Source organism: Neovison vison, chromosome 6 (genome assembly GCF_020171115.1).
Source record: "Neovison vison isolate M4711 chromosome 6, ASM_NN_V1, whole genome shotgun sequence".
NCBI classification, from domain to species: domain Eukaryota; kingdom Metazoa; phylum Chordata; class Mammalia; order Carnivora; family Mustelidae; genus Neogale; species Neogale vison.
In genome coordinates, this window is record NC_058096.1 from 169,162,877 (window position 1) to 169,451,234 (window position 288,358).

General features: G+C 44.9%; 2 protein-coding genes and 2 pseudogenes across 6 annotated transcripts in view; 3 read left to right on the plus strand and 1 right to left on the minus strand.

Moving 5' to 3' along the window:
* The first annotated feature begins 52,481 nt into the window (after positions 1–52,481).
* Positions 52,482–174,734, plus strand: FGD5 (FYVE, RhoGEF and PH domain containing 5). 3 transcript variants are annotated; one of them, XM_044252924.1, is made up of 21 exons: positions 52,482–52,572; positions 60,965–63,623; positions 103,684–103,816; positions 121,705–121,763; positions 121,876–121,906; positions 141,249–141,409; positions 141,675–141,831; positions 142,456–142,543; positions 144,284–144,334; positions 144,912–144,970; positions 151,295–151,366; positions 152,359–152,427; positions 156,815–156,898; positions 157,953–158,032; positions 160,113–160,212; positions 160,551–160,688; positions 161,145–161,274; positions 162,074–162,204; positions 167,659–167,787; positions 172,773–172,927; positions 173,302–174,734. In XM_044252924.1, the coding sequence occupies exons 1-21, from the start codon at positions 52,560–52,562 to the stop codon at positions 173,336–173,338; spliced, it is 4,536 nt and encodes a 1,511-aa protein (XP_044108859.1). In that variant the 5' UTR covers positions 52,482–52,559; the 3' UTR covers positions 173,339–174,734. The 3 variants fall into 3 exon arrangements, with proteins under 3 accessions (XP_044108859.1, XP_044108860.1, XP_044108861.1); XM_044252926.1 differs by lacking the exon at positions 52,482–52,572 and adding an exon at positions 59,232–59,493; XM_044252925.1 differs by lacking the exon at positions 167,659–167,787.
* LOC122908428 lies at positions 122,100–125,229 on the plus strand (annotated as a pseudogene).
* Positions 174,735–188,417: 13,683 nt separating the features above from the next.
* The window catches only part of NR2C2 (nuclear receptor subfamily 2 group C member 2), a 105,150-nt gene continuing 5,209 nt past the window's right edge, over positions 188,418–288,358 (plus strand). The window contains exons 1-15 of one of the 3 annotated variants that reach the window (XR_006385095.1): positions 188,418–188,731; positions 202,674–202,757; positions 243,007–243,117; positions 265,148–265,348; positions 267,310–267,412; positions 269,824–270,003; positions 271,140–271,287; positions 272,026–272,119; positions 275,413–275,546; positions 276,581–276,758; positions 277,893–278,014; positions 279,062–279,201; positions 282,880–282,979; positions 284,189–284,294; positions 286,982–287,055. Coding sequence is in view for 2 of the 3 variants with exons in the window: in XM_044252927.1 (XP_044108862.1) it covers positions 202,698–202,757; positions 243,007–243,117; positions 265,148–265,348; positions 267,310–267,412; positions 269,824–270,003; positions 271,140–271,287; positions 272,026–272,119; positions 275,413–275,546; positions 276,581–276,758; positions 277,893–278,014; positions 279,062–279,201; positions 282,880–283,017; positions 284,189–284,294; positions 286,982–287,156 (1,890 nt within the window). In the remaining variant the exon portion in view is untranslated. Of the gene's footprint in view, positions 188,732–202,673; positions 202,758–243,006; positions 243,118–265,147; positions 265,349–267,309; positions 267,413–269,823; positions 270,004–271,139; positions 271,288–272,025; positions 272,120–275,412; positions 275,547–276,580; positions 276,759–277,892; positions 278,015–279,061; positions 279,202–282,879; positions 283,018–284,188; positions 284,295–286,981 lie in introns of all 3 variants that reach the window. The other 2 variants (XM_044252927.1, XM_044252928.1) reach the window with 2 other exon arrangements.
* LOC122909179 lies at positions 220,396–220,746 on the minus strand (annotated as a pseudogene).

A 288,358-nucleotide genomic window follows, 5' to 3' on the forward strand; every position in this document is an offset into this window, starting at 1 on the left:
TGATGAGCTCTACACTTAACTACTTGTGCTCCTTTGGAATAGATGTTTTTCTCATCTGAATTTTTTGAGGTTTAATTTTTATCCTTTATATCATGCAAAGGCTTGTTTTGAATTATACATATATTCCCCTAAAAATGGATTTGAAATGACATGCTATGTTCTTAAGCCTGCATCTCTTCATACATAAGGGTTTGATATTTTCTAGGGGTCCTGGGCATCTAACTACTCTCCCCTCCATAACCCCCTCTCCGAGCACAAGGGCATATAAGGATTAGAAGGCAAGGGAAAACAAGTTCTACCTCTGTCCTGGCATGCAGGCACTCTCCAGCTCCTCAGGCAGGACATTGGAATGGAGACACTGGCCCTCCTACCTTCCTCCCCGAATTGAACCCTTGGGCCTGGATGCTAAGTTGTGTACTTCAGAAGCTGTGTGCACAGGGACCACAGAACTATCTCTGTAGGGCAGGCCCCAGTTGACTCAGGGTGCTTGCCACATTGAAAATGGGCCCAAAATATGCAGACTTGAGAAGAGATGTCTCCCACTTGTGAAATAGGGCCCAGTGAATATCCAGTGCTACATAATCAAATTGTCCCTTGAGGAGGGAGAAAAGGAGGAGCCCCTTTCTCCAGAGAAACACCAGGAGAGGAGGATAAAGCTTCACCCCCTCAACAATACCCTCAAAAAACGAGGTATGATGGGAAGATGGGAAATTATCTGAAAGAGTCTTAAACTCTTGTCTCACTAGAGCAGCTATACTTTTCCTTAAAGCTCCCTCCTGTCATCTTCCTTGGATTAGGGAGGTCCAAGGCTTTCTAAAGCAAAAAGATGGAGGATGACTTGAGTGGACACTCCAGATACATGTCATCCATGGTACTGTGTGTTCTGCCCAGGCCCCTGCAGGCATCATTAATCAATCACAACACTTTGAACTCAAGTGATGGTTCAGAAAATATCCTTAGCACAAAGGTCCAGGCAACCACTGCCAGTTAACTACCAATTTTTGTCATCCATGGAGTGGTCCTCTCCTCTATCTGGATGTCAGTTTTTAGAAAGATTTCTTGGGGGAGGTGAGGGTGAAATTAGAGCCAGAGCCTAGATGTAGGTTTTGTTAGGAGGACTTGCTGTGTGCTATCTGCACCAGTAGGGAAGTAAGGAGTAACCCAATTACTCACCTCCTAGATACTCAGTCCATCGGGGGACACTTAATGTTCAGTAGCCCCAAGGCGTCTGGGAAATGGGAGGAGGATGCCCTTATCACTGAGCACTATTTCCCCAGTTGTCGTTCCTGGTGACCCATTAGAAATCCCCCCGGAAAAGAGAAGATTATGATGAATAGACTCAAAGAAAATTGTAACTGGAAGGAAAAGCAGGGATTAGGGCATCTAATCTCTCACTTTATAAAGAGGGAGACTGAGACTCTGAGAAAGGAAGGGACTGTCAGAGGCCATACAGTCAGCGTATGGTTACATTAGGCAAAGACCTTGGTGCTGAATCCATTCTTTCCCCTCCTGCCAGGGCCAGAGGAAGAGGGAACCAGGCAAGACAAAGATCAGACTTCCAGTTCCAAAAATAGTATGGATTAAAGGGCTTGAAAACATTACATTGTGGAGGGCACCTGGGTGGCTCAGTTGGTTAAGCAGCTGCCTTTGGCTCAGGTCATGATCCCAGGATCCAGGGATCGAGCCTCACATCAGGCGCCCTGCTCAGCGAAGAGCCTGCTTCTCCATCTTCTGCTGCTTGCTGCTCTGTCTACTTGTGCTCTCTCTGTCAAATAAATAAATAAATAAATAAATCTTTAAAAAATTACATTGCAAACCACATAGAAATGTTAAATAACATAAATCAAATACTCTTTTAATGCATATGGGAGCTCACACAGTAGAAAGGAAAATCTATAGGTGGTGAAAAAAAGGACTCAGGAAACCAAGTAGTAAGCAAGCACTCAAACCACGGCTGTCCTGAGGCTGGTTTTTTTTTTTTTTTTTTTTTAATTTTATTTATTTATTTGACAGAGAGAGATCACAAGCAGGCAGAGAGAGAGAGAGAGGAGGAAGCAGGCTCCCTGCCGAGCAGAGAGCCCGATGCGGGACTCGATCCCAGGACCCTGAGATCATGACCTGAGCCGAAGGCAGCGGCTTAACCCACTGAGCCACCCAGGCGCCCCTTGAGGCTGTTTTATTCATCCCAATGACCCAGAACCTGGGCTTTCTGGTTGTAGAGAGACATGAGACAAAACCTTGGGCTTGAACAAGATACCAAGCTTTAAATAAGACTCCCAAATATAAATCTGGGACCCTTGATATAAAAGGACATGGGAATTTGAATATCTTAACCTTAGAGGGAAAAAAAAGTTTTGGTTAAGGATCCCCCAATGATGTATAACCCAGGTCTGTCTTCAGAGAGATTTTGGGTTTACACATATATACATGCTGTCCACAAGGTCTAGGAAACCCTCAGAATGCTTGGTGGAAGCAAACAAATCCTCTCTGAAGATGTTCATTCTCAACCTAGATTTCATAGGATTCCCACAGAGATAATCCAGTTGAGCGTGAGCTAAAAATCCAAAAATTAAAAAAAAAAAGCTAAAGCAAATGAAAACATCAAACACTAAATTAGCCATCCAAGAGTTTGGATATTGGACTTGTCAGACAATATAAAGTGTTTTTAATGTTTAAATAAACAAAAGAAGGAATTGAAAACATAAGCAAAGAACAAGATATAACTAAACAAAAAAGAGATGGCCTGAATTTTGCTTCCAAACATGTCGGAGTAACTGGTACTGGAGGGGGTCCCTTGAAAAATCATAAGGCAGGAGAAAGTTCTGTAAACCCCTAGCTTTCTGTCAGAGATGTTTTCTGGAGCATGGTTCAGGGTATGACAGTATTGCTTAACTGAGGAGAGAGATCAGAATTTTGGGAGATAGTGGTGATTGGAATTTGTGGAGCAGGGTATCAGAGAAGAAGGAGTTATGCAGAGAGAACTCTAGAACTCTGCCTAGGGAATCTCCTTGAGTCTTCAGCTGAATGCTAAACTGCATATGTTTAGGGCATGACTTCATGAGGCCAGGTAAAGAACTACAGGGGAGGTGTGAACTGATAGTTCACAGGGTTGGGAGACGTTAAAGTTCTAACCAGTCAGAAGTAGACACATGGGCCAGTAACTTCTTTATCATCAGCCATAACAACTTCTTTCTAGATACATCTCTTGAGGCAAGGGAATCAAAAGCAAAAACAAACTATTAAGACTACATCAAAATAAAAATCTTCTGCACAGCAAAGGTAATAAAACTAAAGGCAACCTACAGAATGGGAGAAGATATTAGCAAATGACATATCTGATCAAAGGTCAGATATGTAATATATATTTTATATATATATATATATATATATATATATATAAAGAACTTATAAAATTCAACACCCAAAAGCAATCTAACAAAAATGAGCAGAAGACATGAACAGATATTTCTCCAAAGAAGACATACTGTCAGCCAACAGACACACGAAAAGATGCTCATTTGTCACCATCAGGGAAATGCAAATCAAAACCACAGTGAGATACCACCTCACACCTATCAGAATGGCTGAAATAACACAAGAAACATGTTGGCAAGGATGTGAAGAGAAAGGAATCCTCTTGCAGTGTTGGTGGGAATGCAATCTAGTGCAGCCCCTGCAGAAAACAGTATGGAGATTCCTCAAACAGTTAAAAATAGAACTACCTTATGACCCAACAATTGCACTGCTTAGTATTCACCCAAAGAATACAAAAACACTAATTCAAAGGGATACATGCACCTCTATGTTTATAGCAGCATTATTTATAATAGCCAAGGTATGGAAGCAGCCAAAGTTTCCATCAATTGACAAATAAATAAAGAAGATATACATACATATATATTCAACAGAATATTATTCAGCCATAAAAAATGAAATCTTGCCATTTGCAATGACATGGATGGAGCTATTATAAAGCTAAGCAAAACCAATCATCAGAGAAAGACAAATACCATGATTTCACATGTGTAGAATTTAAGAAATAAAATAGCAAAGTGGGGGATGGGGGTAGGAAGAGAGAGAAAGATAAGAAACAGACTCTTAATTATAGAGAATAAACTTATGGTTACTGGAGGGAAGGTGGGTGGAGGAATGGGTTAAATAGGTATGGGCTTTAAGGAGTACATTTGTTATGAAGAGCACCAGGTAATGTATGGAATCGTTGAATCGCTAGATTGTACACCTATAATTAATATAACTAATGTTAACTAACAAGTTGAAAACTTAACCTCCGTCCCCCAAAAAAGTAGAGACCTGGCCTTTCAGTGGAAGCCAGTTCATATGAATAGGGATAAGCTGGTCTTGGAGCAAAGGCTAATCTAGACCCTCCCTAGTAAAAATTAAAAACAATTTTTTAAAGGATATTTTCATTTATTTGACAGAGTACAAGCAGGGGGAATGGAAGGGAGAGGGAGCAGCAGGCTCCCACTGAGCAGACAGCCCACTGTGGGGCTTGATCCCAGGTAGGATCATGACCTGAGCTGAAGGCAGATGGTTAACTGACTAGTCCACCCAGGTGCCCCTAAAAATAATTCTTGATAAAACTATAGGGACAAAAAAAAAAAAAAATAGATGAGGGGTTGCCTTGGTTGGGGATGACCATAAAGGGCATGAGGGCATTTGGCAGAGGCAGGGGTGTGATGGGATTCTTTTATGTCTCATTTATGGCAGTAGATACCTGACTGTATACATTTGTCAAAACTCATAGAACCGTACACCAAAAAGACTGAATTTTACTATATGGCAGTTACACCTTAATTTTAAGATTATAAGAACCCTCAAAAGGATCAAGCTGATCTTCGGGTATAAAACTTCATATTTTCATATGAAGAACTAAAATTATAAAGAGCTAAAATTATAAAACTTCTGGAGAAAATATTTATAATTTTAAGGCAGACAGCAATTTCCTACAACAATACTAAAAAAGTAATGAAAAGAAAAATAATGGACTGCATTTTACCTAAGTTAAATATTTTGGCTCCTACAAACAAAAACAAGAGCAAAAAAACAACACTTTCCAAAAGGAAATGGAGCACCACAAATTTGAGTAAAATACAAATTTCTGGAATACGTAAGAATTCTTACAATTCAATTAGAGTATAAACCTATTTTTTTCTAACTAAGCAAAATATTTGAATAGACATTTTGAATTTTGAATTTGAATTTTGAATTTTCTAACTAAGCAAAATATTTGAATAGACATTTTGTAAAAGAAGACAGATGACCAAAACAAAACCAAAAAAACCCCCACAACAAGATATCTATCATCAGTCTTTTAAAGAAATGCAAATTAAAACCACAAATGAGATACTACTAGATACTTATCAGAATGGCTACAAAATTTTAACTGAAAATTTAACAGCTATTGGCAAGTATATGGAGCAATTAGAACTCTCATACGTTGCTGATGCGAATGTAAAATGATACAAGTACTTTGGGAGACACTTCAGTGATTTCTCATAAGGTCACACTTATTATATGACCAGAGGAAGGAATTGGGTTGCGGAGCAGGCTGCAGACCCCATGGCATGAGGAGTGCCTAGAGGGACTGGGTTGATTAAGCCCAAACCCAAAGCCTCAAGGAGTCTCAGTCACGATGTTGCCATCTCTGCAGGGCTATCCCAGAACTTGACTGTAAAAGAGAAGTTATAGACAGGTTTCAGCATTTTTTTTTTAAATTGAAATACGATGAAGTCTTTTAGGCTGAAACCCAAAAACCATAGTAAGAAATCTCCACAAGGACCATTTTGTCCAAAGACTAATGGGGCCAGAGCTAGAGCCATCAAGGTATCTGGTTTATAGGATAGAAACATCCATTGAGAGTAATTCTAGTTTCTGCCAATATGGCAAACTGGCGTGGACTTACTGGCTCCTCCCCTGCAAATCAGCCCTGGGGAAACTAGCTGATATGATCAAGAAAATATGATCTCAAAGGCCAAAATAACTAATCATTTACTGCAAAAGAGAGAGAGACACTGAACAAGAAATACCATCTGAAGCAGAACTGAAAGATCAGAAAAAAAAAAAAGTAAGCAGAGTCAGCTTACGTAAGGAGACAAGTAAATATTTCAAGAACATCCCCCATATGTAATAAAAGATGAAGAAGCAATGAATGGGTTGGAAGATGAGACTGTGTGGCTCTCTGGGAAAACATCAGGAAAAGCTGACAGTATATAAAATAGAAAAGAAACACTGAAAGATGTGGAGGACAGAAAGAAGTATGGCTAAACCCAGATTATGAGAGTCCCAGAAGGGAGAGAAAGTAGAAGTGGAGGAGAACTACCTGAATGAATAATAAAGATTAATATGCCATAACTAAGTAAAATAAAAGACTTTAGAATGAAAGAAATCAGACTGCTAAACAGAAGAAATAAGGAAACCTCCCCTCACACACATAGTAGAGTGAAGTTTGAGAAAATCAAAGAGAAAATTCTAAAGAAGACCAGATGGAGCAGACCACTTAAAAGGGGTAAGAATCAGGTTAATATTAGATTTTTTCACAGCAACACCAGATGCAAAAAGAATGCAGTAATCTTTTTTAAAGAATCAAAGGTAAAAATACTGTAAGCGTGGGGGTAGAGAAACTAAAGGGACATGACAGTGCAGTAAAATATTTAGCTGAAAGGTAGAGTAGTTATTGATATGGGTAAGAATTTATGGTGGAGGGGGAGGAGTCAAGATGGCGGAGAAGTAGCAGGCTGAGACTACTTCAGCTAGCAGGAGATCAGCTAGATAGCTTATCTAAAGATTGCAAACACCTACAAATCCAACAGGAGATCAAAGAGAAGAAGAACAGCAATTCTAGAAACAGAAAATCTACCACTTTCTGAAAGGTAGGACCTGCAGAGAAGTGAATCCAAAGCGACAGGAAGATAGACTGTGGGAGGGAGGGGCCAGCTCCCGGCAAGTGGCAGAGCAACGGAGCACAAAATCAGGACTTTTAAAAGTCTGTTCCACTGAGGGACATCGCTCCAGAGGCTAAACCAGGGTGAAGCCCACGCGGGGTCAGTGTGGCCTCAGGTCCCGCAGGGTCACAGAAGGATCAGGGGTGTCTGAGAGTCACAGAGCTTAAAGGTATTAGAACAGGGAAGCCGGCTACAGAGACAGAGCTGAGGAGTGAGCTCTCAGCTCAAGGTTACCTTGAACTGGTCCAGGCTCGGTGAGTTCAGAGCGCGGCCAGAGGCCAGGAAGACGGGAGTAATTGGGTCCTGTTCTCTGAGGGCGCACTGAGGAGTGGGGCCCCGGGCTCTCAGCTCCTCCGGGCCAGAGACTGGGAGGCCGCCATTTTCATTCTTGTCCTCCGGAACTCTACGGAAAGCGCTTAGGAGACAAAAGCTCCCGAAAGCAAACCTGAGCAGATCACTCAGCTCAGCCCCTGGTAAGGGTGGTGCAATTCCGCCTGGGGCAAAGACACTTTCAAATCACTACAACAGGCCCCTCCCCCAGAAGATTAACAAGAAATCCAGCCAGGACCAAGTTCACCTACCAAGGAGTGCAGTTTCAATACCAAGGAGAGCAGCGGAATTTCAAAGGAGGAGAAAGGGAAGCACAGAACTCATGGCTTTCTCCCCAGGATTCTTTAGTCTTGCAGTTGATTTAATTTTTTCTTCATTTTTAATTTTTTTTCTCTTCTGCTAAATTTTTTTTAACTTTTACCCTTTTCTTTTTTAACGTTTTTTAAACGATCTTTATCTAATATATATATATATTTTTCTTTTTTATATTTTTTCTTTATTCATTTTCTTTTTTTAATTGTTTCTTTTTTTCTTTCTCTCTTTTTTTTTTCTTTCTGAACCTCTTTTTACCCACTTTCTCCCCCGTCACGATTTGGGATCTCTTCTGATTTAAAGCATATTTTCCTGGGGTTGTTGCCACCCTTTTAGTATTTTACTTGCTCCTTCATATACTCTTATCTGGACAAAATGACAAGACGGAAAAATTCACCACAAAAAAAAGAGCAAGAGGCAGTACTGAAGGCTAGGGACCTAATCAACACAGACATTGGTAATATGTCAGATCTAGAGTTCAGAATGACAATTCTCAAGGTTCTAGCCAGGCTCAAAAAAGGCATGGAAGATATTAGAGAAACCCTCTCCAGAGATATAAAAGCCCTTTCTGGAGAAATAAAGAACTAAAATCTAACCAAGTTGAAATCAAAAAAGCTATTAATGAGGTGCAATCAAAAATGGGGGCTCTCACTGCTAGGATAAATAAGGCAGAAGAAAGAATTAGCGATATAGAAGACCAAATGACAGAGAATAAAGAAGCTGAGCAAAAGAGGGACAAACAGCTACTGGACCACGAGGGGAGAAATCGAGAGATAAGTGACACCATAAGATGAAACAACATTAGAATAATTGGGATTCCAGAAGAAGAAGAAAGAGAGAGGGGAGCAGAAGGTATATTGGAGAGGATTATTGGAGAGAATTTCCCTAATATGGCAGAGGGAGCAAGCATCCAAATCCAGGAGGCGCAGAGAACCCCCCTCAAAATCAATAAGAATAGGCCCACACCCCGTCACCTAATAGTAAAATTTGCAAGTCTTACTGACAAAGAGAAAATCCTGAAAGCAGCCCGGGAAAAGAAGTCTGTAACATACAAAGGTAAAAATATTAGATTGGCAGCCGACTTATCTACAGAGACCTGGCAGGCCAGAAAGAGCTGGCATGATATATTCAGAGCACTAAACAAGAAAAACATGCAGCCAAGAATACTATATCCAGCTAGGCTATCATTGAAAATAGAAGGAGAGATTAAAAGCTTCCAGGACAAACAAAAACTGAAAGAATTTGCAAACACCAAACCAGCTCTACAGGAAATATTGAAAGGGGTCCTCTAAGCAAAGAGAGAGCCTAAAAGTAGTAGGAATAGAGAAAAGAATAGAGACAATATACAGTAAGGAATAGAGACAATATACAGTAACAGTCACCTTACAGGCAATACAATGGCACTAAATTCATATCTCTCAATAGTTACCCTAAATGTTAATGGACTAAATGCCCCAATCAAAAGACACAGGGTATCAGAATGGATAAAAAAACAAAACCCATCTATATGTTGCCTACAAGAAACTCATTATAACCCAAAGACCCCTCCAGATTTAAAGTGAGGGGATGGAAAACAATGTACCATGCTAATGGACATCAGAAGAAAGCAGGAGTGGCAATTCTTAGATCAATTAGATTTTAAGCCAAAGACTATAATAAGAGATGAGGAATGACACTATATTATACTCAAAGGATCTGTCCAACAAGAAGATCTAACAATTTTAAATAGCTATGCCCCTAACGTGGGAGCAGCCAACTATATAAACCAATTAATAACAAAATCAAAGAGACACATCAACAATAATACAATAATAGTAGGGGACTTTAACACTCCCCTCACTGAAATGGACAGATCATCCAAGCAAAAGATCAACAAGGAAATAAAGGCCTTAAATGACACACTGGACCAGATGGACATCACAGATATATTCAGAACATTTCATCCCAAAGCAACAGAATACACATTCTTCTCTAGTGCACATGGAACATTGTCCGGAATAGATCACATCCTCGGTCCTAAATCAGGCCTCAACCAGTATCAAAAGATTGGGATCATTCCCTGCATATTTTCAGACCACAATGCTCTGAAGCTAGAACTCAATCACAAGAGGAAATTTGGAAAGAACCCAAATACATGGAGACTAAACAGCATCCTTCTAAAGAATGAATGGGTCAACCAGGAAATTAAAGAAGAATTAAAAAATTCATGGAAACAAATGATAATGAAAACACAATGGTTCAAAATCTGTGGGACACAACAAAGGCAGTCCTGAGAGGAAAATATATAGCGATTCAAGCCTTTCTCCAAAAACAAGAAAGGTCTCAGGTACACAACCTAACCCTACACCTAAAGGAGCTGGAGAAAGAACAAGAAAGAAACCCTAAGCCCAGCAGGAGAAGAGAAATCATAAAGATCAGAGCAGAAATCAATGAAATAGAAACCAAAAAAACAATAGAACAAATCAACGAAACTAGGAGCTGGTTCTTTGTAAGAATTAATAAGATTGATAAGCCCCTGGCCAGACTTATCAAAAAGAAATAAGAAAGGACCCAAATAAATAAAATCATGAATGAAAGAGGAGAGATCACAACTAACACCAAAGAAATACAGACAATTATAAGAACACACTATGAGCAACTCTACGCCAACAAATTTGACAATCTGGAAGAAATGGATGCATTACTAAAGACATATAAACTACCACAACTGAACTAGAAAGAAATAGAAAGCCTGAACAGACCCATAACCAGTAAGGAGATTGAAACAGTCATCAAAAATCTCCAAACAAACAATAGCCCAGGGCCAGACGGCTTCCTGGGGGAATTCCACCAAACATTTAAAGAAGAACTAATTTCTATTCTCCTGAAACTGTTCCAAAAAATAGAAATGGAAGGAAAACTTCCAAACTCATTTTATGAGGCCAGCATCACCTTGATCCCAAAACCAGAAAAGGATCCCATCAAAAAAGAGAACTACAGACCAATATCCTTGATGAACACAGATGCGAAAATTCTCACTGAAATACTAGCCAATAGGATTCAACAGTACATTTAAAGGATTATTCACCACGACCAAGTGGGATTTATTCCAGGGCTGCATGTTTGGTTCAACATCCACAAATCAATCAATGTGATACAACACATTAATAAAAGAAAGAACAAGAACCATATGATACTCTCAATAGATGCTGAAAAAGCATTTGACAAAGTACAGCATTTCTTCCTGATCAAAACTCTTCAAAGTGCAGGGATAGAGGGCACATACCTCAATATCATCAAAGTCATCTATGAAAAACCCACCGCAAATATCATTCTCAATGGAGAAAAACTGAAAGCTTTTCCGCTAAGGTCAGGAACACGGCAGGGATGTCCATTATCACCACTGCTATTCAACATAGTACTAGAAGTCCTAGCCTCAGCAATCAGACAACAAAAGGAAATTAAAGGCATCCAAATCGGCAAAGAAGAAGTCAAACTATCACTCTTCGCAGATGATATGATACTCTATGTGGAAAACCCAAAAGACTCCACTCCAAAACTGCTAGAACTTGTACAGGAATTCAATAAAATGTCAGGATATAAAATCAATGCACAGAAATCAGTTGCATTTCTCTACACCAACAACAAGACAAAAGAAAGAGAAATTAAGGAGTCAATCCCATTTACAATTGCACCCAAAACTATAAGATACCTGGGAATAAACCTAACCAAAGAGGCTAATAATCTATACTCAGAAAACTATAAAGTACTCATGAAAGAAATTGAGGAAGACACAAAGAAATGGAAAAATGTTCCATGCTTCTGGATTGGAAGAATAAATATTGTGAAAATGTCTATGCTACCTAAAGCAGTCTACACACTTAATGCAATTCCTATCAACGTACCATCCATTTTCTTCAAAGAAATGGAACAAATAATCCTAAAATTTATATGGAACCAGAAAAGACCTTGAATAGCCAAAGAATATTGAAAAAGAAAGCCAAAGTTGGTGGCATCACAACTCCGGACTTCAAGCTCTATTACAAAGGTGTCATCATCAAGATAGCATGGTACTGGCACAAAAACAGACACATAGATCAATGGAACAGAATAGAAAGCCCAGAGATAGACCCTTAACACTATGGTCAACTAATCTTTGACAAAGCAGAAAAGAATGTCCAATGGAAAAAGGACAGCCTCTTCAATAAATGGTGTTGAGAAAATTGTATAGCCTCATGCAGAAAAATGAAATTGGACCATTTCCTTACACCACACACAAAAATAGACTCAAAATGGGTGAAGGACCTCAATGTGAGAAAGGAATCCATCAAAATCCTTGAGGAGAACACAGGCAGCAACCACTTCGACCTCAGCCGCAGCAACATCTTCCTAGGAACATCGCCAAAGGCAAGGGGAGCAAGGGCAAAAATGAACTATTGGGACTTCATCAAGATCAAAAGCTTTTGCAGAGCAAAGGAAACAGTTAACAAAACCAAAAAGACAACTGACAGAATGGGAGATGATATTTGCAAATGACATATCAGATAAAGGGCTAATATCCAAAATCTATAAAGAACTTAGCAAACTCAACACCCAAAGAACAAATAATCCAATCAAGAAATGGGTAGAAGACATGAACAGACATTTCTGCAAAGAAGACACAGATGGCCAACAGACACATGAAAAAATGCTCCATATCATTTGGCATCAGGGAAATACAAATCAAAACCACAATGAGATATCACCTCACACAAGTAAGAATGGCTAAAATTAACAAGTCAGGAAATGACAGATGCTGGCGAGGATGCAGAGAAAGGGGAACCCTCCTACACTGTTGGTGGGAATGCAAGCTGGTGCAACCACTCTGGAAAACAGCATGGAGGTTCCTCAAAATGTTGAAAATAGAACTACCCTATGACCTAGCAATTGCACTACTGGGTATTTACCCTAAAGATACAAACGTAGTGATCTGAAGGGGTGCCCAAATGTTTATAGCAGCAATGTCTACAATAGCCAAACTATGGAAAGAACCTAGATGTCCATCAACAGATGAATGGATAAAGAAGATGTGGTATATATACACAATGGAATACTATGCAGCCATCAAAAGAAATGAAATCTTGCCATTTGCGACAACATGGATGGAACTAGAGGGTATAATGGTTAGCGAAATAAGTCAATCGGAGAAAGACAACTATCATATGATCTCCCTGATATGAGGAAGTGGAGATGCAACATGGGGGGTTAAGGGAGTAGGAGAATAAATGAAACAAGATGGGATTGGGAGGGACACAACCATAAGTGACTCTTAATCTCACAAAACAAACTGAGGGTTGCTGGGGGGAGGGGGGTTGGGAGAAGGGGGGTAGGGTTATGGACATTGGGGAGGGTATGTGCTATGATGAGTGCTGTGAAGTGTGTAAACCTGGCGATTCACAGACCTGTACCCCTGGGGATAAAAATATATGTTTATAAAAAATTTTTTAAAAAAGAATTTATGGTGGAAAAATTAAAAAAACAAAAGAACTTATGGTGGAAGAAGGCAGAGTAGGAAGCACAGGAATCTATCTTGCCACCTGGACCTGAGTACTTCTGTGGTGAATTCTAGCAAACATTTAAAGAGCTAATGCCACTCTTTCTTCAATTTCCTAAAGCATTCTATAAGGCTAGCATGACCCAAATACCAAAACCAGACAAATATATTACAAGAAGTCTGCAGACAAATATTTCCTATAAACCTTAATACCTATCCTCCCGCAATAAAATACTAGCAAACAGAATTCAGCAGCATATTAAAGGAATTATACACCATGACACCAAGTGGGATTTATTCCTGGAAAGCAAGGATGACCCAAAATACAAAGCTCAATCAATGTAATATACCATAGAATGAAGGGGAAAAAGAAACTACGATCATCTCAAGGCAGAAAAAGCATTTGACAAAATTCAACACACTTTCATGATAAAAACACTCACCAAACTAGCAATAGAAGGAATCTACGTCCACATACTATAATCTCATATGAAAAACCTACAGAAAACATATTCCATAATGAAAGATAACTGAAAGCTTTTCCATAACTGAAAGCTTTTCCTCCAAGATCAGGAACAAGGAAAGGATGTCTGCTCTCACCAGTTCTGTCCAACATAGTACTGAAAGTTCTAGCCAGAATACTTAGGCAAGAAAAATAAATAAAGAGCATCCAAATTGGAAAGGAAGAAGTAAAATTATCTCTGTTGGCAGATGATATGATCTTATATGTAGAAAACCCTGAAGATTCCACAAAAAGCTTTTAGAATTAATAAATGAATTTATCAAAGTATCAGGATACAGTAAACACACAAAAATCAGTTACATTTCCATACACAAACAATGAGCAATCTGAAAAGGAAATTACAAAAACAATTGCATTTACAATAGCAGCAAAAAGAGCAAAATACTGAGGAATTAACCAAGAGGGTGAAAGACTTGCACAATGAAAACTATAGAACATTGCTGAAAGAAATTAAAGACATGAATACATGAAAACACATGTAACAATTTATGGATTGGAAGATTTAGTGTTGCTAAGTAGTCAATACTACCCAAAGACCCACACGTCTTGATTTCAAAATTTACTACAAATCTACAGTAATCAAAACAGTGTGGTATTGACATAAGGACAGGCATACCGATTAATGGAATGGAATAGAAATAAACAGAACAGAAATAAACCCTTGCATATATAACCAAGTGAATTTTGACAAGGGTGCCAAGACCATTCAAAGGGGAGGGACAGTCTTTTCAACAGATAGTACTGAGAATCAGGATTTCCACATGCAAATGAATGAACTTGAATCCTTACCTAACACCTTATACAAAAATTAACCCAAAATGGATCAAGGATCCAAATGTAAGACCTACAACAATAAAACTCCTAGAAGAAAATCATGACAACATTGGGCTCGGTAGTGATTTCTTAGACATGACACCAAAGGCACAGCAACAAAAGAAAAAGTAGACAAATTGGACTTTGTGAACATTTAAAAAATTTGTGCATCAGAAGACACTATATAAAAGTAAAAAAGGCAACCCATAGAATGGGAGAAAAATGTTTGAAAATGATATGGGATGAATATCCACAATATATAGAAAACGCCTGAATCTGATTCAGAATTGGACAAAGGATTTGAATAGTCATTTTTTTAAAGATTTTATTTATTTATTTGACAGACAGAGATCACAAGTAGGCAGAGAGGCAGGCAGAGGGGGTGGGGGAAGCAGGCTCCCCACTGAGCAGAGAGCCCAATCCAGGGCTTAATCCCAGGACTCTGAGACCAGAGCCGAAGGCAGAGGCTTAACCCACAGAGCCACCCAGGCACCACTGAATAGTCATTTTTCAAAAGAAGATATATAAAAGAAAAAAAAATTTTAAAAAGAAGATGGCACAAAGGGCCAGTGCTCACATGAAAAGATGATCAACATCACTAATCATCAGGGAAATGCAAATCAAGACTAGAATTCAGCAGAATTCAGCAGGATATTCAAGATACCACCTCACCCCCATTAGAATGGCTTCTTTCAATGAAACAAACCAAAACAAAAGAACCTAAAAACAGCAAGAGTTGGTGAAGATGTGGAGAAACTGACCCCTTGTGTACTCATGGCAGAAATGTAAAATGGTGCAGTTACTATGGAAACCAGTATGGTGGTTCTTCAAAAAATTAAAAATAGAATTACTAGATGACCCAGCAATTTCACTTCTAGGTATACACCCAAAAGTATTGAAAGCAGGGTCTCCAAACAAACATTTCTACATTTGTGTTCATAGCAGTATTAGTCACAAGACCTACAATATAATAGCAAACCCCAAGTATCTGTCAACAGATGAGGGACAACCAAAATGTGGTCTACACATGCAATGGAATATTATTCAGCCTTAAAAAGGAAGCTGATTCTGCAGTTTGCCACAGCATGGGTCAATATCGAGGACATGAAGCTGAGTGAAATGAGCTAGTCACAAAAGGACAAATACTGGGACGCCTGGGTGGCTCAGTTGGTTAAGCAGCTGCCTTCGGCTCAGGTCATGATCCCAGCGTCCTGGGATCGAGTCCCACATCGGGCTCCTTGCTCGGCAGGGAGCCTGCTTCTCCCTCTGCCTCTGCCTGCCTCTCTGTCTGCCTGTGCTCGCTCTCCCTCTCTCTCTGACAAATAAATAAATAAAATCTTTAAAAAAAAAAAAAAGGACAAATACTGTATGATCCCACTAATGTGAGATCCCTGGAGAAGTTAAAACCATAGAGACAGAAAGTAAGAATGGTGGTTGCCAGAGGCTAGGGGGAGTGGAGAATGGCAGTTACTGTTCAATGGGTAAGAGTTTCCATTTTACAAGATGAAGAGAATTATAGGGATGGATGGTGGTAATAGTTGCACAACAATGTGAATGGTGTGAATGTATTAATACCACTGCGCTGGACAGTTCAAGATGCTTAAGATAGCAAATCTTGCGTATTTTATCTTAAAAAAGGTTTTTAAAAACTTGCAGCAAATGTTTGTCTTAATGAAGACACTTTAAATGCATCTTCTGTAAAGTTAGAAACAAGACAAAGGTACTCTTGTCAACACCGCTATCCAAAAAATATAGGAAATCCTGAACACTCTATGGAAAGAAATAGAAACAGGTCAGGCTGCTATTCAAAATAGCAGAGACTGGGTGGCTTGAGCAACAAACATTCATTTCTCGCTGGTCTTTAGCCTGAAGTGGAGAGCATTGTGGGATTCCTGATGAGGGCCCTCTTTCAGGGCATGGCGTTTCCTGGGGTGTGCTTACAGAGTGATCTCCTATCTCTTCCCCTTCTTATAAGGACACTATTTCAGCACGGGAGCCCCACCCTCAGGACCCCACCTAAACCTGATTGCCTCCCAAAGGCCCCACTTCCAAATGCCATCCCATGGGGGGATTAGGCTTTCAACATATACATTTGGGGGGTGGGGACACAAACACACAAAGGTTTAGTCCACAGCAAAGAGAAGGGTGTGAAAGGGAATTATAACATTGTCTCTGTTGGCAGGCGGGTTAATCATTTACATAGAAAAGTCATCCAAGCATCAATAGGCGAACTGGTAAAACTCCTACCGATTCCCTGAGTGCTGGACACAAGAATAACGCATCTAGTCAGTCCCCCAGAGAAGCAGCACAGCAGCCTTCGGGGCTGAGAAACAATGAAACCTCGAACAGTGGCATTAGTGCCAGGAGAGAACGGGGGCAGGAGAAAGCAAGAGTGCTTGCCCCAGAGAGGATGGGACCCCTCTGCTGAGAAGAGCCCCAGGAGCTCAGCCCAAGGCCAGGAAGATAGAGAATAATTTCCAGGCCAGCAGTTGCCGAGCCCCTGACACCCCTCACCCAGAACCCTCCAGCCTCTCCGCCTTCAAAAATCAAAGCTTGCTACTCCTGCCATTTCCCTTGCTTTGAGACTGTGGGCAATAGACTTCGGTGTTTGGGTCTCCACTTCCTCCTCTGTAAAGTGGGTATGATGACAATAAAAACCTCCGGAAAGATGGGTGGATTAAACAGCATAATGCAGAGGAAAGATTTAGCTGGTGCTTGGTGAACATGGATGAGAACAAGTATTTATTACTAAGGCAATTAAAGAGCCCCCACCCTCCCCACCCCCCATACCAGCCTGCTGGCTGCCTCCCAGCCTCCAGTTCCATCAAGGGTTAAGGAGTTTGGCTGCTTGCCTAGGAGCAGGAACGAAGCCTTAGCCGCCAGCTTCTCCCTATCTGCAAGCAATCTCCTCCCGCCCCTCAGCTCAGGCCTTCGGAAATGAAAGCCCCTCTAGGATGAGGCTCCTCCGTTGGCTGCATCATAATGACTTTCCCCAGGGAGGAGATGGGCCTTCCATTCCCCACCCCGCTCTCTACCTCCCTCCCCAGCCCCGCAGCTTTCTCTTGCTTCCCTGGGTCCTGGGGCAACAAGGACCCCCAGAGCTGCCCTGGAGCTGTCAGCTCGCATGTGGGAGAGAGATTGGGTTATTCCAGCTCAGGGCCATGTGGGGCAGAGGAAAGAGAGGGTGGAGGAGCGCTAGGATGGGGTCCTGGAGCCGGGGAGTGCTGACAGTTTGGGGAGTACTCCGTCAGTGTGACCAGGCACCCTGGGTCTCAGAGAACGATCCATCCTGCTGTGGGTCTGCAAATTATGACCCATTAGTGAGCTGTGAATTCCACTGTGTGGGTTGTGATCTGCATTTTAAAAAAGAGAACTGGAATAGAAAATAGAGTGCATTGCATATAATAAATTGACAAGCTTTATTTCCCTCACTGTGAGTGTGGTGGCTAAAAACACAGACGCCAGAGCCCATGTACCCAGAATGTGACCTCAGACACGCTAACCTTCAGGGCCTCAGCTTCCTTATCTGTTCACCGGGAGATCAGCACCCACGTCCTGGGTTACCCTAAGACCCAAAGGAGGGATTCAGAAGAGTTCAAGGAATGTGGAACTGCCATGAGTGCTGGCTCTTTTTTTGTCCTCACTGGGTAATATGGCATTTTTCCTCCCTGGGAGTGTAGGTAGTCACAAAAGCTTCCTTGAGAGGATTTGAGGATTGGCTACCAGGCCTGCTTACACGGAAAATCTGGGGTGCAGCCTTGGCAAGGGTGTGCTGCTCTTAGCAAATTAGAAAAGAGAATCCGGAGGGGAGAATGACAAGCCAGAGTCCCCAGAGGCAGGTCTGCAAGCGCACAGCCCTCCACAGTGTATACCACTTGCTGGCCTCCCTTGCCCCAGGGTGTGCAAGTTGCTATGGCCACTGGGATCACTGTGCCCATTTTCCAGATGAGAGCAGGAGTGTTGTTCGTGTGGTCACTCGTGGCTGCAGGCCTGACTGTGGACACTGATCCGCACTGGCTACTCAAGCCTACCCCAACTGGGCTCTCTTTTTCGGTGGAGGAGGTGGGGTGGAGGATATGGAAACGATGGAAATTCCCCTATTTCCCAACAACTTGACAGCCGAAGGGAAGAAATAAACTTGGCCTCCCTTGTCGTTGTCCATCCTCTGGCCCCAGGTCTGTAGGAGAATAAAGCATCACATAAAGGTAGCGCCCACGCGGCATTCGAGTCTGCCAGGAGCCCACCAGGAGCCCATCAGGGTCCTACATTTCAGCTAGCATGGGCCTTTACTGGGAGCAGTGTGGCTCAGAGATTCCCCTAACCGGGCCTCTGCTATGGCCGGAATGACAGCACAGGGAAGAGCGGACTCTAACTGCGGCTGAACTTGTCCCAGGATCCTAGTGATGACGTTCTTAAGTGCCTGTGATGGCCCTGCTTTGCGCTGCATCTGCACCTGCGCATCTAATCCCACAGCTCTGTCATGCTCGGTTTACAGGTGGGTGAACTAAGGCTCAGGGGCTGAGGCAGCACCAGAAAGCAGGTGTACACAGCTGGTCCTCACAGGAATCCTGGGAGGTAGGTGTTATAACCCTGCCCTGCTCAGCCATCCAGCTGATTTTTTCACGAGTAGCTCTTATGAGCCAGGCCTCGGGGATGCAATGGCGAAAGGACAGGCAGAGACTGAGCCTCACTGAATTTACAGATGAGGAAACAATCCATTCTTGTCCTCCTGCTGTGTGTCAGGCACCACACTTACCTGCGTTAGCTCATTGGATGCTCATCTTCGTGCCCTCCACACTCATCTATCTCCCCCATTCCAAATGGGAAGCTGAAATCTAGGGGTGGGAGAAGTCCTGGCCCGTGACCCCCACAGCCAGTCTGTGCTGGAGCAGGATCGGATCCAGCAGTCCATGCCCTGGAGACTGTCCCACTGCCCTCAGACATCCTCCCTGAGCTGGCGAAGTCTGGCTGCTCTCTGGCCAGCCGAGTGTGTGAGAGCCCTCCCCGCTCCCTCTCTCCTCCACTCCATGCCCTCTCTCTTCTCTCACCATTGTAACACCCTCCTCTCTGTCCTTCATGCATTCCTTATATGTTTCACCTCAGGGCCTTTGCACAGCCACTCCCTCTGCCTGGAAGCCTCATTCCCTGGACCCTCATGTGGTCAGCATCTTACTAAGGTGAGTCTCACCTCCTCAGCGAGGCCCCTGCCCTCCCCACTCACATTGTCCTCCACCTCCACCGCCCTAGGCCTTGCCAGCACATCACCTTTTATTTTCCTCTTGGTGCCCGTTACTACCAGGTTTTTGTTCAGTTGTGTATTGCCTGCCTCCTTAAATGGGGATGCAGGTTCATGGGGCAGGATCAAGTTCTAGTTTTAACCCTAAGATATGGTATTGCCTTGGGTAAGTCACTTCTTTTCTATCAACCTCGGTTTCCTCATCTGTAAAATGGACATACCAACACCTACCTCTCAGCATGTTGGTGAGGGTGCTGTGTGTTAACAGTGTGATGTCTGGTGCTCAGTCGGTGGGGATCACACAGTTGGTCGGGTAATAAAAGTACACACAACAAATTACCTAATCGAGAAATGAGCAAAGGAGCTGAACAGACATCTCTCTAAAGACGATATACGAGGGACTGTGAAACGCATGAAGAGGTGCTCAATATCATTAGCCAGAGGGAAACACAAATCAAAACTGCAGCGAGATACCACTTCATATCCACTAGAACAGCTATAATAAACAAGACAGACAGTAATGAGTGTTGTGGGGGTGGGGAGAAAGCTGAGCCCTCGGGTGCTGCTGGAGGACTATAAACCAGGGGAACTTGGGCTAGCAGTTCCCCAAACACTTAAACCGAGACCCAGCAACTATACTCCAGGGTGTAGACCCAAGAGAAAGGAAAGCGTATGTCCACACAGAAAGCTGTACGCGAAGGTTCCGAGTGACAGTGCGTAATAACGGATAAGAGTCAAACGGCCTTAACAACTTGGAGGTACTCCAGTTGATGAATGTGTAAACAAAAGGTATGAATAATATTCAGCCATGAAAAGGAACAAAGGGCTGACACATGCTACAACACAGATGAACCTTGAAAACATCATGTCAAGTGAAAGAAGCCAGACACCAAAGGCTACCGGCTAACTGATTCTATCTATAGGACCTGTCCAGGAGAGGCAAATCTATAGGGACAAAGTAGACGAGGGGTTGCCCGGGGCTGGGAGGGGGAGGGTGTGGCACCTGACTGCTAATAAGTGCCGGGGTCCTTTTGGGGTGATGAAAATGTTCCAAAATTGATAGTGGTGACGGTTGCCCAACTTGCTGGATATACTTTACTTGGGTGAATTGTATGTGATATATACTTAAAAAAAAAAATAGCCCCACTTAGTAAACTTTCTTGTTAGTGGCCTTTGCCAGACGGTTGGGCACAGAGAGATGGGTTAAGTTGCCCAAAATCACACAGTTATGGCAAGGCTGAGATTAGAACCCGGGGCGTCGGCTCCAGGGCCCAGGCTCTTTCGTATTGTGGTTGCTGTTTTATTTGGGTAGAGCTGACACCCGATGTTACCTTAGTTTCAGGTGACAGAGCCATGTTCCTAGCTACTTTTATACCTGACTCCTAGGCAAATATTAGAATTCCTAGAGTAGAGGCCCCTGTAATTGCTAACAACCTTGTCTGAAGAGCCACTCTTTAGTAGACAGACACCTGCTCGCAGGCCCTGGGCCAAGTTCTTCCTCCAAGATTAACCCATTTTATCACCCCCATTTGCCTGAGAGGGGAGCAGGGACAGGGAGGCTCCAGCAACTTCCCCAGGGCTCAGATGTGAATTCTCCCATCTGACAGACAACGCTGTCTACGGCCTTCCAGCCCCACTCCTGGAAACCGCAAGAAGGGGCCTTGGAAACTGGCACTTCCTTTCCATGTGGGGAAAGGGAGGCTCAGAGCCAGCAAGCCCCGCCCCAGCCCCGCAGCCCCAGACCTTCCCATTTCCCCAAGAGAATGGAGGTGAGATGAGGTGAGGGTAGGTTCCCAATTCCTTCTTCCTCTCTCCAAGATTGAGCGGTTCTGAACTGGGTGGGTTTTGATCCTTTCATTCTTCACGTTTTCCCCCCAGGAAACAAGATTTGTTTAAAAAAAAAGAGAGAGAGAGAGAGAAAAGAAGAGTGCCTTGGTTTTCAGTCTGTGGGTGTCATGGGATAGCCAGTTACAATAATAAAGCAGGGGCAAGGGGCCACAGGGCAAAAGAGATGCCCCCAGGCAATGGGCAAAGCTTCTAAGTGAATTCTTCTCAGACCAGATGCACCAAATGGCTTTTCTCAGAGTGGGAAGGAGGAAGGAAGGAGAAGCCTTCTCAACTTGTGTATTGCCTTGGGCCTGCCCATCATAAGCACCTACTAAGCTTTGGGACCCAGAACAGGAATATTTGGAGCCACTTCCTTCTTAAATCCTTAAACTATGTGTTGTTAGCTCTCCCTTTCACAGATGGGGAAACTGAGGCTGGGGGGCCTCAAAGACAAAAGACAGAAATAAGTAACCAAGTTGGCGGGAACAATAACCCGGGTATGGCCCTGGAGGTGGTGACAGGGACTGGGTCAATGTGGGGGCAGGAGGAGCTCCTTCCTGGGGCACCCAACTCCTTCACAAGGTGTTTACTCTCCTGCACCGGCGGGGGGTGGGTAGTTAGCTGGAAAGGAGGGAGGGGGTGAAGGACACAGACGTCTTTCTGTCTCTTTCTCTGCATTTCTGATACCTTTTTAGCTCCCTCCCTCCTGCAGTCTCCTCTAGGACAGAAATTCCTTCTAGACAGGCTACGCCCATCCCACCCTGTCCCAGGAAGGTTTCCATGGCTGGGGATAGCAGTCAGCTGGGCAGAGGCCTAGGAAGCCCCTAGATTGCTTCCTCATCCCCGGGGACTAAGAGTGACCTGGGTGATGTCTGCAAGCCGCATAGTCAGCACAGGAAAGACCATGGCAACCATTGTTTTTCTGCTTCCTGCAAGTTTTCTTATTCCCCTTTTCCTGGTAACAAACTCTGACTCCCCTGCATGGTGGCAGGCATGTGGCCCAGCCTGGCCAATCACCATTCTCTATCTCTCTCTAGCAACAGTGACAGGGCCAAGGAAGAGCCAATCAGAGTCCTTCCCTGAAACTGATTTACAGGGACACCTGGGTGGCTCAGTTGGTTAAGCAGCTGCCTTCGGCTCAGGTCATGATCCCAGCGTCCTGGGATCAAGTCCCACATCGGGCTCCTTGCTCAGCAGGGAGCCTGCTTCTCCCTCTGCCTCTGCCTGCCATTCTGTCTGCCTGTGCTCGCTCTCTCCCTCTCTCTCTCTGATAAATAAATAAAATCTTTAAAAAAAAAAAAAAAAAAAGAAACTGATTCCCAGATGCTGGGAGCAAGCACTCCTCTCATTGTAGAAGCTAAGCCGGGGGAGTTTCCTCATCTATAAAAAATGAGATTAGGAGCAACAGGAAGGGGCGCCTGGGTGGCTCAGTGGGTTAAGCCACTGCCTTCGGCTCAGGTCATGATCTCAGGGTCCTGAGATCGAGTCCCACATCGGGCTCTCTGATCAGCAGGGAGCCTGCTTCCTCCTCTCTCTCTCTCTGCCTGCCTCACTGCCTACTTGTGATCTCTGTCAAATAAATAAGTAAAATCTTTAAAAAAAAAAAGGGAAGAGTCTCTAAAGATTCTCTCCTCCTCATGCCTCCAGAGTCCGCAAATGTGCATCTTTTGAGGATGACTCTGACCTGTCAGAAGGTCCTTCCCTGTGTTTCCTTTGGTTTCCAAATTAATGAACTCTTCTTTTACACTCTACCCTAAGAGCTGTCCTTGTATGCTCTTGTTCACGCCTGATATTAGCCCCTGGAGGAAGGGACTCTCATTGTCTGCAATTTTTTAAGAATAGACTTTATTTTTTAGAGCAGTTTTATGTCTACAGCAAAACTGAGCGCCAAGTGTAGAGAGTTCCCAGGTACTACCTGCCCCCCTCCCCACACTCCTGGTCAAGTACAGCTCTCCTCCTCGCTATCAACATCTCCCGCCAGAGTGAGATACTTGTTCTCATTGATGAATCTCCACTGACACATCGTTATCAACTGAATCCACAGTTGACATTAGGGTTCACTCTTGGTGAAGTACGTTCTGTGGGTTTCCACAAATGTATAAAACTGTGTATCCACTGTAGTAGTATTACACGGAGTAATCTCATTGCCCTGAAAATCCTCTGCCCTCTTTCTACTCATCCTTCCCTTCCCAATACCCCTTTGGCTTCTTTCACTTAACAATATGTATTTAATGTTCCTCCATGTCTTTTCATGGTTTGGTAGTTTTTTTTGTTTTTTTTTTTAAGCACTGAATAATATTTCATTATCTGGACGTACCATGGTCTATTTATCCGGTCACCTACTGACGATCATCTTGGCTGCTTCCAAGTTTCGGTAGTTATGAATAAAGCTGCTCTAAATACCTGTGTGCGGGTTTTAGTATGGACAAGAGTTTTCAACTCCTTTGTGTAAATACCAAGGAGCTCGATTGCTGTATCACATGGGAAAAGTAGTTTTATTATTGTAAGAAACCACCAAGCTGTCTTACAAAGTGACTGTACCATTTTGCATTTCCACCAGCACCAAATGAAAGTTCATGTTTCTTCACATCCTTGTCAGCATTTGGTGTTGTCAGTGTTTTGGATTTTGGCCATTCTAATATATACATAGTGTTATCTCACTGTTGTCTAATTGACACCTTCATGATGGCATACAATTTTGAGCATCTTTTCATAGCATATTTGCCATCTGTGTATCTTCTTTGGTCAGGTATCTGTTCAGGTCTTTTGCCTGTTTTTAAGTGGCTTGCTCATTTTGTTGTTGAATTTTAAGAGTTATTTATCTTTTTTTGGATTATAGTCTTTTATCAGATGTGTCTTTTGCAAATAATGTTTCCCAACCTGTGGCTTGTCTTCTCATTCTCTTGATATTGTCTCTCACAGAGCAGAAGTTTTTAGTTTAATCTAATTTAATTTAATTTTTAAATACTTTATTTATTTACTTGTCAGAGAGAGAGAGCGGAGGGGTGAAGAGAGAGCACACAAGCAGGGGGAGCAGCAGGCAGAGGGAGAGAGCAGGCTTCCCACTGAGCAGGGAGTCCAACACGGGGCTCCATCCCAGGACCCTGATCCCAGGACCACAGGATCATGACCTGAGCCAAAGGCATTCACTTAACTGCTTAACCAACTGAGCCATGCTGGCGTTCCAGAAGTTTTTAATTTTAAGGAAGTCTAGATAACCAGTGTTTCATTTATTTCATTGGAGTTGTATCTAAAAAAGACATCACCAGACTGAAGGGCATCTGTATTTCTTCCTCTGTTACCTTCAGGGAATTTTATAGTTTTGTAGTTTACATTCAGGTCAGTGATCCATTTTGAGTTACTTCTGATGTAGCTTGGAAGGTCTGGGTCTAGATTCATTTTTTTGCATGTGAATGTCCAGTCATCCCAGAACTGATTGCAGGAAAGATAATCTTTTCTTCACTGTATTCCTTTTGCTCTTTTGTCAACGATCACTAGATATTTGGGGGCATCTATTTCTGGGCTCTGTCTTCTCTTCCAAGGGTCTTTCTGCCTATTCTTTGACTCCTACCTCAACGTCTTGGTTATGGGAACTTTCTAGCAAGTCTTGAAGCAGGTAGTGCCAGTCATCTGACTTTGTCCTTCCAGTCTCTTCACTCTGTGAAAGTGTAAATTGTGACATTAAGAAGTTAAGTAACTGGCCCGAAGTCACATAGTCAGTGGCAGAGCAAGATTTGAACTTGGGTCTTTGATGACAAAGCTCGTGCTTCAGACAGAGAGTAAAACACAGGAAATGGGAAAAGAGAGAAGGAAGGAGGAAGAGAAAAAAAAAAAAGGTAGGGGGATGAAAAGAGAATGTCAGAAAAAGAAAAATGTCAGAATGTCAGAAAAAGAAAATCCCTCCCAGGAACAGACACGGGGGTATCTCCTGTGAAAGCTCGGAGAAGGTGGGGCAGAGCGAGGCAGTGGGGGGAGGATGTGGCCAGGCAGTGGGGGATCAGGGGGGAGGGCACTGCAGGTGTGCACAGCCTTGGCACACCGGAGTTTTTGCGGGAGGGGAGGTCTCTGGAAGGGAGCAGTAGAAGGCATGGCGGGAAAGCGCTAAAGGACCCCAAAGGTACCAAAGTAGGACCTCTGACTGCCAGGACCCAGTTCCCGACCCTCCAGAGCAAACCTGAGCCAAGATGCCTGGGGCAGAGATGGAGGGGATCAGGAGGGGTGGCAACCCACAATCCCCTCCCTCCTGTGCCCAGGCTTCCAGCCACCATCACAGCATCCTCAGTTTAGGAATGCTCCCCACCTGCGTGCCCCAACCATGAGCACTCCAGCCAGGAAGATTCCCAGGCCATTGTTGCTTGGCCACAGCATGGATTTGGGAGGCTGGCATGGCCCTGAGCAGGGGAAATAATGAGGTCTCCTCCCAAGGCCTCCAGGCCAGCCCCTTCTACCTTCCCTGCTAACTCTGTGATGGCCCAGACCCCCGTCAGGGCTCCTCTGGACCATTCTGGTCACCCAATCTCAAGTTCTGGTGCAGTCCGGCCCTGACATTCCCTGATCAAAACTCCCTATTCCCCTCTGCCTTCGTAAATGCTCTTTCCCATTTCCTTTCTTTCTGTGCCCTCACCTACTTCACTCCTTCTCACAGTTCGAGTCTCAGATATCACCTCTTCTAGGAAGCCCTCCCTTAAGAACTATGCTCTTCATGAGCCCAGTGCTCCATGACCCTCTTGGGCTTCTGCAGCTCCCTCCTCCCAAATCCCATAGGCATGAAGGCCTGTCTGCACCAGCCTCCCCCATGGACTCTGCAATCCTCTGGGCAGCACCCAAATCTCATCTCTCACCGATGCCCCTTCTCCTGCCAGGGGGCGTTTGCTGAATGACTCTGTGACCGTGAGTGAGGATTGGTAGGAAGAAGGGAGGGTGAGAGAGGCCAACTGCCACAGGGCTTTGGTTTTGATCATCCCTGACCTAGGAGCACACCTGCATACCCCAGAGAGGACTCCAGTATACCCCACAGGACTCCCTTCTTTCCCCAGTAACCCCACAAGAGTGTCATCTCTCACCTCCATTTAGAGGCCGCTGAAGTCTCTCATGCTCCAAAAGTTCTCCCTCCTGGACTGCACCATGCCTGAAATCCCTCATGAGAGCCCTCCTGACAAGAGGCTCCCCTTGGCTGGCATGGTTTATCCAACAGACTCAGGGATGGACAGTGTGCTGACCACCCCACATGGGCCATCTCACTGAAACCTCCCGAAGGCCTTGGGAGTAGGCACTCCTATGAGACTCTTTTGCAGAGTGGGTGTCCATTGCATTCAGAAGGAGGAACTCCTTTACGTAGTGCAAGAACTCTGGGAGTCAGCAGACATGGCCCAGTACTGCATTAGTGACAAAACTAAAGGACACAAGTGGGGCCAGTGGTCTGGCTCTGTCCAATAGCCATGGACCCACCATGGGCTATTCCTGATGCCCACTGGACTGGTAGGACTATTCCTTAGGGGGTTGGGTCCAGCTTCTGGAGGCTCCCCAGCTTCCCATAGCTCGATGAACCTGTGATAACAACTAGCCCCAAGACAGACATGGTAGGCTCTGCTCTGTCCCCATGAACCTGTGGCTGGAGCTGAGTGGAGATGAGTGCCAGACTGGCCATATTAGTGCCAGCATATGCCCCTGGGGCAGCAGGAGTCTCTCTCCCCACCTGCAAGTCATCTATTCAACACATCAACAAGTATGTGTTGACTCCCGCTGCACGGCACCCACAGGGCCACAGTGGTGAACAAAACAGGTAAAATTCCTCCCTATCCCAGGAGGAGAGAGACACACAAACCTGGTAAGTACAATGTTCAGTGTTCCCTGGTGATGTGTGCTTTAGGGAAGTAAAGCAGGGAGAGCCTCATGGAGAAGGTGACTTTCGAACAAGACCCTGAAGGAGGTGAGGGATGAGCTATCTGGATGTCTGAAAGATGAAGCTTCCATGCAAAGGCCCTGAGGCAGAGCATGCTTTGTGTGTTGAAAGGACAGTAATGGCTGGGTGGGCTAGAGTGGATGAGCTGGGGGACAGTGGGAAAAGAGGTGAAGACAGAGAGGAATAGTCATGGTGGGCTGGTGGTGCAGGGGTGGGGGACTGTTTGGACCACAGGAAAGGCTTTGGCTTTACTCTGAGTGGGATGGGTGCCATGGAGGGTATGGAGCAGAGGAGAGATGGGACCTGGCTTGTTTTCAGCAGGATTCCTCTGTCTACTGGGGAATAACAGTCTGTCTGGGAGCAAGGTGGAAGCAGGAAGAATGCGGTTTGAAGATCAAGGCAATGGAATTTTCTAACAGATCAGATTTAGGGTGGGAGAGAAGAGAGACAGCAGGAATGACTCCAATGTTCTGGAAAGATAGAGCTGCTCTTCATGAGTTAAGAGGATGCAAAAGGAGCAGCTTGAGGGCCTGGGTTTTGTTTGTGTTCCTTAGGGATGCCAGCTGGGCACCCAGGGGGAGAGGCTGATGCTGCCTTCCCCAGGTACCATCCAGCGTGTCTCCTCTGCAGGTGAAAGGGGAAGGGAGAGGACCTCTCAACTCAGGGAGGGGGAGGTCTCTGGAGGATGCAAAGACACTGGAGGGGCCACAAGCTATAAAGGAGGTGCCAGAAAGGACCACACATCCCCAAAGTGGGTTGTGACCCAGAGCCTAGGCTACCCCAACCTGAGGTCCTGGACCCTTCCCCCGGCTGGCCTCGAGGTCCCATGATGAGAGAGGGCAGGAGGGGACTCCCCAAGGATGGCTAGAATTCTCACCGCATTAGCACTTTCCAGGGACTCTGTTCATCTGTGTCACCAGCTGTAAGCAATTTCTTTTAGGTGGACACAGACAGAATGCAGAGTAAGAAAGGTATTCCCTCCCATTCTTGTCTCATTCTCCCTCTCCCTCAAGGAGAGTCTCAGACGGGTTCTACCTCATACGGAACACCTCTTTGACCCTCACTAATCTCCCTTAACCAATGGGGGAGCAAGCAGTTCTCATTCCTTGCCCCTGCAGGCCACCGTGTTTGGCTTGACTTGAACAATGTCACTTTATGTCCCGTCTATTTCACAGTGAACTTTCATTTATGGCAAATCATGACAGCGGTAGAAATTTATTTGAAAGGGATCTAAATTGAAAATGTGAATGGATTAAATGAAAGATATTCTATAAATAAATGTGGCGAACATCATGGAGAGGATACATAAACACCCACATACCAGCATTTGGGAGCACTCCCTTAAGAACTATGTTTGAAGGGCTCCTGGGTGGCTCAGTTGATTGAGCATCTGCCTTCATGATCCTGAGGTCCTGGGATGGAGCCCAGCATAAGGCTCCCTGCGGGGTGGGGGGGTAGTCTGCTTCTCCCTCTGCTCCTCTCCCCGCTCATGTTCTCTGTCTCTTTCAAAAATAAATAAATAAAATCTTAAAAAAACAAAAAACAAAAAAAAAAACATGTTTGTAGGGTTGCAGTGAGTTTGATCTTATGTTAGTCCTTTTGTTTGAGGTTCATGCTGTGTCTGTCCCCTCTTTGTGATATTTGCTCCCCTCTTATTTCTTGTCCCCAGGCCTTTTCCTCTAGGAAATAGAACTGGATGGGATCCAACCTTTGCCCCACCAACCCCCTGCCCAGGCTCTGGAATGTCTGAGAACCTCTTTCTGCAGAGCCACAGCCAGGTCAGCATCCCTGTGGGTCCCCAGTCCACTGGGGGGCGTCCCCACACTGACCACTGGCCAGATCTGCCCACGCTTGACCTGTGTGCACATGCTGACCTCACACCTTCCTCCTGCATCCTCAGGGCCTGGGAGCTGTACGAGTTTCGCTTTCTCTCCACCAGGGTTTTCCACCCCACGCCCTGCTCTCTGTGCACATTCTCATTAACCCCCTCCCTTGTCCTCCCCCACCCCGTTCCATCTCCCTACAGCCCTGTGACGTGAGGACCAACTCTGAGAGGTAGTGAATGCTGGGCTGTGACCCCACACTCGGCGACAGAGCCACCTGGGAATGAGCAGAGGAGTCAGGGGCCCAAGCACAGTGCCTCTTCCTGGTCCGTAAGTTCAGCTGGAGGCCCATGACCCCCAGACATTGGGAATTTATGACTCTCTGAGGGAGGCTGAACTCTGACCCCCAGAGAGCACAGCGCTTATACGAAAAGCTGCCATTTCTGACACGTGAAAGGTGAAGGCTCCTCGGAATCCTTCAATAATAACAATTATAATAACTTTTATTGGGCGACCTGCTGGCTCAGTTGGTTGAGCGTCTGCCTTTGGCTCAGGTCATGATCAAAGGTCCTGGGATGGAGCCCCCGCATTGGGCTCCCTGCTCAGCAGGGAGTCTGCTTCTCCCTCTCCCTCTGCCCTTACTTGTGCTCTCTCTCTCTCTGTCAAATAAATAAAATCTTAAAATAATTATCATATCAATTGTCAACACTTTACAGGCCTTAACTTGCTTCCTTCTCTGAAAAGCCCTATGATGTAAGTGGTTTTATTTTCCCATTTTGCAGATGGGAACACTGAGGAACAGAGAGGTGAAGAGACCTGTATAAGGTCACACAACAGGTCAGAGGCAGACCAGAGGATTTGGTCCCACACTTGGCAAAAGTGATTGGAGGGGGCAAGGCTGTGGTGCCTGTTCCTGCTGGAGCCTGCATCCCCCCAGTGCAGCAGGGCCAAGCCTCTCCTCACCAGCCCTGGTCGAGGCCTGAGCCACAGAAGCCTGGAAGCCTTGGCACTTACCTTCCATCTGACAGGTCAGCCCTTGACAGCTTCCCTAGTATGTGGGCATGCCATCTCTGCTTGCACAGTAATGAGGGGCTCACTCCTTTCTGGCCACCTGTGCTTTCCCTGCTCTGCTCTGCCCAAGAGAAACATCTTCTTCCTCACCTTATGAATCCAACACCCATGGGCTCTTGACATGCCCTGTGGATCCCCAGACCTTCCTCTTCCTCCTGCTTTGGGGCAACACCAAGGCCCCTCTGACCTCTACAGACCCAGTAGGCTTTGCTGAACTCCAGAGTCTGTGACTGGGCCCAAGGGGCTCGAAGGGTGGTTGGGGAAATTAAAAATGAAGACAGGGCTACAACCACCTGTGTGTGTGTGTGTGTGTGTGTGTGTGCTGGTGGGAAGTGGTGGCTTCAAGGCTCTGCTTCCACCCAGCCTCACCACCTTTGCCCTCATAGTGAGGCCAGCCCAGTGCACGGTTTCCAGGGTCTGGCCCTTTTAAATTTAGCTGCAGGAAAAAGCAGTTTGTGCAGGCCTGGAACGCAGAGACAATTAGCAACAGGAAAAAGTCATCCGAGGGGAGTTTTCAATGAATTATGGAGGCATTGTTCCTGCGCCCAAGGAGCCAGGGCTGCTGCTGGTCCAGGCCTCACTGACCCAGCCCAGGCCTTTGGGGCCAAACATTGCCTGGAGCTGCGTCAGGACAACACAATGTGGGCGTCTGAAGGCCAGAAAAAAAAAAAAAAAAAAAAAAAGCAGAGGAAGAAAAATACTGGAAATTCCCTGTGTCCCAGCAATGGAAGAGCCCTTCTTGAAAATCAACAGCAAGGGAAAGGTTGCTGCCCGCCCAGGCAGGGGGACTCAGGGAGCGGGAGGAAGTCGCAAGTGATATTTTGAGATATTTTCAGACTGATGTGAGGCCGGTTGATTTTCCAAAACATGAGGGCCTCATGCTGGGGGGAGAGCTGAGGTTGGACAGGCCTGGCCAGAGGTGGGGCTGGGGCTCAGGATGGGCCAGGATGAGGACATAAACAGAAGCTGACCCAGTTGGAGAGCTCTAGTGTCCCAGCTGGCTGACTTACAGGCCCCTAGAAGCTCTGGAAGGCCCAGGGGGGTCTCCTGTGGATCCAAAAGCCCTTCCAGACCTCACCTTGGTGAGAGGACCATGGCTGAACATTGGGATCCCCTGCACAGAAAGCCTGCTAGGTGGCCAGGCAGATTCTGCTTGCTGCTCACCTCTCCCAATGGGGAACTCACTACCGTTTTCTGCACAGCTTGGACTGGGGAAACAATAAGAATGCCTCAGAAGGGGTTAGTGATAAACCAAAATCCGTATTCATGGAGCTGCCATTCTAGAATGGAGACCCAGACAGGCACATAATTAGTAACATTTAGAGTATGTTAGAAATTGCAAACACTACAAGAAGATAAAGCAGGGAAAGGAGGAGGAAGTGGTTGGGAAATAATTCTAAAAATAAGGAGCTAAGGAAAGAACTTCTCTTCACTCTCAGGTGGGACCCAACTCCCTGGCATCTCTGTAGGGCCTTGCTCCTCCTCCAGGGCTCATGGCTCATTTGCTCCCCTGTCCTGGAATAGCCCTGCTCTTCCAGGCTAAGCAGGGCCAGCTCCTCATGGGGAAGAGACTCCAGCCCCCTCCTTGTGCATCTCTAGCTGCTCAGAGCTGAATGCCTTTCCCAGAGGTAGAACATTTTAAACCCTCCGTCTCTATGAATGCACCTAAGGTCCCAATTTAGCTGTTTCAGCAGCTGTAGGCCACTGTCACCTCCTGCTGGGCTCACTGACCTCCATGCCCCATGTGGTCCCCCAGCCCTGCGCCCCCCCCCCAGGGTAACATGGGCTTGCAGACCCTAGAATAAGAATTTGCATTTATTCCTGGTGTTGCATCTCGTGGGATTCTGTCCACGCAGTTGGCAGAGATCTTCTTGGCCCAGAAATGGATCACATATGAGACAGACAAAGAGTTAATATTAATGTCTAATGAGTGCCTGAGAATCTCTAAGAAAAAACACACAATAAAAATAGAGAAATGTGGGCAAACAATACTGTCAGGCAATTCGCGGCAGAGATGCAAATGGCCAATAAACAGACGAAAAGACGCTCAGCCTCTCAGGCAGTTGTGGAAATACAAATGAAAAGAACAAGGAGATGTTCTTTTTCTCCCATCAGATTGGAAAAAAAATATTAAATATTGATGACAGCCAGGGCCAGCGAGGAGGGGGGCAGTCACGCAGTTTTGACACTGCTGGTGGGAGGGTGAGCCGCCACAATCTTTTGGGACAGAGATCTGCAGTTTCTATTAAAGTTTAAAATGTGTATGGCCTTTGATCCTGCAAGTCCATTGTGGAAAATTTATCCTGCAAAACCATAGAGACACATAGGGTGATCCATTAAGGATGTTTCCTGCAAAAAGAAAAAAAAGAGAGAAAAGAAAGAATGTAGTAAGTGTAGATCACTAGGACAATGATTGAATGAATTTGGGGACATTTATTCTATAAAATATTAGGCAGCTCCTAAAAATAATCAGGTCTGTATGTACATCCATAGATGTGGATGAATCTGGAACTGTATTTAGGATATGTTATTAGACAAAAACCAAGCTGCAAAGTCAGGTATGTTGCGTGATCTTATTTTTGTAAATACATCTGAAGAAGTAAGCCAGAAAGAAATATTTACCAAAATGCTAATGTCGGACAAGAGATTGCTAGCGGCAGCACGAGTAGATTTTTTTAATGTCATTTCAGTATTGTTCGACTTTAACCTTAAGTTTTCATAGCTGTAATAATTTATTTTTTATTTTTTTGTAGCGATTTTTAAGGAGCAAATACTTTTTCCAAAAAGTCATTGCTAAGTTGTCGTTATTGGAGATCTGTCATGTTGTCATCATGAACAAATGACAGAAGGTGGATGGAGACCCTCTGCTGAGCTGGGGGAGGGTCCAACTTGCCGTGGACCCCCTTCTGGGGGCTTCCAAGGGATATTCATGAGTCTACCTCCCTTCTCATCCTCACACTAGCAGCAAGGTCATTGCTTACTAAGCCTCGTGGGTGCCCCCTGCCTCAGTTTCCCATATCTGCCTCTTGTAGTTTCATCCTACCTTTGCTGTCCCATGAGTGGCACTGGTCCTAGAAATTGCAGAAGGGACTGGGCAGAGTTTCCTAATTTTGGTCAAAGATGGGGGGTGGTGCAGATAGTACCGAGTCTAGGCCCAGGACAGGTTTCCATCTTGCGTGCCAGGTCTGGACAGTGCCAGAGGCTGCTAGACAGAAAGGAACCCAGAGGCCGCTTCTAGGTTCATTGGGTGAGAGTGTTGCTTTGCTTAGGGACATCTGCTCTCAGCAAGGGAGGTGACTGGGAATACTTCAGTTCCTGCACAGCCATGCTTGCTCTAGACCAGTGATTCCCAGTGTGCAACACACAGAAAAATCACTGAGGATCTTAACGGGCAGATTCAGGACCCACAGAACTGGGGTGGGGCCAAGGACTCTATTTCTAGCAAGCTGCTGGGGGGTACCAATGCTGCAGTTCTAAGAACGGCCCTTTGAGGAGCATGGGGTGAGGATATTTGAGATCTCCATTTACCTCTCCCTCCGTTCTTCCTTAAGGTGTCACATACTTGCAGACAGAACTGATCAGCCCCTCCCCACCCCCCCAGCACTTTCTTTACGTGCCACATCATGTGGCTCTTGGAACAGCCCAAGTTACCATTCTCTTCCCTGACGGGTGAGGAACTGGAGGTCTGCAGGGAAAGGACTGGCCGGCAGCCCCCCAGCTGTGAGCGGCAGAGGTCCACCTGATGACAAACCATCGCCGACCTCCCTCACCCCCAACCATCTCTTCTCAGAAGCCAGAAAGCATCCAGAAAGACCCTGCTGCTCTGCCCAAAGCGCTATGTTCACGGCCATAAATAAGGCCTGGGCCAGCCTGGCCCCTCCTCCTCCCTGGGCCACATCTCACAGCAGGCCCGGTCTGGGGCAGCCGTGGAGGGAAAGGAGGCTCTCCGACAGCGTGAATTATGGGCTCCTGGAAGCCCATTAGTCACCCAAGCGAGAGAAGTTAACTCCAGCTTATTAACTCTAAACGTTTATTATTCACATTGATCACCTCGCAGACAGCACCCGCCACCCCACCCTTTGGAGCCAGACAGCGCATTCTGATCGCAGGATGGTGAGTGGACTGAAGGGGCTCCTGAATCCAGAGTCCCCGGGGAATGTGGGCAAGGCACTGCCTCCAGCCTCAGCTCCCCCTTGTCTCCTCCGTGGCCCTGTCACTCATCCGCTTCCTATGCATCCGCGAGCTCCTGTTCTGGACCAAGCCCTGAGCCAAGAGCTGGGGAGCCCTGGGTGCAGAGATACTACCTCCAACCCTGGGGGATGGCCATGAGGTGAGGGAGATGGTGGCAGCCTGGTGGGGAGGGGCACAACATCAGGAGCTGTCACTGCAGCAGGTGCCCTTGTAGATAAGCCCTCGACTTTCAGAGACTCAATTTTGCCATCTACAAAATGGGGCTGCATTCATTCATTTGACAAATATATATTAAGCACCTACGGTAAGGAACAGAAAAGCTCCCTGCCCTCATGGAATTCTGGAGATGGAGACAGACAGAAGGCAACTGAAGAAGAGACCTAGAGTAATTCCAGATAATGGTGAGTGTGATAAAGAATGGAATTCTGAGTCATGTGGAAGAGAGTGGCTAAGGGCATTGGGGGTATGACTGAGGGTGCCAACGGGTGGCCTCTCTAAGGATGTGGCATTTGAGCTGAGACCTGAATGATGGGAAGGAGCCACTAGGAGGAGATCTGGGCCAAGGGGAGTCCAGGCAGAGGGAGCAAACAGCGGGAGCAAACAGCAAGGACAAAGGAAGACCGTGGGCCAGGCAGAGCTTGGCTGCAGGGTGATCAGAGAGGAGCCAGGGTGGCTGAGTTAAGTGAGGTGAGAGAAGAGAGAAAGGGGAGGCCAGTGATTGTTGTAAAGACTTCAGCTTTTGTTCTTGGTGCAATGGGGAGCTGCTGGGTTGTTTTAGGTGCCAAAGGCAGTTACGAATATAATCATACTTGACCTCTGTCCATAGCTATTATGAAATGTCATGGACTCTGGGGGCCCCACTCTGCTCTGCATCACGGGACAGTGCTCCTGTCCCCCAGCTGTGGTAATGTTGGCTGCTAATGACCAACAGCTGTCCCCTTCTCCTGAGCATTGCCCTTGGCTGCCACTCTTCTCCAACATGAGTCCCCTGGCCTGGAGTTGGGGCCAAACCTGTTCTGTGGTTTGCATGCTCCCCAATGTCATGGTAAGGACAGGCAAGGCCAGACAAGGCCAGTCTCCAGCCAGGACCACAGTCTCCAGCCTTGCCTGGTGCTTTGCTCCTGTCCTCCTTGCATCCCTCACTCCCTCCTGAGAGTGTATCTTTGATATAATTCTCGTGCATCTGGACCCCTGACTCAGGCTCTGCTGCTAGGGGCCTAACCTGAGACAAGGATCAGAACCAACAGGGACTATAAAGGCTGAACACAGTGCCCGCTGCACAGTGGTGACTTAGGGTGACAAACTTGTCCTGGTTTGCCCAAGACACTCATGGTTTTAGCACTGACGGTCCTGCATCTCAGGAAACCCCTCAGTCCTGGGCAAACCAGGACAGTTGGTAATTCACAGAAGGTAACTGCTGATAGGATTAATTAACTAATTCATTCATTCATCAAATACCTCCTGGTATCTCTCTGTGCCAGGCTCTGCCAGTAGAGGTGCAATGGGGTCCCATCCTCAGAGCTCACAGGAGGCAGGCAAAATCATCAGATGCTTGCTTGGGTCTGCAAGATCAGGAGAGCCATCCTGGGTAGTGAGGCGGGGGCTGCCCCTGAACGAGATGTTGCTGTCCAGTGAACGGTGGGGGCTTGTTGCGAAAAGCACCCACCCTGGTGAGCTGATCAGGAAGGCCCTGACCCTCAGATCTACAGATGCAGAGAGAGGCCATGAGAATCAGGTTCTGGGGTCCATCATCCATGCCCTCAACGGCTCCAGGCCTCAGTTTCCCCATATAAGAAAGTCCCTCCAGCTTCAGCAGGAAGCAGAGAATGTTTGCAAGGCAACGACCCCTTTGGAAAGAGCCATCCAAGGCTGCTAAGGTCACTGGCCATCAGTCCAGATGTTTAAGACAGGACAGGGAATCTCTCCTGAGCCAGCAGGCACTGTGCTGGTCTCTGAAGCCCCATGATGACCCAGACAAGTAGGCCTATTATCTCCATTTTACAGACAGGGAAACTGAGGCTAAAAGAGGAGAACTGACTTGCCCAGAGTTCCACAGCCAGTGAGTGGTGGAGCTGAAGCAGGATCCCAGCACTCTCAGGCTCCACAGCCACTGAACCATTCATTAATTCAAGGAGGTAAGGAAGACATCATCCCCTCCATTTGCTTTATATACTCCCCTTTTACCCACACTCCCTTACTGGGGAGACTGAATGCAAGTGCAGGTTCCAGAGTTACCCTGCCTGGATTCAGGCCCCAGCTCCACCACACAGAAGCTGGGGAACCCAAGGCAAAACACCCTTTCCATGTCCTGAGTTCCTCACCTCTCAAAGAGGAGATCACAATAGCACTTCTTCCAAGGGCTGGTGGGAGGATTAAATGGGCGAATATATGGAAAGAACTTTCAACAGAGCCTGGCACATCATCTCAGCTGTTATAGCTTCTTTTATTACTACAGCTCAGTACAATACAAGTCATAGTAAGAAAACATTGGAAACAACCTGAATGTTCATTGGTAGGGGCATTATTAAACGGCCATGATTTATTGATTTCAGTGGACACACAGTAATTAAGACAGGAGGTCTTGGCACAGAGATGGACAAACTGATGAAGGGAGCAGGATAGAAGGTCCAGAACTAGAGCAACATGTGTGGAATCACTGGATTTACGAGAATTGAGATGCTGCAGTCCAGTGGAAAAGTATGATGCTTGCTCGTTTGCTTGCTTTTTACAATTTATTTATTTGAGAGAGAGAGAGAGGGAGTGAGCACATGCACATGTGTGTGTATGGGGTGGGAGGAGGGGGAGAGTCAGAAGGAGAAGGAGAGAGAGAATCTTGAGCAGACTCCCTGCCAAGCACAGAGCCCAATGACGGGCTCGACATGGGGCTTGATCTCATGACCCTGAGATCATGACCTGAGTGGAAATCAAGAGTCAGATGCTCAACCTACTGAGCCACCCATGTGCCCCAAGAATGATGCTTTCAATAAATAGTGGTGGATCAGTGGATATGCATGTGGAGGAGAAGAGTCCTGACCCCCACCTCACACCATACACCCATATCTGTTTCAGCCATTCGCCTTGACCAGAATATTGGCTGTGTGTTCGTTTACTGAGTCCTGCACTTTGAAAAAGGCAAATGTGCCATAAGTCCACATCAAATGTGGGCACAGACTCTGACAAGGAAGCTGTGGTGAATTTCAGCAGTGTCAATGGCTTCATGTGAATGAAAATTTTGGTTTGGTGGTTGCCCTCTCAGTGCAATGAAGGACGCTCCTTTATTTTGAAGTTCAGTCACACAACTCACGCGATCCAAGATAATCACAGGAGAAGGAAGATGAATTTTAGGCAACAAGTAGTCCATAAGAAAGTTCCGATTTCCTTCGGAGAAAAAGGAAAACATGTTTTGTTGTCCCCCTACAGCAAGATGGAAAAAAAAGAAAATAACCAAGGGAAAAGTCACCCCACGCTTTCCTTGCGGCCGTGGGCCCCCACTATTGCGGCGCCATGAGGAAGTGGAAGGTTGAGTGAGCAAAACATGTTTTCCTTCGGCAGGACGTCTGTAGGAACCGTTGGAATCAATTATTGGAAAACACAAAAATAAAATAAACTCCAGCCTGTGGTAAACATCACCCCTCTTTCTGGAATCAGGAAAACAAAGGCCAGGATTGGGGTCAGCAGGAACAGAGGGTAAGCCTGCCAGGTCAAATGCAGGGAACCTGGGCATTGGATGAGACTGGGTGAGGCAAAGCATTACTGATCCTCGATTTACCCATCTGCAAATTCACAATCCTGCGTCAGTCACACAGTCCGTGAGGTGAGCACACCATTTCATTTACTCACCAAATATGTATTTAGCTCCTAAATGGTGCCAAGTTACGAGCAGGGGGTTAGATACCCTAGCACATTTGCAGCTTTCCTAGCCCTGGTGTTTGCAGGGTCAGCTCCATGGGTGTGTGACCAGTGCAGTCACACAGGGACCCCCACTGAGAAGGGCTCCTTGCTTGACTTAAACCCCCATGCTCTCGTTACCATCACGAAATCCTCAAGTTTTGAACGACAGGCACTGCATTTTCATTTTGCACTAGACCCCACAAATTATGTAGCTGGTTCCGTGTGGTGCAAGAATCAGCGATGCTTTCCGATTGTTCACTGAGTCTGTGGCACCCCTCTGGGCTCCCTCCAAGACCTGGAACAAAGAGGGGACCAATCAGTGGGGTTAAAATGGATGTGAGAGCAGAAGTCATCAATTATGGATACTGCCTGCCTCGGTAGACACAAGGAACCCTTCAAGCCCTCGTAGGTACTGCGACTGCCTCTGCTTTGGGGGAGAAATACTCCATTTTGGTCAGGAATGTCCTGGGTGGAGTGCAGCGGGGAAAATGCCCACTGTGTGCTTATGGCAGACCTGGGACCACAACCTCCCACTGTTTGCCAGCTGTGGATCTCTAGGCAAGTCTCTGAGCCTCCGTTTCATCATCTGTAAGATGGGTATAATCACACCTGATGTATAGAGTGCTTGTGGAAATTAAACTTGTGGGTACTGGTTTTTTTAAAAGATTTTATTTATTTACTTGACAGATAGATCACAAGTAGGTAGAGAGGCAGGCAGAGGGTGGGGGAAGCAGGCTCCCCGCTGAGCAGAGAGCCCATTGTGGGGCTCGATTCCCAGGACCCTGAGATCATGACCTGAGCTGAAAGCAGAGGCTTTAACCCACTGAGCCACAGAGGGGCCCTAAAACTGATACTGTTTAAAGGACCATACCTCTATTTATAGGAGGAGGCAGGTATCTGGATCCTGAGGTGGGTGTTTGCATCTAGAGGCAAATCGTCCTCAGGCTTTAAAATTTAGAGTTTGGCCAGACCAGTGGACACTGTCCCTGGAGAGCAAAGGCTGGATGCTGCAGCCCGTTCATAAGTGGAAAGCAAACAAATGGTATTTATGAATAGTTAACAATTAGTTAACCAAACTGTCAAGTCAGTGAGAAACAGCACGTGGATTAGACCTTCACAAAACACTGGCCAATGTCTAGCTAAAAGACATCAAATCTATTGGATTGCCTCCTCTGTGCCTGTGACTTCATTAATACTTAGCAATGGTGTCTACTATTTAGTGAGCTGTTACTAGGTCAGGCACCCAGGAAGAACTTTCCTAATGCGCACATGCAGTTGGACTAAAAATAGCCCATTTGACAGATGAGGAGAGCTACACCCAGAAGGGAAAGGGACTTGGAGTTGGGAAGTGGTGGGGGTTGGGGCTCAGACCCCAGCATGTTGTCCACACCTTCATCCCAAACTCTGAGCTGTCAAAGCTCTGTCCCCAGCTCTCCGGGAGATCATCAGGATTCAAGCATGCCTCCTGCAGGCAATACTTAGAAGGTGCTCTTCTCCCTTCTCACGCCCTCCTGGCCCCCCACAAGGGACTCCCCTGAGCTGGAGAGGATCAGGCTCCAGCCCCTGCAGGAATCTCGGGTTTTAACGGTGTTCCCAGAGAGGGCCTGATTAATTTCTCTTAAGTGTCTGGGTTTCAGGTGGGGGAGGCTCACCCCAGCAATTGATGGTGTCAATGACAGGGGGTCACATTGCCTCCGGGGTCCCTCTCAGAGCACAATCGCACCAGTGCACACGCGCTTATTAAGCTAATTAATGTGGTCTTTCCAGAGCCGCTATCTCCATCGTCCTCTGCCAGAGCTGGCAGAGGGATGCAGTCTCCACTCTAGAGCTCCATGGGGAAAATAAATCAAGAGTCGGGCCTTGCAGCTTATCAAAATGCTTCTTTGTAAACCGCCACCATTCCTGGTACATCGGGGAAGGTAACAGGGCCACCCCTATTCTGCAAAGCTATCCCAAGAGGGAAGGATGGCCCTGTGAGGATGTGAGCTCCCTATCCCTTGGGGAACTCAAGCACAGGGGGCTGGCAAAGGTAGGAAGTTGGAATCGATTGCTCGGTGGAGCCTTCCTGGGGCTGGCCCACAGAGTGAACACACCTGCCCCTCTCCCTTTGGACATTACCACACACTTGGTGAATTATTAGTGATTAGGTTCTTGTCTGATGATCTGCTTGGGACCTCAGGCCCTTTGGCTTGAAAGGAGTCCCTGGGGGTGCCTGGGTGGCTCAGTGGGTTAAGCCTCTGCCTTCGGCTCAGGTCATGTTCTCAGGGTCCTGGGATCAAGGCCCGAGTCGGGCTCTCTGCTCAGTAGGGAGCCTGCTTCCCCCTCTCTCTCTGCCTGCTTCTCTGCCTACTTGTGATATCTCTCTCTGTGTCAAATAAATAAATAAAATCTTTAAAAAAGAAGAAAAAAGGAGTCCCTGGGTTGGTCCCACCCCAGGCTCCACATGTTATCTAATGGGGCCTCCAAAGCCTTAAGCCTATGTTACCCAAAATGAAGATGCTTCATTCCAACCTCATGGAATCTTAACTCATGGGGCCTGTGATGGGTCTTTGGAGTTCCTATTTTAACCAGTCCAGAGGATTCTTCAGATCAGGGGCTTGTGTCAACCAAAAGACGTGGCTGGTGGCACCAGCCTTGACAAACCCTCAAAGGAGATTTTTCAGAAAGTCAATCATCTTTTCTCATTGTCTCTCTGTGCACGAGGCCCCTTTTGGCCTGGCAGGGGGTGGGGGCAGTGAGGAGAAAGCAGAGGCTTCAAGTAGTTAATCCTGCTTCCCCTCAACTCCACCACTTTCCAGCGTGTGGTCCCAGGCAGGAGATTTGACTTCTCTGAGTCTCAGTTTCTTCATCGGAAAAATGGGAATAATGATCCGTACCTCCCAGGACACTAGCACCCAACACAGCTCTTGGCGGTTGTGGCATAGTGAATCTATGTCAGTAAACAAACGTTAGTTCCTCCACAGGGCAAACATGTCGACCTTGCTCTCCTCATCTCCAGCTATCTCCTCTTGAGCCACCTCCCTGGCAGAGAGACCGCCAGTCTCTTCAGACCGTGCAGGTGAATGGGAGTTTGGTACTAAGTCCAAGAATGGGGGTCTCTCTCGCTGCGCGTTCATTCGGGGTGTAACAGGTAATACAGTGAGCACTCGTTGCATGCCAGGCTGTGTTCCAGATGCTGGGAGAATCAGCCTTGCCCTCTGGGAGCTGGCCTTCTAGCCGGGGAGACACACAGCACACAGGTAGGTGGACAAATAAACAGGAGGATCTCAGATATAGGTAAATGCAAGGCACCTGGGTGGCTCAGTGGTTTAAAGCCTCTGCCTTCAGCTCAGGTCATGATCCCAGAGTCCTGGGAATCAGGCCCTGTAGCAGGCTCTCTGCTCCTCAGGGAGCTTGCTTCCTCCTCTCTCTCTCTCTGCCTGCCTCTCTGCCTACTTGTGATCTCTGTCAAATAAATAAATAAAATCTTAAAAAAAAAAAAAAAGACTCTGAGGGACTGGGGTGGGGAGCGGTCAGGGACACCTCTGAGAAGAGGTGACAGTTGAGACCTGACTGATGAGAAGCCAGGCCCACCACATGGAATTAGGGGAAGGAGAATTTTAGAAAGCAGAAATGGCAGGTCCAAAGTCCCTGGGGCTGCCGAGAGCTGGCAGGGTCAGGGATGGGGAGGAAGGCCAGCATGGCTGGAGCTGAGGGAAAAAAAGGAGGGCAGCAGGAGATGAGGGGACAAGGTGAAGTGGGGAGGGGCCAGGAATTGGAGGTCCCAGAAGAGAGAGTGTATGTTATTCCCAGAGCAGCTGCTGCATGCGCCACAACCCTGGGAGCTATTTCCATGGCCTCTTCTCAGCCACCCTTGGGTATCCAGAGGGAGGGCGGGGGGTGTGTCCTGGTGGCTGGTCAAGGAAAAGGCCGGGCTCCTGGATGATGGCAGCACTGGATACAGGCCACAAGGTCCACACCCAGCCCCGCCCCACCTCCCCCAACAACAGACTGCTTGCCTCTCCCTAGGACTCAGGTTTCTCCAGGGTCACTGTGCAAGGTCCCCTAGAAAACACGCCTTTCAGAGTCCAGAGACCCTGTCTCTGAGCTGCATCCCCTGGACACCAACAACCAGAGGGACGTGAAATGTACAAACACAACGCAGAGCTCACTCCTGCCTGCCTTACCGCCGCCCAGTTGTGCTGTTGCCTTGCTCTGAGAACACAGCCCCAGGGCCCTGGTGGCCAGCCTCTCCCTCCTTCGCCCTTGCCTCCACCTCGCTGTTCCCGGATGGCACAGGCCTTCCTACCTCTGGGCCTTCCTCCCGCCCACCCCCAACTGCCATCCCCCAGGGACTGGCACAACAGCCCCTTTTCCCTCGCCTAGTGTCCTCGCCTTTCCTGGACCAGCAAGAGACCTCCCCATACTCTGCTCCACACTTATCGCTTACAGCACTGATCACTCTCTGAAAGTCTCACACTTGCCCTGGTTTGTGGACTTCTTGACTGCCCGCATCACCAGCTGTGACACTCACTCCACGAGGCAGGGGTTTTTTTTAGTGTGGTCACTGCCACATCCATGGTAGCTGCAACAGCTGGCCCGACACCAGTGAAGATGTGCTGAGGGAATGGATGACCATGAGGCAGGTGCTCTAATTGTCCCATTTCACACATAGAGAAAATGAGGCTGGAGAAGGTTAAGCTGTTTGCCCAAGGGACTTGGCTAGCAAGGAGCCAAGTCTTCAATGGAGACAGACCAACCTCAGCCCCTATACCTGTGCCCTGCTGCACCTGACTTACTGTGTGGCCAGCACTTCACCCTCTCTGAGTGAGCCTCAACATTGTCATCTGTCTAATGGGTATAAAATCCCAGCCAGGCCATTTCCTCAGGACAGCGCTGAGACTTTGAGGGTGTCACCGGAGCAGACCCTCCCTGGCACCTGTACACTGCCACACCCACAAGGGATTGGGTAAGAAGGGGGTTGCCACCAGGCCTGCCCTTGGAAGGGTTAACATGGCCTCTTTGTCCCATCGTTGCCATGGGGACAGTTCCTGTCCTTCAGGAAGCAGGGAGAGCAGTTTCCTGTTTTGAAGAAGGCTTGAGGGCTGTTTTCCTCCAATCAGCCTGCCCAAAGAGGGGCAGGAAGCCTAAGGCCGGGCTGCCCCTGCTGATGGGTGTGTGGCGGAGCCATACCCACGCCCAGCCAGCCAGGAGGGGCCATGGTGGAAATGCGGCCTCAGGGAAAAAGCCAAACAGGCCAGCTGAAGGAAAAAAAAAATGGCTGGCCGGAAGAGGGTGGTCATTTCCTCCACAGACCTTGGATCCCACCCAGTGGTGATAAAAACTCTGAACTGGCCCTGCCCAGCCCCAGACTCCCCTCCCCCAGTGATCAGCCCTTCCTTGGGGAGCCAAAGGTCTGCTGGACAATGGCCTTTCAGGCCCCTGCCTGTCCCTGCCACTTAAATGTATTCCCTACACTAGACACTTCAGCCTAACTGGGCTATTGGTCCCCAGTTCCCACCTTCAGCCACTGCCTGCCATGTCCTGCCCTGTCCTGCTCCCTTTTGCTCGTAGGGCTCCTTCAGGGTGCAGAGCAAAGCTGTCCTCCTCCTGGAAGTCTTCCTGGCATGCATATGAGCCCTCACAACTGTGGGTCAGGAACATTCGTGAATTCAGGCCTAATCTTTCTTGGACCCCTGTCCAGTTTCCTTGGCTCATCCCACTTCTAGGTGTGTCCCTCTGACTCCTTTACCACTCTGGCTACCAGCTTTCCTACCACACAGGAATGACCTCCCCCAGAAACACTCTGTGGCTCCCCATCACCTGCAGAGAGGAAAGTCCAAACTCTTTGGCCCACCACTGGAGAGCTTCCCCCATCACCAGCACCCCCCCCCACACACTTCCCTGTACCATCCTGTGCTGTGACCACTTCCTATCAGCCCAACCTTCCTCTTCCATCCATCCCCACAGGCATTAGCTCAGACTGTTCCCCAGACTGGAATGGCAAACCTATTTTTTCCACCTGGAAAATGATACTTGACCTTTAAATCTCAGCCCCATATCACCTCTTCCCCACTGGCCCCTCAGCCCCTGCTTTTACCCCCACTCCCCAGTTCCACTGTGCCACAGTTAGCTCACCCCCAAGCTCTTCTCCTGGATTGGATTTTGAGCTTGTCAAGAACAGGAAAGTCAAAAGCAAGGGGAACTCACATTCCTTTAATCCTCACCCTGATTCAGGTTTCTCCTTCCCATTTTATAGAGGAGAAAACAGGTTCAGAGAGGTGAGGTGTCTTGCCTATGGCCTCAGAGTTAGTGACTGGTAGAGCTGGGGTCTTCAGACCCCCAGGGTTCCCCTTTCTCCTCTTGCCTGGCCTGGGTATGTGCAGTAGGGGTAAGGGTGGGAGAGGCCTGAGCCAAACTTAGCTGATGTTTCCCTCCACCAATCTTTGGGGCACAGGAAGGGCAGGGCAGGGCAGGGCGGCCTTGCTAAAACTCATCCACCCCAGCAGGTGTCTGGCTCTGATTTGCTGCCCCTGGAGCCAGGAAGACAACTCAATGACTTTCCAGGGAAGATAAGCCTTGGAAGCTGATGAGGCTGCAGCTGTGGCATTGCGGGGTGAGCGGTCCAAGGCTTGGGGACCTGGGGTCAGCAGCCGGGGAGGCTGCAAGGCCAGGGGCATTTCCATTTCAGTAACATGCATTTTGTCCCTGTAGACGAAAGGTATACATACTGCTGGTAGAAAAAGGGAAACCCAGGGAGGACTCTGGCCTAGAAGAGGGAGGAGAAGGTGGCTGGAACTGGGTCCCAGCTTTATGGAAACAAAGCCCTGTCACCTTCCCTTGGCTGGCACAGGAAGCAGAACCCAGGCCTGCCTCCTCATGCTGCCCAAAGGGCTCCCACATTGCCCCCTCTCACCAATCCCAGTATACAGAGACTGCTCAATAAATGCCCTTTCCTCTCTCCCTCCTGCTCCGACGGTGGGGTGTTCATGCCCACTGCCTGGTGTACCTTGTAAACATTTACTAAGCATCAACTGTATCCTAGACATTTAAATGATAATGATCCTTTATGAGCATTTCCTATGGCTCTTTCCCCGCTCCTGAATGCTTTTGTTGAATTGTCTCATTTAATGAACAGACACTGTTATGATATCCACTTGATGGGGGACCGTGTGCTGATGTGGATAAGAAAGCCAGCCCCAGAGCCAGGATGGGATCCCCACCACTCACCCAGGCAAGTGCCTCAGCCTCGCTGTGCCACAGTAGCCCCATCTGTAACAAAGGGGTAATAACTCTGCCTACTTTATAGGTTTGTTGAGAGGATTAAATGAGTTAATGATATATGCAGAACATTTACGGAATGCACAAAATAAGACTCAGCAAATACTAGCTATTGTGATTTACCAGTGGAGAAACTGAGGCTGGGACTTTGCCCACAGATCAATGTGGTTACTGCCTATCTGGGAGGCTTGCCATGGCCCCTCTGCATGAGCTCACAGGGCCTGGGTGGTCTTTGCTTCTGAGAACACGGCCACGTCCAGCTTCAGGGCTGGCTGTGCACTTTGCAGGGCCTTCGGGCAGGCAGGAACAGGGCACTGGTTTTCACTGGTTTTGATCTGAGGTGACCTAAGCAGTGTGCAGGCATGAAAATTGGCCTCAGATGGTCCAAGGATATTAAAAAAAAAAAAAAAGGGAGACATTTGCTTACTTGAAGGAAGGAAAGAAGGAAGGAAGGAGGGTAGGAAAGGAGGAAGGAAGGAAGGAGGGTAGGAAGGGAAAAAGGAAGGAAGGAAGGAAGGAAAGAAAGAAGGTAGGAAGGAAGGAAGGAAAGCTGGCCACCAAGCATTCTGTTTCTGATTCTACCACCATGCTCTTGGACAAATATGACGCACTGTGAACAGCGCAGGCCTTGGGGACAGAAAGACCCAGGTCTAGTCCCAACTCCACCACTAGTTCTGAGCCTTGAGTAAGTCTCTTACCTCCCTGAGCCTTTGTTAACTGTGAAATGGAGGTAATGATGAAGCCCCCCCCCCACGTGGCCACAAGAAGCCCAGAGAGAGTGCTCTGTGCACGTCAGCTGTCAGCACTGGCGGTATCACTTGTTGGTATTGCCGCAGCCTCATCCGGGCACATTCTGGCTGGCCACGTCCCTTGCACCCCTGGTTCCTCAGGCTCTGAGGCTCCCACCTAGCTGTTCCTTCGATGTATCAGACACACAGTCGATTCCCTTCAATGCCCCTTGCAATATTCCTGCAGACCCGGGCTAGGCCATCACTGTGAAGCTGCTTGCTGCTGGCCACTCTGACCATCCAGGGCACATAGAAAGACAGGAAGGAGGAAAAGAAAGAGGGAGAGAGAAGAAAGGCCTGGTCAGGGAGGCCTGACTCCTGCTGTGGGTCATGCTCCTGCAGAAAAGCGAGGAGGGGCTGTCCTCAAAAGGCAAAGCCAGAACTACAACCCCAGAGAAGGTGTGTGGTTTCAGGCTGCAGGTGGTTCTGGCTTGGGACCGGATGACAGGGGGTATGGATTCCTGCACTGGCTGGTCCCCTAACTTGATGTATCATCCCCTCTGGACCTCAGTTTCCCAGTCTGTCCAGTGGGCATAATAACCTGCCCTAGGTGGCTCATGGTCTGTTGAGAAGGACTGAGATGGTAGGATTGAGCTGGAAAACATGGAAATCTTGGCAGACTTGTGCCTCATCACAGAGAGAATGGCATAGTCTGGTGGTTAAGAACTCAAGACTGTGTTCTTGAAGTGAATGGTTGAGTCCTGGCTGGGTTGTAGGGCAGGTCATTTTCCCCAGTTGGGCCTCAGTTTTCCCTTGTGTGAAACAGGGCTATAATAATCCCTTTGTAGGAAGGACTCTTGGGAAGAATCGCCAAGTGAAGGGCTCCTTACCCCACGCAGTGATGCCCTTTATGGCTATTTGCAGCCATCCCGCAAGCTCAGAGAGTGGTTATGGCTCAGCTCCATAAAGACTAAGCAAGTCCAACCACCAGTATTAGCTCTGGATATTTGTAAAGTGTTATGGTCTTTCACGTCCATTTTCTCTTATTAGGAAAAGCAAGCACAGGAATAAGCATTTCCACTTCATAGTCCATCACTCCACACTAATGTGTGGCTTCAGCTAAGCAAGTTTTGACCTGTGTTTTTTTTTTCCCAGCTGTCACTGGTGCTATGATCTTTTTAAGAAGACTTGGCTTAGCCTCAAATCCCAAATTCAACAATTGTGAAAAGGGCTTAGCGAAGCATGAGGTCTCTTCCTGCCTTCCCTTCTTTGCACAGGCCCTACTGCGAAGGGTGACGTTGGCTGTTGATTGAATTATCTGAGCCTTCCTCTCCTGCTCCTGCCCTGGGGTCCTAGGTTCTTTGCGTTTTATTGCTAATTCCCAGAAAGAAATTCAGCTTTTAAGCATATTTCTTTTTGCATCAAATGTTGAAGTGATATATCCATTCACTCATTTGTACCCATATTCAGACATACCCCACCTTCTCTACTATCTGCTCCACCAGGTCCATCCCCTTACTCTATCACCTTGACCAACTCCACCTCCATGTCCATCAGCTCACTCAACTCCACCAATACCTTCCTTCATCCTCTCACTCAACTCCACTAGGTCCATACCCATCACTTCACTCAATTCCACGACCCTCATCACCTTGACCAACTCCACCACCACATCTTATCACTTCACTCAACTCTACTGCCACCTCCACTCAGCTCTACCTCCATGTCCCTCTTTTCACTCAACTCCACTATGTCCATCATCTTTCTCCACTCCAAAACCATACCCATCACTTCACTCAACTCTATCACCTCCATCACCTTGACCACACCCAACACTTCACTCAACTCCACCTCCATATCCATCAGCCCACTCAACTCCACCACCATGTCCATCAGCTCATTCAACTCCATCACCTCAATCACCTTGACCAACTCCACCCTCCACACCCATCATTTCACTCAACTCCACCTCCTTGTCCATCAACTCACTCAATTCCACTGTTACATCCATCCTCTAACTCAACTCCACCATGTCCATTCACCTTTTTCCACTCCACCCTGCCTTCATCACTTCACTCAATTACACCACTGCCACTACCTTGACCAACACCACCTTCATCTCCATCACCTCCTCCAAGTCTACCACCTCCACACCAATACATTCCAGTACCTCTATCTCCTCCACCATCACCAGCTACATCATATTCACCCTGACTTCCACTGCTACTTCTGTCACTCCACCACTTCTGCCTCCTTTGCCTCAAACATCATCCCTCCTACCTCCACCATCACCATTTCCATCCCCTTCTGCACCCCTTCCAGTCAGAAATCCATAAAGTGTATTAAGAGCCTGTCCATGTAACACAAATTCTGCTGTAGATTTTCTATTCCAGAGGCACAAGTATTTCTCTATAAAAGGTTGGAAGCTTAAGGACTCCAAGGCAGTTCAGAGATGTAAAGGTCCTTTGAGAGGATCAAATTCCATTCCCAATTTAGGGAAACTGTGTTTCTTACACCCTTGCTTGAAAATGTGCATAATCTAATTTTATACTGTGGTCATTAAACAATAAAAATAAATGGAAACAAAACTTATAAACCTAGTTAGGCATATGAAAGTGTTTGGTGAGTGTGAAGATACTATTTAAGATTTTTCATAAAGCTGGGGAGAAAAGCCTTTCCACATTACCTAACTGAAATTTATTCATTCCTGTCTTCAGTATGTGTACATCGAACACCTTCTGTGTGCCGGGCACCAACTAGCTCATGTAACAATTCAAATCAGACCTTCATGCCTATATTTTTCATCTATATTTGGTGAACACCTAATATGCTCCAGGGGTGCTTCTGGGTGCAGGCCTCCAGATATCCAGAAATCTACCAACTTTCCAATAATGTATTATTAAGGGGACAGATGTCAGGGGATTAAGTTCTCACTCCAGTAAGAACCTGGGGAAACTGTGATGTCTTTTCTCTACTCCTCTGTGCTGTGGCAGTACATCTAGCCAAAAAGAAATGGGGTGGGTTTTCTAGGACAGTGTTTCTCCAACTGTGCTGTGTATACAGATCATCTGGAGATCTTGTTAAAATGCAGATTCTGGTTCAGTAGGTCTGGGGTGGAACCTGAGGTTCTGCCTTTCTAAGAATAATCCTCGTGCTGCTATTGTTCTGCTTCATGGACCATGATTATGTAAGGTGTTTCGTCTATGCAATGAAAATATCTGTTTATCAGGGACCACCAGGACCACAAGCTGGACCACAGGTATCTAGCTTCAGGGAGACAAAGCCAAAGCTGTAAAATGCCTTGTGTCCATTTGGAATTCTGCCTTCTTGGTCCCAACATTGCTGGTCAAAATAATAAAAATTCTAGCTTCCACCACCTTCAATCCCAGAAGACCAAACTGATCCTGAACAGTAATATGAACCTCTGTCCTGGGTCCCATTCTTTTTTTTTTTTTTTTTTTAAGATTTTATTTATTTATTTTACAGAGAGAGCGAGCACAGGCAGATAGAGTGGCAGGCAGAGGGAGAAGCAGGCTCCCTGCTGAGCAAGGCGCCCGATGTGGGACTCGATCCCAGGAGGCTGGGATCATGACCTGAGCCGAAGGCAGTGGCTTAACCCACTGAGCCACCCAGGCGTCCCCTGGGTCCCATTCTTATAGACAATATTTTTCTTGAAGACCTATTATGAGTGGGTTCTATGTTAGATTCCAGGGTTGCAGTGGTGAGCAAGGCAAACACAGCCCCTGCCCTGGAGACATCACCTTGGCAAAGGGTCATTTCTGGGCTTTTAGTCCCCATTTGATGGACAGGAGGGAATGCTGGTGCTGGTGGCAAGGGGGTATGTTCCACGTTCCTTCCCCAATTTCTACAAAAATTGAGACATCCCCCCCCAACACATACACCTCCTGCCACCCTTCCCACAGAGTACTAGAATTGCTTAATGCCCACAACCTGGTACACAGTAGACTCACAACCAAACTACTAAATGACCAAACCACACCTTGAAGTGGGTTCTGGAGAAGCAGACATGGAGCAGCAAAGGCAAGAACAGAATCAGGAAATCTCATTCTAGGAATTTATTCAGTTTCCTCAAATGCTAGATGGGAAGACTTTTTAAAAAGAATTATTTATTTATTTTAAAGAAAGAGTACACAAGTGCATGTGATTGGGGGGAGAAGCAGAAGGAGATAATCTCGAGCAGACTCCCTGCCAAGGGCGGAGCGTGACATAAGACTTGATCTCATGGGCTCAGTCTCATGAACCATGAGATCATGACCTGAGCTGAAGTTGAGAAAGACGCTTAACTGACTGAGCCACCCAGGTACCCCTAAAATGGGAAGAATTTTGATACCAGTTTCACAAGTTTGTAATGAAGCTTAAATGAGTGAATATGCATGTACAGAGCTGTGCTAGGCACATATTAGGTGCTCCATAAATGTTAGCAGTCAGTTATATACAGAAGACATAGTCCTTGCCCTCAGCTTTCAAAGTCTGATGGAAGGAAGCCCTTATTATGGTATTCAGATCACCCTGGGATCGATAGAGCATGCGACTCTTGATCTTGGGGTCTTGAGATCGAGCCCCATGGTGGGCAAAGAGATTACTTAGAAAAAAAAAAAGCACCTCTCATCCTAGCCTTTTTGTTCCTCCTGTTGGGATGCTTCCACCAACTGTCGGTTTCCCTGCCAAGCTAACCCTTAGGGTTCCTCTAACATGCTATGCCTTTCCACGTGTCTAAGTCTTTGCTCAATCTATTTCCTTTACTTGAAAGACCTTTCCTTTGCTTGAACCCTCTCCACTCACAGGAAGGGGGGGGGCACCTCTGATTTCCCACAAGCTCTTCTGCACTCCTGTCCCAATCCCAGCGTCTGTGTTGGGAAGCAGAGCTATCTGCCTATGTTTGCAGGCCAATCAGACCAAGACCTCAAGGGCAAAGGCTTGGTTAGAGTCATCCAAATCATCTAGCACCAGGCCTAGTCCCAGGGAGGAGCTGACCAGTGTGCGCTGAGGGAACAAAGAAAGACTCATCAGCCAGGTCTCCCTTTCCATCTCACCTCCTCAGGGAGGCCTTCCTTGATCACCCATTCTCTACACAGTGGTTCTCAAACTTCAGCTTATATCAGAAGGACCTGAAGAGTTTGTTAGACACAGGATTTCTGATTCAGTAAGTCTTGGGGTGGGGTGTCCTGAGAATTTGTATTTCTAACAATTCCAATGCTCATCTGCACACTTTGGGAGAGTCAGTGCTTTGCCCCATTACCCTGGCTTATCTCTCTCAAGGCATTTATCACTCTCTCTGAAATGATATTACTTGTCTTGTGTCTCCACTGACTTCCCATCTAAGCTCCATGAGGGTAAGAACTGGGAGCGGTCTTACTCTGCTCTCAGCCCAGCGCCTGATACAGGACTGAATGTATACCCGTGCTCAAAAGAAAGAGATGGATGGACCCCTGGACGAGCGGAGCAGGACGTCTCTGGGAGCCCACTCGCTGGCTCCTTCCTTCCCCTCAACTGATCCTAGTCCCTTGAACCTCGCGCGGCTCCCCGAGTCACCACGGCCCCTTTAAATGTGCGCGGGGACGCCTCGCCCCTCGTCTCCTGCGATCCCTGACAGAGCAGAAAGGGGAAAAAAAAAAAAAACCTTCCTCCCAGCGGGAGGAAACGTCTAGGAGGGGGCGGAGGCGCGGCGGCAGCAGAGGCGCGGCGCCCAGAGCGCAGCGCGTCCGTTGCGGAGCCGGGACCCGGAGCGGACGCGACGCCGGGCGCTGCCCCGGCCGCCGCCCCACGCGCGGCGCACTCGCGCCCCCTCCCCTCCCCGGTGCACGGCCAGCGCGGCCCCGCCCCTGGAGGCTCGAGCTCCGCGCCCCCACTTGCCCCGCGCTCCGCGCGGAATCGCGAGCGAACGCGACGCCGCGCGCTGCCCCGGCCACCGCCTCGCGTGCTCCGCGCTCGCGCCCCCTCCCCTCCCCGTTCCGCCCCGCCCAGCCCGGAGGCTCGCGCCCCGCGCCCCCACTTGCCCTGCGCGCCGCGCGGAGTCCGGCGCGCGCTGGGGGGCGGGGCGGGCGCCTGGGAGTGCGGGCCCCGCGGGGCGGCCATGGAGTGAGGCGGCGCGCGGACTCGCGCTGGGACTGACAGACTGACTGACCGACGGGCGGCCACGGGCTGCGCGTGCTGGAAGATGAACAGAGCAGGTAGGAGGCTCCGCTCGACCTCTGGCGCCGAGGGACGTGCGCGAGGGGTCCGCGCCAGGCGTCCCAAGTTGGAGCCCACGGGGCGCCTGGAGCGAGCCGCCGAAAATCCCCCGACCTTCCCACTCTGCTCGGCTGCGGCCGAGATATGGGCGGGTCCGGAGTCCCCCCCCCCTCCGAGGAGGCTGAGACTCATCTGGGGGCCCCTGTCCGAGACGCCCCGCCTGAGGGACGCTCCCTCGGACTCAGCGGGGCCGCACCCTGGCCGCGAAAGCGCTCCGCCCGCTCCCACCGCGACCACTGTGTGGGGCACCGCTCGGCAACCAAGAGACGCTCCTTTCGCGAAGGCGACTTGGTCGCGTCCCTGAATCCTCACCCCGGCTCCTCGGGGTTCCCGCCAGGCCCTCGCTGCCCCCTCAGAGGCCCCTCCTGGGCCCCGGGGTCTTTCTGCAGCTCTTCCCCACACTGGGGTCTATTTCTGGCCCCTCAGTACCCGGCGGCGCACTCTTAAGACGATGCCTGCCCCCTCGTCTCTCCTAGACCCTGAGACTTCGGAGCTCAGTCCCCGGAGGAGACTAGAAAGCCCTAAATTATCCCTTCCACCCCTCAGGCAGCGCGCTCCCCTCCCTCGCAGCGCCCTGGCCGGGGGCCCTTTTTGTGCCTCCCAAAGGGGACCTAACGCCAAGGGGGACTTGCCGAGGCTGAGCCGCACTCCAGACGTTCACTCCCATCCCTCGAGTCTCTCTGCCTCGTGAATCTGACTCTGCCAGTTCAGGGATTCCGGGAAATCCAGAAAGCGTTTGATCGGGAATACTAGCAGTCCCTTCAGAGGAGTGCCATTTAACGGATTTAGTGACTGAGACTCAGATGGGCGATGCCTGGAACTGTTCCCGGGATTCCTAACTCCATCCACCCCGAGGGCAGAAAGTTCCCTGGAAGAGGCGAGTTTGCGAGGCAACAGACTCCGCTAACTTAATTTCCCTGCCAAGGAGCGATAGTCACTCTTTTTTTCTTTCTCTTTTTAAAATTGAGCAGAAGGCAGCCCTCTCCCAGACCAACACCCTTGTCCGAAGCCATACTCCAAAACACACATCCCTAAAGAAACAGGAAGCCACCATTTTGGCTGTCTTAGAACCATATCCTGCTGCCTTGTGTGTGTGTATGTGTTGTGGGTTTTTTTCTTTTTTAAGTCTTTTTAATGAAAAAAGTCATTGTCTAAAGAGTTAAGTGCAGACAGGAGACATTTAGCTAGACTGATTTGAGAAAGGAGACCCTCGGGGACTTGGGAGTGTGGAAGCAGCCTTCCTAGGTCCAGGCTTTGTTGTTGCTGGGCATGTGTGATGCCTGGACAGTGAGGGAGTGTGGGTCATGGCATGGGGGTGGGTGGGAGCAGGAGTGCCACTTTGGGAGAGGCTGGAGCAGGGTCCCAGTGCCTAGCGCCACTCCTTGGAGGAAGAGGGTCTCCTCCTGCCTGTTTCTGGCATAGCCTGAACAGAGCCAAGCTAGCTTTTTCCTACACTCCTAATAAAACTCACTTTAAAACAATGGTGAGAGCGGTTCCAGTTTTCCCACGTTTCCCTGCTTGAGGCTTGGGCAAGCCCTCCCTTTTCTGAGAAGCTGGGGGATGGAATAAGCCGGAATAAACTGAGAGGCAGGTTTGGTCCCAGGAAATCTTAGCAGTTGCTACTCTTGGGTTTAGCCATCCTGTAACTTGCCTCCAGCATAAACCTGGTTACTTTTTCAGTGTGACGGTAACGATGGGAAGCTCACCTAATGATTTCTGTGTGCCATGCCCTGAACTTCCTGATCATGTAACATAGTGGTTCACAGACTCCATGGCACTGAATTTCAGAACCACCATATACTTAGTTATGTGACCTTGAGGAGGTTACTTCACCTCTGTGCCTCTGTTTCTTCATCTGAAAAATGGGGACCGTATGATCTTTGTCATTGAGTTCTCATGATTAAATAAAGCTTATAAGGTGTTTGGAACAGTGTCTGTCATAAACTACCAATGAATACTGGCTAATATTTACTGGTCACTTACTCTGAACTAGGTGCTGCTTTTAAGTGTTTTACTTCAGTCAATTCAGTTTTCACAGTAACCTTATGAGGTAAGTACTCTTGCTATCCCCATTTTATAGATGGGAAAACTGAGCTGCAGGTCACTGAGCCAAGATAAGATTGAAACACACACTGTCCAGCTTGAGAGCTGGCTTTTTTTAATCTAGTGCTAAACGCATAGTAGGTACCCAAGAAATTGTAGCCAACTGAGTTTGTTAGGTGTGTTATGTCTGTTATCTCCTTTGAACTTTTTAACATCCTTATAAAAAAAAGGAGGAGTTTATTTCATTTTACCAAGAAAGAAACAGGCTCGGAGAGGCAAAGTATCATGGCCGGGATGACACCGACGATGTGTGCCAGAGTTGGGATTGGAGCCCAGGTCTGTCTGAGCCTGGGCCCATGCCTTTCTCACTTTGTCCCTGTAGTCTTCCCAGTATGTGCCCTGTCATGGATCACCAGACTAGCTTAACAGCAGCCTAATTAGAAATCATCAAGCTTAGCTTGGACATTCCAGCAGGCACCCAGGAATGAAAGTTAAATTAAGATGCAACTGGAAGGTGAAATTGGAAGATAATTACTCTTGGAACATATGGCTATGAGAGTTCCAGGGGGAATATAGTGAACTGCAGTTGAAACAGAGTCAGGGACTGAATAAGGAGATATCAGGGGACATAAGAAGAGCCATGAAGAGCCATGAGTTTAAATATGCTGTAGTTGGCCGGAGCAGAAGGTACTTACTAACTGTTTGGTGTGGGGCCCTTGCTCCACAGATGGGGAAACTGAGGCTCAGTGAGGGGAAGGGATTTGCCTAAGGTCACGCCTCTAATTAATGGCCGAGCCAGCAGTGGATCAGAGTTCCTGACTCCCAACCCAGTGCTCCTCCCAATACCCCTTCTCATTTAACCTCTGCATAACTGACAAGGGAGCAGCAGCATGCATGAGTGTGAGTGACAGATATTTAATTAAAATAGAGAAAATATAAACTAGTAATGGGGCCTGGCTGGGAATGATTCCTATCACTAGAAGCTATTAAAAATCTCTTCCTCCTGTCATTGTGGTTCTCCCACTGTCAGTTAACTCTTGGCGTCTTGGCTTAAAGGGTATTCTGCATTTGAGCTATCCTTACCCATAACAAATTGCCAAGAGGTCCTGGGAAGAGAGGTATGAGCCCCCCAGGCTCTGTGATACAGGGAGAAGGAAGTTTCATACCACCGCTAGAGAAACACAGGGGACAGTAGAGGGGCCACCAGCCCCACCCATGCTGAGTTCTGGATAGTCAGAAGGTTCAGCTTCACCCAGAGGAGGAAGCCCCAGCCCTGATTTATCCCATAATCCCCCATCCCTGCCATACTGAACTCTTTATCATACTCCAAGACAGCTTGCCTCTAACTGCCTTTGGGCCTCTGCACATTCTATTCTCCCTATCTGGCATATCCAGCCTCTTTTCTGATTATGAAAATCCACCTTGTCTTTCTACATGTACCCCAGTGCTACCTCTTCCTTTGGGTCTTCTCTATGCAGAATTGATCTGGGACCCAAATAACCTTATACTGAGGGAGGCAGGAAGGGAGCAGAGCTGAAGCTCTCACACAACCTTCATTTTCTTTCCTTCTTCCCCAGTGTCTTTCCCTGACTCCTCATAACCTCAGGGCCACTGCAGCTCACTCCTGGGCCCTGTTCTTTTCTTTGTTCACACTCATTCACTCAGTGATCTCACTAGGCCCAGGCCTTAAATTCCATCTCTGTGATGGGTACCTCCAGCCAGATCTCTCCCCTGAGAACCCACACTGATCTATCTAGGAGCCCACTTGATGTCTGTCTCCGCCTAGGTGTGTGGTAGGAAACTCAGGTTTAGCATGTCCCGTCAGAAATTCTGGCTTTCCCTCCCCAGCACCAGTTGAATTCCCCAGTTCAGTCCCAATTCAGTTGGTGGCAACTTCACTTCCCCAGTTCCTCTGACAGAAAACTTTGGTTTCGTCCTTGACTTCTCTCCTCTTACACCTTATGTTCAGACTGCCAGCAAATCCTGCCAGCTCTGTCTTCGCGTTTGGAATCTGACTCTTCTTTACCACTTCTGCTGCTGCCAACCTGGTCCAAGCCTCTATGGTCTCATCTCTTGCCTAGATTATTGCAAGAGCCTCCTCATGGTTGTCCTTGCATCTGTCCACACCACTTCTACTTATTCCAGTACATTAGCCAGAGGATGCGTGTCCTCCTTCTGCTGGGGGGCGGGGGGTGCTGCAAAATCTGCACCCTCCCTGTGACCTCTCTGATCTCCTCTCCTGCTTCTCCCTGTTGCTTGCTTGCTCATCCCTCCTTTCCAGCCACTCTGGCCGTCCTTGAACACACACCCAAGTCCTGGCTTCCCTCATCTTTCTAGTCTTTGCTCTCAGTGAGGCCTATTGCAATTTAAAATTGGAAAAAAAAAAAAGCTCCTAATTTTTTCCACAGACTTTTTGATCATCTAACATACAATAATGTAATATGCTTCTCCTTTTTATTGCTTATCTTTCTCTAGTAGAATAAAAGGTCCATCAGGGACAGGGTGTTTGTTTTTGTTTATTGATTTGTCCAAAGATTCTAGGTGGGTGCCCTGCACATAGTAGGTGCTCAGTAAATATTTGTTTAATGGGCTCAGATTAATGGAAATTAGATGGGAGCAAATAAAAGCCAGTCATTCACCTTATGGTCAGTTAGTACTTCTGAACCCTGGACTCGGCCTTATTTAAATTTCATACCTGACTAGCTATCTCTGGTCTCTCTGGTCTCAGTTTCCTTGAATTTTACCCTTCTCTGCCTCAGTAGAAGCTGGGAGCCCTGAGTCTCCACTGTAGAAGAAAGCTCAAGGGCAAAAAGGTGAAGGCAGAAGTTCAAGTGACTAGACCGGGAAGCAGGAAACCCACGTTCTACCCGGGCCCTCCTCTAGATTTGTAAAAAACTATATGCCTCGCCTCTGTGTGCCTCAGTTTCCTCATCTTTTCCTGAAGGGTCAGAAACTTTCTGATTCTGGCATTCTTTGATCTCAGAGGATGCAGGTGAAATACCCTGAACCTCAGAGCTGGAAGCAGGACGTGGACACTAGATACTTGTCATTCCTAAGGGATCCTGTGGGGAAGGCATTTTCTTGCAGGATCACGCCTCAGACACCCACTGTAACCTTTCTCGAGGAGACAGTGCCCACAGATCAATAGCTTGATTGGATGAAGGATGGAGTGGGGGTTGGGGTGATGCAGCCAGGGTGATGGTCGTTTTTCATGGCCCAAATGTCCCTTCGTCAGGTCTCATGGCGCTCATGTGAAATACCACCTGCTAAGGATGAGAAATGAGAGTCCCACCCTCAGAGAATAATGTCATGCCAGTGCCTGACACCTGATGTTGGGAGGCTAGTATTATATATCAGTATAAAGCAAGACTTATGTCAAGGGAAGATGTGCGATAGGCAAAGACTGACAGTATTAGAATAGTAACAGCTTCTCTTTATCGAGTACTTCTACTTGAAGGCCAACTGCTGGGCACTTTTAACATGTATCTTTTAATCTTCGTAACTTCTTGAGAGTAGGTGTTCCTATTGTACCCATTTTACAGATGAAGAAACCGAGGCTCAGTTTCATTGTTTATTAAATAGCAAAGCCAGGATTTGAACTCAGAGCAACCAGGCTCTAAAGGCTCATTCCGTTACTCTACAATGACAGATCAGCTTATGGTTAGTTGTTTAAACTCCACATAGTTGAGTGGGTTTTTGTTGTTGTTGTTGTTGTGTGTGGTGGGGTTTTTTAAAATTTGTTTTGTGCTTTATTAATTTGGACAGATGTTTTTTTCTCAATTAGGACATATTTGCTTATGGAAACAAGGAGTTGGAAGTCCATTTATATTTTGAAAACTCTGTGTTATTATCTAGAAATCAGTGGATGGCCTGGGTATTAATGTAGATGAATGTAGGCATGGGTTAGGGGGTTGGTGCAGTGGGTACTTTAGCCTTTAAAGTCTTGACAGCTGTGTCTCTTCTCTCCCTTTCTTACTGGCAGCTACCACATTTTACACCTGGCTGTGTTCTAACTGCCAGTCCACACCTCTCCTAATTAGCTGCACACTGGAAAACCAGACCACTAAGGTCATTCATTTATTTGCAGAGTGCAACTAAAGAGACTCTGAAATCAGGCCCCCTCAGGAACAGGGTGCATGGGCACCTGTGTTCTTGCTATTCCAGGCCTTTTTAATTTCCTTTGGAGACTCCTCAGCTGAATTTTATGTAGCTCTGCCAGTTTAGGGGAGATACTTATTTTGGCTCCAGATGTTTTGAAATTGAGGTGCCAATGGAAAAGTCCCACGGAGATGGGCTAAAACTCCCATGAGTTTTAGCACTGTGAGCACTGTGCTGGCCAGCACCATAGCCACCACCCGCATGTGGCCACCAAGTAGCTAGAGTGCCACTAATCTGAATTGTGATGTGTTGAAAAGTGTAAAATACACATTAAGTTTCAAGGACTTAGTACAAAAAAGAATGTCAAATATTTCTTTAATATTTGTGTATTGATGACATGTTGATCCAGACATGATTCATTGATTATATGATATTAAAATGATGGGGTTTTTTGATATATTGAATTTAAAAAGAAATAGCATTAAAATTAATTTCATCTGTTTCCTTTTACTTTTTTAATGTGGCTATGAGAAAATTGAAAATTACCTATGTGATAATAAACGTGGCTCACACAGTATCTCTGCCAGAGAGCCCTGAACTATACAGATGGCTGGGATTAGGTGCTGCAAGGGTTTATCTGGGAGTCAATTGCGTGGGGAGAAGAGTTTGCTAACAGACCTCTAGGACCGCTGCTCCACCTCCCTTCTGTCATGATCCAGGTGGGCATTCTGAAGCTGCTCTGTGTCAAACCTAGGCCTTAGTGGGGATGGCCCTGGGAGACGGGGGTGGCTTAGGGGGAGACTTGTGTGTCGTCATCTATAGGCAATGGGGAGCCAAGCAGGGCATTTGAAAGCGAGAAGTCAGGGTGGATTGCCTTCCTGGAAAGCTTTATTCCTCACTCTGTCCACAGTGTGGCCAGGGGCTTGGAGGCATGGAGGTATGCTTGTGGCAGGACAGATGAACTTGGAAGTGAGCAGCTACTCCCTGGACCCTTGCATTTGTCCAGATCCCTCCCATTCTGCAAAATACAGCTGAAATTTCACCTTTTCCAGGAGGTCTTCCTCGTTACAATAACTCTTGCTTCTCTGACTTGTGTTGCATGTACCACATCCTTTATTCTGACATGGTCAGCTAGATCCTCCACATCTGTAAGGCAAGAGACTTTTTGCAAAGATCCATGTCTGAAAATACTATACAGTTTCTCCCATGAAATCTGGATGCCCATAAAATCTGGATGCAGGGCACTTGGCTAGACACCAGTCTTGACGCATGTAGAATTCAGAGGTGACCCTTAGAAGAGTCATGCATCACTGTCACAGACCTTTGGTGTATCGTTCTTGAAGGAATGAGATAATAGCTATTTATTTATTTATTTATTTATTTTTAAAGATTTTATTTATTTATTTGACAGAGAAAGACCACAAGTAGGCAGAGAGGCAGGCAGAGAGAGAGAGGAGGAAGCAGGCTCCCTGCTGAGCAGAGAGCCCGATGCGGGACTCGATCCCAGGACCCCGAGATCATGACCTGACCCGAAGGCAGTGGCTCAACCCACTGAGCCACCCAGGTGCCCGAGATAATGGCTATTTAATAATAATCTTCCAAGGGTCTCCGGCTCTGTCCTTTAATTGTGCTTGTTAGTCTTGCCTCCCTGACTCAACTGCAAGTATTCAACAGAGGTATTCTTCTCTTCTTGACCCTAGAAGACCTTCCCATCAACAGTTCTGTGCATATAGATAGTAGGTATCCAATGAATTAACTGTAGTATGAGTAGAGTAGTATGAATAGAAGCTCCGTGAGGGTCCCAGGGATGGCGATTGTCAAGCTCCGCATTGTCTCATGGGTCCCTGGCAACTAGAAAGCATTTAATATGTGGCGTTGGATGAACGATTACAATGATCTGCACTCCTTTGTTTGAGGAGTATATCACTGAGTTGAGTTTTGTTAGCTGGACTCTGTACAGAAGGAAGATCTATTCATTTTGTTTACAGAATGAATTATCAGTAGAGGTGAAAGGATTTTAAAGATGGTGGTGGGGGACATAAACTGAAGACAAAACATAGTGGATTGGGCTCACATAGGTTAGAAAACTCTCTTCAGAGCTTTCTTGAAAATACTAAGTAGGACACTCTGAATGGAAATAAGGGTAACTGTAATTTTTGTGTCCTTGTTTTCTCTATTTTCATCCTTCAGATTCACCAAAACCACCAGTTGCTCCCAAGCCAAAGACGGCCAGTCCCCTCACGCCAGTGACAGCACCCAAATTCCCTTCATCACCCCGGCCTGATAGTCTCCATAGTCCCAACTCCATGTCCAGGGGGCCAAAACCCCCCATCGCCCCTAAGCCCAGGCTGGCGACCCCCAGTGAGTGGAGAGCCAGTGTGTACGTGATCAACAGCTTGAACAAATGCAGCAATGGGAAGCTGCTCTGTGTTGACAGGGGGCTTTATGAAGAGCACCGGTCCAACCTGGAGTGCTCCGAGTCTGAAGCTGATGAGGATTACATCGTGGTCCCCAAGTCTCCGCCAAAAGAGGATGGACCCAGTGATAGCAGCTCTGTGGAGAATGCAGTAATGGTGCCTCCAGATGCTGCTGGGGGAGAGGAGTGCCAGGAGGGAGGCAAGGGGAGTGACCTGGAGGGGATGGGAGCTGCTGAGGACTTGGCAGCCCCAGCTGAGGTAGTGCCGAGTGAAGAGGCTGATGGAGGCACAGCCCCCACTCCTGAGAATGTGGGGGCAGAGGATGGTGCCTGTGACCCGGGGGCAGAGGAGCAGACGTTTACAAGTAAGGAGGAAGAGAAGCTAGTGGAAGAGCACAATGTGTACAACCTGGAGGACAGGGGCCCTTGGGATGGAGAGGCAGTCCTTCCCAGTGATATCCTAACTCACATTGATTTAGAGGCTCCAGCAAATACCATTGATGAGCCTGGGCCCCCTGGGACACCCAGGGAGGCAGAAGAGGATGGTGAGGAAGGCTCTGCCAGCACAGAACCAGGGGCTCCAGAGGAGTGTGTGAATTCTGACGGGCCCCCTGAGGGAGATGCTGAAGATGATAGCAAGGAACCCACAGAGAATGAGGACTTGGCCACAGGTGTCCAGGAGGTGGAGATGGCCACAGACAGCCCTGAAGTCTCAGAGGAAAGGGGCGATGATGCCACAGCCAGTGGTGACCAGAATGACCAGGATGAGCCACATGACCAAAATGAGAAAACGGACCAGGAAGAAATGGCAGCAGTCACTCAGGAGGAGGGAGGGGACCCTCGAGAAGGTGAAGACCTGGTACAGGACGAACCTGCCGAGGAGAGCTGCCAAATCATTCCTTATGAGAATGATGGCATGGATGACTTTGTGACTTCACTCTCAGGAAGTCCCTACGAGTTATTTCCGACTGAAAGCACCTCTTTCTGTAGCGAGAGCTACTCCTCTTTTTCCAAGTCAGCGAAAGACTTAGAGTCACAGCAGGAACCACAGTCTGGAGAATGTGCGGAGCAGGACCCCACTGTTGGAACTTCATGTGACTCTGGGGAGGGCCCCTCTGTCCCTGATGTGGTGGTCATGCCAGAGGATGAGGATGCCGTAGATGATGCGCTCACCAACCCCTATGAGATGGGAGTTGACCTGGAGCAAGGGGCTAACCCCGAGGAAGGAGAGAAGCCTGAGACACAGGCTGCATCAGACATGCTGAGTGGTTATGGCACAAAAGAAGAAATGAACTCTGATGCCGAGGGTGGCCTGGTCTCTATCGACAGGAAGAATATCATCACGAGGACCAGGCCCCACTCCGGGAAGGTGGCTGGCTATGTCCCAGAAACCGTCCCAGAAGAAACCGGACCAGAAGCTGGCTCATCAGCTATTGGCATTAGAGGTGGCAACAAGGAGGCAAGAAAGACAGCTCTTTCATTGGAGGGGAAACCGCTGGAAGCCAGCAGGGCCTTGCCAGCAAAGCCCAGAGCCTTCACTTTATACCCCCGGTCATTCTCTGTGGAAGGCCGAGAGATTCCAGTGTCCTTGTACCGGGAGTCAGAGGCATCCAGCTTGGATGACCATAGGATCAAAAGGAAAGATGACAACCTTTCTCTGCCTTGTATGATTGGCTCCTCTGGAAGTTTCTCCCAGAGGAACCACCTTCCATCCAGCGGCACCTCAACACCCTCTTCTGTGGTCGACATCCCGCCCCCTTTCGACCTGGCCTGTATCACCAAAAAGCCCATCACAAAGAGCTCTCCCTCCCTGCTGATTGAGAGTGAGCCCCCAGACAAGCACACCAAGAAGAAGAAGTCATCCTTCAAGAGGTTCCTGGCGCTGACGTTTAAAAAGAAATCCGAGAACAAAGTGCATGTGGATGTCAATGTGTCTTCTTCCAGGTCATCTTCAGAATCCAGCTACCACGGGCCTGCCAGGCTTCTGGAAATCGACCGGAGGAGCCTCAGCAACTCCCCGCAGCTTAAGGCTCGGACTGGCAAGCTCCGGGCTTCCGATTCCCCTTCCTCCCTCATCTTCTACAGGGATGGCAAGAGGAAAGGTGTCCCCTTCAGCAGGACGGTGTCCAGAGTGGAGTCCTTCGAAGACCGCTCCCGCCCCCCTTTTCTGCCCTTGCCCCTGACCAAGCCACGGTCCATCTCATTCCCCAACGCCGACACTTCAGACTATGAGAACATCCCAGCCATGAACTCAGACTATGAAAATATTCAGATTCCACCCCGGAGGCCTGCAAGGGCTGGGACATTTACAAAACTGTTTGAAGATCAAAGCAGAGCCCTGTCCACAGCAAATGAAAATGACGGCTACGTGGACATGAGCAGCTTCAACGCCTTTGAGAGCAAACAGCAGAGTGCAGACCAAGAAGCAGAAAGGTACTGTGAAATTCCATTTTCTTTGTTCTTGGGCAAGTGTGACCATCTGAGATTAGGTGTAGGGGACAGAATGGACTTGCTTTTTAGTCTCAGGCTCTGTGTATTTCTAGCTGGGTGACTTGGGGTGAATGGCTTTACCTCTCTGAGCCCAGTTACTACATCTGTGAAATGGGATTCCTGCTGCCTCAAAGCAGTGTTTAAAGAGATCAGAGATGATCGTCTGGGTGAAAGTATTGTCCGAAATGCCAAATACAGTGTAAATGAGAGCATTTGTATTTCCATTATTTGATAGACATTTCTCATCTAGGTAGATGGGTTTGCTAGTCCCTTCCAGGAAAGTCACCAAGAGAGAAGGTCCTGGTATTGTGCCAAACTAAATATCTTTCACCATCAGGAAAATACCCTAAATTGAAATTGATACCTTTTTACTGTGTAAATATACACTTTATTCAATGGAACTAAAAAGACAATCTGTTTAAATTGTTTTAAAGAGCAAAGGTGCCTTGAGCTAAATTTCTGAATAGAAGCCTTGAAGACATACATCCAGGCTGATTTTATTTTACTTTTTTGGACTCATTCACCTTGAAAATAAGAGTGAAACACTGAAATTATTGACAACGGTGGGGATTTTCTGACCCCACCCTCCCAAGACTGACTGAATGCCCTTATTGATCATCCCAAGTGGATAACTGCCAGATCTTGCTGTTCTTGTACCTTGTGGATACAACTTAAAGGCAATGCAATTCAGCCTCAACCATGTACTCTCTTTGGGAGCACCTGATTGGAATGAATACAAGCAAAAATCACCGTGATTTTATTATTTTTTTTAAAGATTTTATTTATTTATTTTACAGAGATCACAAGTAGGCAGAGAGGCAGGCAGAGAGAGAGAGAGAGAGAGAGGAGGAAGCAGGCTCCCTGCTGAGCACAGAGCCCGATGTGGGACTTGATCCCAGGATCCTGAGATCATGACCTGAGCCGAAGGTAGAGGCTTTAACCCACTGAGCCACCCAGGCACCCCAGTCACTGTGATTTTAAAGGACAACCTGATTCTGACCCCTTGTGTGCAGTGACTTCACCCAGTCCCACACAGCTGCTGCTGCTAGGAGTTCCCGGGCGCTTGCAGTAATGAATAGATAAGATGATTTGCAATTAGCATGAGTTGTCGCTGGAGTGTAGATGCTAGAAGTGTTTATGTGGTTTATTCTCCTGAGTTTTTTACATGGTTCCCCACCCTGGCTCCATCTTCTCCCTCCCCCAAGTCTGGGTGAGGCCGTTAATTAGTTCTTTCCAGAATGAAAGGGTTTGTTTGCTGGGGCAAAGGTAAACACTAACACTGTTGGAGGGACTGAGTTTAATTTGGAGAGTGTTGGACTTGTGCAAATTTTACATGGTTGAGAACTGCACAGCCGACCAGTTCCTTGCATTAATAGTTATCAGCAGGGTTTGACAAGATCCAGACCTAGCTGAGTGTCTCCTAGTGTTAATGAAAATAGAACCGAGCTCTGAAACCAGAATCACCTAGAAAGGATCTCAAAGGGCAGATGGTCAAAGCTCTCGCCCTAACAGGCCTTTCTCTAACTCAGTTTGTACTTGAATTCCTCAAGCCACAGGGAACTCACCACCTCCCAGAGCTGCCTCATCTGTTGCTAGGTATCCTGATTAAATTTTCCTTTCTGACTGAGGCAAAAGCTGTCTTCTAATATTCCTACCCAACTCATGCTGGCTCTCCTCCTCTCAAGCCAGGCAAGTGAGCTAATTTCCTCTTTTGTATGACAGCCCTTCAGAAATTGAAGTCTGCTTCTGTACAATCACTGAATTTTATAGCTGGAAGGGAACTTCGGACAACATTTGGTTCCCTTACAGAGGAGGAAACAAACACAGAGAGAAAAGGGGATTTACCTAAGGTAGCTCAGCAATTTAGTGGAGAAATCTGTGCTAGGACTCAAGATTTCCTGACTCCTGGTTCAGGCATCCTTAGTGAATTACATTGAGGGGTCCCAGATCTGATTGTGTAGGCTGTGAACTGCACTACTCCAGGGCCACATTCACATTCATCCCCCTTCCCCCGGGGCTGTACAGTGCACTTGTTGCTTGGCCATTTGCAGAATCCCTGTTGCCTTGATCTGTACTTTGCCCAAAACCCAAAAAAGGTCCTTCATAAAATTAACCTGATAATAAGGGAAAAATACCAAGAAAATGTCAATGCTACCTTATCTTGACTGCTTCCTGTGTGCCAGGCATTGTGTTGGGTGCTCTCCCTGCATTTTCTCACATTTGATGCTACAGCCTGGGGTCATGGTTGAGTATCCTGTACTGTCAGACTCAGAGTGCAGTTGCCCTACTCTGATGCTATTTCATGGAAGGCCAGGCTGACCAGGATAAATCTCCCATGCAGGAACCACATCCTCTTGGACATCAGTCAATGAGCAAAGCTTTCTTCTGTTTTTCCTGCATGAAACAGATGGAAGCAAAGGGGGAGAAAAATGCTCGCTTTGGGCTGAAACAGGTCTGGGCAAGGGAGGTTACAGACACATCAAGTTGAGAGGCATAAGGAACTGCTGTGGGGGTGGGGTCCTAGTGCTTCTTCACCTGAACAGGGGCTTTGAGAACCTAGTGGTTGGGGTGCTGCTGATCTAAGACACATGCCTAGGGGTGCTGAGGGTTGCTTTAGGTTGGGCTGGACAGGTTGGGGCAAGAGAGTGGGAGAGGCAGTTCCTCCTCCTTCTGCTCCTGGCCCTGTCCCGCAGCTTGTTTTAGCATGAGGATCAGGGAGAAAAGTCAAAATAAATATCAAGAGCCCTGAAAGGGTGCAGGTCAGGATATTGGGAGATGTGGGTTCAAAGCCTGCTCAGCCACTGGCTTGCTGTGGGATCTTGGAAAAGGCTAGGCCACAGTTTGCTCATCTGTAGAATGGTAAGATTGGAGCAGACCCATGTTTCTCAACCCTTTGCCTTTCCTGTACCACTTTCACCACTTCTGTTCTGCCCCCATACTATCACTTACTTACTGTTTTTCCTTCAATCAGTCTCTCTTTTTTTTTTATTTCAGACATACTTAGAAAGGAAATTTTATGTCACTGTAGGGAAATGGAAAAACACTATTGGTTGCCATAAATAGAAGGCAGTTATACAAATAAGATACAAAGGAAAGGAAAATAACGGGTATATTCTAGCTTGAGGTTGTTACTTGCCAAGGCTGGAGCTGGAAGCCTGGTCCCTTTGTTAAACAGGGAGAGGTGTTAAAGACGTCCTGGCACCACACAGAGACTTTCTCCTTGGCATAATCAGAAGGATTCAAAAGGACTGAAAGGGGAATAACTCTCTCTCTGGTGTGATTCACTGTTATTTAAATCCAAGCCCTTTTTCCACTAAAAGTACCTCCCTTCAAGAAACATGTAGAGTATAGAATAGAATTCAGAGAGCCCTTAGAGAGCTCTAAATCAGAGTAGCAGCTCGGGGTCTAATGGATGATTGTAAAGTTTCTTCTATGTAGTTACTTCCTTTGAGGTTTATATACCCAGATAATAACATTTTAGGAGCTGCAATAATGTTATTAACAATTTTCTGTCTTGTAAAATAAAATTGTATACATTATTACTTATGTAAATTTCCCCCGGGGTATACAGAAGGTTTCATCATCTTTTAGTTTAAAGCATAGCCCCAGAACATTCTTTTTTTTTTTTTACTGCCCTGAATTGACCCTTATGAAAAAGAAAAAATGGATCAGAGATCTAGTCTAATATTTACTTTTCAAATAGACTGTTTAATGTCCTCAGGCAGGACTCTTGGTTGGGGGGAACTGATCTTTACCTCTGAGTGTCCCATGGCCCCTCAGTACATTGGTTATATGCTAGGAGCTCAATAAATATGTGTTGATGACCAGAAGCTTAATGATTCCATGCAAATTGGTGGTTTTGAGCTTCACAAGGGTCAAAGGATTATCATTTATTAAGCACCTGTCTTTGGCAATGCAATGCTAGGTGCTTTGTTATACACTTAATAAATACCCATTTGATGCAAAACAGTACATAAACTGGCTTGTCCTCAGTGTCTCATTTAAATCTCCATAATTGTGTATTTATTTTTTGCATGGTAATGAGTCTACTTTAATCACTCAGCATTATACATTAACACGGATCCCTGAAGCTGCTTTTCCCCATTTCATTATGAGAATATTCAAACTTATAGAAAAGTTGAAATACCTTTTACAGTGAATGTTCATTTGCCCACCAACTAGATTTACCATTTACATACTGCCACAGTATCTTTTTCTCATCTTTCTCTTTCTCTGTTCTCTCCAGCTGTTACAATCAGTTCCCATATTGTTCTTGATGCATTTATGGTAGTTCTTTATGGATGCAGATGAGGACAGTGGAGCCCAGGGAGAGCCTTTGAGAGCACAGGGACCAAGCATGTGGGCTTTAGCCAGGCTGCCTGGGGTGTGGTTCTGTACTCCACTCCTTACTATCTGTGTGACCTGGGACAAGGTCTGCGTCTTACTTTATCTGTCATAGGCAATCGTAGTGGTTCCTGCCTCTTAACGTTAAGACAGAAGAAGTTAGGGGCACCTGGGTGGCTCAGTGGGTTAAGCCTCTGCCTTCTGCTCAGGTCATGGTCTCAGCGTCCTGGGATGGAGCCCCGCATTGGGCTTTCTGCTCAGCGGGGAGCCTACTTCCTCCTTTCTCTCTGCCTGCCTCTCTGCCTACTCGTGAACTCTCTCTCTCTCTCTGTGTCAAATAAATTTTAAAAACCTTAAAAAAAAAAAAAAGGACAGAAGGAGTTAATATGACACATGATGAAATGATCAGTAAATATTAGCTACTATTCAGTGATATGGTAAGGTCACATAGTGGTGGATGCAGGATTTGAATTTGATTCCAGAGGTTTGGGTTGAGAGTCTGGTCCCTTTGATGGTGGGGATGTCTCTCTCTCTCTGTCTCTCCCTTCTCTCCCATATGATGGTTCTTCTGCATGAGTTTGACTTCGTGTTCAGGACATCACATCAATTAAACTGTGACCATGAACTTGCAAGCTTTAGCTGTGGGGTGTGGTTTCAGCACTACCTCTCACTTCCTCCTGGGCTGGGGTCAGGGCTGCAGAGAACAGCCCCAGCAATAGTAATTTGGAGTCATTAGGAGCCTCTTACACCAAGGACACCAGGACTGAAGTTTTTTTCATTCCATAATCATAATAGGTAGGCCTGGCTCTGTGACTCTGACTTTAGCTGTTATTTTGCTTGTATTTCATGATTGGTTAGGCACATTAGTTTCAAGTGCTATAAACTATCCTCTGTTGCACAGGTTGTAAGTAGCCAAACTAAGATTCGAGTCTAGGTCTTTCCGACTCTTAATCCAGTACTCTTTCCCCATCTCTTGTTTCCTGTAGTTGAAAAAACGCCATGTTTTCTGGTGGTCTTCATCCAACAGCTGTAGTATCTCACTTGCAGAAGACAATGTAGCACGGCCACCACCAAAATGTTGGCTTTGTTTATTGGTCCAGACGGCTCAAGGAAGATTGGAGGGACACTTCCCTTTCTTTTCTGGTGGGTGGTGGGTGTGCTGCTCTGTTGGCAGCTCATCAAGAAGGCTGACAAGCTTTCCTGGAATTTGCTAATGAGATACTCAGACATTTTGCCCTCCCTCAGGGCCATGGTGGAGGACACATACCCCTCTGCGGCCAGCTGTGCCCTCAGAGCAGCCAGGAGCTCTGGGTTGGGAGCAGGCTGTCTGTTTGGGTTATACTACTTGTTAGAGGAGCTTCAGATGATTCAGCCCACCCAGGAGGAGCAGCTCATGAGTGCTCGTGCCTTCCAGGAAGAGCTGTGAAAGGTCTGAGGGCCAGCATTTCAGGACTCTTAGGGTTCTTACAGAGCTGTTCCTTGTTGGAATGCAGCTGGAATTACATCTTCAAGAGTCTGTGGATTGGCCATATTATATAGCATTCATATGAAGATAAGGAGTGGGAACATCCTGGTAATTCTATATTTTGGCTGATTATGACCTTTTGAGAAATGATTGGTTCTTGAGGAACTGTGCCTAATGAAATATGGACACAGAGAGGCAGACCAGGAACCATCACTGGCCTCAATAGACTTACAATTGGAGGGTAGCAGAAGGACTTCTACCCAAGCTTCTGGAATGCAAGGTAGAAAATGCTTAGGATCTAGGGGTGCCTGGGTAGCTCAGCTGGTTAAGCTTCTGCCTTGGTCTCAGGTCATGATCTCAGGTTCCCTGCTCAGTGAGGAATCTTCTCTCCCTCTGCAACGCTCCCCCCACCACCAGCCTCGCTTGTGCTCTCTCTCTCTTGCTGTCTCTATGTCTGAAATAAGTAAATTAAATCTGAGAGAAAGAAAGAAAGAAAGAGATCAGGATCCAAAAGGTAGGAGTTCAGAGGAGGGTAGGATGGCTTCATAGACACTGAAGGAAAAGTAGGCTCTTGAATGAAGGTAGGAAAGAGATGCAAGGATTTGTGTAGAAACACAAATCTGTGTTTTTAGCAGATGAAGCTGTAGTAAACATGGTTTAATCTTGGTCAGGAGGTGCTTTGACATCTTTTTTTCTGGAAAACAGCTCCCATCATCGACAGGCATGGAGAATATATGGAGGAGATTGGGTTGGAAGACTAAGGACTGAACTCAAACACCACATTTTTCTGATTTCCAGTTCTTAGACTAGTATGTTGCACTAGCTCAGCTAGCCATCCCTCACTCTGATAACATTTTTTCAGCATCTACCAAACATCAGCTACTGTTTTAGATACTAGAGGTTTCCACCCCCAAGGCATTCTAGCCCAGCTGAGGAGAGGCGAAGAGAGGTCATTAGAACCCATGTGATAAAGGTTTTGCTAAAAGCCCCTTGTGTTCTAGAGGAGGGGCTGTGGGCAGCCTGGACTATCTGGGAGACACTTGAGGTGGGTTTTGGCAAAGAAAGAGGAGTTCATGATGGAGACAAACAGTCCAGGAGGAACACAAGCCTGTGCACGAGTCTGGGGATAAGAAAGGATCATGAAGTGGTCAGATGGACCTCAGTGTACTCGTCTGTGAGATAAAGTTGGGAAGGCGATTGGAACCCAACCAAAAAGTCCCTTGAATATCAGCTTGATGAGTGAGTGCCTTGCGCCCAGGTAGTCGGGGGACCGTGGCGGTTTTCAGCAGGGCAGGCACACAATGGAGATGGTGCATTGGCACGGACACTCTGTTGGCAGGGTGAAGTGGAGGAATGAAGAGGGGAGCAGGGAGACTAGTCAAGAGACCACTGCAGTGGTCCCCTCCTGAGAATACGAAGACCAGGCAGAGCCATAGCAGCTCGAAGGGAAGGAGTGGGGTTCCACAGTGAACACAGCCACCCACTTCTCCCGTGCTGACTCCAGAGCTAGCATGGGGCTAGCTAGCTAGCACGGGGCTGCCTTCGCTTTCCTCATCCTTTTATTTATTTGTTTACAGCCTGTCGGGGCCCAGATAAATAAAAGATTTGAGTTGGTTTCCAGCAAAAGACAAGCAAGAAATAATAAGAATTCAGCCCTTAAAAGTTAAAGGATACAAGCCAAGTAATAAAGCTGGGGGAGATAATTGTACAGGCAGTCCAGACCAAGGACAGCGACTGCAGCTAGAATTCCTAAATCCAGCACAAAATCTAGCCATAAGAGCCCTCCCTTCCTCCTCCCCAGGCCCTAGCACACGTTCACCATCCTTAGAACGCAGTAAATATTTTGCTGAAGTGATTCCCTGAGAGAGTGAAACCTGATTTTTATATTTTACCACTGTAGATGGTGTTGCCCCCGTGAATATATGCATCATTGTAATACAAAGGTGATTTACAGCCTCAGCTATAAATCCTTGGGTGGGTTCATGCCAGATCTGCAACTGAACCTCCTGCTGATTCCGTTGGTGCTGAGAGCTGCATGCCTGGATTTTTGGCACATCCCATCCATGGTATTCATGGGTATCTTTATATCTGCCTGAACGCTGGGAGCCTTCCTATTATTATTATGTTTTTGACAAATGAACTCATGCAGAGCTTTCATTAAGTTTCATTGAAAGGACCTGGAAATGCCATAAAAATTATTATAATCTCAAAACCATCACATTCCTAATGCATGTGGTTGTGCTTCTTGTTGAAATTGACTGATGAGAATATTCAGTTTTTAATTTTCTGACTTAAAATAAGACCATCTGCAGCTGTTTCTTTTAGCAATAATTTTTAATTAAATGCAATAAAATTTACAGGGAAGGACCCTAATAAGAAAATTGTGTCAGAAACACACTTATTGTAACATTTACTAACATGATATTAAGGCCCCCGACTATTTTTTTCTTTGCAGAGCTATAATATAGACGAAATCTTGATTAAGTGTTAATCACAATGTGGTTTTACCTTCATAAAAGCAGGGTTTCCCCCTGTGGGAGGTGTGAAAATAATTCTCACTAATAGAAGCCAGTCTTGTTCCATGAGTTCTTTGGTGAAATGTCAGCAGCAGGTCTTCTTGACCAGCTGAGCCCCAGAAGAGGAGTGAAGTCTTTGTTCCAGCCTGAGTTTGGGTGGTACTTGGGGTATTAGGCCTTACTCTCCTCTGCCTGTGGATGGGAGGTGAGCACATCATGTGTAGGATGTAGCCAAAGACGAAAGTCATATCTGTAGTTCAGGTGCTTATTGTGGATTGGCCTGTGCTCTATGAGCTTCAGATACAGTAGGGAGCCAACAGATAAGGTCTCTGCTCTGGCAGATGTGGTCTCCTACTCGGAAGAGGAAGACAGTAAACCCGCTAAGAAGTAAACAAGATAATCAGAGTTAACAAAATCATTCTTTCGTGAGGACATTATTTTGTGGGGTGGAGGGGGAAAGAGCAATGTGATAGGAAGTGACTTGTGGGAGGGACATTTGAGATAGGATAGTCAAGGAAGGCTTCTCTGAGGAGGTGATGTTCGAGTGAACCCTGAATGATGATCAAACCATCATTGGGGGAAGAGCATCCCAGGCCCAGGGAATGGCAGAGACAATGATCCTGAGGCTGGAGAACCCTCGTAGAGTTTGTGGAGAGGCCGTGAAGCCAGCATGTCTGGAGTGCAGAACAAAACAGGGGGAATTATAGGGGTAGGGTGGGCAGGAGCCTTTGTAAAAGATTTCGATTTTACTTTAAGGAGATGCCATTGGAGAGAAATGTTAAGATCCAAAAATGTTAAGGAAAAAAAAAAATCCAGAAATGTTTGAGTTACTTGAACTCTTCAGACCATTTCCTAAGACTTGGACATTTAGGGTCAGACCACCAAATACTTTGAAGATCATAGCAAAGAGTATTTATTTGCTTTTCAGAATGGTTCTGGGACTATAAACAGGTTGGAATTTAGATCCTGGCTATGTGAATTTTGAGCTTCTGGGTCTCTGGTATCTCTCCCACCTGTAACTGCTCTAAAACTGCTCAGGACTAGCAGTTCTGAGTTCCCCATTTGAGTGCTCTTTACAGAAGACTGTGGTGACCTAGAAAACAGAGAGGACTGGCCTAGCCATGCTAGAGGAAGGGTGTGTGGTGATTAGGCTGGGCAGTTCTTGAAAATGAATATGTTGCATTTGCACTTTCCTTTCTATGTGAATTGATTTAATCTGTGAGTCATAGGGAGCTAGTGAAGGTTTTAGAGCAAGAGAGTGACATGATTAGCAGGTACTCCAGCACAGTAATTGTCAGATGTGGGGTAGAATGGCAGAACAGAAGCCACCACAGTAAGGTGTCTCAAGGGCAAGAGACTGAGGCATGGCAAAAGGACCTAGCGGCTCCAGCCTCTGGAGGCTTTAAGCCACAGTTACTGCAGTCACTGAGAACAGAATAAACCAGAGCTCCCACCGCTCTGGACCTGGGCATAGGGTTTTCGTGGGGTGGTTGATGGCATTTAGGCAGCACAGATGACAGGACCACAGAGGCAGTGCGGCATGGCAGGAAGAGAGAATGAGCTCAGGTCTGCCTTCATCCCTTACCTTGTCATGTGATCGGAGCCTCCGTTTCCTCACCTGCTGACATGTGCGTGATGGTCCCTTCATCACTGAGCCATCCTGAGGAGTCAGAGAGGGTATGTGTGCAAGGGTTTTGTTAGGTATTTTTTTCCTTTTTTTTCTTTTTTAAGATTTTTATTTATTTATTTGACAGACAGAGACCACAAGTAGGCAGAAAGGCAGGCAGAGAGAGAGAGGAGGAAGCAGGCTCCCCGCTGAGCAGAGACTCAGGACTCTGGGATCACAACCTGAGCCGAAGGCAAAGCCCTTAACCCACTGAGCCACCCAGGCACCCCGGTTTTGTTAGGTATTAGAGGATACTGTCATTCTCATACTTTGCTGCTGGGAGCTGAGGTGAAGAGCTGTGGAGCCCATGAGACTTCCCTGTAGGTTCACTATATGCCAGGCCCTGTCTTAGACCCTTCATGTGCATTAACCCAGTTAATCCAAAACACCAGCCTGCTATAGAGGCTTTATACATATACATAGTATAGACCTTTTCAGAAGGTCTATACTCACCAGATGAGGCAGCTAAGGTCCAGTAAGTAAAGGGCCCGAGGTCACAGCAGAGCCAGAATTTTGCCTGAGGCAGTTGCCAGCACCCGTGTGTCACCTCAGCTGTGAGGTTTTCTCACTCTATGTGCATCACTTCATTTAATCTGCTGAATGTCCTTTTGGCAGTGGTTACCCAATTTTACTTTTTTAATAGAAGAGGAAACTGAGGTTCAGTGTGGTGGCATGATTGTAAGTCTGTCAAGTGACAGGGCTAGGACAGGAAGGAAGATGGCTCTAGGTATGACTTCTCCCCTCTTTCTGGTCCACCCCCTTTGAGAACTTCCCAACTGGAATTGACCCTCCAGCTGTCAAAGGTGAGGACACACAATGGAGTATGAATCCTCAGAACGGAAATGTCCTTATTATAGGCATTCAGAATGGACAGCTTATAATGACTGTCTACTTGCTTAGATCCACATGGTCAGGGGATGATGTAAAAACTATATATATATATATATATATATATATATAGAGAGAGAGAGAGAGAGAGAGAGAGAACGAACAGCACATACTCATGCAGTAATAATCAAAGGCATAATATTATGCAGGAGGTTAATGCTTCCTTAGATTGCCTGGCTAGGCTCAGGAAGGGCCCTTGGGGAATTTATCATCCGTGCTCACAGTACTCCAGGTCAACAGGACAAAAAGCTCATAATAATTTCTGAGTGATGAATTAATGTGTTTCATCTGGCTCCTTGAGTATGCCCCAAGACTGTCCAGCCTCCAAGAGATGAAGGCAGCCGCTGAGCCATGTGCTGGGGAATTCTGAGCTTGCCCTTGAGGATTGTAGTGTTTCCCTGTCTTAGAGAAGCCTGTGTTTTTGGCCGTTTTCCTGCAAGATGAATGTCTTGGGGTTGGGATTGTTTTCGGGGATGATGTGGCTGGTCTCTATGTAAACAGACCCATTCTCTTCGTGCATGAGTTTGGTCTGGAGCCCAAGAAAAGTTTCTCTGGATCAAGGCATGACCCAAGAACTTGACATTTCAGGCATGTTTGCATGATTTTAATTAAGAAACTAAGCACACAGTCTCTCTCTCACACACACACACACACACACACACATCCTGCCTTAGAGAGATCTTAAGTTCTGTACGGTTATGATGAGACTTTCTCATACTGACAGATATGTCCAGCAGGAATTCGAGATGTAGTGAGCTCTCATTCATGACCAGTAATTAAGCACAATTGGAAAGGATAGAAGAATCTGTCATGAGGCCAGGAATTCTGAGCTCTTGGGATTGTTTTTGGCTGGGTAGTGAGAGTTCTAAGGAAGCAGGTGGGCTGCTGTAGGTACTGCTTCAGCAGCCTCTGCGAAATATTCAGGTCCCTTGGATCCCTTAGGGGAAGCCCCAGAAAACCATAGGAAGTCTCAGTATCAGCTCTGGAACCAATTCCAGAACACGTCTCCTGGTACAATGAAACATGTTTGTCATGCCCCTTGCCACTGAATCAGAGTCCTCTGAAGTGCTGAGAAACTCACCTACTGAAAAGGCTGCACTTGGAGATGCGATAGCTTCTCACTCCTCCAGCCTGCCTTGGGAGGGGACAGAAATCCTCCCCTTGGAGTCAGGGGCCCAGCCGCAAAGAAGCGGATGGGAAGACTGGTTATTTGGTGTTTCTTGGGTGTTTCCTCACACACTTACTCTCAGTGGTTTCCAGACTTTATGTTGTAAAGTAAAAAAGGATCCTTTTTCAAATAAAACTTACTTGGAACTCCAACAAAGAAGGTAAGGATTTGTTATTATAATTCTCTTTCATAAGTTCAAGTTTTTAATACTTCATAGGAAGTTAGTTAATGAGACAATCATGATGAATAAACATCTTGGAAATTGGGAGTTATGGATTGCAGTTGCTGTTCTTACAGCCTAACGAGGGGTGATAATTATACAAAGGGGTATCTTATGGCGGTTGACAACCTGGGTTCCAGAGCAGATGGCTGGGTTCAAATCTCAGCTCTGCCAGTTCCTAGCTGTATGTTCTTGGACAGATTATGTAACCACTCTGTGCCTTAGCCATCTCATCTGAAAAACAGGGAAGATGACACTACCTACTTTCAGAGATTGTCATGAAGTTTGAATGAGTTAACCCTCACAGAGAATGTAGCTGGGGCCTGTGTGCCTTTTAGGGGCCCAATACACTTTAGCTGTTACTGTTAACACTGTAGCAGTGTCTGTGTCCATGAAACGGGAAGCCAACATTTGTGAATCCTCACCCACAGGAATCCAGGCTTCCTAAGGAACACTCAGAAACCCCACCTTACCTCATATGATACGGCAGTCTTCTTTTAATAAGTGTGATCTGTTGGGTATACATAGCTAGAAGTCTTTCTCACCAATGATTTCATCACTGATTTACAGACCCTGTGCCAGACACATTAGAAGGAGTGGAGAAATGGTTTCTGCCCATCTTTCAAAAACCGAAGTAGTTCAGGGATATATAACTATTGGATCTTAAGCTCTTGGATTATAATAACCTCCTCACACTCTGTGTACAAGAATGGAAGTGAAATTAAGGATGTGAATGGGAAAAGGAAGCAACACCCAGCAGATTCCGTGGTCTGCCAGTATTCTACATACATATGTGCACTCTACTCCCTTATGTATGTTATCTCACTGACGATCAGCCTGATTTCCTAGGTGAGGAAACTGAGGCTCCAAGCTATCATGTGGTAGAGGAGGCAAACGGACAGGGTTTGAGAACATAGAGAGTCAAGACCCACAGTGGGGCTCAAGGAAGCAGATCCCAGCTTCACTGGTCTCTTGCTCCTGGCAAGAGTTGCCCCACCTTAGGCAGCAATGGGTATGTGCAAAGGGGCTGGCTGAACCCCTGCCAGAGAGGCTGTCCTGCCAGAAAGCTGAGATAGAAAACCCAGAAAGTTAGGAAACCTTGATGTGGCAGCCACATAATTGTTCACTGCACTTTCAAGTTTACAGAGCTTTTCCATGTGCCTGTTATCTCCACTGATTCTCCCAACAGCCACTATTTGGAGGACCTGACCTGAATAAGACTAGCAGATAGTCAGGCAGGTACTTACTCTGTGGTGCCTTGGGTAAGCCGTTTTTCTTGGGTGTGTCTCAGTTTCCTCAACTATAAAATAGGGATGATAGATAGTGGCAGATTAAGAGTAACCCATGCCAGCCCAAGGGCCTGGTGCCTTGGTGCAGGGCCTGGCATGAAGTAGGTTCTTAGTGGATGTAATTGTGGATATAATGATGGTTGTACCTACTGTGAAGAAGGAATCTGAAGAATAGTGGGAGGAGAGGCTCTTTCTAAGACTGAGGGTTTAGAAAATACCAAGGAAGGAGTGATAAAGAGCAGAAAAAGAACTAGAGGCTCCAAGGTTTTTGTCCAAGCTCACATAGCCAGCTAGTGGCAGAGTCAGACCTAGAACTCAGAGGTGTCTGCCTCAGAGCCATGTGTTCCATGAGGAATTGAGGTGAGCAAAACTGGGTCCCAGGACTGACCCAAAGTTAGGGTGTGGCAAATCCCAGTCCCTACCTGGAGATGCTCTTGGTGATAACAGAAGAAAGGAGAGTGATGTCATGTGGCTAGGGATTGTTCTGGGCCCTTGTTCCCTTCCCAGGACACTCCTTGTAGATGCCTCATCTAGTTTCCAGGGAGGTCCCTGATCCAAACCCAAGTTAGTTGCCTTGCTGGCCTGAGGCCACAGGTCAAGGTTGGCTTCTGAGCCATGAAGTGAGTCAGAGGCTTTGTGGGATTCAGAGTTTGGGGTGCTGCTCAGACTCTAGGATGAGGAGGCCCTTCACTTTTACCTTTATACTTTCTCCCTGCCTCCATCCTTCCCAGATCCAGTCTCAGATTCTAAAAGGCCCTGATGTCTTTGTCCAAGGCCAGCCAGGGTTGTTTGTGTGTCATAGCTTCTGTCAACTTCTGGTCTGTTTTTGACCCCACTGTACCCAGTGTTGAGGAGGGAGCTTCAAGATACCACCGAGCCCAGGGCTACCTAGGTGGTGCAGATGGTTACACATCTAACTTGGTTTTTGCTCAGGTCGTAATCTCAGGATCATGAGATCGATCAAGCCCCAGCCAGGCTCCACGTTCAGCATGGAGTCTGCTGAAGACTCTCTCTGGGACACCTGGGTGGCTCAGATGGTTAAGCCACTGCCGTTGGCTCAGGTCATGATGCCGGGATCTTGGGATCGAGTCTCACATCGGGCTCCATGCTCAGCGGGGAGCCTGCTTCTCTCTCTGCCTCTGCCTGCCACGCTGCCTGCTTGTGTTCTCTCTCTCTCTCTGACAAATAAATAAATAAATAAAAATCTTTAAAAAAAAAAAAAAAGACTCTCTCTTCCTCTGCCTCAGCCCCTACCCCACTCATGTGCACACATGTGTGTGTATGTGTATATTTAAGATACCACCAAGCCTATCTGAATTCCCTCAGGTTCAACAGAGGAGAAAACTGGGCCCAGAAAGGGGACTTGGTTCCTCAGTTCCTTCTTCCATTAGATAAGCTGCCACCCTCATCTATGCATAGAGAAATGGTAGTGAGGACAGTGAGGGCAAAGGAGGAAGGGCATGGCACTGATAGGGGAATTTTAGGCACTCTGTTAAATGCTTGGAAAAAATACTCTGAAACATAAAGTCTTCTTTGTGGTCTTCAGACCCCAGCAGGCAAGCATCACCTTGCTGACCTCACCCCAGGATTGATCACTTTCCTCTTCATACCTGCGTGTACAATCTGCCCGCCACTGTTGTTTGAGTCACTATCTCCCTTACCCCACTGTGAGTCCCTCTGGAACTGAACACCTGAACTCATCTGTGTGTCCCTGGCATTTGGCACAGGGCCTGCTACCCAGATTGAGCTCAATAGAAGTTTGTTAAATACGTGGATGTATTCTGGAGGCTGAAGGGCACTGTGTTATCTTGGAGGGGGCACACCCTAACCAAGTAGAGCTTTGCATAGATTGTCCCCAAGTCTCATCAATGTTCTGAGTGCTGGGGCAATAGGAACATCAAGGGAAGTTGACATGAAATGCCTAATTGCACTGTTAAGTATTTAAATTCAACTCTGTTGGGTGCTCCAAAGAAGTGCAGTTCTAAGAGCATCTAATAAGTGCTCTGACCATTTGTGGCTGGGGTAGACCTCTGAGAAAGTGAGACTCTTGGGCCTGAAATATAGTGAGGAGTCAGGTGGATAGAGGGAGAGGGTCAGGAAGGACCCTGTCAGATATGATAGGCACAATCATCTTTCCGGATGAGGAAACTGAGGCTCAGAGCAGGGACGTGACTTGCCTGAGGCCACATGGGTATCAGGAGGAGAAGCTGGGGTTTGCATTCAGGTCTTCAGAGCCTGTTCCTCTTTGCTGGCCCTGCCCTGCAATGAGGCAGGAAACCCAAGCTGGCTATGGTGACATCACAGTGTATTGGGCCAAAGCCCTTACTTCCCACAGTGGGCAGGTTGGACCCCACACTCACTGCTTTACTCCCTTCCTGTACCCCATCCTCTGCTCCTTCCTCTTCAAACTCACATCTGTTTTGGCATCGCATGTGACCTCTCTTTCTTCAGCCTGTAGAATGAAGGAATCCCCAGGCCTCTTTTTCCTCAGCTGTACAATAAAGGAATCAGGCCACAGACTTTTTCTGGCTCCTGACAGTCTGGGATTTTACTACATACAGTTTGACCTTGGGAAACATTTATGAGCCTCACAACTAGAGGGAAACATGCAAATCAATTTAAGGAGTATTCATTCACATGTGTGCACATGAGTGGGGGAGGGGCTGAGGCGGGGGAGAGAGAGTCTTAAGCAGACTCCTAGCACTAGTCATCTGCTAGTACCGGTCCCTGTAGGATCAGAAGCTGGGGACCACAGATCCAGCATAGACTTCAGGTCTTAGGGGAAGGCAGATCCATAAGCAGCTGACTGGGTGCAATTATAAGTACAATAGGAAAATTAACAGTATTCTGGTAGTAAGCACAGAAGGAGCTCCCAAGCCCATTGAAGAAAAGGCTTCCCTGAGAAGTTGGCAGGGTTCATTTTGGACATTTGAGCTGGGCTTGAAGGGTGAGTAAAATTTTCAAGTGAAGAAGTGTGGGTAGAGCATTCTAAACAGAAGGGATGACATGCACAAAGGCACACAGTGTACAAAGACTGTGGACAGGTGCAAGCCATGACCAAAAGTAAGAGTTTAAAGTCACCAGTTTGAGGTTCTGAAATGCGGCAGGTAGACACAGTGACTCAGAGTGCAGGTCTGCACTGGGGTGGAGACTCCCAGCTTGGGGCTTTGCCTGTCTCTGCTGCCTTCAGTGGACTGCCGCCCGCCCCCCCGCCTTTTTCAGCCTCCATTAAAGTTGTCTGGGATTATATGAGACTTCCCCAGCAGGAGAAGGGGAAGGTGTGAATGTAACAATGTCTTTGAGGCTGGGGTCTGGTCTGCCTCCCAATTATCCCTGGAGAGGCAACTACTCAGCTCATGGGGGCTTCATTCTCCAGTTGCTTCTAATCGATGATGTCCTGGTGACAGGCATAAATTAATTTCCTTTGAATAGGCCAATTAGATGTAATCGTTGGGGGAAAATGTATTTAGGTGGCTTTAGCTCGAGGACTAGGCTTCTCTAGATGTGGCTTTTCAAAATCCTGTTCTCTGATTTGGCATCTGCCCCCATCATGTCCCTATCTCTTTGGCCTAAGGAACCAGCTGGGTTTTACCTAAATAAAGTGCAGCCCTGAGTAGACTCTCCTCTCAGATATTTGAAAGATGGAAGCAGGCTGAGAATTACTTAAGGGCTCTCTATAAATCCCCATGTCTAAAATGATTTGTTATGATCATTCACAGGTTTTCATTGTGTTCCACAGTTTGGTTTTGGGCTAGGAGCTCTGAATCTCCTTCTGAGAGCAAGAACTGGCCCAGAACATCCGGTTCCTTTGGCTCCGTGTCTTCTTGCTGTGTAACTTTATTGCTGTGTTCTGGTTTCTGAGCCTCATTTTCTCCATTTGCAAAATGAAGGGTTTAGGGAAATGATTTCTGAAATGACATACTAGTTTTCTGTTGCTGCCATAGCAGTATACCACACACTTACTTAAAGCATCTTTTTTTTTTTTTTTTTCTGGAAGTCCAGTGGACTGGGCTGGGCAGTCTGCTTAGGGTCACACAAGACCAAAGCTAGGGTGTCCTCTGGCCTGGACTTTTATCTGGAGGATGCAGGGGAGGGTCCACTTCCAAATATATTCAGGTTGTTCTCTGACCTCAGTTCCACGTAGGACTGGTATAATAGGATAGGATATGTCTCTGTTTCCCTGCTGGGGGACTGATCTTTGCACCTCGATGCTGCCTGCATTCTTTCTCATGCTTTTCCGTGGAGCCCCCTGCAGCAATGTAGAAAAAAGAAAGAGTCCTTAGATTTTGTGTTTCTGACTCCAGGCAAAGAAATTTTTCTTTTTTAAGGACAAGTGTGATTAGATTGGCTCATCCACATAATACAGGATAATCTCTGAATTATAACATCTATTAATCTTAAATACAACTGCAAAGTCTCTTTTACCCTGTAATACAAAATATCCATAGGTCTCAGGATTAAGTTATAGATTTAAGGGCCATTATTCTGCCTGTGACAGTTGCCCCTTTGACACCCAGAGATTTGTGTTCATTCCAAATGCAAAATTCACTGTATCCCAAGGTCCCCAAAGTTTTCATCCCATGAGAGCATCAGCAAGTTTCATCAGAATCTCAGCAGCTCAGAAGTCCCAAATCTCATCATCTAAATTATCTAAGCAGGCATGGGTGAGGCTCTGGCTGTCATCCATCCTAGGGCATAATTTCTCTCCATCTGTGAACCTGGGGAGCTAAAGAAACAAGTTATCTGTTCTCAAAATGCAATGATGGAACTGGTTATAGGAGGCATTTAGGTTCAAACAAGGAGAATGGAGTCAGATGACTTTCTGGGGTCCTCATACCCCTCTCCTAAAGCTGTGGGGGAAAAACACAACAGAACCAGCCCCTTGGCCCCCCATCACCTCTACAGAGAGTGACTGACTGTGTTTGTGGTCTGAGCCCTGCTGTTCCCACGTGGGGAGGTTTGACTGCCCTGGCGCCTTCTCCTCTTTTGGAATACCCCCCACTGATTTGAATAACTGATGAGTGTTTAGAGAATAAGAGGTACAGGATCACAGAGGTCATTACAATGGCCAGAATTCTGGCCACAGTGGAGGAAATCATGCTGTTGGGATAGTCCAGTGGGGGAGAAATCTGACCAGTCCATTTTGGTTCATAAACCTTTTTAAAATTTTTTTGTAGGGGCACCTGGGTGGCTCAGTTGTTAAGCATCTGCTTTCTACTCATGGTCATGATCCTAGCGTCCTGGGATTGAACCCCACATCGGGCTCCCTGCTAAGTGGGAAGCCCCCTTCTCCCTCTCTCACTCCCCCTGCTTGTGTTCCCTCTCTTGCTGTGTCTCTTTCTGTCAAATAAATAAATAAAATCTTTAAAAAAAAAAAGTTTTGTAAAAGGTAGCACAAACTCCAAAAATGCTATCTGCAGGAAAGACATCGAATCATACACCACTGAGTTTCTGTTCTCTAGCCCCTCCCCAGATGTTTTACATGTGTGCGAACATCTAGGGATAAACACACACACACAGAGACACACATACCCCTCCCCTGACCCTTGACTTTTTCTAAACATAAATGGAAGCATATTGAACATACTCTTCTGGACCTTGCTCCTGTCACTTTAGACATTGTTCCCTATCGAGTCATATGGATCTGTACCACTCTTTTTAATGACCGCAAGGAATTCCGATATCTAGTCACCTGTCGTTGGAATCTAGGTTGTTTCCAGTCTTATGCTCCTCTGAAAATACTGCAGTGAATAACTTATTTACACATTCGCACACATTTATGATAAAAAAAAGACAATCCCACTATGCTAACATAATCACCACTAGCATTGGGTTATATTTTGTTCTTGTCTTGTATAAATGTACCTAGGGTGTGTTTAATGTGGATGTAATCATATTGTGCATAAAATCTCTTCCTTTGCTTACTTTGTTTAACTGCATGTTGTATTTGTATTATTAAATAACTCACTAAATTAATAAAAATTATCATGAGGCAGTCTGCCAGGCTCTGCAGATAGAGCAGTATCAAGTGACTGCATATTCCATTTGAGAGGTTGTGCCCCAAATTAACATACTCATCCTCTTGCATTGTGTATTTAGGGTATTTGTAATATCTTTCAGTATTGTAAAGAATTCTCTTGTGAATGTAATTAAAGGTTTTTCAGTGTTTGGGTTTATTTCCATGGGAGAGGCAGCAGGGGAAAAGGGGGTTCTGTGTTGCCAAAGGGCTCTCCAGAGGAGTTGTGCCAGCCCTCACCTGGGCCTGCTCAGTGAGTCCTGTTAAGATGGGAAGTATGGTATGGCAAAGGGACAGTGAGAACTAATCAGTGGAGGTTCCTGATAAAAGCAAAGGCCATGGGAGTCACAGTGGCAAAATACTGCCGTATGTAGGTGCACAGTTGCCTCTGTTGGGCAGGCGTGTGCGTGCACTTGCAGAGCCCGGAGCATGCTGGGTTAAACACTGCTCTGCCCTGGCTGATATCAAATTACGGAGGGCTGACTAGCAGAGATGGGTCGGTGTGAATAATTCAGGATTCTCGGACACAAAAAGGATTACTGGAGAGAGGAAGGAGATAAATTGGCTTAGTTACAGAGAAGATTTTATTTTTAAGGATAAGATTTCAGAAAAGATACCGAAAAAGTCAGATGCCAGAAGGCATGGATATAACGGACAATTGTCCTTTCTCCCTGATCTAGAGAGGACACAGGTGGAGGGGGGGTTCCAGGCTGTCTCCTGTGCAAAGGAAGCACCCTCACCAGGCAGTCCCAACCTTCCTGGTAGGGTTAAGGCGTACCTGCCCTCCAAACCTGCCTGCTTCCTACAGTTCCCAGTCACTTGAGAGTGCTTGTTTTGGGGCTTTAGATGCAGTCCCCACCCCAACACCTACTCCCACAGTGTGTCAGGGTCCCAGACCTTGACTTTCCGCAGCCCCTTTTCCCTAAAGAGGACTCACGCAGTTGCTAAGATCAGGGCGTTTTGGCTACAATTATTTCTACTTGGCACCGTGCTCAGCCTGACAGTTAAGTTGGGTGTGCTTTTTTCCTGGAAAGGCATCCCAGCTTGGGCAGCTGCAGTTTTCTGGGACCCAGAGAAACAGAATTACATGTCCCCATGTTGAAAACGCCAAGTTGTCCTCAAAGCAACTAGAGGTGTTTCCCAACCAGCTCTGCCCCGCCCCTTCTTTTCCCTACAAGGAGTGTGAGGGGAGCTTTTCTATCAACCTCAGACCATAGTACCACAGCCATCCCATGCCGTCAATCAGCTCTTGCACGCAGCTGCTGCCTGGGGGCTGGAAATAACACCTCCGAGAGTGGACTCCTCCCTGATCACCAGAGCAGGTAGCAGGTGCCAGAGGTCAGCCCAGCAAGCCCACCTGGCTGTGAGGCTTGTGAAGTCCGTACTCCCCCCCCCCCCCGCCCCGCCCAACCCTGAGCCCAGCCACCCACTGGCTCTTACTGGCAGGGCCCCAGGGCCCACCTCTAGCCTCGCACACTTGTCAGTACCCCAGCATCTCTCTGCTTCTCTCTTCATCCCTCAAGTGGAGTTCCTTCTTGTCCTCTTGCACATCCTGAGCGGTCTGACTGCCATGTCTTTGCTCATGTGGTGTTTTCTGCCCAGTTGCTCTCTGGCTCTCTGCAGGTTCAGATCCCTCCCGGGGACACAGGTTGGCCCCTTTTAAGTACCACTTTCTCCTTGAAGCCTCTGTTATATCTCTCAGCAATTAATGGTATCTCTGGTATCATCTGAAATGTCCCCACAGTTTATCTCTGTGGCTCCTGGGACTTCTGCCTTCCCTGTTTTGTAGCTGTGTGCATGTTGCTGTGTTGTCACTCCTCACTAGACTACAAACTCCATGGGAGCAAGCACCACTCAGCCCCTCTCCTTCAGTGTCTCACAGGATCTTACATGTTTGGTCCTGCGTGCGGACATGAAGATGGGTGGGTTGTGGATGGGCAGATGGACGGGTAGGTACTTGGACGGTGAGTGTCAAATGCAGGTCCCATTGTCTTTGGTGTTGATGCCCAAGACAGACCACCTCAGTGACATGTCTGTGCTGTTCTTCCTTCCTGTGGTCTTCCTTCCCACTGTTAAAATAGAAAACAGAATTATATTTTTAAGAGTTTGTTACATTTCTCCAATGAAGTATTCTGTTTCTTGTTCTTAATTTTAAAATCCTAAGAGTTGAATACTTGATATTTCTTCAAGAAAAATAGAATCTAAATTGAGTTCCTTTTCCTCACGTTTGACATTTTGCTTGATTTATTTTTTTCCTTTTTAGACTCTGGCTCTCCATGAAAGGAAGGGTCCTCATTCTGAACTTAGCACAGTACCTGGCACACAGCAGGGTCTCTGTAAATACTGAACTGAATTGCATTATGCTCAACAGCCTAGGAACCCTTGGGGTCTCTGCAGCTTGGAGATTGTTCTCTACATGTGCTAAAAGTGAGTTTTTAGCTTGGCTGGAGAGTAGGACTGATGTGCTCTGCCAGATGTCCTCCCTGCTGTGGTCTTTTCCTTGTAGCCTTGAAATGTGGGTTCCCCCTTCCCTCTGTAGAGGCTCTCTTGGTGACACTGAGTCAGATCTGGTTGCAGATAATCCTCGGCCCCAGGGCGTTGTGGTAAATTGCATGCAGAGTACCATCTGGATGCCATACAGCTCACCCTGCCTTGATGGGGGACGTGGGGAGTCCTCCCCGCCCCCTCTACATCCCACTTGCCTTGTTGAAGCAGTCACAGCCTGCCACTCCCCATCACAGTAGTTTCCATGAACAAAGCACCAATTTCATGTTGCAAGGAGCTTAGAACTTTTGGGATCTACACCTGCGCTTCTCTAACTTCCTTTTTTTAAAAGAAAAAAAAAACTTAAAAATTAAGTATAGTTGACACACAATGTTACATTAGTTTCAGGCGTACCACATAATGATTCAGTGTTTCGATGTATTATGCTATGCTCACTGCATAGGGCTATCATCTGTCACTGTACAAGTTAACACAATATTGTTGACTGTATTCTTTGAGAGCTGTGCCTTTTGTTGCTGTGACTTATTCATGCCATAACTGGAAGCCTGTACCTCTCAGTCCCCTTCACCCTGTTTTTCCATCCCTTGTCCCCTTCCCTCTGGTGACCATCAGTTGTTCTCTGTATTAATAGGTCTAATTCTGCTTTTTGTTTGTTTATTCATTTGTTTTATTTTTTATACCCACATGTGAGTAAAATCATTTGGTATTTATATTTCTCAGTCCGACTTATTTTACTTAACGTAATACCCTTTAGGTCCATCCATGTCCCCACAAATGGCAAGATTTCATCCATTTTTATGGCTGCACAATACTCTGTTGTGTATATATACACTGTGTCTGCTTTATCTATTCATCTCTTTTTTAAAAGATTTTTATTTATTATTTATTTGACAGACAGGGATCACAAGTAGGCAGAGAGGCAGGCAGAGAGAAAGGAAGGGAAGCAGGCTCACTGCCGAGCAGAGAGCCCGATGCAGGGCTCAATCCCAGGACTCTGGGATCATGACCTGAGCCGAAGGCCAAGGCTCAACCCACTGAGCCACCCAGGCATACCCCTCTATTAATCTCTTGATAGACATTTAGGTTGCTTCCGTATCTTCACTGAATTGGTGTGGTCATTGGGGAAAACAGCACAGAGATTCCTCAAAAAAGTAAAAATAGAAATACCATGTGGTTCAGGAATTCCACTGTTAGGTATTTACCCAAAGAAAATGAAAACACAATAAGAAAAGATATTTTCTCACTTCCTTTGATCCTCACAGCAACTCTCAGAGTTGGAGGAAAGGAATTCTCACCCAACAGATGGAGAAATGGAGGCTCGGAAAAGAGAAGTAGATGGCCCAGAGTTGTATAGCTAGGGCAACTGGGATTTGAACCCCAGTCTCTTGACTCTTTTAGTTACAGTATTTCTCATATCGTAATATACCTTAAAAAAAAAACCATTAGAAATACAAGTTCCCAGACTCTTCAACTAGACATTCTGATCCAGAGGGTCCAGGATGTGGCCCAGAAATTTGCATTTGTAACTAACTCCCCCAGGTACCCCTAGTTCATCCTTAGAGGAACACTCCCCTAACCATTCTGAAGGTAGGCATGGCTTCCTAACTAGGTGTGTGGGGAAATAACCACCCCCTGGATCAAGTCCACTGGTGGGGGGTGGCGGCGAGAGCCTTAGGACCTTGCAGACATTCTTGTATTTGTGTAGAGGAAGGAATGTGGAAGGTGTCCCTTTAGGGACAGCCAGCTTGGACAGGTAGATACAAAGCATCTTGCTTTTCGGTATCACAGGCTTGATTTAAAACCCTGGCTACAGGGTCCCAGGGTGACTCATTTGGTTAAGCGTCTGCCTTTGGCTCAGTTCATGATCCTAGGGTCCTGGGATCAAGTCTCACATCAGGCTCCTTGCTCAGTGGGGAGTCTGCTTCTCCCTCTGCCTGCTGCTCCCCCTGCTTGTGCCCTCCCCCACTTGTGCCTCCCACCTACAAATAAATAAATAAAATCTTAAAAACAAAAAACCAAAAACCCTGGCTTACATAGTTTAACAGCTATGTCGTTTGGGCTTAAGTTTTGTCATATCTCTGTGCCTCAGTTTTCTCATTGTAAAATGGGGCTAATAATTCCTGTCTCATAGGCTTCTTGGGCAATGCATACGACATTAGGCAATGCATATAAAGAGCTGGCATCATGTCATGCTTAAATTTAAAAAAAAATAATTAAAAAAAAAAAAACAGTTTCTCCTAAAATAGTCCACTCACATACCTGTCTTCATGACTTTGATCATGCTGTTTTTCCTTCCTGGAAAGTCTTTCCCTTATCTCTCCTCTTAACTAAATACTGCTTGTCTGGTCAGTTGCAGTAGCGTTTGACTAGTGTCTCATTACCTTCTAAGGTGCTCGGGGAAGTCACTACCCTAGGTTTCAGAGAGCTGTCTTCCTCATCTCCAGTTCTAACTTCTGTGCCTCCTGGAATTTGAGAGTTTTCAGAAATTCTGCTTTAGCTAACTCAGAAAATACCTAGAGCTTCTAGATTTTATTTGTTTTGTTGGCTGGTTGGTCTTGGTATTTTCCTTTTCTGTAACCCATGTCAACAAAATCCTCCTGGTGCCACCCCACCCCGGGTGATTTTCTTTGTCTGAGTCCTGAAGGGGGACAGTTCTCTTGCTGTAGTGCATGGACTGAAGTGAACTGCAGGGAAGGTTTCACCCAGCTGTACTCTGAAGTCATCCTCGACTTTCTGGCCTTATTAACTCATAACTTATTTTACTCTGGGAAGTTTGAATTAGAACTAATTAGGGTAGTCAGTTTGGGTTGGGAAAGGACTTTTGAGATGGTAACACCCTATCCCTCACTGGACCTTTCAATTCTCAACAAGCCAGAGTTTGAATACCTCTAGGGATGGGGTTCTCATCTCCTCATGCAAAGCTATGACATTGTTGTAGTTTTTTCTGTTAGTTTTTCTTCCTGGGAGGTTTGGGAAGTTTCCCTGAACCAGGAAGTCAGGGGGCAGGTAATGCAGGTAGGATTAATGTAGGTGGATGTGAGAGAATTTATCAAGATAGGGACCCAGACGTGGACCAGTGTTACACGGTGACTTTGTATCAGAAACAGCATAGTCTGGGTGGGCTCTGGAGCTGTGAGCACCCCAGCATGCCTTGTCTTGTAGACTTTACAGTTTGAGGACTGCCTTAATACACTTTATGTTCAGATCCTGCGGAACTGAGCAAAGTTCCCCTGTCCCCTCTGACTAGTGGCAGAATGGATCCCAGAATGCAGAGAGGGCTAAGATTGAAGTTGGGGGTCAAGTGGCCCAGTAGGTGGAGGGGAAGGCTGAAAGAAAGAGGAGTTAGGCTGCTTGGAGGCCAGATTTGGGGCTGGGTGAGAGATCAACCCAGCCAGCTTTGTGGTTTATTTCTGTAAAGTTGAGTTGCTCTTAAGAAACACTTACCTAGTTAATGATCCCTCCTTCCAGCTTGCTTTCCATTAAGACTTTTCTCCTGAATCACTAACTGTGAACAAACTCATTTAAATTGAACTTGGGTGCACAGTCTGATGTTCATGTGGAGGAAGATATTCCAACCAGGTTAGGGGCTCGTGGGTTCCTCCCTGGTGGGGCAGGGGTGGGGGAGCTGAAGGATAGGATTTGTGAGGATGGGGTTGAGGAAGAAGGTGCCACACTGTCCTCAAGAGTTCTGTTTTCCAGTTCATTGCCTCTTTTCCAGCCTTTCTTTCAGAAATGGAATTGGAAATGTTCACAGAATAGCCTACACGATGTGCAGTTTTCCAACCTTCCGTCGTTGTAGTCTCTGTCCTGGGCGTGTGGAAAGAAGGCTGTGCCAGCTGGCACTGCAGCCCAGCCCTCAGAACCCATATTTCAAAGCCAAAAGAAAAAAAAAAGAAAGAAAGAAAGAAAAAGAAAGCAGGCTTTGCCTCACAACTCCTAAATACTTCCAGACACCCAGCCATCGGCCCCAAAAAGTGCTCACACGGCACCCTGGGTCCTGACATGCCCCCACGCTGGGTCTGGAATCAGGAACCACCATTCAGCATCCTCTGAGGTCCATGCAGGGAACAAAGAAGTGTCATCCTACAAGGGAGAGTTCTAGGCATGGAATTGGATACCTAGGTCCTGGCCTTCCATTTCTATCCTCCTAATGTGGGACCCTGGGCAGGCTGCTTCACCTAGGCCTCACTTCCTCCTCTTTGTTTGAGGTGCTGGTACCTGCCTTTACGGGTTTGTGGGGAGACTCCCCTGAGGTGGAGTATGCAGGGGTGTATATAGGCGATAGAGTTCAGTGCAGATCTTAGTGCAGAGGTAAGGAAGTCCTGCATGGCCCACTCTTGGAGCCTTATATTGAAGGAACCACTCTCCTAATGGCAGCATACATGACTCTTTGGAGTCAGAGAAATCTGTTCCAGTCCTGATGCCAGCACCTCACAGCCTGTTTCGTAAGCCATGACATGGGCTGCTACCACCTGGCTCATGGACCAGTCTCCAGGAGTAAATGAGAGATTACAGGTAGATGCTTGCTCAGGGACCAGGGCTTGCTCAGGGGGCTCTCAGTGTAGCCATTCTATCGATACTGTACCAAGAAAGACTTTACGAGTTTATTGTTGAAGACTAGGTTTTGTGATGATTTGTTTGGAAATGCCAGCTTCGACCTTAAACACCTAACACATCGATTTGCTTTCCTGCCTGTTGTCTCATTTGATCCCCCAACAACCCATGAGGTCCAGAGCAGGGATTTTGATCACTGTTTAATAGCTGAAGACACCAAGGCACAGAGAAAGGAAGTGGTTTTGCTAAAGTTCACAGGGTGAATCACTGGCAAAACAGAGGTCTCCTGACGCCCCAAACAACCCTTCTAGCCCTGGACTATTTTGAGTTTGGAAATCCAACCCCCACATGCATCCCTGATGGACTGTGGCCTGGAGACCTGGGTCTGTCCTGGATGGAGTTTTCTGTGGACATTTAAAGGCTGCAATGATAACATAGAGCTTTGTTCCAGGCACTGACCTAGGTGCTTTCTACATATGTGAACTCACTAAATCCTCACAAAATAACTGAGATTGGTATTATTGTTTTCCCCATTTTACACATGAGGACAGTGAGGCACAGAAAACTTGCCCAAGTCATATAGCTGGTGAGTAGCAGAGAACAGGTTTTGGAAACCCAGGTAGGGCTGGCTCCAGAGTCAGCTCCTAACAAGCATTTTCACTGCCAGGACGCAACCTGTGGTAGGCAAGTGTAGATGGTGTTGGTGTAGAGAGATGAGTGAGACGTGACCATGCATTTTGCTGCAGACTGGCTGTGCAGCCCAGGCCAAACTTCTCCCCCTGCCCAAATCTTACTTTGCCCACCTTTGTCATGGCAGCATTGGATTAGCCAGCTCTAGCAAAGGGTGGCATTTCTCTGAGTCCCAGGGAAGGCCTGGGGTGTGGAGTGGCCCAGCCATTGTGTGGCAAGCCAGCCGGGTGTGGCTCCATCACTGCCAGGCCCTCCCAGGGGAGGAAGTGTCGGTATTTACAGGAAATGCAGGACAAGGCCTGAGAGGTGGGTGGAGGAGGGGCAGCCAGCCTCTGGGAGCCCAGAAGATGTGTCTGGGCGTTGGTGGGAGGGCTGAGGGCGGGTGCCCCTCTTCTCACCCCAAGGACGAGACTTCTTGTTGTTTTTGAAGGGAAAGGTCCCACTTCCCAGGCAGCCCCGCCCCTCCCCTGGCCTCTTCCCTCCAAAACTGCCACGCCCTGCCTGCCTCCAAAACGCCCAGGCTGTTGACCCCTTCCTCCTGGGGGAGGCTGCTAGGAGCAGTGGAAAGAGCATTAAGCTGGGTAACAGGAGATCTGCCTTTAGTCCTTCCTGCCCTGGACCTCAATTTCCCCACCTGTTATATGGACACTTGCTGCAGTCCTAACATGTGTATAGCAAGCTCACAGCCCAGCTGTGAGAAGCAGGGTGGTGAAAGAACAGGCCAGCCCCCTTCGGCCCTATAACCCAGGGAGTTCAGATTGGCTTCACTTATGCCACAGAAGTGTTCCTGAAGAAGTGTGTATAGACTGAAATTTTGTAAAAATATTCCCTGTATTGATTATATTAGGAGTACAGGCTATTTTTTTAAAGCCTGAATAAGAATTGGAAAGGGAACTAACATCCATTGAATCCGTGTAGGTGGCGGGCACTGTGTGGCTTTCACATACCTGATTTCACACTTTAAGAAACAAGGATTATATTTAGGGATAGAAGACCTGAATTTGATCTTGGAACTGCCACTTGCTAACTGCATCTCCCTGAGCCAATCTCCTGGTACCTTGGGGCCTCGGTCTTCTCATCAGTGAAATGAAACCAGTACATTGTGTCCCACAGGCTTGCCTGAGCCCAAGCCTCACCACCCCCCACCCAGGCCTCTGGCTAGCCGCCTCTGGTCTCCCAGCCTCCCCTCCTGCATGTCTCCCACTGCTGTTCACACGTGGCCAGGGCGAACTCTCCAGGGAGCAAAACTAGGCAGGTCCCCCCCCCCCACTAAAATCTTTCGCTGGCTCCTCATGACCCCTGGGACTCACAGCTCAGGTGCCTTAGCCCTGCATTTGAGAGCTCTGCTGCCTTGCCAGCCTTTTCTCCCAGCTCTCCTTACCAAGTAGTGGGTGATTCTGGTTCCCTGCACATAGGACCCAGCATTTCTCCCTTTGCTTAAACTTCCCTGGAATGTTCTTCCCTACCACTCTCTTTTCTTTGTCTTCTGCTCAACTTTCACACTCAGCTCAGGTCTCGCCCTGGGCTGGAGCCCTCCTGGGGCCCTCTCCTCACCACAAGTGCACAGGTTTAGGGGTCCTTTGTCTGAGTTGCTTCCTCATAGCCCTCACCACCTTGTATCCTATTGATCTGTCCTGTCTGCTTTCCCAACAGGCCGTTAGTGCCTGAGGGGCAGATAAGAAGGCTTTCTTTTACTTCTGTGTCCCCAGTGCCAGGCATGGGGCAGACCTTCAACAAATGTGGATTGTGTCGGTGAGTCAGTGCACGTACTGGGTGTTCCATCCTCTGTGCACTGGTGTGCCTGTACTGGGTAGGGCACTCTGATTTTGGAGTGCTCCAAATCCACACCTGTTTAGGGATGCCAGGAGCCTGGCTGGAGGTGCTCTCCCCATCCCCATGAGCCAACAAAAGCCAGCAGGTGTTCTATACAGAATTCAGTGCTCTTGGCTGGCAGGAAGGAGCTTACAGTCTGGGGAGGGAGAAAAAACATGTGAAAACCTAAGGCCATAGCCAAATGAGGGCTATCTGTGGGTACAGGGCCATGTCAAGGGGAGCAGGGCTTCTTCTGTAAGCAGGTATGGCCAGGCAGGGGCAGGCTGTGAAGCTCATGCACTCTGTGGGTTCTCTTTAAGAAAAAGAATGTATAGTAAAGAATATTTAATAATCTACAGAGCCTTGAAAGGGACCCATGCAGGTACGGAGCCTGAAGAATAAGCCTCATTAGCTTCCCAGTAGACCTGTGTCAGTGGTCAGGGAAGGCTTCCTGGAATAGGACTTGAGGTTGGACCTGGGTCTAGAGAGGAGAACCCATCAGCCACTGACCCTAGGCCTGACCACGAGGGAGTCAGGTCAGCAGACATTTCCCAGGCATCTGTTCTTAAAAGGCAGTCCCTGGCCTAGAGAAGCAAGGCAGATTTATAGGATCTTAAAGGCCTTTGGCTAAAGGTGGCATTTCTCTGCTTCTTCCCTATTTGGGGCAAAAGAGGCAGATATAGTTCAGCAAGGCCACAAGATGAGTCATGTGACAAGACATGACAAGACTCGTGTGTGTGTGTGTGTCTGGGTCCTGAGGTGTTTTCCTTGCCTGTGTCCTCTTCCCTGCTGGGTCTAAGCCTTAGTGTGTTTGTTTCTGTCTGGATTTGTGTGATTGATTCCTTCTGTGTCCCCCATCCAGATGTCCCACTCTGGCTACATGGGGCTCGGTGTTTATGTGTGTCAGGCCCTCGCCCTCTGCCCTCCTTGTGTTGTTGCGCTGCAGATACTCCTGTGCGTCCTGGCCCTTCTCAAACATTCTCATGCCTGTCTCCCCAGCACAAAGAGGGCAACAGTGAACCAGAAGAATTAACATGTCTAATGAGTGGGTCCAGCTGGGGCTCACTGGTGGCTCTGTCTGGGTTGGTGGAAGAAGAACAGAGTGGACCTTGGGGAAGTCACCCTCACAGAGCCTCAGTTTCTTCAGATGAGAAGTGCGTATGGTAACCGTGCCTGCTGAGCTAAGTGGCTGAGAGGATCCGCAGGGTAATGCATGAGGTGTGCCGGGCACACTGCTCAGTAACACTTAGCTGCCGCTACTGCAGTGTAGATGTGGGATAGGTGAGTAGTTGGAGGGACAGGCTCTGAACCAGATTCCCTGTGTTCAGATCCCCGCTTTGCACTTATGTCTGTGCTTGCTTCTCCATCTGTAAAATGGCATGGTAATAACTTACAGGATACAGTGGTGGGGAAGAATTTGCAGTCCCTGGCACATAGTGAGCACCAAATCACTGGCTCTCTTTCCGCTACTATCGCAGCTGCCCCTGGTATTATTGGCTAGCTCTGTCCTTGTGGAAGGGAGGGGTGGAAAGAGAGGATTGTTTTTCAGATCACCACACAAAGAAACCACAAATGACCCCTCTCCTAGCTCTTGGCAGCTTCAGATGTGGTCTGTGGTTATAGAATTATAGTGTTCTCCATGAATCTCCAGCCACCGCATCCTCTCCAGCTGCCTGAGGTGGCAGCAGTGGTTCCCCTCCCTTCTGCCTCTCCTGTGGTCTCATTTACTCTGAATCCCAGAGCAGAGATGGTAGGAGAACAACGTGTCCAAGTTTCCTCCTGCTCTGGACTGGGTGCTTTGGACGGACAGCTATGGAGCCCATCTTACAGATGAGGAAACTGAGGCAATCCCAGCCACCAGTATTTCAGCACCCACTGAACCTTTGGCTGAATGATAGCCACCCCACAGAGTGCTTCTCCCAACCCTTACCCACAGCCATTTTTGAAGTATATAAAATGATGGCCTGAGTAGTAAAACAAAGCCCGTTTATCTGTTAAGACTTGGCTAGCCACAGCATCCTCAGCGCTGGCAACACCTGCTGGTACCACTTCCACCAAAGGTGTGGTGCACCTGCCGGATAGGGAAGAATAAGGAGGCTGTCACCGACAGGCTGATGGCAAGTCAGGTAAATTAGCTGGGGTAGGACAAGTGGTTCAACACATGTTTGTTGTGCACTTACTATGTGCTATTCATGGAAGATGCAGAGTGCATCACAAGCAGGTGATTCTCCTCCCTAAAAGAACTGTGGCTGATGGGGGAGCTAATACAGGCACATAAATAACTATAGGCACACAATGTGAGCTGTGATGGGAGCCCCTTCCAGCAGGAGAGAAACAGAAGGCTTCCTGAAAGAACTAGTGTGTGTGTGTAGACTTTGCGGGGGAGGGGGTCAGAGGCAAGTGGAGGAGGGGGTGGGCAGGAAGAGGCTCAGAGATGGGAGGGCACAGAGGTGTCCATGGGCCAGTGGGTCAGCAGTTTGGCTGCATGTAAGGGCTGAGGAAGGCAGACATGTGCAGGAATCACCAGGACAAATTCCTCAGCTTTGTGGCGGACCCCTGTGGACATAAAGGCACAGAACATCACCGTGGGAATGGCCTTTCGAGGTCCTCTAACTCCCTTATTTTGAGGAAATATGGGGATGAGAAAGCTTATGTCCAGGAAGAGGAAAGGGTCCACCCAGTGTCACACACAAGCTGGTCATAGAGGTAGGACTAGAACCTGGGTCTGTATGACCTTGAGGGACTCCTCCTGATAAATTCAGCCCTGGTGGTTAGTTCAGATGATTGTAGCAGATAAAACTGTTGGGCACTGTGCTGAGAAATTTACCCGCCTCACTCACAGACATCATCTTCTAGACCCTGGGAGGGTAAGTACTATTACCATCTCCCTTTTACAAAGGAGAAAGCTGGGAAAGTTAAGCAACTGGCCTAGGATCATTGGGCTGACAAGTGGCAGAACTGCCACCTGCCCTCAAGAGGTGAAATGTGTCCTTTAACATTATCCTTTGCTGGGGTGCCGGAGATGGCTGCAATGCTAAGGGGTCAGTGGCAGAGCCAGGCCCCTGTGCCAGCAGTGGGGCTGCTGCGAAGGGCCAGAAATGCAGGACTCTTCCTGTGCTGTTTGCACCTCCCCAAGTTGAAGGAGGGTAGTGACTGCTTCCCAAAGCCGGAACCTGAGAGATGATCCCTCCCGTGAGTTTGGGGTTTGACTGATGATTTTTCTTTAGTATGTTACCTCTTTATATTAGTCTATCATTTTATGAGACTTCTGAAGATCTTCCAAAAGTATTAATATTCCCCCCCCACCGCCCTGGACCTCTGAACTTTCATGAATTCACTGAAAAGAAAGCCTTCATAGTTACAGTTGTATTTCCCTTTGGCTAGAAGAGAAAGATGTTTGTTTGGAGCAAAAGGAGGCTGAACTGGAATCAAGGAGAACAGAATTCCTTGAAAATCCCTATAAAACCACTTCAAACCCACTGGGAAGGCTTAAATTAAAAAGACAGACAATAATAGGTATTGATGAGGATGGTGAGAAATTGAAACCCTCAACATTGCCAGTGGGATTATCAAATGGCTCGGCCAAAAAACAGTCTGGCAGTTCCTCAAGATCTTAAACATAGAGTTACCATATGACCTCAACTCCTATATATAGACTCAAGAGAAATGAAAACATGTGTCCACGTAAAAAAAACTTTCACATGAGTGTTCATAGAAACACTCTTCAAACAGCCAAAAAGTGGAACCCTTCAAAATGTCTATCCACAGGTGAATGGAAAAACAAAATGCGGTACAGACTTATAGGGCAAAATTACTCAGCCATAAAATAGAATGAGGAGCTGATACATGCTATACCATGGATAAACCTTGAAAACATTGTGCAAAGTTAAAGCAGCCACACACAAAAGGATTATAGGATTCCATTTCTATGAATGTCCCGAATAAGGCAAATCCATTGAGACACATAGTTAATTAGTGGTTGCCTAGAGCTGGGGACCAGTCCTAGTGATTGACTCCTGAATGGTATGGGGTTTCTTTGGGGGTCGATGAAAATGTTCTAAAATTAAGTAGTGATGATGGTTGCACAATTCTGTGGATACACTAAAAAGCACAGAATTATACACTTTAAAAGGACAAAATTTTAGGATATGTGAATTATATCTCAATAGAGCTATTGTTACAAGAAAACAAATTCTTACAAAACCACTGATGCTGTATTTCAAGAAGAGGGGTGGAGATGTCATAGGATGGAGAGCAAGGATGTACTTCTGTTTTTACTTAGCAAAAAATGGAAATTAAATTTTTAAAAAAGCCTCTCCTTCAATCATGTTTCTGGGAACCATTACAAGCGCTATCCCTTGGCTGACCCTGGGTGCAGGATGCATTCCCTCCAAGAGGGAACAAAGCAGAGATTCACTCCAGTGGTGTGGAGACAGACAGGCAGCTGCTTTTAGGCTGCGGGAAGCATGCTATCTGGTTTCAGGACATGGTTTCACATGCCTGGGGGTCTTGTTCTCCACCTGCATTTTACAGGTGTGGAAACTGAGGCCCACCTTGACAGTCCTGTAGCCTGCATAGTGCATTGGTTTAGTGGTGAATCCGGGACTGCCGGGTCTCTGACCCGCATCTTAAGCAATTTCCACTGTATTAGATGGAAGGTTCCCAGTTACAGTGCAGATGATGGCTGTATCTGTGAAAGTCTTAATGTCCCTTTGAGCAAGGGGAACATGGGAGGGGTCAATTCTGAGTGACAAGGAAGTCTCAGAGCAGAAAGTGCAACCTGGGGAAGGTCTGGAGGGATCAAGTGAACTGGGAAGGTGCCTGGGGGTGAGGGAGTGGGGGGACGTAGGCAGGAGGCAGGACTGAATGTCTGAGGGCTTGGAAATCCCTGCTTGTGCAGCCAGCCCTTCCCTCTGTCCACTTCTAAGCTCTTCCAGCTGTTCTGCTAATTAGGGTAGTCATCTTGTCTCCATCTCCAACTTTCCAGCTCCCAGAGAGCAGTCCTGAAGCCCCCTGCCCCTCCTCGCTGAGCTGGCAAACTTCAGAAAGGTCTCAGCCTATGTCAGAGGAGCCAAAGGATGTTACATCTGCAATCTGGCCTCCTTCGCCCATATCATTGTACCAGCAAGGATGGAGTCTGGGGCCACAGTGCCCGCCGACAGATTCTCGGTGAGGCAAGCGTTCCTTTTTTATGAGTTGTTAAGCCATTTTGGCTGTGCTTAGAGTTATGGCTCCCAGTGAGTGTCACTAGGACGGGATTTAATGGGCAGAGCTGGACAGCCCTGGGCCGGGTTACAAACTATTCGTCCCCCCACGTGGATGCACATGTCCTTTTACGACTCTAGGCTGCTGGAGAGGACTGTGCTCATTTGGAGGGTCATTTAAGGTAATGAGCTCTGGGCAGCTCTAATTTATGTTCCTTTTAAAACACAGATCAACTCAGAGGGAGGATACAGCTCTGTGGAGACTAGTCTAGGGGTTTAGAACTTGGCCCTTTTGTGGGCTGGCCAGAAAGGACCTACTGCGTGCCAGCCAGTGACCACTTTCCCCATTATGTTCTCATTTAATCCCTCAGGGACTCTACATAGTCATCCCCACTTTACAGATGGGAAACAGAGAAATTGGGTGACTTGCCTAAAGTCACACAGTGAATCTCCTCTGACCTGATGCCAGATTTCCAGGCCACTTGGTCTCTAAACTTACAGTCCTAACTGCCTAAGCCTTTTGCTGATTTTTCCTGGCATGTGTCATTGCCCTTGATTTACAGATTTAAAAACAAACACACAAAAAAATGAAGACATGGGAAGGTTAAGTAACTTGCTTGAAGGGTTAGAGTTGGGATTCAAACCAATTCAGCCTGACTTCTGAGCCCACCCTCTTAACCAGTACTTTGCACGGTACTTTCTTGGAGACAAGATGACTACCCTACTACACTGTACTTTCTACGAATCAGAGAGAGTACTTTAGTCATCTTTAACTTCTCCATGTTTGAGCTCCTTGAAGTACATGCTAATCCTTGTTTGTTGAATAAGTACGTGACGGATAGAAAGGTGGGAGGGTGGGCAGGTGGATGGATGACTGAGTGGATAGGTGGTTGGAGAGATGAAGGGGTGGGTGGATGAAAGAATATGTAGATGGGTAAGTGGGTGGGTTAGAAGGCTTTTCCATATGTAATATATTGTTATGATCAAATAAGCTATCTGGAGACGGCATCTGAGTTGTGATTCCAATGGGCATTATCCATAATTTGTAGGCCATGGCCTACCAGCATCTGTAGTGCAGAATCTAAAACACAAAAGATTCCTAGTAGGCATTTTTTTTTTTTTGAATGACTGAGAAACAAAACACAGGAACCATGGCTAAAAATACAGAGCACCAAAAAAAAAAAATACAGAGCACTGAAGCCTTTGCAAAGGACCCATCTGGGAGATTCATGTTGACAGACTGGTGAGATAGATGGGATATGTCACGGTTCTGGGTCTGACTCCCCAAGGGAAGAAGTGGTTACACAGGACACAAGTTCTACTAGAGCCTGTTGGAGCATGAAGTTGTCAAAAACATTTATCAGAGTTGTTTTCTTCCCTGTCTTTGAAGATCAGCCTGGTAGCAAATATGAAGGCTTGGTAGGAGCAGCTATGTTGACACTTGTGGTCTTAGAATATTTTCTTTGCTTATTAAATGAATGACTTCTATCCAAAATCAGGTCTGTCGCTACAACTTCCATTGAATCTGCAAAGGCGTTGGATTATGCTTGCTCTTTTATACTGTGAAAGCATATTTTTAATGGCAGTTTTTCTCCATTTGTTGTGTTCACAATCCCTAAATAGGACACTGAAATAAATGCATCAGAAATATAATCATAACACCTAAACCTTTGTCTTCTGACTTCCATTCTACATCTTTCTTGAAAACTGAAGTCAGAGGAGGAAGTAGAATGAAAGATCATGAGCCATTTCCTGTCTATGGCTGAGCTTGGTTGAGGATGGATGGTCGGTGGTTCAGAGTTAACCGTGTTTGTGTCTGTGAGGTCTGTCGGTCTCTAACATAATGTTAGTCAAACTGTTATAGATTAATAATTATGTGAAGTCACACACTGTGACTTCATGGGTGTTATCACTTGGGATGAGGTCATAGTGTTAGCACATGTTAAAAATGGGTTGACTTAAAGACAATAGTAAGTAAATAGTAGAACAGCTATATGTAGCTAGAGCTGAGCTGAGAGCTCCCAGTTAGTGAGTTATGCGTTAGGCATGGCTCTAAGTGTTTCACATTATGTAACTCTTTGAATCCTCCCAACACCTCAGTAAATTAGGCACCCCTGAGGCTTGGTGAAGTTAAACATGGCCGGTCCTGGGCTGAGACAGAATTTGAATGCAGGCAGTCTGACTCGAGAATGTGAGCTCTAATCTCTGCACATTACCACCTCTCAAACAGAAAATAAAATAATAGCATAGACAATAAAAACCAAGCCACCTTTTGCCTGGCAAACTGAGACACAGTTCCACACATTGGTCTTAGAGACCAAGGAATGTCTGGGTGGCACAGTTGGCCTCTGTTTTCACATATCCAAAATGGGATCAAGCATAGGAAGAGGCATCCTCGGAGGCAATGTGTGTTGACCCAGATTTGCCACATGACCTTGAGCCAGCCCTTCCCCCTCTCTAAGGGTTTGGCTTCCATGACTCTCTCCCCAGTGTCACCCATGGCTCTGTTTTGTGGAATCCAATCCTCTGCTTGGCCTGAGGTAGTGTCCAATGCTGGGGAGACTTCATGGCAGCATCAAGTCCAAGGACACCCACTGTTTTACATCCCAAGTTGAGCAGAGCCTATGGCAGCCCGAGGTGTTGGGGCTGAATCCCAATGGCACCAGAATGTCCCCCAAACAATTTAAGCGAGAGGGTGACCCAATCAGGTTGGGTTTTGAGGAGGTTCTCTCTGGCTGCTGGGTGGGAAAAGATTGGAGGCCAGCCGGGGGGAATGGGAGAGACCAGGAAAGCAATGGTCACAGATGTCCAGGCAAGAGATGGCTTGGGCCGCAGAGCTATGACAGAGATACCAGTGGAGTCAGAGAAGACTTAAAGGTAAATTGGGAAGAGGTATTGTGTTCGAGTAGTGGCTGAGATTGCACATTACCACTTCTCAAACAGAAAATAAAATAATAGCACAGACAATAAAAACAAAACCACCTTTTGCTGGCAACCTGAGACCCAGCTCCACACATTGGGAGAGGTGATAATACTGAGATTTCCAGCTTGCTGTCTGGGATGATGCTGATACCTTCACCTGTGGGATGCTTGGCTGGGAATCCTATGCTCCTTCACAGGGCATTTTAGAAAGGCCTGGCATCTATCTTCTTTCCCTTGATATAGAGGGAGAACCATCCAAGGGCACAGTTAACTGCTACATCCCTCACCGCTACTGGCTATCCTCCACAGAGCATAATGGGCTCCTGCTGGGGTCTAATGTGGCCATCCCTCTTGCAGGGGAGAAGGGCTCCACTCACTGTCTGAGGACACACACAGTGCAAATTGATGGAGGAAGCTCTACAGGGAAGGGAACTAGGGCTCCTCCCTAGACTGGTCCATGCAGTCACTTTCCTGAAGGAGGTTCTGAGCTCTCTAAAGCAAGTGTGGTGTTCCTCTGACCTCCAGTGACCCCTGGGGGTGTAGTGAAGGAGCAGTGAAGGAGATATAGAGTGGTCCTAGGAGGGGAGGTGCTTACATGCCTTTTTACACAATGGTATAGGGCTTACTGCAAAATCTACTGTTTGCTTTCCTAGTTTGAAAGAAAAGGACAACAAAGTCAGTTCTGAAAAAGAAGAAAGAGGTCTGGTCAGAAGAGTAGCCAGTTAGATGGTAGAGTGAATTACGGCTCACCCCGGGTCAGCACTTAGTTTGTGTATCTGCACACAAGAGCAGAATTATAGTTGCTACCACACACACATTTTGTCCACAGAAGCCCAGGCAAAAATAGGCCACCTTGTCCCTGATCGGCCTGACCTCATGGCCCCAATGTGGACCAGGGGATGCCTGTCCTGCTCTTGACTCAGCTCCTTGCTTCTTGGGTTCCAGGTCTTCTGGAGATAGGTATCCTTGGTTCTGGCTGCTGCAGTAGTTGAAAAAGAGCTCCAAGGTGGCCCCTAGTGCCACTGTAGGCTAAGGCTCAGTTTTTCTGGTCCTGATGTCTCCTACCCTGGCCATGCTTCTCCCTGCCTATCCCAGGGCCGAAGGTAAGAACAGTGTCCTTGCCTGCATGAGGCCTGGGCTGGCATTGGCCCAGCCATTTCAGCAAGTGAATGCTCCCTCCTCTCCTTCAGTCTGTCCATCCGTCTGTCCATCCATCCATCCATCCACCCACCCATTATTCTAGCGCCACATTGTGGCATTCCCAGAGGGCAGGAATAAGTATTTGATTAGAATTTAATAAGACCAGGAATGTCTGGGTGGCACAGTTGGTTGAATATCTGACTCTTGGTTTCAGCTCAGGTCATGATCTCAGGGTCCTGAGATTGAGCCCCACATCAGGCTCCATGCTGAGCATGGAGTCTGCTTGAGATTCTCCCTCTCCCTCTGTTCCTCCTGCTCCTGCTTGCTCTCTCTCTCAAATAAATAAATAGATCTTTAAAATAGGAAGACTTTAATAAGACCAAATTTTGTGAGAAGTTGTCTGGAACCACATTGCCCATGGCAGGAGAGAGCTACTGCAGGTTTCCAAATAGGAGGAGGAAATGGCTTGATCCCTGTTGTAGACAACCACTCTGCTTGGTGGAGAGAGAGGCCCAGAGTAGCGAGCAGAGCAAGGAGGTGGTTGTAATGGGGTTAGAGCCTTTTCTGTGGGGATAGTTGTGAATTCAGAGAAAAGGAGGATTCTTCTGCTCCAGGTTGGTGTGTTTTATGCTGCTTCTCCTGGAAGTTTGCTCATGCTATCACAGAGTTCCTGCTCCTGCTCACAGCCTCAGAGCAGCCTTCCCTGACCTGTTCAAACAGTTCCCCCTTTTTATTCCCTATGAAAGCACTTTTTTCTTCTCCCTCACTTATCATTATTTATGGTCATATATTCATGGTTCCTTTTTTGAAACAAGGACCATATCTGCTTTATTTGCCACTGTGTTACCCTCTGCCTAGCTCTGTGCCTGGCATAAAGCAGGCAATCAATAAACATTTATTGATTGAATGAATGAATAAATAAATAAATAAATAAATAAATAAAAATACAGGCAATGCCTATGTCATAGTCATAGTCATAGTCATATGAGTTTGTTATCTCACCTGTGCAAGCATTGATCATCACAGCACCAGCAAGAAAATAAAATAGAAATCATTATCCACCTGGGTGGAAACTGATACTCTGAGTGGTGTCTTGTCCATGATCTAGCTGATGACAAGGCAGGGACCAAGGTCCAGAATGCACATTCTGAACCGTCCTGCATCACTGCGTCCCTCATTCAGGCCCAGAGGAACATGGCCACCTTGGGAACAGATCCTGCTGTCTGCCAGTCCAGACTGTCGGACCAATCAGACTGAACATCTCTTGTCCTCACAGTAATTATTTGTACCCTCCAGCATCACAGCCTGACTCATATCTAACAGAGAGACAAGTCTGTCTTAGCATGTATAAGGGCACTTAGGCAGCAAAGAGCATGGCATGTTCAGGGAACTACCGGGAGGCCAAGATGGCTGGAGTGGGAGCACACAGGGACTTTTGAGCTTGTGTCTTATCTAGTTCTAGGTCCCCATGTAAGGCAGGCATGGAGCTTTGCACACAGAATGCTCATTAATGGCTTATGACATTAATAGGGCTCCTGGTATATTCACTTTGCCTTTGCTGGACAGGAAGCTCTAACCCTCTCTTTCCTCTGCTCTGACCCCAGCGCCTACACAGAACCCTATAAGGTCTGTCCCATCTCGGTGGCTGCCCCCAAAGAGGACCTGTCATCAGATGAAGAGCAGGGAAGCTCGGAGGAGGAGGACAGTGCTCCAAGAGACCCCAGCCTCACTCACAAGGTAGGATGCCCCACCCTGGGCAAGGGGTCAGTGGGTTGTGGGAAGTCAGAGATGTAAAGGCTGAGAAAAGACTGTGAAGGATCCACTGTACTGGACCCCTTCTTAGTGAGGAGGGAGCTGTTTGCAAGTAGCTGGCCCCAAGTTGGATACAGAGGCTGAGTCACTGCACAGTTGGGACTGCAGCGTTTAGACACATGAGGAGACACAGTGTCCTGCATTGATGATGCCAGGGTGACTGCTCCTGGTGACTTCTTGGGTCTGAGGCAGTTTGGGTCTTCCCAGAACCCTTGTGGCTGAACTGAAGTAGAGCTGTGTGATTTGAATCGAGACAGACCTGGATTCTAAAGACCTTAGGCCTGTGGGCCTCAGTTTCCTCATCTGTAAAGTGGGAATCATGAGGATAAGTTAAGGGAAGTATGCGAGCTTCATTAACTGAAGACAGTTTTGGAATGAGAGTTGGTTTCCCATACCCTGCAGCAGTACTTAGATGGGGTATGCCTGAGAGGAGAACTGTCACTTGTTTGGAGGCAGAGAGTGGATCCCTGTCTGATGTAGGGACCAAGTGGTGGCCCAGACCTCTCAGTGGGCATCGGGACTTGGTGGTGATCACATGTGCTCGCTCAGGTGCAAGGGAGCCTGTGTTCACCTCCACTCACTGGCTGATTGTAGTCCTTCCACACACTGCTTCTTGGAGCTTGGGTATGTCTCGAAACAGAGAAGTGAAGAACTCATCCAGAATCACTCGGCTGTTTATTCCACGTCAACCAGCAAACACCATGAGGGGCTAGGGGCCACGAATTTAGGCCAAGAGGGACACCCCCACTGCAGGAAGACAGGCTAGGAAGGTTGAGACTAGCTTGACATTTCTCCCACCCCATCTCCTGGGCTTGTCTACAGAGGAGTAGCTGGGGAGGCCAAGGAGCATCACCTCCTTCCGACTAGCCTCCTTCAGGCACCTCATCTGCTGTCTGTCTCCCACTCTTTGTCATCCTGTCCTTCCACAGCTGGGGTGGGCCTATTCTGTTGATTAATGGCTACTCCTGTGGAAGCATTCAGCAGAAATGCCTGGCCCTTACCAAGCTTTATATAGGTGGTCATGTCTTTCATTTTGTTTTCATATCCTTGATTTCAGTTCATTTATCTCTCTGCTCAGGGCCTTCATAAATTTGCCTCCCCAGGGCTGTGGGAATGCCGGGGAGGGGGGCCATTTTCCCACCTGGCTCCTCTTCAGTCCTTCCCCGGTGGCTCCTGACCCTTCCTCTCCCTCTTGGAATAAAGTGTGTTGTCTTCCACAATCCATGCCCCTTTACTCCTTCCAACAAGTACAAGGTCAGTACCACCACCCCTGTGGTGTAGTGGAGGACACAGAAATTAAGTGACTTGCTCAAGGCCAGTCTGCTAGTGATTGAAGGGGTTGGACTCAAAATGAGGTCTGGCTGGCTCCAAGCCCTGTGTTTGTTTGTTTTCCCCCTATAGCCCTGGAAGCCTTCTCTTACCTCTCCACTTCTTCCTCTCTTCCCAGAAAGAACTGTTGCCTCCTTGAGGGCAGGAAGAGGAGCTTTGAGTTAGTGGTGCCAGTTAGAGTTAGAAATGGTTGTGGCTTTTCTGGGCATATTCTGTGGTCGTGGAGCATGGGAGCAGATAGTTGTTATTTGGGATTTGGTCCCCACTCTGAAGCTGGGGGTTGGATCTGGGTACCAGGCCAAGAAGAGTTGAAGTGCTGACAGAGCAGTGGGGCATCCCCTGTGCAACTTTCTGTACCTCAGGTCCCCCCACCTAGTGATGGTTTCCCACCATAGCACCGGGTTCTCTGTCAAACTTTCCTCTGGGACCACTGTGTCTCCTCTTCCAGCTGTGTTACTGCAGGCCAGTCATTCCCCATTACAGGACCTCAGCTTCCCCATCTGTAAAATGAGAACATTAATAGTAACTGGGCTATGGGAGGGTTGAAGGAGAGCACAAATGTAAAAGTGCTAGCCACGTAGTAGGGGCGTAAAAACTATCTGGGAAGCAGAGGGGGAGACAGAGAAGAGAGGGTCCTCTTTGCTCAGGACCACTATAAAGGGTCCTCTTTGCTCAGGACCACCCTGGACATGGGTGTTCATCTGGGTCAGCTCCCCAGCCTTGTGGCCTCCAGACCACTGCATGGACACCCCAGGAGCTTGCAAGAGGTGGGGTAGCATAGGGAACAAGGGGTTCATACTCAACTTTGACACTTGCTAGCTGAGTCACTAGCAAATGGGCAATTTCTTAACCATTCTGTTCCTCTATGTCCACTTCTGTAAAACTGGAAAAACAATAATGGTGCCTACTTCACAGTAGTCTTGAGAGTAAATCTGAGGAGACGAGTGTCTGGTGCACAGTAAAAGAACACATGGAGGTCAGAGTGGGTGGGACCATGGGTAGGACAGGGAAGCAACCTACGCAAGGTCCATTTGAGCTCAGTGACAATGGCAGGGTGGCAGAACTGAAGCAGCTCCTGCCTGGGACAGGGACCTTTCCTGTGTCCTGGAGCCAGAGCCATGTAGAACCAATGGCCAGCCAAAGGCAGGGCCCACCCTCATCCTGTCACTCTGAGAGCGCAGAGAGAGAAGCGTGCGTCTCGACAGCAGGTAGGTTCATCCTCAGGAGCCCAGCCTTCTCACCTACCAACTGTGCTGAGCATCGCTCCCCTTCTGCCCTCGAGGCTTTCATAATGCACCACAGTGGCAATCGCCTTTAAAATCAGATTTTCATTGCATGAGGTGTGCTCTACTGGATTCTCCTCATAAAGTATGAAGTCATTACAAGTAGGTCAGATGCCCTGGGGTATTCATTCCTAGTCCCTGAGTCCCCGTGGAGGTAGCTGTGGTGTACAGTTTGGTGTGTATCTTTCCAGAACCTTTTCCCTGTATTCACCTATGTGTATCATTCATTATAATTGGTAAATAGGTGATATTGCTTGTGGAGTTGTTTTCATATATTAAATCATATCAAACTGTAAGAAACCTGGCATAACTTGGTTGCGTTCACTCATTGGTATCTTATAGAGACTTTTGCACATTGGTACCTAGCATCCTAAATTTTTTTCTTACTGCTGAATGGTATTTTAATTTATGGATATGCTGTCCTTTGTTTTGCTCTCCCCCTGCTGAAGGACCTTTACAGTGTTTCTAATTTTTATGCTCCCAACAGTATTGCAGTGCACTTGTTCCCACACCTCCTTATGCACTAGCTTTTTTCCAGGGTAGATCTCAGAAGGGGATTGGTGGATCAGAGAGGTGCATTTTCAGTCTGTGTACCTGCCACCACAGTGACCCACCCCAAGAGGTCATGACTGTGCACCTCGCCCCCCAGCAGCCATCAGTGTGGGAGGGTTTGCCAACTGTTTGGATGTGTGCAGCTGTGAAGGGAGATTTCTGGAGGGAGCTCTCTTTCCTGGCTCCTCCTTGCTGTAGAAGTTTTGGTGGTCTGGTAGCATTTACTCCTCATTCTTCCATCTTCCACCATCTCTGAAACTTCTCCTTCCCCAAAAGGCAAAGACCTCTCCCCTCTGTTTCTCCGTCACATTGAGGGGGCAAGAGGATCCGGATTTCCCATCTCCAGCCACCTCCAAGGAGCAGACCTAGGGAAAGTGTGACTGATACTGGAATTGCTTTCCCGGGGCCTCAGGAAGCATGTTTGGGGTGAGCCCCACACTTCTAGAGTTGGACGTAAAAACAACTGTAAGGTGGTGGGCTCCACTCTTCCAGATCTTTTGAGGTGGCCACATTAGAAGGAGAGAGACTTGGAAGAGGACAGGAAGCTGAGCCCAGCTGTCCATCCGCCTGCCTGTCTGACTTCTCCCTCTCTTCCACTCAGAGATATTCGGGGGTGTGGGTTGAAGGAAAGAGGGGGCAAAAAAAAGAAAAATAAAGAAGGACATAAAAATAGATCCAGCTGTGGGGCACCTGGGTGGCTAAGTGGTAAAGCCTTTGCCTTCGGCTCAGGTCATGATCCCAGGATCCTGGGATTGAGCCCTGAATCACACTCTCTCTCTGCTCAGAAGAGAGCCTGCTTCCCTTCCTCTCTCTCTGCCTGCCTCTCTGCCTACTTGTGATCTCTATCTGTCAAATAAATAAATAAAATCTTTTTTAAAAAAATAGATCCAGCTGTGAAAGGAGACAAAGGCTGCCTGGCATGTCACTCTTGCCTGAGAGCAAGCCCAGTTTTCAGACTAACTGAGACCTTTCAAGCTAAATACCAGCTCTCTGGAGACCAATCCAGGAGTTGGTGGCCTCTCCAAGCCACCTTCTCCCTCCACCTCCTCCTCTCTTTGTCTGAATCCTGGTGTCACCACGTTTCCCTGACAGGTCCACCCTCGAGCCTGGGCAGAAGTTTCCTCGTCCTCTGGAACAGGCCTGTCTTGACGTGAAGCCCTCCCTGCCCCCGCCCAGACAGGTCATCTTTTCTCTGGCTGCACCCGTGGTCCAGGCAGCCTGGTCTGGGCCTTATTGCCGGCCTCATGCCCCTGGCCTTGTACCTGCCACCTCACTCTAACCATCTGCTTGAACCCCGGTTATTTCTACTAGGCCAGTCCCCCACCTGGCTAAAATTCCTACAAGTGCTTTCTCCATGCCAGTCTTCCCAACCCATAGTGCAGCCCTGAACATTGGCTCTGAGGCATGTGCTCACTCTTAGCCTCTGGGAGGCCCTTTTACACCTGCAGAAGCTTCCTCAGGCTGTAGCCTGTTTCCTTCCCAGAAAACAGCCTGGTCCCCTGGTGAACATGAACTCCCTCCCGTCAGCATCTTCTCTCTCTCTCCTCACCCAGTTTCTCCCCGTCCTTCCTCTTCAGCAGAAATTTATTTACAAGTACTCAACTGAGCACCTACTATGTGCCAGGCACCCTTCCAAGGGCTTAAGACACAGCAGCCACAGACAGACCAGGTGCCTCCCTGCCCTGGTGGAGTTTCTACTCTAGTGAAGGAGATGAACCATCAGTTAGAAGGCTCCTAGGGCAGGTTTAGGCAGTGAAAGTGGTATAACATCAAACACAGAACAGACCTTGGTGGTGGGAGCAGGGTGCCAGGGGTGGGGCAAAGGGAGAAATTTAGGCAGAGAGGCTAGAGAAGGCTTTTTTTCCAATTAAAAAAATGTGTTAAAATATATGTAACATAAAAATCCACCATCTTGGGATGCCTGGGTGGCTCAGTTGGTTAAGCAGCTGCCTTCGGCTCAGGTCATGATCCCAGCGTCCTGGGATCGAGTCCTACATCGGGCTCCTTGCTCGGCGGGGAGCCTGCTTCTCCCTCTGCCTCTGCCTGCCATTCTGTCTGCCTGTGCTCGCTCTCTCCCCCTCTCTCTCTCTGATAAATAAATAAAATCTTAAAAAAAAAATCCACCATCTTAACTATTTTTAAGTGTGCAGTTCAGTGGCATTAAGTACAGTCACCCTGTTGTACAACAACCTCCACCGTCCATCCCCTGGACTCTTCATCTCCCCAAACTGAAACTTTGTCCCCATGAAACATTAATTGCCCGCCCCCTTCCCCAGCCCTAGGCAGCCACTGTGCTATTCTCTGCTTCTTTGGTTTTGACTGCTGTGGGGACATCATGGAAGTGAGATGGGGTCACATGGAATTTGTCCTTCTGTGACTAGTTTATTTCACTGAGCATGTCCTTGAGGCACATCCATTCTGTAGCCTGTGTCAGAGTTTTCTTCCTTTTTTTTTTTTTTTAGATTTTATTTATTTATTTGACAGACAGAAATCACAAGTAGATGGAGAGGCAGGCAGAGAGAGAGAGAGAGGGAAGCAGGCTCCCCGCTGAGCAGAGAGCCCGATGCGGGCCTCGATCCCAGGACCCTGAGATCATGACCTGAGCCGAAGGCAGTGGCTTAACCCACTGAGCCACCCAGGCACCCAGTTTTCTTCCTTTTTAAGGCTGAAGAATATTCCACTTGTATGTACACATCGCATTTTGTTTGTCATTCATCTGTAGATGGGGGCTTGGGTTGCTTCTACTTTTTGGCTATTGTGAGTAATACTGCTATGAATATGGTACACAGATGTCTCTTCAGGTCATTGCTTCCAGTTCTTTTGTGTCCCCAGAAGTGGAGTTGCTAAATCATATAATTCTATTTTTAATTTTCTGAGGAACTGCCATACCATTTTCCACAGTGGCTGCCCCCTTTTACATTCTGACCAGCAGTGGGGAAGGGTTCCAGTTTCTTAGAGAAGGCTCTTATGATGGGGAGGAAACCTTTCAGCAGGCACCTGAATAGTGTGAGCCAGCAAGAACTGGCAGGGTCTAGAGACAGAGCATCCTGGGCAGGGGACAGCAGCACAGACTCAGGAAGGCAGGAATGGTCCTTGAGAGCTAGACCAGGTCAGTGGAGGAGAGGGAGATGGGCTGCAGAGGTTTTTTGGACTTCCCTCAGCCCACGGACATATCCAAGTCTTCCCCACTCTCCCACCTCCCTTACTGCTGTTATCCACCCTGTACAGTCTTCCCTGACCTCCATGAGCCAGGGTCTCCATACTGTCCACCGAGACCCTGACCCTCAGCTCTGGTGGTTTCTCGCCCTGGGAGCTCCCTCTTCCCCTGGTTTTCACTGGCTGCCTTCTGTCCTGGTTCTCTTCCCACCTCTCTCTGACTGTCCAACTCTGTGCCTCCCCACCAGGCACTTAATTCCCAAGCCTGAGCTCTCCTATCCCCACCTATCTGTCATCCTGTGTTCTGCTCAGGCAGCCTATTCCAGACCAGCAGCCAGCCCTACTCAGGTCGTATTCCTGGAGCTGACCTCCTGGTCTGACCCCTCTCTGCACCCCATACTCCAGCCTCCAGCTAACCTTTTGGTCCCTTCTTGGAAGCCCCACAGATACTGTCATCCCCCCTTATTCGCAGTTTTGCTTTCTGCAGTTTCAGTTACCCATGATGACCTTGATTTAGAAGCAAGTGATGCTCCTTTTGACATATATTCGGAAGGCCTGTGGTCACCTAACACCATGTCACAGCGCCCACATCATTTGTATCACTTTATATAATCATGCGGGCATTTTATCATCTTACATCATCACAAGAGCCAGGGTGTGTATAGTACAGTAAGGTACTGTATAACTTATTTTTAGAGAGACCACTTTCACATAACTTTTATTATAATCTATTATTATAATTGTCCTATTTTATTACTACTGTTGGTCTCTTACTGTGCCTACTTAATTTTTTTAAAAGATTTTATTTATTTATTTATTTATTTATTAAAGAGAGAGTGGGTGCCCATGCATGACCAGGGGGAGAGGCAGAGGGAGAAGCAGACTCCCCGCTGAGCCAGAAGCCCAGTGCGGGACTCGATCCCAGGACCCGGGTATCATGACCTGAGCTGAAGGCCGACACTTAACCCACTGAGCCACTCGGGTGTCCCCTGTGCCTACTTTATAAACTGAACTTTATCATAGATATATGTGTAGGAGAAAACATACTATCTCTAGGCATATTGTGTTTTATTGCACTCCACTGTGTTGTACATCACAGATACTGCATTCTTCACAGATTGAAGGTTTGTGGCAAGCAAGTCTGTTGGCACCATTTTTCCAGCAGTATTTACTCACTTAATGTCTCTGTGTCTCATTTTGGTCTAATACCAAACATTCTCACTATGTTTCAAACTTTTCATCATTATTATATTTGTTGAGGTGATCTGTGATCAGTGATTACAACTCAGCATTTTGTAGTAAAGTATTTTTCATTATGGCACATACATTGTTTTTTAGAGTAATGCTATTCATACTTAATATAGTATGGTGTAAACATAATTTTTATGCATAAATTTTATGCAGAAAATTTACTTGAATTGCTTTACTGCGATATTTGCTTTATTATAATGGTCTGGAAAGACCCACAATATCTTGGGTCATGTGGGGTTTGGCACGATCCGTGGTTTCAGATATACACTTGGAGTCTTTAGACATATTCCCTGAAAGGTAAGGAGGGTCTGCTGTACCTCTGACTCAGTGCGTCCCAGACCCATCTCAGCATCTTCCCATCCCCTCGGCCTGCTTCTCTTGTGTCTGCCTTTCTGGGTGTTGGCACCAGATTCTAAAGATTTGAAATCCCTGGCATTTCGTCTTCTATTGTCATGTGTTAATGACAGATCAAATGAAATTCAACAACCTCCAAGGCCTTGCCCAGGCATCATGATGGATTCAAAAACAAGTTCCGTCCACTCTTCAAACCCACCTCAGGGTCTTTGCACTTGCAGCAATCTCCCCCTGAAGCACTCTTCTCACCCTTTGCACAGCTGGCTAAGGGTTTCACATTAAATGTCATCTCCTCAAAGAGGTCTCCCCTGCTCATTCTGCAGTGCTGGCTTGCAGCATTTCTGTCTACTTCCTTCCTCATACTTATCTCAAGCTGTGATTATGTCTTTCTTTTTCTGCTTACTTGCATGCCATTTGCCTTTCCCTGTAAGAATAGCTCCAAGAGGGCAGGACCACGTTTCTTTTTTCCTTTTTTTTTTTTTTTTAAAGATTTTATTTATTTACTTGAAAGAGAGAGAGAGAGCACACTCACAGGCTTACACTCACGAATGGTGGGGATAGGGGCAGAGGGAGAGGGAAAAGCAGACTCCCCACTTAGCAGGAGCTCAATTCATGACTTGATCCCAGGACCCCGACCAAGATCATGACCTGAGCCAAAGGCAGATGCTTCACCAGCTGAGCCACCCAGGCACTCCCAGTGCCATACTTCTTTTTACATTTGTTGTCCTTACTGCCTGGCACACAAAATAGTACTCTTATTCTTGAAAAAACTAATAAATAAAGGAATTTATTAGACTCAGTTCCTGTAGTCAAGTAAGGGAAACGAACTTAGATGCATGGCAGTTTAATAAAATGAAAACCCTTGTTTGGTCATGTATAATTTACTTTGCACGGTGAGGGGCAGAGCTGGGAACCAGCCTGGCTTCTCACCAGCTCTCCAGTAACGATGCAGAGGGTGTGAATGTTCGGCAGAGTAAACAAGGAACCTCTCAAGGCAGTGTGAGCTGAGGAGGGTGTGGGATACAGACTCTCAGAGACCAGGGGCTCAGGTCTGGAGGCGGCCAGGACACCGGGTTGTCCCACACCCCTTGTTCAGAGTCCTGGAGGGCTTGGGGGCTGTCTGGAGCCAACAGGCTGGGTGTGGAGACAGTTAGGATGCCCTGACCCTCAGAGAGCTTGTTCTGTGGCTGATAATCCTCTCTGCTATGTCTAGATGTGCCCATGGCCCCAGCATGGCATTGGGGACACCATTACACTCACCCTTCCTTTCTCCTTCCTGGCTTCATGGCAGCTACTCTGTATACCTAGTCTATAGCCCTGCTGCCCCAAGTTGGCCGTGGATACCTGCAGTACCCCAGGCGACCCCCAGACTCAACGCATCAGGATCCCCAGCAGCATGTGTCTGCTCTCCGAAGTTTGAGCTCCAGCCTGTGTACATCAGCTGGCCGGTCTGTATGGAGCCCCCACAGGGCCCTCAGCCCTCTGACATGCCAGGAAAGAAGCCAGTGGGGTGCCTAACCATGGAGTGAAAAAGCTGTTGACATGTAGTCTCTAAACCTTACATTTATGTTTTATCCACTCCTCTGAATGTCATATCTCATGAGTTAAAAACAGCAGTTGGCTGTAAGGTACAACAGTTGTGCAGCAGACCCAGCATCCTCCGCTGTGTGAGCTAAGCTCTGAACAGGGCAATGGGCTGAAGTCTTAAGAGTCAGGGCAATCAGGGAGGCTTCCAGGAGGAGGTGGGGCGTTAGTGTTCCACAAAGGAGAGTAGGATGTAGTTAGATGGAAAGGACAAGGAGGGTACATAGAAGGCACAAACAGACAGTGTGGAATCTAGCCATTAACTGAGTTCTTGAGGTCATGGCTGATCCTTTCTCAGCCTGAAGGGAAATGGTGAGGACAGGAAGACCAAACATCTTATGAGCCATGAACTGGTCAAACAGTGAGAACTTGCCAATCACGTTACGACTACACTCTTGGGATTCGAGAAGCTAAGAGAGCTTACAGGGGCATTTTGATATCACTTTGTTTTGTCTTGTTGTATTGTGGTAAGAACACTTCACATGAAATCTACCCTCTTAATGTCCATGGATGGACGAATGGGTAAACAAAGTGTGGTCTGTTCATACAATGGAATATTATTCGGCCTTAAAAAGAAAGGAAATCCCGTCACATGATACAGCATGGATGAACCTGGAGGACATTGTGCTAAGTGAAGTAAGCCTGTCACAGAGGACAAATGCTGCATGATTTCCATTTTCATGAGGAACCTAAAACAGTTGAAGCGGAGAGGAGAAGGATGGTTGCCAGGGGCCGGGGGAGAGGGATATTGAGAGTTGCTGTTCAGGGATACAGCATCCCAGTTAGGCAGGAGATTGCTTGGTCTTACAGAAGGAAAACTAAAGCTCATTGAGAAGTCGTCCCTGCTATGGGTTATCAGCAGGTTCGAGGTGAAGTCCACAGTAAAAATCAGGTTTCCTGATCTCTCATTCTGGGCCTTCCCAGATAACATGCTGCTTCTGTGAATGTATTACAAACTGCCTCCAGAACCAAAGATTCCTTCCAAAACTAAAAGTACTTTAAAGTATCCAGGCCAAAGCCAGACTCACAGCAGCCTGGCTTCAGGAGTTAGAATGAGACAGGACGGGACGCCTGGGTGGCGCAGTTGGTTGGACAACTGCCTCCGGCTCAGGGCGTGATCCTGGAGTCCCGGGATCGAGTCCCACATCAGGCTCCCAGCTCCATGGGGAGTCTGCTTCGCTCTCTGACCTTCTCCTTGCTCATTCTCTCTCTCACTGTCTCTCTCTCTCAAATAAATAAAATAAAATCTTAAAAAAAAAAAGAGAGACAGGTGTCAGCATGAACTGGAGGCAGCCACTGGGTCTTGGGGGGGCACCAAGGGTCTTCTGTATGGCCCCATCTTCTCCCCATCCTCCTCCTGGCCAGTGTTGCTCTCTTTCACCATCTTTATCCCTTCTCTGCCTCCTGTGGAAGCACAGCTGACAGCTAGGATAAAAATGAGCCAGGTCTCCCTGAGCTCCTCTCTTTGAATTTCCCAGTGGCCACTAAAGACTGTGCTGGAAACCCCAACCTGAATTCCCAGGGGAAAGACAATGTCTGTGATGGTAGTGCCTAGAGGAACTTCAGAGAGAGTGCTGTCCAAGAGTCTGGTGCCACCTGTGGATCTTGAGCACTCTCCCTTCTCCAGATATGACCTCAGAACACTCCAGCAAGCCCCCTCACTGGGATCCTTGCAGACTTCCCCAGGGCTTGAAACAGCCTTAGAAGGCAGCACCTCCTCACTTCTGGGTGGATTTTTCTTTCATTGGGCTGTGTGGCTGAGGAGGCTGGCAAGTCTGGAGCAGCAGGATGCCTGCCTTGGTGCTCTGCCCCACCCCCAGGTTTAGTGTGTGATGGAGAGACTCCTATGGAGATTATAAGGAAGTTTGGGCGCAGGGACCTTCAGGAACTGGAAAGGCCCAGAAGTAGAGAAAAACAAGGTGTAAAATTGAGTTCCGTGGTGCATGGAAGAATGCAGGAGAGGTATCTGGAAAGGGTTGCTAGGCTGAGTCACAGGCAAAGGATAGGACTTAGCCTGTGCCTCAGTTTCCTCATCTGCAAAATGGAAGTAGTAAGAATAATACCTTGCTTATAGGCTGTTGCGAGGATTCAGGGAGAACACATGTAAAAAGCTAGAGCCATTCTTCACACATACTAAGTATTCAATGAGTGCTAACTTTTCTTGTAGTAGTAGTAGTAGTAGTAGTTACTGCTGTGTTACAGGTGAGTCTCAGAGAAGAGAAATCACTTGTATAAGGACATAGGTGTAGGAAGGGGTGGAGCCTGGGATTTGAACCCAGGTCTTCTGGCACCAGAGCATAGTCTCTCAGCATCATTCTGGTTGATGAGTTCTTTCTGCAAGTGCTAGGGAACCACAGGAGCCACTCAGAGTTGTAAGTGACAACAGAAGGTGGCCACCATGACCTAGGATGGATTGGAGTAAGTGAAATACTGGAGCTCCCCAAGGGCTAAGAGACAAGTTGAGTTGAGGGTGGAGGGATGCTAGGAGCTCTGGTCCAAGATGAGGACCAGAAAACTCATCACTTCCGAAGTCAGGCAGTTCTGAGTATGGATAAGGTCCAGGCTAGGTGGAGCAGATGTACATGTGGCCAGAGTCTTCAGAGAAGAAGGTGTCAAGGAGCTGAGAGGCAGAGGGTCCTGGTGTGGAGAGTGCCCTGGCAACCACAGATAGGGAGAAGTGAGCCAAGCGCCAAGACCCAGGACATGGGGCTTGGCCAGGGGCTGGCAGAGACAAGCATGGAAAAAAAGGTGGCTATTTAAAGGCAGAGCAGATGTGAACCCAGGAGGCCTGTAAGCTGGGAAGGTGGTGAGAAACCAGGAGCTTTGAGGATGGTTTCTTCCTCTTCTGCAAAGCAGGACATTGTGGAGAAGGCCCATGTGGCTCCTGGGCCTACTTGGGACCATCCTGAGGGCCAGGCCATAAAGCCAGGGGTTTGTTAGCCTGCTTTTCACAACAATAATAATTATTACTATGATTGTTGCACAGTGATAACGATGCCTCCCTCCTCTGTAGCTCTTCACTGAGAAGAGATTTTCTACTTAGAATCCTATATGAGCTTTGCAACAGCCTCTAAAACAATAGTTGTCAAAACCTTTTGGTCTCAGACCTCTCTCTCTTAAAAATGACTGAGGACCCCAAAGAGTTTTTGTTTCTATGAGTTTTATCGGTCAGTATTTGCCACATGAAAAGGTAACACTGAGAAAAATTTTAAACATCTTTTCATTCATTTAAGAATAACAGTAATAGGTCTACCGCATGTTAACATAAATGGCATTTTTTATGAAGAATAATTTTTCAAAAAATCTTAGTGAGGAGCATAACATTAGTTTTTCATTTTTGCAAATATTTATGCCTAGCTTCCTAGAAGATAACTGGATTCTCCCGGCTGCCTCTGTGCTCAGTCTGTTGGAATTGTTGTTTGGACCAACTTCACCGATAAGTAATCAGAAAAGGGAAACAGAACCCCTCAGAGGTTCTCAGGCCATGGTTGGAACACTGCTCTTCTAGAAGGAGGCTAAGCAGCCACAAGTAATAGCTGGAGAAACTGAGGCATGGAGCTAAGACTCTTAGCTGTTTCTGGGACTGCTACCAAGAGGGTCCCTAAAGGAGGACTAGCCCTCCCAGCCTGGTCCCAGAAGAGCCAGGCTGGTTTGCCTGAGGCCTGGGGAGGAAGTGCAGGACTGGGCAGCCCTGGGGAACTGGGAAGATAAGCAGCCTTGGCCTTGGGCAGAGGGGCGGGCAGTGGCCTGATAGAACACCCACAGCGTCAGCCTGAGAAACGCGATAGCACAGGCCCTGGCGCCCCCAGCCCCCACACTCCTGGGAGGAACCCTGTTCCCAGAAGTCTGTCCCTGGACACTGCCGTCAACCTCGGAGTTCATTTCCTGGTTAAACAAACATCTATATTAAATGGCCCAGTTGGGCAACGCCCAGTAGCAGCTTCTGAGGAGAGCCTCAGGCACATGGCCTGCTAGGCCCCCTTCTTGTCCGGCTGGTGAAGACACATCCATCATCAGCAGTCACTAAGGCAGCACGGCCCTGTACGTCCCACCCAGAGTCTGCCCGTCTGGCAGGAGGGGTTGGGAAGGACGTGCAGAGTGGCCCGTGCCCCAGCCCTACCAGAAGTCTGCCCCGGACAGCTTTGGATTGAAACAATGGTCATGGTGACAACTCTGAAAGTTGGGGTGGGCCTGAGCACTTCCAGCCATCATCTCTTCATCTCGTCCGGGCAGGGTGGGAGTGCTGACCCCATCTTCAGGATGAGGACACAGAGGCATCTGTGGAGGCCTTGCCCTCACTGCACAACCACTCGTGGCCTGGCTGGTTGGGATGTGGGTCCAGGTATCCTGACTTCAGCATAGTTCTCTTTCCTGTGTAGCATGGTAGGCACTGCTCCAAGGATCAGAGATCAGAGAGAACCAACTGAGAGAACTAACCTGGGCTCATGCTAGAGTGCCAGACTCCTACCACCTTTCCAGCATAGGTGAAGAATAGGTGTTTCCCAATTTGAAAAACCCTGCCATCTGTAATGAGCAGAGATGCCATTTACCACCAAGTGCTTACTGTGTGCCAGACACACTGCTAAGTGCTTAGTTGTTAAAGCCAGACTGCCTGGTTTTGAATTTTGGCTCTGCCACTTACTAGCACCGACTTTGGGCAAAGGTTAGAACTTACCTGAGCCTCAGTTTCCTCAACTGCAAAATGGAGGTAATAAGAATAGTACCTTACTCATAGGTTGCTGGGAGGATTCAGTGAGAATACACGTAAAAAGCTTAGAGCCATTCTTAGCACATACTAATGCTAGGTGAATGCTAGCTGTTCTGTTATTAAGTGAATGCTAGCTGTTCTGTTATTAAGTAGGTATTATTAATATTATTATTATTATTATTACCATCACTGTGCTACAGGTGGAGCTCAGAGAAGAGAAATGACCTATTCAAGGGCATAGGTGTAGGAAGGGGTGGAGCGCAGAATTTGAACCCCGGTCTTCTGACATTAGACCGTGAGCTCTCAGCATCATGCTGGATGACAAGTGAGAATTGAGTCACAGGCCCCTGGGAGATAGGAGATCATCCTGTCTTCATTTTATAGGGGAAGAACCTAAGCTTGAGATCTCCTGACCCCTGCCCTTTCTCTACAAAGTCATTCTCTTGATGGAAGCTTGACCACAGGGTTTCCTAGCTGTTAAGACTTGTCCTGGCAGAATATTATTTTCCATTGCAAGGGTTTTGTTTACAAAGCCTTTTTACACGTGGGACTCTGCAGGAGCTCCTGCTTGGGCGGAGTGAGCTACACTTGTCCACAGAGCCCTACACTAGCCCTGAAGATGCGGAAGGCAGACAGTGAGTCACGATTCAGTGCCTGCGGGAAGGCTGGAGGCCAGGTGAGACTGGAGGCCTCTGCAGGCCTCGCTGTTTCCCCTCCTGCTCCACAGAAGCTATGACAGCCCGCCAAAAGGCAGCAGTGAGATGCAGAGGGGAGACTGACCAAGGGCCCAAGTTCTGCCTTATTCAGGGGACCTTGGAGAAAATGAAATCTCCAAAAATACCGTGCTTCTTAGCCAAGCAACATTGAGGGATGGAACAGCTAGAGAAGGGAACTCATTTATTGGATGCCTACTGTGTGCCAGGCACTGTATCTCATATCATTTATTTATTCAGCTGTCAACAGAACATCTCCTGTGTGCAAGGATAGTATCAGGTAGTGTGACTGTTGGTATAAAGAAGAGCATAACAAGACAAAAGCTTCTAACAAGTGACTCTCACCCACCCCAGGACATTTGGCAATGTCTAGAAATGTTTTTGGTTGTCACAACTTGTGACAACCAAAGGGTGGGGGCTGCTTCTGTCATCCAATGCGTAGAAGCCATGGATGCTCTTAATGATCCTACAGTACATAGGCCTTCCTTTGCAACCAAAGCTGTCTGGCCTAAAATGTTGGTAGTATTTCACCGTATTTCGGATGAAAAAACTGAGTCTCAGAGGAAATAGTTTGCCAGATGCCATACAATTACACAACACAGGAGCTGGGATTTGAACTTGGATATGCTTCATTCCAGAGTCCCTTTGCTCTCCACAGCCTCAATTGCAACCCTCAAAGGAGCAGCAATCAGCCTTCATTGTGCAGTTCAGACCGCTCCCCTACCTGACCCTGTCGATTATTTTTTTCTTAGTCCATCCCTGAGCACTTGGTTCCATCCCTTGTTTCCACCTCAATAACAAAAACCACAAAGACAATGATAGCCATTATTTTCGCAGTGCTGCCCGTACACCAGGCATTAGTCCACATGAGAGATGCCTATATAGATACAGACACAGAGATAGAGAGATACCTGTCTGTATATGCACTCATTCAGTCTGCACAATATGCAAGTGTTAGGTACCCTTATTCTGTTGTGCCCATTTTACGGATAGGAAAATTAAGGTATAGAGAAAGGCTAAATGACTTTCAACTAGAAGGCAGAAGTAGGGTTTGAGCTCAAACTACCTAGTTCCAGAGTCTCTGCTCTTTTTTTTTAATATTTCAATATGTTTTTTAAAATTTATTTTCAGCATAACAGTATTCATTATTTTTTCACTGCACCGAGTGCTCCATGCAGTCCGTGCCCTCTATAATACCCACCACCTGGTACTCCAACCTCCCACCCCCCGCCACTTCAAACCCCTCAGATTGTTTTTCAGAGTCCATAGTCTCTCATGGTTCACCTCCCCTTCCAATTTCCCCCAACTCCCTTCTCCTCTCTAACTCCGCATGTCCTCCATGCTATTTGTTATGCTCCACAAATAAGTGAAACCATATGATAATTGACTCTCTCTGCTTGACTTATTTCACTCAGCATAATCTCTTCCAGTCCCGTCCATGTTGCTACAAAAGTTGGGTATTCATCCTTTCTGATGGAGGCATAATACTCCGTAATGTATATGGACCACATCTTCCTTATCCATTCGTCCGTTGAAGGGCATCTTGGTTCTTTCCACAGTTTGGCGACCAGAGTCTCTGCTCTTAACAAAAACACTGTTGCTCCCTCAACAGGCCGTGAGCATCTGGTCGTAAATCATTCACTCGACCAGTAGCTCCTCGAGTTTAGGTACATGTAAGTTCAGCATAGAAGGGAATTTAGAGGTCAATTCATTCACACATGGGAAGACTGAGGCCCAGCCTCAGAAAGTCACCTGTGCACGTTGTACCAGGAGGCAATGGTAGAGCAGGAACCAGAAGCCAGGTGTCTAATCCAAATGCCCTCTGATCTGCTGTGTACCATCCCACCCCCAGCCTTGCCTGCATGTTGCTGGCAGCTGCCGTCTGTTCAGGCTGCCCCATAGTGTCTTTGTCCTTCTGGATCCCAGCCAGCAGTGTCTGATATCTGTCAGGTTTGGGACCACAGAGGAGGCGCCTGCTTGTGGCAGAAGGCCCAGGCATCTGTCTCAGCCCCCGCCCATCCTTCCTGTTTATAGACATAATCTCAGTTGATCCCAAATCCTTCAGGTGCAGAAGTTGGGCCTCAGTGGGTTAAATGGCTCACCTCCTGAGGTCAACCAGTGTAGTTAGTGCTTCCCAAGTGGAATGAACATTTACATTTATTCATCCTTTCATTCACTCATTAGTTTCTTTCAGTCAACAAAAGCAAGCCTACTATATGTGAGGCACTGGTCGTACAGGGGTGACATTTAGGGTTCCTGCTCTCGGGAAGAGACATAATTGGTATTCTGAGAGGAGGATGCCCCAGAAAGGATATCTGATCCAGCCGGTTCAGGCCGGGGATCAAAAAAGGCCCCTTGGAGGAGGTGATGGATACCATGGAAAGTCTTAAAAGGTAACTGGGAATTAACTGGGCAGAGAAGGGGAAAATGACACCAAGAGGTTAAAGCACATGCAAAAGCAAGAAGAGCCCTCTCTGTGTGCAGAGAAATGCAGGTGGTTCAAGGTTGGTAGACCTGTGGGTGAATGCCAAGATCTCATAGTCATGGTAGTGGCCACCTGGTGAGCACTTCCTGTGTGTTGGGCAGAGTGCTGAGCATTAGCTTGACAACCTTCCAAGTTAGAGTCCTTCAATATCCACATTTGTAGATACGGAAACAAGTTCGAGTCCTTCAATATCCACATTTGCAGATAAGGAAACCGAGGTACATGAAGTTGAAGATCTCACAGGTCATGAGTGTCAAGGAACGGGCTGAGAAGTACATGGAGTTTGCCTCCAGCAGTTTGCAGGTCCTTCTGTAAAACCAAGGCTTGTGGAGGTGGGGTCTCCCTTCCTCTCTCTGAATCGGTGCTCTCCCTCCTGTTCACTCTGTTCCCTCTTACAGATGGAAGGACAATCTAGAGCCCATGTCATCGCACAGGAACTGCTGTCTTCGGAGAAAGCGTGAGTCCCCAGTCAGCTGCCGGTGGCCTTGAGCTTGTTAACAGAACATCACCCCTCCCTGGCTTAAACAGGATGGGAATTAATGCAAACTCAACCCTCTTTCCCTCTGCAGATATGTGGAGATGCTCCAGCACTTACATCTGGTGAGTTAATCATTTCTGTTGTCCAAAACTTGCCCTTTTACAAGGCTATGATATAAGAGGCAGAAAAGCAGCAAGGAGACAGGTGATTTCAATGAACAGAGGCTTGGCAGCAGACAGATACGCACCAAGGCTTTTTGTGGACATCTGTCTCTTGGTTCATGTGCTTCAGGGGGTGAATAGCACTGTGCTTTCCATGGGTATGTCTCTCTGCCTGGACTCGGGGTCTATTAGGGGCTGTGCTAAGGTTTCTGGAAGGATGTTTGCAGTTTCCTCAGCCCTCTTGTTGAGGAAGGAGGAAAGAGGACAGATATAATTCAGGGTCATTGCTGTGTGTGCGAGTTTAGGTGAGTGTGTGATTATACATGTGTTGGTGCATGCATGTGTGGGGGGCATATATATATGTGTATATATGTTTAGATCCTTCTGGAGAAGAAGGTATGTTAGCACAAAGACAGAACAGCTGGGGAATAGAGAGGCTTTCTCAGTCCTCTCAGCACTGGGGCAGTTAACACCTGAGCCATTGGAGAGGAAATCCTGTGGACTTTCTGAGGAAAGGAGGCCAGATGTGGAGACTGCCTGGGTATCAGGCACTGCCACCCGCAAAACTGTCTGGAAGGTCTCCCTTTGCAGTCAGTTTAGTTCATTTCAACAAACATGTTTTGATGAATTCTGAGCTCTTGTGTGACAAGATATGGGAAATAGAAAGTCAGATCAGACAAGTCCTTTCCCAGGAGCTCTCTGGCCAGCAAAGAAAACAGATTAGAAAATGAGAAATTATCTGGGGCACAGGGGGAAGGACTGACAACCTGGGGGAATCATTCCCCGAGGTGGTGACTTTTGGGATGAGTCATAAGGAGGAATGAGAGAAGAGGGTACAACAGAGATATGGGAAGTGAGGGAGCATCAAGGGCACCTGCTCGCTGAGGTTTCTAAGCCATTTCCAGTCGCCTAGTACTGTTCTGCATTGTTCACCACGTCTCCAAGAACATCAGAACTGGGAATGTCCACCCTAGACATATTGTCTGTGGTGACATAGAGGCCCAGAGAGAGTGACTGAGCCAGGGTGAACACCCTATACTCCCAGTGCACTGTCATGTGTTAATCCTGCATCTCCCAACTGCCTTTGGAGCTCTCTGTGGCAAGGACCTCTCTGGATGCAGCAGAGCCCCAGCACCAATCCAGGCCTCCTGAAGAATCCAGCTGAGGTCCCTGTCAGTGACATCACCCTAGTGTTGCATTGCTATGTGAGCAGGGGCCCCCAGGTCCCCAGAAGCAGGACAGAGCACTACTCTGTGCGCCCAGTGCCTCCGTTTTTCCTTTAGGATGAAAGGTTTGTGTTCATTATTAAACCCCAAAGCCCTCAGGTATGAAGTGTACCACCCTCTTAACACCTAGAAGATCTCTTTAGGAAGGGCAGGAAGAGTCAGTATCCTGTTTTTATTTTTGTTTTTTTCCTCTCTCACTTGCCTCTGAGCTGGCAGCATGACAGAGAGGCTGGGCTTTTTGTTTTATGACTTTGTTAAGAGCGTTTTAACTGGGAAACTTCCATCTGTGTTTGCACTGCTTCCTGCCAGTTGGAAAGATGCTGAAACCACTGGTAATCCATAATAATATCCTGAGGAGGAAAAGAAAAAGAACCCATAAAAGTCACAACTCTTAAGCTAGTTTCGGGAAATTGTGGTCCAGAGCTCCATTTATGACGTCAGTGTGTATGGGGACAGAAGTGGAAGAAAAGCCCCAGTGTGACTCCAAGTCCAAGCCAGGGACATGAGTCCAAAGGAAACCCGTAAACTTCGAGACATTCTCCACCACTCCCAGACTGGATCCATCTCTGAGTGCTAAGATTGGCAGGTTATCTCTCAGAATTCCTCCTTATAGATTTGATGGTATTGAAATCCCAAGGCTGCCCAGAAATGAGAAGGGCTGATCATGCATTCTGAACCTCCCCAGCTAGAAGGTCCCTGGCTGCATTATGTTGTTTTGAGTGGGGATGGGGTGGCCTGTGGCCTTCTGTGTTTGTGATTCAACCCTGTACTTGTGAACTGGTAGACAGAACTAACTCAGGGATTACTAAACATTCTGGTCATCAGGAATTGAATCCTAATAAACAAGATCCCACTTTTACATAGCCTGTTAACTAAAATGGATTTTATATGTTTATTTTTTTTATTTATTTAAGATTTTGTTTATTTATTTAGGGGGGCTGAGTGGGAGGGGGGCAAAAGGAGAGGGAAAAGCAGACTTCCTGCTGAGCAGGGAGCCTAACTCAAGGGGATCCATCCCAGAACCCTGAGGTCATGACCTAAACTGAGGTTAGCCACTTAAACAGATGAGCCACCCCGGCACCCCTATGTGTTTTAAATGTTTATGAAAAAAAGACAAAAAAGATGCATCAGCTGTACTTCAAAAAAAAAGAAAAGATGTAAGAGTTTTCCATATATTTTAGATACTAGACCCTTGTCAAATATATAATTAAAAAAAAATAGTGAGCTTTCTGTGGTGATAGCACTCTCACGAACACGGTGAACATTCCTAAATGGACTTTCTGCAAGAAGTGTGGCAAGCACCAACCCCACAAAATGACACGGTACAAGAAAGGCAAAGACTCTCTTTATGCCCAGGCAAAGTGGCATTATGAAAGGGAGCGAAGTGGCTATGGTGGGCAGACTAAGCCGATTTTCCAGAAAAAGGCTTAAACTACAAAGAAGATTGTGCTGAGGCTTGAATGTGTTGAGTGCAATTGCAGATCTAAGAGAATGCTGGCTATTAGGGGATGCAAGCATTTTGAACTGGGAGGAGATAAGAAGACAAAGGGCCAGTGAGTCAGTTCTAAGCTTCATATTTTGTTATATTATGAAGACAATAAATTCTTGAGGTTATGTTCACTTCATTTGGTTGCTGTTGGTCTTTTAAGAGAGAAATAAACTAGTGCCATCAATAAAATTCTCTTCATGGGGCAATTTATGCTTGGAAAAAGAAAAAAGAAAAAAAAGAGATGAAGAATATATGACTAAGACTGTATGTGGTCCACAAACCTTAAATATTTATTGTGTGGCCCTTTACAGAAAGGCTTTGCTAACTTCTGGTTTAAAGACTTCTTTCTGTCCTTCCAGAAACCCAGTCATAAATGCATTCATCCCCCTGCCCATCCATCTGTATAATCAAATTCTCGTCCAATCATCATGTACCCAGCTTTTCAACCACTCATCTGTCCTTTAATCTATGCCCCCTTATGCCATATCTGTGTTCCCGTTCATAGCCTCCTTCAGTTCATCCACTATTCAGAGGTCTACCCATCCCTCCAGCCATCCAGCCATCCTCCCGTCCACCCATCCACTCACCCACCCACTCACCTATCCATCCAACCATCCATCCACCTGGCTTATTCCTCTTGAATCAGACATCACAGGATTTTTACAGTGCCTGTGTGGCACTGAGATGGGCTTTTGAGCCCCTAAGATAAATAAGGCCTGGAATCTGCCCTTGAATAGGTGTCTCTTATTTTGCGGGGAAGGATGGAGTAGGGAGGAGAAATAGGTGGACAGTTATGCTACTCCGCAGTAAGTATAATTTGCACAATTATAGTTTTGTGCAAAATCAGCAGGAGCATGGGGAAGGGAGAGACTTATTTCCCTCTGGGGTATCTAAGAAGACTGGCAAAAGAAGTGCCCCTAAGATAGACTCAGAAGGAACTTGATGGAAGAGGGCACATAAGGCAGGTGGTCAGCATGGAAATTCTCACAGACCTGAAAGTACATGATATGTCTAGAGAATGGTGCATCATCACACATGGTTAGAACATGGATAAGTTTGGAAAGGCAGGTTGGAGGTGGAATTGGGGGTTGAATGATTGGTCCAAAAACCAAGTACCTGAAATGCCAGGCCAGGTAGTGAGTCATTATAGACCTTGAACAGTTACGTCCTGTGGATATCATCAGTGCTGTGTTTTCTCATATTTAAAAAAAAAAAAAAATCCCTCCCTAGCAAGAGCTGAAAATTCCTACCATGGATTCCTCCTTTGGCCTAAGGCATTGAAGCCCTTTTCAGAAGCCAGTCTGCCAACAGGGAGAGGTAATCCTGGAAGTTATCACCATCTGATTCCCCAAGAGAGGCCCCCTCCCCTAAGAGGCCCATCAGACATGATCTGATCCCTCCTCACCTACCTCTCTGGTGCTGCCTCCTACCACTTTCGTTGTTAGCTTCAGCAACTCTGGGCCTTCCCACTCTTCTTCACATACTACAGATGCATTTCCATTGCATGACTTTTCACACGCTTTTCTGCCGCTGGAATGTCCTACCCCTGATCTTCTCATAACCAGTTCCTCCTTCTCATTCTGCTATCAGCTCAAAGAATTGGTGCCCAGAACTTCGTGGCAGAACAACTATGTTATTATGCTTGCAAATTCTCTGGGCCAGAAGTTTGGACCAGGCAAGGTTGGAAGAGTGTGTCTCTGCTCCCCAGTGTCTGGGGAGGACTTCAAGACCAAAGGAAACTTGATGGCCAGAGGTTAGAATCACCCCAAGTGTCATCTTTCATGGCTGGTGGTTAGTGCTGGCTATTGTCTGGGACCTCATTTGGGCTGTTGACCAGAACACTTACTTGTGGCCTCTCCATGTGGTCTCTCTGCTTGGGCAAGTTTGGGCTTCCTCACAGCATGGTGGCTGCATTCCAAGACTTGGTGTCCCAAGAGAGAGCCAGGAGGAAGTACGTGGCATTTTTATATTCCAGGTTTAAGTCACGTAGCACCACTTATATCATACTCTAGTAGTGGAGAAAGTCACATACGTCTACCCAAGTTCAAGGGGAGGGGATAGTTTCCAGTATCAGTGGGAGAAATACCAAGCTTACATTGCATAATGACCATGTGAGATAGGAGATATTGTTATGAGCCATTTGGGGAAAATATAGTCTGGGTCAACTGGAAATCAATTGGTCAAAGTTCAGTTCAACTCAGTGGCTGTGCTTCTTATATGTTCATTCTGGGACCCAGGCTAAAGGGACAGCAGGCAACCAGGGAAGGCCCTTCCAATGGTGATGGCAGGGAACAAGCAGAAACACCAGAGGTCTTCTGAGATTCAGGCTCATGACTGGCCTATCATCACTTCTGTCCACATCCCATTGGCCGAAGGAAATGCCATGCCCTTGCCCAAAGATGGGGGATAGTGATCTGCTTTCCCTAAGAAGAGGCCATGGCAAGGGTGTGGATGCTGGGGGAGGGTAAGGAACCACAGCTGTGCCTCCTCTTCTGCACCATCTCATACTTCATTTTATTTTCTTCATGGAACCTTTTATATCTAAAATCATCTAATTTATGTATTTGTTTACTTATGTCGTATTTTCATTTTTGTTCAGCTCCAAATACTTTCTAATTCCCCTTGTGATTTCTTCTTTGACCCATGAGTTATTTAAAATTATGTTGTCCCATTTCCAACTATTTGTGAATTTCCCAAATTTTCTCTTACTGCTGATTTTTAATTCTATCCTGGTTGGAGAATGTGCTTTGTGTGGTTTTAAACTTATTGAGATTTGGTTTTGGCCTTCCATATAGTATATCCTGGAGAATATTCCATGTGTGCTTGAAAAATGTGTGTTTTCTGCTCTAGCTGGTGGGTGTCCTATAGATGTCACTTAGGTCAGGCTGATCAGTGGTGCTGTTTGAGTCTTCTATATCCTTGCTGGCTTTCTGTCTCATCCTTCTGTCCCTTACTGGGAGTGGGGTATTGATTACTGAGTTGTCTCTCTCTCACTTCCATTCTGTCCACTTTGCTTCATTTATCTTGGGGCTATTCTCAGGTGCTTATTTACTGTCTTATCTCCCTCGCTAAACTCAGAGTTCGTTGAGGGCAAAGAGCTTGATTGGTCCCATTGCCAGTGTCTTGTGAGGCCTGGTACACCATCAGGGCTCAGTAAATATCTGATGAATGAGTGATGGTGGGGCTAATCCTTCCAGCAGTCTTACCACTTTTTCAGTCAGAAATCTTTCCCAAGCACCTCTAATGTGCTGGCTACTGGGTCCTTGCCCTTCAGGAACTGACAGTCTAGGAAGGAGACAAGCACAAAAGGGACAATATTAGTACAATGATAGGGGTGTACTGAGCCTGAGAAGTTCAGAGGAGGCCCCCGTCCGAGTCTTCTGGAGTCTGGAGAAGGATTCCCAGAGGAAACATGTCTAAGCTGATACCTGAAGGACGGGGAGCAGTCGGCCAGGTGAGGAAGCTTGTACCTGGCAAGAGGGTTTGCATATGCAAAGGTCTGGAATCAGTTAGAAACTGGCATCTTTGGGAGTTGAAAGAAGTGTTGCATGGCTGTGGTGTGTGCATGAATGACAGAGTGGTGAGATGTGAGGGGCAGAGTGGGCAGGGTCCCATGAGTCGTGTTGGGGGTTGGGTTTGATCCACTGAATGTCTGTGGGGAGGCCATTGGGTGATTCCAGCAGAAGGTGACAGTGGACTGGAGTACTGTGGGCAGATTGGAGGGTGATGTGCTTGGTGATTGCTGGCTGTAGGGGGCGGGAGAGGAAGAAAGGGGTCCAGGCTGACCTCAGATATTTGACTTGCTGACTCAACAGAGCAGCAAATGTTGGAAGGGGTCAATCTAGACACAAGGGTGATGAGGAGTTTAGTGTGGGTTCTGTGAAGTGTGAGGGATGGGGGAAGGACATCCCAGTGATTGCTGAGCAGAGGATGTACACCAGAAGTGATTAAGTGTGGAGATATCAACTGAAGGCCCAGAAGTGGCCTGGAGTTCCCTGAGGGAATGTGTGGGATGGGGAGGGGGTTTCAAGCACCGGGGGCCTGGCAGGTCTTCGGTTTTGGGGGGGTGCATGTCATTCATGCACACACCACAGCCATGCAACACTTCTTTTGTTTGTTTGTTGTTTTTTAATTTATTTGAGAGAGAAAGAGAGAGTGCAAGAATGGGAGGAGGAGCAGAGGGAGAAGACCAAGCAGACTCCCCACTGAGCAGGGAGCCCAAGGACAAGAGCGAGGATGATGATGACAACAAGGCAGGGCTCAGTCCCAGGCCCTGCGGCTCCATCGCAGGATGCTGAGATCATGACCTGTGCTGAAGTCAAGCACTTAACAAACCAGCCACCCAGGTGACCCGCCTGGCAGGTTTTTGTGAAAGGGTCAGATGGACTAAGGGAGGAGTATTAGGAGAACACAGTGCAGAAAGGCAGATGAGAAGCTTCTCAGATCCTCCCTGAATCTGTCCCCTGATAGCACCTCCCGCACCCACCTTGCTCTGTGGTGGTAGCTGCCTGAAAGGGCATCAGGAGTGCCCAGGACAGAGCCAGATTTCTCAGACTGCTTGGAGGAACAGGACAACCCTCCCTTAGCACTACATGCATGTTTAATTCAACCGTGGCCTTGGCACTGACAAAACTGGGGCAAGTGCAGGATCTAGAGGGACTCAGTGTCAGATTTATGAGTTTATCTGAATTGGTGCTATCAGTTTGCCTCCGATTACTGTCCCTTCTTTCCCCTCCAAGACAGCTCTGGCTTCTCAGCACAGCCAGTGTCCAGTGTACCTGGACACTGGTGCCGTAGAGGAGGGCGGCATGGGCATCTGTTGACCTTCTGTTGTGTGCTTGACAGTCACATACGTTATGTCTTTTAACTACACGCACTCTTACTCAGTAAAGAGTTCTCAGATGGTTGAATGAGTCCAAAACTGAGTCTCAGAGAAAATGAGTGACTTGCCCAAGGTCACACAGCCGGTAAGAAGTAGGGCCAGGGCCATATGACTCCAGAGTCCTGAGAAGGGGAGGAAACAAACGGAAGTAGAACAGTCTGTTTAGGTTTAGGGAGCATTAGGAGGGGAGAATCAGTGTGAGCAGGAGGAAGGAAGTCAGGGAAGGCTTCCTGGAAGAGAGGATGTTGAGATGGCATTGATGGACAGAAAGTAGGAACAGGCCTTCCAGGGGATAGGAGCAGCAGGAACAAGTGGACAGAGTGGAGGGTTTGGGGGTGTGGGGTTTACAGGAAGTGTGACTAGAAAGCTGGTCTTCAGGGAAAGCCTGAATATCATGCCCCAGGGCCTTTCAAAAGGGAGGTAGAAGAATTTGGGAGCCCTGAGGACTTGAGCAGGGCAGATGCAGTGAAGGAGTTTGGGGGAAGGTTGGTCTGGTGGGTTGGATGGGAGGGGGTGATGCTGGGGGACCAAGAGGTTAATCCAGGCCAAACTCCTAGATGGCCTCAAGCTGGGGAAGTTGTGTGGATCTAGGAAGATTGTGTGTCTGTCTCTTACTTTTATCTTTGTGCCCATGTCCGCAGACAACATTAAGAAGTAAGTTTTAATTGAGTGGGGAGGATCCTGTTTCTGAGTTCTTGCAGGCTCTCCCAGGGCACAATCAATGAACTCATTGATCTTTGTGGACCCAGAGAGAGACAGATTTTGGTTCAGTGTGAGATGTGCTTTCTTCCCATTTGAACTGCCAGGGAGGGGGGGGGTGAGCTCTCCATACTGGGAAGTATGAATGTAGTAGCTCTTGGGGAGTTTTCAGGAAAGGGTTCCTACCCCACGTGTGTGGGGTTCAAGAAATTCAGATCAAGAAAAGGAATTGCTGTGTAACCCTGGAAAGTCTCTCTCCCTTTTAATCCTTCACCCTGAGATGGCCAGTGGGACTCACGTTTTTAGCCATGGAAGCTTGTCTTCAAATGGAATTTTACCTGGAACCCCGATATGAAGACTAGCTAAAAGGAGAGATGCTTTGGTTCAAAGGTGGGTAGAGGCCAAAGTTTGGGCCCTGCCTCCACCTCCCTTAAGGTACCTCTGCCTGCCTCCCTCTGAAGCTCCATGGAGCACAGTGTGAGAAATAGTCGACCAAGAAAGTGGTTTTCCCAATGTAGTCCCTGAACCAGTGGCACCAGCATTATCAGGGAACTTATAAGAAATGCATATTCTTGAGCCCCACCCCACAGCTGTGAGATCAGAAACTCTGGGGGTAGGGCCTGGCCATCTGTGTTTTAATGAACCCTCCAAGTGATGATGATGGGCGGTACCATTTGTGGCCCACAAACAGATGATCCTGTAAGGTCCCTTCAGCACGAGTTCTTTGTGATTCCCTGCCCCTTCAAGACAAGCATCCTCTAGAACACTAGTCCCCAACTCTGGTTGTGCAGATAGCCAGAAGCTTTAAAATAGATGGTTTAAAAACATTCATTCAGCACAGTTATGAACAAAGCTCGGTCAATCTAAGGATGAAACTTAAAAGTGAATGAGACACAGTCTGCTCTCTGCGTAATTGGAGAGAAGATAACAAACATACAGAGTAAGTACATAGCCTGACAATGCAAAATTTTGCAAAGCCATTGCTTTTCAGGTTGGGATACACATAACCCTGCCTGAGGAATGTAGTAGGTGTCCAACAGGACACTTTTCTATGAGTTTCTGCTTTGCTTTAGATATATATTTTTTTTCCAATTTATTTATTTTCAGAAAAACAGTATTCATTATTTTTTCACCACACCCAGTGCTCCATGCAAGCAGTGCCCTCTATAATACCCACCACCTGGTACCCCAACCTCCCACCCCCACGAGATATATATTTTTAAGTAATTAAATCACACTTGGATATATTTTAGAGAATAATGTAAAACGTGCCTTAATTCATAAGCTAAAATATGAGACTTCAGAGACTTTCTGAGATCAGGGTGGTTCCCTTCAGGCTGTGACCCCAGAGTTCTGGAGGCTGTAGACTGACTGCTGAAGTAGCCCAGGAGAGCTTCATGATGGAGGTGGCATTTGAAGCAGCTTTAAAAGATGAACAAGATATGGATTAGATGCCAGAAGCACAGAACAAAGACACAGAGGCTGGAAAAGAGGATTCCTGTAAAGCAGTGGTGCTCAAAGTGTGATCCCATGACCAGCAGCAGCATTACCTGGGACCATGGGAGAAATGAAAATTATCCAGCCCCATCCCCAGCCTCCCAAATGGAAGCTCTGGAGGCAGGCCCAGCAATGGGGGTTTGAATAAGTCCCACAGATGATTGTGAAGCATGCTCATCTTGGAGAAGTCCTGGTATGCATGGTGAGCAGGTGTGGAGGTAGGTTGGACCATGAACTCCAGGCCCAAGACTTTAACTTTAAATGAAGGGCTTGGAAGAGACACGAGGCAGTGGGGAAAAGCAGCCCTTGTCTTCCCTCACCCAGGGACCTCAGAGAGCAGCTTTCTTTTTTAAAAAAATTTTTGTAACTTACATACTGTTACATGCACAAATCTTAAGGGCAGGGCTTAAATTTTTCGTGTGTGTGTGTGTGTGTGTGTGTATGCATGTGCATGTACTTGTAACTACCACTCAGAATATTTTCATCATCCCAGAAGATGCCTCTGTGCCCCTCTCCAGTCCATGTCACCCATCAGAGGTTACCATTATTTTGCTTTCCACCATATTTGATTGGTTTAGCCTGTTGGACCTCATATGAATGGAATCGTGAATTACGTATTCTTTTGTGTCTGGCTTCCTTAGCACAATGCAATACGTGAGATTCATCCGAGTATTCTTCTGTGTGGATATACCACCGTTGGTGTATCCATCCCTTTGTTAATGATCATTTAGCTCGTTTCCAGCTCGGGCTATTATAAAGCTGCTATGAATGTTCTCACACATATCTTGAGGGAACATGAGCAATCATTTCTCCTCAGTATCTACCTAGAATGGAATTATTGGTTATAGAGGAAGCACAGATCCAGCTTTTATTAGGAACTGCCAAATAGGTTTTCAAAGTGGTTGAAGTGATACATACTTCCACCCCCAGCATCTGGGAGTAATGTTCCTCATGCTGCGGATACACTGGTATTGTCAGTCTTCTTACTTGTGGCCACTGAGGGCGGTTTCTCATTGTGGGTTTAGCTTGCATTTCCCCTATGGTCGATGAAATTGCGTATCTTTTCTGTTTATTAGCCATTTGGAAATCCACATTTGAAGTCTTTTGCTTATTTTTTTTAATTGGGCTGTCTGTCTTTTTCTTACAGATCTGTAGGGAATTCCTTAAATATTCTGGACACAAGTCTATTTTCAGATACGTACACTGAACATTCTCCCAATCTGTGGCTTCGCTATTCCATTTTTTTAATAGCTTAGTTCAGATGTAAATCTCGTTCTATACAGTTCAACCATTTAAAGTTAAAATGCAATGGTTTTTAGCATGCTCAGAGCTGTGTAATCATCATGACAGTCAATTTTGACATATTCTCATCACCCCAGAAAGAAAGTGCAGTCCCCTAAGTTGCCGCTCCCCATCAGCCCACCTCAGCCCTAGGCACCCAGCTGTCTAGTTCTGTCTCTGTAGATTTTCCTGTTCTTGACATTTCACATAAACCGTACCCTTTTGTCATCGATGTCTTTCACTAATATAATGTATTCAAGGCCGTCCACATTGTCGTATGTCTCAGTACTTCATCCCTTTCCGTGGCTAACATTCCGTTGTGTGGATAGGCCACATTTTGTCTATCCATTCATCAGCTGTTGGACATTTGAGTGCTTCCCACTTTTTGACTATTCTGAAAATGCTTCTGTGAACATTCATGGATAAATTCTTGTAATGAACATATGTTTTCCATTCTCTTAGGAATACACCTTTAAATGCAATTGCTGGATCATGTGGTAACTTTTTAACCTTTTGAGGAACTGCCAGCTGTTTTCCAAAGTGGCTGCACCATTTTATATTCCCACTAATAGTGTGTGAGTGTTCCAATTTCTCCCACCTCCTTGCAGGACTTGTTTTTATCTGTCTTTTTTTTTTAAGATTTTATTTATTTATTAGAGAGAGGGGGAGAGAGAGCAAGCACAGGCAGACAGAATGGCAGGCAAAGGCAGAGGGAGAAGCAGGCTCCCTGCCAAGCAAGGGGCCCGATGTGGGACTCGATCCCAGGACTCTGGGATCATGACCTGAACCGAAGGCAGCTGCTTAACCAACTGAGCCACCCAGACGTCCCTTATCTGTCTTTTTTGTTATGGCCATCCTGGTGGGTACAAAGTGGGATCTCATTGTGGTTTTGATTTTGCATTTCCCTAATGACTAATGATGTCAGACATCTTTTCATGTGCTTTTTGGTCATCTGTATATTTTCTTTGGAGAAATGCCTTTAAACCCATTGCCCATTTTTTAATGGGTTATCTTTCCATTGTAATTCTGCATACAAGTCCCTTATCAGATCTGTGATTTGCAAATATTTCCTCTCATTCTGTGGGTTGTCTTTTCACTCTCTCAAGAGTGTCCTTTGAAGCATAGAAGTTTTTAATTTTGGTGTAATCTAATTTGTTTTGTTGCTTGTGCTTTTGGTGTCATATCTAAGAAAGCTTTTCTAGTCCCAAATCACAAAGATATATTCCCATATTTTCTTTAAAGAGTTTTATAGTTTTAGCTCTTACATGCAAGTGTTTGATTCTGGGTTAATTTTTATAGATGGTATAAAGAAGGAGTCCAGATTCATCCTTTTGAATATGGATATCCAAATATCTCAGCATCATTTGTTGAAAAGGCTTTTTTTCCCCACTGAATTTGCTTGGCACCCTTGTTAAAAATCACCATAAACATTTCTGGATTTATTTCTGGGTCTTGATCTTTATCTCTGTTCTATGCCAATAGCACGTAGTCTTTTTTTTTTTTTTAAGATTTATTCATTTATTTATTTGAGCTAGAGAGAGAGAGAGAGAGAGCGAGAGCGAGCAGGGGGAGGTCCAGAGGGAGAGAATCTTCAAGCAGACTCCCCATTGAGCAGGGAGCCCAACATGTCGCTCAGTCTCATGACCCATGAGACCCTGACCTGAGCTGAAACCAAGAGTCAGACAGTTAATCAGCAGCTACCTAGGCACCCTGATATCACACAACCTTGATTCCTGTAGCCCTCTAGGAAGTTTTGAAATAAGGAAATGTGAGTCTTCCAACTTTGTTTCTCTTTTCCAAGATAGTTTTGGCTGTTCTGCGTCCCTTGTATCTCCATGATAATTTTAGAATCAGCTTGTCAGCTTATCCTTAAAAAAGGGGGGGCAACTGAGATTTTGATGGGGGTTGAGATGAATCTGTATATCACCTTGGGGAATATTGCCCTGTTAACAGTATTAAGTTGTGAATATGAGACATCTTTCCATTTATATAGGTCTTCTTTAATTTGTTTTTTTTTAGAGAGGGGGTAGGGGCAGAGGGAGAGAATCTTAAATAGGCAGCACCCAGTGCAAAGCCCTATGTGGGGCTGGATCTCATAAGCCTGAGATCATTACCTGAGCCAAAATCAAGAGTCAGGTGCTTAACTGACTGGGCCACCTATTCTTTAATGTCTTTAATTTCTTTCAGCAATGTTCAGTGATACCCATTCTCTAATTTCTTTCAGTGATGTTTTGTTGTTTCCAGAGTACAAGTTGTATGCTTTTGTTAAATTTATTCCTAAGCATTTTATTATTTTTCATCTTACTTTTTCAATGATTTTAAACTTCTGTCTATCTATCTATCTACCTATCTATTTTAAAGATTTATTTTAGTGAGAGAGTGAGCACAGGTAGGAGGGGCAGAGGGAGAAGAAGAGAGAATTTCAAGCAGACCCCACACTGAATGTGGAGCACGGAGCCCAGCACAGGGCTCAATCTCACCACCCTGAGATCATGATTTGAAAATCTGTCCTTCAACTGTGCATCCACTGTGCATCCACCCTGAACTTCTATTTAAAAATAAATTCAATTTTGGGGCACCTGGGTGGCTCAGTGGGTTAAGCCTCTACCTTTGGCTCGGGTCATGATCCCAGCGTCCTGGGATTGAGTCCTGCATCGGGCTCTCTGCTCAGCGGGGAGCCAGCTTCCCTTCCTCTCTCTCTGCCTGCCTCTCTGCCTACTTGTGATCTCTGTCAAGCAAATGAATAAAATCTTTAAAAAATAATAAAAATAAATAAATTCAACTTTACAGAAAAGTGATAAGAATAGCAGTAGTACATAGAACAACCAAATTCCCCTTTTCCATATTCAATCTGTTACTATGAAGTCCAATTTATTTCTTTTTCTGTATGGCTCATACTTTTTATATACAGTTTAAGACGTCTAGGGACCCCTAGGTAGCTCAGTTGTTTAAGCTTCCAGCTCTTGATTTCAACTCGGGTCATGATCTTGTAGTCATGAGATTGAGCCCCACATTGGGCTCTGAGCTGGGCGTGGAGCCTGCTTAAGATTTTCTCTCCCTACCCTTCTGCCCCCGCTTCCTCTTCCTCCCTCTCTTAAGAAAAAAAAAGTCTTTGTGTGCCCTGACACAGAATTGTTTTCAGGGTTCCAAAGTACCCTCCAGTGACTGACCAGGCCAGGTGAAGCCATGTCTCCTAGATAGCTCATGGCCTGCCAGTGCATGTTTGTGATACATGTGGGTCTTGGTTGAGTTTTGTGTGTGTTTGGCCAGATGGGATCCCAGTGAGTGCACTTGACTTTTGGCAGCAACATCAGTGGTTTGACATTCTGACTGCCCACCAATTGTTTAGTTCAGAGAATAGAGATACTGTGCTGTCCAGAAAACTCAGTAGTAGGTTTGGAAAAGAGAAAAAGGGGCCAAGGGACTAAGCCCTGCATAGGAGGTCCCTACTTTCACCATCCCCCTCATAAGCCCAGGACAGGATTCTGAGAACCTGTGAACTCCAGGAAACTTGTCTGGGCTCCAGAGCCAGAGAGGCAGTCCTCACACTCAGGTCTCTCCACCAGGCTGTCTTATGGTCTCTGTGGTTGGATAGAAGCCCTGGCCATTGGAGAACTGAGTTCTCCACCTCCTTGACCTGAGCAAGTCACTTTCCTGTCTGTGCCCATCTGTAAATGTGGAATTGGCATGGAACAAGGGAAAGAGCCAAGACTTTGGAATCAGGTTGACTTTGGCTTGAATCTTGCCATCTTAGTGGCTTTGGGCAATTTATTTAACCCCTCTGGACCTGATTATTTTATTGGCAAAAGGAAATAATACTGCCAAAGTGAAAGGGTTGTTCTGAGGACTAGATGGGAAAGTGACTGTACAGTGTTGAGCTCAGATGGCGCACGATGTTCGGTATATGTTGACTGTTGTGTTGCTCACTTTCCCTGGCCTGGGTGCTGGGGTTACAGCTCCTCAATCTAGGGGAGAAGGAAAACATAAAAATGAATCATCCTAAAACATAGCAGAAGGCAATGTGCACAAACTCTGTGAAGAAGGTATTTATTTGTATCCCCATTTAGCAAAGGAGGAAGTTGAGGTCCACAGAGATAAAGTGACTTGCCCAACGTCACACATACACAACTGTCCAGGTAGACAAGGACTCATTTGTGTTCTCTAGGCATTGGCTTGGAGCCTAGAATCTCTAAGGCTGGAACAGGAGCTCCACAGGGATCTAGGAAGTGAACATGGCGAGAAGGTGGACTAGATGAGGAAATCCTTGAGCCCAGAGGGGGTTTGGACTGGACCCTGCAGGCATTGGGCCATTCAGTTCTTCTTCCTTAGTATCTCTCATCCATCCCCTCTCTCCATCCCCATGGCCACCATTGGGTCTGGGCCTCTCTCCTGGATGACTAGGACAGCCTTCTCACTTGCCTTGCCCTCATTCTGGCCACCTCCAGTTTGTTCTTCCAACAGAGTAAATTTTCTAAGATAGAAATTTGATCCAGTAGTTCCCTGTCACCCCCAATGAAACCAAAGTTCCTTTAAAAGCCTGCAGGGCCCTGTAGGATGGGTTCTCTGTATGATCTTCCAGTGCCATCATATTCTAATCCTCTACATTTCCTGCAAGGTGCACACACACACTGTTCCCAAGACATACTCAGGTTACTTCCTTCTCCACCTCAGGGCCTTTGCACATGCTGTCCCTCTGCCTGAAACACTCCCCTCTTATCTCAGTGGAGGTGTTGCCTTTCTGGCATGCTTTCTGAGAGGTAAGCCAGGTCTCCCTTGTGGCCAGCTATGGCTCCTATGCTTTTCTCCATCACAGCACTTACACCTCTGAGTAGAAATTGTGGTTTTAATCCTCTTTTTCTCTAGATTGCAAACTCTTTGAGGGCAGAATAGCATTTCCTGCTTTCACTCTTTCCTCAGGGCTTCGTGCAGAATAGGCAGTCAGAATATATGTTGAATGAATAAGGGGATAAAAGCCGGGTATCTCCTACCTCCTTTCTTCTTCCATCTGAGAGACCCTGGGTGCAATAATGGCCAGAACTATTGAGACAGCAGAAACCTTTCAGGGAGTGATGGATGGTGTGGCTGGCACTTGGCACTGCCAGCCAATGCATGAGTTTTAAGAACGGATGTTTGTGGCGAGTCCAATTATGCTCTGGTTTTTGAAATGAGTCATGTTGATGATGGCCATACTGCCCGTTGGGACTGAGTCAATTTATTGAGAATTAATTACAGATGAGAAACTAGCTTGCAGAGCAGCTAATATTTCAGTTCCCTGGGGTCCAATGCACATGCAGCCATCAATCTTGTCTTTGCTTGTCCTTCCTTCTCTCCCTCGCCTTCACCCTCTTTCCCTTTATGTGCTGGTCTGGGCGGCAGAGTGACCGAATTATGATCTTGGCTTCCCTGTGGCTCACTCTCCTTTCCGTTAATTAAAGGTCTTTCAGTCAGTCAGTCGTCAGTGAGTACTATAAAACTCCTCTGTGTCACATGCTCTGTTGGACTTTAGAAACACAGCAGGAAACAAAACAGATGTGACCCTGCTCTGAAGATGTCATAACTACAATATAATCACAACTGCCATGGGGACAGCACTTCACAGTTTACAAAGCAGTTTTAAACGTCAGGATGAGGGACGCCTGGGTGGCTCAGTTGGTTAAGCAGCTGCCTTCAGCTCGGGTCATGATCCCAGCGTCCTGGGATCGAGTCCCACATCGGGCTCCTTGCTCGGCAGGGAGCCTGCTTCTCCCTCTGCCTCTGCCTGCCTCTCTGTCTGCCTGTGCTCTAGAATCTTTAAAAAAAAAAAAAAAAAAAAAACACGTCAGGATGAGCCTCTCAGCAGCCTTGTGCTGTGCTTAGTGGTATTGTTATCCCCATTTTACAGGTGAGGAAACGGAGGCTCATGTAGGTGACAGCTTATCCACAGTCATCAACTGCTCTTCTGGTGTATCTGAGCTTGAACCTGGTGCAGAGCCAATAACAATGTGTTGAAAGTCCTGTCAACCAGCTGCCCAATCAAGAGGGATTACTGTCTACATCAGGATGTTTTCTTTCTTTCTCTGGGATGCCAAGGCTGAGAAGAACCTGCAGAGCTGGAGGCTGGGTCCTAACCATGGAGACTCATAAGGAAGAGTGGGAGGGTCCTCCTGCCCTGTGTCAGCAGAGAAACCCACACTCCAGGTTCAGAACATCCCCAGTGTCCCAGAGCCAGCTGTGGGCGGAAATAAGAACTAAACACCACCTCCCCCTACTTGCCTCTCACTTGTAGATGACACTTTCTCCACCCTCTGAAACATGCTTTCAGGAAGGGCTCTGATAGCTTAGGTGCAATGGGATTTGGTTTCTAATTACAGCTCTAGCATGTGGCATCCACTTAAGGACAATCATGCCTTCAGCTAAAGAGTCTCTTCATTAGTTCAAGACTCAGCCCCAAGTTTCTGACCTCAGTGATGGGACTAGAGGTGTCCTGAGACCTTCAAATTACACTTGACTGGGGCTGATGAGGACCGGCCTCAGGAAAAGCCAGCTCATCCTCCCTCCTTGGGACCACAGGCCAGGGTGAGCCGTCCTCTCCTAATCTTTCCCCCCAGTTCCCGGCAGAGCAGGTTGCAGCAGCAGGAGGTCAGCTTCAGACAGGATGAGGTGTTCAGGAAGTAGAGACCTTTGTAACCCCCACATCTGGTGTCCTCTGTCTGACGGCAGCCTCATTACAGATACTGGAGGAGGGGAGGGCGCAGGAGAATGTGCTGCCTCTCCCATTCTCTGTCCTGCTCTCTCCATCAGTCCCTCCTCCCCTATCTCTCTCCCCTCCATCGTTCTCTCTCTCTTTCTCTCTGCTTTCTCATTTTTCTTTCTCTTTCCCCTTGTCCCTCTCTCTGACCCTGACCTACCTCCCTGCCTTTTTTTCCTAGCCTTCCCCTTCTCTTGCATTCCTTTACTGTGAGAGAACATCAGTAGGACTTCCTGGAGGAGGGGCTGCTCATCCTCTCTGGCATTTTCCCCTTTCAGATCTCAATGTAAAGAGACTATTCTATCAATGAAAATCGTTCAGCAGTGGAATTAACTGTCTTGCTTGGTAGTGAGTTCTCCATCAGGGAGGCAATCAAACAAGGCAGTGTGGTCATCTTTCCTAAATATTATAAAGGTGATTTGACCTTTATTTGGACTGGACCACCTGATGGTAAAGTTTTTCTGATGCTAAAGTTTTTCCTGATGAGCACTGCTCCACAATTTGAGGTGGTTTCAGTATATTCCTTATATTTAAAACTGCAGAGCTCTGGTTCATGCAAGAGCAGGTGTATTTAAAGATAAAAACTTGTTCTTGTGAGAAAAATGTTTTGCATTTGTTATCATTTTAATGTTCATTCAATTTAGATGAATTTTTCAGTAATTAATCATAATACAAAAATTTTAGAAAACAGGGAAGAAAAAAATCATTCCTAATCTTAGAGCCCTGATATAACTACTATTTACATTTTGATTGATTTCCTTTTAGCTTTTTCCTTTGTTTCTGTTTTACAGAACTGTGTTAAGGTAGAAAGATAACTTTGTATCCCTTCTTGATTTCTGGCTCTAGGACATGAAAATCTGTACATAGTCACCATCTGTATCATTTTCAGTGACTGCTTAACACACCATAGAGGAGTTGCCTGTGATTTCTTTAGCCTTTGTTTTATTTTTATTTATTTATTTTGTTTATCTATTATTTAAGATTTTTATCTATTTATTTTGACAGACAGAGATCACAGGTAGGCAGAGGGAGAGGAAGGGAAGCAGGCTCCGCGCTGAGCAGAGAGCCCAATGCGGGGCTCAATCCCAGGATCCTGGGATCATGACCTGAGCCGAAGGCAGAGGCTTTTAACCCACTAAGCCACCCAGGCACCCTTAGCCTTTGTTTTAAAAGCAACAGTGCATGAACCTTTTCAAAGATGGATAATGGTAGAGCACTTTATATTACTTCAAAGAGAGGATTACCTGAAGAGCATGACCCAAGTTCAGGAATGAACATGCTTAACACCCTCCACTGTAGCAGGCGTTGTATTGGGTGCTTTTGGGGCACGAGTTATCTGTGATCACCAGGTGTGTGTTATCACCCCTGTTTTACAGGTGAGAATGCTGGGGTCTGAAATGCTGGCCAAAAGTCCTATACTATCTGTGTAGGTCAGGGGAATCTCCCAGGGAGGACTTGTGCTCAGTCCTGTGAGCTGTGGTAACAAGCCTTTGGTGTTTTAGGATTTCCATGGAGCTGTCATGAGGGCCTTGGATGAAACAGACCAGGAGGGCAAGGACACGCTGGCCAGGGAGGAGCTAAGGCGCGGCCTGAGTGAACTCCCAGCCATCCGAGACCTTCATCAGGGGATCCTGGAGGAGCTGGGGGAGAGGCTGTTGCACTGGTGAGCTGTCCATGGACTCCTGCCCCTACTTCCCTCCATTGCACTGGGCGAGGGGCTCTTAAAACCCAGCAGGTGAAATGGTGTCTCCATTTGACCGATGCAGAAAGTGAGACACAGGTGTTCATTCTCTTGCCTAAAGTAAAACGAGCACAAGAGGGTCAAGCTGGGGTTGCCACCCAGTAATGTGACTCCAGCGCTCACTAGTGAACACTGTGCTGGTCAAAAGGCTGAGTTCTCGCTGTCCCGTCCCCCTCCCTGGCTGCAGGGAGGGCCAGCAGAAGGTGGCTGACGTCTTCCTGGTCCGGGAGCAGGATTTTGACCACCATGCCACTCACATCCTGCAGTTCGACAGGTATCTGAGTCTGCTCAGTGAGAACTGCCTGCATTCTCCCCGGCTGGCAGCTGCTGTCCGTGAGTTCGAGGTGGGTCCCTTGGTCCTATAAGAACCTGCCCTAAGGATACAGGGTGGGGTGGGCATGGAAGGGCTCATTGTAAATCAGTAGGGCTTCTTGGTAGGTCTGAGGCCAGAGGGGAAGACCTGGCTGGGGGAGGAGAGGGTGACCCAGTAGGAGGGAAGACCTAGAACCAAGAACATTCCCTCATGGATGATCGATGACAACTCTTTGAGCCCCCAGCCTGGTGAGGGTTTTAGTGACCATTCTCCTGTCCCAGTAGAAAAGCATAAAGCAAGCAAGGGCCGCAGCCACTGGAGTGACCAACAATGGACCAACAAACTGGGTATCCAGTTACTAGACAGAAAAATGGGGGCTTTTCCCCTTTTACTAATATTAGATGCAAAGCAGGGATTAGTAGATCCATGTTACTGAATGTAGCACTGACTGTGAGCTTGAAGGAAGGAACTGTCACAGCATGGTTGTGCTAATCTGGGAGGCCTTCCTGGAGGAGGGGATCCTAGTTTTATAGAAGCAGCTCAGTGTGACAAGGAAAATGTGTGGATGGAACAGTGTATGAAGGATGCCGTGAGCCTGGTGCCTTGAGACAGAGGTCTCTGATGGAGTTTTGTCCTTCTTATCTCTTGGGAGCAGCAGAGTCAGCAAGGAGGTGGCCAGAATGTGAAGCACCGGCTGCTGCGGGTGGTTCAGCGCCTCTTCCAGTACCAAGTGCTCCTTACAGGTGGGCCCCACAGGAGGTCAGGGTGCACTGAGGTGTTGTCGGGGGGAAGCACTTGAGAAGGGGTGCTGGTGATGGTGGCCAACTGTGTGATGACAACCTCCCTTCCCACCATGGGGGTGGGGAGGGTAGGGGGAGGACTACTCTCAGTTCCTGGCACCTGCTTCTCCAGACATGCTAGACTCTGCCCCCACCTTCCCTCCAGCTGAGCTTTGGACCCCCTGCTGCCAATATGGAAACCTCACTTCAGTGGCCACCTTCTGTGTCTTACTTCAGCCTCCCCCATCCTAAAACAAAGAAACTCGTCCCTTCCCCCATTCTGCATTTCCTCGGTGGGTGTCTTGTTTCCCTAAAGCTGTTCTTATCACCAAGCCCTTCTTATGGCCCAATCAGTGGATATTTTCCACTTTGAACCTGCTGCAGCCATCTCTGTGGCTTAACCATTGACCACTTTCTGCTTTTCAGCCCTCTCATTCTGAGGCTTCTGTGATATACTTACTCTTTCCCCCTGCCTCCCTGAGACCTCTCTACTGCCCTTCTCCATCTGTATTGACAACCTCCCTACGTCAACTCTTTCATTAATGTTAGTGTTTCTTGGGGCTCAGTGCTAGGTTCTCTTCCCTTCCTTGCTGTATTACAAACTCTCCACAGGGAGTCATCCCCTCCCTCCCTCTCCACCTGCCAGAAACACCACACCTCTCTCCTGAGCTCCAGACTCATTTACCCAGCTTACTCCCAAATGGACAAAGACACCACACCTGGGGAACTGCTGTCCCAGTAAGAGACACCCACACATAGAGATATGCGTGTAATTCCAGGTAGTGACCAAGGCCATAAGGAAAGTATATTACGGCCAACAGACATGGAATTTGTTCATCTAATTCAGCGAATGTTTATTGAGCGTCTACTGTGTACAAGGTTTCGTGCTAGATGCTAGAGATACAGCAGTGAATTAAACAGCCAAAACTCTGTGACACTGTGGAGTTTATACTTTAACAAACTAACAAGGAAATAAAGATATGTCAGTGATAAGAACTCTGAAGAAAATAAAGCGGGCTGAGGGGATGGGGCGTAATCGGGCTCTGAATTAGATACAGCACTCAGGAAGGACCTCTCTGAGGAGGTAACACTCCATAGAGATCTCTGCCAAGTGAGGACATGAAGATCTGAGAAAGGGCGTACTAGTAGAGGGAGTAGTGAGTGCAAGGGCCTGAGAGTATTATCAGGCTTGGCGTGTTCAAGCAATAGTAAGAGTGCCAGCATTGCCAGAATGAGTGAGTGACATGGAGAGGTCACTAGAGAGAGGCCAGCCCATGTAGAGCTTTTGGGTATAAATGTTTTAAAGGTTTAATATATCACACTCCAGTGTGTTGATGGTCACATCTGTTCCCCCAGTAGACAGTGTGCTTCTCAAGAGGCAGGGATTTACCTTGTCTGTGTCCATATGCCAAAGGCATACCACAGTGCCCGGCACGCAGCAAGCACTCAATGGAGACTTGTTGAATAAGTGAATGACTAGCAGTGCTGGCAGTGATGCTGGTGATGATTCAGGAGACTGTTTTGTTCTAGTGTGGTGGTGTGGAGGGCTAACAGGGGTGAGAGGGTGGATACCCCATTCTTCTGGCACTTTTCCTCCAAGTCTGGAAGGGGGGCTCCTGCTGTGGACAGGAGGGACTGGCCTCCCAGGGGCAAACTAACCCTGGCTCTTGTTCCCCTTGAAGACTTTTTTTTTTTCCCTTGCAGACTATTTAAACAACCTTAGTCCGGACTCAGCTGAGTACGATAACACGCAGGGTAAGTGCAGCATGAACCTGGAGGATGAGGACATGTTCCTCTTTAGGTCCCTGTTCTCCCAGCTCTGGTGCAGGATATAGCCGCAGTGGGCAGGAAACCTCTGGGGCTTCTGAGATGATTCCTCCTCACCTCAGGCCAGGCATCCCTGGGATGGGCTCTCATCCAGTCAAAGAAGTGGGCAGTAATCAGGATTTGGTGCTAGGAGGTAGTGTCAGGTCTCAAAAAGTCACCGTAGTGTCCCTATTTCCTCCCAGTTCTATGTGACTGTCCATGCATATGAACTACCAGGGAAGTCCCTATTTTAACATATTCAGTTTACAGCCAAGGGAACTAAGGTATAAAATGGTCAAATCACTGTCAAGGACACTTGGGCAGTAGCAGCACAACAAGGGTGGGGCCTGTAACCTGATCCAGCTGTGGGAAAACTTGGTGCCATCCACAGACAAGCCCCTGCAATGGCAGTGATCTTGGGGAGTGGGTGGGAGAGAGGAGAGGACAGACAAGAGGCGAGGATGGTGGCTCCTGGACTGGCCCTCCTCTACAGAAGGCCTGCTCTCTTCTCTGCTTCCCTCCACAGGTGCACTGACTCTCATCTCCAAAGTCACAGACCGTGCCAACGACAGCATGGAGCAGGGGGTAAGTCTGTTTCCTGTGCTCCTTCTCTGGGATTCAGGTCTAGGACTCCCTCTAGGCTGCCCAGGTCTGCCTTGTGATACTCCACTTCTGGGGGTGCTACAGGCAGCCATCTGCTGGGACCTGTCAAAGAGTTCTTGGCCCTCGGCTTCTGGCCCTGACACTTGCTGTGTGACCTCAGGTACTGTGTATTCCTGTTTGGGTCTCTGGTTCACCATTACAGTAGTGAGGGGGCTACAGACTTGTACAGATCTGGTGAGTAATGTCCTGATTGTGGTCTGAGACCCTTTGCTTCAGCACCTGGAGTGCCTTGTAAGTTACAGATTCCTAGGCACTCCTTAGAATATCTTTGGGGCAGGTCCAGGGATATACATTTTTAACAAATACCCCAGGTAGATATTTTGCTCACAAAAGTTTGAAAACCACTTGTCCACAAGAATATGTGAGCTCTTAGTGCACGCCTGGTTCTGCTAGAGTGTACCTGGAATTTAGTAAATAGTTTTCTGCCAAGGCTGGCCAACTTTATCCCACGTCCCAACTCTATTCGAGTGGTATGTTGATTACTTGTGTCCCATATTTTCTGCTCCACTAAGATGAGACTAGAGCTTTGTGTTGAGAAGTATCCTGAGGCTGAGTCCTAGCTCAGGGGGAAGGAGTGTGATGGTCAGTTAGTGATATGCTCCACAGGCAGAGGTGGGAGTGATGGTGCTATGCCTGCCGAGTCCTTCCTCAGCTCTGCTATGGCAAATACACAGAGCATCGTTTTAGTGAGTCATCCACAGGTAGAAGAAGAGGAGAGTCACATCTATGGGACACCTACTCCATGTCAGTCTTGTGTTGGGGACTGGTGATACAGAGTTAAGACATGAATCCCAGCACAGAGGATATCACAGTGTATGGAGGAGTAAACATGTGGACACGATAAGCATCATAAGGGAGAGAGAAAATGCTACATGGTTCAGAGAAGGAAGCCATCCCTGCCATCCGGGGCTGTGAGAAGAGATGATGTGGAAGGTGCCCCCATAGGGAGGACACATGCCTCAAAAGCAGAGAGAGGAAAGTTGTGCCCGGAAAGGGGCCTAGCCTGGGCAGAGGCATGGAGAGTGAGAAGCATAGGTCACATCAGAGACCAGAGAGCAACCCACCATAGGTGGAAGATGGCAGCAGGGTAGATGAGGTAGGACAAGAGTCTGAAGAGATGGTGTGCTGAGTGTGGAGGCGAAAGGCAGCTGGATGTGAAAATCGGTACATCAGATATGTCATCATCATCGAGACGTCTGCCCTCCAGCTCTAGGGTCCATGAGCTCCTTGGTGCATGTTGTTTTGGCATCCTGCACATACGTAAGGTTTCCTTCAGTGTAGCCACAGACAGGAATGCTTTGGCGTCCGTTGCCCCGTTGTGACGGACATAGCAGCAGATGGTCTAGCTTCTCTGCATCTCGCTTAGCCAGGGATGCCTCTGTTTCCTAAAAGGAAGACTGGGCCAGGAAGGGCCTTGTCTTCCCTCCTGCAGGTGGCACCCTCCTGCAGAAGGAACTGGAGGCGCTGCAGCCAGAGCCCCCGCAGTGCCTTCCCCCAGCTTTCTTGAAGACTGGGGTTAGGTGCTGTGCCTGGCACAGGCTGGCTTCTGTCTCTCCAGCTGCCTGGGGATACCACACTGGGCCTGCTCTGCATTAGCAGCCCCTGTTGCACACTTCCTGGGATCAGGCTAGGACTCTGCTTGGGCCATAGACAGGTGGGCCCTGCCCAATGCCAGAGCAGAGCTCAGTGGCTTGAGAGGCTAAAGGACAGGCTGGGGCTCTGCCTCTCCCACCCCATGGCCACTACCCACCTCAGGCCTCATCACCTCCAACCCTGCCATTTCATTCAGAGTGATCCTGTTAAAATATGTCTGGTGGTGCCATTCCCCCATTTTATAAAGCCTTCTGCGTCTCCACATTGCCTTCAGTAGAATCTGGGAAGTACTTATTGGTTGTAAGAACCAGGGAAGGTTTCCTGGAGGCGGTAGCATTCACGTGGGTTTTATGCTCACATCAAACCATTGCTGTAACTCCCCACAAAGGTAGCTAAGTTGGAGATACATTTTCTAGGACGAGCCACATCCCACCACCCTAAAATGGGGCCCAGTACCCACCTGATACCAGGTCTGAAATGCCACTGATAAGCTCACTAGGACAGAGTACTGACAACCAAGCCAAACTATAAATCCATTTAGCAGCCTGTTAGCAGAAAACTGTTAGGTGATGGGAGAGGCTTTGGGAAGTGTGACTCTAAGAGCAGTGGCCCAGGTGACCCCTCCCCTGCCATGATCCTCATATTTTGGTGGAGGACAAGGGAGTAATGGGAGCAGTAAGGAAGACGGGATGGGAAAGTTTTAGAAGGGGGAGAAGTCATCCTCACCAGCTTTTCAAGAAAGGCTGTGGCAAATTCCTGTGTAGCATCCTTCTCCTGGTGACCACGGCTGCCTCTGTTAGCAGGGGATCGTGCCCTGTGTTCTCTAATCCTCAGGGGAACTATTATCAGCCCAGTGTCACAAGCAAGGAAACTGAGGCCTGGAGAGACAGGTTGCTTCCTCACGATCCCTCGGGTCTCAGCGTGGGAGCTGGGTTTGAACGGGAGCCTTTCTTAGCCACCAGCCTAACATGCCTGCACGCATCACTTACATGTTCAGACCTGCAACCTCACACATATTCTTGCATGAAAACATATCCACCTCTCCATGCACATGGTCCTGCTCCTTTCAGTGACACACAGAGATGTACACAAGGACTGTTTCTCTCTTTCCCACATCGGGTCTGTCTTTTCTTCACCCAGCCCTGAGGAATGTCATGAAATGTAGGCCTGGAGGTTTAGAGTTGGCTCCAGGTTTGTGAGCACTGGGAACTCCTTCAGGAACTGGTCACAGGTTGCATCAGAGAGTGGAGGCACTTTGCTTCTAACTGCAGTCACTCAGACCAGGCCTCAGATTCCCAGAAGGAAAATCCCACATCTGCTTGCAAGTTCAGGCTTTCGAGGTTTTAGATCAAATTAGCCATTGACTGTCCTCTTCCTCATAGCATGAAAGTAAACTGTCTCCTTTTAGAACAGAGTGAGGGGACAGGTGTATGTCTGGGCTCTCTGATTTTCACTGTCATTTTTTAAAATAGACTTTAAAAAAATTTTGTATTGAAGTACAATACACATAACATAAAATGGACCATCTTAGCCATTTCTTTTTTTTTTTTAAAGATTGTATTTATTTATTTGACAGATAGAGACCACAAGCAGGCAGAGAGGCAGGCAGAGAGAGAGAGGAGGAAGCAGGCTCCCCGCTGAGCAGAGAGCCCAATGCGGGCTCGATCCCAGGACCCTGAGATCATGACCCGAGCTGAAGGCAGATGCTTTAATCCACTGAGCCACCCAGGTGCCCCCCCACCTTAGCCATTTCTAAGTGCACTATTCATCAGCAAGAAGCACATTGACATTGTTGTGTGACCATCACCACCATCTGCCTTTAGAACTTCCGCAACGGCTCCAACTGAAACTGTCCTGACTAAACATTGAGCCCTTCCCCCAGCCCCTGGCAACCACCATCTTACTCTCTGAACAGATTTTATTTCTTAGAACAATCGCCATTACTCTTAAGTCCCTGTCTGATGGTTCTAATATTTGTGTCCCCTCTCCTTCTTGTTTCGTTGAATGCTTTATTTCTTGAAAACGAGTTGGGCTTCGTTCTTGCTTTTTATATTTCTCATAATGTTTGATCGAACGCTGACATTATGTGTTGGAAGAATTGTTGAGACTGGGGGAGTATCTACCACAGCAGTGGGAGTGCCTGCATTTTGATTGTGCCATTCACGTAAGGGGTGGGAGTTGGGTTTGGGTTCTGTTACTGCTCTGTCACCTTCAGAGCCCCACAGACGTCACACTCATCCAGAGGGGGCTGCTATTACCTGGCACTGTTTGTGCGGCCTGAGATGCCAGAGAACTTTTCTTACTTTTCTTCTCTACCTGTAGCTTTTAGCAACCCCTGCACCACAGAAGGGGCCTCTCTCCAAGCTCTTGCGCCTTCTCAGAGGGAGACTGCTGTTTCTGTTGTGCAGCACTGCACTCCCAAGTCTCTGCTCTCTGGGACAAGCCTTGGTCTTAGGCAGGGCCTGCTAGCCAGGCTTTCTCTGCCGTGCTGCCCCTCCTCTGCATGGTAGCCAAACACGGCTATGGCTGTGGCAGGGCTTGGGTAGGTTTCTGCTTTGTATTCATGCACAATCCTGGGCCCAAGGGGGTACCTCCTTCTCCTCAGGGAAGACGGCTTTTACTTCTGCCCTTTTCCCAGGAGCAGTAAGTGGCACTTGGCCTGTCCTCTGGGAGTGGATTTCTTGGCCTCTCCCAGGGGCTGAGGGTTTTATACAAGAGAGGGGGCTGGGATTTTATGCCAGTCCCCTAGTGGCATCCTGCATGCCTTCACCACCAAGGGGGCTCCTTTCTGGCCGCCTGCCCTGCCCCTAGTCTTCCTTGTGAGCACCTGGCAGGAACTGCTAGAAAAGGGTTCGCAAGTGACTGCAGATGTGCCTGGTGTCTGGGGCTCTCTGTTATTCTAAACTGTCCCACCAGCCCACACCTGACCTTTCAGAATCCATTAACATTTTAGCTGCTTTCTTCTCATCCTCCTTTATGCTGGCCACCTCTTCCTCCTGTGTGTTGGCAACAGTGCATGTGTCTTACATCGCTGTGAAGGGGCTTGTCAATCTTTGGGATTCAGGTCCATTGGTGGCCTTGGGACTTCAGCTCACTATCAGATGTAAGAAGAGCCAGGGCTCTGTAGATTAGCCTTTTCTTATTATCAGGCTAGGGACACTGTTCTCTTGCAGCATTCTACATCACGAGTGGAAATGGAACAATTGCTACACATTTCTTTTTTTATTAATTTATTTATTTTCAGCATAACAGTATTCATTATTTTTTCACCACACCCAGTGCCCCATGCAATCCGTGCCCTATATAATACCCACCACCTGGTACCCCAACCTCCCACCCCCCCACCACTTCAAACCCCTCAGATTGTTTTTCAGAGTCCATAGTTTCTCATGATTCACCTCCCCTTCCAATTTACCCCAACTCCCTTCTCCTCTCTAACACCCCTTGTCCTCCATGCTATTTGTTATGCTCCACAAATAAGTGAAACCATATGATAATTGACTCTCTCTGCTTGACTTATTTCACTCAGCATAATCTCTTCCAGTCCCGGCCATGTTGCTACAAAAGTTGGGTATTCATCCTTTCTGATGGAAGCATAATACTCCATAGTGTATATGGACCACATCTTCCTTATCTATTCGTCCATTGAAGGGCATCTTGGTTCTTTCCATAGTTTGGCAACAGTGGCCATTGCTGCTATAAACATTGGGGTACAGATGGCCCTTCTTTTCACGACATCTATATCTTTGGGGTAAATACCCAGGAGTGCAATTGCAGGGTCATAGGGAAGTTCTATTTTTAATTTCTTGAGGAATCTCCACACTGTTCTCCAAAGAGGATGCACCAACCTGCATTCCCACCAACAGTGTAAGAGGGTTCCCCTTTCTCCACATCCCCTCCAACACATGTTGTTTCCTGTCTTGTTATGTGTAGCATTTTGTGCCCCAAACTATGGACAGGGTAAAAGGATCTTCAAGGCAATTTTCCTACATAAAATTTTCACCTTGTTAATTGACATGCAGCCTGGCCCTGCATAAGGCTCAGGGGGCACCCACCCCATGGGTTAGATGCTCATGATTTCTAGTATAATGGTGTGCTGTACAGAGGGAAGGGAGGCATGTCCCTGCATATTGTGGATAACCCAGGGAGGGCCAACAGTTCCCAGACACACTTATTTTTCTTCAAGGAGCACAGATGTGTTTCTTCCCCTAGTGGAACATTTTCTGGATTACTCTCCCTCAGAGGCCCCACCCCAGGCTGTAAGCCCAGAGAGACAGTCTGGTCTGGAGTCTGGATGCTCCAGGCCTTATGGGGTATGCAGATGTAGAGTAGGAGCCCTGGCCTGGAGATATATATCGATATCAGATAGTACAGCAAGGGCAAGTGACTTTGCCCATGGCCTGCAGAAGATGGCAACATCGGATCCAGGCCCAGAGGGTCTAGCATGAGGATAGGCAGGCCACGTGCTGGGCATCCTGCAGACCCACGCCCGGGTCCTGAACCTGCCACTGACAGGAGGTCACATTTTGGGCAAGGCCCTTTTGGGTTCTGTTTTCCTCCTCTGAAGTAGAAGCAATGCCACTCCTAACAGAGGGAATAAGACCCCTTGAAGGGGTCCTGACCATCTCTCCCTTGCTCTCCTCCCATCCATAGGAAAACCTGCAGAAGTTGGTCCACATTGAGCACAGTGTTCGGGGCCAAGGGGATCTCCTCCAGCCAGGAAGGGTGAGTGCCACCGCCGCCATGGGCAGGGACAGAGGGCGGCCTGGTAGGCAGGCTGCTGGGTGAGGCTCTGATAAGACCCATTGTTCAACTGGGCTGGTCCCAGACAGGCCTGGCTGCAGGTGCTGTTTACCCGTGGAGGGAGGGAGGGAGGGCAGGGCCCGGGCTCTGCTAGGCTCACAAGGCCCATGGGCCGCCTCCCCCCCTGGGGTTTTCCACTTTCAGGACCTTTAAAGAAACAGTGCCATTTGGGTTCAGTGTCCCTGTGGTTCTTTTCACCTCTGAGAAGAGATGCCGAGTATTTTTAGTTTAGCCCAGCATTGCTGGGAAATCAGGAAAACCATCTCTCAAGAACCCCAACAAAGCATCTTAAAATAATAACATTTTTCAAGAGACAAATTTACCCACTTCTAAGCTTCCAAATGGAAAACATAAAACTCAGCTCAAAAATAATAAAGTGTGTTGGTTACCTGCTATGGTCCATTTGCTCAGAATTAGCAGTCATAACACTGGTCTGAGATTGTGTAAAATCACATTTGGTGTTTTGGCCCTGGGTCATCAGGTTAGTAAGTATTTGTTAAACATCTATTTTATTTATTTTTAAGTAATACCCTCCAGAATCACGGAGCCTGTAGCAACTGTTCACAGGTCCTCAACTGTTTTAGCAAATTTTCAGAGGCTCCATTCTGAAGGTCTCCTCATGGCAGCAAATCAGGGAAAGAGTCCCTGTCTGGATCACTTGGAAGCCAGCACAGTGTCTGGGGCTTGGGATAAGCCAGGGTGGGATGCTCCTAAGACGCAGAGCTGCCTGTCTCCAGTGCTGTTGGGGCAAACACATGCATCTCCCCAATGCTGGGAATTCACTCAGGAGCCATTCTGTGGCACTTTGGGAAGCATCGTAACTTGGGTTTCCCATTCAAGGCCTTTCCCCCACCCTTCCTTAGGATAGCAGCAGGCATTAGCCTGACTCCCCAGGTCTGCTTCTCTACCCACAGGAGTTTCTGAAGGAGGGGACCCTGATGAAAGTAACAGGGAAAAGCAGACGCCCTCGGCACCTGTTCCTGGTAAGTACCTGGCCCCCAGCCCAGCCCCCGGACTGTCCAGTTCCGTGATGCTTTCTAGGGTCCTAACTCAGAGACCACTGGAAGGGTGGGGTGGGTGCTAGAACAGAGCCAAATACTGAGGATGAGGAGCATTCTACAGAGGTGAGCTTTCCAGGGAGCTGAGGGCTTAACTCCTCCCAAGCAAAACCCTGTGAGTGATTTTAAATGGAATTTTGCCGAAACTGAATTACCTGTGTCCTCATCTGACACATCCTACCACTGGGAAGTTCTTACCCTAGAAATAACTGTTCAGCTGCCTTCTCTAACGCCTGAGAAAACTGAGATCTAAAAGGAGAGTTTCCTTGGCTGCGTCTCCCAGTAGGTTGGTGGCAGAGGCCCAGAAGGGAACCAGGGTTGTGACCCCAGTCTAGCATCCCTACTGTGCATAAGACAGAGTACAGTGTAACATTTCTGTTACTCTACAGCCACATTCTAGAGTACCAGGGAATGTCCAGGCCTGTCGCTTGGTAACATCAGCCTCTGTGGCTGTGGGGCTACAAGCAGCAATTTGCCCCAGTCCTACACCTTCAAGTTATTTCTCCTTTTAAGTTCTCCTACCTGCTGTGTATAATTTTCTCTCTGTTTTTCACTATTTTAGCTTTCATTTTTTTAAAAAGTTACTGTCAGTCATGGCCGCCCCAACAGTCTCCTTACACTTTGTTAGAATTGTGTGCAAAGTAACAGTAAACAGGCTCCAAGTGTCAAAGAACCTGCTTTAGATATTTAGTGAGCACCTCTGGTGTGCTGGACCCTGGAAACAAGGAGATAAAAACCTCATGCTGTACGCTCAACCTTCAGTGTCTAATGTAGATCCGAGTTACGAGAAGAGTGTGAATAGAATCTCAGGGCTCCAGGAGCAGAGTCAGGGGGAAGCCGTCCTTTGTTCCATAGTCTAAAAATTTGTCTAAAAATTTGAAAACTCGGGGCACCTGGGTGGCTCAGTGGGTTAAGCCTCTGCCTTCAGCTCAGGTCATGATCTCAGGGTCCTGGGATTGAACCCCGCATCAGGCTCTCTGCTCAGCCGGGGAGCCTGCTTCCCCCTCTCCCTCTGCCTGCCTCTCTGCCTACTTGTGATCTCTGTCTGTCAAGTAAATAAATAAAATCTTAAAAAAATAAATACATAAAAATTTGAAAACTCTCTTCTATTGACAAGAAATCATACCCTTGAATTTATGGATATCTATGTGCTCATGAGCCAGTGAGAGCAGGCTAGATCCTAACCCAATTGTTAGCCCCTCTGTAACCCTTAGACAAGTCACAGATGTGTCTGAGCCTCTGGTTTCCCAGGAAGAAACAGAAATACTGGGATCTTTGGAAAGTTAAATGAGGCACAAAGAAACAGCTTATCTGGTAACAGTGTCCTCCCTTTCCTCTGACAATTGCCCCATGGGACACAGGCCTTCCTTCTGTACCAGTGCAGAGCTGGGGAGAGCTGGTGCCCATGACTGTGTTTTTTGAGGATGAAAAAGAGAGATCTGGATGGTGATAAAGGAGCTGGAGCTTTACAGTCAGATAGACTGGATTTACATCCCAGTTCTGACACGCTCTGAGACCCATGGCACATTTGTCATTGCCCTTCTCTTTACAGTGGGTTACTAGTCCCTCCTGCCAATGAGGGAAGGGAGTAAAGCAGCAGCTGGAATAGAGTGAGCTCCATGCCGGTCCCCTAGCCATTCCCCATGGGCCACCTCTGCCCAGGCTCTGCTTGTGCCTGTGCCTCTCACAGGGACCCTGACTGTCAGCGTCCTGATCTTACTGAGTCTATCTTTCCCCCCAGGCCCCCTCCTTACCCTTGTTCTGTCCTTCTCTCCTCCTCCCCTCCTTCACCTGCCCTCCAGCACCCGACTGGCCTTTCTTCATAGCCTCTCCCTCATGCATCTCGCATGCTTCTCAATTGTAGGCCTGGGTTTCTCTTATTCCCTTGTTATTATTAGGCCATAGCTCCCTGCAGGCTGAACCTGGGTCCCATTCTTTGCTCTGTCTTAGCACAGGACCTTCATAAATATCTCTGGAGAAAGAGATGGGAGGAAGGTTCTTGAGCCAGGAAGAGCCACAATGAACACACTTAAGAATTTTTCTTCCCTGTAAGGTGCCAGTTTCATAAAATACTTGTAACTGTAGAACAAAGGGCATCTGCCCACCAGCACAGGAGTTGTGGTAATGCTACAGAGAGGTTCCCACCATGGTCCAGTGGTCAGTGGGGCTTCCCACTGGTGGCTCATTATTGTGAGAGATTCCCCTTCTCTCCTCCACGAAGAATTCCTCCATCTTCCTCCAAATCAGGCTGTAAGACACCGGCTTGGAAGAGGCAAGAACTCCGGGCCAGGGGAGACAGTCTGATCCTGACCACTCATAAAACCGCAGGGTGCTAATGGCAGTTGCCATGGCAGCAGGTGCTTGAGGGGCAGCCACACAAAGGCTGGAACTGCTCTGATGAGTGACAAGCCAGCTCCCCACGGTGGGCGGGCTTATGAGCCGGGCTCTGTGCCCCGGTTTGGTCACTGTTCCCAGGTGGGGCCAGGACTCACCGTGTGGCCACCCCCAACATACCACACCTGAACACGCTGGAGGCACATTCATTTACGTATGACCCTGCCTCTGCCACTTACAGGCATTGTAACTTTGGGCAGGGTGTCAACACTCTCTGTGCCTCAGTTTCTCCCTCTGTGAAATGAGGATGATAATGGTAGAGCCTTCCTGGGGGATTGTTGGGGGCTGAACTGAGGTCAGGGTGCTTGACTCAGCACCTGGCACAGAGTGATTCTTATCATTATTAGAAAGGCAGAGCTGGAAGGGGCTTTGAAAGTTCCTCTAACCTGGGGGTCATCCTGCCACCTGTTCTTGTTAATAAAGTTCTGTTGGAAGAGTCTCATGCATTTGTTCATGAATTGTATAGTGCTTCTGGATTGCAGTGGCGGAGTTGGATAGTTGTGACAGAGACTCTATGACCCACAAAGACTTAAATACTTACTATCTAGGCCTTTAAAGTTTGCTGGTTCCTGGTCTACTCCAACTCTGGTTAGAGACAAAGAGGTCCAGAGAGAGGAAGGTTTTGCCTGAGCTCACCCTTCAGCTCTGTGTCCAGGCCAGTTCTCCTACACCGCTCTGGCTGCAATGTTGGGATCCTAAGAGCTGGTGGCAGGAAGCCTCATCTGTCTGTTCCCTCAGCAGACTCTTTGTGGGGGGAGGAAGTGCTAATCCTAAGTTCTTGCTCTGTTTCAGCCCCTTAGAGGCCTTGTTCTGCTCAGTCCTCACAACACCCCTAGTTTATGCTGGCTCCCATGTATGGTGGGTTCACTGGGGGCCATTCTTTCTCAGTGTCCATAATGAGGTGGGTGCGGCAGTGTCTCCCTGCTTTGTAGGGAGGAAGCTGAGGCGCAGAGAGGGAGCCAGCTTGCCCACAGTCACATAGCTGCTACAGAACAGGGTGAGAACTGATGTCTTTTCAGACTATAAACCTTTTAGCTAAACAGAAACACGCTCCCCTATGGAGGTGAGGCAACTTTCACAGTTTTTCCTCTCTGCCCTGGATGGGGGCAAGGAGCTTCAATTGTTCATTCAGCAAATATTGAATACCCACTGTGGCCACTGGAGATACACCAGTGACCAGGACCCACCAGCTCGCTATCCTCAAGGAGTTTTCCCCCCTTCTCTCCCTTAACTGTACTTTATGACGGCTTCATTTGTAGAGTAAAACATATCAGTCTTAAGTGTACGTACCTGCCTATTGACTAATATGTACCATTGTGTAACTACCACCTGGGTCAAGATATAGCATATTTCTAGACACCCCCCAAAAAGTTGCCCTGTGCCCCTTAGCACTCACTTCCCCTATCCCCTTTCCCAAGCAGCCACTGGCCTAATTTCCGTCAGTACAGATTAGTGTTGCCTAGTCTGGATCTTTACAGAAATGTTATGAAGCATTGTGTACCCCGTGTCTGACTTGTATCACTTAGCATGTTTTTGAGATTCATCTTGCTGCAGTGTGGACCAATAGCTCCTTTTGGTTGCTGTGTAGTTCTCTTCGGTATGGATGTACGTAGTTCATTTATCCGTTTACCTGTTGATTAGACATTTGGGGTATTTCCACTGTTTGACTGTTACAAATAAAGCTTCTGTGAACATTCCTGTACTTGACTTTTTGTGGACAACTGCATTTTTTCCTCTTAACTCTTGATGTAGGAGTGGAATTTAAGGAAAGGGACTCCTGTGTTTGCTGTGGGTGGTTTTGCTCTCCTGTGAGGGTCCCTGGCAAAGGCAGGATGCCTCTGCTCTCCAGAGTTCAGTGATCTGCCAGGGCAGACACCCTACACTGCCTTCATGTCTGATTGGGTTCTCTTCTTTCCAGATGAGTGATGTGCTCCTGTACACATATCCGCAGAAGGATGGGAAATACCGGCTAAAGAACACATTGTCAGTGGCCAGTATGAAGGTAAATGCCTGGGGTGGGTGAGACCTCAGGGGAAGAAAGACAGCATCCCCGCTTCTAGGAGCACATCGACCAGCAGGAAGAGGCAGCCCCAAGGAAACAGCGTTACATTGTCGGTTATAGCAGGATTGTGCTGTAGGTAGTCCAGAGAGAGGAGAGAGGGAAGGACTTCCTGGAGGAGGGGAGCTGCATCCTTTAGGGTAGATAATATTTGGACAGATGGGGAAATAGAAAGGGACGGACATCCTAAAAAGAGGAGAGCACATAAGGAAACATTTGGAGGGAGGGAACAAGTGGGTATTCAGTAAAGTTTTTTAAACTGGTAAAATATACATAACATAAATTTACCATGTTAACCATTTCTAAGTATACAGTTAGCAACTTTAAGTATATTCACACTGTTGTGCAAATATTGTCATTCATTTCTAGAACTTTTATCATCTCCAGATGAAACTCCAGCCTCATTCCTAACCCCCCCATTCCTCCAGCCCCCAACTCCTGGCATCCACCATCCTGCTTTTTGCCTCTAGGAATTTGGTCTTGATAATTCATGTAAATAGAATCCTCTAGTATTTGTCTTTTTGTGACTGGCCTTTTTCAGTTAACAGGATGTCCTCAAGGAGCATCCATGTTGCAACCTGTGTCAGAATGTCCTCCCTTTTTATGGCTTAATGATATTCCATTGTACATATAGACCATATTTTATTTTTCCATTTGTTCTTGGATGGACATTAAGCTCCTTTCACCTTTTGGCTATTACGAATAATGCTGCTATGAACAGGTATACAGATACCTGTACAGAGCCTGCTTTCAGTCTTTAGGGTACATGCCCACCTTCCGAGGGGTGACCACAGAGTTAGAGCTGGCACCCCCCCCAGCACACACACACAGACACACACACAAAGATACACACAACATCTACACCAATTGAAGGTTTACCCTTTGCAGATAAGGAAACTCAGGCTCAGAGAGGGATGGTGGCAGGACCAGAAGAAGAGTCAGGTCTGTGGTTGCCCCTCCCTGCCCCCACCCTGACAGTCTGCTGTTGGTTTTCCAGGTTAGTCGCCCTGTGATGGAGAAAGTGCCATATGCTCTAAAGATCGAGACTTCCCAGTCCTGCCTGACTCTATCTGCGAGGTATGGGTAAAGGAGGGTCTGGGGGAGAGAAGGGCAGGATGTTACAGGTGTGGTTAAAGGTTGGAATAACAAATTGGATGTGTCATTTCTATTTTAGTATTATAACATAAGTCAAGGGACTTACTTTCTAGAGCCTATCATTTAACTGTAACAATAATATCTCATGTTTTAAAAGTTTACAGATTATTGGGTCTTTACAAGAAGTTAAGGCGAGTAAAAAATGCATTGTACACTTCAGTTCATGAAGTGGTCTGCTTTTAGGCTTTCTTACCTGGAGAGTGAGAGAAAAACATAATGAGTGAGCATTCATGGTTTGCCTTTCCCTGGTTTGGGGATGTGGCCTTTCCGTCAGCAGTGTCTATGTTTTCTCCAGGCCCTTGTATACCCAGGGATCCTGCCTCACTCACTCTAGGCAGCAAAAGAGCTTCCCCCTCTCCCTCGTTCAGGGCAGGGCCCACTCGAGACTCTGGACTCAGAAACCAGGCAGATGTGGCTCCTACTGGGGCCACTGTGGGGGCTGGGACACAGTGTCCAAGGAAAGGGTGTCTCCCCTCTCAGCCGGGGCATGACCCTTTGGATGTGGTGGTGGTTCCAGGATGCACGCACACTGATACGTTCTCATGCATTGCATTTACTCCTTCAGCATTTAGTAGCCACTCCTCAGTGCCAGGTTCTGTGCTGAGGACACAAGAGTTCAATCAAGCTTGCTCAGGGGAGGCCTGCATGAAGGGCAGGAGAGTTACGTACAGATCATGATATAGAGCGTAACTGCTCTAATAGTTAAAAGTGTTAATGACAAGAGTAACATGCATTGGGCACCTACTGGGTCTCAGGCCCCTCCTTTGACCCCATTGCCACCCTCCGCTGTGGGGCTTGAGCCTTCTCCCATGCATAGGGAATTGGGGCCTGGAGAGGGGTCACATGGCCATGTGAGGGGGAACTGGGGCTCAAATGCAGGACTGTGTGACCCAGATCTCTTATCCACCATTGACTACTGCCTGAGTGAGTAGAAGAAACCTTGAAAATTCAAAGGAGTAACCACCCATCTGGGGAAGTGAGGGAAGGCTTCCTGGAGGAGGTGATGCCTAGATGGGGTTCCATGGCATCTTTTCTCCTCATCTCTAGGTAAAGTCAGGGGCTTGAGAAGGCCAGGGTATGGTTTCTATTTGTTGAGCTGTGAGGTGTGGGTGAGGACAGGCCACAATCAGCCCTACAGGTGAGGCTGCCCATCTCTGTTAGGCAGGGGCACTGCCTTTTGGCCAGTGGCCTCTAGGAGCCACTGTCACTGACTAACCGGTCACCTTCCTGCACGCTCAGGTACTTCATGCAGAAGCTTCCAGGAGACAGGCAGACCCATACATCTCCCTTCAGGGACATGGAATCTGGTTGTCCATTCCTCCCACCTCCCTCCTAGACCGGTTAACCTGGTCCTGGCTCCTGGCTTTCCTGGGGCAGGCCACACTCTTACTCAGGGTGAGAGTGCCCTCTAGTGGGCCCTAGGAGAATTTTTACCCTGCTGCCTTCTAGGACAACGCTCACCATTCAGAAAATCCTGAATAGGTTTTGGGAAGTCAACTCGTTGGGTGAGAGTGTGTCTGGGAAGCTATGTGGGAAAATGAGGAGGACGATGGGGTGACAGGGATGTTAAACTTTTCCATTTTTGCCTACCCCTCCTCCCCTCATGTACACCACCCTCTGCACCCTGCTCCCATCCCTCCTAAGGGTGGTACCCACTGTGCCTCCCTCATGCCCTTTGCTTCTGCTCAGTGCTTTGCCATTAACAAGCCCACATGTCATTTCTTTTCCACAGCAGCTCTGGGAGTTAGGGATAGTGGTGACAGTCCTGAGTTGCAGGGAAACAAGCAGGCCCAGAGGATAGCTTCCTTGCTCTGGCTGTCCTGCTCATAGAGGTTCCTAGATACAATCTCGGGCAGTCTGGCTGACAGCCGGTGCTTGGCAGGACCTCAGACACCGAGAGGCGTGGCCAAGGGAAAGGTGGGGGGACTTGATCTACACTGAGAAGCAAGGCTGAGCCACTGTGCATGCTGCATGCCTTGCTCACGCCGCTTTGTGCCCACAGCTCCTGTGCAGAACGGGACGAGTGGCACAGCTGTCTGAGCAGAGCCCTCCCTGAGGATTATAAGGCCCAGGCTCTGGCTGCCTTTCACCACAGTGTGGAGGTGAGTGGGGGTCCTGAGACCTACCTGACACCAGCCTCACAGCCCTGAGTTTCGGGGGCTGCCCCCACACCCAGAAGGACTCTCAGCTCCTTCCATTGGGCTCCTCCTCCCACCCCTTGCACCAACTCCACCACGGTCAGGCAGTCACTGTGCAGGCCAAGTGCAGCACCTCCAGCTGGCTGTTTCTCACCCAAGGTTAGCATCCTGGAGGATGCAGTGGGGTGGGGTGAGGGGTTGTAGAATTAGAATCCTCCCACACATACACACCTTGTACAGGAGAAAGGGTACCCATCTAACCATCTCCTGACCACACCGCTCACCCCATTCCATTGTTGCAGATACGGGAGAGGCTGGGGGTCAGCCTGGGGGAGAGGCCCCCCACTCTGGTGCCTGTCACACATGTTATGATGTGCATGAACTGTGGCTGCGACTTCTCCCTCACCCTGAGGCGTCATCATTGCCATGCCTGTGGCAAGGTGAGTCCCCTTATCTGAGTGAGTGTGAGCATAGGGTCATGTGGGGTGCGTACTCAGGGGCACCCAGCAGTTACTGCTGGGCCAAGAGCAGGGTGTTTTCACACTAATCCTTTGAGGTAGCGAATGTGAAGCCCCATTTGACTGATAGCCTCAAACCAGAGCTCCAAATCCTATTTCATTACACCACTCCATTGCCAAAAGAAAGTCATGGCACATACAGTTACTGTCTTTGGAGGAAAAGTATCACGTCCTGGCTAAGGGTTCATCAGAAAAGCTGATAGACACTTGCAGAGAAACTCTGAGTCTTCACGATGGAAGAGCAGGGGGACCTGGCACGGTCCTGTGCTCAGAACAGTCCCTGGAGAGACAGGGAGTGAGTCAGCAGAGGGGAGAGGATGCTGGTCCTGTGCACATGCACACGCACTGTTCCAATGTGTGTCCCCACCCGGCTTGCAGATTGTATGCCGGAACTGTTCAAGAAACAAGTACCCTCTGAAGTACCTCAAGGACCGGATGGCCAAGGTCTGTGACGGCTGCTACGGGGAGCTGAAGAAGAGGGGCGGGGATGTCCCAGGCCTGCTGAGAGGTAACCTGGGGACCACTGTTCTTCTGGGTGGCTTCTCACTGGCTATGGTTGGCACCTGAAACCACTCCTCCTGGGGACACTCAGAACAAAACCAGCCCTGGAGGAGGAAACGGGTTTAAACCCACACCCGCAGCACTGTTTCCCGAAATGCTGGCTCCATGGGATATCAATAGGCATGACCCGAAGAAGGGTCTCTGGGTAGCTAAGCCTGGGAAATGCTGGACCAGTGCCTCTCTGTGAAGGGGACGGCAGGTGTGGTACTTTGGGTTTCCTTTGCCATGGTGATCCTCTGTTCAAGAATGTTCTATAGGCATGTGTTCTGTGGGACCTTTCCGGGATAAGGATTTTGAGACAGCCAAGGAGTTGTGGATCGGGGAAGGGCTTGACGGCTCCTTGAGTGACAGAGAAGGCTGAGGAAGCCAAGCTAGCCCCGAGAGGCTGTGCTCAGGTACAGGCTTTGCCCAGGCAGGATTGGGCCAGAGGGACAGCAAGTGTATACTGGGCCTGAAACCAAAGACTTCCCTCTGGGGCCACCGGAGGCTATCACAGAGGACAGCCCAGGTGAAGAAGGTATAGCCAGCACCGGGAAAAAGCCTTCCCTTGGCCTCCAGTGCCCTTTTTGTCAGCAGAGGGAGTGTGCCTGCCTTTCTGGTCACACCTAAATCCCATCATGAGGCCAATTCCCGTCTCAGGAGGGACCCAGAGCTCTAATTTTATGGGAACTGGCATTCCAAAGCAAGCTGCATCCTTGTCTATATGGACACTCACCTCCCTTCCCTGTGGCTTGTCTTGGTTACAGAGCGGCCAGTGAGCATGAGCTTCCCCCTGTCCTCCCCCCGCTTCTCGAGCAGTGCCTTCTCGTCCGTCTTCCACAGCATCAACCCCTCGACCTTCAAGAAGCAGAAGAAGGTCCCTTCAGCCCTGACCGAGGTAAGGCAGGTGGACCGCCTGTTTGGGAGGCAAGGGATTTAGAAGGCTCATGGTCCTCCTCAGTGGACAGGGTTAGACCTCCCTGCACAACCCCCGCCCCGCCGACCCTGGCTTAGCTCTTCAGGACAAAGAGAATTCCCAACGGGAGATACTAGTGACAGGCCCAACTCACCACTAACAAGGGCCTGTCTCTTGGGCCTGACGGAGAACATTCCTGCTTGGTGCCAGAAGGCAGGACCCTAACTGTCAATGGTGCTAGAAGTCTTTCCCATCCCTCTCTCCCCTCCGAGTCTCTTTTTCTCCTTACTTTCTCTCTTGTCCCATGACTTAGACCTGGTCCCCAAGGGTAGTGCACGGATCACTGGGGTTCTTCTAACTAAAACAGCCCTAGTCCTGGCTTAACGCCCCCTAGCAGGCCCTCTGAGCTGTGCTGTCCGATTAGCCTCCAGGTCCCAAATGGCCTCAGGTGCTGAGGCTCCTGGACAGTGTGGGACTGCCTGCAGGAAGCCTCAGAATTGCTTAAACTCAAGTCCATCCTGTAAGGAGGGCCAGATTATATGTCTATATTCTGGTCACAATCAGAAACAAATGTGTGCCCGTGAATATACTAGTTGTCAAAAGAAGTATGATCAGCTGTTTCCAAGTTTTTGCATTAATATGTTTTATTAATGTGCTTTTTAATATACTTAATAGTAGCAGGTGGCAAGGGTTTAAAAAAGTGTTAGAGTATGGAAAATTTAAAGAGGTACAGTTCTACTCAGTCACCTAGTTCCTCTGCATATTAAAAATCTTGGGAATGAACATATACATGGTAAAAAAAATTTTTTTTTTCAAAACAATACAAAAGAATACCTGCTGAAACATGAGTTTCTCTCCCTCTCCGGCTCCTCCACTCCCACCTACCCCCAGAGGTAAACACCAGCAAGCTTCTTATGGATCCTCCCAGAAACTGTAATGCATATACATAATAAAGATGTATATTCATTGATTCTCTTTTTTAACTGGAAAGATAACAAATTATACTGAATCTTCTATATACCTTTCACCCTTAATTTCTCTTAGCTATCATTCCACATTTGCTCACACTTGTAAATCTCATACTTTTTACATTGTATGGTTGTAGCATCATTTATTTAACTAATAACCCTTTCCACCAGCTGAGAAAAGATCACCTTTTCACTCCTGCTGGGGGAGTGGCTATAGAACCCAAGTGTTCCATGAGCACAGAGTTTGAGAACCACTGCTCTTAGCCTTCTAGAGCCCAGCTGCTCTGATGCTGGTGTCCTCGCTAGCCTTTTGGTAACTTTTGCTCAAAGTAACAACCTTCTTATTATCCAGCAAAGACTGTGCTTAGTAGGATTTGCAGCAGCCCCAGGAGAAATGTGTCCCACCCAGTTAGTTAACATATAGTATTTATTAGTAGCAGGTGTGCAATACAGTGATTCAACATTTCCATACAATCCGTGGTGCTCATCACAAGTATCCTTCTGTATCCCCATCACCTAGTTTACCCATCCCCCATCCTCCCCTCTGCTAGCCATCAGTGCGTTCTCTATTTTTTTTTTTTAAGATTTTTTTTTTTATTTGACAGAGACACAGCAAGACAGAGGGCACAAGCAGGGGGAGTGAGAGAGGGAGAAGCAGTTTTTCTGCTGATCAGGGCGCCCGATGCGGGACTTGAACCCAGGACTCTGGGATCATGACTTGAGCCAAAGCCAGACGCTTAATGACGGAACCACCCAGGCACCCCATCAGTGTGTTCTCTAGAGTTAAGAGTCTGTTTCTTGGTTTACTCTGTCTCTCTTTTTTTTTTCCTTTGCTCATTTGCTTTGTTTCTTAAATCCCATATATGAGTAAAATCATATGGTATTTGTCGTTCTTTGTGTGACTTATTTCACTTAGCATAATACTCTCTAGTTCTATCCATGTCATTGCAAATGGCAAGATTTCATTCTTTTTCATGGCTGAGTAATATTCCCGTGCATGTATTTACTACATCTTCTTTATCCAGTCATCAATTTGTGGACACCTGGGCTGCTTCCATATCTTGGCTATTGCCAATAATGCTGCTGTAAACATTGCGTGCATGTATCCCTGTGAATTAGTGTTTCAGTATTTTTTGGGTAAATACCCAGTAGTGTGATGGCTAGATCTAGATGGTAGAATGGTTATTTTAACTTTTTGAGGAAGCTCCATATTATTTTTCACAGTGGCTGTACCAGTTTGCATTTCTACCAACAGTACAAAAGGGTTCCCCTTTCTCCACATCCTCACCAACACCTGTTGTTTCTTGTGTTGTTGATTTTAGCCATTCTGACAGGTGTGAAGTGGTATCTCATTGTAGTTTTGATTGGCATTTCCCTGATGGTAAGTGATGACAAATATATTTTCATGTATCTGTTGGCCATCTTTATTCTTCTCAGGAAAAAAAAAAATCTGTCCAAGTTTTCTGCCCACTTTTTTCATGGATTATTTGTTTTTTGGGTATTGAGTTTTATAAGTGCTTTATGTATTTTTTTAAAAGATTTATTTATTTATTTGACAGAGAGAGAGAGATCACAAGTAGGCAGAGGCAGGCAGAGAGAGAGAGAGATGGGGAAGCAGGCTCCCTGCTGAGCAGAGAGCCCGATGTGGTGCTCAATCCCAGGACCCTGGGATCATGACCTGAGCCGAAGACAGAGGCCTCAACCCACTGAGCCACCCAGGTGCCCCAGGTTAATGTATTTTATATACTAACCCCTCATCAGATATGTCATTGGTAATTACCTTCTTCTATTCCAAAGGTTGCCTTTTAGCTTTGTTGATTATTTCCTTTGCTGTGCAGGTTTTTATTTTGATTAAGTCCCAATAGTTTTTTTTTTATTTAAAGATTTTATTTATTTATTTGACAGACAGAGATCACAAGTAGGCAGAGAGGCAAGCAGAGAGAGAGAGAGAGAGAGAGAGAGAGAGGAGGAGGAAGCAGGCTCCGTGCTGAGCAGAGAGCCCGACTGGGGGCTCGATCCCAGGACCCTGGGATCATGACCTGAGCTGAAGGCAGAGGCTTTAAGCTGCTGAGCCACCCAGGCGTCCCCCAATAGTTTATTTTTGCATTTGTTTCTCTCAGGAGACATATTTAGAAAAAAGTTGTTATAGCTGGTGTCAAAGAAGTTACAATCTCTTGTCTTCTGGGATTTTTATGGTTTCAGGTCTCAATCCATTTTTAATTTATTTTTGTGTAGCGCATAAGAAAGTGGTCTCGTTTCATTCTTCTGCATGTTGCTTTCCAGTTCTCCCAACACCATTTGTTGAAGAGACAATCTATTCCTATTGGAAATTCTTTCCTGCTTTGTCCAGATTAATTGACCATATAGTTGCGGATCCAGTTCTGGGTTTTCTGTTCTGTTCCATTGATCTCTGTATCTGGTTTTGTGCCAGTTCCATACTGTTTTAATGACTGCAGCTTTGTAATATAACTTGAAGTCTAGAACTGTGATACCTCCAGCTTTGCTTTTTCCTTTTCCAGGTTGCTTTGGCTATTTGGGGACTTCGGTGGTTCCACACAACTTTTAGGATTGTTTTGTTCTAACTCTGTGAAAAATGCTAGTGGTATTTTGATAGGGACTGCATTCAATATGTAGGTTGCTTTAGGTAGCGCAGCTATTTTAACAATATTTGTTTTTCCAGTCCATGAGCATGGAATATTTTTCCATCTGTTCGTGCCATCTTCAGTTTCTTTCATCTGTATTTTACAGTTTTCATAGTACAGCAGAGTGTAACCTCTTTGGTTAGGTTTATTCTTAGGTATCTTACTGTTTTTGGTGCAGTTGTAAATGGGATCAATTCTTTAATTTCTCCTGCTGCTTCATTATTGGTGTATAGAAATACAACAGATTTCTGTACATTGATTTCGTATCCTGTGAATTTACTGAATTTGTTTATCAGTTCTAGCAGTTTTTTTTGGTCTTTTGGCTTCAGGTCATTTTCAAATGGTGAAAATTTTACTTCTTCCTTCCCACTTGAGATGCCCTTTTTTTTTTTTTTTTTTTAAGATTTCATTTATTTATTTATTTGTCAGAGTGAGAGAGGACACAAGCAGGCAGAGCGGAAGGCAGAGGCAGAGAGAGAAGCAGGCTCCCTACTGAGCAAGGAGCCCGATGCGGGACTCGACCCAGGACCATGGGATCATGACCTGAGCCGAAGGCAGAGGCTTAACCAACTGAGCCACCCAGGCATCCCGCCCCCACCTTTTTTTTTAAAGTAATGTCTGCACCCAGCATGGGGCTCAAACTCATGACCAAAAGATCAAGAGTCACATGCCCCACCAACTAAGCCAGCCAGGCATCCTCAATTTGGATGCCTCTTCTTTCTTTTTGTTGTCTGATTGCTGTTGCTAGAACTTCCCATGTTATGTTGAATAAAACTGATGAGAGTGAACATCCCCGTCTTATTCCTGACTATAGAGGAAAATCTCTCAGTTTTTCTGCATTTAGGACAATATTAGCTGTCCATTTTTTATAAATGGACTTTATTATGTTGAGGTGTGTTCCCTATAAACCTACTTTATTGAGTGTTTTTTCATGAATGGATGTTGAACTTCATCAAATGCTTTTTCTACATTTATTGCAATGGCCATATGGTTCTTATCCTTTCTTTTGTTAATGTTTTATGTCACATTGATTGATTTGCAAATATTGAACCACCCTTGCATCCCAGGAATAAATCCCATTTGATAGTGGTGAATTATTTTTTTAATATATTGTTGGATTCGGTTTGCTAGTATTTTTTTTTTAAAGATTTTATTTATTTATCCGACAGACAGAGATCACAAGCAGGCAGACAGGCAGGCAGAGAGAGGGAGAGGAGGAAGCAAGCTCTCTGCAGAGCAGAGAGCCCGATGCGGGACTCGATCCCAGGACCCTGAGATCATGACCCGAGCCGAAGGCAGCGGCTTAACCCACTGAGCCACCCAGGCGCCCCAGTTTGCTAGTATTTTGTTGAGGATTTTTGCATCTATGTTCATCAGAGTTATTTAGCTTGTGGTTCTCTTTTTTGGTGGCTCCTTCCTTTTCTGTGTTGTTTTTTTTTTTAAACAGTTTGATGAGAATAGGTATTAACTCTGGTAGGAATCAGTTTTAGAAGGAAGAGCCTTTCCCCCAGATATCTGCAGTTACATATTATGAGCCCTTGGGGGTTGGGGAGTGGGAGCCAAGAATCTGAAACCCCACTCGGGGCAGCACTCCTGAAGGTGGTTTTTGACTCTTGTGTCTCCTGGGTCCACTCAGTAAGTCCTATCTTAATCCCTGGTACTGTTTCACTGCTTTTGAGGTGCTGGACATATCCTAAGACCTCATCCACATCTCAGATTTCAAAGCAGGATAAACGCTCTGCCAACTGGTTTGCAGTGTCATTTTCACTCTGTTTGAACCGTGCTCACCACCTGGTGCCCTGACTGCTCTGCTTCTCTTCTGTTAGGTGGCCGCCTCCGGAGAGGGCTCCGCCATCAGTGGCTATCTCAGCCGTTGCAAGAAAGGCAAGAGGCACTGGAAGAAGCTCTGGTTTGTCATCAAAGGCAAAGTGCTCTACACCTACATGGCTAGTGAGGTAGTGGTGGTTTGTGCTTTCCCTCCTCTCACCTCCGAAGACCCTCGGGTTAAACGCCTGCCTCAGAATGTCCCTCTGGGCATGCACAACACCCCATCCCCTGTAGGGCAGTGTGAGACTGGATCCAGTTTCCAGTTCCATGCCCCTCCAGTCTGTGTTGAACAGTACCCTGTGCTGAGTGTTGCTCTGGATACACAACCATGTATAGGTTCCAAGTTGTCAGAATTTACCATTTCTCTGTGGAGCTGAGGTGGGACAGCATGCAAGCCTGTGCACCCAAGTGTTTGAAGGTCATAGGCCCAGCATACAGCACAAGCTAGGCTCTCCATGAGAGTAGGCTGCTCTCTGTTCTCCACCTCCACTGTTTGGGATAGACAGAATTCAACAGCTTGGAGGAAGCTACCACACTTTCTTACTCTGTGCATTTCTTTTATCAGGGAACTACATTGTCTCATGGTAATGTTTCTACTAAATAAAGCTTAAGTTGATACTTTTTACAAAGCATCTTACTTTACATTAACATTTAGGAGGGCCTTGGGGCACCTGGGTGGCTCAGTCAGTTAAACGTCTGCCTTCCGCTCAGGTCATGATCCCAGAGTCCTGGGATCGAGCCCCGCATTGGGCTCCCTGCTCCCAGCCTCCCCAACTCATGTCCTCTCTCTCAAATAAATAAATAAAATCTTTTTAAAAAAATGTAGGAGGGCCTTGGAAATCAAGCCTGCTTCTGGAGTAGCCAGGTGTGGGCTATGGTTATACAGCAGGGTGCTATCTGGTCCTGCCCCAGGCTGGACCTGGAGGATAGTTTGAACGATTTCCATGTCTAGGCCCCACCATCTGGTGGCTTCCATGGGCTAAACCCACTTTGAAAATGGGACTTCAGTGCCCAGCCACAGAGGGTGTGTGCTTTACCCCAGGAGGATATTCACATCAGCACAGGGCTGGCCCTTCTACCCTGACCCCAGATGCTGGCAAAGGTGCAAAAGACAATTTCTTTTGGGGGCATAAAGCTTCTCTTACAAAAGACCTGCAGCTGTGATGGTAGCAGCCTGCCCCTCCCTCAGGGAATCCCAGAGGCCAGCAGGGACACAGAGAGGGACTGGCAGTGAACCTGAGTGACTCCAGTGCCGTGTGAGCTGAGCCCTCGCTGACATGCCCACAGAGGAGCTGAGGAGAATTTCGATCTTGCCAGAATAAACAAATGTGACATAATGCCCACCTGCAACCCAGGGCAGCATCTTCCAAAGTAGGTATTACACAGGATGCTCACAGGGTTTCTCTAAATGCTGGGTTCTGAAGGGAAACCCTGAGTAAGCAGTTAGTGGGAGAACTTCTCAGAATCTGTAATGTAGCCAGGTGTGTTGTGGATCTCTGAGATGAGATTTCCCAAGCTGGCCCAACCACAGGCCCTTCCTTGTGGAGTGTCTCATGAACTATCCCATTCCATGGACCATTCTTTGGGAAGAAATTAGGTGAATGAAGTATATGTGCTGCCGAAGCGAGCACTAGACAGGTGAATGAAGTATATGTGCTGCCGAAGCGAGCACTAGACAGGTGAATGAAGGTTAGTGATAACAAAATAAAGATATGAATCCTGTCTGAGAATGGAAAATCCATTCTCAGTGTCCGTTTTCTTGGCACTGAGCAATGGTTGTCATTGGAAGTGACACCCTAAACTGATTAAAAAGGTGGGTTTTAAGTATACTTCCAAAGTAGATTTTTCCATAAAGAACTAACAAAATTTCTTATTAAGACCATGCCAGTGATAGGACTAAGCTGTCAAATTCCATCAAAGAAAAAAGGTTTGATAAAATGGATAGCCAGTTTTGATGTGTGTACTATACCATGAACCCCTGTCACTTACCTGTTTATCCCCACCTTATTCCATTGTCTCCAGAGGCAGCACACCATTCTGAATTTTTTCTACCACAGATTAGTTTTACCTCTTAGAATCTTCATGTAAATAGAACCACATATAAATGTGACTTCTTCCACTCAGCAGGAGACATTTTAGACTCATCCATGGTTTTGAAAACAGCAGCAGGTCATTACATTTTATGGCTGAGTCGTCTTCCATGTTGTGAATGTACCACCATGGGTTTAACCCATTTATCAGTTGAAGGACATTTGGGTTGTTTCTGGGTTTTGCTGATTTTTTTTTTTTTTTTAAGATTTTATTTATTTATTTGACAGAGAGAGATCACAAGTAGGCAGAGAGGCAGGCAGAGAGAGAGAGAGGAGGAAGCAGGCTCCCTGCTGAGCAAGGAGCCCGATGCGGGACTTGATCCCAGGACCCGGAGATCATGACCTGAGCCGAAGGCAGCGGCTTAACCCACTGAGCCACCCAGGCGCCCTGGGTTTTGCTGATTATGAATAAAGCCACTTTAAACTTTTGTATACAGGTTTTTATATGAAAATGGGTTTTTATTTCACTTGGGTAGACACCTAGGATTAGAATTTCTAGATCACAGGAGGGTATATATTTGGTTTATCAGAAATTACAGACCTTTTACAAAGTAGTTCACCATTTTATATTGCCCTCGACAATGTATGTAAGAGTGAGAGTTATGGTTGCTCCACATCTTAGTTAACATTTGGTATTGTCAGTCATTAATTTACTAGTATCTTAGTTTGGTTTTAATTAATTTACTTATTTATTTTCAAGTTTTATTTATTCATTTGACAGAGAGCTAGAGAGAGCACAAGTAGACAGGGTGGCAGGCAGAGGGAGAGGGAGAAGTATGTCTCTGCTGAGCAGGGAGCATGACGACACAGAGGTTGATCCCAGGACCCTGGGGTCATGACCCGAGCTGAAGGCAACGCTTAATGACTGACCCATCCAGGCATTCCAAGTGTGGTTTTAATTTCGACTTCCATAGTAACTAATGATGTTTTTGATGTGCTTATTAGCTATTTCAGTATTTCCCTTTGAGAAGTGTCTGTTCAGATCTCTTGCACATTTTTTAAAATAAATTGTCTTACTGAGTTACAGGAATTCTTTACATATCTTGGATACTCGTCTTTTGTCAGATGAATGTTTTGTGAATATTCTCTCCCTGTCTGTAGCTTGTCTGTGCGTTTTCTTAATGAATTTGTTCTGGTCCTTTGGTGAACAGAAGTTTTTCTTAAATGAAACCTAATTTATTAGTGTTTTCCTTTATGGCTACTGCTTTTCATATCATAAGAAACTTTGTCTACTGTAAGTCACAAAGTTTTTCCCCTGTATTTGCTTCTGAACACTTGAATGTTTTACCTTTTACATTAAGATCTATCCGAAATTAATTTTGAGTTATGGTGTGAGACAGGTTGGGGCTTATTTTTTCCCACATGGATATTGTTATTCCGCCACCACTTGTTAAAAAAGAGTTTCCTTTCCCTATAGAATTATTTTGGTGCCTTCATTAAGTAGCAAATGACTCATGAAATCATGACCTGAGCCAAAGTCACCAGTCTGATGCTTAACTGACTGAGTGACCCAGGCGCCACTCCAGCTTTGTTCTTTTTAAAGATTGTTTGGGGTATCCTAGGTCTTTTGTGTTTCTTGTCAATTTCTACCCAAAAGCCTGAGATTATGGGAGGGATTGTTGAATCAGTTCAAGGAAAGTTGGCATCTTAACAATATTCAATCTTAAGATCTATGAATGTGGTACAAATCTTCATTTATTTAGTTCTTTAGTTTTTCTTTTAATGATTTGTATAGCAGTCTCATACTTCTTGCATTTCTGTTAACTTTATTCCTATTTTATTTTTTGCATGCTATTTTGAATGGAGTTTATTTTCTAGTTATTTGCTGTAAACAGATAATTAAAAAATTGGTTATCCCATGACCTTGCTAAATTGATTATTGGTTCTAGTAGTTATTTTGTAATAAAAAAAAAAGTCCTTTGCAAGCACAGATAGTTTAATTTCTTTTTTTGCTGAACTTTTTTTTTCTTCGTGCCTTAATGCAATGGCTAGGACTGCCAGTACAATTTTGAGTTTAACTGGTGGGAGTGAGCACCCTTTTGCCGTGTTCCCAATCTTACAGGAAAAGCATTCAGTATTTCACTATTAAGTAGGATGTTAGCTGTCAGTATTTTACAGATGCCCTCAGCTTAAGGAAGTTCCCTTCTAGTTTGCTGAGGGTTTTTTAAATCATGAATTGATATTGAGTTTTGTCAGATGCTTTTCCTGATCCAGCAGTCTTTGAAAATTGATGGTGTTTTATATACAACCTCAACTCCTCCTCCTCCCACAGCCTTCTTAACTACTTATATCTTAACTAATTCCTTAACTAATTATATCTTTTGTCCATGTGTGGTTTCATAAAGTTGTATTTTATGAGCATGTATTTTCACATAAATATATGTGTAAATATATCCTTTATATACAAAAATCCTTTCCAGTGAATTTTGTGATTTTAAGATCCATTTATGTTCTCTGTGTACGTCTCATCACATTATTAGCCACTTTATAGCACAGATACCCTAAGTGCCTATATATTGAGGCGCTGTGGATGAGGGCATGGGGGAATAAGTATAGGGTATGTTATCTGGAATAATTCTGGAAAGCAGAGTCTCTGACTAATCAGGTCAGCAGAAAGAATGCAGTGTTAAAAGGTGGTTGTGAGTCCAAGTTCTGGCTCTGCCCCTTACTAAACTGTGCGATCTTAGGGAGTTATTTACCTTCTCCATCTCTGAGCCTCAGTGACTTCTTAGAACAGGAGGGACACCTTCTATGATTGTTGTAAAGATTCAACAAGGTAATATAAAGATGAAAATGCCTGGACCCTAATAGGCTGTGACAGAATGTTAACTTTCTCTCCTCATGACTGGTCCTTTCGGGAAGAGGGGGTGAAGAGTATGTGTGTGGTTATTACTCCACTGTTTCCAAAGCTTGCCTCACATAGAAGGGCTTGTCACGCATCTGAAATCACGAACAGTAAATGCTGAGCAGTGGACTGTGTGTAGTGCCATGTTTAATATTGTTTTCCCTTTTGCCCTCTGTAGGACACAGTGGCCATGGAGAGCATGCCCCTGCTTGGTTTCACCATCGCCCCAGAGAAGGAAGAGGGCAGCAGTGAAGTAGGACCAATTTTTCACCTCTACCACAAGAAAACCCTATTTTATAGCTTCAAAGCAGAGGATAACAATTCAGCTCAAAGGTACCCAAATATCTAGGCCTGTATCTCCTTACCTCTCCCTCTAGAAGGAAACAAGTTGCTACCCAGGGCTTTGGCTTCTCTCTGCTCCAGCCATCCTGTGCCACAGTGGCCCAAGGAACAGTGGAACTACCTGTTCCTGGTTGTGAGATTTTTTTAAAGATTATTATGATTCGTTCATACAGGCATGCTTTGATTCAGCAAACCTTTGCTCTGTGTTCCATACCTTCTGTTAAATGGTAGGGAAACAAATATGAATATGACATGGTCCTTGACATCAGACTAATAGTCACCAAGTCCGCCTGGTCACTTGTAGGTTCTCTGACCAGAGTCTCAGAGCTGTGACTCTTAACTGTCTCCTCTCTCCTGTTTTATAGGTGGATTGAGGCCATGGAAGATGCAAGTGTGTTATAGCAGTTACCAAGCATGTGGACTCAGAATAAAGTCTTCGGTTGAATGTAGACCCTTCCAGAAGCCAATCTGTGTCTCCACTCATCGGGACTGACATCTGGATTCAGCATGGGGCCTCATCCTTTTTGCCGTAACCCCCTCTCTCACCGTCACACGTTGAACCCTTAAGGAATATTTATGAACCGCTCCTTTTCTGTTCTCGTGTTTTCCCCCTGCCCAACCCTGCGCCACCCCAGCATAAACTATTTCCTTACCCAGTAGTGAGATCATGTTTAGCAGCATAAAGATGTGGAAACAACAGGAAAAAAGTACGTTTTAGAAATGCAGGCTTTTTAGTGGAAACAAACTTTTACGATTTTTCCTAGTGGTAAACATTATCACCTTTCATAGCATTGATGTCGGTGCCTCAGGTGAAACAAGAAACAATTATAAATAACAGCTACCCTCATCGAAAGCACTTTATTGATTTACTGAGCTACAACCTCCAGTTTTATGTTTCCCAAGTGATTTACTTAAGTAAGGAGCAGACAGAGTCCTGTGGACTAATTTGCTGCCAGTTCTCAGTAAGGGTGTACGTACAAATGATTTGTGCAAACACGACTGGGCCTTGTCAAGTGGTCAAATGAGTGGCGCTCAGAGGGGAGGGTCCTCCTTGCGGAGGCCGCACTGCACTGGATAAGAAGGTAAGGATTTTCTCCTTCACTGATCATGAAACCTGCACACTGACCTGACTTAATGAAGGAAGGACGCCCCCCTTCCTGGGGTGGTCCTTACACTATACCCTAGTGCTGGATGCTCGGCTGCTGGCAGACCCAGTCCCACCCTGGAGGTCACTGCCAACACTCTGAAGAGATAGGGTGTGCTTTATTTTATTGTGTGCCTTCCTGTGTTTACCCAACATGAGCTGACAAGTGTTACCTGAAAAAGAACCTGGGCTTGTTTACAACATGGTTATCCTTCGGCTGTATTACCAAAGCCTCGAATGAGATGCGAAGAGAGAAAAGATAACAATCAGAAGGTGAATCAGCGGTCTTGGCCAGGGGCTGTGAACACAGTGAGGGAGCACAGAAGTAATGACTTGAAGATATTTTCTGGGCACCTGGGGCCCAGCTGCCTCCCTTTGGTGACCGCTGCTCATCATGCTGGACAAATTTCTACACAGAAAAGAATGGGGGTAGAGCAGGTGGGATTCCTTGTTACTCTCATTGAAACAGAAAACAATCATATCATTTCCTGATGTCCTGTCCCCTAAACAAAACGGCATTTACTGACAAACCTTTTGTAAAAAGCACCATCTCAAGGAGTTCTTTACATTAAATATTTTCAGGGGAATTTTTTTTTCTAGTTTGCAATTTCTCTTTTAAAATGTTTGCATTAAACATTTAATTAATGATTCAAACTAAGTGATCAGAAAGATCTTTTTATTAATTTTTGAGGGATCAATTCCAATGCAACCACTTCATCATTAGACATGTTTAAGTGGGACTTCTAGAGCCTCCGAGTCTTTAAAAGCACAGCAAGACTTCCGTACCAGGTAATGGGGTTTTCCCCAATCTGCTGTGTGACAGGGGCCATTCTCAGTTTCTGGGCTCCAGGTGGAATTACGCATCTGGAAGTCATCTGAAGGCCTCTTTTACCATATAACATTCTATTTCTGATACTCTGAAAAGAGGTAATGGGGCTTTTATTTTTCAGTGAGTACTTACCTAATAAAAACCACCTGGGTTATAGATGAAACCTACTGGATCGGCTTTATAAATGGAAGTGGCATGGGCCACTAAGATCCTCCACAGCTCCTATGTGACTGGGCAGGGACCCTCTGTAACTCATTCTTACCTGTCCTTCCCATGGTTCTTCGATTTCAGCCAGTTTCTACTAGCTGATGTTGCTGTTCCTTCCCAGACCTTCTCTTCGCCCAGCCCATTTTACAAGTTCATGGGGCCTGCTTGGAATAACTCAGGTGAAGATACCTACTTGGCCTAAGGGTGCTCCCTTCCACTGCACCCTGAGAAATGGCAGCTTTGATGCCATGACCACGCTTCCTGAAGCCCCCATGATATCTGCTTTGCCCACCTGCTCCCTGGGCACAGAGCAGCCCCTCTGCTGTGTGCCTTCAGCAAAGGCTGTGTTTCTAGGGAGGAAACAGTTCTGTGCCAAGCTGTAGCCCAGAAATGAGAGTACACAGGCCCTGGGCAAAGTCATTCACTTTGGTAGCTCAAGCCTGAGTGTTTTCACCAATCACATGGAGGCCATTCCAGCTTCCCAAAGAGTACAGGGTTACAAACTGAACATTCAAGAAAGTAGACTGGAAACCATAACACCATGGTGAATGGCTTGCATTGTACAAAGGGAAAATAAGTAATGGGCCCTGCTCTATGACAACAGAAGATGAAGACAATATGCAAAGAAGACCTTCTTTCTTATCCATGGAAATGGCAAGAAAGAAACCAGGCCCAAAGAGGGCCTGGCAGGGGCAGGCTGAGCTCCTTTGGTCATCAGATCTTTCCCCCAGTTTTGAATGACCTCTTCTTGAACTCTTCACACGTGGGTCAAGAAAACACAGACTTCTGCAGGTTTGGCCTCTGCCTGCTTCTCAGAATTAGTAAAATTTAATTAAACTGGAGTTGCACTGAAAGCAAGCACGCACTTTCTAGTGGCTTCACACCTTCCCTGCAATGTATTTCCAGCCTGGATTGGTCTTAGTAAGAATTCCACCCATGATTACTAATATAAAGCACACTAGAAACAAAGTATCTGGGGACATGGGTTGAGTTCCTGGCTCCCGGTAATTCTTGCACATACCAGAAATAGGCTTTGAGTAGTGGTAATTCTTGCACATACCAGAAATAGGCTTTGAGTTGTGGTCAGGCCGACAGACAAGCTGACCACATATTCTCCCTTGGATGCAGCCTGGTCCCATGTCTGGGTGTGGATCATTGGGTATATGCCATGCAGGCGGGTGCCCAGGTCACCAACAGCCCTGCTACCACCACTGAAGGGTAATGAGGTCAGAGTCTTTTCTTCATCCAGCCCAACCTTTCGTTTGGCTGACAGTATAAAATCATCGCTGAACACTGAAGCTCTAAATGGGGACTGAGGTCACCTGGGCTAGGAGTGGTAGGACTAAGTTAGAGTCTGAGTTCTGCTACAGTCAGAATCAACAACATGCTAGAATAGTCTGTTAATTGATTCAACTGTGTTTTGTGGCTTCTGTAATCGTGGGAGTTTTTGTGCTTCCACACATGAATGGTAGGTTGAAAGGACAGAGGTGTCCAGGCTAAGAAGTCTGCTTTCAATAGCAAGTAAGAGGAAACTAACATCGAATTGGTTTAAACAGGAAATTAGCTTTACAAGAAGAGGTCCAAAAGCAGGGCAGTTTCAGACTTCAACAGTACCTCTAAGAACCAAGCCCTCCAGGTTTCTCTCATCTGCTGTCCAGTGTCAGCTCGATTCCAGGGCTGCTTCTCCAGAAACTAATGAGTGACTGCCACTGGTGGCTGGGCTGCAAGTTTCCCTGGTCACAGGCACTAGGGAGGGGGAACTCATCCTCCTGTGTTAGCTTTTCCTTAGAAGCACCCAGCAGGCCTTCCATGATGGCCACACTTACTTACACCTGCCCTTTCTTTTTTTAAGCTACTTAGAGGAACACACCTGTCATCTGGGGGCTGAGGGGAGGAGTTGCTGAGGATCCACCCCCAGAATCCACTCTTTGGATCACATCTTTTGGAAAGAGGACTACGGTTTGCATTTGCATAATAAAGGGCTATGCAGGGCCCTGGAGGAAGTTCTCTCTAGGTGACCTCAGTTTCTTCCTTGCACAGATAATATGGTGCTGCTGTACAGGAAGGGGCATCCTGTGTTGACAGAACAGAATGCCAACAGGCTGAATTTGCTTGATAGTCCTTCACAGGTACTGTTACAATAGAGCAAGTATAGAAAGGCAGCACGTCCACAAAAGTGAAAGAGAGGCTTGTACAAAGTAAAATCCGTGTTAAGAAAGCAGAGAGAGAGAGAGCAGAGAAAGAAACAAGACACTGTGAACAAGGTTTTTAGCCTTGTTTTTTAAACTCTACAACTGAGATACAGTGGGTCACAACCAGCTCCAGCCCCCAGCCCCGCCCTACCCACTTGCGGCTGACAGCCCAGCAGAACCCAGCAGGGCGGACCTGGCCTCCTCACAGACTATTTTATGACCTTTTTGGTTTCAATCGTGTGTGTATACATGATATTACTGCTTGTAAAATATATTTATACTTGTAGATTATGGTCAAAACTTTTTTTTTAAGATTTTATTTATTTGACAGAGATCACAAGTAGGCAGAGAGGCAGGCAGAGAGAGAGGAAGGGAAGCAGGCTCCCCGCTGAGCAGAGAGCCCGATGCGGGACTCGATCCCAGGACCCTGGGATCATGACCTGAGCCAAAGGCAGAGGCTTTAACCCACTGAGCCACCCAGGCGCCCCCAAAACTTATTTTCTTTTTTTTTTTTTCAAAACTTATTTTCAAAAAATTTTTAACCACTAGTTTAAGAGTGTCAGGTAAGAAAAAAATGAGCACAAAGTTGCAGTTAGACACATAGTAAGCCAAAACTAAAGACATATTCAAATGTAAGGACATTGCCAGTTTTATTTTTTGAATGCTTCAAACATACAACAAGGAGGGAAAAGGTATAAAATTCATGGTAAATCTACAGAAATAGTTTCGATCAGCAATATGGTGGCAGTTAAGGTACCAGACTCCTGTAAGCAAAGTAACAAACACCTGTTACTGGTATATGTAAATTATAAATTGTAACAATTACCCAGGAGCTAAGAGTTGCAAATATGATAGAGCTTTAGAATAACAACACGTTTTATGCCAGGGACTTCCAAAGCTTATTTTCAACAGTGACCATTACTCTGGTTTATTATATAAAGACTTCCCCACTCAAGGAACAACTGCCCTAAATGACCTCAAGTTCTCTTCAAAATTAGGATTTCACCTTCAAAAGTGCAGTTCACATTCTCTCCAAAGGTAGACTCAGAGGGAAAGGAAAGAAGGATCTGGCTCAGTGCCTAATGTGTTCACCAACAAGCTGTATCCACAAGTCTGTCTTGTGGTCAGGTATAGGCAATAAGCCTGTATTAAAAGAACTCCTTTTAAAGTAACAGATACAAGAAGCAGATGAAGATTTAAAAGAATTGCCATCTCCAATAAATCTGTGGCCCTTCAAATCCAGTGGCTGTACTTAACAACCCCCAACAATACTACACTAGAATCCATGAATGTGTAATGGAGCTGCCCTGCTGTGAGCAACATACATGAGAAAATAAATTACCTCTTGATCGCTACAGTAATTGGCTATACCCCAAAGCACGAGACTTGATTATCCCAACATGTATAATTATGGAAGTTATTATAGGCATAAAATTAGACACCTCTTTTTAAAATACAGCTATAATACCACTCAGTGTGACCCTGAATCTTATTTTATGGGGCAGGGTGGAAAATGACCATTAGCATTCACTGTGGCAGTTTGACTAATTTCTCTTAAATCTCAACCTTTCACCTACTCAACAAAGATCTTCCATTTTTACAATTATGAAGATATCACTGGCTCATCCTATGAGTCCATCCCTTGGTATACAGGATCAGAAACATCCCCTCCTAGGGGCACCTGGGTGGCTCAGTGGGTTAAGCCTCTGCCTTCAGCTCAGGTCATGATCCCAGGGTCTTGGGATTGAGCCCCGCATCAGGCTCTCTGCTCAGCCAGGAGCCTGCTTCCCCGCCCCCGTCCCCCCACCTGCCTCTCTGCCTACTTGTGATCTGTTTCTGTCAAGCAAATAAATATTTTGAAATCTTAAAAAGAAAGAAAGAAAGAAACATCCCCTCCTAACAAAAAGATGTGAAGAAAATGGCCTTTAAAAAAAACAAAAAAACAAAAAAACAAAACATTTGGGGCGCCTGGGTGGCTCAGTGGGTTAAGCCTCTGCCTTCGGCTCTGGTCATGATCCCAGGGTCCTGGGATTGAGCCCCCCATTGGGCTCTCTGCTCAGCGGGGAGCCTGCTTCCCTCTCTCTCTGTGCCTGCCTCTCTGCCTACTTGTGATCTCTGTCAAATAAATAAATAAAAATCTTTAAATAAAAAAATTTAAAAACATTTATTTGAGAGATCATACGCCTGAGCAGAAGGAGGGGCAGAGGGAGAGGAAGACAGACTCTCAAGAAGAATCCCAGCTGAGCATGGAGTCTGTCTGACTCAGGGGCCATCCTATGACCCTGAGAACATAATCTGAGCTGAAATCAAGACACTCAAGCAACTGAGCCACCCAGGCACCCCAAAAATGACCCTTTATTTTATTTTTTTTTTAAAGATTTTATGTATTTATTTGACAGAGAGAAATCACAAGTAGATGGAGAAGCAGGCAGAGAGAGAGGGAAGCAGGCTCCCTGCTGAGCAGAGAGCCCAATGCGGGACTCGATCCCAGGACCCTGAGATCATGACCTGAGCCGAAGGCAGCGGCTTAACCCACTGAGCCACCCAGGCGCCCCCAAAAATGACCCTTTAAATAGTATTTCTCTTTGTCTTTTTTTTTAAAGATCTTATTTATTTATTTGACAGAGAGATAGAGCACAGGTAGGCAGAGGGGCAGGCAGAGGGAGAGGGAGAAACAGGCTCTCCATCAAGCAGGGAGCCTGATGTGGGGCTCAATCCCATATGACCTTAGGATCATAACCTAAGCCGAAGGCAGCCACCTAACTGGCTGAGCCACCCAGGCTCCCCTTAAATCACATTTCTTAGAAAGCTTTGCTTTTCCGCTTAATAATGTCCTTGACATTATTAAGCTTTCTTTGTGAAAATTTTTAAGGGAACAGTCTTTTTCTTCTTCGTTTAAGAAAGCTATAGGGATAAAACTTCTAATGCAACATAGTGTTCCTTGACAAGTTCTCTCTTTGGGGAAGAAAATAACAATAAATACAACATTTGCTAAATACCACATCTCAAAATTTTAAATAAATTTAACAAAGTCCATTCAACATTCAAAGTTTCTTGTCTATATAATTTAGGGGTTTTAGTTGAGGGCTTCGGTCAAGAGGTGTGTTGTTGTTTTTTTTTTTCCTTTAAAGATTTTATGTATTTGACAGAGAGAGAGATCACAAGTAGGCAGAGAGCAGCAGGCAGAGAGAGAAGGGGAAGTAGGCTTCCTACTAAGCAGAGAGCCCAACATGGGGCTCGATCCCAGGACCCTGAGGTCATGACCCGAGCCAAAGGCAAAGGCTCAATCCACTGAGCCACCCAGGTGACCCTTGGTCAAGAGTTTTGAGCCTTGCAGTCAACAGTTTTGAACTTTGAGGTTCAGCAGCCTTCATGAATGCCTCAATTTACCACTTGAAAGAGTGCTTCCACATTCTTCTTTCCACACTCCTCCCACCCTCTGTAGGTGGTGGGGCCTCACCTGACCTAGGAGCCAACAGACTCGTGGAGTTGGATCTCCTCTAAAGCCCCACAATCCTTTAATGGCAAATCTGAAATATGCTGAGACATCCAGGATACTCTGTACCCTGCCACCGCCATCATCCTCAGCTGAAAGATGATTAATTTTCAGTTATTCTGAAAACTGACTCTACTGATTGAAACTGATACACAGTTAACTAATAAATATTGACTCTCCTAATACAGAGAAATGTTGATTACCTAAGTCATAAATGAACATCTATGAACGAATCAAATTTGTTCAACAAACCTGGAGCCTCAAGAATACATGATACTTCCTTCCAGGATTAATTAGCTGGAAAGAAAGGTTAATATGATCAGGGTTGTGCTTCCTGGTGCTAGAAATTTTCAGTTGACTGCTGGAAGAAGACGGAGAAGGAAGGGTTGAATGTTGTGCACCTAAGCCTAGGAGAATGCTAAGGGACTTTGGAACACTGCAATACTCAGGTGCTATTTTAACAGTGACAGCAGACTTAGCACAGTACTGAGCACTAAAGACATAGTTCTTAGCTTGCAGGAGTTCATTCCCTGAAAAGTCAGGTACAAACACTCTTTACAGCAGAGGATGAGAAAAGGCTTTGGGAGAACCGGTAACAGTGAATATATTGTGCCTGAGGCAGATTAGGAAATCGCTGGGTGGAGGTATCACTTGACCTCTGAAGAGGGCTTGCCTTAAGGAGAAAAGGGGTTGGAGAGGTCCCTACATGCAGAGAGCAGGAGGAGTTAAGGTGTGAGAATGAGTAGGATACCATGTGACATATTCAGGAAATGGGGTAGTTCAGAGTCATCCAAGTACAGGGAAGAAGACACAAAAACATGAGACAAGAAAGGCCAGGTCATTCAGAACCACTGCCCTTATCCCACAGTATCTAGGGGATGTGGGGCAATGAGATTGGGGGGGGGGTCCTCCAGATGCCTTAAAATAGGAGAGAAAACATCTGTTTTAGAAAGACCACTCTGGTCTTCCATTTAAAAAAGACAAAAACACATGTGAGATGGAGTCTATTCTGTCAGTGATGGCTGCCCTAACAGATGCGCTCCTGCACATTCTCCCTACAGTTGGACTTAGATACTCTTCCCATCAAGTGGTGGAGGATGCAAACCCCTCGCCTTGAACCTAGACAGACCTGTGTGATGGCTCAAGGAGTAGCAGAGGAAGTGACTTAGGGAAAAATGCCACTTTTTTCTCTTGTGTCCTCCTGGAATGTGTCCAAAATGCTATGAGGAAGCCCAGGCCACATGGAGAGGTCACATGGCATGATTCATACTGCCAACCAGCATCAGTTACTAGACAGACTAGGAAGCCTTTCAGATGACTCTAGCTCCGCCACTTTCTAACTGCAACCACGAGAGACCTCCAGAGACAGCCTTCTATCTGAACCCCCTAGAACTACAAGATGATAATTTTAAAAAGTGTTTTTTAAGCCAGAGAGTTTGGATGTAATTAGTTTTGCAGTGATAACCAGGAAATATATATTTCTCGGTTTCTTTTCCAAAACCTAAAAAAAGGCAGTAAATGAAAAAAAAAGATATAACCTAAAGGACAAAGAAAATGCAAGAAAAGGCATAAGGTATCAAAATCGTCAACTCATTTTTGGAGGATATACATACAGACAGTGGCAGCTGAGTTAGCAGAGAAAACTAACCAAATTGCCTGCAGGAAGGGATTCCAGTGAGAACAAGGACCAGCCCTTACTCTCAAGAGGCTTGGAGATTTGGAGGCACAGATGTCTGGAAAGACTAACAAGAGGATCAGTCGAGAGTCACTGTAAGTAATCATGAGACCCTCAAATCCCCTGACCCCACTCTATAGAAACAAGTGACTGCCCTTCCCCACCCTGGCAGGAGACAGTAAATTTATGCTCTGGAAAAATGAGAACTACAAGAGGAACTTGCCTCTACCCACAATGCATGCATGCACACACACACATACACAGACTGCATACAACCTATAAGCATGGGCTCCTGTCTCCTGCCTGCCAAGTTCCCTTTACATGACAGGTTAACATGTATGTTCAATAGAAGGAATCAAAATTCCGAGTTCAAGTGTTTTTACTGTAATACTACCATTAAATGATGCTCTAATCTGACAGGGTCTGGAAAGACCTACTGTGAAGGACTTTCAGTGGCTGTGGCTCAGTTTAGATTTCATCTGATTGGTCAAAGGTCCCAAACTAGTTGAGACCCAGGACCATGTTTAAGAAATGATGCTTGTCCTGCACAGTTAAAAAAACAAACAAACAAACAAACAAACAAAAAAAACACTTGTAAATTGCCAACATTTCAAAGTCAAGAGATTGCATTTACAAATCTGGATTTCTGGCTTCTCTTGAAAAACCCATTTCTGGCTGCATTCTAGGTGACTGAAGGGCTGCCCCTTTAAGTCTAGTGAGTTCTCCAGGTGTCACTATGACCATTTAACATACTAACAGTGTTTATCTCAGCTTACAGACCTCCTTTAGAATACTTGCCAGCCCCCCTCCCACACTGTCCCTACTTCAAGCATATTTTTCACTTAAGCCCTAAGCAGTGCAGAGCCATTAAAGAACTTTACTAGTAGAAGGAGCTCGCAAAGGCTGTTTCAGAACACTCAGGCAGTGGGAGGGGAAAGGGAGAGGGTGGTGGGTGGGGAGGGGACAACTGGTAGGGACTGGTTTGGAAGGTTAGGAAACCATGACAATAGGCCAGAGAGAACCTAAACAGCGTAGGAGAGGCCAAACCGGAGGGCAGAACCAAGCGGATTTATTGTGTAGACACAGTCCTGACAGCGTAACCAAAGCCTCCCCAAGGCCGAAGCCTCCCCAAGGCCGAAGCCTCAGGACAGCATCCTAGCTCTCCCCAAGGTAAGTACAGGATCCAAAGCAAAGCACAGAAAAGAAAGCCTTTCCCAAAAGACTTTTTTTTTTTAAAAGACTTTATTTATTTATTTGACAGAGATCACAAGTAGGCGGAGAGGCAGGCAGAGAGAGAGAAGGGGAAGCAGGCTCCCTGCTGAGCAGAGAGCCCGATGCGGGACTCGATCCCGGGACCCCGAGATCATGACCTGAGCCGAAGGCAGCGGCTCAACCCCTGAGCCACCCAGGTGCCCCCAAGAGACCTTTTGATTTCGAGGTCTATTTCCTGGCCTGTAGTGAACAGGTTGTGGGGCTGAAATAATCTCTTTAAGAAACTCAGGGAGTGCCACTATTTATACTTCGAGAGTAAAACACCAAGAGGCCTCAGTGATTAACTTTTGTGGTGGCACTGGGCCAATAAAGAACTCCTAACCTCAAGATTGAGAGTTCCTAATTAGGCGAACTGCATTCTAAAACAAGGGACCAAGAGCAGGTACATTTTTCTGAGAAGATAATCTGATTTTCCACATGCTCTGAGATACCTGAGCCAAATTACTTGTGATCTCTGTCAAATAAATAAATAAAATCTTAAAAAAAATAAAAGCCATCCTGGAGGGGACTCAGAAACTCACTCTCACAGTGTCCCTGCATTGTGCATTCCCACCAGGATACCACAGGTTCAGTCTCTTTTCTCTTCCTGGGAAAAGCAAGGACCAAGTATATAGAACCTGAGACCTCTCCAAGTAGCCTTCTATTGTGACAGAGCTTGACTTCGACAGAATCATGGAGATGGGAAGACGGTTTTCTTTTCAAAATCCTCGAGGACAGAAGAGGAGAAATAAGCAGAAATAACTATGAATAAATGTTCCACCACTTGCCAGCCATGTCACTTTGGAGAAGTTATGCTCCCCTGTTTAAGGCCTCAGCCACTTTAGCTATAAAAACAAGATAATACCATCCACTTCACAAAGTTATTGTGAAGATTAAACAAGATAATGTGAGTATAAGGAACATGCAGTCTCGTCTCATTGATTACATCTGTGTAGATTCCACGTTCTTAAAAATTAAGGCTAAAAAGAATTATGAGGTTTAACAGTTTATTTTATAAACAGTAAATTATATAAATGATACAAACAAGTTTCATAAATTACTATACATAACAATGAAGCATAAGTTACTACAGAAAAGTTGATACAAAGAGATACATAAAAACTTAACAAAGGTAAATTATTAAGCCTTCCCAGTCTACAAAATTAAGGAAAATCATCATTTCTGCTACCACAAAAGCAGTATCTTTACAAGTTAAAAAAAAAAAAACTTTGCTTAATAATAGTAATTTGAAAATTTTAGCACAACTGCAACTATTTAACCAAAATTTGGTCTTCATGGATGTTTATTATTTAAATAACCCTGGATGGCAAAAAACATGTTTACTCTGTGTTATGCACAAAACAAAACTATACATTGTTCCTGCTCTCAAGGAGCTCACAGACAAGTTAATCACTGACTGAAGTTAGTTAATGTTAACTAGTTAGTTAAGTGTTGTGATAAAAAAGGACCTGCCCAGAGAACAAAGAGGGAAGAGAAAGGAATACCTGGGTCTCATCCACAGAGCACTGGGCAAGGAGTGAACAGCCCCAGGCTCACATCCCAGCACAAAAAAGACACCAAACTTTGCTTTCACTGAATTCATCTTAAAAGGGGGATGATGGGGCGCCTGGGTGGCTCAGTGGGTTAAAGCCTCTGTCTTCAGCTCAGGTCATGATTCCAGAGTCCTGGGATCGAGCCCCACATCAGGCTCTCTGCTTGGCGGTGAGCCTGCTTCCCCCCCTCTCTCTGCCTACTTGTGATCTCTGTCAAATAAATAAATAAAATCTTAAAAAAAATTTTTTTAAAGGGTGGGGATGATAATTTGAATATTCTTTATCATATATTACTGCTGGGGAAAGCACTGTTTCAGTAAATACCCATCTTTACTAGGTACTGTGGTAAGGGCTGAAATAGAGAGGGACAAGGCATTTTGAGACAGAGCTCACAGTCTGGTGCCAGGAAGATGTACACACAACAGCTGGATACTGCCAGATAGATCAATACTCCTGTCACGCCCCCATCCCTGTGAATGAATAATCTTCAGTAGCGGTCAGTTTGAAAAAACAGCAATTGCATTTCAAAAACCAAAACAAAGTTTTGTCTTGTTTTTCTTTTGCCACACATTTTTGGAATTAGATCAATGGTTCGGGCCAGTAGTGTACCTCAGAATTCCCTGTGATGCTCAGAAGTGCTGATGTAAGGCCCCACCCAAAGCCTATTGCTCCACAACCACTGGGGCCTGGCAGTTCTTTACTCTACTACCCTCCCAATCAAGAACCCTTTCATTTAAAGACAGATAAAACAATGTTAAAAGCACTATTGATACAAATGTGGATACTTTTTAACAGACAGTTAGAAAAAAAAAAAGCATAGCTAGTATACTACAACTTCAATATTTTTTGTGATTAAAGTCACTAAAACACTGTCACTAAAAAGACTTACAGTGAGGGGCGCCTGGGTGACTCTTGATTTCTGACTCTTGATCAGGTCATGACCTGAGGGTTGTGGACTGAGGCCCGATATGGGCTTCACACAGAGAGTGGTAGCCTGCTTAAGATTCTCTCTCTGCACCTGCATCTCATGTGCACACTGTCTTGCTAAAATAAATAATTTTTTGAAAAGAGGTCTAGAAAAAACACAATGGAGCAAAAAAATGGCACCATGGCAGCACTAATCTCAGCTTGCAAAGGGCTGTTACCTGCTGATATTGTTTGCAATCTGTCTCTGTACCTGTGCACCTGTTTTCAAGGGAAGAAAAGCTGCTCAAGATTATGAACCTTTCTACATTACTTTTTTTTTTAATTGAATTTATTTGAGAGAGATCATGAAAGCCCAAGCGGGGGCGGGAGGGAGGAGAAACAGACTCCCTGCTGAGCAGGAAGCCTATATAGGACTCAATCCCAGGACTCTGGGATTCTGACTTGAGCTGAAGGCACACACTTAACCCACTGAGCACCCAGGCAGCTCTCTACATTACTTTTAACATTAAACAACTAACCTTTAAGAGTGAACATCTACTGATTGCTATTACCAGCAGGCCACTGATAACAGCATGGTTTTACAGCATAAACCTTAAGGTCAAAAGGACTAGGTCACAGCTTTGGGTTCCCTTATTGCACCTGTAACATTATGCAGGTTGCTTACTTTACCCAGGCCTCGGATCCTACACCTCAGTAAAAGGAAATAACTGTGCCTTGTTCACAGTGCTAATAAGCCATCAGAGAAACATGAAAGATTTAGTATTTACTTCAAAATTTGTGCAATTGTACTGTTTACAAAAAAGAAAAACCTAAAACTCACTGATGCATGAATTTTTACACTGTATCTGGAAGCATTATTAGACATTAAAAAGTAACTTTTGAATAAGAGTACAATTGTAAAAACAGTCCATGTTTACAAGGATTTACCATCAAAATACTGTCTAACCATAGGCACACATCACTTGACCTTTCTTGTTCTCTCCTGTAAAATCTCCCTGCCAGAAGAGGACTGGACCATATCATTTTTTTAGTCCCCTTCCAAGTACAGGATCTGTGTGGTTCACCAAGACATTACAAATTTAAGTCTCTTCCTCACTTACTTCTTTTCGAGGTGAGAACATGGGAAAAGAAAAAAAATGGTATGTTTAAAGCATTTCCTATCAGATAGAAATATTATAAGATATAGAACAAAATACTCAAAGTTGGGGTCAGCCTGATCAAAGCACAACTGTTTAAGAAAAAAGGTTAACCCATTCATCTTGGGATCAGTATTAATTCATAACAAACAAGAAAAATGCAAGAAAAAAAAATCAATTAGCAAAGAATCTTCCTCCTACAAAGCATGATAATCAAGAAGAGTCTAGCCGAAACATTTCAGGGCATCTAAGATAAGTAAGTGATCCACACCTCCCAAGCAAGTCAACACCGAGACTTAGAAAAGAAATATCTAAAGAAAACCTACAGCCCCAAATCCCTAAGACCAAGAGAAGCGATTTTCTTTATGTATTTAAGCAATTTTGAAGAGTCGTTTTACACACACTTATTTCTTGTTCCAAAAAACGGGAAAGGACTTAAGATTTGGGTCACGTGTTCACTAGACGACCATAAACAACAGATTTTGGACGATTTCAATACTTTACCTAATACTGCCGGAACCTGACGGCCTTTAAAACCTAATTTTAAAACATCCGTAAAGAGTAGGCCACAAACAATTCAATACCCACCAATAAACCACCCACTCAACCTACAGGCTCTCTGCTGTGAGACTGCTTCTTCAATCAACAAACACAGAGGCTTCAGCTCAGCGGGAGGCCGGGATGGAAGCTATCACCAGGAGAACAACAGTAACCTCCTAAGCCTGGAGAAGCTCGCAGGCTTGCACCCGAATAACGGTGCCCCGCGTTCCCAGATTTTTAAGACGACCAACCGGCCCTTTGCCCTGAAAACAGACGCGTTCGGGGCACTGAAATTTCATTTTCGCCTAGCGACTGCGCCACGCCAGTCCGGGGCGGAGGCTCCCCGGAGCGCAGCGCCGACACAAGCTCCCGCCCGCTCGCCGCCGGGCCCGCGGGCCGCCGAGGGGCCGGATGGACCAGCGCCGGCCGCGGCGTTCCGGTGCGCGCGCGCGCCTCAGCCAATCGCGTGCTCGCCCGCCCCCCGCGGCCGCGGCGAGGCTGGCGCTGGGAAGAGGAAGAAGAACATTCGCCCTCCTCCTACCAGCGCGCGGGCGGCGGCGGCGGCGGCACCGGGGTCACGAACTCTGACCTTTCACTGACAAAAACAATAACAAACCCCCCCTTCCCCGCGACCCCGGCGGCGCCCCCGGGCCCGCCCCCGCCGCCCCCGCTCCCACCTCGGCGTCTCGTCTCTCGCCTGCTGCCCCGCGAGCCCGCGGCCCCGGGGCTCCCGCCATCCGCCAACGCCGGGAGCCCGGCCTCCCCGCGCCCTGCCCTCCGCGTCGGGGGCCGCCCGCCGCAGACACGGGACCTGCTTCGAGGCCGCTTTGGCGCCAAATCCTGAGGTAAAATTGAAAAGGGGCCGGGGCGAGCTCGGGCCGGCGGCGGAGGGGGCGGGCCTGGCGCGCGGACATGGAGCCGCCGCGACGGCGGCTGAACCCGACCCTTTTACCTTTGCCACGGGGCGGCGGCGGCGGCGCCGGACGCTTTGCATAGTGGGCCGGGCCGCTCCCCTCCCCTCCCCGCCCGCGGCCGGGCGAAGCGAGCGGGCTCCCCCTGACCGGCCCGGCCGGCGCGAGGGTGGGGGCGGAGGGGGAATGGCCGCGGCCCCGCCTCACAGTTGGCCCTCCGCCAGCGCCGCCATTTTGTTCTCGATGGAGATGGCTCCGGCTGGGCTGGGCTCCCCTCCTCCTCCCTTTTATCCTCCTCCTCCCTGCAGTCCCTCCTTCCCTAGTTCCCCGGCTCCTCGCCCCTCCGCTTCCCGCCCGCCGTTGGAGACCGCCGCGGCCCAACCGCCGTTTTTTCCTGAAGGGAGGGTGGAGGAAAAGGAGGGAGGCGGGTGCGGGGCGCGACTTCGTGAGCGACGGCTGGCACGACCAATTGGTGCCCAGATAGGAGGGCGGGTGCCTCTGGCTCCACCCCCCGAGGCTCTATTGATTGGCTCGAGCCGGAAGGGGCGGTCCCCGCGGGGCGCGGGAGCCCTGGCGGGGCGGGAGCAGAGGCCGCGGTGCGGTGTGAGGCCGGGGCGATGGGGGCGGGGCCGGGCCGGGGGCGGGGCGCGCGGGGGCGCGGCCTGGGTTAAGAGTCTGGGGCGCGCGGGGACGCGGCCAGGGGCCGGGCGGCTTCCCTCCGCCTGGAGCGCGTCCAGAATGAGTACGGTAGAACAATAGTAATAAAGGTGATGAAGCATCTTGAATCCGCGGCGCTGGCTCGTGGGAAGGGCGTTTCGGAACCTGGACATCCTTCGGGGCTCCTGCCGGTGTTTTCGGCGTGGCCGCGGGCGAATCCCTTCCAAGGCTCAATTTCCTGGACTGTAAAATGGGGAGAGAGGTGGTTCTTGCCATGCCCGGACCTCCCTTCTCAAGATGGTTTTAGGGGCTCTGCTCAGAAAATGGAGTCCAGGCTACTTTGTGAATCTCAATATAGAAATGGTGTTCCTGTAGAAAATGGGGTGTAGAGAGCCACCAGGAGTGGAAGGCTTAAAGATATTGAGGGCTTGACAAAACCGAGGTAAATCTGAGGTAATTCTCATTCGTTGATTAAATGCATATTTGCCTAGTTTGGGGCACTGGAGGATACATCCAGGGAACCACCTAGACAAAGCCCTTGCCTCCTAGAAGTGGGAGTTGGGGTGAATAGATATTAAAGAGATGATTAAAGATTAAAGATGATTTTCATTTTCATGAAAGAAAGGAAATGAAACTGAGTGATGTGTTAAAGAAGGCCTGAGGAGAGACTAATTTAGATCGGATGTTCCGGGAAGGTCTCCATGAGGTTGAATGCAGGAACCCAAGGAAGGAATGGTGTTCTGGCAAGAGAAAACAGCAATTGTAAAGGTCCAGGAGGGAAAGTGTCTGGAATGATTGAGAACAGGCCAGTTGTGGCTGGAGAGTGGTTGGAACTAGTTCATTGTCCTTTTTTCATAATCCCACTCTACCTCCAAGCTAAAGTCTGTGAAGTATGACAAAAGTAGTGGACAATAAATCTTCAGTTTTAACAAAAAAGTAGACAAGGAAAATACAGCATCAAATGAATTGCTGATGGGAACATGACTGAGGGGGAAAGCCTCAGAAAATCACTTTACTTCTAGATTCAAGTCTTTTGTTAGTCCCTTACATCCATCCATCTTTAGTTCATAAAGTATTTGCCATGCCCTGCTAATACCCCAGGCACTGGGTGACTAAGGCACTGATCCGTGTCCTCAATGATGTGAGTGTGGTTTTATACAGGTGAGTTTTGTTCTCTGACCACCCCCATATGTATAGACACACACGTAAAATATTTTAAGCTGTAGCTGAGTAGTGTTGTGGTTAACAGTGTCAACATTTACCAGCTATATGACTTTGAATAATTTTCTTAACTTTTTTGAGTACTGTGTTTTCATCTGGACAGTAATAGAGCCTTTTTTCCTAGAATTGAGCGTTAAATGAGTTAATGTAAATAAAGAGCTTAGAAAATTGCCTGACACATACTCATAATTGGAGTTGTTATTATGAAGCACTAGCTGTCTGGTAAAAACATTGGACTAGTTAAATGATATGAACAGTGACATTTTTAGGCAGTGTGATATAGGGGCAAAACACTGGCGTAGAACACTAAGGTTCTAGTTTTAGCTCTTCTGCTTTTGGCTTGTCACTTGGCATCCAGGCCAGAAGTTTAGTTAGAAAACCAGGTAGTGGAAGTAAATACTACTAATGAAAGTAAAGGTGCTTTACAGTATACAAAATTCCCTTACGGACATTATATTGTTCAACACCCGCTAGAATCCCTATAATAGTAGAGACCATTTGCCTGCTTCTATTTTAAGACCTTTCTAAAACTACGATTTTCTTATCCTTGTACCCCTAGTTCCCTGTGCTCTAAACACAGTGGTACCCTTGCCCTAGGCCCTTTCAGGTGCTCTTCCCTTGAAATCTCATATGCCTGCCCACATATTTATCCAACAGACCACCCCCAGCACCCTACCTCTGCCGCCCCACTCCAGTCCTGGAGCTCTCAGCTCAAGCATCACTTCCTCAGGGAAGCCCTTTCCGATGCCTAGATAAGATTCTTTTACTTTACATTGTGTTCTTTTTCCCTGTAAGCTTTATTTCACTTTTTAAAAAAAAATTATAATTGCTTTATTTATTTATTTATTTATTTGATGGGGAGAGAGAGATCACAAGTAGGCAGAGAGGCAGGCAGAGAGGGGGGAAAGCAGACTCCCTGCTGAGCAGAGAGCCAGATGCAGGGCTTGATCCCAGGACCCTGAGATCATTACCTGAGCCGAAGGCAGAGGCTTAACCCACTGAGCCACGCAGGTGTCCCTTTATTTCAGTTTTTAATTATACTCCATTATATGGTTGATTGATATCTGTTCCCCTTACCATACTGTAAGCTTTGTGAGAGCAGGAATCATTTAACTCACCATTGTATTTCCAGCACTTCACAGAGTGTCTGGTACTGTTTGTTGAGTGAATAACTCATGATAATCATATCACTGACAACTAAGTTGCTGCTCTTTAATGGTTCCTTTTTATGTGGGCTTGCTTGGCAATTCACATAGCACTGCCAGCAATAAAATGTCTTTTCCAGTATTTGGATGAATTTGGGAATTGGTCCCTCACAGATGTGGCTCTTCCTGGAGAGGTAAATAGGAATAAAAGAACCCAGATTAATCACTTTTTAGCCGTTTATATGTTGATTTGTGGGTTTTTTTAATATAAGAAATAGATAATTTAATAGTTGATTGAATTGTAAGTTAAATCTATTTCATATGGAACTCATTAATAAATAGCCTAAATATTATCACATCATTTCAAGTGAGGAAACAAAGCATCTGTGTGATTTTCTTGAAATTAAAAATGGTGGTCTTTGTTTCTCTATCACAGAGGATCAAAGAACAGTAAAGAAGACTGGTGGGTTTGCAGAGAGTTGGGAGTTGAAAGTCTCGTAGCCATTAATTTCAAATATTTATCTTAACAATAATTTGATTCATGCAGTGGAGTTACTGGAAATCACCTTTTAATTGCTTTACCAAGGTTAAGCAGATTTTTGCGAACTGTGTGTGTGAAGTTTCTACTGGAAAGTCTGGTAAATAGGACACTCTAGCAACATTTTTATTTAGTTCTTTATTTTTGGACATTCCTTTTCTATCCCATTCAAGGATTTTTTGGTATCACTTGTTCAAATCAACACTTTTGATTCCTTGAACTAATTACTCAGGGTATCCAGAGAGCTGATAGTTTAATGAAAAAGATATATGTTGTTTTAATCATTAAATTACTTATTTATTGCCTTCAACAGTTGTATTTATGGTGATCTTGAAGTTTTGTTGGAACATGCGTTTATAGAAAGAAGAAAAACCCTGTGTAATAACCTTACTTTACAAGGACTTGTGGGAAGTTTTAAGATTTGTTTCCAAGCAGGGGCGCCTGGGTGGTTCAGTGGGTTAAAGCTGCTTTCGGTTCAGGTCATGATCCCGGGGTCCTGGGATCGAGCCCCGCATCGGGCTCTCTGCTCAGCGGGGAGCCTGCTTTCTCCTCTCTTCTGCCTGCCTCTCTGCCTACTTGTGATCTCTGTCAAATAAATAAATAAAATCTTAAAAAAAAAAAAAAAAGATTTGTTTCCAAGGAGTCAAGTGACAGTACAGCATCTGTGTCTGGAGCCTTGAGTGGGTAGCCTGTTAGAGTCTTACACATTCCTGACTTGACACGTAGGGAGAGCTGAGCCAACACTGAAATCAGGGCCAGGAGTAGAGGCCAGTTGTCCAAATGACTTAATAGAACAAGATAGGTGGACCTTTGTAGAGTAGCACCCCCTCAGTCATAGCACTGAACCACTGGCCTCATGTATTTAGCTGTTTGAGTGTGACCTATTGAGGGCTCTCATTTGGAATTTATATCTTTGAGTTATCTTACCTATATGCCAAATGCTCCTTTAGTCCCAAAGCACTTCCTAAAGCAGATAATGATCCCCTTTAATCAGTACCACTTAGGAAGACTGTAAAGAAGTCCTTCTTAAAACTCAACAAGTCCAGCCTCACATCTGATGCAGAGCTCCCTAGCCAATTTTAGTATATGTGCTGCCGAAGCGAGCACAGAGCTCCCTAGCCAGAGTTAGTTCTCTCTTTTTACTTCATTGCCGGTTGTGAGGAGCTTAAATAGTGTTGACTTTTTCTCTCCATGTATGATTACCACCTTTAACCTGATAGACACATTTGTGCTCCCATCACACACAGTTAAAAAAAAAAAAAATGTTCTTCCTTATATATTGGAGTTTGACTTGCCTCCAACCTGACACACCTAGAGGCTGAGATTCATTTTATAATTCCCTTCCGTCCTGCCATTCCTTCCCCATGTCGCTTGTCACACTGCTGCCACCTCCTTCCCATGCTCTCTCCAGTGCCCTGAGTGCTAAAGAGTTAAACAGCTCTGTGCCAAAAGGCAGGACCGCCTGAGAACAGCGATTCAGCTAGCATAGCTTATAGTGATGATGAGGGGGACTGAGCAGAGAAGGTGAAAGCCCATATCAGGGCACTAGCATGGGGCATTTTTAGGATAACAGTATGAGCAGATTCACGCCCCTGACATCTGGAAATCTTAGAGTAGAAGGATGGGAGGTGAATTGTTTAAGATGGGAAAGGAATAGGCTAGCTCAGACACCCAACTCTCCTTTCTGATTCACCCCTAGACTCCAGGTATACCCTATAAGGATGAAAGGCAACCTCAGGTACACAGTGTGATGTTTAGAGACCCCCCCAAAAAAAAAAAATTCTCCACTATAATAAGAGGCCTGAAGTCTTAATAGGTTAAACCTTTCAGTCCTTAACTGTTGACAGTAACCCCAAAGATTCTGATTCCTGGAAATGTTAATATTGTTGCAGAGAAAAGTTCCATGCATAAACAAGGATATCACTCTCTCTGTTTGGATTAGTAGTAGGAGGTATGAGAGGTATTGGGGCCTAGAAAATTAAAGTGAGTGGGAGAAGTGAGAGGCTTGTGGGAGCAGACTCAGACTTGGAAGGTTTCGTGGATTTACTGAAGTCACCTTATTTGCCCTTTTTTTTTTTTTTTAAAGATTTTATTTATTTATCTGAGAGAGAGAGCGTGCGCACCAGCAGGGGGAAGGGGCAGAGGGCGTGAGAGAAGCAGACTCCCCTCTAAGCAGGCAGCCAGATGTGGGACTAGATCCCAGGACTCTGGGATCAGGACCTTGGCTGAAGGTAGATGCTTACCTGACTGAGCCACCCAAGCACCCTATTTTTTTTTTCAAGATTTTATTTATTTATTTTAGAGAGACTACACGTGTGCACAGGCATGAGCAACCTAGGGAAAGAGGGAAGAACAGAGGAAGAGGGACAAGCAGACTCTGTGCTGAGCACAGAGCCCTGCATGGGGCTCCATCTCAGGACCCTGAGATCATGACCTGAGCCAAAACCAAGAGTTGCATGCTCAACTGAGCCACACAGGCACCCTACCTTATTTGCCTTTATTGTTCATATGTTGACAGAAGCTAGGCAAAAAAATAAATAAAGAAAAAAAATAATAATAATAGTTTCTTACCTGGCTGCTCACACATGCAACCTCAAGAACTCTGATAACAGCCTGCCTTCGTGTGGCAAGCAGGTCTTGGCTGAGGAAGACACATATCAAAGATTGGATGGCTCTTGAGAAGTCACACAATGCCAGCAGGTTTCATGATGCATTTGCCCTGGTAATGTTTATTGAACTTGAATCTAATTATTGTATTATTTGTGAAACATTTCAGAAATGCCGTTTGTTTTGTCCTCATTCTTTTTCTTTCCTGCTCCATTGCTTCTATAATAATGCTGCTTTTTATTAGGTTGATTAGGTGAATAGCCTGGGATTATCGAAAAATCACTTTTCACCAAGGTTAAAAGCAGCATATACTGCAAAGTATATGTCAGCCCTTGGCTGAAAAGACTGGCAATTAGAATACCTTTGTTGGGATGCCTGGGTAGCTCAGTCAGTTAAGCATCTGACTCTTGGTCTCACCTCAGGTCTTGATCTTAGGCTTGGGAGTTCAAGCCCCATGTTGAGCTCCACTCTGGGCATGAAGCCTGGCTTTTAAGAAAAAAAGATAGAATATATGTGTTGAGTTATTTAGTACAAAACAGATTCTTGAAATTTTAAATTTATAATACATTTCTTTTCTGAAGAAGGAAAAAACAGTCAATTTTTTAAAATAGGAAAATTTTCAAATGAAGGATAGATAGTATTGCTTTAAAAGTCATGTACAGGGGCACCTGGGTGGCTCAGTGGGTTAAAGCCTCTGCCTTCAGCTCGGGTCATGATCCCAGGGTCCTGGGATTGAGCCCTGTATCGGACTCTCTGCTCAGAGGGGAGCCTGCTTCCTCCTCCTCTCTCTGCCTGCCTCTCTGCCTACTTGTGATCTCCGTCTGTCAAATAAATAAATAAATAAATAAATAAAAATAAAAATAAAAGTCATGTACAAGAATGTCCATAGAAACACTAGTTGTAAGAACTACAAACTAGAAACAATCTTGAATGTTCATCAGCTATAGAATGGATACATAAATTATGGCATAGTCATATATTGGAATACTGTACAACAGTGAAAACAGATTAACTCTTGATGTTTATCACAAAAATAATGAGCAAAAGAAGACAGACACAAAAAATGTATTATAGCTCAAAAACAAGCAAAACTAATCCATGATAATAGAAGTCAGGAGAGAGAATGGAACTAAATAACGGTGCGGGGGTACGAAGGAAAATTTTGGGGATGCTAGTAATGTTTTCTGATCTGAGTGGTGTGTACATGTGTATTCACTTGATGAAAATTTACTGAGTGGTTTATGAATTGTGCAGTTTTTATTTGTATATTGTACTTTAGTAAAAATTTTTACTTTACAAAAATATGGTAAAATTATCCTCATTATTTTAATCAAGGTGATTATTAGATAGATAACATTTTAAGGGAAAGGTGTGTTCAAGTTCCAAAAGAACTGTCATGTTACTTAATATCTGAGTGGACTAGGTCAGAAATTTCTGTGAGCAATACTGAACATAAATCACATATTTTGGAATTAGTGGTATAAATGAGTTAAGTGGTCTAGCTTACTGATGTACGCAGTTTGCTCACTTAGATAATTAACTGTCTCCTGTCACTTTTTAAAATTCTCTCCTCTTGACTTCTGTTTTCTGGGAAACTATCTTGAAGGACACTGTGGTATGGAGCGAATGTTGTAATTTTAGAGGCAAAGAGGCCTTAGATTCCTAAGTCATCTCTTAACTAAATGGATGACTTGAAACAAGTTGAAATTCTGAGCTGTTTCTTCTTTGTTTGTGGAGCTAATAATACTTAGAAGGAGGTATTTTAAGGATTAAATGATGCCTAGTTTGATGTAAGGCACATAGTAGATGCTCAGGAAGTGTGTCCTGCTTTCCTTCCATCCTTCTTTCCATGGTTCATACTAACAGAAATAAAGAGAGTGCATATAACCTTTACACTTGGGCCCTTGGTAAGGGAGGAAATCACCCACAGTGTACATGATTTCTTAGGGGCAGTCTCATACAGAAAATTGTAGTGCTGCTCCCATAGAATAGGAACTCCATGTAGATGAGAGTCAACTTCTCTTACCCACTATTCATTCACTCCTTACCTTACCTCCCCTCCCCACCACACAAGAAAAAGGTTTCCTATGGGTGGCAGGAAACTAATCTTTGAGTATAAATAACGCCGGGATTTCTGATAAAAGGATATATATATACCTGGGGGCTTCCAGGTGGCGCAGTGGTTAGGCATCCGATTCTTGGTTTCAACTCAGGTCCTGATCCCCCAGTTGTGAGATCCAGCCAGGGTTGGGTTCCCTGCCGAGTCTTAAGACTCTCTCCCTCTACCTCTGCCCTCCTCCCTCCCCACACACACTCACTCTCTTGCTCTCAAGTAAATAAATCTTTTTTAAAAATGCATATCTGAACTTGAGGCATCCCCGTAAGCGTGTTTTGTATTGATGAACACATATTCAGTATGCCACCTGAGTTCCATTTCCTGATTTCAAGTCTTGATCTAGGATTTCAAGTCTTCACCTGTGTATTTTTTATTTTTTAATTCTCAGACAATCCAGATTCTTCAATTTTTATTTTCCCATGAGTACAAAAAAACTTCTGACAGTTACAGCATAATAAAACAAACCAGATACTTCGTACCTATTAAGAAGGTCTATACCCAGTAGTATTTTACAAATAGTTCGAATTTTTGCTTTCAGATTTCTTTGAAAAAGTAAAAGTGTCACGATATCCTTATACCAATAGTAGTTACCATTTATTGCATGTCTGCTATGTTCCAGGCACAGTGTTAGGCTCTCGACATACATATTTAAGATCTGATCTTCAGCCTTCACAGTAACCTCATGCAGTGTGGTGTCAGATCAGCTTAGGGTCAGAGCCTCAAAAATCCAGTGTATTTGTTTAAATAGGAAAATATCAAGACTAGATATCTTCAATGTTACATAATCATGGGCCACGCACTCCATAAATATGGATGATGTGAATCCGTTATTGTGAAGGGCAAGGCAAGCTCACTCATTCCTCTCAGTGAAGACAGAATTTCCTTGTCCCAGGACTTGTTTATTGTTACTTGAGACACTGGCTCCCAAACCTGCCCCTGTGGAGAGGATAGCTGGTCTATCCTGGCGACTGATCTGGGGATTCAGGTGTTCCCAGTCAGATCCCAGTTTTCACTACAGTGGGGTCTGTAGCCCTGCCTGACTAAAAAAAACCCTGGTTGCAAAATTTGGTCAGCGGTATACTTTGGTGAGCCCAGAAGAGTTGATTCAGAGTCACCATTGTATTCTCTGTTTTTTTGTTGTTAGAAGAGTGATACTGTTCTACTTGTATTTGAAAGGATTTATATTACAAAACCTACCACCACATAAGGCCAAGCAATAATATTTTTACTTTCCATTGTTCTGTGGTCTGTATCAGTTATATATGCTGTGCTCTGTTCTCATTTGTGTGCTGTTCAACTCACTTGTTTATGTTAAGTTTAAGACTGCCTTCATTGCTAGTCTTTCTACCCACCCCTTTCTAACTGCCTTCCCACATACAGTCTCTTCTTTTCCATCTGTCAGCACCATTTCCCAAGGGGCTTTTTTTTTTTTTTTTTAGATCCAGATGTGATCGCTTCACTTCTCTGACAAACCTCTTGTAGTTCTCTCTTGTCAACAGTGTCAGCCTCTCTTCCCCTGACCTCTCTAGCAGTTTCCCAACTGATTGTCTGCTGTTCTATTTTCCTTCATACCTGCCAGTTTGTTTGAGGTGTCTCTTCTGCCTGGAACTCTCTCCCTGTCATCCCATTTTTTGCTTGCTAAATTTCCATTCTTCCTTGAAGACCTAGTTAAAATAGCTCCTCTCCTATGAAACCATCATTGGCTCCCACAGGCAGAAAGAGGAGCTTTTCCCTTTGGATACTCATTGTAGCATTTACATTGCATAGCTATTACAGGTTCTTTCTTAAGTTCTTCAGGGACAAGGACTTTCTCTTCATTCTCTTCCTTCTTCCTCCTTTCTTCTTCGTCTCAGTTAATTGACTGCCTAGTTCACCACAGTTGGTTTCAAAGGTTTGGTGGTCTTGAATTTGATTAGTTTAAAACCACCATAGGAAAATATTCTGTAGTAGCTTTTTTTTTTTTTTTTTTAACTTCAGGTACTTGGTCTTACAGCTCTTTTGGCAACTAATGAGGCTCTTTTTCAGAAGCATTATTGTGCATGTGGGCAGTTTTCAACGGTTAAGGAGCTGAGTGGGTAAAGTCCCAGCCTTTGACAACCTCAGGTTTCTGTACCAAGAGCTACTTTAGTGTTTTGTCCACAGTGATTACTACAATGCCGGGGAGTGTAATAACCACTCAGTAAGTGTTAGTTACTATCAGTATTACCCTTACTGTTGACTCTACCAGCCAAGAATCGTTAATGTGTTATCTAATTTGTACTATCAAAACAATACATTGTTCTCTTTTCAGATCAAATGCAAAATAATATGCTAGTGAATATGGTTTTTAGAACTACATGTAGACACAACCAACTATCTCCTGGAGCTTTTCATTCTAGGGAAACACCCCCTAATTGACAACTATTGCCCGGTACCCTTTCTAAAACTCTCTTCCCTTCCTTCTCACTGTGATCTTATTGTCTCTAGGACTGCCTGTGGCTGCAGTAGCAGTAAGAGAAGCTCTCAGGTGAGAGTCTTACCCCGACATTATCTTTTTTTTTTGTTTTTTTGTTTTTTTCCTGGGGTGCACTTGAGTTAAATGTTTTCCCTCATTGCCTGAGGATTTCATCTTATTTCTTATATTTTGATATTCTAGAAGAAGCCTCTGTTTTATTTATATGTGAAGATAGGATGTAGTTTGTGACAATATATTTTCAAAAATGATGAAATGGAAAATAATTTTCTGAAATAATCCTCTCACCCGCTCTTGCTGGATTTAAGTCTTTATTGAAAGCACTTACTTTTCATAGTTTCTCTTTCATCTTCTCTCTCCCACTCTTACTCTCACTCTTTGTCTCTGCTTGTTTTTCTAGAAGGTACACATTCCTCCTTGTTCATTTCCAAGCAGCTTTGAAAGTTGCTGTTGATGATGCCTCATTCTTTGGAGGGAGAAAACCAACAGTGAGACCAAGAATTGTAAGAATTCAAATCTGTAAAGAAAGGTTGCTGTTCTGGTTTTGAGTGCTTGAGATGGTCCAGAAAGTTGGTATGTGGAGAAGAGAGCAAGGTGCTGGGGGGGCAGGAGGGCACTTGCCCTAATAGAGAGCACCACTTCTTATAAAGCTGCAGTAATAAGATAATGGAAGTGGTGTAAAGAAAGATAAATAGAACTGTAGTGGAACAGACTAGAGAATTTAGAATTACAGCCACACATACAGGGAAGCCTGAAATAGGACAGAAGTGGCATTACAGATTAGTAGGGAAAAGGATAGATTGTTCATTAACGGTGCTGGAAAATTGACTATCCACACAGAAAGAAAATTAACTAGATTCTTAATCCTTATCAAACTCAAGAATCAATTTGCACATAGATTAAGGCCTTAAATGTGAAGGACAGGGACAAAAGCTCAAGCATTTATAAGAAATATGTAAAATTATACTTATGACCCTGGAGTAGGACAGAATTTTCATAAAATAAATGTTGATAAATTCAGCCTTATTAAATTTAAGAATTTCCATTCATCAAAAGACACCATAAAGAAGGTGAACAAATGAACGACAGCGTAGGAGAAGATATTTAGCTTAATATTTAGAATATCCAGAATATTTAGCTTTTTTAAGCTGATAACTTCTCTTTAACTTAGTATCTATAATCACTGATCATTAGCAGTATCTTGGAACAGTCCTCCCCTCAGCCTTATGTGAGGCTGATTGGTCCTGCCAATTTAATGTAAAGGAGCCATTACAGAAAGTTTTCTGAGTTACAGAATCTGCTTCAGCTCAAAACTGAAGGAATCAAACTGCCTGTTATAGGGAGACTTAATAGAAAGATAAACTTTTCTAGCATTTTTTAATTTCTCTACTACTCAGTAATACTTCCCTAAGAATATTTCTGTAATATTAAAATTCATGCATTTCTTGCAGCAAACTACAGTTCATAACAGCAACAAAAATACTAACAGGACCTAAAAGTGGTAAAATTAATATTTGCAGCTGCATGTTTGGATTTTATTTCTTAATATAAAATACCTACTAGCTATCTACACATTTGATTTCTTAGAGACTTCTTATTTACTATATTGAGGAAAAAGATTAAAACTCTGGACTTTAAACATGCAGTAATTATGTTTTTAACAACTGCCAATAGACTTTTCTGGTACCTGTGAAATGATGCTTTTTTCTTTCATTTCTGTTAGTTGGAACCAAACTAACTGGGAAGAAAGACCAGAGTGTTTTTCTGAATCATTGACACTGGTGACCTAGTTTCATTGTAGCAAGTGGTAAGGTACCTGTTCTTATAGGATTTTGACTCTTGGAGGTAGGGGCCAGTTCTTTTATATTTGCCAGTCATAGTTTTCATGCCCCCATTTCTCTCTCATTGCTATTTTGGCAATAAAATAATCTGAAGGAGAATTATGTTAATAGATACGGCTATTTAATAGTAGATAGAATCATTGGAAAGTTACCAGAGAGTAAAAGAGTTTCATAGAGACCAGTACTTACAAGTATAATACTTGGGGTAAGAAATACAGGAAAGTGTTTTTGTAAAATTGCATAGTCTAGTTTATGGTCGAGGGAGGACCAAGCAAATGAACTGTGTATGCATTTGTGTAGTAGTTTATAATTTTTATATGTATTGCTAGAAATAAATTATACCAGAGCTTTTTTTCTTGGATTCACATGGGACCAGTGCCGTCACTAATGAAGTCTTTCTGATTTGTCCAGGAATTAGGTCCGAAGTGGAATCTCTTTATCCTGGATTCTTTGTGGAAGAGATTGGAAGGGGGTTAGGGTCTATTCAATGGAGCTGTTTCTTTAGACCCGAAGAGACGAGGGGTCTGTCGCATTAACGATGCTTGCATTCAGGGGAATCCTCCTCAGGAGACTAGCACATTTCCTGGTTTTCGGATGATTTTTCATAATTTTTACAGATGGTGGCACTGTTTTTTCCTGTGAATAGAAAGCTGAATTATCTGGTTTTCTAATTTTATGAGGACTTTAAAATATAAGTTAATTTATGGGTACCACTATTATAGTCCACATTTTAGCACTTTAGTAATGGAGTCTTCTTACTTCTTTTCTTGTTTAGTCCTGGTGTTTGGCTTTCAACCTCTGAGTGAGGTGTGTTAGCACCTGGACAGGGTTTTGCTTCTCACATTGCCACCTTACGGTAACAGAAGTATAGTTGTTGATAGCAATCTAGTGCTCTGAATCTAACTTTGATCTCACACCTGTCTCAGATAGCCACCTTCTTTTTTGGCATGCTGTGACAGAGAGCTATCCAAAAAAGTATGATTCCCACCTCCCTGAGGGGTGATCCAAGCTGTTACAACCCAAGAGACCTGATAATTAAAGTTCCAAATTCATCTTTGTCTGTGTTTACCAGGAGAAGTCTTGTTTCCAAATTGAAACGTTTCTGCTAATTGATTTTGGTACCTGCAATTGAAGAAGCTGGTGCAGCATATCCAGCAATGCTTAGCCTTGTAGCTGTGTCTTCTATAGAGGGCGGAATCTGCACAAGATAGTACCAAAGATGAATTTTGATTTCTGATTTTTTTTCAAGTAGCCTGGTTTCTCCCCACCTGATAGAAGTTGCTGCATCTTTCCAAACAGGTTCTCTAATGATCTTGCTTCACCATGGCTACAAATATGGAGGGGCTGGTTCAGCACAGAGTGGGGACCCAGCAGGTGGCTGAGGTGAGTGACAGGGGCTAGCACAATAGCTGGCACCCTTGCTTTTGAAAGGAAAAGTACATCAGTGTGCTCTGTTGTTTGAAAATAGTCCCAATGAAGTCAGCATGTGATCCAAATCCAAAGCAGGATGCTGCCATGGAAGAAAAAATAAAAAATGACAAGAACATTTACTCCTAGTGTTTCTTTACATGAGTAGGGTGGCCTAACTGCATACAGTAAGGTGACTTTTTAAAAAAATCTCACCTTAAACCTGAAACTGTCAAACCTGTGATTATAGTTTTAACTCCAAGACTCTTAGTTTCTTACACATTTGATACTTTGTTAATACTGTGGTATAGAGGATTTGGGCAGGTACTGAGAAATCTAGAGGTAAATGAGCCATTGGACCTCCTTTAGCAGCCTCAGAGGCTGGTTAAGGAGTAATTATAAATCAAGATGAGAAGTTTAACTCCATGTGAGGAACATGATTATCCTGGAGAGGGTTTTGAATAACAAGTAATCATTTGTCATAGCCAAAGAAGTGGGGTAAGGAACTCTACAGCTGATGCTGGCAAGGGCACCCTAAGTCAGAAACCTATGTAAGGTCAGGGCAGAGGCATGGAATAGCTGGTGTATTCAGACATCTTTGGGTGTAAAGAAGGGAAATAGGGCCAGATCTTTTCACTCTGTACCAGGCTTATGCAAGGGCTTTAGTCCTCATGACATCCATTTAAAGTTGGTATGATCATTTTTACGGTTTTACAGGTGAGGAAACCAAGGGGCAAAGACAGGTAATTGGCCAAGGGTACACTGACCTAGTTCTGTTCCCCTTCTTCCAAAGTTCCTCCTGTATCATGCATCCTCCTGTAACCAGGAACCATTAGAAGGATTCACATTTGCACTTTTGAACCAGTACTCATATTTCTAAGGCAAAGATGCAAATTTAGGGGCGCCTGGGTGGCTCAGTGGGTTAGGCCACTGCCTTCGGCTCGGGTCATGATCTCAGAGTCCTGGGATCGAGCCCCGCATCGGGCTCTCTGCTCGGCGGGGAACCTGCTTCCTCCTCTCTCTCTGCCTGCCTCTCTGCCTGCTTGTGATCTCCGTCTGTCAAATAAATAAATAAAATCTTTAAAAAAAAAAAAAAAAGATGCAAATTTACCAAGAAGAAAAAATGAGTATTTAAAGAAAGAATTTCAAAAGATAAAGTAAGAACACACATTCCAGTTTAAACCAATAAAAATGTGAGCAGATTTTCCAAATTTTGGATCAACCATTAACTTTAAGGCAATAGTTTAATCACCTCCTTCCCCCAGCAAATAATGATTAATATTAACTGAAGATGAAAGGTAGATTTCATAAATTTTTTAATATTGCATTTTTGAAAGGGTTATCAGAGCTATGAAAGTATTAAGTTTAAAGTGCTTGTGTTTATTTGTTGCTTTAGTTTGTGGTAGGAATAATTATCTTGGAAATCATGGTTGGTTTTTCATTGTTGGCATTTGATACAGTTTCCGGCTGAAGCTGACTTGGAGACTGATGTTGGATCACTGCTTAAAGAGGTTGTCGTTAATTCTTTAGGGGAAGAGATTAGTATAGGAACTTAAAGTAGTAGCCTATAGCAACTTATAGGCTAATCTAAGTTTTGTGTATGTTGACAGAAAATTTGCTAGCTAAAATGTTCTGTCAGATATCTTATTTCCTTCAGGAAATGGAATTTTATATATTAACTTAGTGTAACTACTGTTTCCCATGATTTTTTTAAAAAAGTGCATTTTCAGGAGACTTCTTAAATAATAGAAGGCATTCTTAGTTTGGAGTACAAAAGCAATCTTATTTAAAGTATTCCCTAGATTTCCTTGCTTTTAGTTCAAGGGATAAGTGTGTATGTGTGTGTTCTTTGAAATTGTTTGTTTTTTGAAATTTTGAGTTTAATAACTTTAAAGTACATATAATAACGATATAATATTAGATGAGCTAAAAGAGTAAGAGAAGGGTGCCTGGATGGCTCAGTGGGTTTAGCCTCTGCCTTCAGCTCAGGTCATGATCTCAGGATCCTGGGATGGAGCCCCACATCAGGCTCTCTACTTGGCAGGGAGCCTGCTTCCCCCACCCCCAACCCCCGCCTGCCTCTCTGCCTACTTATGATCTCTCTCTCTCTGTGTCAAATAAATAAAATCTTTAAAAATAAATAAAAGAGTAAGAGAACCTATAGTTCATCATTTCAATGCTGTATAGTAATTGAGTGGGAATGAAGTATCTAAATTGAGGAGTTATTAATAATCGCTTTTGGATAGTTGTTTGTTCAGTCAGCAGACAGTGAGGGAGCACACCCCTTCTCTGCCTTCCGGCCAGCGAGGACATACAGGTAAATAATAGGTCAGGGTGTCTGCTTACCAAGAGCTCTCTATCAGAGGTGGTTCAAGCATGTTATTGGCCATGCTAGAGGAGTGAATAGAAAAGGAAAGGCTTTCCATAGTAGAAAAGAAGATCGGCAGGGACCAGACAGATTGGGATTTAAATTCAGGTCTTTGCTATCTGGGTGGCCACCTTGCTCCTCGGTTTCCTCATCTAGAAAATGAGAGTAATAATAGTACTTATCTCATGGCATTGTGTGAGAAGTCATTGAAATAAAAATGTATGAAGAGGTTTACCAGGTGCCATGCTTTTGCTCCATGAATGAGATACAGCAACATTATCAATCATGTAAATGATTTTCTCTCAGGTTCCCAGACCAACCTTTTTCTATCTAGACTAGATAAATGGTAAATACCAAAGTAAACTACAAAAGTTGGATAATACGAAGTAACGACCTGATGGCTTACAATGTTCTCAAATTTATTCAGTTATTCAGAGAGACAGTTTAGTATAGTGGTCAAGACTGTAGAGTCAGATGGCCTAGTTTTGAATCCTGGCACTGCATCTGAAAACTGCGTGACCTCTCTGTTTTTTGAAATTGTTTATGACGATTTAGTGTTAATTTTTTTTTTTTTTTTAATGTCTGGTAGAGTTCAGCAGTGAAACCATCTGGGGTTGGGGGTTTTTTTACAGGTAGTCTTTTGGTTACTAATTCAGTCTTTTTCATTTGTTGTAGGTCTGTTCATACTGTTTCTTCTCAAGTCAGTTTCAGTAGTTTGTGCTTTTTTGAGAATTTTATCCATTTTATCTAACTTATCTAATATGTTGGCATGTAATTGTTTACAGTATTCCTTTATAATCCTTTTTATTTCTCTAAATTCAGTAGCAATTTCTTTTCATTCATTTGTGATTCTAGTAACTTTAAATCTTCCTCTTTCTTGATCAGTCTAGCTTAAGGTAGGTCAATTTGTTAATCTTTTCAAAGAACTACCTTTTGGTTTCATTGATTTTTTTTTTTTTTCAATTGTTTTTGTATTGTCCATTCACTAATATCCACTCTAAGTAAATGCTTAATGCAATACCATTTTGGATCCACTAGAATGACTAGAAATGAAAGGTCAGATAACAAGTGCTGATGAAGAGGTGGAAAAATTGGAAACTTCTGCATTCCTGATGGGAATGTGAAATGGTATAGCCACTTTGGAAAACAGTCTGGCAGTTCCTCAAAAAGTTAAACTTCGAGTTACCACATGACCCATCAGTTCCATTCTTAGGTATACTGTTGACCCTTGAACAGCACCAGGGTTGGGGTGCCAGCCACTGTACAACCAAAAATCTATGTATAAGTTTGACTCCCTGGAACTTAACTACTACTAGTAACCTACTGTTGACCGGAAGGAAGCCTTACCAACAACACAGTCGATTAATATATTTTTATGTTGCATATATAACATACCGTATATTTACAGTAGTATCTGACTTTTTCTTTTTTTCAGTATCTGTAGACTGTTCATTTCATCTGCGAGTTTTTTTCAAGTTGTCACAGATCTCCAAAAAATTGGCTGAAGTATGGAAAAAAATCTGTGCATTAGTGAACCAGTTCTAATGCAGTTCGAACCGTGTTGTTCAAGGGTCAGCTGTATACACAAGAGAAACAAGAACATGTCCACACAAAAACTTGTACACAAGTATTTATAGCAGCATTATTAAAAATAGCCAAAAGGCAGTTCCTGGGTGGTTCAGTGGGTTGGAACTCTGCCTTCAGCTCAGGTCATGGTCTTAGGGTCCTGGGATCAAGCCCTGCTTCGGGCTCTCTGCTTGGCAGGGAGTCTGCTTCCCTCTCTCTCTGCCTGCTTCTCTGCCTACTTGTGATCTCTCTCCGTCAAATAAATAAGTAAAATCTTAAAAAAAAAAAAAATAGTACGTACGCAGCCAGATGCCACTGCCAAAATTAAAAAGTATTTTCCAAGATATAAGAATTTTTAAAAATGGGGGACAGAAACCTAAGAGGATTTGTGACAATTTTCACTTATTAATTAGAATTACATACTTCCTAAAATATTAAAAGATGATTTACATATACAATAAACTGTGCATTAAAAAACAACCATATATACAGGTAGATTCCAGTTTTAAGTGTTTATACCAAATATTTATAGCTGTATACCGTCTAGTATATAATACAGTGTGCTGGGTATTATGCTAAGCTTATCATCTCATTTAATACTTCCATTACTCTACAAAGAAAGTATTGCTTTCTCCACTTTAAATAAGAGGAAACTGAGAGGTAGAGAAATGAGATTACTTTGCCAGGTTTCAAACTCTTACGTGAGTTGACATCAGAATCCAGGCCTTTAATCACTATCCAGTAAGTTCAGTTTTTAAAATATCCTGAATACTAACAGTGTTTTTAGTTTTCCAGGTTATGGATGATTGTCTTTATACAGACTTCATTTTCCAAGTTTTAATTGTAACACTGTTATTTAAACAATTCAACAAATTATTGATTCTTTCCATGGTCAGAGTGTCAGAAGCATGACGAAATTCAAGCCTCTGCAAAATCTTTGTGCTATGGAGTTGACGGTGAAACTTGATAAAGAATAATATGGTTAATTTTTTTTAAAGATTTATTTACTTATTTTAGAGATAGAGTGCAAGTGGAGGGGATGAGCAGAGGAAGAGGGCCAAGCAGACTCCACCCTGAGCACAGAGCCCAATTTGGGGGACTGATCCCACAACCCTGGGATTATGACCTGAGCTGAAATCAAGAGTCAAACACTTAACTGAGTCATCCAGATGCCCCCAATATGGTTAATTTTTTAAAAAGGGTTAGTTGAGAATTTGTAACTATAGCAGTGGAAGATTGATCATACCTAATAGTAGCATTAGTTTTGCTTTTCATTTGTGAAATAAACGGATTTTTTTTAAAGATTTCTTTTTTCTTTTTTTTTTTTTAAGATTTTATTTATTTGTCAAAGAGAGAGAGGGAGAGAGAGTGAGCAAAGGCAGACAAAATGGCAGGCAGAGACAGAGGGAGAAGCAGGCTCCCTGCCGAGCAAGGAGCCCAACGTGGGACTCGATCCCAGGACGCTGGGATCATGACCTGAGCCGAAGGCAGCTGCCCAACCAACTGAGCCACCCAGGCGTCCCAAATAAACGGATTTTTGAAAGGGCTTCACTATTTTTTAAGCTTTTATTTCCCTCTATAGCTGGAAATAATAAAACATACAAACACCCAGACATATTGACTACATGAAATAAAGACACTTTTTAACTCAATTTTTTTTTTAAAGATTTTATTTATTTATTTGAGAGAGAGAGAGCATGAGAGTAGAGAGGTCAGCAGGAGAAGCAGACTCCCTGCCAAGCCAGGAGCCCGATGTGGGACTCCATCCCAGGACTCTAGGATCATGACCTGAGCCGAAGGCAGTTGCTTAACCAACTGAGCCACCCAGGTGCCCCTAACTCAATGTTTTGAGTCAGAGAAATTTAGGAGTTAACTCATTGGAACTTTGTGAGTTACTTACTGGTTGGCATTCATGCACCCAAACTGTAAGTTAAGTGTATGTTTACACAGTGGGAGGGAGGTAGCGCCACAGTCTTGGCAAAGCCTTTTCCTGGGCCCTGGGCTAAGGGGCTCTTAGCCATCAGATGCTCTTTGAATAGGAAAGTCCAGTCACCACAGAAAAAATAGCCAAATTCTTACGACCCATTATTCTTTTTATCAGCAGGGCTTGCATCACCATTGGAGAAAACAACTCTTCCATGTAAGGGAATGTTTAAAAACATATAGCTCTCCCGGTTCTTGAACAAAACTCTGTATTGGCAAAGCTACATCCTCGAGTGGGAAAAAGCAAAGTCATTGCTCAGGTTTCAGGTTTCCAGTGTCCTCAGAAGACCAACTCATTACATTAAATTCTGTTATTCTTCCCTCATACAAACCGGACATTTAAGTTTTCTTGTCAAAGTGTAGTACATATACGGAGATTTGAAAATTGGCCAATACTACATTCAGCTTGAAATAGGAAACGGCAGGCTCCTGAACCACCCCTACGCCTTCCTTATCCTCAAGTCTCCCTCTCTAGATTTGATTTCTTCTGGTATTTAACTGCTTATTTCTAAAAATAACCTTCCCCTTCCCTTTTTTGTTTTTTAAAATCAGTGTTAGACATTGTCTTTTTTGGGGTAAGGAGTGTTGTGTTGTGTCTTGTAGTGAAACACCAAATTCACCATTATAACCATTTTTAAGTGTCTGGTTCTGTGAGATTAAGTTCATATTCACATTATTCAGCAGCCATCACCACCATTCATATAAGGGGAATCTCATAATATCTGTCCTTTTTGATAGGCTTATTTCATTTAGTATAGTACCCTCAAGGTTCATTCATGCTCTGGCATATAATAGAATTTTCCTCCTTTTTAAGGATGACTAACTGGCGCAGTTGGTAGAGCATGCATCTCTTAATCTCAGGGCTGTGAGTTGAAGCCCCATATTGGGCATAGAGCTTACTTTAAAAAAAAAAAAAAGGCTAAAAAATATTCCATTGTGTGTACGTTACATTTTGTTTATCAATTTATCTATCCATGGACACTTAGGTTGCTTCCACCTCTAGGCTACTATGAAAAATTCAGCTACAAATATGGGAGTACAGATACCTCTTCAAATACATGATTTCAGTTTTGGGGGTTTATACCCAGAAGTGGAATTGCTGGATCATATGGTAGTTCTGTATTTAATTTGTTGGAGAACCACCATACTACTTCCCTTAGCAGTGGCACCGTTTTGTATTTTTTATCAGCAGTGCACAAGAGTTCCAGTTTTTCCCCATTCTCCCAAACACTTGTTATTTACTGCTTGCTTTTTTATAATTGCCACTCCAATGAGTATGAAATGATTTTTCATTTTGGCTTTGATTTTCACTTCCCAAATAATCAGTGATGTTGAACAGTTTTTCATGTGCTCATTGGCCCATTTATATATCAACTTTAGAGATCTTCTTTATTCAAGACCTTTGCCCATTTTTTTAATTGAGGTGTTTTAGTCTTACTAAGTTGTAGGAGTTCTCTACATATTCTGGATAATAAAGCTCATCAGAGGTAAGCTTTACAAATATTTTCTCCTATTTCATGGACTGTGTTTTCACTGTCTTGGTAGTGCCCTTTGAAGCAAAAAAAAGTTTTTAGTTTTGATGAAGTTCAGTTTATTCATTTTCTTCTTTTGTTACCTGTGTTTTTGATGTCTTATCCATGAAATCATTGCCAAATTCAATGTTACATTTTTCCTCTATATTTCTTAGAGTTTCATTGTTTTGGCTCTTATGTTTAGGTTTATGATCCATTTGTATATAGAGTAGCATAAGGGGCCACCTTCATTTTTTTGCATGCGGATATCCAGTTTTCTTGGCACCATTTGTTGAAAAAACTGTCCTTTCCCCCATTGAATGGTCTTAGCATCCTTTTTGAAAATCATTTGACATTTACACAAGAATTTATTTATGGCTTCTCTGGTTTTTTTAATTATGGTAAAAACCATATTAACAAAATTTATCATCTTAACCATTTTTAAGTATACATAGTAGTGTTAAGTATATTCACATTGTTGTGCAGTGAATCTCCACAACTTTTTTATTTTGTAAAACTTAAGCTCTATATCCACTAAACAGCTACCCATTTTCCCTTCATCCCAGCGCCTGGCAACCATCATTCTTTCTGTGAATCCACTTTTTATGCTTCACATGAGTGGAAGCATAACTTATCTTTTTGTGACTGGCTTAGTTTTAGCATAATATCCTCAAGATTCTGAACTCTCTATTCTATTATACTAGTGTGTACATTTGTTTTTATCCTACTGGCATACAGATTTGGTTAATGTAGCTTTGCAGTGAGTTTTGAAATCAGGAAGTGTGAGACATCAATCTTTGTTATAATTTTTTTATAATTATTTATAATTATTTATTTTTTTATAATTGTTTTAGCTATTTGGGTCCCTTGACATTTCATGTGAAAGTTAGGGTGGGTTTTTCGATTTCCATAAAAAACATAGTAGGAATTTGAATCCCTAGGAATTACATTGAATCTGTAGATGGCTTTGGGTAGTATCATCATCTTAAAAATATTAAATCTTTCAAAACATGAACATAGTATGTCTTCCATTTGTTATGTCTTAATTTCTTTCAGCTGTATTTTGTAGTTTTCAATGTCTAAGTCATTTACTTCCTTTGGGTAAGGTTTTTTTTTAATTTTGGGGGGGTAAGTTTATTTTTAAGCATTTTATTCTTTTGTGCTATTGTCAATGGAATTGTTTTCTTTTATTTATTTATTTATTTATTTATTTATTTATTTATTTGACAGACAGAGATCACAAGTAGGCAGAGAGGCAGGCAGAGAGAGAGGAGGAAAGCAGGCTCCCTGCTGAGCAGAGAGCCTGATGTGAGGCTCCATCCCAGGACCCTGACTGAGATCATGACCTGAGCCAAAGGCAGAGGCTTAACCCACTGAGCCACTCAGGTGTCTCTGGAATTGTTTTCTTAAGTTGCTTTTATCATGTTCACTGTCAGTGTATAGAAATGCAACTGATTTTTATGTGTTGATTTGTATCCTGCAACTTTAATGAATTGTTTATTCTAACTTTGTGTGTAATCTTTAGGATTTTCTGTATGGAAGATCATACTATCTGTGAATAGAGATAATTTTACTTATTTTTTTCCAATAGGAGTGCCTCATATTTATTTTTCTTGCCTAACTGCTCTGGCCAGAACTTCTAATATAATTTAGTAGAAGTGAGGGGAGGGCATGCTTGTCTTCTTGACCTTAGAGGAAAATTTTTCAGTGTTTCATCACAGAATATTATATTAGCTGTGGGGGGTTTTTTTCCCTTTACATTTGACCTTTATTATGTTAAGATGGTTTCCTTCTATTCCTGCTTTGCTGAATGTTTTTATTGTGAAGAAATGTTGAATTTTGTCAGATGCTTTTTTTCCACTCATTGAGATTATCTTGTGTTTTTTCCCTTTCATTCTGTTAATGCAGTATATTGCATTGATCAATTTTTGTATGTCAGACCATCCTTGCATTGCAGGAATAAATATCATTTGATCATGATGTGCAGTATTTTAACCATGCTGCTGATACCGTTTGCTACTGTTTTGTTGAGGAATTTTGCATTGGTATTGATAAGCGATACTGGGCTGTAGTTTTCTTTTCTTGTAGTGTTATGCTAGCCTCATAGAATGAGTTTGGGAGTATTCCTTCCTCTTCAGTTTTGGAAGATTTTGAGAAAGATTGTTGATAATTCTACTTCATATGTTTGCTAGATTTCACCAGGATTGGTTCAGGGCTTTTTTATTTTACTTATTTTATTTATTTTTCGAGAAGGGTGTTGATGAATGATTCATTCTTTTTTTTTTTTTTTTTCTCCCTACGATTTTATTTATTTGACACAGAAAGAGAAAGAGAGATCACAAGTAGGCAGGCAGCGAGAGAGGGGGAAGCAGTCTCCCTGCTGAGCAGAGAGCCCAACACGAGGCTCTATCCTGGGACCCAGAAATCATGACTGGAGCTGAAGGCAGAGGCTTAACCTACTGAGCCACCCAGGCACCCCTAGTGATTCATTCTTCTAATTAGTCATAGGTCTGTTCAGATTTTGTTTCTTTATGATTCAAAGTTGATAGGGTTGTATGGTTGTAGAAATTTGTCCATTTCATCCAGGTTACCCAGTTTGTTGGCATGCAGTTATTCATAGTACTCATTTACAATCTGTTTTATTTCTGCAAAATCAGTTGTAATGTTTATAGTTTCATTTCCAGAATTAGATATTTTTTGACTTACTATCATGGATGAAGAAATTTTAGTTTTCATTCAACACCTCCCATTCCCATCTCTCCTCCCTTCATTCTCCCATTAAGTTAGATCCTCCTTGCATTAATTAATGTTCTGTTATCCAGTTATGACACTTAGTACAAATACTTCCTAGTGTCTCCAATAAATTGTAAAACCCTATTTTCCATACAAATATGTCAGAGGAATTTTCAGTTTCCGCTTTGTATTTTTTTTTTTCATGAAAACATTCTTCCTAAAGCCTCCTGACCTGCTCTAGGCTTTACTGATTGCTTTTCGAGCCTACTGCACAGCTGTCATTCTTGACTTCTCTCTCATTTTGGAATCTTTGTTTCCTTTTCTCTTTAAAAAAAAAAAAAGAAAAGAAAAAAAAGTGGGGGCGCATGGGTGGCTCAGTGGGTTAAGCCTCTTCCTTCAGCTCAGGTCATGATCTCAGGGTCCTGGGATTGAGCCCTGCATTGGGCTCTCTGCTCAGTGGGAGCCTGCTTCCCCCACTCTCTCTGCCTGCCTCTCTGCCTACTTGTGATCTCTCTCTCTCTCTGTCAAATAAATAAAATCTTCAAAAAAAAAAAAAAGTGGAAGTAACATCTTCAGTAGCTTCCCAGGAAAGGGTGCCTCAGAGGTGAGTTCTTTTTAGATCTTACACAGTTAACCCTTGAACAACATGGTTTTGAACTGCTTAGGTCCACTTATATGCAGATTTTTTTCAGTAAATATAGTACTGTAAATGTATTTTCTCTGATTTTTAAAAATATTTTGTTTTTTTAAGAATTTTACTTTTAAAATTTTTTATTATTAAAATATTTTACTTTTTAAATTATTATTTTATTATTAAAATAATTATTTTAATACAATGAGCAATGTAAGGCTCAAATTTCCGACCCCAAGATCAAGAGTTACGTGCTCTGCTAACTGAACCAGCGAGTCACCCCCTTCCTTATGATTTTCTTAAAAACATGTTCTTTTTTCTAGCTTTTTTTTTTTTTTAAGATTTTATTTATTTATCTGACAGAGACAGTTACGGGGGATACAAGTGGGGGAGAGTGGAGGTAGAAGCAGGCCTCCCATGATTAGCACACACTTTTAAAAAAGATTTTTAGGGGCGCCTGGGTGGCTCAGTGGGTTAACCCACTGCCTTCGGCTCAGGTCATGATCTCAGGGTCCTGGGATCAAGTCCCGCGTCAGGCTCTCTGCTCAGCGGGGAGCCTGCTTCCTCCTCTCTCTCTCTCTGCCTGCCTCTCTGCCTACTTGTGATGTCTCTCTGTCAAATAAATAAATAAATAAAATCTTTTAAAAAAAAGTATTTAAAAAAGATTTTTATTTATTTTTAAGAGAGAGAAAGTAGGGGGAAGGGGAGAGGGAGAGATTTTACTTATTTATTTGACAGACAGAGATCACAAGTAGGCAGAGAGGCCAGCAGAGAGAGAGGAGGAAGCAGGCTCCCTGCTGAGCAGAGCCTAACATGGGGCTCTATCCCAGGATCCTGGGACCATGATGAGCTGAAGGCTCACCCGCTGAAGGCAGATGCCCAACGACTGAGCCACCCAGGCTTATAATACATAAAACATACAAAATATGGCGCCCCTGGGTGGCTTAGTAGGTTAAGCATCTGCCTTCAGCTCAGGTCGTGATCCTGGGGTCCTGGGATGAATCCTTGTGTTGATCATGTCATTGAGCTCCCTGCTCTCCCTCTTCTCCTCCCCCTACTTTCTCTCTCTCTTTCTCTCTCTTAAAAATATTTTTTAAAAGTGTGTGCTAATCATAATCATAACATAACATGTGTTTATGTTATCAGTGAGGCTTTGGGTCAGCCTTAGGCTATTAGTAATTAAGTTTTGGGAGGAGCCAAAATTTTACCCAGATTTTCAACTAAGCACTCAAAGCTGATGCCCCTAACTCCACTAACGTGTGCATGGGTCATGTGTTTATCTAAGCATGTCTTGATTTACACTCACAGCTTGACTGATAGTTTGACTAAGAGTAGAAATCAAAGCTTTTAGAAAGTAATTTTACCTCAGAATTGGAGACATTTTATTGTTTTCTAGCGTGGAGTGTTGGTTTTGAGAAGGCTGTTTGTACTCTTGATCCTTATAGATGGGATCCCTCTCTCCCCCTCTTTCTCTCTCTCTCTCCTTTTTAAGATTTTTATTTATGTATTTGACAGAGATCACAAGTAGGCAGAGAGGCAGGCAGAGAGAGAGAGGGAGGAGGAAGCAGGCTCCCTGCTGAGCAGAGAGCCCAATGTGGGGCTCGACCCCAGATCCCGGGATCATGACCTTAGCCGAAGACAGAAGCTTTAACCTACTGAGCCACCCAGGTGCCCCTCTTTCTCATTCTCTCTTGCTTTTACGCTCTCCTCCACCCCATCATTAAGATTTTTTTCTTCATCCCCATTTTTCTGAAATTTCACATTATTTCTTGGTATAGTTGCTCTTTTATATATTGTACTGGTACTCAGAAAGTCCTTTCAATCTAGGAAATTGTTGTGTACTGGTTCTCTGATGATTTCTTCCCTCAGTATTTTTTTAGTCTCTTTCCAGGACTAATTAATTGAATTTTGGATCTCTTGAACTAACCTTTCAAATACTCATCTTTTCTCTCCTATTTCCAACTCTGTCTACTTCAGGGATAGTTCCTGATTTATCTGTCTTCAGCCTTTACCAGTTGTGTGAGCATATCATTTAATCTTGATGTGCCAGTTTCTCTACTTAGAGGTCAAATGGGGTTAATGTCACTCTGAGAATTAAAAGAGTTAATGCATATAAAACATGGCATGTAACAAATAATACATTTTGGCAAAGAGTAAACACCCCAACTCCTGCTGCTGCTGCTGCTGCTGCTGTTGTACTGTTCTTTCAACTCTTTTTTTTTTTTTTTTCATTTTGTTTTGAGCATCAGTACTCAGACATTTCAATTTGTACACATTTTTTTTTTAAATAAACATATAATGTATTTTTAGCCCCAGGGGTACAGGTCTGTGAATCGTGAGGTTTACACACTTCACAGCATTCACCATAGCACATACCCTCCCCAATGTCCATAACCCCACCACCCTCTCCCGACCCCCCTTCCCCCAGCAACCTTGAGTTTGTTTTGTGAGATTAGGAGTCTCTGATGGTTTGTCTCCCTCCCGATCCCATCTTGTTTCATTTATTCTTTTCCTACCCCCCAAGCCCCTCCCCCACCGCCATTGCATTTCCACTTCCTCATATCAGGGAGATCATATGGTAGTTGTCTTTCTCCTATTGACTTATTTCGCTAAGCTTAATACCCTCTAGTTCCATCCACGTCGTCGCAAATGGCAAGATTTCATTTATTTTGATGGCTGCATAGTATTCCATTGTATATATATACCACATCTTCTTTATCCATTCATCTGTTGATGGACATCTAGGTTCTTTGCATAGTTTGGCTATTGTGGACATTGCTGCTATAAATATTCAGATGTACGTTCCCCTTCGGATCACTACGTTTGTATCTTAAGGGTAAATACCCAGTAGTGCAGTTGCTGGGTCATAGGGTAGCTCTATTTTCAACTTTTTGAGGAACCTCCACGCTGTCAATTTGTACACAATTCTTGATACATGTACTAAATATCTAAAAAGCTGTGTAGTTGTGATTCTTTTCTAAGTAGTTATCCCAGCTTAAAATTTGAAAGTAAATTTTCCTTTGAAGTTTCATTTACCAGTATCTTGAAATGTTGGTAAGATGTTATATCGTAAGTCCCACTAATTCACAATTTAATGTAATATACATACATTTTCAATCTTTCACAGCTCATTAACAAAGTTACTAGGAAAACTGTACTAGCACTACCCAAAGATGTTTCAGAGTGGAAGCAGTTCTGATAGGGACAGCCAAGATCAAGGAGTGTTGTTTAGTAAACAATTCCACTAAAAACAACATGGCAACAGAAGTAAGTTAAAATGTTCAAGGCATAGTAAATGTACAAGTGTGACTCCAAACTGCCGTTTAATGTGTTTTGTATAATAGGATATAAAAATTGCCTCCCATCTGTGGAGTGTTAAGCTGACACTTAAGACAATTCATTGCTCATTCAGTATCTCACTGTTTTCTGGCTGTACCAAAAAAGATAAACCACCACCAAATGATTTTAGCTAAAAAATAAAAAAGTCATTTACACTTTAAAAATTGGATGAAGTTGGATTGCTTTCTTAAAAGCCTTACTAGACCTGCTGAAAGCACTTGTGTCTACAAAATAGTTGATAAAAATATTACTCTGGGCTGTACAAGAAGAGAGATGGACCCATGATAAGATGGGTTGTATGATACTAATCAAACTTGGCTTCTTTCTCTCCTGCTTCATCAGAGACTAGACCGTCTTCATTCTAAGTTTCTCTGTTTTCTACGGAAAACTGTCTTTAGTTTCCTGGTAAGCTACTCCCTTGGTTCCCCTTTTCCCCTTTGTGCACTTTTTCATCCGAAGATTTATACTTTCTTGCCCTTTTGGCTTTGTTTCCACTGTAGGTTTAGCTGACAGCCTCCGGGCTCCCCTGGGCTCCCCTGACTCCACCCCTTCAGAGGAGCTGACCTTCTTCCTTTGGGCTCCCTGGCAGGTAGGAGCAAGCCAGGCAAGCCAGACAGAGTCTTTGTGAGGCTGGGCCACCAGAGTGGCTATAACCCACCACGGCCCGGGGGAGGGGGGGTGTATGTCGGTGGAGGTAGAACCAGATGGAACTGTATGGCAGGTTTTTATTGTCTCATGGATGCTATATAGCTTGTCCTGTTTCTGTAAGGGTGTTGTTACTTGCAGTTTTTTGCTCTTTTTTTGTTTTCCTTTGCTTCTAACATAGTTGCTGTTTTATCCAAGTTCTTTTGTTTTCTTAGTTTCTTTCAGTTTCTTTCTTTCATATGGAAGCTTTCCTGAAATGGTTAATGATCCTTATTTTGGGTTCACATTTTAGAATGAAGCACTTAACTGAAAACAAAAGAGTGTTTTGTGTGTAGGGCTTATCAGTGAGTTTGGTTTGATTTAACTTTGGGGTGATTGGATAGTCACCACACATTTTGTTTGGAGGGTGCCCCAGATGTCACTATTTATAGGTTTCTTTTCTGAGGCCATTCATTTTTTTCTTGTCAAGAATTCTTCAGCCTTGGGACGCCTGGGTGTCTCGGTCAGTTAAGCGTCTGCATTCAGCTCAGGTCATGATCTCGGGGTCCTGGGTTGGAGTCCTTACTCAGCAGGGAGCCTGCTTCTCCCTCTGCCTGCCACTTCCCTTGTTTGTGCTCCCTCTCTCTCTGTGACAAAAAAAATAAAATATTAAGAAAAAAAAAGAAAAAGAGGGATGTGTAGGTGGCTCAGTGGATTAAGCTAACTGCCTTAGGCTCAGGTTGTGATCCCAGCATCCTGGGATCAGAACCACCCCCGCCCCCCAGCAAGAACTCCCAGTAGGGAGCCTGCTTCTTCCTCTGCCTGCCATTCCCGTTTTGTGCTCTTAAGCACGCGCGTGCTCTCTCTCTCTGACAAATAAATAAAAATCTTTAAAAAATAATAAAAATTAAAAAGGACTCTTCAATTTTTTATCAGAGGGATATACAGGCGTATATGCCAGTATTTGGTGGTGGTGGTGGTGGTTTCAAGCTGTGGCACAAGGAAGGGGGTGTTGGAGGTTTACCTTTCAGTACTTTCATTTAGCCTTTGAAAACAGAAGATAGGGTTTCTTCCTTTGCTGTGAAAATGTGTTTGATGGCCCTGGGTCTGGGGCCTCTTTGGTTCAACTATATTTCTTTCTTCTGCAGTGAATGAGGAGGTGGTCATTATGGTGAGTTCCTGGCTACGCTGCAGACAACCAGTCCCCTAGATTTTAGCCTGTTTCTCAGCCCTGCTTTCAAATGTGGGACCTAGAGTTCTAGAACTGAGCCTTTCCAGGGTCCTGGGGTGGGAATTAGTTTGTTTCTAGCCTCTCAGTAGTCCCTGGAATTCAGCTTTGTTCATTCTGCTGAGTCAGTTTCTCCCTTTTTCTTTCTTTCTTTCTTAAAGCTAGGCAAAGTCACAAAGATTTAACTGTACCCAAATTTAAGTAGTTGTTACATCGTTATTGAAGACTGTAAAGATAGGCCCTGTCACATAAACTGAGAGCAAAAAAAGTTTTTTTTAAGATTCTAGCAAATCAGTGGTTTAACATTAGGGGTACATAGGAAATCTAATGTTACGGCGAGAACAAATTTAGGCAGCTGTTGTTTTGTTGCATGAAGGGATGTAGAACCACCCAGAGCAATTTTTCAAGATTCCATAAATAGAGACTTTCTTATGACTATTCTAGCTTTTAGGTATTGGTTTAAAAACTGCAGCACCCCCAATCATCCAAAAGTCTAGCACTTAAGTGGTCTAGCACCCTTTTACAATCTCCACTTTAGAGCATTCTTCTAACACCCGTGGTATTCCAAAAGTGACCAACATAAGATTAAAACATTCAGCAACTACCTTTTTCCTGCCCCAGTACCAAGCCCTAGGGACTAGGTCATTACATTTTAAATAGGTAGCAGCATTTCACTATCCATAATATAAATTTGAATCATTGGTACAGTTATTAATCAGAGAGCCATTTTACAGTCTGTTTCTACTGAAGTGCCAGAATAAACTTGGAATAATTCCTATATTCTATCTTAGATGCTATTACATTCTTACATGCTATTACATTTTGTTTCAGATGTTCTGCTTTCATTCAGTCTAAACAAGACTAGTATTGGCCAATAGCAAATTTACCAAGATAAAAATTTTAGTTTTAGATTACAGGTCTGGAGGAGGAAAAAACCCTTGGACTTCACTCTGTGTACACAATTGGTTTTCCTTACGATAAACTAATTATCACTCATGAAGAATAGCAGTTTTACTGCTTCAAATAAAGAAGACTAAAAGCTCCTTCTTCCTTTTTTCAATTAAAAAATATTACTATGGGACAAAAGTCAAGTTTGCATTTTTTATAGCATAAATTACCAACAAGGTCCAAACCTAGTAATCAAAAATTAAATAAAATCTCAAAATTTAAAACCAAGAAACAAGCTAAATTGCACACAGTTTTCTACCAAACAAATATTGGAATATTTCCCAAATAAAAATGTAGGCACAATTATTATATTCCATGTTTCAGAGAAAAGGCATTTAAAGATTCATGCCATAAGTTTATTTTTAAACATATTGAGTATTTTGAATTCAAGAGTTTGATCCATTTTTCAAAGAGATTGCATCTTTTGAAATATTCCTTTTCACATCTGCTTAATGGATTAATTAAAACATGCTTCTTTCTTTTTTTTTTTTTTTAAGATTTTATTTATTTATTTGACAGAGAGAGATCACAAGTAGGCAGAGAGGCAGGCAGAGAAAGAAGGAAGCAGGCTCCCTACTGAGCAGAGAGCTCGATGCGGGGCTCTATCCCAGGACTCTGGGATCATGACCTGAGCCATCGGCAGAGGCTTTAACCCACTGAGCCAGCCAAGCACCCCAACATGTTTATTTCTTAAGTAGTTGGTGTCTTACTATAAAAAAAAAATGCAACAAATCCAGATCCAAAGTACACAGTCATTACAACTAGTAACTGCCACATATTTCCCACTGAAAATGTAAAACGCTTCTCAGGGTCCTCTTCACAGCAGCTCCTGCAGACCACAGAAGTTTTGAACCTCCAGATGCTCTATCCCAACATAGTGCTACTAGAAGTTCTACAAAAGGCTCAGAGACCCAAGATGGAAGAAATGACAGCACCACACCAAGTCTTCCTCCTCTCACTGAGTTGGTTTCCATTCCACCTTCTACTTTTCCATCTTCCTGAAGTTTGTTAGTATTTGTGATCCACTATCACCTTCTTTTTTTTTTTTTTTGAATTTAACATTTTCAATTTATTTAAATTTTTATTATGCATACATGAATACATTTTAAAATATATGTATATATGTATATGCATACAAACATATAGAAGAATATTTTTATTGTATATAGCTTATGATGCATACCAATAAAGTGACCCATCACCTAAATTACAAACTTGGTCCTTTTGATTTTTTAAATAAAATTTAAAAGTAAGCCAGGTAAGTATATATATATATTTTTTTCCAATTTATTTATTTTCAGAAAAACAGTATTCATTATTTTTTCACCACACCCAGTGCTCCATGCAAGCTGTGCCCTCTATAATACCCACCACCTGGTACCCCAACCTCCCACCCCCCCCCCGCCACTTCAAACACCTCAGATTGTTTTTCAGAGTCCATAGTCTCTCATGGTTCATCTCCCCTTCCAATTTACCCAAAAGCACATACCCTCCCCAATGTCCATAACCCTACCCCACTTCTCCCAACCCCCCTCCCCCCAGCAACCCACAGTTTGTTTCGTGAGATTAAGAGTCACTTATGGTTTGTCTCCCTCCCTATCCCATCTTGTTGCATGGATTCTTCTCCTACCCACTTAAGCCCCCATGTTGCATCACCACTCCCTCATATCAGGGAGATCATATGATAGTTGTCTTTCTCCGCTTGACTTATTTCGCTAAGCATGATACGCTCTAGTTCCATCCATGTTGTCGCAAATGGCAAGATTTCATTTCTTTTGATGGCTGCATAGTATTCCATTGTGTATATATACCACATCTTCTTGATCCATTCATCTGTTGATGGACATCTAGGTTCTTTCCATAGTTTGGCTATTGTGGACATTGCTGCTATAAACATTCGGGTGCACGTGCCCCTTTGGATCACTACGTTTGTATCTTTAGGGTAAATTCCCAGTAGTGCAATTGCTGGGTCATAGGGCAGTTCTATTTTCAACATTTTGAGGAACCTCCATACTGTTTTCCAGAGTGGTTGCACCAGCTTGCATTCCCACCAACAGTGTAGGAGGGTTCCCCTTTCTCCGCATCCTCGCCAGCATCTGTTATTTCCTGACTTGTTGATTTTAGCCATTCTGACTGGTGTGAGGTGATATCTCATTGTGGTTTTGATTTGTATTTCCCTGATGCCGAGTGATATGGAGCACTTTTTCATGTGTCTGTTGGCCATCTGGATGTCTTCTTTGCAGAAACGTCTGTTCATGTCCTCTGCCCATTTCTTGATTGGATTATTTGTTCTTTGGGTGTTGAGTTTGTTAAGTTCTTTATAGATTTTGGACACTAGTCCTTTATCTGATATGTCGTTTGCAAATATCTTCTCCCATTCTGTCAGTTGTCTTTTGGTTTTGTTAACTGTTTCCTTTGCTGTGCAAAAGCTTTTGATTTTTATGAAATCCCAAAAGTTCATTTTTGCCCTTGCTTCCCTTGCCTTTGGCGATGTTCCTAGGAAGATGTTGCTGCGGCTGAGGTCGAAGAGGTTGCTGCCTGTGTTCTCCTCAAAGATTTTGATGGATTTCTTTCTCACATTGAGGTCCTTAATCCATTTTGAATCTGTTTTTGTGTGTGGTGTAAGGAAATGGTCCAATTTCATTTTTCTGCACGTGGCTGTCCAATTTTCCCAACACCATTTATTGAAGAGGCTGTCTTTTTTCCATTGGACATTCTTTCCTGCTTTTTCGAAGATTAGTTGACCATAGAGTTGAGGGTCTATTTCTGGGCTCTCTATTCTGTTCCATTGGTCTATGTGTCTGTTTTTGTGCCAGTACCATGCTGTCTTGATGATGACAGCTTTGTAATAAAGCTTGAAGTCCGGAATTGTGATGCCACCAACTTTGGCTTTGTTTTTCAATATCCCTTTGGCTATTCGAGGTCTTTTCTGGTTCCATATAAATTTTAAAATTATTTGTTCCATTTCTTTGAAAAAGATGGATGGTACTTTGATAGGAATTGCATTAAATGTGTAGATTGCTTTAGGTAGCATAGACATTTTCACAATATTTATTCTTCCAATCCAGGAGCATGGAACATTTTTCCATTTCTTTGTGTCTTCCTCAATTTCTTTCATGAGTACTTTATAGTTTTCTGAGTATAGATTCTTAGCCTCTTTGGTTAGGTTTATTCCTAGGTATCTTATGGTTTGGGGTGCAATTGTAAATGGGATTGACTCCTTAATTTCTCTTTCTTCTGTCTTGTTGTTGGTGTAGAGAAATGCAACTGATTTCTGTGCATTGATCTTATATCCTGACACTTTACTGAATTCCTGTATAAGTTCTAGCAGTTTTGGAGTGCAGTCTTTTGGGTTTTCCACATAGAGTATCATATCATCTGCGAAGAGTGATAATTTGACTTCTTCTTTGCCGATTTGGATGCCTTTAATTTCCTTTTGTTGTCTGATTGCTGAGGCTAGGACTTCTAGTACTATGTTGAATAGCAGTGGTGATAATGGACATCCCTGCCGTGTTCCTGACCTTAGTGGAAAAGCTTTCAGTTTTTCTCCATTGAGAATGATATTTGCAGTGGGTTTTTCATAGATGGCTTTGATGATATTGAGGTATGTGCCCTCTATCCCTACACTTTGAAGGGTTTTGATCAGGAAGGGATGCTGTACTTTGTCAAATGCTTTTTCAGCATCTATTGAGAGTATCATATGGTTCTTGTTCTTTCTTTTACTGATGTGTTGTATCACATTGACTGATTTGCGGATGTTGAACCAACCTTGCAGCCCTGGAATAAATCCCACTTGGTCGTGGTGAATAATCCTTTTAATGTACTGTTGAATCCTATTGGCTAGTATTTTGGTGAGAATTTTTGCATCTGTGTTCATCAAGGATATTGGTCTATAGCTCTCTTTTTTGATGGGATCCTTGTCTGGTTTTGGGATCAAGGTGATGCTGGCCTCATAAAATGAGTTTGGGAGTTTTCCTTCCATTTCTATTTTTTGGAACAGTTTCAGGAGAATAGGAATTAGTTCTTCTTTAAATGTTTGGTAGAATTCCCCCGGGAAGCCATCTGGCCCTGGGCTTTTGTTTGTTTGGAGATTTTTAATGACTGTTTCAATCTCCTTACTGGTTATGGGTCTGTTCAGGCTTTCTATTTCTTCCTGGTTCAATTTTGGTAGTTTATATGTTTCTAGGAATGCATCCATTTCTTCCAGATTGTCAAATTTGTTGGCGTAGAGTTGCTCATAGTATGTTCTTATAATAGTTTGTATTTCTTTGGTGTTAGTTGTGATCTCTCCTCTTTCGTTCATGATTTTATTTATTTGGGTCCTTTCTCTTTTCTTTTTGATAAGTCTGGCCAAGGGTTTATCAATTTTATTAATTCTTTCAAAGAACCAGCTCCTAGTTTGGTTGATTTGTTCTATTGTTTTTTTGGTTTCTATTTCATTGATTTCTGCTCTGATCTTTATGATTTCTCTTCTCCTGCTGGGCTTAGGGTTTCTTTCTTGTTCTTTCTCCAGCTCCTTTAGGTGTAGGGTCCACTATCACCTTCTTGACTATCCTCTTTGTCCTTGTGGGTCTGTACGTTTTGTTTTTTTTTTTTAATCCCTTACTTAAAACTTAAAAGTGATTTGGTAAAGGAATAGAGATGATAAATGCATATGAATATTTGCTGTATTTTACTGGATGTCAGGGAAGGTACTACTAATAAAGTAAATTGTATTTGTTCATTGATGAGCTTCTGGGTGCTCCAAAAATATTCATTTATCCATTCAGCAAGTAGTTAAGGAGTGCTTACAGTGTGCTGTGCTAGGTTTTTGAGATAAGCATTCTGCTCACATGAAGCTTCTCTTGGAAGCAGTAAATGAACATCTAAACAAAAGTAAAATACCAAGAGAGCAATTAAGTGCTATAAAAAAAAGTAAAGAGATAGAAAGTGGCAGGAGTTACTATTTAAGCACATTCAGGGAAGACTTTTCCAGGAAGAATGAAGGTGACGTTTAAAGGGAGACTCAAATGAAGTAAGAGTGATCCTTGTGAGTATCACTCCTCTTTGCTTTGTTCTGAGAGTCTAGTCATTTTCTACCAGCTCTCCAAGGACTAGCTTTTTCTATGTTCCCCAACAATTTGGGCTTACACATGGCATCAGATGAAGCCCTGACCCCCTATGATCTTATAACTTGGATCACTCTTTTACTTCCATGAAGATGGCAGATCTTTCCATTTACTTTCCATTTACTTGTTTTCTTTATTTTTTCTCAAAGATACAGCATATTTTTAATTTGATTTCCTTCCCTAATACTTTATGTTCTATAATGCTGTTTGCAAATATATTAAAATTTTTATTTTCCAACTTCTTGAAGAGATTTTATGTATTTATTTGACAGAGAGAGAGGGATCACCTAGGCAGAGAAGCAGGCGGGGGTGGGGGCAGGGAAGCATAGAGCCCGATGTGGGACTCAATCCCGGGACCCTGAGACCATGACCTGAGCCGAAGGCAGAGGCCCAACCCACTGAGCACCCAGGCGCCCCTTATTTTCCAACTCTTGCTGATATATAGAAATGCAAGTGATTTTGTTTACAGTTTTTTTGATTGAGCAGTCTTTCTCTTATTCTGATAATTTCTCTATATGCTCATTTAGATTTTGTTTTTTCTTTCTAATCCTTCATTTTTAGTCTTGCCTTACTATCCTGGCTAAGATCTTCAGTACAGTGTTGAATAGAACAGGTGGCATTGCCTTGTTCCTCATCTTAAAAGGAATGATTTCAACAATTCATTATTAAATACAATGTTTGTATGAACCTTTATTCTTTATCAGTTAAAGGCATTCTCTCCTTTCCCGGTTGGAGGAAATGGAGGAAATCCTAGTTGGATTTTATCGTCTTTCCAGGGGGAGGAGGGTACCTGCTAAGATGATCATATGATTTCTTTTGATCAATTACTATGGTGAATTAGATTGATTTGTAATGTTAAGCCCATCTTGATTCTGAGATTAATGTCAGACATGATTTACACACACACATTGTAGACTCAGTTTGTTAACTTTCTGTTTAGGAATTTTCCAACTGTGTTCATGAGTAGGATTGACTTTTATTTTAATTTGTCTTATAGTTTGGTATCAAGGTTAGCATAGCCTCATAAAGGGAATTGGCAGTAAGTCCCTTCCTTTTCTACTTTTTATGATAATTTATATAAAATTGAAATTTTTTGGTTCTTGAATACCTGTAGAACATATGAGTAAAACTATTAGGCCATATTTAATTTCTTTAATATTTAATTTGTTAATTATATTTATATTAATTTATATTATATACAAATATATAAACATATTCCTATATTATCATATTGTTTAATTATATTAATTTAATATTTAATTCTTGAATATTTGATTTCTTTAATAATTAAAGGACTATTCAGATTTGATATTTGTAATTGACTCAGTTTTAATAAGTTATATCTTTTTTCTAAGAATTTGTTTTTGTTTCCAAGTTTATTGGCATACCATTGTTCAAAATAACTTTGTTTTATATTTTAATATTTGAGACAACTCTAGTTATAACACTTTTCATTCCTAGTATTCCCTTATTTGTGTCATCTCTTTCTTATTGGTTTCACAAGGGAATTACTTTATCTCTGATTAATTTATGTATTTTTTCTTATGATTTTTGGCACTTTATTTTCTAAATCCTTAGGGTGGATCTTAGTTTATTGATTTCTCAGTCATCTTTTCTAATATAAGCATTAAGATGTCTACTGTCTTCTCAGTAGAGCTCTACCCATATCTACTTCTAGGCAGCCAATGATTATCTTCCTGTTGTTTTAGATTGATTTGCACTTTGTAGAATTTTCTTTCTTTTTCTTTTTTTTTTTTTTTTAAAGATTATATTTATTTATTTGAGAGAGGGGCAATGAGAGAGAGCATGAGCGAGGAGAAGGTCAGAGGGAGAAGCAGACTCCCATGACCTGAGCCGAAGGCAGTCCAACCAACTGAGCCACCCAGGCGTCCCTGCACTTCGTAGAATTTTCTATGAAAGAAATCATACAGTATGTACCCTTTATTGTCTGGCTTCTTGAATTCTGCATAATTATTTTCAGACTCATCCATGTTTTATATGTATCAATAGTTCATTTTTTTATGGTATATCCATTGTATGGAAATACTGCTAGGTGATTTTTTTATCCTGAATTGATAAACATTTTTTAAAGATTTATTAATTTATTTGAGAAAGAGTGTGTGTGTACACACAGATGTGTGCAGAAGTGGGGTGGTGGACAGAGGGAGAAGAGGGAGAGAATCTCCAGCAGACTTTCTGCTGCGTGTGAAGCCTGGCATGGGGCTCAGTCTCAAAACCCTGATATCATGCCTGAGCCAAAATCAAAAGGTGGACACTTAACTGACTGAGCCACCCAGGGACCTCAGTAAACACTTTTATCCTAAATGGATAGACATTTGAGCTATTTACTTTTTTTGACTACTACAAGTGAAGATGTCATGAACGTTTCTGTACAAATGTTCATGAGAATATATGCTTTTTTTTTTTTTTAAGATTTTATTTATTTGTCAGAGAGAGAGAGCGAGCTCAGGCAGACAGAGTGGCAGAGGGAAAAGCCAGCTCCCTGCAGAGCAAGGAGCCCCATGTGGGACTCGATCCCAGTATGCTGGGACCACCACTTGAGCCAGAGGCATCCACTTAACCAACTGAGCCATCCAGGCATCCTGAGAATATGTGCTTTCATTTCTCTTGGATAGATAGCTAAGAGTGTACTTGCTGGGTCATATATGGTAATTTTTAAGAAACTGCCAAACTGATTTCCAAAGTAGTTGTACCATTTTATATTCCTACCAGCTGTATATGAGTTCTAGTTGCTCTACAACTTTGCCATATTTGCCAGTATGGTCAGTCTTGTTAATATTGGGCATTCTGATGTTTACTGGCTCCTCATTGTGGTTTTGCTTTGCATTTCTCTAATGACTAATGTTGAGTATCTTTCATGCGCATATTTGCCATCCGCATATCTTTTTTTTTTTTAAGATTTTATTTATTTATTTATTTATTTGACAGAAATCACAAGTAGGCAGAGAGGCAGGCTGGTGGAGGGGGAGCAGGCTCCCTGTTGAGCAGAGAGCCCGATGCAGGACTCCATCCCAGGACCCTGAGATCGTGACCTGAGCCGAAGGCAGAGGCTTAACTCACTGAGCCACCCAGGCACCCCCACATCATTTTTCATCTGTTGACATCTTTTGCCTATTTTTTTGAGTTGTTTACTTTCTTAACTAAATTTTGAGAATTCTTTATGTATTCTGGGTGTATGTCATCTTCAGATACATGGTTTCCAAATATTTTCTTTTTTCTTTCTTTTTTTTTTTTTTTAAGATTTATTTATTTATTTATTTGACAGAGAGAAATCACAAGTAGATGGAGAGGCAGGCAGAGAGAGAGAGGGAAGCAGGCTCCCTGCTGAGCAGAGAGCCCGATGCGGGACTCGATCCCAGGACCCTGAGATCATGACCTGAGCCGAAGGCAGCGGCTTAACCCACTGAGCCACCCAGGCGCCCCCAAATATTTTCTTATACTCTTGATCTTTTCATTCTCTAAACAGTGTCTTTTGAGGAACACAGATTTTTTATTCGGATGAAGTCTAATTTATCAATTTTTTAATTTTTTGAATTATCTTGATGTCATAGCAAAATCTTGACTTAACAAAAGATCACAAAGATTTTTCTCCTGTGTTTTCCCTAGCCATTTTATAGTTCTGGGTTTTATTTTATTTATTAATTTTTTAAGATTTTATTTATTTATTTGACATACAGAAATCACAGGTAGGTAAGGAGAGAGGGGGAAACAGGCTCCCCGCTGAGCAGAGAGCCCAACGCAGGCTTGATCCCAGGACCCTGGGATCATGACCTGAGCCAAAAGCAGAGGCTTAACCCACTGAGCCACCCAGGAGCCCCTGAGTTTTATTTTTATAGTTAGTGCTCGCTTCGGCAGCACATATACTAAAATTATTTTTATAATTAAGTTTTCGTAATTTTTTTTTTTAAAGATTCTGTTTTTTCACTTGAGAGAGAGAGCAAGCAAGCACAATTTGGGGGAGAGCCAAAAGGAGAGGGAGAAGCAGACTCCCTGCTGAGCTGGCCCCCCTCCCCAACGTGGGGCTTGATCTCAGGACCCAGAGATCATGACCAGGGCTTAACTATCTGAGCCACCTAGGCACCTCTGTAATTTTTTTTTAACTCAATATAATCAGAAAACCTGGTTGTATGATAGCAGTTCTTGAAATTTGTTTTAGCTTGAGACTTGGTGTATTACCTTCCAAGATTTTTTCCTGAGTATTTATGTCTGTGTATATATATCTACAGAGATACATTTGACCCTTAAACAACATCGGTGCCTCACCAACCTCCACACAGTTGAAAGTCTGTTTAATTTTTGACTCCCCAAAACCAACTACTAATAGCCTACTGTTGACTGGATGCCTTATCAATAACATAAATTCATACATATTTTGTGTTGTATGTATTATATATCGTGTTCTTACATATTCATATTGATCATACATATTTCGTGTTGTATGTATTATATATCGTGTTCTTACAAGAAAGTAATTTAGAGAAAAGAAAATGGTATTAAGAAAATCATAAGGAAGGGTGCCTGGGTGGCTCAGTTGGTTAAGTATCTGCCTTCAGCTCAGGTCATGATCATAGAGTTTCAGGGTCCAGTCCTGTACCAGGTTTCCTGCTCAGCAGGCAGTCTTCTTCTCCCTCTGCCCCTCACCCCCTGCACTTGTGCTCACTCTCTCTTTCAAATAAATAAATAACGTCTTTTTAAAAGATAATCATAAGGAAGGGGTGCCCGAGTGGCTGGGGTGCCTGAGTGGCCCAGCCATTTGAACATCCGGTTTTGTTTTCTGCTCAGGTTATGATCTCAGGGTCTTGGGAACACTCCATGTTGGACTCTGCTTATTGGGGAGTTCTGCTTCAGTTTCCCTTCCTCTGGTCCTCCCCTGCTTGTACTTTCTCTCTAGTAAATAAATAAATCTTCTTTTAAAAAAAAAAAAAAAGAGAGGCTTTCAGTGGATTTACCAAAGCAGCTTTCTGCATCTTGGGCTCCAGGATCATCTCAGATGCCCAGTGAAGAGAATTCCCTGGAAGGCTCAGCTGCCTCTCGAACTGTCCCAAAAGAACTTTAGTAAATTGACTCTCAACCCTACTATCTAACTCCTTCCCCTATATCAGAATATCCACCCCAATGGCAGGACAGAGAGAAGAAACCACAGGGGCTCCTTGACCTCATTTTCAGCAGCAGGACTAGAGGTAGAGTAAGGACTTTGTTAACTGCTTGGAAAGAAAGGATGGAAAGGATGATGTGATTGGTTAAGTACTAGCAGTACCAACCAGCGACCCATTCTTCAAAAAGATCTACAGCAGAAGGAAGTTGAGGGTGGATCAAGAGTGGGAAGATTATTGCCTGTCATTATTGTCTATCATAAAGGTCTTTCGGAGGATACCAGCATGGAGAATAATTATGACATGTAGCCAGTATAAACATAAACTTTATTCTTGTACTGTTCATGCTAGTAATTTTAGGATCATTATGCAGCAGCTTGGGAAAGCTGCTCTATATTAGGACAAACTGTACAATATTTTGATATTCTATAATACAAGCTGGTTTTTTTGTATCTTTTCTACCTTGATACCAGTAATTTTTGAGGAATCCTGTAGTTTGCATTTGAATGACTTCAGTATACGTACACTTTTTGATTTGACCTAAGGAGGAAACACTAATGGGTTTTGAGTGTTGGCATGTGTGTTTGAGAAGCCTGAAGCCATTAAGATAAAACCTAACCTCAAGCTGGAAGCCAAGTAACTTGTGCAGAAGGAATACACAGAAGACTTTGGGTGATTTGGTTAGAGTATAATTGGGGCAGTGTGCATGTGCTAGATTTTCTGGTTTCCAAAAACAGTAATAAAATTTTTTGATGTGCTATTTAAATTTTCAGTGGCAAATGTGTGTAGAGGATCTTATTAAAACTGAGACTTACTTGGGGAAAAAAGACAATCATAAGGAAAAGAAAATATGTTTACAGTACTACACTGCATTTATTGAAAAAAATTCATATGTAAGTATACTCACACAGTTCAAAACCATGTTTTTCAAGGGTCAGCTGTATATCAGTTTTTAAATTTAATGTAAATGGAATCACACTAGATAAGATGTTCTGCAAGTTGCTTTTTTCACTTTGTCTCAAATACAGTGATTGATTTCCAAAGTAGTTACACCATTTTATATTCCTATCAGCAGTATACAAGAGTCCTGCTGCTCAAATTTATATAATTCTTTTTGCTGTTATAAGTATTACATAAATTGGGGCGCCTGGGTGGCTCAGTGGTTTAAGCCTCTGCCTTCGGCTCAGGTCATGGTCTCAGGGTCCTGGGATCGAGCCCCATGTCGGGCTCTCTGCTCAGCGGGGAGCCTGCTTCCCCCTCTCTCTCTGCCTGCCTTCTGCCTACTTGTGATCTCTCTCTGTCTATCAAATAAATAAATAAATAAATAATTTAAATAAGTATTACATAAATTAAAGCTGTTTAGCCACTCCACTGTAGAAGCACATTTTTTTAAAAGATTTTATTTATTTATTTGAGATACAGACAGTGAAAGAGAGCATGAGAGGGGAGAAGATCAGAGGGAGGAGCATACTCCCTGTGGAGCTGGGAGCCGAACTTGATCTGGGGACTCCAGGATCATGACCTGAGCCAAAGTCAGTTGCTTAACCAACTAAGTCACCCAGGTGCCCTAGAAGCACATTTCTGAGTTGTTTCCAAATTTTCTCAGACGTAAATAGTGCTTCCACAAACATCTTTGTGTATGATGTCTCCTTGAGCTCACATGTGGGTGTATTTCTGTAGACTAGAAGTAGAATCACTGTCAAAATCTTTCTGGGCAGAATGTTATCTTCTATTCTGTGTTTTTGTTTTTGACAGCTATTACATAACCTTATATATAAGAAATAGCTGGGCCACTGATAAACTCAGTTGTTAATTCAGCAAGTACTCATTGAGTGCATACTTTTGTGACCTTTCCTTTTGGGGATTTTCAGTTCCTTCAGATGACAGATGACATACCCCCTTTTTATTGCAGTATTTCTGAATGACCCTTTTACTACATCAAAGTGATATTCATATTAAATACACCCATTCATACAGAAATAACTTTAAAAAACCAGTATACAGTAACTATATTCAAGAGAAGTAAAAGAAGCAATATATTGTAAGGTAATATGTATTTCATGTAAATGCTCAGTCACAGCCCTCACAGAAGATGTATTGGAGAATTCACATAGTTTCACATACTTAAATAAGTTAAGGCTTAAGAGTAGTAAGAAGATGAAGCTGTTTTCTAAGTAAAATACAGACCGTGGACTTAAAATAAAATTAGTGTTGGAGTGCCAGGGTGGCTCAGTTGTTAAGCGTCTTCCTTCGGCTTATGTCATGATCCTAGGGTCCCGGGATCAAGCCCCGAGCCTCCAGCAGGCAGGCTCCTTGCACAGCAGGAAGCTTGCTTCTCCCTCTTCCACTCCCCTGCTTGTGTTCCCTCTTCTTTAAAAATAAAATAAAATAAAATTAGCATTATAATAAGACTAGACTTTTAGTATGGTAAGAGAAAGAGTTGACAAGTGGAGTTGTCAAAAAGGAGAAAATGAAGTATGATGTCTTTCTAAGTATGATGTACCTTACGTGGAAGTAATATGTCAAAGTAATTTCCTGTGGTATGTATGTCTTGGAACAGAATAGTAGCATTCTTAGAAAACATCTCCTTTCTTAAAGTCTCACTTAATGAGGCGCCTGGGTAGCTCAGTGGGTTAGGCCTCTGCTTTCGGCTCAGGTCATGATTTCAGGGTCCTGGCATCAAGCCCTGCATCGGGCTCTCTGCTCAGCCGGGAGCCTGCTTCTCCCCTCTCTCTGGCTGCCTCTCTGCCTACTTGTGATCTCTCTCTCCCTCTCTCTGTTAAATAAAAAAAATAAAATCTTAAAAAAAAATCTCACTTCATTTGAGGTGTGTACCTTTAGTGTTTGACACCTTAGAAAGACTTGGGAGATAGTATCCTTTTATTGGTCACAGGAAATGGGGGATTAGAAATGAAACCATTTTGTCTATAAACAGTGAACATCTGCTATAGGAGGAGATAACATCTTAGGGTGATAGGTTTAGCTCTATGCATTTAATTTCCTCCAAAATTATAATAGGAATGTTCTGTGTTTATATAATGTATTGTACTTTATTGCCTCATTTTAATCCTCCCATTATTCTGTGAAGTAAGAGGTATCAATGACAATTTCACAAATGAGTAAACAAAGGCTTAGAACAATTATGGGACTTGTCCAGAGCCATCCAGGAAGGAGCTAGCCTTCAAAGTGTAATGAGATTCCCTGTAACTAGCTGCCTACCAGGATGATTCAGTTTAGATTTGTGATTACAGAAAAATAGCCTGGTTTTAAAGTATCTTCAGTAGGCAAGGAGAGTTCCTTCTCAGAGTAAAATATTTCATATCATCTTATGAAAAAAAGATTTTCTTGAATGGGTAGAAAAGGAGTTTTTAAAATGAAGAAAAGTATGAGGAACACTCATTTCGGACTTGGGGTGGAAAATAAGGTCATTCATAATACCAAACTCTAACAATATTTGCTGGTTTTAAAAGGTAACTTTTTTGGAAGTAGGGGGTTTTTTTAATCGATTTTTATAGAAGTGTTAAAACATCTGGAAAATTTGAAAAGGAAAGAAGAAAGGCATATTTCTACAATTTTGCACATCTCTCACTATCATTTTATCACTTACACCCTTCCTTGTGTAACCATTCTACCTCTATCACTCTATCCTTCTTACTCTTACTTTCCTCCAAAGTGCTCATCATTATCTGACAAACATATATACTACTTTGTCACAATAGGATGTAAAGTGCAAGAAGGCAGGAACTTTGTTTCATTCGCTGTTTTCTTCCCAGTGTGTAGAACACAATAAGTACTCAATACTAAGATTTCATTATTGAGCGCCTGGGTGACTTAGTCAGTTAAGTTAATGTCTCTGAATTTTGTCTCAGGTCATGATCTCAGGGGTCATGAGATTGAGCCCTGTGTCAGGCTCCATGCTCAGGAGGGAGTCTGCTTGGGATTCTCTCTCTTTCCCTTTGCCCCTCCCCAGGCATGCATGCACGAGCTCTATCTCAAATAAATCTTTTCAAAATTTTTATTTTTGGCCTTTTTTTCACATGCATGTCATCCAGTTGTAATCACAGCATGCACACAACTTAGTAGTGTGATTTCACAGAATGTTATTTTACAGAATAAATGTAAATATCCTTTCCACGGGTTGCTACATAGGCTGGATGACCAACATTTTTCATAACTACATAGTTTTATATTAAGGGAGCATAACATAACCCATCTCCTAGTTTGAGACATTTCAGTTGCTTCTGACCTTTAGGTTAAATATATCCATTCTTTACCAGGCAAGGGGCCCAAAGTGAATAACAAAAACCAGCTGTTGCTGAGGTGCCTGAGTAACTCCGTCGGTTGGCCATATGCCTTTGGCTGGGGTCCTGATCCCAGGGTGCTGAGATCAGGCCCTGGGTCGGGCTCCCTGCATGGTAGGAGGCCTGCTTCTCCTTCTCCCTCTGCCACTCCTCCTGCTTGTGCTCTCTCACTTGCTCTGTCAAATAGATTTAAAAACAAAAAACAAAAAAAGCTATTATGGATTTAAACAAAAATGGGCTTCATGAAAAACATTGAGTTAAAATATGTGTGAGGAAGGATGGATGAATCGATTGGATTGGAATAACTTGACAAAGTTACCAGGAAGGCTAGAAAAGTAGCTTTGCAGTGGGAACTACACACAAATCTCACTAAAAGAGCCAGTTCAGTAAAGCTGTGACTGTACACCACAGCACTGCCTAGGCTGGACATGGAGCTCCTATTACCAATGCAAAGTCTTGGCTTAAACATCTGATTAACCCCTCTGCCCTCCAAGGGAGGCGAGGCCTGCAAGTATCTGCCATTTTGTGCTTCTGCAGTTAAAGGTGGGCTCTACTTCATCTGGACCTTTGAGAGAGGGAATTTCTGTATTCCCTAGAAAAATAATTTAGGAACACACACTGATAAAGCCATTTCTATATATAGGATAGTTTGGATTTCTGTATTTAGGGTAAGATGGATTCCCAGAAGTAGAATCGCCAGGTCAGAGGGCATGAACAGATCTTTATGATGAGAAGAGCAGACCTGTTGGCTTAAACAGGTGGACCTTGGAACTTTTTTCCCCTGATAATAATCTTTCCTTTTACACATCATCTGTTGGCTTTACTGAATGTTATCTTTCTTAGAGCTTTCAATAGTTGTTGAGGTACAGGGACGTTTAGTCTCCCTTTTTGTAAAGGAAAATCCTTTTTTTACTCCTCTGGATGGATTCTTCCCTTTTGGGTTAGAGCACCTAGGTTTATGCTAGCATCTGAAAAAAAAAGGCATATTAACTTAAATTATTTTAAGTTAGTACACGTATGAACTTGTGGAGTGGAAATTCATCATTTATAACACTGAACTTATTTTTTTTTTTTTAAAGATTTTATTTATTTGTCAGAGAGAGAGAGGGAGAGAGAGCGAGCACAGGCAGACAGAATGGCAGGCAGAGGCAGAGGGAGGAGCAGGCTCCCTGCCAAGCAAGGAGCCCGATGTGGGACTCTCGATCCCAGGACGCTGGGATCATGACCTGAGCCGAAGGCAGCTGCTTAACCAACTGAGCCACCCAGGCGTCCCAACACTGAACTTATTTTTAAAAATTTCATTCTTCTCAGTTCCTCCGCCCCCCCCCCCGTCCTATATAAAGGTAAATATCCATAAAACCTTTTTCTTCTTACCACCATATCCCTCAGGCTTTCATTTGTTTTGATTTTGGTGATTGCCAGCATTCACTTCAAATTAGTTCTTTGTCCAGGTATTAAAATAGGTAGTGGGTCCCATGTCAAATAGAAGGCTACAGTTTGGTTTAGAGACAGGGGCTGAGTATTAGTTACAGCCCCACCTCAACTGTGACCTCAGGAGCTCCCTTTCCTCTGTGGCTCTCGGGGATGGCTGAGACTGAGACTTGAAGCCATTGAGTAGTGGGTTACTGTGCCCTCATTTGCAAGGACTGCATGAGTTCACCTTCCTGCCAGAATGGGAGGCTGCAGAGGCAAGAACTCTGACCTGAATTCACATGCCTGGCATATGTTGGGTGGGTGTAGTAAAATATTTGTTGAAGGAGCCCGGTGCTGTTATTCTTATGGTTGTTTTGTATGTAATGTAGATTGTTACATTGTCTTCCCTTTGAATAGAATAGTAACTTGCAAAGACCCTGTATCTTCAAAAATGTTTTCTTGATGTACTGTGAAGTTCAAAATGCTATATGCAGAATACAGTGTTTCTGAATTCTTCACATCTTCCCTCCACTCTTTATAGTTTTAAAATTGTTTTGAGTTGGTTGGATTCCATGGTAACCTGCTCAGGAGTTCTCAATTCAGGAAAGGTGGTCTTTAAGGGGAAACCGGTGAAGATAGCGGGGAGGAGGATGGCTCATTTAGCAAAGGCAACAATCTAGGTGAAGGGAGAACTTTGTAAAGCAAAGTACACCTTCCTTAGAAGCAGTTAATCATATTATTAGACAAACTGCTTCAGCAGCTGGGGAAGAGGCAGGAACATGTCAATTTTGCTTCCTTGGTTACAGGGAGTGATAGTGTACTTGACCTTCAGCAAGCAGGGTCAGAAAGAGGGCATCTTTAAAACAGTTCTGTCTGGTTTTGGTGAATGGAATTTACTGGCAGTTTAAAAAGCAAATGCCTGAGTTTTCCCCAACCAACCCTTGACTCTTTTGGTTGGGCTCTCTGACCTGGGAGGTTGCTGAGGAAAAATGTAAATAAAGCTGCAGGGATCCATTGGCATGGTAAGTGTTAAGTGTCCTAAAAAAACAAGACTGCAGTTTTGTTCTCATTCTGTTTCTGGGGAAAGCCTCTTTGTAATGCAGTGTATTTTATAGCTTCTTGTGTGTTGCTATGCTTAGCACCTAGCAAATTATGTCTTCATAGGAACCTGTATTTGAGTATGCTGGGGTAAATTCAAGTGGGGCAAAAAACTGCTTGCTTGTTTGTTGTTTTCAACAATTTAACCTGCTTGTGAATAGGGAGTTGCTCTTAAACACCTCATTTTTTTTACATAATGTGATTAGTGATTGTTGACTGTTTGGATATTTGCTTTCATGCCAAGAAATATAGGGCTGTGATTTTATATTTTTAAGCATATTATCAGCTGGAAAATTTAAAAACTGTTTAATCACTTCTGATATAAATGAGACTGACTTTGCAGTGTTCAAGTTTGAATCCTTTATTGATTCCAGTATAAAGAAGAGCCTAACTTACCAGTCATCAGGAGAATTTATTTTTTAGGAACAAAACACCCTGGCATTGTAAGGTCCTAATCCTTTGTGTGAGGGGAGAGATGAACCCTTTCAAGGCCGGCAGCCCCCTGTGGATTCCTCTCTCTATGCTGCAAGTTGCTGCACAGAGGGTTTAACTCTTTGCCCACTGACCCTTCACTACACTTATTACTAAATGGTCCTTTGAAATAAAAAATAAAAGGAGGATGTGATACATTTCAGTTCAGGCTGAAGGTATCCCATGGCTGAAACCTTTTACCCTACTTAGGTATTTATAATATTCATTGTTTCACTGGGAATGTTTAGAAGTCTGAAGTTTGTGGTTGAGATTTGTAACATATTAGGTCTGCATGATCTTTTTTTTCCCCCACAGGGTGTGAACTTGGTTCCCCTATTAATAACCCATGGGAATGTTGCAGCTAGAACTTGGAATAAATTACAGATTTAGAAACTCTTAATATTTGCTTCTTAATGCTGTGGGCTTTCTCTTCAACCTAGATGTCCATCTTTCAGCATGTAAACCACAGAAATTTTTCCAGGAATTTTTTTCCTTTAAAAAATGCTGCCAAAGCAATGTCATCTTATGATGTAATAGAGAAGGTTCTCACTCCAGGGTGAAAATGTATGAACTTTCCTAGCAGTCTCATAAGCCCAGGTATGTCAGTGAAAGCCTATACTCCTTGGGTTTGTGTAATAAACTGCCAAAGCAGGTGTTGTACAATACCTGTAGGATGTCTAATTAGCAGACAGGCAGGAGAGTGGAATAAAAGAAGAAATGGTCTAGGCAGAGTCCCAGGATCAAGGACTATAAAACAGAATTCTTACTCATTCCTGAAGTTAATAAATGTTCATTCACTAAGCAATCATTGTGGCCCTAAGATGAACCTGGCCTGGGGAGTAAAAGTAGAAAAAGGACATGTTTCATACTGCCCTCTGGGGCTGGCTTAACCAAGCAGTTATGGTAGGTGCCTTGTGGAGAGTGCTAAGAACTTGGAGCACCCAGAACGGGTCCTGTATATCAACTTGAGGGATCAGGAAGGGCTGGCCTGAGGAGAAGGGTTTTATTAAACTCTTTAGACAGTAAACATTTGTGTGTTGGGCAAGCATAATTAACTTCTTTTTAAAAGATTTTATTTATTTGACAGAAAGAGAACAAGCATGTGCACAAGCAAGGGGAGCCTCAGGCAGAGGGAGAGGAAGAAGCAGACTCCCCACTGAGCAGGAAACCCAGTGCCGGGCTCTACCCCAGGACTCTGGGATCATGACTTGAGCTGAAGGCAGACACTTAGGGCAGTTTACTTCAGAAAAGATGCAAAACAGGATAGGTGATTTTACCCTTTAAGTGTGAGTCTGAGACCATGCCCGGGAAGGTGTGTTTCCAAACATACTTTCACATCCTGCTTGCTCATGGTTTAATTGAGTCCTTTGGACTAGCCATTTTCCTGCTAAAATGCAGGTGTTCTGGCCAGTGTGTAAGGCACACCTGGGAACGAATGATCCTGTCCTTTGCAACTTGAGTGGACTGAAGGAGTAGAAAGTAAGGCAAACGGCCAAGACTAACATCAGGTACTGAAAAGGTAGGCAGGAAAGGATGGAAAGGAAATGCTCCTGCTAGTTAATTTGCATCAATATTTTTATGTCCTATTTCCAAATTGGCTTTTTATTACTGTGCTAAATGATACTCAGCGATAAGCTCTGGAAAGAAAAAAGTGGATTCCTCACCTGGATATGTACTTATAATATCAGCCTCTGAATCCATATAGCTTCAAGAATTTCCGAGCAGTCCTATCGTGGCATCACTTCGCCTTCAAGCCAGATCATATCAAACTGCCCCTGGTGCCACTAGAACACACCTTCTCCCTAAAGGTCACAAGGGTGCAGGGGATCCTAAATGTTTTCCCATTAACCTGTCACCTCCAGAGTTAAGCATTCCTCTGCTAAATTCAAGGGATATTTTGGGCTGTTCATCTTACCTAAATTTGTTACTGAGCTACTGGGAGCCTATTGCCAATGTGACCCATACTCCTCTCAGGCAAATTCGTAGAGGCCCTTGGGCTTCTCATGCAAAAGGAATCATAAAATTTACAAGCATATCCTTTAACAGGTGAGGGAACCAGAGTCTAGAGAGTTTAACTGTGACCCACACAGAAGTTGGCAGAAAGCAGTCTTCGTACCCAGTCTGTGCTGCATCCATTATAGCTATCTTCCCCCAATAGATGCTCTAAGACAGAACCACTTCTGATTGTTCTGCACACCCAGCATGCAGCAAGCTCTAAGGTAGCACAGGGTTGATACATAGCAGGTTCAAGTGAAACATGGACAACAGTCTCTTTCGCCTTATTCACATAGAAAGCTTCTTTGAAACCCTAATACATACTTCTGAATACTGTTATTCTTTTAAATAAACTTTAGTGTACATAAGTTTACAATTCATAAGTGTGTGACACAACAAATTATCGCACAGAGGTCATGTCCATGTAAACACTACTCAGGTTACAAGCAGAATATAGGGGTGCTTGGCTGGCTCATGAGTTTGAGCCTCACCTTGGGCATAGAGATTATTTTTCTTAAAAAAGGTAGAATAAATTTCCTTCCTCCTTCCAATTACTGCTCCTACCCCTCTCCCTAAAGGTGACCTTTATTCTGAGTCCTTAAATAATTTTCTATTTATTTTATTCATCTAAAAAAATTTAGGAACTCTATTAAGATATAATTCATGTATCATACAATTTACCTAAAGTGCATAATTCTGTGGCTTTTATTAATTCATCAGGTTGTGTAGCCATCACCACTATCTTGTTGCAGAATATTTTTCGTTAACACAAAAAGAAACACACTTTAGATGTCACCCACTTACCCCATTTCCTTATTCCCCAGCCATAGGCAACCACTATTTACTTTCTGGGTTCTTTGGGGTTTGTTTAACTTGCTTATTCTGGGCATTTCATATCAATGAAACCAAGCAATCTGTAGCCTTTTATGTCTGGTCTTTCAGTATGTTTTCAAGGTTCATCCACAATGTAGCTTGAGTCAGTACTTTTTTTTTTTTTTAAAGATTTTATTTATTTATTCGACAGAGAGAGATCACAAGTAGGCAGAGAGGCAGGCAGAGAGAGAGAGGAGGAAGCAGGCTCCCTGCTGAGCACAGAGCCCGATGCGGGACTCGATCCCAGGACCCAGAGATCATGACCTGAGCCGAAGGCAGCGGCTTAACCCACTGAGCCACCCAGGCGCCCAGTACTTTTTTTTTCCCCCCCTTAAGATTTTATTTATTTGGGGTGCCTGGGTGGTTCAGTTGTTAACCATCCGCCTTTGGCTCAGGTCATGATCCTGGGGTTCTGGGATCGAGGCCCGCATTGGGCTCCCCACTCAGTGGGAAGCCTGCTTCTTCTTCTCCCACTCGCCCGCTTGTGTTTCTTCTCTCTCTGTCTCTCTCTCTCTCTCTGTCAAATAAATAAATAAAATCTTCATTTAAAAAAAAGATTTTATTTATTTATTCGCTGGGGGGAGAGGGTAGAGAGTGAGAGAGCACAAGCAGAGGGAGTGGCACGCAGAAGGAGAAGCAGGCTCCTTGATGAGCAAGGAGCCCGATGTGGGACTTGGGGTAAGGACCTGAGCTGAAGGCAGCTGCTTAACCAACTGAGCCTCCCAGGTGTCCTTATAGTATATATTTTTTTATATGCCTCTGGATTCAGTTTGCTAATGTCTTATTGAAGATTGTTACATCTATATGGATAAGGAATATTGGTTTGTAGTTTCTTGTGATGTCTTTGCCTAGTTTTGGTTACATAGAATGAATTGAGAAGTGTTCCCTCTTGTTTTTTGTAAGGGTTTTAAAGCATTGGTTCTTGATATACCTTTTTTTTTTTTTTTTAATGAGAGCAAGCATGTGCTAATGGGTGGGGGGAAGAATCTTAAGAATCTTTTTTTTTTTTTTTTTTTTTTTTAAGATTTTATTTGTTTGAGAGAGAGACAGAGATAATGACAGAACATGTGCGGGGAGGAGAGGGAGAAGCAGGCTCCCCACTGAGCATCTGTGATCTGATCAGGGACCCCTCCATGGGGCTTGATCCCAAGACCCTGGAATCATGATCTGGGCGGAAAGCAGAAACTTAAATGACTAAGCCACCCAGCTTCCTCTTATGAGAGTATCTTAATTAAGCAATCTCCATGCCCAGTGTGGAGCAAACATGGGGCTTGATCTCCTGATCCTGAGATCATGACCTGAGCAGAAATGAAGAGTCAGTCACTTAACTGGTTGAGCCAAACAGGCACCCCATGATATGCTTTTATTCAAGGAGCAGTAATAACTGTCCACTTCAGGGGCCCAGATGACCACTCAGAACCTTGAACCTTGCCTTTGGTGGGTATTGACTAAATTACAGACCTTTGTGTAATTGATGGGCTTTTCCCAGCGCCATCCCAGTGGGACTGGGGGATTACCAGGACTCTTGGACAAGTAGTTTTTCATTGTAGTGCTGGTTCTTTTTGCCATCCTCTGTGGTGCTGTGAGAGCCTTTCTTCAGGAAACTGTCATCTTAAAGGAGTGTTTTAGAGCTGGTTTTGGAGAGAGTGAAAACATTCAAAGATTATTTCTGAAAAGTTACTTTAGTAGCTATTTATTAAATTTGTATAGAGCAGATTTGAAATTCCTGTGTGTTTTTTCTGGGAATTTTTTTGTTTTGTTGGGTATTTGTTTTTTATTTTCAACATTAGTAATAGCTCTCTTAAGATTGTATTTTCTTAAGACAGCCATCCTATGGCAGTATCTCATTAGTTTGTCATTCTGGGCCCAAACACCAGAACTACTCAAGTTTATTACTCAAAGCCACAATGAAAGCAAGAGGCGTGGTCGCTAGCCACCACTGGGCATTTTTCTTTTCTTCTTTTTTTTTTAATTAACATATAATGTATTATTTGCTTCAAGGGTACAGGTCTGTAAATCATCAGTCTTACACAATTCACAGCACTCACCGTAGCACATACCCTCCCCAGTGTCCATCACCTAGCCACCGTATCCCTTCCTCCCCACCCCCCCCAGCAACCCTCAGTTTATTTCTGGAGATTAAGAGTCTCCTGTGGTTTGTCTCCCTCCCCGGTCCCATCTTGTTTTATTTTTTTCCCCCTCCCTACACCCCATGACCCCCCACCCTGCTTCTCAAATTCCTCATAGCAGAGTGATCGTATGATCATTGTTTTTCTCTGATTAATTTATTACACTTAGCATAATACCCTCTAGTTCCATCCACATCGTTGCAAATGGCAAGATTTCATTTCTTTGGATGGCTGCATAGTATTCCATTGTGTGTGGGTGTGTGTATATATATACACACACACCACATCTTCTTTATCCATTCATCTGTTGATGGACATCTAGGTTCTTTCCATAGTTTTGGCTGTTATGGACATTGCTGCTATAAACATTCGGGTGCATGTGCCCCTTTGGATCACTACATTTTATCTTTAGGGCAAATACTGAGTAGTGTGATTACTGAGTTGAGGGTAGCTCTATTTTCGACTTTTTGGGGAACCTTCATACTATTTTTCCAGGGTGGCTGCACCAGCTTGCATTCCCACCAACAGTATAGGAAGGTTCCCCTTTCTCTGCACCCTGGCCAACATGTCGTTTCCTGACTTGTTAAATTTAGCCATTCTGACTGGTGTGAGGTGGTATCTCACTGTGGTTTTGATTTGTATTTTCCTGATGCCAAGTGATGTTGAGCACTTTTCATGTGTCTCTTGGCCATCTGGATATTTCTTTGTACAAATGTCTGTTCCTGTCTTCTGACTACTGGGCATTTTTCTGAGCTACCTTGTGATCCAGTCCACTTCCCGCCCCCCCAACAGGTACCACGGACACAGACCTCTCGGCCGGAATCTCCAGGGATGACCAGCCCCTCCCCGCGCATCCAGATAATCTCCACCGACTCTGCGGTAGCTTCACCTCAGCGAATTCAGGTACCTGCACCAATCCCACTTGGTTCCAGCCACGTGCCCAAAGGTAGTCCTGCATTCTGAATCCTTTCCAGCCAAACCTGCCTTGGGATTTCACTGAAGAGTTGTGCCTCTTGGGCATCAAGGACAATACAACCTCATTTATTCTTTAAAAACTAAAATAGAAAAAGTCTACGTCGATTGAACTAACTTACTTTAAATGCAAAAGTCTAAACTGTTGTTTGAAACTATTGGGATCAATGTACCAATTCATTACTTACATGCTTCCATTTTGAGAAGCAGTATGTCCTAGTAGTTAAGTGTATGGGTTGCAACTTGAAGTCAAATTCAGTGTCCAACTTTTTAGCTATTTTGATCTTGAAAATTAACTTTTCAAAGCCTCACTTTCTTTCATTTAGAAAACGTATGTAAACCTCACAAAGTTATTGTGGAATCATTGGGATATTGCTTATAAAGTGCTTAGAACAGTGATTGGCACATGCTAATGTTCAGTATGTGCTAATTATCTATATGCAATAATTATAGCTAGTATTACTGTTATTAACTATTTAGTATTCACTTATGATAGGTTTAATCTTCCCCAGGTCTGAACCTGCCTCTGGCCCATTGAAGAAGGAGAAGATACGTGTATTGAAATCATGATCAACAAGTTGGGAGGCAGGGATAACATGTTGATTACACACATTTTTTTTTTTAAGATTTTATTTATTTGACAGACAGAGATCACAAGTAGACAGAGAGGCAGGCAGAGAGAGAGAGGGGAAACAGGGTCCCCGCTGAGCAAAGAGCCCAAAGCGGTGCTCGATCCCAGGACCCTGAGACCATGACCTGAGCCAAAGGCAGAGGCTTAACCCACTGAGCCACCCAGGAAGATTAAAGATTCAAAGTTACCTCAACAAGCTGAATCAAAAGGCCACCCCCCCCCCAAAAAAGAAGAAAAAGATGAATGGCAGAAAAATATTAGTTACGTAACAAATTTGAGAGACTACCAAGGTGGAGAGTAATTTGAGTGAATAAGTAAAAGGATTACTTCATTCACAGTTTATTCGAAGCTCGGTATACTTGAACAGGATGATATCGTAACTAGATAATTTCTATAATGTTAATCCACTCTTAAAAGTGATTTTGTGATTTTTTTTTTTTTTGGACTACCTATTATAAACTAAAGATAGAGGAGCTCTAATAAGTAAAATGAAAGAAGTTAAAGATTATATTCCCTGGGGGTGCCTGGGTGGCTCAGTGGGTTAAAGCCTCTGCCTTCGGCTCAGGTCATGATCCCAGGGTGCTGGGATCGAGCCCCACATCAGGCTCTCGCTTGGCAGGGAGCCTGCTTCCCCCTCTCTGCCTGCCTCTCTGCCTGCTGGTGATCTCTGTCTGTCAAATAAATAAATCAAATCATAAAAAATAATAATAATTATTATATTCCCATTATGTCTGTACTGCGTAATATTTTATCATAAATACTGATGCTCATATAAGTCATTTTTAACTTCATACCAGTAGGAAACATGTATCTGAGTGTTTGGAAATTCAGAAGTAATGGGCTCTCAGAAATACAAACTCTGTAGCTAAACTATTTTTTTCTCTTTTATTTTGTTCTTGTTTGCTCATTGTGACTTGAAAATGGGTCCTTTATCGTTTTGTGGGGTATGTATTAGAATTCTACCTACATAACTCTCCCAACTCTGGGAAAGGACGTACTGCATTTAATCATAGCCTGTACATCTTGGACTCACAACCATCTGAGAGCAAATGAGAACATAGAAAGTCCCCCTGGAGACCATCAGTAGCTAATGTATGTATCAAGAGAGTACACCTTTCCCCCCATATTGGTATGAGAAGAATCTCTCTTTTCCTAGGGGCCATTCTAGCACCCCATTCCTTACAGTGGGCTATCCCCATGTCATGGTGCTTGGCCCATGGTGACACTGCTGTCCCGGCTGGAATGCAATGCAATAAGGTCCCTTGAACAGAAGTCTTCTAGATTAGATGCTTGGTGTTGAGCTTTTAGTCTCTCTGGGGAAGATAACCCTTTGGTGTGAATCTATATACAGTGAATATAGTTAAAATCTTTTCATTGTGAACTGTCAATAAAATTGGACATAACCCTAAGTGCAGCTGAATTGACTATATTTCAAGGTTTTTGTTTGTTTGTTTGTTTTATTTTGTTAAGGAAAATAAAGGTTATAGGATGGTTTTTTGGTTCTTTTTTTTTTTTTTTTTTTTTTTTTTTTTTTTTTTTTTGGTTTTTTGGTTTTTTGGTTCTTGATGTTGGTGTTGATGGCTTCAGTGAAGTGGTTCATTCCTAGCCCTGACTTCAGTGATGAATCTCCCAACACCCTGAGGCCTGGGAAGAGAATAAGTGCTATCATGTTTTCATGATTAACAATGCTTAGAACCCAAATGGTGGCTTCTGTGGGAAGTTGGGAAGGAAAGATTATATAATGAGGTGCTTAGGGCTGGGTTACATTTAAGAACTTTGGTTCTGAATGGGACAACCTCAGGATCAAGTCTTATCTCCACTCAGCTATGTGACTCTGGAGAAATTTTCTGTAACTTCTATAGATATAAAATGACAACAATTATAGTACCTATTTAATAGGATTTTAAAAGGATTAAGCACTTGCTGTCTTATAGTAAACATACACTGATGTTAGCAACTGAGTTATAATTTTTTTAAGTTTTATTTTTATGTAATTTCAAACTTAAATGGAAATCCTGTATATCTACCCAGATTCACCATTTGTTTGCTGTTAACATTCTAAGTGAATGTACATACATTTTTTTGAATCATTTGAGAATAGGGATATCATACCTCTTTTCCCTAAATATTTCAGTTTGTATTTTCTAAGAACAGTGACATTTTCTTACATAATCACAGTACAGTTCTCTAAATGAGGGAATTTAATATTGAAACATGCCATTATCTAATCCATACTTCATATTCTAAAATGTCATTGGTTGTCATAGTTTAAGTCCTTCATAGCTGTTTTCTCCCATTCCAGGATTTGTTAATGTTTTTAATAATAATAATGTGACAGTCAACGCAAGATCAGCATATCTCGTTATGTAGGCCAGCAGAGAGTGATCTGGAACATAGACTTTTATCTGTCAGTATCTTGTCATCCTAATGACTGCAGAGGGCTTTGGGGCCAAGTGGTAAGGCTGGGGGAAGTAGCCTTGTGGCTGGAGTTGAGAGCCATTGGTTTGGGGATAAAGAGGTCTAGGGTGGAGGCTGTGGAAGGAGATAGGGAGATAAGAAGAGCCATAGGGGAGCACCCAGTTGTCTGAGAATGAGGCTTAATCAAACCCATCCAATCCCGAGGTAGCCTCTCAATAAATCTCGTAAGTTTTCATCATAATGCAGTGTTTCCAGGCCAGCAGTTGCAAATTTTGTCTTTATTGCTTCCCACATGACATAAACATGAGGTTCAAAAAAAATTTTTTAATCCAGCTTTTAAATCAGTCAAGATAGATTAAAAGAAAAACACACTTGAACATGTCCTATACAAAATTTGACATGCTGGAGATAAAAGGTGTGCTCACATGTACTGCCATGTTCATTGTTTGGGGCAGACCTTGGTATAAAGCTTCTCTTGCCATTTCTTTGTGTTTTAAAGTTTTCCTGAGATACTCCTCAGTAATTCCCATTTCAAATTTATGTTTTGAGAGTATCATTATATTCAGTATTTGACCTAAGGAAATGTTTGAATTTGATCTTATATATGATAAAATACTTGCTTTATCTACTTCATATATTGAAGTTTCACATTTTACTAGGAAAGACTTCTGCTATTCTATATTTTTAAGAGTTTGAAATCTTTTTTTTTTAAGATTTTATTTGTTTATTTGTTTGTTTATTTATTTGACAGGCAGAGATCACAAGTAGGCAGAGAGGCAGGCAGAGAGAGGGAAGCAGGCTCCCCGCTGAGCAGAGAACCCGATACTCGATCCCAGGACCCCGAGATCATGACCTGAGCCAAAGGCAGTGGCTTAACCCACTAAGCCACCCAGGCACCCAAGAGTTTGAAATCTTAACTTGGGCTCTTGAAGCACCCCCTTCCCTCTTTCTGTCGTCTACTACTATTTCTTCCTGCACATCCCTTCTTAAATGCCAGTATTTGTTTTTTGTCCTCTCCATGTCCTCAGCCATCTGATGTTTTCTTTTCTCACTCTGATGTTCTCCTGGCCCCGCTCAGGTACTCACTGCTGCAACAAAATCACCACACCAAACAGGGTACAGAGAAAATGATGCATCTCCCTTCCTCCTCTTCCCCAACTCACCCAGGTCTCTCCCAGGAGGTAGCCACTATTATCATATTGCTTATTTGTTTTTTCAGAGACAGGCTGTACATACAGACCAAAAGCACACTTGTAAATATGTACAGCGTATTATTCATGCATGTAGACATTTTTCTAGACTGTTCTACACCTTACATTTTTGTCTTAACATTTCTTAGAGGTAGTTCCTGTGTGGTAGAAAGAGCTCCTTCTTTCTCTTGAATGGCAGTTTTGATATCCCGTGGATGCTGTAGTGAATACCTTTTACCTGTTTGATTTAGCACATCTGTAGAATCAGTTCCTCAAACTAGGATTGCTAGGAGAAAAGATGTATCCATATGTAGTTTTTTATTGAGGTGTAATTGACCTATCACATCACATTAGCTTCAGGTATACAACATAATTTTTTTTTATGATTTTATTTATTTATTTGACAGAGAGATCCCAAGTAGGCAGAGAGTGAGGGGGAAGCAGGCTCCCCACTGAGCAGAGAGCCCGATGCGGGGCTCAAAACTGAGGACCCTGAGATCATGATCTGAGCAGAAGGCAGAGGCCTTAACCCACTGAGCCACCCAGGCACCCCTACAACATAAAGATTTTTTTTTAAATATTTTATTTATTTGAGAGAAAATGTGCACAAGAGAGACCATGAGCAGGGGAGAAGGGCAGAGGGAGAAGAAGATTCTCTGCTGAGCAGGGTTCCCAATGCAGGACTTGATCCCAGGACTCTGGGATCATGACCTGAGCAGAAGGCAGACACCCAGCCGACTGAGCCACCCAGGCACCCCAGTGTAATGGTTTGATATTTGTATATATTGTGAAATGATCACCACAGTAAGTCACGTTACCATCCATCACCATATGTGGTGAGACATTTTTTTCTCGTACTAGAAACTTTTTTAAGATTTACTCTCTTAGCAGAATAAATGAAACAAGATGGGATTGGGAGGGAGACAAACCATAAGTGACTCTTAATCTCACAAAACAAACTGAGTGCTGCTGGGGGGAGGGGGGGTTGGGAGAAGGGGGTGGGGTTATGGACATTGGGGAGGGTATGTGCTTTGGTGAGTGCTGTGAAGTGTGTAAACCTGGCAATTCACAGACCTGTACCCCTGGGGATAAAAAATATATGTTTATAAAAAATAAAAAAAATTAAAAAAAAATATTTACTCTCTTAGCAACTTTCAGGTTTACAACACAGTAGTAACTGTAGTCACTGTGCTGTATGTTGCATCCCTGTGACATTTATTTTGTAACTGGAAATATGTACCTTTTGACCTTTTTTGCACATTCTGACTCCTTTCCCAACCTCCCCACTTCAGGGAGCTACCAATCTGTGCTGTGTATCTGTGAGCTTTTTTTTTTTTCCCCCCCAGAGACTCCGCATGTAAATGAGATCATATAGTCTTTGTCTTTGCCTGACTTATTTCACTTAGCATACTGCTCTCAAGGTCTCTCCATGTTGTTGCAGGTGGCAAAATTAAGTTCTTTTTTATGGCTGTACAGTACTCCGTTGCATATAAATAAACACACATAACATACATACTACATTTTCTTTATCCACTCATCCATCTATAGACACATACGATATTTCCATATGTTGGCAATGTGATGAACATTGAGGTGCATATTATCTTTTTGAGCTAGTGTTTTTTGTTTTTCTTGGATAAATACCTAGAAGTGGAATTGCTGGATTATATATGATAGTTCTATTTTTAATTTTTAAGAAAATTAAAGCCACTGTTTTTCATAGTGGCCACACCAATTTTATATTCTTACCAACTGTGCATGAGGGCTCCTTTTTCTCCACATCCTTGCCAACACTTGGTATTACTTTTTATTATTATTATTTGATACTAGCCATTCTGACAGGTGTGAAGTGGTAGTGCTTTGTGGTTTTGATTTGCATTTCCCTGGTAATTAGTGATGTTGAGCATCTTTTCAGTACCTGTTGGCCAACTTTCTGTCTTCTTTTAGAAAATATCTGTTCAGATCCTCTGTCCATTTTTTAATCAGTTTGTTTTTTGCTGTCGAGGTGTTTGAGTTTTTATATAATTTGCATATTAACCCCTTAACAGATACATAATTTGCAAATATTTTCTCCCATTCAGTAGATTGTCTTTTCATTTTGTTTATGGTTTCCTTTGCTGTGCAGAAGCTTTTCAGTTTCATATAGTTTCACTTGTTTATTTTTGCTTTTGGTGTCAGATCACCAAAACTGATGTCAAGTTTACTATCTTTTTATGTTTTCTTCTAGGAGCTTTATGGTCTCAGGTCTTAAAATCAAATCTTCCCTTGTTTTGTTTTGTTTTTTAAGACTTTGTTTGAGAGAGAGAATGCGAGTGGGGGGTGGGCTAAGAGGGAGAGGGAGAGAGAGAATGCCATGCAGACTCTGTGCCGAACCCGACATGGGGCTCAGTTTCATGACCCAGAGGTCATGACCTGAGTCAAAACCAAGACAGTCAAAACCGACTGAGCACCCAAGGCGCCCCATGTCTTCCTTTGATTTTGAGTTGATCTTATATGGTGTAAAATAGTCGTCCCATTTCATTCTTCTATACATGGCTGTCCAGTTTTCCCAATATCATTCAGATATCAAAGAGGCTGTCCTTTCCCCATGGTATATTCTTGGCTCCTTTGTCATAGATTATTAACCATATTTGTGTGGATTTATTTCTGGGCTCTTCTTTGCCATTCATCCGCATTTCTTTTTTTATGCCAAAACCATACTGTCTTGATTATATAGCCTTTTTTTTTAAGATTTTATTTATTTATTTGACAGAGAGATCACAAGTAGGCAGAGAGGCAAGTAGAGAGAGAGGGGGAAGCAGGCTCCCTGCTGAGCAGAGAGCCCGATGTGGGCCTCGATCCCAGGACCCTGATATCATGACCTGAGCCAAAGGCAGAGGCTTAATCCTCTGAGCCACCCAGGTGCCCCTATATAGCTTTATAATATAGTTTGAAATCAGGCAGTGTGATGCCTCCAGTTTTGTTCTTTTATTCTCAAGGTTGCTTTTGCTGTTCGTCTTTTGTGGTTCCATACAAATTTTAGGATTGCTTTATTCTATTTGTGTGAAAAAAATGCCATTGGAATTTTGATAGGAATTTCATTGAATCTGTAGATTGCTTTGGGTAGTATAGACATTTTGACAGTATTAACTTTTCAGCTTATGAGCACAGAATATTTTTCTATTTTTGTTTTCAGTTTCTTATATTAATGTCTCATAGTTTTCAGTGTGTAGGTCTTGTCCTTCTTGGTTAAATTTATTCCTAGGTGTTTTATTCTTTTTGATTTAATTGTAAGTAAGATTGTTTTCTTAATTTCTCTTTGTGATAGTTTTTTATTAGTGTCTTATAGAAACAAAAGATTTCTTTCATATAATTTTTATTTTTTAAAGATTTTATCCATTTATATGACAGAGAGAGAGAACACAAACAGGGGGAGCAGCAGGCAGAGGGAGAAGAGAAGCAGACTCCATACTGAGCAAGGAGCCAAATGCTGGCGGGGCTTGATCCCAGGACTCTGGGATCCTGACTTGAGCAGAAAGCAGACACCCAACCAGCTGAGCCACCCAGGCGCCCCTGCACAACAGATTTTTGTATATTGACTTTGTATCCTGCCAGATTTGCCTATTAGCTCTAACTCTAACTCTAACACTTTTTTGGTGAAGTCTCTAGGATTTTCTTTCTTTCCGTCTTTCTGTCTTCCTCCTTCCTTCCCTCCCTCCCTTCTTTCCTTCTTGTAGGCTTAGTGCTGGGCTTGAACTCACAACCCTGAGATCAAGACCTGAGCTGAGATCAAATGTCAGATACTTAACTGACTGAGCCACCCGGTCGCCCCTTGTCTTTATGATTTTCTATGCATAATATCATGGCATTTGCAAATATTGACAGTTTTATCTCTTCCTTTTCAATTTGGATGCCTTTTACTTATTTTCCTTGCCTAATAGCACTGTCTAGGATTTCCAGTACTATGTAGGATCAAAGCAGCAACAGTTCACATCTTTGTCTTATTCCTGATATTGGAGGAAAAGCTTTCAGCTTTTCACCTTTGAATATGAAGTTAGTGGAGTTGTCCATGTGTAATTTTGATAGTCACTGACAGATTGCCTTTCGAAGAGGTTGTGCCAAGTTGTATTCCCACCAGCCCAATAGGAGGGTGTCCATTTTCCTATACACTTAACTATATATTATGCTATATATACTGTTTAATATTATTTAGTTCTCTAGGTGAAATATCACTGCTGTATAAGTTTTTCATTTCTGTTACTTATTCATCCATAAATACATAATAAACAAAAGTTATTCTTTTTTTTTTTTTTAAGATTTTATTTATTTATTTGACAGACAGAGACCACAAGGAGGCAGAGCAGCCATCAGAGAGAGAGAGAGAGAGAGAAGGGGAAGCAGGCTTCCTAGTGAGCAGGGAGCCCGATGTGGGGCTCGATCCCAGGACCCTGAGATCATGACCTGAGCTGAAGGCAGAGGCTTTAGCCCATTGAGTCACCCAGGCACCCCAGTTACTCTGTTTTTGAGAATCCAAGCTGATACTTAAATTTTATGTAATCATAAATAAGAAAGTATTCTTTCTCCATCTTTTGCCATAACTCTACCTCCTTTACTTTTTCGTCCAATAGGCTTTTTGAAAATTATGTCTAATTTTATTATGATTATCTTTTACATTAAATGTACTTTATGATCCAAGTGTAAATACATATATTAAAATTTTAGGCTTTTCTAGAACCACTGCTCTGAAATGTCCAAGATCAGTCAGCCAGCTAAGTATCTGTTCAATAAGAGGAATAATATTTGGAAAGCTTACAGGAAATAATTTATAAAAGTAGGACATGGGGCACCTGGGTGGCTCAGTGGGTTAAGCCTCTGCCTTTGGCTCGGGTCATGATCTCAGGGTCCTGGGGTTGAGCCCCGCATCGGGCTCTCTGCTTAGTGGTGAGCCTGCTTCCCCCTCTCTCTGCCTGCCTCTCTGCCTACTTGTGATCTCTCTCTCTCTCTCTCTCTCTCTGTCAAATAAATAAATAAATCTTAAAAAAAAAAAAAAAAGGACATAACTCTAGACTAACTTTTATAATACTGGCTGTACCTTCTCAGCCAGACTGCTAAATGTTGAAATCCCTCAGGGCTCTATTCTAGGCTCACTTTCTCCTCTCTGTATTTTCTCTGAGCCCATGGCTTAAATGTTATTTTATGCTATTGATTTCCAAATAGATATCTATGGCCGGGGCCTCTGCTGTGAACTCCATTTGGTTCAAAACATTTTAAATTTTTCTTGAGACTTCTTCTTTGACCCATGTGTTATTCAGAAGTGTGTTGTTTAATTTCTAAATATGTGGGGATTTTTAAAAACTATTTTTCTCTTTAATTTCTAGTTTAATTCCTTTGTGGTCTAAGAATGGATTCCTGTTTTATGGCTCAGGATGTGATCTGTCTTATTGAATGTTCCATACAAGCTTGAGAAGAATGTGTACCCTGCTGTTGTTAGATCTATTATTTTATGAATGTCAGTTATATCAGGTTGATTGACAGTGCTGTCCAAGTCAACTATATCCTTACTGATTTTCTGCCTGCTTCATCTACCATGCTGACAGGTCAGCAATGACATCTGCAACTATAGTTGTTAATTTCTCTATTTCTCATTGGCAGTTTTGTCATTTTTTGCCGCATGTATTTTGAAGCTTTGTTGTTAGGTGCATACATGTTTAGGATTATTATGTATTTGGGGGAATCGACCCATTTATCATCATGTAATGTCCCTCTTTGTCCCTGATATTTTCCTTGTTCTGAAGTCTGTTTGTCTCTAAATTCAGTTCAGTTACTCCAAGTGTCTTTTGATTAATGATAACATGATGTCTTACTCCATGCCTTTGCTTTTGATCTGCCTGTGTCTAGGGTTTCCTGTTGACAACTTATAGTAGGGTCTTCTTTTTTTAACCAAACAAGTCTTACAGACCATTCGTATTTAAAGAGGTTATGGATATATTTGGATTAATATCAACCATGTGTGTAACTATTTTCTTTGTTGCCAGAGGCTTTTCTGCCTTATCTGGTTTTGATTGAGCAATTTGTGTGATCCCTTTTATCTCTTAATGTATCAAATACACATCTTTACAGATGTTTTCAGTTGTTTACAAGAAGTTTACAGTTGTTTACTAGAAGTTTACAGTAATCATTTTATAAGCCTACCTTCAAATGATACTATTGTTTCACATGTAATATAGGTTCCTTATAACAGTGTTCCGAATTCCTCCCATCCCCTATGATATTGCTGTCATTCATTTCACTTAATCCACATGCTGTGTAATCCCCCATGTGTTGTTACTATTATTGACTTGAACAGTTATTTTTTTAGATCAATTAGAAATAAGAAAATAAGATTTATCTTACTTTCTCTTACTCCCACAGTGCTCTTCCATTCTTTATGTACATCCAAGTTCTAACCTGCACCTTTGTTTTTTTTTTTTTTTTCTAAGATTTTATTTATTTGACAGAGATAACAGATCTCTGTCAGAGAGGCAAAGAGGCAGGCAGAGAGAGTGAAGGAAGCAGGCTCCCCACCAAGCAGAGAGCCCAGTGAGGGGCTCGATCCCAGGACCCCGAGATCATGCCCTGAGCTGAGGCCAGAGGCTTTAACCCACTGAGTCATCCAGGCGCCCCTCTAACCTGTACCTTTAATAACTGAAGAAAAGCTTTTAACATTTCTTACAGGGCAGGATTGCTGGTGATGACTTCTCTTAGTTTTTATTTGAGAAAGTATTTCTCCTTGACTTTTTTTGTTTTTGTTGTTTTTAAATTATTTTAAGCAAAATTAATAGGACATAAAATTAACTATTTAGGGATGCCTGGGCGGCCCAGTTGGTTAAGTGTCTGCCTTTGGCTCAGATCATGATCCCAGAGTCCTGGGATCATGCTGCACGTCGGGTGTCTCCTTATCCCTCTCCCTCTGCTTATCCCTCTCCTTCTGCTCCTACCTGCTACTCATGCTCTCTCGCTCTCTTGCCCCTCTCTCAAATAAAGAAATGAAATCTTTAAAAAGAAAAAAAAATTAACAATTTTAAAGTGAACATCAGTGGCATTTAGTACATTCACAGTGTTGTACAATCACCACCTTTGTCTAGTTCCAAAACATTTCCATCAGTCCAGAATAAAACCCCTTATCCATTAAGCAGTTTCTCTGTGTTCCTCCTCCCTGTTCCTCCTTCTCTCTAGCTCCTGGCAACCAGCAGTCTACGTTCTATCTCTGTGGATTTACCAATTTTGGACATTTCATATATATATAATATGTGACATTTGTGTCTAGCTTCTTTCAGTAAGCATAATGTTCATTTATCTATGATGTCAACTCAATCAGTACTTCATTCCTTTTCATGGCTGAATAATACCCCATTGTATGGATATACCACAGTTTGTTTATCCAGTCTTTATCCACTGATGGACTCTCTTTCAGTTTTGAGGGATATTTTTGTCAAATACAGAATTCTACTTTTGGAGGTTTCTTTCAACATTTGAACTCTTTCATTTTGCTATCATCTGGCTTATTGTGGTTTCTGATAAGAAATCTGCAGTGAATCTTACCCTTGTGTCTCTATAGGTGAGATGTTTCTCTTTCCCCCACCCTCACCTCCCCCTTCTTTCAGTATTTCTCTTTGTCTTTGGTTTTCTGTGGTTTGAATATGTTAAGGAAGTATAACTAAAATAAATCTCTCCCAACCCAGAAAACCTCTCCATAAAGGTAGAAGAGACAAAAAAACAGGTTTTTTTTCTTTGCTTTGCTTCTTTTTAAGATTTACTTTTTAAGTAATCTCTACACCTAATGTGAGGCTTAAACTCACAACCACAAGATCAAGAGTTACATACTTCACTGACTGAGACAGCCAAGTGCTTTTTTCTTTTCTTGTTTTAATAAACATTAAATCAGAATGTGATATGCCTTATAGGCAGTCTTCTAAGAAATTGCAAAGACAGGAATTTCACTTGTTTGTATAGCCATGCAGGTAGAACCCATACATCACGCATATTTTCAAGATCCTAATTTTTACTGTGGAAATTGTGGAGACCCACCTGTGCTAGTTATTGGCTTTATTGGGCATGGAGGTGGGGGAAATTTTCTTAAATCCTTATGGTGGGAGGTAGTTGCATATAAGGATAAGGTACCCACCAAATTAGGCCCTTCCTGTTCCAGAAGCCTAATAGGTAAGGAGCTCTCTCTTGAAGTTTACATTTCAAAATAATGGCTCCCAGATCCTAGAGAAAATATTCCTGAGTTGTGAGACTGGCAAGAGGCTTAGGTAACCATTATAAAGATTTAGATACAAATGAAGAAGGCAGAGAAAGAGTTCCAAAAAGAAAGGGAGAAGGGAAAGAAGTTTCTTCCTTTATTTTCACCAGGGAGAATTAAGCCTCTTTAATTTGTATTTGGTCTTACAAGTAGGATATGTCTAGATGGAGTATTTTAGTATTTAATCTGCTTGATGTTTTCTGAGCTTCATAGATTAGTGCTTTGATGTTTGTCATTAATTTTTTAAAGTTCTCAGCCACTATTATTTCAAATATTTCTTCATTTTCCTTCTGGTATTCCAGTTATGCATATGTTATATCTTGAAATTGTCCCATAGTTCTTGGATACTCTGGTTTGGGTTTTTTGTTTGTTTGTTTTGTTTATCCTCATTACTTTTCCCCTTTGGATTTCAGTTAGGGATGTTTCTGTTGACCTATCTTTAAGCTTACAAATTCTTTCCTTGGTTGTATCCAGTGTACTGACCAGTCCATCAAGGCATTCTTCATTTCTGTTACTATATTTTTGATTTCCAGCATTTCCTGCTTCCTGAGAATTTCCATCTTCTTACATTTCATATCTGTTCTTGTATGTTGTACTTTTTCCTCTAGAGACCTTAACATATTGATCTTTCTATTTTAAGTTTCTTGTTTGGTCATTCCAAGATTTTTGTCCTTTTGGAGTCTGATTCCGATGCTTGTTTTGTCTCTTCTGATTGTGTTTTTCTTGTCTTTTGACGTTTCTTGCACATATTCTTTTTAAAACCAGACAGTATCTGCTGTTAGATAATAAGAACTAAAGTAAATAAGCCTCTGCTATGAGGATTTATGTTAATCTGGCAGGGTTGAACTGTATGTGACGTTTGCTGTGGCTGTAGGTCCAGAGGCTTCAGATTCCTCTGGTGTCTTTATCTCCGTCTCTCCTCCTGACTTTGGACTTCTTGGATATTCCTCCTCAGAGAGTGTGTGTCTTGAAGCTCTTAGAGCCATAATCCACTGTTACACTGGAGCCCTCTTGGTGGGGTGGTAAAGTGTCATGGAGGGGAAGCATTCAATCACCGAATGATGAAGTCTCAGTATTTAGTGGACCTGTGTCCCTGGGCTACTTATAAGAGTTCCAGGACCCAGTTCCAATTTTGGGGTGGGGTTGGAGGGGGTCCCACATATACAACACCAAGCAATTCTGACACTGTCAGCATGGAGATAGTATCAGATTCTGCAGACTAGTAATTCAGCCCTGTAAGACTGACCTCTACTCTCACCTCAGACCCCAGGTTATTAGCTGAGCTTCTGACCAACCAGTGACAGATTGGAGGTTGCAGTGACCTTCTTAGGTTCAACTAATTTGCTATAGCAGCTCACAGAACTCAGGGAAGCACTTACTCATGTTTACCAGTTTGTTAAAGGATACAGATCACCAGCCAGATGAAAATACCTTGGGCAAGATGCCAAACAAGGGAGCTTCTGTCCTCATGAAACTTAGGGCCAGCTTGGTGACACACAGAAGCGTTCTGGTTCCCCAAGCATGGAAGCCCTCTGTAAAGGGCCAAAAAGCTGTTCTCTTAGGTTTTTATGGAGGCTTTATTACAAAGGCATGGTTGATTAAGTAACTGACAACTGGCTGATTCAACCTCCAGCCCCTCCCCCATACTCCTGCCCCTGGGAGAGGGGGGATATTGAAAGTTCCAACCTTTTAATCACATGGTTGATCCTTCTGGCAACTAGCCCCTACCCTTGGGAAGGGTCCCAAAAGTCACCTTCATTAATAACAAGACATTGTTTCACTTTTTTGGCTTTAAAGCATTTCTAGGAACTGTAAGTGAAGACCAAATATATCTGAAAAATATGTTTTTGTCATCTAAATGACCAGTTATATATTTCTTATAAATCATATTGCAGGCTCTCAACTGTGTATTGATTTCCCTTACTCCCCACCTCCTTCTCTAAGATAGAAAGGTCCAAGGGGCCTGGAGCTGAAGAAATGCCCTTTCCCCAGGTGGGATAAGACTCAAGTAAAGTGTTTTCCCCTGCAGAATAGGCCTGTGTTTATTTTACAGAAGAAACCCTTGAGTTCATTTTACAGAAATCCCCCCCCCCACCAAAGCCACCAGGGAATCTTTCTCATTTCTTCACCTTGATAACCAAATGGGATTCCTAGCTCTAAAGCCCCTGACCCTCCTAAGACTGTGGCCCCCAAGAGTTTCTTCTAATCTGTGCTAAGTCTCCAGCAGTTCATTGTAATTACCTGTTAAATGTTCCTCCAGGTTGACTTCTGCTCCACCTAAGCAGATCTCAGACTTTGTGAACCCACCTCTCCAGATTTGGGGATGGATTTGCCCTGCACACTCAAGTTCTCTGATAAGTCCAAGGGAAGTTGATGATTTTCCATTTATCTTGCCCCCTTGTTTTTTTTAAGATTTTATTTATTTATTTGACAGAGAGACACAGTGAGAGAGGGAACACAAGCTCAGGGAGTGGGAGAGGGGGAAGCAGGCTTCCCACTGAGCCGGGAGCCAGATGCAGGGCTCGATCCCAGAACCCTGGGATCATGACCTGAGCCAGAGGCAGACGCTTAATGAATGAGCCACCAAGGCGCCTCAGTCTTGCCTTTTCTTGTTGTGAAGATGAAATGGTAACTTCTAAACTCTTTACATTGAAGTTGAAACCAGAAATATATTTTGAGCTCCACATTCATCTATCTGGTATTTTACTTGACATATCTACTTACGCATCTCATATTTGCCAGGCCAAAAACAGACCTCTGAATTCCTGTCAACCCTTGCTCCATCCACCATGCCATTCATTGTTGAGGTTAGAAACCCAATAGTCATTCCTGGCTCTTCATTCTTCACTCCTCACTTCTGTACCCACCTGCATGTGCTGTCACTTCTCCCTCCCATATGCATCCTGCAGTGGTCCTCTGCTCTCCAGACCCACAGCCCCCATCTTCAGCTCCCACCTGGCTCCTCTAGGGACATCCAAACAGTTTCTCAGCTTCCACTTTTATTGTTCTATATTTTTTCCACCCAGCATCCAGGAATATCTGTTTAAAATGCAAAGTCCATCATTCCCTCACTTCAAGTCCTAAATGTATTTAGAAAACACTGTTTTGTATTATTTGGAGAGGAAAGCTTTGTCAAATATTTTATCTACATAAACGTTCTAGGGATTGAATTAGTGAGGCTGAGTGGAGAATATATTTGTTTGATCTTTGCCTGTGAGTAGCACTAACTATTCATGAACTGAAATTTGTATTTGAGTAAAAGATTCATATACCTTTTTGCATAGGTCAAAAAAGATTTTAACAAGAGTTTCTTTGCCTTTACTTTTAATTATCTCTTCTGTTGTCCTTTCTCATGCTTTAATATATACTGACTTGGAACAGTGTGACAAATTTTATATGTATTTATATATTTAAAAATGTATGTGTTTGTATAGAATAGTATATAAGATAGACATAAAATAGCATAAGAAACCTGAAGACCCTTATTTAGGAGGGCAAAACCCCTGAATGACTCCTGGTTGTACTTGGAAGAAATCCTGACTTCCACCAGGACCAGCCCACCTCCCTCCCTAGGCTCCTGGGCCACCCTTCATTGTCCATAGGCCTGATGTCAGTTCTAAGAGTTCCTTCTTCTTAGGACTTTCCATATCCCAGAACATTTCCTATTACTTGGAACACACTTTTCCCTAAACCTTTTTCTTTTTTTTTTTTTTTTTTTTTTTTAAAGATTTTATTTATTTATTTGAGAGAGAGACAGTGAGAGAGAGCATGAGTGAGGAGAAGGTCAGAGGAAGAAGCAGACTCCCCGAGGAGCTGGGAGCCCGATGCGGGACTCGATCCCGGAACTCCGGGATCATGACCTGAGCCGAAAGCAGTCGTCCAACCAACTGAGCCACCGAGGTGTCCCTCCTAAACCTTTTTCTAACTCCCTTCTTAGCCTTGAATCCTGTGTTAGTTAAATGCCACCTTAACACAGAAGCCTTCCTTGATGTCTCTAAGAAGTTAAGTGCTTGTGTTACTCTTTCCTACTCTAGCCGGATCTTTTCCCTTATAACACTTATCACAAATTATTCACTGGCTGTTCTGTTTTTTGCCATTTTCCACTAAAATAGAAGCTTCATGAGAGCAGGAGCCATCTCCATAATGCCTGTAATCTAGCAAAGTGGCCAGCATAGAGTAGACCCTTTGTAAGTATTTGAGGAATGAATGGGTGAGTGAGGGAGCCCAAGTCAGAGGGAGAGATTCGATGAGATGAAAGTGGTAAGACAAACCTTCCCAGTGAGGAGAGAAGTATGTGAGAGCTTAGAGCAGGAAATATTTTTTTCGAGGTCCTCTTATGTTCTGGGTCTAGGACCAGCTGCCTTCAAACGTATCATTTCACTTTCTTAGTAATCCTTTTTTTATAGATATGAAAACAGTCTCACAAAGCTCATATACCTGTTCCACAGTGACCTAGTTGGGAAGCAGTAGAATGAGCATTCCATTCATAGCTCTAGCTACAAAGCCCTATTTCAGGATCACAGACCTGTGTTTACAGGACCAGGTGGCAGGAGAGAAGGTGGGCAGGGTGGGAATTAGGGCCAGACAGAGAGCCTGTGCCCCATCCAAAGGGACAGCCACAAACAGCCAGTCGATAACCACAGGGAAACTTGGGGCTAGGGTGGGGACAGCTACCAGCTTGTCACAAGAACTGTAAATCTGATTTTTTTTTTTTTTTAAATTTTATTTTACTTATTTGACAGAGATCACAAGTAGGCAGAGAGACAGGCAGAGAGAGAGGGAAGCAGGCTCCCTGCTAAGCAGAGAGCCCGATGCGGGGCTCGATCCCAGGACCCCGGGATCATGACCTGAGCCGAAGGCAGAGGATGAACCCACCGAGCCACCCAGGTGTCCCTGTAAATCTGATTTTTATGGTAAATACTCTATCCTCAGTTATTGGCAACCAGTTTTTTAAATTTTAAACTCTGGGAAGTCAAGCGAAAGTTATACAGTGACTGTTTTTTGCCTTCAGGCTGTCCATTTGCAGACTCTCCTTTACAACACGAATGATGAGTCCAGCTTGGCTGGAACAGAGAGTGGGTAACATGGAGGAGAATGGCAGTAAGTCAGGTCACATTAAGATGTTTTTGGGGTGGAAGTAGGGAGGGCCTTAGGCCGGTAGAGTTATGTTGTCAGCTCTGCTATAATGTGATATACCTGTTCCTAAAAATTTCCATACTGTGCAAAATTCTGCATTGGAAACTACAGGGCTTATGGGGTATATGGGGTTGGTGGCATAACACTTAAAAATTGTTGGTGACACATTAAAAAGCAAGTATGAATTTAATTTAATTTAAATTGCAGTTTTACATACATTAAATGGTTAAGAAATACATAATAATGACAATAAATATGGCACTTTTCTTTGAAAGAGGCCTGAAGCTTGCTTGTGGAGGGAATGTGAGAGGATTATAGCTCCGGAGTTGTGATGAATGAGTGATCTGAAATCAGGGAAAGCTGCAACACCACGTGCACTGAGCTACCTATTCCCATATTGCTCACCTGGGGGTCATTTTCTGTGTGTCTGCTATTTCTCAGGAGAAATCCTGCATAAACACAAGATTTATATTATGCACAGAATATTCCATAATATATCAGTCACATTGGAACAAATAATACCTTTTCAAAACGAGTTGTAGCAATACTGTGTGTCGGCAGGCTTGGAAGACCTTAAGAGTCACAGAGGGGCACCTGAGTTGCTCAGTCAGTGAAACGTCCCAATTCTTAGCTCAGGTCATGGTCTCAGGGGTCACAGATCAAGCCCTGTGTCAGGCTCTGTGCTAAACATGGGGCCTACTTAAGATTCTCTATCTCTCCTTCTCCTACTGTGCCTCCTCCCTGCTCACTCCCTCTGTAAAAAAAAAAAAATTTTTTTTCACAGGGAAGACAAGGCATACAAGCAGAAAGTATGAATGTTTATTCCAAGTGAAGAGATTAAATAAAGTTTGCCTCTTACGTTCATTTCCTAGGGCTGCCATAACAAATTACCACAAACTTGGGGCCTTAAAACAACAAAATTTATTTTCTTGCAGAAGCCCAAAATCCAGGTATTTGCTTGGGGCATGCTCTCTGTAGGTTTCTAGGGAAGCATCCCTCTGTGCTTTCCTTCCTAGCTTTTGGTAGTAGCCAAAAGTCCTCAGTGTTCTTCACCTGCAGCCGCAACACTCCTCTCTGCCTCTGTCATCACAGGCCTGCTAGTAAGGACACCAGTCACGGGATTTAGGACCCACCCTCAACCAGTATGGACTCAACTTGATCAGATATAACCATCTTTTTTGAGGGGACATGATTCTACCAACAACACCTCTTCTCCACCCCTCCATGGGAGATTTAATAAGTCTGGATACATCCTCAATTTGATGTTTCCTTGGTCTCATTAAACAGGTATCCGTCTGCTGATACTTGTCAGCAAGGCCTTTGTTTGCCTAAGGGTCACCCTTGGCTTCTGTGAGCCTGAGTCTTTAAGGGGAAAAAGAAAAAAATAATCTGAGCCACACTCAGATTGTTACATATGATATGTTACATATAGCCCCACTAGTCCCTGTCTAGACCCAGTCAGTCCTACCTCCCACCCTGCCCCATACCTGCTGTACCTCGACCAAGAGACCTGGGAATAGCATCAAAGGTGGTGACATGGCAGTGATTGTGTGTACTCAGGTGCAGAGTGTGTCACCTCTGAACACGTGAAGGACTCTACTAGCCTTGCCTTTGTTATAGCTGGTAACTGAAGACCCTCTCAGGTCACATGACCACTTCATTATTTAACAGAGAAAGTAATTTAGGAAGGAGATAAGTTTTGATAGACATGAAAAGGAAGTCGGATATTTTACTCCCAGATCTCAAGGTTATAAGGGCCTTTCAAAGGCTTGCTTGTTCTCTTTTAACAAAGGAAGGAGTGCCTTCTGTGGCAGCTGAGAGAAGTGTGTGTGTCAGCCAGCCTGTCTGCAGTCTTTCAGTTCAGCAGTGGGGGGGGGGGAGTTTTAAAAGAGAATTCTTATAAAGTTTTCTGTCTCTTTTTTTTTTTTTTTTGAGATTTTATTTATTTATTTGACAGAGATCTCAAATAGGCAGAGAGGCAGGCAGAGAGAGAGGGGGAAGCAGGCTTCCTGCTGAGCAGAGAGCCTGATGTGGGGCTCCATCCCAAGACCCTGAGATCCTGACCTGAGCCGAAGGCAGAGGCCCAACCCACTGAGCCACCCAGGTGCCCCTTTGTCTCGTTTTACTTTTCCAGGGGAAGCTGGGTATGTATGCTACAGGTTTTAACAATGAAAGGTACTTCCTTTCATTTGCTGAATCTGTTCTTCTTCAGCCTTCAAGATCTTTTGACCTTTAGTAGAAAATGATGGTACGCTGGGATTCATGCCCCACTATCAGCTAAGGATTTGTTCGTGTATCATCTGTCCCCAGTCTGCTCTTCTTTCTGGTCTTGAACTTGCTGTGCCCTCAGCCTGTAACACTTTGCCACATATTTGCATGGCTTCCTCTCTTGCTTCATCCAGGTCTTTGCTCAGCATCACCCCCATGAGAGAGGTCTTTCTTTCTAAAGCAGCCCTTCTTTTTTTTTTTTTTTTTTTTTTAAAGATTTTATTTATTTATTTGAGAGAGAGAGACAGTGAGAGAGAGCATGAGCGAGAAGGTCAGAGAGCGAAGCAGATTCCCCATGGAGCTGGGACCCCGATGTGGGACTCGATCCCGGGACTCCAGGATCACGCCCTGAGCCGAAGGCAGTCGTCCAACCAACTGAGCCACCCAGGCGTCCCAAAAGCAGCCCTTCTTCCTCCTTCCCCTTGACATGCTTTGTCTCTTTACTCTGCTTTTTAGTTTTCTTTATGATACGTACCATGACTGATAATCATGGTCTATTTCCCCCTATATAAGGTTAACTCCACGGGGTAGGAGCTCTGTTGTGTTCATGTCCCTCTCCCTAGTACAAAGAACAGAGTTTGACATATAGTGGATACTCTAAATAAACATAATTAAGTGATTGGGTCTTTGTCATTTTCTTTTGAACCAACCAGCATTGTCTGGTTTTCCATATTGGATAGTTGGCAAAGCTGTTGTGCTAGAGTCTTTGTGAGTTTGCTTTCTGAACTTTGGAATGCTATGTTACAAATCAGCATCTATCAAGATGTAGCACGGATACCAGACCTGCCCATAAATATATATATATATGTATTTTGTTGTTGTTGTTGTTGTTGTTAAAGATTTTATTTATTTATTTGAAAGAGGGAGAGCAAGCATGAGAAGGGAGAAGCAGACTCCCCAAGAAGCTGGGAGCCTGATGTGGGACTCGATCCCAGAACTCCAGGATCATGACCTGAGCTAAAGGCAGTGGCTTAACCAACTGAGCCACCCAGGCATCCCTGCCCATAAATATTGTAGAGGAAAGGAAGTTCCAGCCAGAGATGTAGTACCTCTCTCCCTGTCCAAGGCCCACCCACAGCAGCCCCCAAAATCCTATTTGCTGTGAGGGCCTGCTGGTGCCCCAGGAAGAAGGTGGGCAGTGCTCCAAAGCTGGGCACTCAGCCTTGAGGAAGGCAGGACAGGGAGTAGAACAGCTTCAGAGAATTTCTTGAGCAGGAATGACAAGTCCCTCTTGCTGTAGCGACTATTTTGATCGTAACTGATGCAGTTAGGCAGGGACTCTGGAAAGAGGCAGACTCTGACAGCTGGCCCCCTGAACAGTGAATGGTGGGAGCCTCTGGAAGACTCAGGGTCACGACTTTTCTGGACTTTATTATGCCTGGGACAGGCTTTTTCTTTCTTTCTTTCTTTCTTTAAGTTAAACTCATCTACTGTTACTATCTCCATTTCATAAAAGAAGGACTTTGCTTTTTCTAGTTTTACTGAGATATAATTGACACACAACACTGTGTAAGTTCAAGATGTACAGCCTAATGACTTACCTATATTATGAAATGATGGCCACTGTAAGTTTAGTTAACATCCATCATCTCATATAGATTTTTTAAAAAAGAAAAGAAAAAATGGCTTATTCCTTGTGATAAGAACTCTTAAGATCTACCTTCTTCACAACTTTTGGATGCACCACACAGCAGAGTTCGCTATAGTCGCCATGCTGTACATCACATTCCAGCACCTTTTTTTTATCTTAAAACAGAAAGTTTGTATCTTTTGACCACCTTCATCTAGGACACCACCACTGCCCCTAAGGACATTTTAATTAAAAATAGTAGGAACGATATCATCCTGAAATAAAATTAGCTCCATGAAAATTGGTTCCTGAAAAGCTCACGATTGTGTTTCATTTTTCTCATTTCACCATGCACTGGTGAAACTACATCTTGGACCAGCATTGACTCCAGGATGGCGTTGGGCAGTCATCACTCTGAGCAGCACCTGCAAGTACACGAGTCACATGATACTCCATGAGAGCAGCCTCCATGTTGTGTCTTGTAGATTGTGACAGACCAGCAGACAGGACAGAAGATCCAGATAGTCACCGCAGTGGACGCCTCCGGATCCCCCAAGCAGCAGTTCATCCTGACCAGCCCAGATGGAGCTGGAACTGGGAAGGTGATCCTGGCTTCCCCGGAGACATCCAGTGCTAAGCAGCTCATATTTACCACCTCGGACAACCTTGTCCCTGGCAGGATCCAGGTAAGGCTGTTGACAGGCATTTGTTTCAGCACTTCAGCTGCCAAACTTGTTTCTGACTCCTCCTTTGCCTTGAAGGCCACGTCCATCTCTAGAAGGTCCTTCGAGGACCTACAAGTGTGTCAGGTTGCTGCTTTGGCTAAAGAAAAAATAAATAAATATATATATATATTTTTTTTAAAAGGTGGGGGGCACCTGGGTGGCTTAGTTGGTTAAGCAACTGCCTTCGGCACAGGTCATGATCCCAGGGTGCTGGGATTGAGTCCCCTATCGGGCTCCCTGCTCAGCAGGAAGTCTGCTTCTCCCACTGACCTCTCTACTCTCATGCTCTCTCTCTTTCATTGTCTCTCTCTACCTCTCAAATAAATAAATAATATTTAAAGTAAAAAACCAGCAAATGAGTGGCAAGGCCCAGGAGGCAGCAAGCTTCAGTGCTCAGATGGGGTAGAAGTTGAGCCAGGACAGTCTGTGGCCCACAGGAGACTGGCCTGAGCAAGCTGGTACTAAGGCCACTGGAGAATGCTCTAACTAACCTAAGCTGGATGGTGGCAGTTCTTGGCCCCTGATATTTTAGGGGCCCCACCTAGGGCTGGACACAGCCAGATGGGGACTGACTTGTTCCTAAATCTCACTTCATCTTTTCCAGGTCGTCAAGCATGGTCCTAGCTCTTCATTCTGTCCTTACTTGCACCTGTGAACTCTGGGTCTCTCCTTTCCCCCAGCCCTGACAGCCATCATCCTGCTTTCTGTCTTTATGACTTTGGTTATTCTAGGGACCTCACATAAGTGGAGTCCTACAATATTTTTTCTTTTGCAGTTGGTTTATTTCACTGAGCATAATGTCCTCAAGGTTCATCCATCTTGTAGCCTATGTCAGAATTTCCTTCTTTTTTAAGGCAAAATAATAATTCATTGTATGTATAGACCACACTTTATTTATGTAGTCATCTGTTGTTGGATGTTTGAGGTGCTTCTACCTTTTGGCTCTTGTGAATAATGCTGCTAAGAATCCATGTGTTTTGAGTGGGGAGGGACTTTGTACTATGGAGAAAAATAAGGGAAGGATTTTTTTTCTTCTGATAGAACTGGGTTCAGAACACAAGTGATGTTCAGCTTTCAGAACTGCACTTCTGAGACTCTTCATAATGTAGTTAGTAAATACTGCCTCCTTTCCCAGAGTACATTCTGATCAACTGAAATTAAAGTTGCTCCCTGCTTTTTTAGACTTCTCCTTGTTCATGAGAAGGTGGCTGTTGATTTTGTTACATGTTTTTTAAGAGATCATTTTATACAGTAATTTCTATATATATTCCCATCACACAGCAATAACCATGAGGGTTCTTGTTGGTACATTATTTAAAGAGCAATTTTTTCACTTTCTCATATTTGTGGCAGTTACAGTATTCCTCCAGGTGAGTAACACTGTCACCTAGAAAGTCACCTGCAAGTGAAGTAGAAATAACAGGTTTCAGAGGTCGCCTGTTTCTAGTCTTTCTACGCCCAGCTGCCTCAAGGAGAGTCCTAGTATATTAATTAATAAAGCTTGATTATTTCTCTGCCAAATATACCTTTTTGCATGCATTCCAAGCTGTTTCATGGGAATAGAGAAGGAGCCAGAAAGACCTGCAGTACATTCATGTCAGAGCACTGCATATGATTCTCCACATGGCCCCCCATCCTGGACATCCGGGTTATGCTAGCCAGATGGGAAAGTATGTGAGTGAAAACCAGTGCCTAACCTTGGACACATACACCCCCCAACTATCATCACCACTTGAAGGGGTGCAGTCTAGGGGAGCAACAGGGCCATTCTTAATGTCACTAACTTGTCAAGTAGGATTTTCCCAGTTCTGCCCAGGGTTTTCCTGCTTAGAAACTCAAGATTAGGAATTTATAGTTAAACGTTAATTTTTTTTATGATCTGGTTTTTAATAGCACTTCACTTATTTCCGGGTTTTTCTTAGATCGTCACGGACTCTGCTTCTGTGGAGCGCTTGCTGGGTAAGGCCGACGTCCAGCGGCCACAGGTAGTAGAATACTGTGTGGTCTGTGGCGACAAAGCCTCTGGTAAGTAACCCTAGGTTTTGTTAGGCACACATCATGGTCCAATATCATGAACCAAATAGAGGTTGGAGGATTATTAGAGAGAGAACATTTTCTGTAGGTTTGTAGGTTTTAAAACATGAACTCCACTTTTCTGAGCAGGATAGTGATACAAATAAGCAAACCTGTTTGTCAGATTATTAGAATCAAAAGGAGGAGTCAAGACACTTTCTGTGACTTATAAATCTGGGCTGTGTGTCAAATATTTACGTACTACCAAGAAAGCAGTCATTTATTTGGGGGTAGTATTAGCACAGTGCTTTGCTATTTCACAACATGTGTTATCTCTCTCTTCTTCATCCTAACTTGATCATCCGCTCACTATAACCCTGTGTGGTAACTACTGTAATGAAGGAGGTGAGAGCATGAGATCCTGGCTGGAGCCTCAGGGTCAGGCAAGGTCCCCCAGCGGCAGTCAAATTCTGTGAGGCTTGGAGGTTGAATATGTTGGTAAAGCAGAAGGGTGTTCTGGCTGGTGGAGCCAGGGCCTGGTGAATTTACTGTCCACACTTATGGTGTGTCTTTGGGGAAGAGCTCCTGGACTTCTGTGATTAGGATGTGAGTGAAAGGAGACTGGAGAAGATGTTTGTCCCAGAAGTTCAGACTTCAGTCTGCTAATGCCAGGGAGCTATAGAAGGGGAGACGGGCAGGAAAGATGGAGAAGTATTTAGTGTATGTGCTACCGAAGTGAGCACAGGGTGGAGAAGGATTTAATAAGGTGCTCCTCCAGCTGTGCTGTGGGAACAGGCCAGAGTTTTGTGATTCAACTTTATTCTATAGTCACAGAATTCCCAGGAACTTTGGACACGTTGTGGTCCTGGTTATAACAGAAGATTGGACCAAGTATATTAGGAGGACAGCCCAGACAAACATCCACAAGCATCCATGTCAGAAGCTCCAGTCCCCTCCTAGCTCATGGTACCATTTGCTGTGCCATAGTGTCCTGCCTCTGTTCCCACTCCTATCTTGAACAAGGCAAAACCCAGCCCATCCCACCCCTTCTCTGAAGCCAGTGCTGCCTGTGTCCTTATCATCCTTTGTGTTGACGGCTCTGGCATTTGTTACATTCTCTTACAATTGATTGTTACAGGCCCGACTTCCACACCAGAATGGGCTCTTCTTGTTAGAGCAAGAACATGCCATCTCTATATCCTAGCTTCTTGCTCAGCCAGGACAGGCACTCTGCAAACTTTTAAACAAATGAATGAAGCATAGACATAATGAGGCCACAGAATCTGCTTGGCTTCCCCATTTGTCAGTTCCCTTCTGGGCTTAAAGGAATGGCCTAATCATAGGCTTATAGTGCCATAGTCTCCAGATATTAGATGTCCCTCTAAAGTCTAGAGAGGCTAAGGAAATACACTGCAAGGAAGGAAAAATGATGTCTACACAGCAACTTTAGTACTACTCTTCAAGACACAAAATTGAGACCTTCCAAGTACATACTTGGGGAATGGCTCTGCATGCTAGAGTTCAGGACAGTGGGATGCCCAGTAGCTGCCATCAGTGATGATCTGGTGAAATGTTTCTTAGCAATGTAGCTATGATATTGGGTTACAGAAGATCAAACCAGGAGAGCTTATCCATGCTTCTTTGCCAGCTGGGAACAAAGGAGGGGTAATGCATGTGGAAGCACTTGGTGTATTTGGGAGGGTGCTCTGAGGTAGGGGGCTCTTTTTAATGTCATTGGTCATTAGAAGTTAGAGACACCAAAGTACAGAAAGAAAAAAAGAACTGTATGTAATAAATGTATTTCTAGAACTGTGTTTCCAAGAGAGTCTGAATACCTAACCAAAGTGAGCCACATGGCATGTACCCTTCCCTCACCTTGGGGCTACATAACCATAGCCCCTGCACTTCCCCCAGGGTAGCTCTAGGGCCCAGGACCTGACTCACACCGAGAGAGTAAAGGGAGGAGTCGGACCCTGGGTGCTTGAACAGCACAGGCATGCTTCTGCTACATGCCACTGTTGGCAGGAGAGGAGCACTGGGAGGCTTCAGGAGCCCGGCTCTGTGGGGCCAAGACCAGGTGTGCATGGCAGGCAGTACGGCTCAGCCATCCTCTGGGAGCTCCTGCTGCATGTTAGGTCCTTTGTGTACTGAAAGCATTAAGGTCATGCCATTTACCAGCTGTCATGTAACCTATCGGAACTTCTGTTTTTCTATCATGATGTCACAGGGCTACTTTAAAGATTATGGGAAAATTAGGGGAAGACCTACGTGCCGTGCTTCATGCCCAGGCTCATGGTTGTCCCATGGCTGCCCGCACTGGATACCATGCCCTGGTCACTTTGATGGCCTTCCCTTAGAAACGGGCCTTTGATGGACCACCTCTTCTCTTGGTGATCTGTTTCACACACTCTTTCTCCTTTTAGGCCGTCACTATGGGGCTGTTAGTTGTGAAGGTTGCAAAGGTTTCTTCAAAAGGAGTGTAAGGAAAAATCTGACCTATAGCTGCCGGAGCAACCAAGACTGTATCATAAACAAACACCACCGGAACCGCTGTCAGTTTTGCCGGCTGAAAAAATGCTTAGAGATGGGCATGAAGATGGAATGTGAGTAACTGTGTGAGCAAGCAACTTGAGTTAGCTAGTTGGAGGAAGCAAGATTTCTATACCTGGCTTTAAAATACTCTAAGAGGAAAATATCCACTGAGGCTTCCTGTTGTTTCCCTTCTCGGTCAGCTAGGTGGTCCAGCACCCATGCTGCTGCGATTGACCATTCCCCATGATGTGTGTGGAAGCCTCCCCCAGATAACTCGGCATGCAGCTCAGCACAGTGGGGTGAACACAGGCTTTGGAGTATCAAACCCCAGCTCTGCCACTTCGGAGCTGTGAGGCGGTGGGGAAGACACCTCTCTCAGCCACAGCATCCTTCTCTAAATAGGACCCCTTAGCTTTCTTACATATTGGATCTGGGGTTCATACTATCTTTCTTTTAAAAAAGATCTTTATTTCCTTCAGTTGTTTCTGGCCCATGTAGCTCTCTCGACCAGGTTGCTGGAGGGAGAGACTGCTAGTGTTACAGAAAGCTGACACACCATTAAACAATTTGCAGAAGCCATGCAGGCTTGAATTGGACATTAGAATGGTTCTCTATGACACGTGGCCCTGGACAAACTCTCTGTTAAGGGCCCACTTAAAGATGGGTAAAGATTTCCCTTCCTGGGGGCGCCTGGGTGGCTCAGTGGGTTAAAGCCTCTGCCTTTGGCTCAGGTCATGATCTCAGAGTCCTGGGATCAAGTCCCGCATCGGGCTTTCTGCTGGCGGGGAAGCCTGCTTCCCTCTCTTCCCTCTCTCTGCCTGCCTCTCTGCCTCCTTGTGATCTCTGTCTGTCAAATAAATAAATAAAAATCTTTTAAAAAAAAAAAAATTTCCCTTCCTGGAAAGTGCCTTTTGTGAGCAGCAAAAAGTGAAAATCCGGAGGGCTCTGTGTGGACCCCCCACAAGACCATGCTGAAGTTCCTTAGCAGGCAGTGAGCTTGCACTCTTTAGACCAAGAGTGGCCTTATTTGGCTTTGAGCTTTTCTTCCCTTTGGCTAAAAAGCCCTCTGAAAATTGAGCTGGATGTGTCTAGCACCAGAGCTTATCATCCCTATAGTAGCAGACTTACTAAGGAAGACTTTCCTATGAAGGATGTAATTTGTAATGACTTGTTCATCTAAAGATGAATATTTATGTTGTGATTTAAGCTGTGCAGAGTGAACGGAAGCCCTTTGATGTACAACGGGAGAAACCAAGCAATTGTGCTGCTTCAACTGAGAAAATCTATATCCGGAAGGACCTGAGAAGTCCTCTGATAGCCACTCCCACGTTTGTGGCAGATAAAGATGGAGCAAGGTCAGTCTCAGTTTTGACAAAGGGCAACACTACCATCAGCCTTTGAGCTGATCAGAGGAGGCCTGGATGTTCCTTGGAAGGAGCTTATGTGGCTCCCTCCCCACTGTCCCAGCCTTCAGCATTGTCTTGCTTCATCCCACCCTTTTCAGAGCTGCTCCAGTCACACCTGTGGACGGACCTGAAGATGGGGTTTTTCTCCTGCCTGGGGGTCTCAGGTTGTGTCCTGTAGTTATTCATATGTTGCTCTGCAATTCAAGATGGGGTTTTTCTGCAGTATAGACAAAAGGCCCAAGTCCCAGGGTAGTCCCAAATGATGTGAAGAGTTAACACAAGTTGATGTCTATTTTTTTTTTTCCATGTAATCTATTGAACTTCATTTCAAAAGGGGAAAACAAGAAATCCAAACTGTGTCCTAGCGAGAACTAGAGTTGAGAATTCTTGGTGATATTCTGAAGATCACATTGGCTTTATTTAACAAAGCGGCTACAGTCTGTGGTCAGCGTGGAAGCCAAGGGGATGTGTATCTGTGTGGCATCCTGTCTCAGGCTGTAGGCCCAGCTTTGTGCTCATCTCATTCTAGAGAGAAGGGGTGATGGTTCAGTCACTCGATAACCGAGTCAAGTTAGAGCTTTTCTGCTATTCAGGCAGCTTTGCCACTGTAGAAGGGACAGGGCAAGTGTGATCATATTGTGTGTTAAATGTTGGAAGCTACTCTGGGTTTCTTTATGTCTTAAATAGACAAACAGGTCTTCTTGATCCAGGGATGCTTGTGAACATCCAACAGCCTCTGATACGTGAGGATGGTACAGTTCTCCTGGCCACGGATTCCAAGGTGATGTTCTCTACTTACTCTCTCCTCCACCTCTGTGTTGCAGTGCAGACTGCTTCTCTGAATGTGTGCCGACTCTGTTCTTCTTAGCTTCTGAGACTACCTTGTTAGCTTGGCCTTTCACGTCTCTGTTTATTTCTTCTTATATAGCCATCCTATGGTTTGTATTAGGAATGTTGACAGCTTTTCAAAAACTCGGGGCTGGCTGGTTATAGTCATTATTACATGTCAGGGTCTAGAGTTCAGTTTGGTGAAAACTCAGTGGCTCTTATCTCAATAACAACCCCCACCCCACCCCAGTACACACATTAGCAAACTACAGGTATGCTGGGGAAATGGCTGCTTATCCTCAGATGTCCTTTTGCAAAAGCCCCTAGTTCATCTTTTTTTTTTTTAATTGACGTATGGTTGACACACAGTGTTACATTATCCACCCCCCACCCCATTCTTTTTAATTAGTTGATCTGCAGGAGGAAGTTCAGTCAGGATTCTGACAATTGCAAAACTAAGAACAAATCAGCCATAGGGAATTTAACATGTTGTGAACAGAGGTGTTTGTCAATCCAGGAGAGAGAGAGCTGGCTAATCCCCATGAAGATAAGGAAGGACAGGGGTTTTATCTAGGCAAGAAAATGGATTATATTTCTTATCTCATTCCTGATGTGACCCAGTAATGATGAAGTAGCGGCAAGCCATGGCTGAGTTCCAGTATTCCTTCTGTAAAAGGAGGGACTTGGTAACAGTGCTGGCAGAGCTGCTCACTGCCCTGAGAGCCAGAGCGGTCCTACCCACAGGCTTCCTTCCAGTCCATTCACGTGCACATCACTGTGCCCACTCAGTATGTGAGAACAGCCTGTCTTGGGAAAGAAGGGCATCAGTGAGGGCCCTCCATCCTGTGGTCCTGAGGTTGGGCCTTGAGCTTCCTGTCTTTGGGCCCTGGTGCTGCGTGCAACATGGTCATCACACCTGAGTGTCAAGTTGACACTCAGGACAGTGATGGATGCCTAGTGGGGTAGAGGGAAACCAGAAGCCTGAAAGGAAGGCCCGAATAACCTTAAGACCTGATTACCAAGGGATTTCACAGCAGCTCTTCTGCTGTGCCATCCACGCAGAGACTGAGACTAAGAACCGAGAGACTCCAGGGTCGGCTGGTCCTGGGTCCAGAGCCCAGCGCCGCTCTTCGTAGCCATGCGCCCCCTTTCCTCCATCTCTGCTTCCCTTGGTGCCGCCACACGGGGGCGCAGGGGAACTGGAGTAAGTTACTTTCCTAAAGCTGGCAGCGTGCAGGGAGCTCTCCTTAAGTAAGGAATTAGTCGTGATCACTGGATGGAAGAGAAGGGACAGACACCGTGTGCTATGTAAGTAGTAGTGAAGAGAAAGCTGCTGCAGAGTCAGACATGTGCTGCACCCCGTTCCTGCCTCTGTGCTGTGGAAGTGACCATACTCACCCCAGGAGGTTGTTATGAATGATAGGGTAGAGACAGAGCACCTAAAGATAGCTCTTTTCAGAAGCTGTGTTTCAGCCATCGACTGAAATCACTAAAATTCAAAACAGTGTGCTTGGACTAAATACAGAGTCTCACAGAGATCCCATGCCACCTTTCTACGGGCGCCCCCGGCCATTTATGCAGCAGGCCTGCCGCGCAGCGCAACACCTAGGACGTGACACCCTCATGGTGCTGGCCACCTGGTCTTTGTCTTTTCTCACTTCACTCCCATTCCTGCCACGTGTCCCTCCATCGTGATGGCCCACATCTTTTAGCAGCTGCACCATGTTCTGTTCCGTGATGGTTCTGGGATTTATGAAGCAGTGCTGTGCTTAGGGTCTCTTCCACTGTTCTAGTTTTTCAATTTCATGATCTAGACACAGCAGACACTTGTGTCTGTATGTCTTTGGCTTTCCTCTTTTTTTATTGAGATACAATTCATTTACCAGAAAACTCACACTTTCCATACACAGTTCAGTGGTTTTAGTATATTCACAAGGCTGTACAACCATCGCCACTGCCTGATTCTAGAACATTTTTCATCACCCCAAAAAGAAACCCTGTACCAACTAAGCTTTTACACCCCCCTCTTGCTACTCCAGCCCCCTCCAACTGCTACTCTCCTTTCTGACTATGGTTTTATCAGTTCTGGACATTTCATATAAAGGGAATCTTACAATATATGGCTTTTGGTGACTAACTTCTTTCTCTTGACGTAATGTTTTCGAGGTTCATCCATGTTGTGGCATGTGTCAGCATTTTATTCCTTCTTATTGCCAGATACTAAGCCATTGAATGGCTCAACCATATTTTATTTATCCGTTCATCAGCTGATGAACATTTGGGTTGTTTCTACTTTTTGTCTATTATGAATAGTGCTGCTACAAACATTTGGACACAAGTTTTTTGTGGAGGTACATTTCGATTTCCCTTATGTATGTACCTAGGAGTGGAATGGCTGGTCATACAGTAACTCTGTGTTTAAACTGTTTGAGGAGCTGCCAGACCGTTTTCCACAGCGGCTGCACCATTTCACATTCCCTCCAGCAGTGTGTGAGGGTCCACTTTCTCCACATCCTCCCAGCACCTGTTGTTATTATCTTCTTGGTTATAACCATCCTTTTGGGTGTGAGATGGTATCATTGTGGTTTTGATTTGCATTTCCAGTGATGTTGAACATCCTTTCATGTACTTACTGGCCAGTTGTATATCCTTTTTGAAGAAATACCTGTTTAAATCCTTGGCCCATTTTTTAAAAACTCATTTGTCTTTTTATTGTTGAGCTATAAGAGTTAGTCTGGTTACTAAACCATTACTAAAATGAATGATTTGTAAGCAGATACCTCCTATTCTGTGAGTTGTCTTTTGTGGGGGGGGTTGTCTTTTTACTTTCTTAATAGCTTTTTTTTTTTTTTTTAAGATTTTATATTTAAGCCATCTCTCCACCCAACGTGGGGCTCTAACTCACAACCGCAAAATCAAGAGTCTGCGCATTCCACTGACTGAGCCAGCCAGGCGTCCTGTTTAACTTTCTTAATACCTTTTAAAGCACAGAAGTTGAAATTTTGGTGGCATTCAGTTTATCTGTTTTTGTTGCGTTACCTTATTATGTGTACATTTGTGTAACTACCACCACAATCAAGACACATAACTCTTCCATCACCAAAAAGATCTCCCGCCTCCTGCCCTATTAAGGTCACACTCCATAGAAGCTGTTTTTAAACTAACATTATACCTTCATTGGCCTGAGAGCCTTTTGTGTGTGTGTTGATGTATTCATCTTTAATGTTCTTATTTTGTGTTTAATAGGCTGAAACAAGCCAGGGAGCTCTGGGCACACTAGCAAATGTAGTAACCTCCCTTGCCAACTTAAGTGAATCCCTGAACAATGGTGATGCTTCGGAAATGCAGCCAGAGGACCAGTCTGCAAGTGAAATTACCCGGTACGATGCCATGAGTGTGGAGGCTCCCTGGTGACGCCCACACACTGTTGCTGCCTGAGGGCGGGTGGCAGCAGTCTGACCCCCCCACCCTGTATTGAATCAGGGATTATAAAATCGTCACAGTGTTCCTGCATGTCTGTCTGCTTTCTAACATTGTAACTGTGGGAACATGGACCCATTTATATTATGTGATATGAAACAATCAAAACTGTTTTTCATTCCAAACAATGAAAAAGGAAATGACTTAGTGACTCAGTGGAAGCAGGGAAAACCCTTCAGTAGACAGGTGTGACATGTATCAGTCTTTATTTTGACTAAACATTAATAGTTCATCCCTTTACCACTTCTGTTTTAGCCTGTTTTTCTCATGTATATTTTTTTTCCAAATAGTCTAGAACTTTAGTCTTTCAGGGTGTTACTGACAGATGGCATTAGCTGGTCTCAGACACGAGTAACTGGCTGCAGACGGCATTTCTTCCCCACCGCCCAGCTATCGTGTTTGCCCCTTTCCCTGCGGGACTGGCCACTCTTTCCTGTCTTGCCAGGCTGGGCAGATGCACAGCCGGAGGCCACAGGAACACCCCGGTCCTCGTATTCTCTTGAGGTCTGATAGCAAAATTAACATCTAGATCCAATGGAAAGAGAATGAGATTTGAGTTAGGTAGAGTTCTGGTTCCACTGCTTACTGGATGGTTGGTCTTGGAAAAGTTCTTTAACATCTCTACACCTCAGCTTTCACATCTGTAAAATGCAGAGGGTTCTCCCTTGGAGAGTAGTTGTGAAAAATAGAAATTATGTGTGAAAATAAGTAATATATTGCTTAGTACCCCTGATGATGTGTAGATCATGGGAACTAAGCGATATATTTATCCTCAGAAGCTCTCATTATCGTGTCCCCCAACAGATAGACTTGAATGATCTTTTCCCCATTGTATTGTTTCTCTAGATGTAGGTAATTCTAGATCAGCTAGAATTCTTCTGTTCCTCCTAAAACTGTGGATTCACAATACTGCCTGCCTCATTTTTGCTCACAGGGCATTTGATACCTTAGCTAAAGCACTTAATACCACAGACAGCTCCTCACCTCCAAGCCTAGCAGATGGGATAGACGCCAGTGGAGGAGGCGGAATCCACGTGATCAGCAGAGACCAGTCCACACCCATCATTGAGGTCGAAGGGCCCCTCCTTTCAGACACTCATGTCACATTTAAGGTGAGTGGTTTCAGCCAACCACATGCCACAGCCTCCCCAGCCTACAGTTTGAAGCTAAAATCTTTCATACTGTTGGCTTTTGTTTGGATCCAGACCTTGTGTGCCAGAACACTATTCTCATTAGAAAGAATTGTCACTTGTGTTTTGCTCATAGTGTTTTGGCTCTAAAGGTAACATCCTGAAGCAGGTGTGGCTGTCCTTGCCAGGAGGGGCCGACATGGTACTGCCCAGCAAGGGCTTTTATTGGACTGCTCTGCCTCCTCTGCTTTCCAAGACGGCCGGGCTCCAGCATAGGCTCAGACAAGCACATGTCTGCTCCAGCATGCAGGCAGCCAGCCCTCGTCCCTGACTGCTGGTCATGACTGCTTGCTGTCTTGAGCCACAGAAAATAGATCTCCTGTCTCCTTAAAAAAGGATGTTAGTCTTCCCCACATGCTCCTTCACTGGCCTCACTTCAGAAACATACTCCCACGTTCCCCAAAGCCCTCTCAATTTCTAGGGCTATAGACTGTGCCCTGGTGTTCTTTACTACAGAGGCCTGACCAATCACTGAAGACTGGGTCCCTGCTCATAGTTGCCCACCAGTGCCAAGAATATAGGTCATCGATGGGATTCCAACATCAAAGGCATTAATTCCCCTTCTGGACAGTGGAGCTCTAGAGCCCAGTCCTGAACATTCTGGTGGTGGGATCTCATCCTCCCACCACATAGACTTCTGCTCAGCCCCCGCCACCTGCCAGATGCCTACTAGCTGTGAAGTTGACCCCTGTCCCTGATTTAATTTAGATTTTAACTTATGGCTCAAAATAGAATTGCCTTAGAAGAAATACTGATTTAGCTGAGGTAAGAGTTGAAAAGTTTGTCTTTATGTGAGTGACCTGGGAGGTCACCATCATTGACCACATTGCAAGGGCCATGAGCGCCTAATCCACTGGGCCAGGGAGCACGGGGCATCGGTGCCAGCCCCCTGCTGCAGAGGACGCAAGCTTCATCGGGAGATCTGCCCAGAACTTCAGCATTAGAGGTCACACAATTTAGGCTCTCTGTTGAGACATGACAGCAGTTCACATTGACAGACAAAGCCATGCCCTGTCTCTCCGTCACCTCCTGTGCTGTGTGCTTCCTCTTCTCCAGCTCACGATGCCTAGCCCGATGCCAGAGTACCTCAATGTGCACTATATCTGCGAGTCAGCATCCCGCCTGCTTTTCCTCTCCATGCACTGGGCCAGGTCAATCCCAGCCTTTCAGGCACTTGGGTAAGTGGCCTTTTTCTCTGTGTGTATCCTTTAGCAAAAGCCTTCCCTTTGTTAGGAATGACCTGGAAGGTATCTGAGGACCCTTTTAGTTTGTACCTATGCTCTTGATCCAGTGATGCTGATTTTCGTATTAAATACACTCCATGGACTGGGAGCTGAGCACCATGGCTGCCAGTGCTTCAGTGTTCCTCAAACTTTTCTTAGGCCTTCTCCATATGCTGAGGACTTGGTGCTAAGAGCCAGGGATCTAGTGAACAGAAGGCAGGAGTCATCAGAAATCTTGAGACAAGTAGAGTGAAGCTGCATCTGGGGGCTTCTCAGATAAGGGCATACCGTTCACAGTGCACCAACCAGGCCGTCCTAGATGTAGATCCTCCAAGGCAGGGCTGAAAGCTGACGTGGCTGGCCCCTTCTTCTGTGCTCCAGTGCCAGCTCCTCCCCTGCAGCGTTTGCAGGCCCTCTGTTCTCGAGCATAGGTGCAGGGTGTGTCTCCCAGCCCCCTTCAGAGACCACGCTCGGCTCCTAGCCTTTGGATCGCTGCAGCGTCTCCTGACAGCCACACCAGGGCTACTGTGGGTTTAGAAGGCTGTAGGAGATGACACTTTAGTCATACCCATTTCGATTTCTCATTACTGAATTTAAAGTGTCTAAAGTGTCTTTGTTAAGAAAATAGTTTATCCTCAGAGGGACTTTAGTTTAAGAGATTCACAGACAGTGGTGTTTTTGGAGAATGATCCAAAAATGACATACCATAGACTTTCAAGAAATATTTGTTGATGGGACGCCTGGGTGGCGCAGTTGGTTGGACGACTGCCTTCAGCTCAGGGCGTGATCCTGGAGTCCCGGGATCGAGTCCCACATCAGGCTCCCAGCTCCATGCGGAGTCTGCTTCACTCTCTGACCTTCTCCTCGCTCGTGCTCTCTCTCACTCTCTCTCTCAAATAAAAAAAAAAAAAAAAATATTTGTTGAATCTACTTGTTTGGGGCAAGCTGGGACCAGGAGAATACCAGCATGTACCCACACCCACCCCAACCTTGTGTCCCCAGGCAGGACTGCAACACCAGCCTGGTGCGGGCCTGCTGGAACGAGCTCTTCACCCTTGGCCTGGCCCAGTGTGCCCAGGTCATGAGTCTCTCCACTATCCTGGCAGCCATTGTCAACCACCTGCAGAACAGCATCCAGGAAGGTAGGGCTGGGGCTGTGGGGGATTGTGTCTCGGTTCAGGCCAGCCCCTTGCAAACTAGCCAGCTGCGGCATCCCACAGCTTCCACATGCTGAGCATAGCTTAACTTTGAAGTCCTGAGGTCTTCACCAGTGAGAACATTTAAATTTCCACCTGACTGTCTTCATATAAAGAATATGAAAGAGGAAAAAAAGATAATTGGAAAAGTTGCCACCTTCCTGATACATAGGTATTTAGTGATGTTTTCAGAGTAATCACAGCTTATACTTTCATCTTGATTGACGGTTATAAATGGAAGAAGTTGTAGTTTTTCACTTGTGTGGGTGAAAGAAAAACACAGTTCTTACCTACTGTGTTTCTCTTCCCTGCGTGTCTTCTTTACTACTCACACAGAACACTTCTGACACGTGTGGTCACCAGTGTGGTGGGTATTTTCCCCACAATAGGCACTTCTCTGAGATACCAGCTGGGTATCCGATAATTTAATTCAATTCTATCACTGTCAGACATAGTGTCAGTGTCAGATCCCACAGGTTAAGGGCTCAGTCCCAGAAGATCCTCCCCCCAACACACACACACACACACACACACACACGCACGTATCCAGGCTATCCCTTGGGTTGGATTAACTCACTAGCACAGCTCACAGAACTCAAGGATAGAGGATACAGATGAACGGCCAGATGAAGAGCCTAATTGGGTGAGGTCTAGGAGAGTCTCAAGCACAGGGACTTTTGTCCCTGTGGACTGGAGGTGCTTTACCCTTGCTGTGTGTTTGTGTGTTCACCAACCTGGAAGTTCTCTGAACTCCATCCATCATTCATTCCATTTCTAGCCCCTCTCCCCTCTCTGGATGATGAGGGATGGAGCTGGAAATGCCAAGCTTCTGAGTGGCCTTTTCTCCCCAGGGGCCATTAGGGGTCCCACCCAGAGATACCTCAGTGGAACAAAAGATGCTTCTAGTCCTCTTAACACATGAAAATTTACAAGGGTTGGAGGAGCTCTTTGTCAGTGATAAGGTCAAAAACAAATACTAGGGGCGCCTGGGTGGCTCAGTGGGTTAAAGCCTCTGCCTTTGGCTCAGGTCATGATCCCAGGGTCCTGGGATTGAGCCCTGCATCGGGCTCTCTGCTCAGCGGGGAGCCTGCTTCCCCTTCTCTCTCTGCCTGCCTCTCTGCCTACTTGTGATCTCTGTCTGTCAAATAAACAAATAAAATCTTAAAAAAAAAAAAATTAGACCAACAGGTGCTGCTAATGCTCTTATCACTTAGAAATTACAAGGGCTTTGAGAGCTCTGTGTCAGGAACTGGGGGGCAGAGACCAATATACATATTTTCTGTTCTCACAATGGGTTACTCTTTCCTCTGTAACAAATTCTCAGAGCCCTAGAGGGATTGTGTACAGTTAGGTCCCTGGTTTTCCCCAAGTGAAGCAGCAAGTGGAAGAGCTGGGTACAAACTTGGGCCACACAGACCCCTAGTCAGAACATAGTTGCCTCACCCACTTACTCTTGTGAATGAAAGTGACTGTCTTCTAGAAAGATCTGTGGCAACCATCTAATATCTGGCAGCCTAGTTCCAACTGCATCTGTACCAGGAGATAGCCAGTGCAGTCTATCCACATCCTCTGAGTCTAGAGTGAACCAAAGACATGGTCTCAAGGCAGCATGCCCAGGATTCAGGACTAATACTTGATGCTGAATTGCAGCTGAGCTACACTTTTAACTAGGCATTCAAGGTGTTTGATTATCTAGGAATCAAGTGAATATTTATAACTTTGTCTAATACTTTTTTGGAATAGTAATATAAAAGTGATTTTCTTATTTACACTTTTTTAAAGAGTTTATTTATTTGTCAGAGTCCAAGCAGGGGGAGCAGCAGGCAGAGGAGAGGGAGAAGCAGGCTCCCCACTGAGCAGGGAGCCCGATGTGGGACTGGATCCCAGGAGCCTGGGATCGTGACCTGAGCCGAAGGCAGATGCTCAATGGACTGAGCCACCCAGGTGTCCCTAAAAGTGATTTTTTTTTAAACCCTTAACATTTTGTTATATATGTTAGATTTTTGTTATATATAAGTTAGATTTGTTCACAAATGAGAATTTGTTATTTATTTATTTAGGGAGAGAGTGGGGGAGGAGGGGCAGAGAGAGAATCTTTTTTTTTTCTTTTTTTTTCCCCCTGAGAATTTTAAGCAGGCATCCTTTATCTTTTTTTTTTTCCAGTATAACAATTCATTGTTTATGCACCACACCCTAGGGCTCCATGCCATTAATGCCCTCCATAATACCCACCACCTGGCTCCCCCAACCTCCCACCCCCCGCCCCTTCAAAACTCTCAGATTGTTTTCAGAGTCCATAGTCCATGGTTCATCTCCCCTTCCGATTTCCCCCAACTCCCTTCTCCTCTCTATCTCCCTATGTCCTCCATGTTATTTGTTATGCCCCACAAATAAGTGAAACCATATGATATTTGACTCTCTCTGCTTGACTTATTTCACTCAGCATAATCTCTCCAGGCCCGTCCATGTTGCTACAAAAGTTGGGTATTCATCCTTTCTGATGGAGGAATAATACTCCATAGTGTACATGGACCACATCTTCCTTACCCATTCGTCCGTTGAAGGGCGTTTTGGTTCTTTCCACAGTTTGGCGATCGTGGCCATTGCTGCTATAAACATTGGGGTACAGATGGCCCTTCTTTTCACTACATCTGTATCTTTGGGGTAAATACCCAGTAGTGCAATTGCAGGGTTATAGGGAAGTTCTATTTTTAATTTCTTAAGGAATCTCCACACTGTTCTCCAAAGTGGCTGCACCAACTTGCATTCCCACCAACAGTGTAAGAGGGCTCCCCTTTCTCCACATCCTCTCCAGCACACGTCGTTTTCTGTCTTGTTAATTTTGGCCATTCTAACTGGTGTAAGGTGGTATCTCAATGTGGTTTTAATTTGAATCTCCCTGATGGCTAGTGATGATGAACATTTTTTCATGTGTCTGATAGCTATTTGTATGTCTTCATTGGAGAAGTGTCTATTCATGTCTTCTGCCCATTTTTTGACATGATTAATCTGTTTTGTGTGTGTTGAGTTTGAGAAGTTCTTTATAGATCCTGGATTATCCTTTATCTTTTAATTGCATGTGATAATACCAGTATCTTTAGGAAATGTTGTCAGGAAGATTAAAACAGATAACATATAAAATTGTTTCCACAGCTTAAAAAATGTCAGCGTTTAATGATCAGGTCCATAAACCTTTATTAAATGCCTGCATAGACTTAGCCTGACAATGCTAAGAATTGATTTACCAGTCTTAAGCACAGAATAAAAGGGATTATCTCTCTCTGCCTGCTTGTGATCTCTCTCTCTGTCAAATAAATAAATAAAATCTTTTTTAAAGGTGGGGGGATTATTTTGTACCTACAGGCTCTGCCAACGGTAGGGCCAGGGAGAATCGATGGTCTAGGGGTTTGTTGCTGAGAAAGAATATATGGCAGAGTGGCATTTGGGTATACCTGTTGTCACTTCACCTTCACCTGGAAAATGAGGCTCTTAACCATCTTAAGGTAACTGGTTTTCCATTAAAAAGGAAAATAATTTTCTCTTTCAATCTGTGGCTCCTCAAAGAAGCTAATGTTATTGTTCTTACCAGCCTTTCTCAGGGGGTTCTGTGATGTTCATTTCTAGATAAACTTTCTGGAGACCGGATAAAGCAAGTCATGGAGCACATCTGGAAGCTTCAGGAGTTCTGTAACAGTATGGCGAAGCTGGATATAGATGGCTATGAGTATGCATACCTTAAAGCTATAGTTCTCTTTAGTCCTGGTAAGATATGTGGCGGGGACTCACAAGTTTTCCACCTGTCTACTGGTATTTCTGAACATGAACCTGTTGTCAAGTCATCAGCCAGATTGTGACCAAATGTTCTCCTAATAGGTGTGATTTGCTAGCCAACATAAACACATACGTTCTTTTAAATTGTTGCTTTTATAGTCCCAAAAACATATGCCATGGTGTCTGGTGACTTCATATGTTGAATAGATTTATTCTGTATCCTAATTTAAACCATTGGCCAAATAAGACTTTGGCATACCAAATAGAGTATGCTACCATCCAGTTCCTTTTTTTTTTTTTAATTTTTCCTTTTTTCATTTTAGACAGCATGAGCGGAGGAGAGAGGCAGAGGGGGAGAGGGAAGCAGGCCCTCTGTTGGGCAGGGAACCCGATATTGGTCTCAGTCCCAGGACCCAGAAGTCATGACCTAAGCCAAAGGCAGATGAGCCATCTGAGCCACCCAGGCACCCCCTCAGTGTCCTTTTTTTGTTTTGTTTTTACTTCTTTTGCTTTCCTTTTTGCCAGTTTCCAGGCTCTTAGCGTATGTCCTCCAGTAGAGACTCAAAGTGCCCAAGTTCAGCTGTCCCTGTAGGTTAGCACCTGAAGAAGAAGCAGGACTGTCCAGCTGGCCTCACTGCCCCCTCTCATCTCATCTGTTCTCGCTAAACCTCCAGAGGTCACTAAGGCTGGCTCTTGTCCTGACTGCTGTCCTTGATAGCAGGGTTTGGACACAGCTTAATCCTCCATTCCTCCCTAGCCATCTACTCGTGAACAGCAAAATAGCTAATATAAATGGGAGAAATTCTGTGACTAAGTATGTAGGAGGTAAAGGATCATTTGTAATCTTGGGTGATAGTTCTAAAACTTGTTTTCTCAAGTAGTAGGAAGCCAGGTGTCCAGAAGCAAGCCAGGTGGGGCTGCTGAGGCTGGTGTGACCACTGAGGAGCCCAGCCCCCTCCTTGTAACCTTGAGGCCTTGGCCAAGTACAGAGCAAAAACCAGTGTTTCAGCAGTAATATCCAAACCAGACCCCCTTCAGGGTTCAGTCTGTATTGTACTTGAGAAATTTGTCAAAGGTTTAACTAAAAATAAGTACTAAGAAGTCTGCCAAGTGAGACTTTTCAAATACATGGGGCAATCTGGGGGCACTTTTCTTTTTTCAGATCACCCAGGTTTGACCAGCACAAGCCAGATTGAAAAATTCCAAGAAAAGGCACAGATGGAATTGCAGGACTATGTTCAGAAAACCTACTCAGAAGATACTTACCGGTGAGGCACGCAGATACACGGTCTCGCTATGGGGCAGAAAGGAGCGCAGCTGCAGTCTAGCCGCAAATATAAATTGGCAGCCTTCCCACCCTGGCAGGCTGGGAGAGCCTCCTTTTGATCACATTTTAATTCCTGCTTTTCATGGGTGGTAACTGTGGAAAGTGCTAGGTGGGAGGGTCAGGAATCCTGGGCCATTCCAGTGTTGCTGGTAAACAGTGGGCAAGACCTTGGGCTGCTCTTCCGGAACATGATGAGGGGTAGGAGTCATTCCTGTGTGATTTCCTCGGGGGCTGACAGGGACCCCCTTGCCTGGAAGAGCCTCCCCACCCCCTGGCCTGCATCTGCTGAAGAGGTAGAGCCAACATCCTTCACAGAAGAGTTTGCATTGACAGAAGCCAAACCTTACCTCTACAGATGAGTGAGTGGGCTATAGAAAATAGTAATTTTGCCCTCAGGTAATTGATTTTCTTAAGTCCCTTTATTTGGGCAAAAAGTTAATTTGTAATATTTGTAATGGTTGGGCAACAAATATATGTGTACATATACACATATATATGTATGTATACATACACACACATGAGCCTTTCTCGTCCAAATCTCAACAGGGAAGTTATTCTCAATTAAAGTAGGCCTGGCAGGCTTTTCAGCCAAGGAGTGGAGGAGCTCTTTGATCATGACCACTTGCAACCCACTAGAAGCTACATGAGTTACTGAGCTCACATCAGGCAAACTAGTATTTCCTTGGTGGCCCTGTTCCTTCAAAGTAAACCCTTGATCAGAACTGACCAGGAAGTTCATGGCCCTACCTTCTTCATTGGTGTTGCCTTAGTCCATAGGTACCCCATGGAATGAAAATGCCCCAGGCCCTAGGAAGACCATTTCTATGGTGTGACTAGGAGGGCCTGTGGCTGGCCCTGATGGCAGAGAACATCCTCTGCCTTAAACACAATTCCATGACCTAGACACACCTTTTGCCAAAGCAGGATCCATTTTCTCCGCGAATCTCACCATGACTCGTAATTTCAGCCTCGGAACACAGGGGATTGGGACTGCCAGGTAACGCACCCACATCTAGTTCATACATCCAGCCAGGTATGTGGGCAGGCTGTCACTTGAGAAGCCATGGGCCTACTCCCACACCATGCCCATGGTCAGAAGATCAGGGAAATGCCCCTCTGGGGGCTGCTGGCAGGGCCACAGCACACGAGAGTCATCATGACAACAGCCGCTCTCTGGCCTTTAAAAGTAGGTGTTTCTAAAAAAAAAATCTAGTCAGGGACCAGGGGTGGAGGAGGTGGCCAGCCAAGTGAGTTGGGACCAAAAATGAGAGAAGGGAGGCTTTCTCACAGGGCTCAAAGTTCCCACAAAAAGGCTCTAGGATAGTTGACATCTGTTTCTGCATTCATTATTTTACTTTTTCCCATCTTTATGCCTTTTCTCGTACTATTTGCTCCTCCTGAAATACCCTTCCATTTTTCCCCACTGTTTACATCTCTTCTGAGAGAAACCTCAGCTGAGCTTTAGAGGGCTGTGCTGGTGTCCCCTTATACCTTTGTGTGTCCTGCAAGACCACAGTGGCTGGACAGATGGAAGATGGTGCTGGAATGCTGCTTGCATAATAGACGTATTCTCTTTTAAAAAACAATGTTTACTATAGAAAAAAATTACAATATTCTGGAAAGTAAAATGAAAATGTCCATACAAATACCACCATTCATAGATACCTGTTAATGTTTTATGCATTTCCTTCCAGAAGTTTTTTTATATTTATGTAACTGGAATCATAAAATACAAAGTAAGATTTTATAACCCTTTGTTCATTTAATGTTCAGCTGAGCATACTTCATCTTTTGTGGCTAAGGAAATGCTGTAATTTCCTTAACACTTTCCCATTGATGAAAATGAAGGTTATTTCCAGGCCGGCCCTGCAGTGAACACCCTTGCACACATGGTTCTGGGCAGTGGCTGTGGAACAGTCACATGCTTCAGATACAATGTCTGTGGCCCACCACGACAGGGTCACCATGTGCCCTACCACACAGGGTGTTTACAAACTGAAGATAATCTAATGCTTTATTTTTAATTATAATGCTATACGAACAGTGGGAATTAGGGGAATACGGAAGAAAGTAAGTTTTAATAAGTAAAGGCACTCCCAAGTCCCCAAACCCAGAGGCCAACCATTCACATTTTAGTGAACATCCTTCCGAATACTTTTGTATGCATGTCACACAAACCTGCACATTGAGACTGTGCTGTGCTTGCTGCTTCCCAGTCTGTTTTTATTCAACCTGTACATCATGGACTTCTTTCCTTACCAGTGATACACATCTTCTTTATACTTTTTAGTGGGTCTATCGTGATCTTTGATATAGAGACACACTGCACTTTATTTTAACCTATCCTTTTATTGATTTTCAAAATTTTCTTTCTTGGTGGGAGAGGGGAGAATTGTTTAAAATGAGGGACACATTTGTACAGACATCTTTGTACTTAGTTTTGATTTTTTTTCCTCTCATGATAAATTCCTATAAGAGGAACTGTTGAAATTTTAAATACAAGGGGTAGATCAAAGTTCGGTTTGTTTGGTTTCATCCAAGCAGTGCAGACAGGGTCCCAGGAGCCTGTCCAGGGAGAAGTCTGAAGGGCAAAGAATCCCCTTTCTCTAAGGACCCTCCCTTTTACAGATTGGCCCGGATTCTTGTTCGCCTGCCAGCACTCAGGCTGATGAGCTCCAACATAACAGAAGAACTTTTTTTTACCGGTCTCATTGGCAATGTGTCAATAGACAGCATAATCCCCTACATCCTCAAGATGGAGACAGCAGAGTATAACGGCCAGATCACCGGAGCCAGCCTATAGTGAGCACCACACGCCTGCCGAGAAGCAAAAGGATCCTTCCAGGACTGCTCAGAGACCGAGAAAATAAAGTAATGGTATTTTGGTATGTGCAAATATTTCCAGTATGTTAGCCATTTCCTACCTGGTTTCTTCTTATCTGTTAATCACAGACAATAGCAACTAAAAGACTAGTAGGATCCTTTCCTGCCATAAGAAATGTTTTAATGCCTTTTGATGAAGCAGATTTTGGAACAATCTTTTAACCCAATTTGTATTTAGAAATTCTCAAAGGGCAAAAAACAGAGTTTTATAATGTCAGAGACTAGTATTAAACAAAACTAAAAGAACCTAAGAGAACAGTATGTGTGTATATATATTAAAAATGTCCTTGGAATTAATAGCTACTAATTACCAGGGTAATAATATTAGCACTTTCTAAGCACTTCTTATCAATGCGTAATGTTAGCAACATCTTGCCCTTGGGCAGGACAAATGGAAAATGGAAAACTGTATATGTCTTTTGCCGAAATGCTAATAATTTCTGTGAAAACGCACTAGGGTACAGGAGACAATCATTTATGTTTAAGAAGAGATGGCATCATTCCTAATTGTATGCACACATTGGTGGTGTTGAACTAAATTCCTATGAATGAATGAAAATGTGGCTCATCTGTATCGTGCAGTAAGTGGGAGTGTGGAGGCACAGTTGGTGGTGACCCGAACTGGAAGCTTCCTCAGCTTTTGAGTTGATGATGCTTGTCAGCTTTCCTGACCTCTGGTTCTGGTCTGTGACGGGCATCTGCAGGCTCCTCCAAACCCGGGGCTCCTCATGACTGGTTCTCAGAATTGGATTACAGCCAGTCAGACATTAACTGCCAGCTCGTGCAGCAACTGAGAACATCCCCACATCACCTCCACCACTCACGGCAGACAGAGCCTTCTGACCAAAAAGTGCAAGGTGGGCATTTTGAACCAACAGTAATTCCGAATGCAGTCTGGGGCAGTTGCTCGTTGTTCAGACGGAGGAGTACAAAGGCTCCCTTCTCACAGGGTTTCCATTCCAGACGTCTCCTTGAGAAGGGCTGTATTCCTGCATCACTCGATGCTGTGAGGGGATTCGGGGCCGGGGGTGGGGGCGGTGCGGGATTTTGCTGCCTGGCCAGGGTGGTGGTGGTGGTGCAGCTGAATGGCAGGTTTCTCGGTTGACCTTAATTATCAGGGTT

Coding starts and splice junctions, on each gene's coding strand:
- FGD5 (XM_044252924.1), top strand. Junction 142,544..144,283: donor GTACCAAGTGCTCCTTACAG/GTGGGCCCCACA, acceptor TTTCCCTTGCAG/ACTATTTAAACAACCTTAGT. Junction 151,367..152,358: donor ATCTCCTCCAGCCAGGAAGG/GTGAGTGCCACC, acceptor CTCTACCCACAG/GAGTTTCTGAAGGAGGGGAC.